Source organism: Lacerta agilis, chromosome 5 (genome assembly GCF_009819535.1).
Source record: "Lacerta agilis isolate rLacAgi1 chromosome 5, rLacAgi1.pri, whole genome shotgun sequence".
Classification (NCBI taxonomy): domain Eukaryota; kingdom Metazoa; phylum Chordata; class Lepidosauria; order Squamata; family Lacertidae; genus Lacerta; species Lacerta agilis.
The window spans coordinates 28,755,700-28,968,847 of NC_046316.1; the positions used below are offsets into that span (position 1 = coordinate 28,755,700).

Below are 213,148 nucleotides of genomic sequence, written 5' to 3' on the forward strand. Positions count from 1 at the left end.
TTTACTTTTAAAAGCCTGCCTTTTATCTAAAATTAAGGCTCAGTTCTGATGGTCAGGGTCAAGCCTTATTACCGTATATACCCGAGTATAAGCCAACCCAAATATACCGGTAAACCGAGGCACCTAATTTTCCTACAAAACCTGGGAAAGCTTATTGACTCAAGTATAAGCCGATTCACCTTTGCTGCTGTGGAGGAGGAGGAGGAACGAGCAGGCCGAAAGCAGCCCTTTGGGTTGCTCCTTCCTCTTCCTCCTTTGCCAAGTTTGCATTTATGCAAGCAGTTCAGGAATGGAACAAGCTGCCTGGGGAGAGTAAAGAACCGCTGTTCTTGTACACTTCTTAAGGAATGGTTAACTGGGCAGAGCGGGTGGCGGCACAAGCGAAGAGAAAGGGCTTCTTTCTCGCCGTCCCCACAGCCCGCCTCACTCGAGTATAAGCCGAGGGCAGCTTTTTCAGCACAAAAAATGTGCTGAAAAACTAGGCTTATACTCAAGTATATATGGTAAGTGTGCCTGTGGTGAAAGGGGAAAAGAAGCGGAAAGAAGTGGAAGACAACGTAAGGCAGGTCTGCCAAATGTTCTACGCACATTCAGCGCTCAGTTTACAACAGTGGCAAAACATGATGACCCATTCCAGCCCTACACATTGCAGATGGCATCCGACTGCTTTAGTGTTTGCATATGGACTCAGGCATGTGAGGAGCTCCGAAAGCATGTGCTCAAGCTGTGTGTATTCTAGGCAAATATGGTAATAAATATTTCAAAAATCATATTATTTGCCGATATTGGCCCAGATTATATTGGGGCTGGGTAGAGGTTAGATTCTGTGCCCTGCTGCAGTTATGGAACTCTGCATCCTTTTGCTTATTTTGAATAATGTATTCCATTTCTGGTCATCATGGAAAGAGGCAAGGAGATATACAGAGTACTGCATACCATCCATTTCTTACTGGATTCTGCCTTGTATTTTATTATTGTATTGGTTTTATATTTTTAGTGATGTAAATCAATAAGCTGTGAAGGGGTGGTCTATAACTGATAACCAAATAAATTCAAATTCATCCATATAAAGATTACATTCATGAAGTGGGAAATGCTACACTAGCAAATAAATAAAAAGTGTATAAAGCTCCCAACTCCTTGCATTTATTTCGTTCCCATGATGCAACAGATAATATTGGCTCAGCCTGTCTAATATGCCAAAAATAGTGATACCCAGTTTTGTTTTCCAAAACCTAAGAAGGGTGTGGGTTTCAATTTGTCCCTTCTTGCTGAGTGGAGGTTTGTTTACTTTGGGCATAGGCAAACTCGGCCCTCCAGATGTTTTGGGACTACAATTCCCATCATCCCTGACCACTGGTCCTGTTAGCTAGCGATCATGGGAATTGTAGTCCCAAAACATCTGGAGGGCCGAGTTTGCCTATGCCTGGTTTACTTCAATCCATAAGCTGGAACAGTCTTTGAAAGGGGAATCTACCTGGCCTGCCAAGCAGATGGGGGGGGGGGTTATGTGAGAGTCACTCACTCTCATCAGGTTAAGGTTTTTTGGGTTTTCCCCTCTGCTGAAATGTCACCCATTAGACATGCTGAATCAACTGCCCAAGCCATTCCTGTTTGCAACAGGCCAAAATTTAATTATGCACCTTCATTCTGTAGCTATTGTATCTGAGAGGTTAATTAATTCCAAAGCTGACGAAGCTTGGAACCTATTAAACTGAATTCAATAGAGGCCAAATGGCAAATGAGAAGGGAGAGAGTGTGAGGCCCTTGTGTCCTAGAGATTAATTAGGATTTGGCCACTCTTAATGCAATAAGGCAATAAGTTGGATTTTTGCCGGCTCATGTTGTAGCCAGCATAACACAAGGTTGTTGCCCCAGAACAACTCACAAGCGTTTCCAGAGGGGCAAGAGGTCTGTAAAAGAAATTATTCTTTGAACCAGGAGGGAGAGAAATCCACCCATGGATGTTTCTATGGCAAATTGCAGCAGTCTAGAACACTACATCTCAAGGTCACCCAACAAAATTTATTGGTAATTGATTCAGGACAGGCACAACATGATAGTTTATATAACCCACCATTAGCTTGTGAAACTTATAGCCCCAAGACGTGATGGTGGGCACTAGTTTAAGTGGCTTTAAAGAGAATTAAACAAGTTCATGGTGAACAGGTTTATCAGGGCTATTAACCATGATAGCTAAAATTGGAACTTTGCGTTTCAGAGGAAACGGGGGGAGATTTTGCAGTCAAGCCTAGCAATGTATATCTATGCTGGTTATAAATGGAGGGGTTAAGGATCACAGAGCTGTAAATTTCTAGAGAAGTCTTGGCTAGGTCATGCCTCACTTGAGGGAGGGAGGAAGTAAGTAAGTAAGTAAGGGTTTCCTGTTCCCTTCTCTCTCTCTCTCGTCTTTGAACCAAATAACTAACCAGACATCTGAGGCTGGGACTCCGGACTCAGACTACGTGTTTAACATCTGTATTTTGTAACCAAGACTACTTTGCCTGTATTGTTTCTTCTATAGCATTTAATGATGTATGAGTGAGATATCCAATTACTGTAAGGAAAGCATTTAAACTTACTTAAGATGGTGTTCTTTTCTATCCGAGAGGGGTAGAGGCAGGGGTGCACAATTGCGAACCCTTAATACCAGAACATTTTAAGAACCTAACAAAACATATTTCCCATGCTTTGCAAACATTGCATGTATTTCTTTTTTAAACTCTACTAAGGCCTCTTTTGACGAGAGAGTGAGTCAAGCCCCGTGCTTTTCTTCTGTAGTTTCCCACACACATAGAACTTCAGGATTAATTGTCATTAGGGCTATTTTTCTAGAAAAAGAGGTGCCAGAACTCACCATGAACACCTCCCTTGTTCTCTTATAAAGGCAATGGCGCCCACCTGAGAGGTTCTGGAACTGAGTCCTGGCGAGTTCCCGCTGAAAGAAAGCTCTGATTGATAACCCCCCGTTATTTCCCAACACAAACAATAACAGAACACTATTGCCTGTATGTCCTTTTCAGGCTGGCCTGTCAGAGAGAGCATCACCAAGATGGATTATAGGGATTGCAGTAATTTAGGAACATTAAAAAAGAAACAAGAAACATGGAGATGGGAGTTTAGAAATGACCCCTGGAGAATTGTGTGTGGAGCCTGACTGGCTGAAGAAGCTTGAGCAGAAACTAATTGCTGCTGTGCTTAATGTTTTTAAATTGTTGGAAGTCACCTACAGTGGCTTGGGCAACCCAATTAGATGTGTGGCATATCCATTAATTAATTAATTAAAAATAATTTATTGCTATTATTGCTGCTAATTAATATAACCACTATGTTAACTCTTGTGTGAATACAGTGGTACCTTGGTTCTCAAACAATTTGGAACCCAAACACTGCAAACCCGGAAGTAAGTGTTCTGGTTTGCAAACTTTTTTTCGGAACCCAAATGTGCTCTGTTTTGAGTGTTATGCTTCCGTTTTGAGTGCCACACTTCCATTTTGAGTGTTACACTTCCAATTTGAGTGCCATGCTTCTGTTTTGAGTCTGTCTGCTTTTGCATCTTTTTTTTTCTGTGACTGTGTGGAACCCAGTTCAGCTACTAATTGATTGATTGATTGATTGATTGTGTGACTGCAGTACATTGTTTATTGCTTTCATTTTATGGATCAATGGTCTCATTAGATAGTAAAATTCATGTTAAATTGCTGTTTTAGGGGTTGTTTTTAAAAGTCTGGAACAGATTAATCCATTTTGCATTACTTTCTATGGGAAAGCGTGCCTTGGTTTTGGAACGCTTTGGTTTTGGAACGGACTTCCGGGATGGATTAAGTTTGAGAACCAAGGTACCATATTGAACCGAAACTTATTACATGGATGTATTTTTCCAATAAAGCCCCATCATGCTGATTGAGGAGGATCACCAGAACTGGTGTGGCCAAGCAGTGTCACCAGCAGATAACTTACAGTTCGACCAGAACAGGTCATTTCCAAGAACAGAGGAAAGAGAACAGTTTGTTAACGGCACTACAAGCACTTAGCAGCAGATTTTTCAAGCTTTGATGGATTTGTTAGCTTTATCACCTGTAAGAAGGAAATAATTAGCTGCCCCACCACCTTTGCCAGCACAGACCTTACCCTGAAGTGCTGATTACCAAACGCCTCTGACTAGACACACAGCTCTGATGAGTCTATCTGGAGTCATGTGTGAGTGTGAGCCACTTAAAAAGCCATCAAGGATACAGAGTGGGCATGCCATATTAATAATAGACGAAGCCCAAAAGGAAATTAATGTTGGAAATTATTAAGACGGGAATTAAATAATAATATGTAACATCTGTATAGTGGTTTCAAGTGTTTAAAGCACTTCACATGCTTTTTTTTTAGCTGTAACACTTTCTACACTCTTGTAAGGCAGGGTTAGCCAAGGTGGGAAATGTTCTTGGACTCCCAACTCCCAGCCAGCATGGCCACTGGTCACGGATGATACTCCAACATCTGCGGGGAATCACATTGCCTGTAAGTCAGCATTATTATCTTCCATACTGCAGGTGGGCAAGTATATGAGGACATTGTTCTAAACCTGCCAGAAGACAGTGTACATTTCTCAGACGGTGCCGTCCCAAAATGGATATTGGTGGGATAGGTAGAGAAAGGGGAAATGAAAACAATTCAAAGAGTTGGAGCATCCATCATATGAGAAATGTTCAGAGCTTTATAGTTTGAGGGGAAAAGATGACTAAGGGAGGCCATGAAAGAGATTTATAACATTATCAACTATGTGGAGAGAGGAAGAGAGAGAAATTGATTTTCAAGTAGTTGTGGGACTAACAAAAAAAGAAAGTACATCTTCACACAAGTTATGGAGTCAGTTATGGAATTCACAAATATATCCGTCTGTTTCAGGAGACAATGGAGGAATGCGCCTTTGGGGGTGAAGTCAAACTGTTGGAAGGTTACAGTGCCTGCTGTAGCTGTGGAGATAGATAAAGGAGAAACGTGTTTCGTTGCAGCTGGGGCAGATGAAGGCCGTAGCGCTCCAAAAGGGGAAAGCTCTTGTCTCGTAACATCTTTTGGCAGGGGGTTGGACTGGATGGCCCTTGTGGTCTCTTCCAACTCTATGATTCTATGTGAATCTTGGAAGATATTTTTTTCCTCCTACTGTAAGACTGCAACCCTAAACAGAGTTATCAGGAAATGCACCTCACTTAACACAGTGGATATATTTCTGAATAAACATGCTTAGCAATGCACTGGATTTAACCTTACAGGGAGGATTCTTCTTCCCATTGCTCACCTCTTCTTTTCTACTTCCTTTGAGCATCACTTTGGGTTGGAGAGGCAGGTCTCTCTAACACAGGGGTTGCCAATGGGGCAGCCACGGGAAATTAGGCTTGACATAAGCATTCTGTTGTAGCCTATAAAATACTTGGTTGTGGGGTGTATGGAGTGCTCACAACAGTTTCTCTGGTTTGCAAATGTGCCCATGGGCCAAAAAAGGTTGGTGAGCCCTGCTTTAAAGATATTGGGGAGAAGGGGCAAATCTCTGAAAGATGTGCCATGGTTCACAGGATGCTCCATAAAGTAAAGTGAAAAAAGGATGCCCTTTCTAGACAACCACCTATATGCTGGGGTATGAGGGAGATAAAGAGAACAAAATACAGAAGCCGTGAGATCACACACAAAGCTGTTTAGTTTTTTTAAAAAAATGGTCAAGGTCTGGTCAAATCATGACAGAGCGATTTTATGGAGAAAATGGCAGACTTGTCGTTGCCAGAGTTTCTCTTCATTGCCATTATTATGGTGGAAATATGGAAGCATGGCTATTGTAGTGTTTTCCACAGTGGAAGAAATTAACAATTTGTTTTGGAATTCCCTGCTGGGCCATCTCTGCTAATGAACACATGTGATAGCAGTGATGAGTGCCATGACAGAACACTGATAAGATGAGGCAATTTCACACAGTAATGAGATAAGCTCTTAAAGTCAACTTATAGTTACTATGGCTTTTCTTTTCTTTTTTTTTAACCCAGCATTCTGTGGAGGAAATAAGAAATTTCCAAAGCAGTTAATTTGTGTAAGAATTCGGCTGCAGGGCTTGGTGCCATGGGCTGAAGTATGCGTTTTCATAAGGCACTTAAATAATTTCAGGGTGAAGCAAAGCTCTTAAGTCTGTGAGAGACCTACATTGTTGGAGGAATATACTTAGGAATATACTTAGCAGAAGTGTGAGGCGAATGCTGAGAAAAAGAAAGGAGGGAGGGAGGGAGGGGCAAAACAGGGAAAATCTGTATTCAAGCATGCCAGCTTATTCTAAAAGAAGTGTGCTTTGCAACGCAGTGGTGAGAGATAACACTCAACACCGCCTCTGACATGAAAGACAACATGGGGAAAATCAGTCAGAGGGAATGAGCCATAGACATTGTCTTCCTGCAAAAACCAAATGAACTTTTTGTTCCAATTTTACCTCAGGTTTGTTGCTTCATACACTCACATGCCCCTCCCTGCAAAGAATCCTGGGAATTGTAGTTTGTTATGGATGCTGGGATTGCAGCTATATGGGGGATAAATTCCAGGGTTCTTTGGGGGAGAAGTCGTGCTGTAAATGTATGGTGTATATGCTCAGCCTAAATTTTCCATTGGGAGGGAAAAACATAATGGTTTATGGCCAGCAAAGTCGTCCTGTTAGTGTAAGGACTTCTCCCTGCACAATAGGACTTTCTCTTTTCACTTCATCCCCCCAAACCAATCTGCTCCAGAGGGTTAGAGGAAAACCCAGTACAGTTTGGGGAGAACACAGGGGGACAGGAAGTCCTGTTGTTCAGGTGAAAGTCCTTTGTATCAACAGGACAACTTATCTGGATCCAACCCAATAGGGCCCCAAGTCAATGACCTCCAAGAAGTCACTCTTGCAGTTCCTTTTCCCACACCACAAACCCACCTATTAAAAAATAACAATAATCTAGGAGAGAAAATTAACTTCTGTTCTCTGTTAAAAAGCTCCCTGATTCTGCAAGTGACTGCTGTTTATCGGATGTGTACAGAAGCATATTGCCCTCCTGACTCTCAGTCGTTCCTTATCAGGCACAAAACTGTTTGACAGCTTAAAATATCAAGATACATTTGCATTTGGACAGAGAATGTACAAATAATTCAGACAGCGAGGCACTGAATTGCCTTGTTTAGATTACCCTTGAAATCATCCAGGCACCTTCAATCGGATGCTTTTTTTGGTCTACATAACAATAGACCATATATAATAAGGAGTAACTGAGTGATGTGGAGCTCAGTGGAGTGTAAACAGCTTCTCCTGCTCATTGCTGGAGCTATGGGGGAAGTTACACTCATCATCTCCATGATATATGTGGGGTTGCTACCCTATTTACCCAGAGTTGTCAGTTCTGAATGTTCAAAATGCTGGAGGCAGAAACTGAAACACCAGATTTTAATAAAAAGGCAACATTTTCCGTGTTGACATTCACACCTACTGTACACATGGATTTATGCCTCAGAAAATGCTTGTGCCTTCTGTGTTGGAAAAAAACCATGAGCTCTGTCACATGCTAGATTCTGTAAACGAGTCCTTATATCAAATGTCACAGCATTTGTTGTAAGAAAACTGGTTTTCCCAGCATGAAACCTTGGCTTGAATTCATCCTCTGCTCCAGTTATTCAGTCTACTGTAACTAACACGGCAGAACTGGGCTCCCCACTCTCTTATCTCCTTGGTCAAAATCCTGGTCCATACTCTGGTGACCTCTGTGGCCTTGGCAAATGCAGTTGTCATTTTTTACTGCATCTCACTGCTTTCTCCTTTATACCCAAACACTCCACTGCCAAAATCATGTGCCTTTATCCCTGCCCCTTCTCAAACCCATATACTGGCTCTCCTTCCCTTTCTCTTCCTAACACCAACACATTCTCTCTCTCTCTCTCTCTCTCTCTCTCTCTCTCTCTCTCTCTCTCTCTCTCACACACACACACACTCACACACACACACACACACACACACACACACACCTCTTTCTGACTCTCTCCAGCTTGCTGCTTTTCTTCTCTGTCACATCACTGCCACGCCCTACTCAAAATTCTGGCCTTTTCTTCTAACCAGCCATGAGGTGGGGCCCATTTTCCATCTCACACAGAAGCCCCTTTCCTTTGTTTCCCTTAATGGCCCGTCGCCCAGGCTATTACCTCAACATAGGAAGCTGGACTAGCTTATATTTCAACACTTGCTGGATCCAAGGGTTAGAAGGGTCTCTCATACAGCCTACTTCCTCCCCTCCAATTCATAAACAATATCCCTGCCACCTTCAGCTACCAGAAATATCAACCTCCCTCAAATTACTGCCCCCCTTTTACTACACTGTCTCCTTATTCCTTGGAACTTTTCCCCATTGTGTTGCTGCCAACCTTCCTTCACAATCTTTTCTCCTCAAAATCTGCAAACCTTTACGTCATAAGCATTTTGGCCTACTCTTTAGTCCTGATGTCCAATTAAAATGAAGTCTAAATACGTGTAAAATGTAAATCTGGATGGGTAAACTTTTGGGCTCCAACTCCCATGAGCCTCAGCTGTTGCTTGTTCTCTATTCCTCCTCAAACTGCAGTCCTCTTAGGTGAGGTTCTTTAATTAGCATCAAGACAAAGTGAGCTTTTGTGTCTACAGTCCATGTCTGCACTAGGAGGTAGGTGGTTCTGACAATGGCATCTGAGCTCAGTCAGGCCCTTTCAGAGATGTAGGTCACCTTCCAACTTTTGACACACATAAACAAGGTAAGGCACCAAAAAGAAGGAGTTAGTGGTTTACAGTGGTACCCCGCTAGACGAATGCCTCGCTAGACAAATACCTCGCTAGACGAAAGGCATTCGCTAACAGAAGGCTGTCTTGCAAGACGAATTTTTCAATGGGCTTGCCTTGCAAGACGAAAAATTTTCACGATCCCCCCCCTGTCAAACTGCTCTTCCCCCATTGGTGCTTCACAAGACAAAATTTTCGCTATAAGACAGCACTCGCAGAACGAATTAATTTCGTCTTGCGAGGCACCACTGTATTTCTATAATCAGCTGATCTGAGTTCATCAAGATCTAATCTTGTGCCATCAAAACTGGCATATTTTAAAATTAATATTTATAAACATTTTTAACAACTTAAAATGATAAAGTGCATATCAGTTAACCGGGGGGGGGGGGGGAGACATGTATTTTACCAAAACACATTTCTCAGTTTTGCAGCTCTAAGCTGAGTGTGTGTACATGCCACATTTTGGTCTGATGCACATAAAACCAGTTGAGAGACTTATCAAGTGCCAAAATAAAAATAAAAATGATAAAGTGTCTAAATCAAAGTTGTGTGGTCCCCCCCCCCCATTTGAGCCTGATGCTCAGGTCACATGGCCTTCCTGGCCCCACCTCTGATCCCCCCCCCCCAAGAAAAGTTGCTTGCACCTCCCAGCAAAGCAAGCTGTATGATGAGCCCTGTAGAACTTAGTCCCAGGGCCTCAGCCGCTGCCTCATTACAATTACACCTATATCACCTTCACACACAGCCATACATCACCCTGCTTGTCAAGAGCTCCCTTCTCTGTAGGAAATAAAGCCTTTCATGGGAATGATGCATTACCATATATTTCCCATCATCCAAGCTTTATCTGTACAGGTCCCATTACTATGGTGCACGTCATAAAGGCATTGTATTATGGAGGCAAAATTGGTTTCCTTTTTTCGGATTTGGATAACCTTTATATCCTGATAACGAGGGAGCAGCAGCCCGTTAACCTGCAATATGCCATTGAAGTCATAACCCTTTCCCTGGCTTTTGTCTCAGCTGCTATCAGATGCCTGTCATTTGTGGATAATACAGCATTCCCTTAAAACCTGGGGGCTTGGTATGCAGAGGAGGTTTCCATATGTTCGGAGGTGGGACGTAATGTCAGACTGTTTAGCCCAGTCTTGTCTACTCTGACTGAAAGCGGCAGCTCAGGGTCTCAAGCCAATCTTACCTGCCACCATGAGGTACCAAGAGCTTGAATGTGGGACCTTCTCCATACCTGTGCTCTGCCACAGCCCCTCCTTAGAGGCCTCTGCTGACAGAATGGGAACATGATGTGCTGACATCCGTATTGCTTTATTTATCTGAAATATTACTAAGCCACTCTTCACCTAGCAGTTTTAATTCCTTTCCTAGAGACCCCTAGCAGGGAATCTCATTTTCCCACAGTGGCCACACCCTGGGTCGGCATCTTCATTGATCTATTATGAACCCAAGGACTTGTTCCTGGTCTGTTACCCCCAGGGCTTTTTTTCCCCAGCCGGACCTCTCAGGTGGGCACCATTGCCATTCTAAGAGAATAAGGGAGGCATTGGGGGCACCTCTTTTTTCTAGAAAAATAGCACTGGTCACTGCCATTTCAGAGAACTAGCCCCACATTGACAAGATCCCAGTATAATCCAGCTATGCTCCCATCTAGGCACCAACCAGGCCAAGGTGGCTGCAGCATGTGCTTTCTTTTATGTTCACACCATGTTCCTTGTGCTTCAGTGACAAAGTCTTGGCTCTCCAAAGCAGGCTTTTTGTTTTAGATATTCTTTCAGCTTGCAGCACTACTGGCTCCCTTTTGACCCATTTACCTGCCCAGATTTTTTATTTTTATTTTCACAATGCCTGACCTGTAAAGCTATAAAGCTGTATACCTCTTCCCATATTCACATCCCTGTGCCCTAAGATCCTTAATGGAGGCTCTTCTCCGAGTGCCACCTCAGTATAAAGGCTATAAAGGAGGAGGCCCCTCGTGGGGATTATCTGGCACCCACATTAATAACTTTACAGTGTCAGGTAAAATGTCTTCTATTCTCCCAGGCCATTGAACATCACTGAATATCATTTTAACATTAGTCTCTGCTGATTGATGGTGGCAGGCTGGCTTTAGCTCCTATAAAAGGTGGCATTTAGGTCTTTTCTGATGTGTTAAACATTTCTGTTGCTGTGGCGGGCCTTTGTTCTATTCTTTTTATGCTGGGTTTAGATTCACTTGCTGAATTGACCACACTTCTGTTGTGCTCTGTTTTCGATCTGATGTATTGTATGTCACTTAGAGGAAATTGTTTTATGAGGTAATTAATAAATATGAATAGATAAATGGATGATGATGTAGGAGGTACAGGAAGGGGGCTGCAGCAGTCAGTAACCACCATTTTAAAAAATACCGAGCTCCTTTCTCATTGGACTCAAACCTTATCTTAAACTGCCACACAGTTTTGTATCACACCCTGCTCACTATTCACACCTCTACCATGGCTCCCGTTTCCTTTATCCAAGCCTGTGCCTTATTCTAACCTCTAAAAGGTAAAGGTAAAGGGACCCCTGACAGTCAAGTCCAGTCGCGAACAACTCTGGGGTTGCGGCGCTCATCTCGCTTTACTGGCCGAGGGAGCCAAAGTTTGTCTGCAGACAGTTTTTCCGTGTCATGTGGCCAGCATGACTAAGCTGCTTCTGGCAAAACCAGAGCAGCACACGGAAACGCCGTTTACCTTCCCGCCGGAACGGTACCTATTTATCTACCGGTACTTGCACTTTGACATGCTTTTGAACTGCTAGGTTGGCAGGAGCTGGGAGTGAGCAACAGGAGCTCACCCCGTCGCAGAGATTTGAACCGCCAACCTCCTGATCGGCAACCCCTAGGTTCAGTAGTTTAGACCACAGTGCCACCTGTGTCCCATTCTAACCTCTGCTGTTATCTAAAAGCGCCATTCAAAAGCCAGCCTTCTGTGTTGCTTCCTTCCCCCCCCAACCTGACTTCATGCAAATCCTCCAACCAGGTGTGTGTGATGACAACCTTGCATGTTTATGTATATAGGAAGACGTTGTCCCATATTTAGCAGCTGGCTTAGGTTTTATGGAAAGTTATCTCAAGTTCCAAAGGTTTGTGAAGCTCTGTGCTCCTCCACACTTCCGCTTGTCCCACTGCTTTACCCCAAGGAAAACCTGCTCTTTGCTGCTGAATCGGGCTCTCTGTAAATTAATAATTGCTCTGATTCAGTAGTAAAGAGTGGGTTTTCCTGGGGAAAGCAGTGAGGCAAATGGAAAACTGCTTGGACTCATGCCTTAGAAAGCACAGGACAAGCAGAAATCCCATCAGACCCGTGCTTTCTAGGCACAGGACTTGCAGAAGTGTGGATGAGCCCTCTCATTCTACAATGCATTCTGGTTTTGCCACAGCTATCCCTTCTGGGGGTTTCTCTTCAGCAACACCAGTGTAATTACTAAATACATGAGCATGCAACACATTAAGCTGAAGTGGTGGTGGGAGGAAGAGAAGCAGGCAAGACTGGGGCGAGAGACAAGTTTACATCTCGAGGCACCTTACACCTGCTTCAGCTCATTCCAATTTATTGGCAATATCCTCTTTTTCAGAGCTAACTGCGTTTAATCAACAATCTTAAATTGCCTTTTCACATCCAAGGGAGACTTTGGGGAGCACTGCTTTTAAAAACAATAATATGCGGAGAATGTTGGATAAAGAAAAAGGCCCACGTCTGTTTATGGATGTAGGCCGGAATCCTGCTTTGAAGAGAGCCTGGGGAAGCAAGCAAGTTACAGAACTGTGTAACCGTGTGAGGGAGATTTATGCCCTGCTATATAGAGTATTTCACAATTACCTAAACAATCAAGTTCTGGCCTCCAGTATTTCAGAAGTACAGCACATTAGATGAGCCTGCAGCCAGCCTGGATGATTCTCCATATAGATGCAGTGTAATTTATTGCAGCCTTCCGGGCCTGATTCTGTACCCCAGCACTTTGCTACTGGAGAATGAATGGGACAAATATTTCAACGTCCATATTCTGAACTAGGGATGTGATTAGTACCCTGGCCTGGGAGCCTGGCTCCCACTATCAGTTTTGCTGTGCCAGTGTGCCCCCACCCGAAAACCCAGCACCTGGTCTATGGTAGACCCCACTTACAGTTGCCGGAAAAGCAAACAGTAAACCCAATTCTCCCATCTCCCTCCATTGGTTCTCTTTAAAACAAATAAATTTAATTGTTTCATATTCTGCTCTTCCTCCCAAAGGGGTCCAGGGCGGCAAACCACAAGTGATAAAACAACAGAACCATCATAAGTGCAGTTCCAATACAGATGCAGACTAGGAAAGGTCTCAGCTTAAAAGGCTTGTTGAACAAGGAAGGGGTGCTGAAAAGACAGCAGAGATGGTGCCTGTCTAATATTCAAGGGGAAGGGATTCCAAAGGGTAGGTGTTTCCATACTAAACCCCAATTCCTACCTTGTGCAGAAGGAAGCTCCTGATAAGAGGGCCTTATTGGTAGTGGTGCCCATCCTGTGGAACTCCTTCCATCAGATGTCAAGGAAATGAACAACTATCTTGACTTTTAGAAGACATCTGTATGGGGAAATGTCTAATGTCTAATGTTTTACCATTTTTTATGTGCTGTAAGCTCCCAGAGTGGCTGGGGAAACCCAGTAAGATGGGCGAGGTATAACAACAAAACAACAACATCTGCTGGAAGCCTTTGGCTGCAGAGCCCACAGGTCAACTGGCAAACTGCATGGGGCTATAGAAACCAAAACCAGCATAGAACCAGATTTAGGGTGGTGCTGGCAGGGCCAAGCCAAGGAGGCCAAAATTGAGAAGATCCATTTGGGGTAGCCAAATTTTGGCCTTGTTTGGGGCGCCATATTACCGAAGTCCACCCCTGACCAGCACCTCAAACTTGGCCCAGTAACAAAAGATTTACATATTGTATTGATAAATACAGCTTTTGTGCTGGCTGTGCTCAGCCACTAGATTTTTCAAGAACTGACAAGTCAAGCTTCACTACAAAACAAGGTCATTAGCTTCATGAAAGGCATTACAAATTCACGTGTGGACTTCTGTAAAAATAAAGGGAAAGTGGGGGCGGGGAGGAGGGAGTTCCTTGACTGAAGGCTGCTATGTTACGAGCTCTGAGTGTTTACGAGGTATCAGTTTAGTTGTGGAAGCAAGCATTTGTGTCGCCATAGCTAAGCCAGATGAGGGTCTGATGTTGTTGGGCTTTAACTTCCACCAACTCGATCACTGACCATGTTGCTGCAGCCGATAGTAGTTTGATATTCTCTTAACATCTAGAGGGCACCATCTGGCTAAAATTTGAATCAGATCACTCACCTTTAAATAGCAGTGTGTAGATTTCAAAATAAAAATGCTGGACTATCCGAACCGTTATCTATATAGTTTGTTCCAGATAGAACAGACGTGCTCCAGAAAGATCTCGTGGTATCTTCATGGTGACTTGAGGGATTCCCCCTTCTCTTACTGCATGTGCCAGACTGTGGCATAGAGGGCCCAGCATTTGGATCTCAGCAAAACTTTAATTTATACCTGTATGACATTTCCACTGCTAAATATGAATGTATTGACAATTTAAAAATCGCTTGAGGCCTTCTTCTTCAGTTCAGTGTTAAATCGTTGCTTCTGCTTTGGGAGTAGTGGCATTAAACAGTTGCCAAGTTGCCTGCAACTTCTTTCTTCCCCTCACATTGTCGCACAGCATGACTCCATTCCAACAGCCACAAATTCCCATCCTCTCAGAAATCTCAGAAATGAGCTGCAAGCTCATTTGGCCGGCAGATGGCAGAGTTGTTCCTTCAGCTTGGAGAGCTTTGATCATTCCAGCCACTGTATTGTCCTGGCAGCGTCAGGGAGGAAGAAGGTCTTTAGCTGCAGTGCAGGCAACTCCACTATGAAAATATCCTTCTTATTTATTTGTTGTCCAGACTTTGGCTTCTTATGTAATGCGCTCCTGGCACCGCACACGCCATTTGTCACAGCAGCTGGGGCTTGCGGTCAAGGAAGTGTGTTGATGTAAAGTGAAGCTGCTCAGTCTGCAAAAATGTGCAGGTGTCTAGAGGGAATCACATATACATGCTACATGGGGGCACACGACAGAAGACAAATTTGCATACAAAAAATGTGCTGCCATCAGCAGGGCAGCAAAACACTGCAGTGTGGAGTGCTTCTGTTCAGCATCCTAGTCATTCCATCCCTAAACCTGTTTTCCAGTTGCTCTCCTGCTGTCAGTGTTCCATGACCACTGAGCATACCTTTAAAAATAATAATTTTTAAATTAATTTTCCAATATTTACCCAGTTTTGCCAATTATACAGATTCCAATTAATATCAAAATAATTCCAATTATTTCCAGATTTATACAAATTAATCAGTGGTTTGCTGTGCTCCTTGATCAATGTTTTTTGTCGTTCTTATATTGCTGTGGGTCATATTTTTTATTAACATCTAATTACATTTCAGTTGGTATATTAATCATTAAGATAACAGCTGCACTTTTAGCGATTACTATTCATGCTAATACCTTATCTAACTCTCCATAGGATTTCAAATGAGGTGCTCTAATTCTTTTCCTTTTCTCTGCGTGTGTCAGTCAGGGAGTGGGTGGTGCTGTGGTCTAAACCACCTTTAGTTTGCTGATCAGAAGGTCGGTGGTTCAAATCCGCATGATGGAGTGAGCTCCAATTGCTCTGTCCCAGCTTCTGTCAACCTAGCAGTTCGAAAGCACACCAGTGCAAGAAGATAAATAGGTAAACGGTGTTTCCCTGTGCTCTTGTTTCCGTCACGTTGTTCTGTTGTGCCAGAAGCGGTTTAGTCATGCTGGCCACATGACCCGGAAAGCTGTATGTGGACAAACGCCGGCTCCCTCGGCCTGAAGTGAGAGGAGCCTGTTGAGGTCTTCTTGGGTTTGGGTGGTGCCTTTTGGGGATCCCTAAACCATAGCACTGAACAATCTTAGTATGGGTAACAGAGGGAATGATAATGTATTTTTAATCTCTGTTGGAAGCTGCCCAAAGTGGTTGGGGAAACCCAGTCAGATGGGCGGGTACAAATAATATAATTATAATTAGGAAAAGGAACTCCCTAGATACCTGGAAACTCTCTTCAAACTTGTTTGAAAAATATTTTGTTACCTGCAACCTCTCTCTCAAGGAAAGCAATCAGCCTTGGGCCAGCGCTGAACACCATTCAGTTGCAGCTCGCTTATTCTGAGCAGTTGCTCTTTCATGCCAAATAACGCAGTTTCAGGACAAATCTATATATACAGATAATCATGCAGTTGCCAGCTCCTAGGAATGTATCATTTTAGATGGCAGGTGCGGGAACCAAATGTTCATGTTCCCTCGCCTCAAAATCTCTCTGCTCTTCCTCCTTATCAAATGCTATTTTCCCAACACAAATAGTGTCTTGTTTTAAGGTGGGGAGAATTTAAACATATGATACCCAGTCTGCTGGAACCTAATGCGATTGGCTCTTGTCAAAGTTCATTCACAGTTCTCGACATTACTGCAGGGGTGATTTAGCAGAATTTAACCTTTCCCTTTCTCTCTTTAACCAATAGAATCCCAACAGTCCAGTGATGTGTTGAATCTATAAAGGCAGAGGGCCTTCTCAGTAGTGGCGCCCGCCCTGTGGAACGCCCTCCCATCAGATGTCCAGGAAATAAACAACTACCTGATGTTTACAAGACTTCTGAAGGCAGTTCTGTATTGGGAAGTTTTTAATGACTGATGTTTTAATGTATTTTTAATCTTTTGTTGGAAGCCACCCAGAATGGCTGGGGAAACCCAGCCAGATGGGCGGGGTATAAATAAATTGTTGTTGTCGTCGTCGTCAGACAAAAAAGGAAGAGTGTTTTTGTGGGTTTGGAAAACACATTTGAGATTTCCCCAATTTTGCATATAGTTTCACTTTGTTTGTAAAATTAAAGATTGCTTCTCTGTTTAGGGCATCATATTCTAATATGCTCTTGAATGACATATCTGCTCCTTTTGGGGTAATGAAAAGTAGTATTCCTGCCACTTGTAAATTGGGGCTAAGGAAGAGCATATTCTTGCCCCTCCCCCTTAATCCAATTTTCACAACCAACTATATCTCTGAATATAAAAGGAGCTAACTATATTTCATTGCTTTGACTGGGGGGAAAGAAATTGTCAATTTTATAATGGGATGGCATTTTTTGATAAATGTTTTCATATTCACAGATGGGCCTGTAACAGCCACTTCCCTAAGCAGTTAATGTCTGCAGATTCAAACAGCTATGTGTTCATTACAATGAAACTAATGAGGGTGTATTTTTCAGAGAAAAACCTCTATTCACATCTGGCATATTCCATGGTGATATTGTTGAACAGGTCCAATCATAGTTATCTTTGGGCAATCTTTTCAACAGAGGGTAGCTGGGAAAGAACATTTTACCATAGCTTTTAGGCTGAAAGATGAGTAATTTGTCCAGAATATTATCTGATTTTGGATATGTAGCCAATGAAACGTGTGCTTTCTATCAGTGAAACCCAAATTATATCCTTGAATACAATATGGGGCCCCATCTGCACCACACATTCAAAGCATGATTGTCATTTTAGACACCATGGCTCCCCCCACAAAATCCTTGGAGCTGTGAGAACTCAGTTCCCCTCACAAAGCTTTGTACAATTCCCAGATCTCTCTGGTAAGAGGGATTGTTAAATCACTCTGGGAATTGTAGTTCTGTGAGGCATCTCCGCACCTCTCTTAGCACCCTTAACAAACTACCGTCCCCAGGATTCCTTGGGGGAAACCATGACTGTTTAAAGTGGTATGATAAGGCTTTAAATGTCCAGTGCAGTTAGGGGCCTGGGTCTTAAATCTGGGGAGCACAATAGCGCTTGTAATCTGTAATTCAAAACCTAGTACAGAAAACTGTTTTGGATAATCCCTGCCAACCTATGCTGGAAGTAGTAACGCAAGCACATTTGTGTATTTTAAATTCCTGCCTCATGATCCAAGTTATGAGGGGGGATATATTGCCCAAGTTGCGCATTAACAAACAAATTTCAAATGTGGTAGTGAAAAGGAGGGTCACAAAATAGAACAGAGGAAGGCAAAAGTAACATGAGCTGCATGTTCCTGAGTTTACTACCTTGATGGAACAAACCAGGGCTTACCAAACTTGGGTCTCCAGCTGTTTTGGGACTACAATTCCCATCATACCTGACCACTGGTCCTACTAGCTTGGGATGATGGGAGTTGTAGTCCAAAAACAGTTGGAGACCCAAGTTTGGGAAACCCTGGATCAGACCAAGGATACACAATTTCACTTCAGCACTGAGTCACCCATGTATCACAAGCTCTAATATACTCAAAACAAAAGTTGCTTTGGCAGAAGTTTGGGGTGGAAAGCATCTGTGAAAGAGAGAGATACCTAGCTGGATACCTAGCCTCATTACTAGCATGCAGTGTTTTTGTATGACAATTCAAGCAGAGCAACTGTCACCAGTCCTAGCTGAATCCCAGCCCATCCGGGGCTGCACAGCAAGAAACAGAATTATTCCTAGGAGAGTAAGCTGTCTTTGCAACAGTGACAATCAAGACTTGCAAGGAATGTTACTTGCTCATGATAAAAATGTCGTTTCTTGCAGAGGGGGCATTAACTATAATTCTGCTGTGATGTTTTCATACTGCAGATTTCTCCCTGAACCCGAAACACTGTTGTTTCAGTCACCAATGGTTGAAATGGTAGAATGTATCAGTTCGTGGCTTTTCTCAAACTGCAGAGGTGATAATTCCCCACGGAGGCACAAACTGTTGCTAGGGAAAGCTGGTTTCATGCATAAGCATTGTTTGGTACTTTGTTGTTCTATATAAGACAAGAACTTCACATTTATGAAAATGTAATAAAGAAGTACAGCTCCCAATACAAAAGCAGGATCAACCATATCAAAAACTTAAAATGATTCAATTTAGTAAGAATTCATAAATTGTATCCTAGCAGAAGACAAGAAATCTGCAAGAGTGCTTTGCAAACTTTTAAGTCTTCAGCAAACACTTTCCACATTTAATTTGTCTGCCAAGCTGTAGCTGTCATTGAAACCCTGGGCACTGCAGATTCTTGGAAGAGGTCTTGGGAACACACTCAATTCACAAGAAGGTCAATTCACAAGAATGTCTCTTCTGCCTCATCGTCTATATATGTATACTGTACTGAAATTGTGCCCCATAGCAGGGGTGTGCAAAATGTAGATCTGGATCTCTGGGAAATCCGTGGGGACTTCGCAGTGTATCAGCCAAAGATTCCGACATCCAAATGCATAACAAAAGCTGCAACAATATGACCCTCCCCATAAATTGTACTAGTGAAATGGAAAACCATGGGGTCACAAGGAATTAAAGTTCATGTGGAAGGACTGTGTGTGAGCTTCCTACTCGCCAATCTCCTATGGCTGTATTTGGCAGAAGATGGGTGCTGTGCTGGTGAACAAGCTTTCTTCTCAGATGCTGGCTTGCCATTTCTAATCTTCCAAGACTGAGAGCCTACTCTCTTCTCTTGTGTTTGACAACTGTTCCTTTGTTTTGCTTGCAGTATCTTCCAATGGAACCATGTCTCATCCTGGTTTTCAGTTGAGCAAGTGGGTCTGTGTGTGTGTGTAGTCGTACCTTGGAAGTCGAATGGAATCTGTTCTAGAAGTCCATTCGACTTCCAAAATGTTCAAAAACGAAGCGCGGCTTGTGATTGGCTGCAGGAAGCCCCGCCAGATGTTTGGCTTCCAAAAATTGTTTGAAAACTGGAACACTCACTTCTGGGTTTCAATCGTTCTGAAGCCAATTTGTTCAGGAGCCAAGGCGTTTGAGATCCAAGGTACAACTGTATATAATTCCCCAGCCCAGAGTGGCTGGGGAAATCCAGCCAGATGGGCGGGGTACAAATAATAATGATGATGATGATAATTATTATTATTATTATTATTGCTAGAATGAAACTCCCCTGTTGCACCTTCTCCCTTTTTTCCCTAAGGAGTTAACACACATAGTTAATACACTAGCCTGCACAATCCTGTGGCAAGCCTTTCCAGCTCAGAAGAAATGGAATCAATTAGCCGTACAAGGATCTCATTAGAGACGAGCTTTTTTGAAGTGGGGACACAAAAGCTACGGTCTGTGTCAACTGTAGTAAGACTGCCATCAAAACACAGACAAAAGGAGCGTTATCAAAAGAGTTTCAGCACCCTGCTGGCTCAAAGAGACATTTGGCTGCAGAATATTTGTCTGCTTTTCCAGAGGGTTTGGATGCAAAGGTCAGCTCCGCTGGGTGAGCTGCCAACAATTTGCTGTAGGCAAATCAACTCACCTTGCAGGAATGTGTGGGCCATCTTTGTAACCACGGAGAATTTTTTTTTATTAAAAAACCATGTTTAAAGACATACAGCAGTTTATTTCCTGCATCTGCTCCAAGTTTCTATCTTGGGGTGGAAATACTGTCAGAGAAAGAATGCTTCGATGTCTCACTGACCTGATTCACTAAAGGCTGTTGCCATGTTCCAATGTAGTGGCAACTCCAGCAGCTGATAAGGTTACACCTGTGTGATTGGAGTCTCCTATCTTTCTCAGCCAGTGTGACATTTTAATGCATACCGAAAGGGAAGCCTGAAAACCAGAGATACTCCTTTGACCTGCGGAAGCAGGATTACTGCTAGCACATATGGAGCTACAGTATTTAGAAACAAGTCGGTCTAAAAGATCACTGTTGAAAGGTAAGCAAATTAAAATGCAACCCTATGCATCAGGGATGGGGGACATTTTCCAGCACCAGGTCTAATGCATTTCCTTCTAGGCAACCTTTCAAGAGCCACAACTTTGTGGAACAACTCATATAAATGCTACTTTCGCACAGCAGGCTTGTTTCTATATGCAAATGCACACCTCCATCTCTAGCTTCTAGCCACCAGGGGAAGCAGGAGGCATTAGCAGACCTCAAGGATGCGTTTCAGCCAAGGAAAAACATTCAAGGAGGGTGTGAAGCCAGGCCAGTAGGGGATATGGTTAGGGAGTCCCAGGGGCTTGGAGTATCACATTCAGACCCCCCCAACCAGAGGTTCTCCACCCTGCCTCCACAGTAGCACGACCCACTGCATTGGACTGAAGTCTGAATCCATTAATTTGAAGGTCCATTTGCACCTGAATGAAATAAGCCGGCAAAGGAATACCCAGGATTATTATTATTATTATTTTAATTTGTATACGGCCTTATACCCGCAGTCTCAGGGCGGTTCACGGCATAAAACCACAATATAAAAACGCATAGCTTAGTGTGCTCCAGATTCCAGAGGCAGCCAATGGAGATGGACTCTCCACCTCAAAAGATCCTGTGGTAGACCCGAACCAAGATGTAGCCTAAGGAAGAATTCTTTGCAGACCACCCTAATGAATGGTGCAACAGACTCCAATTTTTGAGAGCGACCTGGGCAAAGGGCCCTTTTGGTGGTGCCAGTGGGCCTGGCTGAACATACCTGCTAAGGGTGGTAGCACTCTGAGCAGTGCTAGGTGGCTGGGTCTAGTCACACCTCCACATAGCCAACAATCCTTAGGAGTAATGCCAGATTGGAGCACTGTGGGATATTAAAACGGTGGCTAGATCTGGCAGCCTGTCACTGCTTAGAATGCTGGGCCAGAAAAACAACAACAGGGAAGTCCTAGACATGGGTCATCAGCAGTAGTCCCTGCAATGGTTCTGGTAGATGTTTGATGCCGACACCAGCCTTTGAAACCTGTCTGTTGCTCTGAGGTTGGGAGTTTCAATGAGGAACCAGAATTCATAGCTTCATCATGTCTTAGACTGAGGTCTAAGACTCCTCAGTCATTTGTCAGTTTTCAGCAGAAGGCAGAAGAGCAGGTGGAGGCTGCTCAGTGATGCTACAGTTCCAGGCAGAGTGCTGCCTCTTCAAATTCTTGGATTTGTGACATAAAAAGCCCCCATACTGTGGCAAAGTCTCTGGGACAGGGAGAGCTACATCTGTATACCAACATGGTGGACATCCTTCCAAAACAGCTCAACCAAACAACTGCTCATTGACCTACCTGGGTAGCCACTGCTGGACTTGTGCTATAGATCAGCCCCTTCCACTTTGCAAGCTCAGTTTGCTGCAGCAGGAGAGGGTGGAGGGATCCTGCTACACAACCATCACCCAACAGCTAGGGGATTTCTCTTAGTTACTGCCATCCTCTCGGCACATTTGTGATGTCACCACTGCCTTGGTTACATACGAATAAGTGTGCCTGAGGAGGATGTGCACATGAGAGAGAACGCGAGGACAGACACAGACAGAATCTCTCTGAATTCTAGAGTTGTAAGCCAAGGCCCATGGCATTCGTCTTGTTTTGTTTTGCAATGGGATACGGAACAGTTTTCCACCTTTTACCTTCTTCTGTCTCTCCCTCCCTCCGCCTTTCTCATCCTATAACAGCAGATGCAGCAAACAGCTTCTTCTGTTTCCATGGGGCTTCCCAATGCTATTCGTGGAAAAGCACACATCCTGAATATAGGGAGTTACCTCTGTAGGAGACACATAGCAGGCCCTCTGCTCAAACCAGAAATCTCCTGGTTTGAGCAGAGGGACTGATGTGTTGGTGATGGCAGCAGTGGCTCCAACTTGTGCAGAATAGGTTCAGAGGGTGGTTCCTTGAGCTTGGCCTCCATGGAGACAGCTGCCAACACAGCCACTCCATGCTAAAATTGAGCAGCAGTCAGCTCGAGTGGCGGGGCTACTATAGGCAGAGAAGACATGCCCCTCTCCAAGCCTTGTCCCACATCCCTTAAACTGTAAGTGGCCTTTTATTCTTGCAGTTTAAATGATCTAATGTGGAGAGATGAGATCATGGAGGGACGTGTCTGAGGAGACACACCCTCAGGGAGACTCATCCAATCCCTGCTTGAAACTGAAGGAAAGCAGACAGCAGATCTCAAGTTTCCTTCCTTCCAGCCTAATTCTCAAGCCCAGCTGGTGAAGGAGTTCGGAGGTGCCCAGTTCACTAGTCTCTGCTGCCAACACCCAGAGGCAAGAGGCACACACAACCCTCATTCCCCATCATATTTCATTTGCAGGGAGAGGTGTTTATATTTTGGGGCTTTGAAAAAACGTATTTTGAATTTTCTCTCTCTGCACCCTGTCTCCATGCCTGCAACACACTCAATTTTCAGAATGCAGGGGACGATGGAGAACACTGAAGCAGGGGAAACAAACATTTCCCAACACCAATCTAAGCCGTGGAGGACGTTGAGAGCAGCCGTGCCAGATTAAGAAACGTGCGCCGGCCTGTCAGCTTGCTCAGCTGAACTGGAAATCAGGCCACTATAGAGCATTGCACAGCAGGTTCCCTCCCTCAGTCATGACAGCTGGACTGTGCAGCCTGTGGGGAAGGGCCAGATCCAAATGGCAGAGCATCTGCTTTACATGTAGAAGTTCCTGGGTTCAATCCTTGGCATCTCCAGGGTGGGCTGAGAGAGAACCGTGCCTGAAAGCCCGATGACTAAGTTTTACCACTAGCCCCATTGAAATTTATGAGCATGACTAAGTGAGGTCCGTTCCTTTCAGTTGCTCTATCCTGAGCAAGACTTAGTTGAGTGCCACCCTATGTTCTCGCTGGCTGTGTGCTGCTATGAGTGACACAGCTCGGGGGCTGGCTTTACTCTCGAGATATCTCTGCAATCAACAAGGGTGTCTGAATTTAAACAAACAGCAAAAATAATATGGGCAATTTTCTCCGGTAATGAAACTGAACACCCCACCTGCCCGGCTTTCAGACAAACGGGCTATTTTCTCAAGGACAGCTTTCTTGCAGCACTTACCAGCACCCCGGCAATGGGGTCCAAGAGCTTCTTAGCAAAGCTTGATAGCAACGTGTGAGTTTATACAGGCTGAAACACATCTTTCACACAGCTAAATAGGCAATCATGGAGCAGGCCTTTGAGCCTTGCCAGCCTTTCAAATAAGTGCAAGAGTGACAGACAAGTTAATACAGTGGGCAGGAAGGCGTAGATCACAAAGATGAATGAAAGCCTTGAGATGACCGACTAGTATTCAATGTTAAATTGATAGTATGAACTTCTGCTTTAAATTAAGGAGACAAGTTGTGCCTATAAAGGAACCAACCAACCAACCAACCAAGAAATGGCTTCTGAGCTTATAAGCCCATTCAACTAGCAATTCTGGCTGGATCTTCACTTTTGGCTGGATCTTCACTTTCTGGCTGGATCTTCACTTTTGCAAATTTTTGATGAGTGGCAATGCAAAGGCTAAAAGTGGAAACGGGAGGCAAGGCTTTTAGTATTCCAGGGCTCCTCACATCATCTCCCGTCTTGCTCATGAAAATGGGGCTGTTGGCTGATGAGCCCAGAGAGCCGCCAGCTGCCTTAAATAGCCCTCCTCCCTTTTTGCATCTGGCAGCAAGGCAACTGTATTTTATAGATTGGTTGCTGATGGAAAGTCAAACCTGGTTAAATTCACAAAGCTTCCCGGAAAGAGAAAGATGACATAGGAAAGCCTGGCTGTTTGTTGGGAACCATTATAATTAAAGCAATATTTTACAAGCGCTTGATAACTCTGTAAAAAAGCAGCTTTAAGACTATATGGGGGGGGAACAATTCACGATGAGCAAACACTCTCATTTAAAAGGGGGGCAGATTATAAAGTGGGGCATATACATTGGAGTGAATATACAAGTCCAGATGAAAGGGTTGTGCAGAAAAGCCATAAACACTTAGCCAAGCCTTTGAGCATTTAAAAGAAAATTAAACAAGGGCTGTCCTACTCTTGAGCTTCCATACTCTTCTCCTGTAGAGGATGCTGATAAAAGGCAAATACGGAGGCAGAAACAGGCCTACCATAGCAATCCCTCCCCCTCTCCACCCTTCCCTGGGCATATTTTGCTTTGGAACTCATGGACACCAAAAAAAATAGTACCAGCTTTGACATTTATCATATATGTCAGGTTATAGTCCCCTTCCGCCACGTTCTCTTTAATAAAAAGCCCAACAATTTCAAAACAGCTTCAGGATCAGGACAAGATGAAGTGTTGAGTCAATCTGATGGGCATTTCTTGCCCCAGCAGTACTTAAAATTCTAGCCGCTGCTGATGCAAGCAGTATTGTTGCTGCTGCTTTGAAGCATCCTTGCTAAGCTGTTTTGCTGGAATGCAGGAGTTTGTTCGGGAGAGAGGAAAAGAAGCTGCAATATCCCAAGCTATTTTTTTTCTGGTGGCCTGCTTGGTTTCCTTCCTGAGAGATTAAAACGAAAAGGAAAATATGGAAACTGTGCGGATGAATGGCGGGAGAGGGTGGGGAGAGGGCAAAGCAGTCGAGATAAATGTCGATGGCAGAGTGCGCTCGCATTTCTGCTTAGGTATTTTTAAAGGAAAAGTTGCTGTTGTTAACAGTCTTTGCCAGAGTTTGTTTTTCAGTGCAGCAACGGAAGGAATGTTGTCATTCCATGGGAAGAGGCCTTTGTCCACAGAACACTGAACGTGACGACGCCACTTATCCAGCAGAGGCAGCACAGCAGCATTCGTGATCCTCACATCTGTGTTGCATCTGGACCATTTCTCCTGGCCCGTGGCTACTGCTTGGGCATGGCAAAATCCCACGCTGTCTCCTGCGCACATTTCCACATGGCCCTCATGAGCCGTGTAAACCCCATGTCTTTGGGCTTCTCCAAGCCCCTCATAAGCCTCTGCTTCATAATGGCAACAAACTCCTTGTTGCTTAGCTCTCCGTTCCCTATTAGAAGAGGGGGGGGGGGAGGGAATCCGTTAAGACAATTTTAAAAATTGCTCCAAAAACCTCAGAAGGCTTTATGACTCACTTACATTGGTTGGCTCCAGACTGTCAGAGGGATTCAAGCACACATAATGGAAAATTTAGGTTTGCAGAACTGAAATGGATTAAAGCACTCTCTCACCTTAGTGCAATATATCCACTTTAAGAACAACAACAACAACAACAACATGAATTTATTTATTTATTTTGCAGTTAGGAAAGCGAGAGGGGAATGCATGATTAGCAGGAAGATGGATAAACACAGCGCAAACAGATGGGGATAAATGGTCATATGATCTCCCTGCAACTGAATCAGAAAGAACTTTGTTGGATTCAACTGGGATGCAACTCAGCTTGTCTTATGGCTGATGGGGTTTGCATGGAGAAAAGGTAGACAGAGAGAGGGGAACCTCCAAGCTTCCTAGACTCTCTTTGACCTAACCTGTGCTGAACTTCCTTCTGATGTTAGACTGATGCCTCTTAGGTTTGAAAGGAGACACCTTGTGTCTCTCTGCTGAGATCAATGACCAAGCACAGCTGCTTTGCATCTCCAACTTAGTTAAACAGAACTAGGAACTCTTTTACTTGTATGTCCTGTAATTAACTTAGCTTTCCTATTTTCCATGCTAAAAGTCTCAATGTGATTGTTTTGAAAGGTTAAGCATGCTCCTCCAAGGCATTTCAGACTTCTGCTGATGCATATAAATTGGGTATGTTTTCAGGTATCAGGCCCAGAGTATAAGCAGCTTTCCTAAGCATTGCACAAGAGAGATGAAGATAGGAAAAGATAAGAAAGGCAGAACAAGTGCTTGACAGTGAGTGGACATGATATTCTTTGTGTGTGCTTTGTTTAAGGAAATCAGGATGAATGCTCAATAAAGAGGTTGTCTGAAGGAGCCTGCTGACACTCATTAGTACCAGCCATTTATCACACTTTAACATGAATTTAATTTCACATCTTATCTGTGATGTCTGAACAAGCCACAGGGTGGGTGTAGCCCGTTCAAGCCTTCCTGGATTACAATGGCAGTTAAATGCACTGAAAGCCTTGAACACTAGCAGAAATTTCATTTTGACCCAGGGAAGCTGCCTGTCCTGTCTTCACCTTGTTGCCTTGACCTTCTGGGCTAAAAAGATGGATTTTCCTATTAGTTTGTATCTTTATTCTCTTATGAAGATGACACTTTTCGGCTGTTGTGGAAATGTGCCATTGTTGTAAACCACAGGCGAAAGAGAGAGAGAAAGGAGGGAACGTCTATTTGGAAGAACGACAGAAGAAAACTCCAATTCTCTTATCTCAAGCCGTAGCCCAGAGACCATGATCTATGTAGACGTATGAGATACAGGTGTCACAAGGTGATTCAAGGACACTCCAACCCTTGACAAAGAACTCAGATTTCACAGGCACCTTAATCAAGGGAATTCTCTGTAGACATGGAAAAGATGTTATTCTACAAAGCAGTTAAGGTGGAGCAAAGTTTTTGAAAGCTTATATAGCTCACTGCCCCAACCGCAGGTAATTAAGCAGGTAATTACTGCATCAGAAGCCATGCCCAATTTACAGCCGTCTTCCTCATTTTCTAACCCCATTCAGACGTGAAGATGCCATTTCTGACTAGGCTGAACTTGCCAGTAACTTAACTCATCTATGTCTCCATCTTAACCCTCCACAGATCAAGGGATTACCCCCAAACACTCGTTAACATAAGCTTTTTTCACGTATTATGAAAATGAGTTGCCACATGAAAGGTGGGGGGAAATGGGAATGAGTTTGTGCTAGCTCTGTGCTCCTCCCTCTGTGTGCCCAATAACAAGTTTGAAAATAACTTCTACTGTTGTACAAGTATGATTCAGGTTATGGCTTTTCAAAAGACAGCATGCTGCGCAGCACATTGGCAGATCTATTGTAGTATTTACTGCGCACCAGAAGTTAATAGTTTCTGCACCCTTTTCAGACAAGTCCAGTTACTTGTTTTTAAGGACAGACCTGGTTCACTGAGCCTGCAACTTAGTGCTGCTCTGCTAACTTAGCCGGATATAAATTCTGTTAGCAGTACAGATCCATGAATATCCTCAGGGAAAGGTGAGCATCTTTCCCTTGCTGATCTGATGCCTTTTAAATGTGTTTGTGGGAGGTTTGTTGTTGTTTTTATTACGTATTGCATGTTCTCATTTTGTATTTTTATATTGAGAGCTGCCCTGTGATCTTCGGATGAAGGGCGGCATACAAATTTAATAAATAATAATAAAGTAACAATGATAATTTCAGCAGAACGAATCAGTAAACCAAATCCCACACACCTTAACTGAAGGGTTTGGCAGACCTGCTATCGAGACCATTGGGCCATGCTCTGACAGTTTCCCCACGACATGTGTACTCACAGTACAAACGAAATAGGGTATTTGCTACCTTATTTCTGGTGCAGCATGGGAGCAGAAAAACCTTTCCTATGGTATTATGGCCCAGGTGGGTTTCTACACAGCCAATGTCAGGCAAGCTTTTATATCTGAAATTCTATTTGTGTAAATTCTTCCTAGGCTTTTATTTGAACACTGGAATGGCCGGAAATAATGTTCTTCCACCTTAAGACCAAAATGTGACTGGGAAGGCAGTCTAAAATTAAATTAAGGCAGTCTAAAATTAAATTAAGGGGAGTTATTTCCAAAGCTTGGGGAAGAGGAGAGAAAGATGAAAGAAGAGTGAGAGAAGATGATCTTTGAGTTCTGTAGCCTTCCAAACATTACAGGCAGAAATACAGAAAAGGATGCTAAGCCAAGCAAAGGTGTTGGAGGTGATTAAACCAGGCACAGTAATAAGAGGAAGCATCCTCTTGCATGTATATTACATTACACTTGACCTGTTTGAACAAGGCTATCATTCTTGTCTTGGACAGAGTTCCATAGATGGTTAATGCCTTGTTTGTAAGTTGATTGCCTGCTTAGATCTAGGCAGCATTTCCCTAATCCTCAACCACAATGAGAACGCTGCCTGCTTCAGAACAGGGAAAGGCTAATATTCAAAGGTATTTTGGGAGGGAATGATGGTTCTTAACATACAAAACAGGCATCCATTTTGCCATTCCTTTCTGAAAATCCCTGCCTCTACGTAACTCCGTAAAGCTGAACTTTCTAAACAAAAATAATTCTTTAGTTCAGTGCAAGCAGTCCCTTTTCAGAACTGAGATAAAACCTTTAAAAAGCAATTACCGGGAGTTGGGATTAAAGGCAACACGCACACAATGAAACCATGGGCTCTTTATGAAATCGTAATCTTCTTCCTACAGCACCTATGTAAATGCACCCTATGCAGCGCTGCCTCTTGGACATGCAAGAACAAACAAGTTGAAAACAGGAGCTTGCAGCACAGCTTTCAAGTGAAAAGCGCCAACACAACAATGGTGACAGTTTATTAAAATGGAAGATGGGAAATGGCAAGTGCAGAAGCTTTAGCAGGAGGGATACAATGGGCATTATGTGTTAATTTCAATCATCTCCAGGGCTGGGAATTTAAGGTTTACTTGCTGAAGATTGTAATGGGGAGCAGTCAATATTTCTCATTCTGAGAAGGGAAAGTCACCAACAAGACAAGACACATTATGCATTGCCTTTGACTGCTCCACTGCCTTTGAAATCCCACTCCAATTTCCTATCACTTTTGCAGGCATGTTTGCTTCCCCCAGATCTCTTGACAAGGAAAGAAGAGACAATTTGTGCCAGCTCTAATCCCGGTACCTTTTGCTCATCATCTGGAGTCTCACCTAAGCGAGTTTCTGTCTCTTCCAAATTATTTCTTAGCAGCAAACGGTCCCCTTGCTCACTCTGCACATAAGTCAAGGAAGGCATGATGGAAAGGAGCAATTCGGAGACCATTCAAAGAAGCTCAGCCCTTTAGGATCAACTTTCAAATCGGCTTCTGCAGCATCTCCTAAAACCTTAGTCCTCCTCCCAAGGTAGTTTCAACATAATCCGTTTATTCTATTTGTACTGGGAATCCCAGACCTTCCTTGAAGATTTCAGCTTCTGTCACAGGGAAGCTAAGGCTACATCTCTCTTTCAAAGGATGATCCTCTCAAAAGGATCTTCCACCCCCTTGCCCTCAGCATACTCCTCTGGCTTACAAACGTGGCAGAATTAAGAAATAGCTCCGGATTCAGAAGCCAAAGAAAAATGTAAAAACTGCCATTGCTGGATCAGGTTAAAGGTAAATTGCCTAACCCAACATGGTTAGATGAGTGATCCCTGGCAAGCTCTCAAACTAAGCAGGACGGCTGCAGCCACCTCATTTGTCCCGGTCCATGGTATACAGTGGTACCTCTGGTTTCGTACTTAATTCGTTCCGGAGGTCTGTTCTTAACCTGAAACTGTTCTTAACCTGAAGCACCACTTTAGCTAATGGGGCCTCCCGCTGCCGCTGCGCCGCCAGAGCATGATTTCTGTTCTTAACCTGAAGCGTTATTTATGGGTTAGCAGAGTTCGTAAACTGAAGCGTATGTAACCTGAAGTACCACTGTACTCCCTCTTGACATTGTCAACTATTATGCCTAATGGACACTGATGGACCTATGCAAACATATGTCCCGACTTCTAATAAGCTATAGGAAATTGCCCAAAACCTCCTGGATATCTGCCTGGAAGGTCCCATAAGCCTCCATTTTAGTAATGGCTAGTGCATACAGGGACTGATGGAGAAGGCAGGGGGACCAACAGTAGTCAGCTCCTTCTAGTTCTGCTCCCATTCTCCTCCCTGCTGAATTCTACAAGGGAGTCAGGGACTGGCAGGACACTGATGAGTGCACACCGAGGGAAGGGAGTCTGGAGTCTGACTTGGGAGAGGGGGCCAGTGATTTGTGGGGAAGTATACCAGCCAGGAGGCAAGAGTCGGAGGCAGGGGAAGCTTCAGAGCTGGAGAAAGGAAGAGGCAGGCCACACAAGTGAATGGCCAGGTGCTTTCCCATTCTCCCATGCACCAGAACCAGGAGAGAATTGAAGTGGGAAGAGCAGAAGCGAGCTTCCATGCAGGTGCAGCTTCCGGCTACGTGTGCGCAGCCTCTCGGGGGTGGGGGTGGGAAGGTACATAAACTGGTGGAGGGGGAGTGGTTCCCGGTTGCTGCAGCTGCTCCACAGATGCTAGATCGGTGTGCGTAGCTCTCCAGAGCTGTAGAAGTGACTGCGTTACTTTTGACAATAGAGTGTTAACTCCCTGCTGTGTGCATTCCTTGGATGGAAAGCACCCCTGACAAAGGGCAACATGGAGACTGAGAAACCTGACAGCCAGTGTCACCCTCTGGACTAATTGTAAGTAAGGAAGGAAGCAGGCATATGGGGGTTGGCTGAGGGTAGGATAAGGTTGGTAGGGCAGAGTCCCATTTGCCCTAATGAAGAAGCCTCTACGGCTCCTTTGTGAGTGAGCGTCTATTGCTTAAGAACAGCACACACTGTAGGAGAGAAACACCTGGTAGGACCTGGGGCACCACTCAGCCACAAAGTTTACTGGGTGACCTTGGAGCAGTCACAGCCACTCAGCCTAACCTGCCTCACAGGGATGCTGTGAGGACAAAATGTGTGTGTGTGTGTGTGTGTGTGTGTGTGTGGATGCTGCCTTGAGCTCCTTGGAAGTAAAGTAGGATATAAATATGATAAATAAATAACTATTAAGTGATGGGCGTCACTTTATTTCTCTTTTGCTCATCTTTCTGAGCACATCTGGATAAATGATGGCAAATAAAATGAAGTGCAGAGCAAATTATTAGAGTTATGTAGCATGAACTTTCATTTTGAATGCTTACCATGAAGAAATTATTGACAGTCCTTGGAGCCAAAATATGGTGTAACACTATGGGTGATATTCAACTCTATTTTACTCAGAATAAAACTTAGTCTTGCCTGTTAATTTTTATGGGTCAACTATGAGCAAATCATAGAGTTGGAAGGGACTCCAAGAGTCCAACACCCTGCAATGCAGGAATTTCAACCAAAGCATCCATGACTGCCACCCTATGTTTTTACGTTTGAAAACAAAAGCTACCAAAATATTACTATTTATTATAATTCTATCCCATCTTTCCCCCCAAGGAGCTCAAGGCAGCATACATGGCTCTCTCTGGCCACACCCATTTTCTCTTCCCAACCTCCTTGTGACACCTTTCAGAAGAGGCCAAAAGATGACAACTGCCCTTAAGCCACCTGCCTGTGAGCTTTATGGCTGAGCTTGGGTCTCCTCGGTTCTAGACCAAGAGGATTAACCGCTAGCCCCCAATGTGAAAGAAAGAGAAGCGGAAAGGCTGCGTTTAAAATTTAAAAGCACTCACCATCACAGTCGAAGAGGGCAAACACCACATCACACACGTGGTCTGACAGCTCCACTTTCGCCACTGTCTTGGCTACCTGCTGCATAGTGTCTGAAAGATTAATGAGAACAAAATGAAAATCAGATGGCAATATGGCAGAGGCGATGGGAGGAACGCCACCTGACCCTACTGATGTCTCTAGTTGTCTGCTAACGACAGCGGTCAGGATTTTCTGTCCCCCAACCCCGACTATGCCCTGAAGGGACAAGTCTTCTTCATACCCGATACAATTGGTAGTTGGAAAATGTGCTGAAACCAGCATGTAATTTCTCATCTAACTGCAGTGCTGAAGCCAATCATAGCAGATGCAGCCTGCCTGTCCTGCTGATGGGCATTTCATTACAATCCATTGGACACGGCACTGGAGAAATCAGGAGAGCGCTAGGACGGTCTCAGAAATATGCAGGCAATCCACTCCCCGGCCGCCAACATGTTCAGCAGAGCATTGAAGGCTCGCTCCCAGAAGCACACAGCTCGCCGCGAGTCTTTGCCCTGTCAGGTAGCCTAACTGAATGGGTGAGAATGCTCCCCGAACAGCTCCCATTTGTCAGACTGGGGGCTGCACAAGAGGAAATCTTGGTGGGCTGCACGCTGTGTTAACACATTCACATCCCAGAGCCTGCCCCTAACAACTCTTTAAATATGTAGTGACCATATAATCCAGGCAAGCTAGATGAAACTATGGATCAAGGAGAGGGAGAAAATGAAAAATCCTAATTAATGATCAGTGAATATACTCCTCTCCAAGGGTTTTGTCCAATGTTACTTCTACTCAGAGTAGACCTACTGAAATTACATTCATTTCAACAGGCTTGAGTTGAACTTAGTTGGACTCTAGTATGTATGTATTTATGTATTTATTTATTTATTTATTTACACACATAAACCCATCTGAAGTTGGATTGCCTGGCTTCCTTTTTGAAATTCTAGCGGAGAGAATTCTGCCCCAAAACATCCATGGGATGCTAAAGAAAACGAGAAATGAGAAGTGAAGCCCACCCAGTTCTTACTGGACCCCACTCAGGGAAAACAGAAGTGATCCCAAAGGAAATGAGAGCACACAACAAACAAATTTCATAATGTTTGCTATGTGCAACATTAGTGACAACTAGAGAGCCAAGATGCCCAAAGAGGCTAAGCACGTTGACAAACAAATTTGCCCGCAAGAATTACTGTGCAATAAATGGAATGCATTTTATGACAAATATTGAGATTCATTAAAGATTTCACATGTCATTGATTAAAAACAGGCATCCAAAAAGCAAGATAGCATATCTAGGATGAAACTTGCATCTTCAACCATTCCGGCAGCTACCGGTACTTGTTATCCACACTGCTGTTATCTATATAGCCCTATTCAGGCATTATTCTCTCATATGACTAATATCAAGTGGGGAACCTGCAGCTGTTGGCCCCAACCCTGCTGTCGCATCTCTTCACCCTTGTTGCCCAGGGGAAGGAATGGAGAGGGGAGACTGAGCCAGGCATATTTAAAATCCTGGGCAGTGATGGCTGATGCAGATTGGGACTGGTAAGGCAGAAAAAGCAGGGAGTCCTGCAGAAGGCACTGCCAGAACTAATGAAAGGCAGAGCCAACTAAGTTTATTTTTGTTCCCGTCCTCATCCCTGTTGATTTCTACAAGGAGGCCATGGAGAAGGAGGAGGAGGAGAGGGAGGAGGAGGAGGAAGAAGAAGAATTGCCATGCCATGGACTGGCTCAGTTGGAAAGCTCAACCCCAAGTTGATTACAGAAACTAAAGAAACTAAAACTGGTTTCTTATAACAATGGAAAAGATCCACTGTCACATAATCTCTAGGACAATCTCTTCAGAAATGCCAATTCTGTCCCTTCACCCTTTTCTACCCACCTTCTCCTTTTGCTCTCCTATCTATGATTGTTCTCATTAGTTTCCTTCGGCCCACACCTGTGCTAAGGAGGACATGAGGCCAGCAGCAGAAATGCTGTTTCTCAGCAGATTTCATCACGACGAAAAGCAAAACCCTGCAGTGCCAGCCATGACCTAGCCCCCTTCGGTTTCTTCATCTTCAGCGGCGGAAAGCAGGCCAATTTCTTCCTTGAGCTTAATAACCTGAAAAAGGGCTCCCTTGGTTGGCAACTTGCTGATTAGCATAATGGAAACTCCAGAGCTGCCAAGAGCATCAATACTCATGCTTAAAAGCACAGCCGCCAAAGAAAAATAACCTGTCTCACAGGCACATTGGTGGTTTTATCTGCATCCCGTTTTCAGGGTCAATGAGCTAATTCATTTGCAATTCCTCTCCTGCTGAGTCCTCCAGGTAAACCACTCAGTATCGCAGGGTTTCTAACTTTTATTGCAGGGTTGGGAAATCTGTGTTCCTCCAAATGTTTGTAGGAATACAACTCCCATGACCACTGGCCATGCTGACTAGGGATGATGGGAGTTGTAGTCCACCAATATCTGGCGGGCCAAAGGTTAGCCATCCCTGCTTGTTTTTTTACATCTGGTCTAGATTCACATTCACTGGAATCCTATACGTACCGAGATCAGACATGTAGCATCAACAAAATTATACAACCATTGCCAACTGAAGACATAGAGTTTGGTCTCATCTACATATAGATGGAACCTCACTCAAATTGCAACTGAATTGCAACCTCCTTTTAAAATGTTTAATAACACTTGTACCTTTCTCAGCAAAAGCAGTTAAAACACAGACAAACACAGCCACCCAACCTTTTGGTTAGTTTCAAAACAAAGGCAATTTTATAACCAGAGTGTGTCACCCTGGGGGTCTGTGCCCCTCTTTTACACCCACAAATATATCAAAATTACACCACAGCCTTGTAAACAAGATGCAACCTCTATGGCACACCTTTTCTACTTTGTACAGGAAAGAGATGGGAGGGACACAAAACTGTGAAGGTTGCAGCTTCTTTTTCAACATGTGCTGCACAGTTAACACACTACTTTCTCAAACATCTTTAACTTCTGGGCATGTGTCCGCATATTTCAAACACAAGGCAAGATGCAGCCCTGATTTAAAAAAACCAACTTTACGCAGTCTTCTGCACTTTGTCGTGACTCAGAAAATGGCAAACTGGGTGGCACTTCCATTGGGAGCTATGAAAGGAAAAGTAGCTTGGTGGCAGATCACACGCTTCATGTACTAAAGGTCTCAGGTTCAACCCCTGTTATCTTCTAGTTGCAAAAAAGGACTGTGCAGCAAATGATGGGAAAGACTTCTGCTAGCAAGCTGCCACTCTGCATGGGAAAATTAGACTAGATGCGTTGCCGCCTGCCTGGGCATGGCCCGCAGGCCATGCCCAGTCAGGCGGCAAGGCACTGCCCCTCCAGTGGGGCCTCTGATTTGCCCATTTAATTTTGACTTTCTGGTGGGGAATCCCACCCCATATTTCTGCTCCCCAAATGGCTGGCAAACATGTAGGCTTCTGCTGGTGGGGACGGTGGAGAGGGCCAAGGTCAGCAACTGGAGCCCACCTGAGAAGGATGAGTGGCCATTCTGGGATAAAAACAGCTTCCTATGGTTTTTATTCCCTAGATAAAAAGCGAAAAAACCCAAGAGGCATTCATAACTGTGCTTTACTTGCTGCACTGTGATCTACTTGTTTTTGACCTTCAGAGAAATAAGAGTATTCATGCTTTAAATTTTCCACCCCTTAGGCCCCTATATGTACAATTGCAGACGAAGAAGAAAACCCATTGGTTGCTCCTTGCATTTTATAGGCTATGTAGCATGCACTGATGTATTTGTGAATGTTCATGAGTGGGCAGGGTGTATGACAAAACATATTCTGTGGAGGAAGGGGGGGAAAGCTTAATTTCCAAGCAATTTCTGCAGAAATTCTAGCTCAATTGGGCTAAACAATTCTGAATCAGTCTTTTGCCAAGTGAACAGCAGGGAAACCTCATTATGTGTAACCAATGCTCACATGGTAAATTATGCTGCATCATTCAAGGTTTCAAGGCGAAAACAAGTATAGATACGTCGAGGGGAAACGCCAAGTTCATTTACAGCTTGCCAGTGTTTTAAGCTATTAAAAATTATAAAACATGCACACTTGACCTATCTGAAAACATGTCTTTCAATCCAATGCTCCCTTAGGCACAAACCACACTTGGGTAAATGCAAGGCATTTGACTTTATAATGAACTGTAATTCAAGCTAATGGATGCACCAGATGAAGGCAATTCAGCCCTAGAAAGAGGGCTCTGTGATTGCCTATTGTGACAAAGAACGCGCCTTAAACACCCATGAATCATAATTAAATTAGGGCAGCCGAGTTGGTTTCTCCTCCCCACATTTATAAGGTAGTCAGAGCAGATTAATCCCAGGGTTTTTGCATATATTGCCACATAGTCCTGAGTGTTAGTCACCTCCCCATTTAAGATGATAAGGACACGTCAACAACAGACAGAAACAGTGAAGGTGTTGGTGTTCTTTATGCTCCGATCCTCCTTTCCAAAGTGCCTCTGGAGTAATGAACAAAAACAGTTTGTTACTGTCCTGAAGCCTAATGAATCTGAGACCCAAGATGACACAAAACAGATGGGGCAAGCACACCTCTGCATAATGTTGTTGATGATTCTCTATTCACAGATAATCGTTTTGCCAGAGACTTGTGACCACACCTCTTGGGATGGCTTTCAAGCTCCACATTTTGCAAGTATCCTCTGTAGCAGCTAGCGGTGTCTAGGACATGCGTTTTGGGTTATTGACATGCTATTTAAAGCAGCCCATATCGGCATACCAGTCAATTTGTGATCTAGCTTCAGGAAACAATAAATTAACTGGTACATTTTGGCCAGCATCTAAAGAGCTATAGGACTGACCTTTTTCTTTGAGCAGCTGACTTCCATGTCATAAACCAGGGGTCAGCAACCTTTTTCAGCTGTGGGCCGGTCCACCATCCCTCAGACCATGTGGTGGGCCGAACTATATTTTTTTTTGGGGGGGGGGGAATGAACTTATTCCTATGCCTCTCAAATAATCCAGAGATGCATTTTAAATAAAATGGCACATTCTACTCATGTAAAAATACGCTGATTCCCGAACCATCTGCAGGCTGTATTGAGAAGGTGATTGGGCCGCATCCAGCCCAAGGGCCTTAGGTTGCCTACCTCTGTCATAAACTGTACTCAAAACTCCTCAGTTTCGAAGGGGTTTGTCATGTAGCATAAATAACGCAGAAAAACAAGCCTGAACCCTGCTGGGCTCACAGAATGAAACTCGTGGTCTGGGGGAATCCTATCAAATCTACAATATAGCTCAATCTACAAAATGCAATGTGCATTTACACCAATGCACGCAACAGTGCTAGTGCAGTTTAGTAGTTAAGAGTGCCAGACTAGGGGCAGGAAGATCAAGGTTCAAATTCCACTTAGCCATGAGGCTCACTAGGTGACCCTGGACCAGCCACTCACTCTCAGCCTACTCTACAAGGTAGTTGCTAGCCTAAAATTGGTGAAGGGCAATTGGCGATTATACTGCCTTTACCTCCTTAAAGGAAAGGTAGGATATAAACGGAGTAAATAAATAAGTAGGCCTTATCCCTCACCTAAAGCACTTCCCTCAGCTATTTTAAACTTTTCCTTTGAAACTAGGGCTGGGCAATATCTGGTTTTCAACATCGTGATATAATAACAGCTAAATACAATGATATGATGCTATAGTACAACTTCTGACTCTGGAATGTATCTTGGCTGCTGCTGCTTCCCCCCCCCCCCCTTAGGGGAGGGAAGAAGCAGTCAAAGTACATCACCCAACCTACAAAGCCCTAATACATGCAAGCCGGAGGGACATTGGGGCATGTTTGAACTGCTCAGCTGGGGTGGGGCGTGGAAAACCTTCTGCCCCTCAGCTGAGTGAGCCCCCATACTGTTCTGGATCATGCAAGCTGGAGGGGCATGGGGCTTCCTCAAAGGCGCAGGCAGGCATCTGCAGGCAATTTGAGCTTGCGCAATTTATAGCTAGCTAAAATGGTCTGAAACTGGTATCATGATCTGAACGTCATACTGGTTTCAGATAATTTATCAAAATATCGGCCAGCTCTATTTAGCATAGCATTTTGTTCTGCCTGCATAGCTGCAAATGAGAAGCAGCATAAATGGGCTTTTCCTCTTGGCCTGGGTGGTCAACCTTGCTCCTGTTGATCCTCCCTTCCTCATACTTCCCCACACTCCTCCAAAGTGATTTAAATTCACACTCCTGCAGAGTTACAACCAGGTCAGCAGCAAACAGAAAAACCGTAGGTGCTCTGGCTACTGCAGATTTTGCAGAAGGTTAATAAAAATTACAAGAGAGTCCTGCAAACTGGGTCACTGTGTTCGCTGAACGCTCTTGCTAGGCTGCCCCGGGAAGAGCTATTAAGCTTTTGTTCACATGAAGGCTTTTATAATTAATTAAAAGCTAACATGTTTTCAACTAACCCATGCTAATGAGCTTTCTTCGAGATGTTCAAACAGAAGCCAGCATTCCAGGTGAGCCAATTTGGGGCACATCCTCAGAAGCATTAACAAGCAGGGAGCTTGCTGTTCGCTAGGCCAAGTGTTCGCAGTTTACAGCTTTCCTTTGCTTGTGGCAAAGGGAGCATCAGCGTTGATATGGCTACAGTAACTGCAGAACATTTTCAGATCTGCCGACTGCAAAACTCCAAAGCAGGAGACTTGGGGCTAAATTGGGCATGTGTAATTTTGCCTACAAAGAGATTCTGGTACCATCTATCACACAATGATCTAACGACCTCACTGCCCTGGCTACATTGACCATATTTCATGTATACATCAATTTCACCTGGATACCTATTTGGACATTTGGAGGGCTTATATGAACGTATGCTTAATTTAAGATGTACAGATGGTAATTGATCCTTAATGTGAAATGGTGGCAGTAACTTCTGATCTATCTAGGCATCTCTTGTGGAGCTTGTAAAAAAGAGAAGATGGCCAGGATCTGTTGGAAAGGATCTAGAGGTCTGTGGGAAAATTCAGAACTAAGCTTAGGTTTAACAAAATTATCCTAGCTGCAAATGAGGACAGGTGTTGCAAGGGTTGCAGAGGACCTAACCTTATATTGTATATTACCAGACCCTCAAAGTGTCCTTTTCCAGGGATGTCCCTGATTTAGAGAAGCCGTCCTGGTTTCTGAATTGATCTCGGAATGTCCCATTTTTCCTTAGGATGTCCCCATTTTCATTGGAGAAATGTTGGAAGGTATGGAATCATCCGACGCCCAATCCTTTATAGGGAAGTATTTTTAAAATAATGTTTGATGTTTTTATCTATGTTGGAAGCTGCCCAGAGTGGCTGGGCCAACCCAGAAAGATGTGTGGGGTATCCAATCCTCTGCCAATTAATTTTGTTCCAGTATGTGTAGCAGAGAGAGATGGAAACGAGAAACCATCTGCAAAAGCACCCTGAGAAAACCCAGGGCCTGAGAAATTATGAAGGATGTTTTAGCAGGCCCAGATTTCTGCTGGTCAAAAAACAAACACATTCTAAGGTCTCTAGTGGACAGACAAAACCAGCAATGAAATTAAATTTTGAAATAAAGAGTGTAGGCAGCAGCCCTTGGAGCATTTCCGTGTTATTGCTTTTGAAGCAAAACCCTTTCCAGTTATGTCAAGGGTGATATATTCTGGACCATTTTTCTTTACAGACAGACACACACCCAAAGGAAGGAGGCGTGTGTTGAAACTGATCAAAGTAACTCCAAATAGCCTAAATGATGATTTCAGCCTGCTCTAAAAAGAGGTTAATGAATCTCCTGGCCACAAAAAGCTATTTGGGTGGTTAAGAGAGACATTTGTATAACAGAAAACAATCAGTTACCCAATGCATTTCGTGCAGTTCTGTATAACATTTCTGAATGCTTGAACAGAATTTCATATTCTCTCCCCCATCCCAAGACTGCTCACTTTATACAAACATTTTACGAAGCATGACCTGCATACAGAGGGAAGAGATTAGCCCAGATATTTTGGGTGCAAACATCTTTCATCAAATATCCTGTCTGAACTCTTATTATCACGTGAGATACAAAACAAAACTCAACCAAGCATGTGGCGGTGGGGCGGTGGGACATATCAGTGCCTACAACACCTGAGAAAGTCCTCATTCAAACAAAAGTATGTTCAGACTTCATTCAGAAACAGATTATACTTCAAACAACCCAAAGATCAACAGAGTGAAAATTCAGGTGTTAAACTGTATACTTCTGTCAACATATGTGATATAATATGCCACATTAAAATCACTTTAGGTCAGGAGTTAGGTAAATTGTGGGCCTTCAGATGTTGTTGGATTCCCATGAGCCCCAGCCAGCTTAGCTAATGGTGAGGGATGATGGGAGTTGTAGGCCAACATCATTTGGAGGAACACAGCTTTCCCAATCCTACTTTAGCTCTTCTCCATCACCAGATATAGGATGGTTCATAAAACTTAGGAGTCGACTACCTCAGCTCAGTAGGACTTCAGCCCAAGAAGTCCTGGAGGAGGACAGAACAATGGCTCTTGCTATATAATATACGTTTTCCTTTGACCCATCGCTTGCTGCTTATTACCCAGTGTAGCTGCCTGAGTTAAGACACCAACTTAGTGAAAAGCAAGTGCAAACTTATCTCTCGTTTGGTCGTCCTTCATAGCCTCTCCCCCATTAATATGATTGGCTCCGTACTCTGCCTGAGGAGCCAAGCCTGTGTTGCTGAGCTGGAGCATCATCATTAGGGCTGCTCTACCAATATTCAGGGAGTACAATTATACAGGACAAGATTTTTGGAAGGGCACAGAGGGAGAACCCAATGGGCCACATCCTAAGACATCAAAGCGCTATGGCTGCCTCAGTGCTTGCGCAATGCTGAGACAGCAAAACACTTCTATTCAGAGGTCAGGAGAACTTTTAGGACTCTGAACCATTCTATCCCAATTCCCAAGGACAGAAGGTCACTTGGGCTACCATGGCTTGCCCACATTTGTGCCATGCAATGTTAAGTTAACTCAATACTGTATAATCAAGCTGAACATTATTTGGTATAAAAGAATGAAAGCATAAAATTTCAGTAATTATTACCCAAACTTGTTCTGCTGCGGTTTCATTTTCCCTCCTCAAATGTTGTATATGCTGCTTGATTTATCCTTGCTTTTAGCCAATGTGAGCCTATTTGCTTTTCACGGTCATGGTTTTTATAGCTTTAATTAGAACTCTTACCTTAGTCAATTATAACTGCCTGTCTTCCTAATCCAGCAACAGAGTATTACCTTTGCTTGCTTTTGATATTTATTAATTGATGCACTTCTATGCTTAGCTCTAAGGCTCATATAAATCCTTCCAGCCTTTCCCAAGTTTCATTCAAATGCAGATACATATATTTTTGCCCAATTTCTTACCCAGTCTATTTATGCTCTTCAGAAATATTTGTTATTTTATTTTTTCCTGAACGGCAATAATGAATCCCTCAGCAATTTGATTCTTCTGTTTGTGCATGCTCACTAAATCATGCAACGTGCTTGATGGCAAAGATAACATTCAAGGGAGCTCTGAGACAGACAGATGGGCTTTCAGGATTTATGAAACAAAATCAAGTTTCTCTAGAGGAAGTTCCCTCATAAAACAAACATGTTCACATTCAAGGTTTCCTAAGTACAGCATCGATCTTTTCATATCAAAGCCAGTTTGAATCTTAAGCTATTTCCAAAGCCTGTATTTTTAGAACTTACCTTCCATCACTGACTAAAACATTTGTCAACATGTGTAGCAGCTTATTTTACATCAGCAAGCACTGAGAATCGACACACACTGCCTTCAAATTCTTATTGTCTCTTTGAAGCTGGTGCTTCAAATCCACTGTATGCACAGTTCTCCACATATCAAAGGGCCCTAGAAGATTCTAGTTAGATGTTATGCTTTTATCATCAGAAACTACAAAATGTAAAAGCTGCCGATCACAATAAGGCTTTATCTCTCAGGGTCAGGGAGTAGTAGTGCAATGCCCTGGGAATGAATTGACAATGCTACTACTTTCTCCAGTCCAGTAACATATGGTCATCTTTCCTGTGTGACATTTTCAGATCTAAGTGTGGCTTACAGTACCAGTCCCACCAGTGAGGCTTGCTTGTCACCTTTCAAGCAGAGACTAAGGAGCCAGAGAAACTGCTTTGGCCATGATTTGCAAACCTGCTCCAAACTATGGGTTAACATTCTGGTTTGCGGCCTATCCCTAACTATGGTTTAGGAATTCAAAATATTGCATTAAAAATATTGTTAAGTAATGCATCTATATAGGTCCTGGATAGGTAAAGGTAAAGGGGACACCTGACCATTAGGTCCAGTCGTGTCCGACTCTGGGGTTGTGGCGCTCATCTCGCATTACTGGCCAAGGGAACCGGTGTACAGCTTCCGGGTCATGTGGCCAGCATGACTAAGCTGCTTCTGGTGAACCAGAGCAGCGCACGGAAACGCCGTTTACCTTCCCGCCGGAGTGGTACCTATTTATCTACTTGCACTTTGACATGCTTTCGAATGGCTAGGTGGGCAGGAGCAGGGACCAAGCAATGGGAGCTCACCCTGTCGTGGGGATTCGAACCACTGACCTTCTGATCAGCAAGCCCTAGGCTCTGTGGTTTAACCCACAGTGCCACCCGCGTCCCAGGTCCTAGATAGCCTTGGGTAAACAATCCCTTCTTACACTAACAAAGATATTTGTTATGAGGATAAAAAGTCCTCATTAGATTCTTGTAGAAGGGTGAGATACAAAAGTGGTAAATAATTGAGTTTGACATAGGATGTAGACTTTAGAATTTCTTCAGTAGCAACACCGTTTTTCTTGATGCTGCTTCAGGGGAGAAAAGAAATCTCTTAATTTATAAAGAAAAATGCACTCTGGCACTTATCACTTTCAAATTGTGAGTCTTGGTGTAGCTCTTTGCAGAACTGAATGCCAGAGGTTAAACAGTCAAAACAACATGGCCTGATTTGTCATGCTGCTGGGCAGCCACATAGCTAAATAAGTTTGACAAACTTAACTTGCAATCAGAAAACCAGACCAGAAAGTTAATCAGGATTTTCAAGTTTTTCAATGTGCTTAATTTGACAGTAATATTTAGATGTTTTTGGGACTGTTCGGGATTTTAAAATCAGCCCATTATACCATGAATTTCTGCCCTGGACACACCCAAGTCTAAAAGAGAGAGACACTATTGGGGGAAAAAGAGAACTGTTTATTGCCGAATTGAATTTTTGTTCAATTTTGTGCATTTTCCATATCAAATGCTGCTCTTTTGATAAGGCAGGACTGAAAATATTATCTGCCCAAAATAAGCAAAAAACAAGAACACTTTATGTTCACCCTATGCCAAAAGTGGTTCCAGTAGTTTTGGCTGAGCCACAGCATGTGATCGTGCAAAGTTAACATAAATATACTGTATTCTGCCCTGTGGAATGCCCTCCCATCAGATGTCAAGGAAATAAACAAGACAACACTGTTTAGGGAAGTTTTTAATGTTTGATGTTTTATCACTTTTTTATTATTATTATTATTATTATTATTATTATTATTATTATTATTATTATTATTATTATTATGTTGGGAGCCACCCAGAGTGGCTGGGGAAACCCAACCAGATGAGCAGGGTATAAATTATTATTATTATTATTATTATTATTATTATTATTATTATTATTATCAGAAAGTTACAGCTGATCTTTTTTCAAAAGACCTGAGGTAAATATAGCTTTGTCCTCCTCTTTTTCAACCATGGTAATTGACTCCAGGGTGGGGAGCAAAATGAAGAATTCTTACCAGCAGAGATAATTTTCAGTTTCCCAAGAAAAAAATTAATTAGCAAGAAGCTCCTTCAAGGTCACTGATTAGTATGTTAAACACATTACTGACAAGGGTTTTGCCCATCAATCTCTCCATATCGCCAGCATTCCTTGATTCCCCCCGAAGCTTCAATCCAAACCTTACATTTTCCTCTCTAAAAGAACTGTGAGAACATGAGTTATGACTAGAATTGCATTAATGTTTTCCAGCGGACTTGTTAAATTGTCCTGTCAGCTGGTGATGGGTCATGACTATAATTCTATGTTCACTAGAGCTAAAGACAGAAGAGATCTCACTATGCACTGCCTGTATCCTGCAATTGTGGCAAAAAATAGTCCTCCACAGGGTGCCGCCAGCCTCCCCACAAGAAGAAAAGCATCAATCAATGCCAATTATGAGAAGGGCTTCTCAAAAGAGCTAAGCACAACAAGATAGATGGCAACAATAATTGGTCTCCACTGAGCACTGTATTTATGCACAGAGACGACAGTGGGCTACATTCTAGAATACATTTGTGGACACCGTGTGCAGTCGTGGACTTGGAGGAACCCTAATTTCAGTTATCCCCCCCAAAAAAAATCTGGTCAAGAGGGACAGAAACAGCAAGAATGTGACATCGAACCCAGGGTGCTTCTCCTCGTGGCTTGGAGTGTAATGGCTGCACAGAGCCCAAACAGCTCCGTAACTGACTGAACACTTAATTAGATATTGTGCTTTTGAATGCAGTCGTCTTCCCAAGAGTCAAAGCTTTGGCCAGCTGGTTCTCAGCACATATTTCTTTTCCTCAGACTTTGCTTACTGTCAGGTCAAATGACTGCTGGAGACTATTGCAGGGTCTGCTGGAAACTGGAGGACCTTCAAGACTTCTCCTGACATATCCATGCAGATCAACAATCCCACAAAGAAAAGAGACATCTCCATTTAAGGGTCCTGGAGCTGGACTAGAAAAGGCTAATAACTGAGACTTTCGAGAGCTACTGCTAGTTCTGGATTAGGTGGGTCTAGTCCAGGGATGGGGAACAGCCACTACAATCCTATCCCCTCTGTGCAGAGGCCATGATGGCTGGGGCTGATGGGGGTTGGAGTACCACAACACCCAGAGGGCTGCAGGTTCCACACCTCTATCCTAACCTGATTCAATGCAACACACTTATGTATAATTTGCCAGGGACCAAAAAACAAACAAATAAAAACAGCAGCAGTGAACGTTATGATTTCCAGGTTCCCCTTCCCTTGCTGAGTTCATTCCTAATAGCCCTTCCTTGAAATAGCAGCCTTCCCAGTTGGAGCTATTTCTCAACTTCCACATAGGAGGATGCACTTTAGCACAACATAATCAAATCTCAGTGGGTCTTGGGTGCAATGAATCAATGCAGCATTTGGTTTGCTTCATTAAAAACGCAAAGCATATTGTCGACACAGAATGGGAAACTGGCTGGATACCTGCTTTCCTCAGACTTGTGCACTATAGCATTTGTTTTCAAAACACAGATACAGGAAATAGGGGAGAGTCACAAATTCCCATCACATCCACATTGGTTCATCATGCAATAATTTTTTTTGGGGGGGGGATTGCTTTCTACCAATGCTCATAGCACAATTCTAACCCACAAAACATTTTTTAAAGGGCTAAATCAAGCTAGAGGAGTAGATCCCAGCAACCAACACTTAAAAAAAAAAATTCTGAGGATCGTTCATTCAGCTTGTTGGGTGTTGCATCTCAAATAAAGTGGCATGCTTTTGGGATGGATACCTTAATGTAAGAAAAAGAGAAATAGATTGCAAGGCACAATTGAAAATGGTGTTTTTTTAAATGTGCATATATTTTACATTAAAAATGGGTTGCATTTAAGATGGGCCTCCCCAAAGCATGTCATAGCAAAAAAAAAAAGGGGGGGGAGGCTGCAGGCAAGCAGCATCTGAATTTTGCTGGGAAGCTCAGCACCTGAGTTTCATTCTGGACAGCTGCTTCCATAGAAACCCCATGCTGATTCTTAAACAAAAAACAAAAACAGGGAAAATCTGTTCTGTATGGGTAGTTGGAGGGGAGAAAAAAAGCATATACGTTGGCAGCCTTTCCCCTTTATACAAGCCTGTGCTTTTGCTGAAAGGAGGTGGGTGGTAGAATTTAACGAGAGGTTTGGTGGTTCTGCAAGAGGAAAAAATCTCTCAAAATAATTTAGGTATGTTTCACCCTTCTACATGTGACCCTTATATTCAGAACTGTAGGTCTTGGAAGAAAAGGTGGTTCCATAGATTTAGTACTGTACTTGCCAAACCCTATGGATTACCGAAAGTATTTTGATGGATAAAGTTTTCTGAATGGTTGCTATTCCGCTGATTGAAATTATACCTTGAAGGTTTAAAAAACTAGACTCACACACCACCCCATTCCTACAGTCTTAATTCCCCCCCCCCCCCATGATGGGGGCAAATATCAGTTATGGTTCAAGGACGGAAATGGGAAGCAGGCAATAGCACTTCATACTACTCACTTCCCACCCACACATTTCGATTTATAGCATTTCTAAATCTTTACAAACGGAGTATGCTACCTTGGGAGCTGGGTGGAAGAATGATTTATATGGCACACATAGATTGTGTTTAATGATCAAATAAAAAGTACTGTTTCAATAATCAGAAAATATATTTCTAATTGAACACATTACAGGGGGGATATTAGTTTCTTTTGTTATTTAGGTATTTGTGTGAGAAACAGCAAGCATAGCCTTTCCTTAATTTAATGGAACTACTGACTTGTTTGGGAGATCCCATTTACAACCTTAGGTAAATGTACCATGTCATCAAACTGAGAAGATCTTGCCTGTATAATGATATTATTAATCACCATCAGAGGTTAACTGTCTCAAATCCTGAATATCAAACATTAATATTGCCTTTGCAAAATTGCACCCAATTCCAACTTCCTTCTTCACAAGCTTCAGTTTTTCTGTTACGCCCACATCCACTGACAATATGGAACACTCACACAGAATTGGGACAGTGTAAAATATTGATGTTTACATCAGCATGAAGTATGCAAATACTGTTGTTTTTTATATTATTTATATCCACCCCATTTCTAGTTCTCTTTCTCTCTCACATTCTGAAAATCTTGTAGCAACTTTTGGAAAGTTTAGGACAATCTGCTGCAGCATAATTTAGCGCAGAGAACAAAATTGTGCAGTGAAATTTAAGTTGATCTGCTGCAAACGAAATCACTTATTCATGAACTCCGTTGCAAACATTGTCTGTATTTGCTATGCTAATATGTGCTGGATGGGAAATCGGGACGCTCTACATTTTGTAACCAGTGCTGCAACAAAAATGGCACCTCCTCTGCAAATGGGAATCCAGCAAATCCAGGTGATGACCACACAGAGCACTGGGAGAGAAGCATGTGAGCACGGGACTCCCCAAGTCATAACATGGTCATAACCTCCAGGTATTGGGCAGTATATAAATTCAATCAATCAATCAATCAATCAATCAATAATAAAATAACCATATTGTCTCCCAGTAGTCTGGAGATGCCGAGGGTCAAGTTGGAACCAAGCCAGTCACAAATATTTAAGAGGTTACAAGCTACGATGAACGTCAAGATGCTTTGTCAAAACATCCCTAACATGAACTGCAATATAACAAACTGTGCAAACATGCTGCTCACTACACAATTCATGTGGTACAGTCCTTCCTAGAGTGTACCACTTTAGACTGCAGTGGCTGTCTCTAATGTCCTCTGTCTGTGAACAAAGCACGGAGAGGTGAGTTTCAATTAATGTTGCACAACAGAGGAATCCAATACAGTCGTACCTTGGATCTCGAACGACTTGAAAAACAAACATTTTGCGCCCCGAATGCTGCAAACCCAGAAGTTTTGCGAACTTTGGAACCCGAACATCTGTCGCGACTTCTGATTGGCTACAAGAGCTTCCTGCAGCCAATCGGAAGCCATGCCTCGGTTTCTGAACCATTTTGGAAATCGAACAGACTTCTGGAACAGATTCCGTTTGACTTCCAAGGTACCACTGTACAACAGTTGTGCTAGTTGAATCTCATTGTGCAACACACTCTTGCACAACAACATCCTGCTGGTACAAAACATTATGTCAGCAGAATAAGTAACTTTAGTGCTACATTGGATGCAGCCCAATCCAGGAAAACCTTTTTAAAAATCAGCATTTTGTATTGGTACAATAAAATATCTTGAATTCCAAAAGAAGAGCTCATTTTCCACCCCAATCCATCTTTGAATGTTACCCTGCCTAAAAGAGAGCTCCTGGCATATACAAACTAGCACAGCAACAAGATGCTTTGCATATAAACTCTTTCCCTGGTGTGCTGTTTTTCTACAAGCAAGGAACATCGGTGCTATGTCACCTCCAGCTGGGAGAGCTGGTAGATCAGACTAGTTGGCCTGCAAGGGCTAATGTTCTGCCAGCCTTTAAAAAATATGTATCTAATAATGATTTCATGAGTTTTCAATACACTAAATATCCCAAATATTGTAATTTAAGGAAGGTGTGGTGATGTGAACATGCACACCTGGCCTCCCTCGTAAAGAAAATACAACATCAGGGGCATAAAATGTTCCATACCTTTATCAAGAGATGCTCCAGCCATGTGATAAAAGCTTAAAGCTGTATCCACATCATTTATATTTTTCAGGAAAGTGAAGAAGTTCTCGACCTCCTCAAACGTCAGGCCCTGCAATGAGAATGAATTTGCTTTCAGTCTAGGACTTGAACAAAGAGAGAAAGGATAGTGAAAATGCAAGGTGTTTTAATTATCACCATAACCCCCGCTTTTTTTGCGGGCCCAGGGGGCTGTGGGAACTTTGAGGAAACATGGAGGCTCAATGCAATGCGTACTTACTTGTAAATCAGTCCTACTTCCTTTAATGGCTTGTACCTTAAAAATTGCAGCCTTAAATATGTGTGGAATGATGATTCCTGTGGAAATTTTCATCACAACCAGCACAAAACAATCATGCTAAATGCCGTGTTTAGGCTCCCCCAAAACCTTGCCTGTTCCAAAGGAGAAAAAAATAAGGCATTCTCTAGCAGCACAAAATGATTACTTTTGCTTCTCTCAAAATGAAGTGTCACTGTAACCTTCCTCATGTGGAAAGCAAGGCTTCGCTGACAGAGGCACGTAGGCTTATAGCACCACAAGAACTCAATGGGATGCTTCTATTGCCCTTTTGACAAAGTATGGCCTCAGCTGCACAGGCTGCCTCTGCGAGGGCAGTGAAGAGGATGGTTTTCTCTTAGCATTTGATGGTGGGGAAGACTAGATGGGTCCTTCCAGCTCCACGATTCTAGCAGGCGTAACTGAATTAGAAGGAATAAATGGCTTGGATGACAGGAGGTCGCTACCATAAAAATAAATCTAGTGAGCCGTGAAAGGGAGAGGATGAACTTCCAACATTTCTCCCAAAATGTTCTCACCGTCACTTTCTCTCGCAGGTAACACAAAATTCAGTCACATCATTTGACTGGAATATACGAGGTGGGATGGATGAGTGGTTTTGGCAGCGTTTCTTGGGACCCAGGAGATCAACAGAAGGGAGTGCTGGCCAATCTTTGCTGCTTTAAACTGTAACACTGGGTCTTGAATCAAGTTTAGAAAGGCAGCTTTTTTCTTCTCCCCTTCAAATGTATTCAGATACGGAGCAAGAACAGGATGCCACAGGGCAAGTTTAGGGAATCAATGAGGAAAGAAAAGGCTTTTGCCAGGAACTTTAGCCCTGCCTGCCTGCCTGATACCAAAACGTGAAGCCTGAAAAGAAGGATAATGATGCTAAGTGATCATAAATAGAACTCAGCCTGAGTTCTCAGTCTGAAATGCTATTTAACTGAATAGAATGCCAATGAGAATAGTAATGGACATCACAGGTTTAAATGTGCTTTCCTAGTAAAACCTTTTTACTGTAAGGTATCATGCACCTTCTACTTTTGAACTCTTCAATGTCGATTTTAGCAGCGTCAATTGCTTCACCCGTTTATGGTATTTAACTTAATTGTTTTTACTTCGTTGTAAAGAGCTTTGATAGGGGTGATAAATAATATTGTGATTTCCTAGACGTGGGCCTCAGAAACAGAAGCAATAAATGCTTTTTTCAAGCTGGTCCCACCCCTACTATATTACTTCAGGAGAGTGAATTTGCTGGTCTAAAGCAGCAAACACACACACACCAAAAAACATAATTAAGATACAAACTGGTAGGAGGAGGAAAGGCTTCCAACCCCAACTGGCTTAAGGAGAACTAAATAAAAAACAGATGCTTAATAGTAAAGGTGGCTTTCTCAACAGGACTTCCCATGGGAAACAAAATCTGCTCAGGAGGTTTCCCCAACCATTTCAAGCAATTTTGAAGGTTGGGGGTGGCAGGGGAAAGGAGAAGAGTGGAGGAATAATGGTGCATGAATGGAGCTACAACATTGGATACAACTAGTATCAGGAATTTATGTTTGCCACTAACTGTCTAGTTCTGTCCATGGGTATCTTTCAGGAGTGAAACAACACAGCCCCAGCCAATGGAGTGTATTCTGCCTGTACCTTTTAGTACCTCAACAACACAGTGGAGAAATCTTCTTGCACAAAACAACAAAAAAGCCACAATTCCCAGTCATCTGATGGATGTACCAGCTTCCATGCTGGTAAACAAAGTCTCCAATTCACAGCACCAATGTGCCTGGCGTCCATGGCTGCCATTTTATGCTGCTGACATGTCACTGTGCAATTTCTCTTGTGAGATAAAAGAAAGGTAAAGCAGTCTTTCTTTACTGACATTTTTTTTTTCTTAAATGAAGGATCTGAACCAAAGTAGATTTATCCTGGCTACAAACAAGCATTTTGTACACGGATATCCAAGGCAGGCAGATAACAAAAGTAATTTTTGCAAGGGCAACCAAATCCAGACAATGAGCTGGAAAGACAAGAACTGAATGTGAGCAAGCACTATCTGTGATGGATGGCAGCTCTAGTTTAATTAGTTACTGCATAACACTGCAAAAAAGCTGTCAAAGGTTTGCTGTGTGATGGTAAACACAACTGGCTACACTTGCAACTCCTGTATCCGCTCTAAAGTCCTTCCTAAAGAACAATTTGCTCCAGGGGTTACTAATAAAGTGGCCTTGAGCAATTAAAATCTGTTCTTCAGTCTCAGATGCCGTGCAATTTATAAAGAGCTTTCTTGTTAAAATAGCACATTTTGATCATTGCACACCAACGCTTGGGGACAACAAAGAGGTTGCGGTGGACCTGTGCATTAAGATCAAATGTGCTAAACGCATGGATAGTGTGGCTATCTCTCCAATGCTAAGTGAAAAAAAATGTTTTCTTCTTCTTAAACTTATGTTGCTTTTCTCTCTCCTTTAATGAGAAAAGGGACTTGACAACTTACTTCCCCAGCCCCACACCTTCACGTGTCAATTCCACCTATTCCTCACATACACAATTCAGTGTTACCACACTTTTCCATCTATAAGACGCCCCCATGTATAAGACACCCCTATTTTTTTGGGGGGGGGGGCTCAAACTTAAGAAAATGGGGGAGGGCTGCACAGAGTTGTTGAGCTTTTTGGGGAAGAGTTGACCAGAGCAGCTGAGCTTTTTTTTGAGGGGGGGTGCCCACAGTGGCTGATGAATTTTTTTGGGGGGGGGTGCCGAACCTAATATCACTCGCCCAACTTGCAAATGCTAACAATTGCAAGCGATGCAAGCCAAAATGCCAAAGTGGCAGCCAATCCAAACCAGCCCTTGCCACATCCGCTAATAACTCACCCATTTCACAAAGCAGCAGCCAATACAAAGCAGTCCTTGCAGTAGACACCATTCACCCACCCAATCGCTAGATCCTGCTTGCAGATGCAACCAACTGCCTGTCCCCCACTCTGCACTACCCATGTATAAGACGACCCTCCCCCTTTTTAACTTTATTTTGGAGTAAAAAACCCTCATCTAATACACAGAAAAGTACGGTATATCAACATTAATCAAACATACCTCGAAACCCAGGGATACAGAAAGCGAGCCGTGGTTAACATCAGTCAGATGTTAATACCTAACCATCATAAAGAAGTAGAGGAAATGTAGATTCAAGAAGGGAGAGGTCCTCTTAGCTAGGGTTGGAAAACCTGTGGCCCTCTAAATATTGTCCCTGGCTATTGGTCATGCCAGCTTGGGCATTCTTACTCTTAATGGCCAAACTAGCATCACGACTGCAATGGTCCTGCAGGCACTAACATACCGGTATGTTATAAAAATATCCCATGAGAAAGAAGCAGGGGGAAAACTAAAAGACTGGAAGAAAGTGAAAATGTATTTCCTACTTTGCAAAATAGGCACACAATTGCCCCAATGACTGAAGTATTATTTAGGGAGAAGAGGAGTTATATACAAAGAGAGGAGAGCATTTCCTGACACAGAGCAAGCAAAGGAAAAGACATGTTAAGTGACTTTAAGGCTCTGGCTAATCTACAGACAGAAACATTAATAGCAAGGATGGCTTTCCAGGTATTAGCTGATAATGAATGAAATCACACATGTCTTCATTGTTAAAAGCAAACGGGACCTCTTGACAGTCCTGGGAAAAAAATGCAATAGTTGCTCAAAAGGACACAGTCCTTCCTACAAACTATTAATGAACCACTGTTCCAGACAAGTGCCAGGAATTGGAGTATTACTGGAGCAATATTTTATTGACGCCATAAAGCTAAATGGACCTTCTGAAGAACTGAAGTCATCACTGACACAGACTCTACCAAACAGTCAGGATGGTTAGCCCCAGTTTAGAGAGGCACATTTTGTCTTGGAGGCTCCCTTGCAAAAACCATTCAGGCTTAGAGATGCCGGGAAGAATATATTTCAGGCATCATTAGCCTCCACTAGTTTTACAGGATGATCTCCAGGCAACTTTGCTAGTATCTGACTCAGTTTAGTAAAATGCAGCTTGCACTGGCAGAATCCCTTAGACAATGGAGTCATAGCACAAGTTATTTTAACGAGGCCCCAATAAAAGCCTGTTTTGCAAACGGCTTTGGCATGCTTGCTTATGTCATGTTTTCCCACAAAGAACTTTGATGTGAAACTCTGTATGTTATGATTATTAGATGTAGGTTAATCTATAGGGGAGTGCATTAATGTGCAGGGTAGGTGTGCCTTTGTGTGCAGTTAGCTACCACATGTCCTGCTGAATAGCCAGGGGTTTCCAATCTGTGATCCAGAGGTCCCACACTGCGGAAGGAGGAGACTTTCCAATGCTGGAAAAGCTTCCCTAAAAAGTCTCGCCTAACATACTTGGGTATATTCTGAGTGCTCTCAGTGGATGATAATGTTATAAGAATTTTAAGGTTCTATATAAAAAAATTAAATGTTCATAACTGTATATATAAACCACATGTCTGAAACCCCACAGATTAGGCCCAGAACAATTTCGCTGAAAGGTCAAAGTGGGAAGTCTCTCCATTGTCTCTTTCTTCATAAATCCTGTCCTCACAAATCCTGTCTTAATGGCACATTTAAGATATGAATAGGGTGTGAGCCTGTGACCTGGATTCAGGAATTAAGTAGTTATAATAACAAAAGAGTGGCCAAACCCAGGTAATCCAATCAGGTAACCTGGCAGACAGGAAGAAACAACACACCCAGATTTCCACCCCTTCTCTGATGTATTAAGGGAGTGGTCTTGGGCCACACCCCTTCTGTGACGTATGTATGATGTTTCTGGGGTGGTCTTGGACTCCAGGGCGGGCAATTAAAAATGTCTATATAAGGGCTTGCACGCATGGCTCTGGGTCCCTCCTCCTCCCTCCTGTGTGTGTGGGGAGCACCCTGTTGCAACAGCTTTTAATAAACTAGCCGCCTTGCTTTTTGTTAGAACTCTGGTCTGTTCTCTGTCCTTTCTGTGCAGGCAGGGGTTTCAAAATAATGTCCTGCCGAGGTTCAGGATTCCACCCGGAATCGGACCCCTTACCTTACCGGGATAATTCCCTTAAATTCTTACAACAATAATAAGACCCAATATAAACTTGAGTTGGTATCTTAAGACTTAGACTACACCCCAGATTCCTTTGCAGCATGCAACAAATCCTTGGAATAAACTCTGGATATCCTCAGCAGACATGCTGATGTAGAAAGGATAGCCTGGAGCAAAGAAGTTTGAAAACCATTGTCTTGGACTAAATCCCAAACTTTTGTTTCTCTCTCATAGGCTGCATTTTTTTTTTTTTGCTTTTTTTAATGGGAGTGAGCCCCACTGAAAACAGGGTGACTTACTCTTGAATGAATGGGAATAGATTTGCTCTGTTAACAAATTAAGTATTTATGTCGATGACTTCATCGATTCAGCTGCTTTTGAGCTTCTCTCGCTAATCTCTTTGGCTTGAAACCTGCACCAAGTCTCTTGCTCCCTGCCGCGGTTATTCTCTTCATCTTGCCTCCAGGAACCGCTCAGATTTTCCACTGAAGAAATTCTCCTTATTGACCATTAGTTTGTCACTTTCAGTACTGCACGCTCTCAGTCTTCCCCTCACACCAGCTCTACCTTTTGCTCCTTCTATGACCTGCAGTCTATCATTGCAATGGCATTCTTTGAAACACTGTTCCTTTTTTATGGCCATTTTCAACTATGTATTCTCAACTCTGATTTGTTTGTCCCACAGCCCCATTCAACTGTTTGCTCCAGTAATCTCCAGCCCCAGCTTCCCTCTGAACTCACTATCTCTGTTCACACTCTTGAGTTGCTGAGCCCCTTGGAGGAAGTAAACATAACAGTCAAACTTCACTCCATTAAAAAGTCCATTATCTCTTCTCCTCTGGCCAAACACCATCACTACACCTCCCCCCCCGCAAACCCATTCATTCCAATAACCCTCAGAGCCTTTTCTCTACCTTTTATACTCTACCAAAGCCTACTCCTTCCTCTCTCCCATCTTTGGACCAAGACCTCATCATTACTCCAATTCAAAAAAATGAAAGCTCTCCATATTTCTCTTGCGTCTGCCACAAATTTTTGAGGTGCCTTGTGGCGCAGTGGTCTAAACTACTGAGCCTCTTGGGCTTGCTGATCGGAAGGTCGGCGGTTCGAATCCCCACGACGGGGTGAGCTCCCGTTGCTCGGTCCCAGCTCCTGCCAACCTAGCAGTTCGAAAGCACACCAAAAAGTGCAAGTAGATAAATAGGTACTACTCCAGCAGGAAAGTAAATGGTGTTTCTGTGCACTGCTCTGGTTCGCCAGAAGTGGCTTAGTCATGCTAGCCACATGACCTGGAAGCTGTACGCTGGCTCCCTCAGCCAGTAAAGCGAGATGCTCGGTCCCAGCTCCTGCCAACCTAGCAGTTCGAAAGCACGCCAAAAAGTGCAAGTAGATAAATAGGTACCACTCCAGCAGGAAAGTAAATGGTGTTTCTGTGCACTGCTCTGGTTCGCCAGAAGTGGCTTAGTCATGCTAGCCACATGACCTGGAAGCTGTACGCTGGCTCCCTCAGCCAGTAAAGCGAGATGAGCGCCGCAACCCCAGAGTCGTCCGCGACTGGACCTAATGGTCAGGGGTTCCTTTACCTTTAAGCTAGGTTCAGACGAGGTGACCTCAGTGTGGTGCTGCAGAAAAATGACTGGGGAGGAGCACAGCAGCTACAATCTGCTCCCCCCCCCCATCTTGATATATTCTCTACTTGGAATTGGATTACAGCAATGGAAAAATAAGAAATGGCTTTTCAATGCAAAAACAGAGGTCCTTAATCAGTTCTCATTTTGGTTTAATTGTTACGTGCAGATAATAGTTAAATCAGAAAAGGAGCGCTACAGGTCCTCTAAGGAACTGTCAAGCCATTCTTGCGCTGCCATAACTGAGTACTTTCATTAGCAGATTAAAATATGTCCTTTCACTTTTAAGTGTTTTTATTCAAGGTCTCTCAGCGTGCATTTAACTTCCGCAACAGCTCCAACCTCGTTTCCCCCCTCAAAATTATGAGCCTACTTTCCATAATTTATTTTCCCCACATAAGTTCATAATATATAAATGACAAATTACCCAATCAAAATGGATAATTAATTCAAGGTCAAGCCAGTGGTTATGCATCTTTCCCCAGTTAACTCGGGCAAAAAAAAAAAAAAAAAAAAAAGGAACACAGGGGCCACTATGCAGAAGTGTGAGCTTTGAAAGCCAACATGTTTGTAACCCCTCCGTATATTCCCTCCCCAACTGTATGGCCACATTTTCTTCTTGCCGCGTACGACCAAACGGTGGTGATCCATACGATTATCCCTATCAGACATGCCAGCCTACAATCCAGCCAAACATTATTCACGCTTACAAGAAGTCACAGCCTATCTCCATTCCACTGCCCAAATGCTACTCACTTCTCCATCCTGGAAATGCTTCTTGAGTTGTTTCAGCATGAGAGTGAGCTTTTTCGACTGCACTCCGCTATAAGCCAGAAGCATGTTGCCAAACTGGCGCTCCGTGATCCGGCCATTTACTGGATCGTGCCTTTCAAACTGGAACAGAAAAGGAACAACACTGATTCATCAGTTTCATGCATCAATAAACCACAACTTTTTGTGTCCTTTCATGATAAAAAAGGCATTAATTTTTGCTGCAGCAGTAGTGGAGATAAGTCTTGACCTTTCACAATAGCACTCTACATTTCTCAATTATCCCTGGAAAAGAATAATTCCCTTCACAATTCCCAGTAGCCATGTTAAATGCTGATTTCCACTTTATATCCAGGTTTTCTAATGGGGGATCTCCATTAGGTCTCGATTAGCCTGGCATATACAAGTAATTGTTTTCTTCTAGCGTCTTGTGTTTTTCAGGACGTAAGGCATTATCTTATTAGATACCACCACAATGGTCTTCAAAGATGGTTTGCTTGGCTTCTAATGGGTGTACATGGTTTTATAAACAGTATTGGTTTCTAAATGAATCCAATATTTTCATCCATGCTAAAAATGTGAAGAGTATTTTTCCTTCGCCATTAAATACATTATGCATAACAAGCCTGAAAAACATGGCATTCTACACATTGACGTTTACGGGGTAGTCAGACTGCTTTGAACTGGAAGTGCTGGGATAAAGAGATGGCAATTCCTTCAAGGCATCTTTCTTCAGAAGGAATAAGTCAGAATTTCTGACAAAGACTTGGTCACATTTTTCAGATGTCACATGCTGTGAGCTCCTTGGTATTGCATTCTGAGTATTCAACCAGCACACTGATTCCCTTTTTGACTTCCTGGCCCGTGGCAAGCATAGTTTGCTGTGAGATCTGAAGCAGTTAAACAATGGGTGCTATTAATCACAATTTCTTTCCAAACCAGAATCTTGGGTGTGTTTTCTTTTTTGTATATTCTGTTGATATAAATCACCTTGTGCATAGTAATATAGAAAGGTGGTATACATAGTAAAAATGAAATGAGGAAAAAATGAAATGAAGAATCTAAAACCTATTTAAAACTGGCCTCCCAAGCATTGCTAATATAGTATAATATGGTATAGTTTGCCTGATCTGGATGTCCTGTTTGCTGCTGCTCAAGAAGTGGAGAAGGGAACATGCACATGTTCATTGCTTCCAATATTCAAATATTTTGGCTATGACACCTGAACATGAACCTCAGGATAAATAGAGGCATTTACTTCTAAACACACTATTGTAGGGACAAAGTGTTTCACATTGATCCAAGTAAGTGCAATGATAGGTGCATGTTTTTGTGAGAATGCTGGAGGAAGAATGCAAGGAATGTATAGAGGACAAAGCTCCCATCGGTTCAAGCTGTTTTCTACCACATGCATCAGGTGAATGAGCCCCAGGCTCACATGTATTCTCAATCCCAGGCTAATAAAATCATATTTACTTGGACAGCTCACTGAACACACATACTTCGACTGAAAGTGGAACACAGAATGCAGACCTTGGGAAATCCCAAGTACAGATGAACTGGGCACTGTGTGATTTCCAGTCATATGGAGACAGACAGGTAAGGATTCCTATTATTAGGCCAAGACTTGTTTCCCTCCAAGGCTGGGTCAGGGCCAGTGCAAGTGCAAGACATTTTGCTGCCTGAAGCAGAAAAGCAAATCCACAGGTCAAGGTGCTCAGTACAGTACTCATGGCTGCCCAGGTTATTTTGGCACTTGAGACAGAAAAGTCCTCAGGTGCCTCTCCACGGGAGCTAAAATAGAACTATCATAAATTAAGTAACTTTGTTGCCCTTTTTATGACATCCTAAATCAACTGCCTCACTCTGTTAAATGGTAGGGAGGCACAAACAGGAGTGGGTACAATCTCCTTGTACTGTAATGTCTAGAGTTACCCTAGATATTTTTCTAATCCATTGTCATTAAGGAACAAATATATACAATGAGTGGCTGTGTGGTATGTTAGGGTTGCCATATTTCAAAACGTGAAAATCCGGACACAAAAGTTGCTAAGCTTCCTTTTTTTGCAAAGTTGTTGAGTTGTTGTTGTTGTTGTTGTTAATCAAAAAAAGAAGAAGTTTTTGAGCTTTTTAAAAAGGAAAATTACCAAAATCTACACTTCTGACATTGGTTGCCATATATCTGGATTTTCCCAGACTTTTCAGCAATTTCCGCCCAGACACTATTTCCGACGACCAAATCCCGGCTATGTCTAGGAAATTCTGGATGTATGGCAACCCTATTGTATGTTGACATTTTCACACAAATTATGAAATAACCTGTTACTATCCAGCACCTTTACCCAATAACAAGAGCACCTTGCTCAGAGGTTACCTGTTTTCATGTACTTGACACAGAAACTCGTTCTTAGTTTCCAGTGCCACTCATTTTAAAGTGCGGCTCTTGAATGCTATACAGATGAAAGATTAAGAGATACTTGAGGACTGCTTCCCCCCATGCCACCCTGCCCGTTCTCTAAGATTAGGAGAAGCAGCCCTTCTCTGTAACCCACCTAGAGCGAAAAGGATGCTTGACAATGGTAACAAGAGATAGGGCCTTCTCAGTGGTTGTGCATCAATACTATGAAATATCTTGCCTCACAAAGTGCACATGGCACATTCTCTGGCTGTTTCCCCCCCACTGGCTGGTAAAGACACTTTTATTCCAGAACGCTTCTGCATGCTAAGGTTTATCTGTGAAGATTATTACTACTGTATCTGTAATCTCTGCCACTGTTGCTCTGAAATGCATTTTTAATGTGCATTTTTTTCTGTACCCTTGTTCACATACTTTTTTGTTTTCTTAACATACAACATATTTGTTGTATGTTACCCTGAGTGCATGCATCGGCGCTAGAAGGGTGGAATAGAGATTTTTACATAAATATTTTCAAAGCAATCTATTAGGGCCACTCACCCTCCCCAATTTACAATATGAATAGACCTAGTGCATATCCACTTATTCCCCTTAACACTGAGGCAGCAAAACATCTATCAGAACTCATAAATTTACACTAAGTAACACAGCCTTTTAAATCATTTTCATAGGTGCATTTAAACACAAACACCAAGCATTGGTTTATTATGTTTAAATCACACAGCCGCATGGGAGCAATTAAACAAAAACTGCCCCCAGAGTCTTTTTTTTTTTTAAGAACTTTTTTTAAAGAGAGAGAGAGAGAGAAAGAAGGACATCCATCACAACCATCTGCGGTCACAATAAGCTGCAAGATAATGTGAGCATTAGTGCCTGAAGAGCAATAACTGTGTCCTAGACTAGCCTATAAAAGAAGACACAATAACTCTAAATAAGTCTTAAAGTAAACTATAAAACGAAATAATATAATCCAAAGCATAAAGTTTTCGCCATTGGTATTCATGCAGTCCCTTCAGAAAACTCGCCAATGGAGACACAAGCCACAGAAATATAACAAGCCCAGTGCTAACCTGACAAACTCCTCTTCAAAAAGATCCCTGCCTTCATGCTGTTAGAACCTCTCTGGAATACTGCTGTTATCATTTAGACAGAACTGCGTAATAACCCAAACTCGCTCAGACAGATGCCATTTGTCACTCAATCTGACAGCATTTAAGGTTTCCCCAATTTCACAGAGGTTCACCAGAAACTCAAGAGCAAGTGTACACTGAGCTCATCAAAACAGAAGAGGGCTGCAGTAAGCATGCTACATTTATGGCTTACGTAACTGGCAACCCCAATGCACTCTGTTTTGGCATTAAAATACATCAACTGTTCTCTATACTTGACAGGAGAAAGCCAGAAAATCCCTTGGCGGTCGCCATGGGTCAGAATTCTCTGGATGTGTAAAAAGATGGTTCTCTCTCTCTCTCTTTTTTTGATAGGGCAGGTTAGTATTGATGTTTCAAAAGAGAAATCTGGGATTTAAGAGCTAACCTGAGCCTTTTTGTGCTGCTGCATGAAGAAAGGCAATGCTTTGGAGTTACCCCCCCAAGTGAATAAAGAGGCCTGAATTCTAAATAAATAAATAAAACAGTATTCCCCAGCACTCCTAACTGAGCTCTGTTGCAGGGGCAGAAGAACTGCCTCTGGCTGTGTCTGCCTGAACTTTCCACTCCTGCCATTCTGCTCCAGCACAGAGAGCTCCTTCAGATGATGCGTTTATTCAACATCAATCCAGATTTGCTTGCACAAAGCTTACAAAGCACTGCCTATATGGAATGTTGTTCAGATCCGTTTATACTGCAGTAAGCCTGCATTCTGATTTGCTTGCAGTGTGTTCACGCATCTTCCCGTTAATCATTTGTTCATCCCACACTTTTCAACACAGATGCCCCATCACTTCCCAAGCCTCAAAATGCCTGATTCTTTTTATTTTTAAGTGCTAGGGCAAAATAGCAATTAAATTTCATTTATTTATAAAGTATCTCTATGCCGTTATAACATAAAATAGCAGAGTGGTGGTGTACAACAAACAACAACAACAACAAAAACCATTAATCACCTTTAAATGTGCAAACTTAAAAGTTTTGGGGGGTTTAATCCCTTCTGCAAAATACTGAGTCTTAGAGGCAATGCAAGTTAAAGGGTTGCAAGGTACTGTTGAAGCATCCTTCAGTTGGTGCAATGGGTCAGTACACCTGGCTGATAACCAGAAGGTTGATGGTCCGAGCCCACCAAGGGATGGCTGTGGACAGGATTCCTGCATTGCAGGGGTTTGGATTAGATGACCCTTGAGGTCCCTTCCTACTCTGTGATCTGTGATTCTTCAGGAATAATACGCAGGGTGCTGGTGAAGATCCTACGCAGAGACCAGCACAACAACTTCACGAGGCATCAAAGCAGGATACTACTTAAATTAGGTGGCAGAGTTTCAGTGGTACAGTAGATGCTTTGTTTGCAGAAGTTCCTAAGTTCAATCATTCGTGTAAAGATTCTCAGGTAGGAGGGCTGGGAAGGACTCTTGCCTGATACCTTGGAGAGCTGCTGTACTGACAGCAGCAGTCTTGATGTGGTGTAAGTTATCTTCATACAATTCTGCAGTTAGTGGAATACCAGCATTCAACAAGGTAAGAAAGACGTCATTTCCCCAGTACAGTACAACTGTGCCTGTGTCTAGCAGACATGCATAGACTATTGCGCTTCAGATGGGCAAATCCATGCCAGTGGAACAAAGGAAACTAAAAAATCAAAGTAAAATGGAAGTCTACAGAAAGATATGCATTTATGCTTATATCTACTCCCTCCCACCTTTCCCTTTCTGTTGTCACCGCCACATAGAATCATAGAATCTTAGACTGGGAAGGGACCCCAAGGGTCATCTGCTCCAAACCCCTGCAATACAGGAATCTCAGCACAGAATCATAGAATCTTAGAGTTGGAAGAGACTTGCATCACTCTCTTCTGCCAGAATCTTAAGTTATGTACCGTCATCTGTCACAGACAACTGGTGAATTCTTTTGAGGTCTCACCCAGCCACAAACAGTTGGGCGAGGTGGAAGCTCAAGCTTTCAAAGGCAACCGGTACTTCACACAAAGGTCCTTCCCTGTGGCAAATTGCATTAATTCCACACATCATCACATGTGATGAATGCACAGTGAATCTCTCTCTCTCTACCTTCCCCGTCTTACCAAAGTAGGCTTCCTACCAGGTGTACCACAAAGAAGACATACTTGTGTTCTACACATGGGACAATTTATATACAGATTCACACCGTGTGAGGCATGACTTTTGTGTGAAGTGGTCCTTAAGGTTGCAATCTTAAGCTTACTAGGGATGGAGATCTATTGGACGCAGCGGAGGGGATCTACTTCTGAGTAAATAGGCTTAGGATCATGGCGCAAACTGAGAACTAGAAATTTGCGCCAAGGAGAAGCCATGAAACAAGCCCATAATCGGTTTTGCACACATAAACATTTTTAAAATACAGATTGAAAGGAGAGCTATTTGAAGTTCAAAATTAATCTAGCAGAACACAATGCTTCAATACGCTGAATGCAAATACTTCATAAAAGCACTTAAATATGTAATAAAAATGGCTAGTTATACAGTTTCCCCAAGGAAAGGACTCCTCTGTGAATAATCAAACCCAATTTATTTTCTGAGGTAGTATTTCTTTTTTTCAGTTTTCTTTCTTTTTAGCAGTGCCCTTGTAGGCAGGTAAAACACACACACATACTTGCCCTGAGATCAAACCTCCTTTGAGACTTTAAAGAATAAAACGTAGAGACCAGGGACAATCTCTTTTCACTAAAAGTCTTCCCACCACTACTGAATAAGAAACGTTAAGGAGCTTTCCAATTTTGCACAAGATAATGGTGATGAGCCAAGGCTACATATAGTAAAACAATGTCATAATAAAAAAAGATTTTTCAATGTAGCTTTTGTCCTTTTCTCAAATGCTTATCAGCCAATGGGCAAGGTCACTTAAGAAAAGAGAGAGACAGAGAAATGACAAGCTGGAATTCAATGTCTCCTCTTTTTATATACCAACATAGTTTCTCTCAGACTTCTGATTAGTGAGGAAACTTTTCCTGAATTAAATCTGAAAGCACACTGAACTGTATGAGTCGTTGCTTAGACTGGAAGGAGGCAACCCCACAGAATCAACTCATGCGGAGACACAATAAGCAGCTTTCTCCAAGGACAGGACATTCCATTTTAATCACTCCTGGTGAAGAAATGTGTGACCCAACCATACCCAACACAGGGGTGCAAAAGAATGGCCCAACCCCAACAGGAGGCTGATTGCAAGGAGGCAAGGTTGGAAGAATGAATCAATTAAGTAGGCATGGCTTGCAAGATAAAAAATGGTGGCTCAATTACCTACTGCTGGAGATGACCTGCATTTACACAAGTACAAACCTGCCTCAAAGTTACTATAGGCCAGAGATTCTGGTTGTCGAAATGTGTGCATATGTGTGGCTTTTTGCTGTTGCTTTAGTTGAACAACTGGGAACACTTTGCAGATTTACCAGAATACACTGTTCCACACAATCTTGAAAATATTAGCTCTGAGGTTATGTGATGGTATTTTTTAAAAAAACGTGTATCACTTTGTTGTTTGCCACATTAGGATCCCTTGGGAGGGCAGAATAGATATCAAACAACGCTGAAAACCATTCACCAATCTGTCTTCTGCCCCCCCCCCCCCCGCTGAAAAGGTACAGCAAGCTGCCCGGGAGCCAGAAATTATTTAAATTTCTTGTGACATTCTTCCAATTCCAGCCCTGAGTTGGGGAATGGCTGAACCAGGCCCGCAAAACCCCGCAAAGACTGTCAGCAAACCCAAGGGAAAATATTTATTATTTGTCCTTTGCTCCTGTCGTCTATCTCCAAGGAACTGAGACTGGCATCCATTTAGAGACCTGCTTGCAAGCACATGTTGCTTAAGAAAACATAAGCTATTTCACTGTAAAGACATGTTCAAAATAATAATCCTGGAAGCTTGCTTGTGTCAGAGGAAGTGGGCCTTGAAGAGATGGAAAAACAGGACAGGCAAAAAACACTAAGGATGATGGATTCGATTTAGATGTATGAGCATCAGCATTTTTGAACATCTCCTGCCTGCTCTGATCATTATAAAACAGCAAAATCAGGGAAAGCTCTTCATAGCTGGGACCAGAACTACCCTATAAAGCAAAGTAGTTCTGCCCCAATAGCTGCTGTTTCAATTGAGAACAACAGAATTTCCAGGAGACTGGCTGCAGTGAGAAGATGAAACCCAGCATAGCACTGTGGGAATGACATTTAATTTACTTTATACTCCGTAATGTCAATAAAAAGCAAGGGGGAGAAGTGGGGGTGGGCAAGACACCATCTTGAGCAAAGCAACGCAGCCTGGAAAGGCATTAAGCTGGCAGTTGCAATTCTGGGCTTTGCTGAGCTCAAAAAGCAGATGAAAACTCTGGAGCCCGGCAATGCAAAGCAACAAGATGTCCCAAGGATGCTTGTGGCAGGCATTTCAAAGCAATCAGTTTGCCCCTTCTTACACTGTGCTATGGTGGCAGAAGGGGAAAGCCTCAAAGTGACTGTCTAAGACAGACAGGCAAAAAAATGTTTTCATTATTTCCAGCTGGACAGTGATGCCAGAGAGCAAAGATTAAGAAAGAGTTTCCAGATAAAGCCACCGCTTGGTATTTCACAGGCATTCATGGCTATGGGAAAAGGTTGCACTGGACGTGACAGGAGATGGGAACAATAAATCAATGTTTGTTGCATGAAGACAAAGAGCCGGAAATGCAAAAGGTTGCATCCAACCAACTTGTCCTGTTTGTGCTTCTGCAATGGAACTTCCCCTCCCTCCCCTGGGTGTCCTCTTAACCCTCTGGAGCAGATTTGCTGCTGGGGTGTGGGGAGGGGAGAGGGGAATCAGTTGTGCAAGTCCTTGCACACATGGAACATCTTGGCTGGGTGCAACGCAAACAGGTTTGCCGCTTTCCACCTGGGGAAGTGATGATATGAGTGTGATGTGAACCCCTTGAGAGGGACTGTCGTGGCCCTGAATGAATTACTTAAATAAATATAAAACAAAAGTTCTACCATGCTCCCTATATGCTACTTTGTACACATCTCCCATTTGACCATACTCCAAGAACCTTTCATAGCATAGGCAAATTCATTGCCACCCATCCCTCCCTGGTTTGGGAAGATGTCATTGGACTGAAGCATGAGATGCAGAGATCCAGAGTGCCTTCAAATAGTGAAGCCCCCTCCCCCCCCCACTTTCCAATCGGAAAGTTGCAGAATCCCCCAAATGAACATAGGAATTTTCCCTATCTAAACCCAGTCACAATACTGCTCTATCTAACTCAGTGCTGTTTTCTTTGATTGAGAGCAACTGAAGTATTGTGCAAAGGTATGTTCATGCCCTGCTACCCAAGATTCTTTAACGCAACACTGCAGAATGAACAAGGGGTGTTGCGTTCTTCTGCTGCTGGCAGGATTCCAGGAGAAATATTGTTGGCCACTGTGGCAAACCGGGTGCTTAACCAGTTGGACCCCTGGTCTGATCCAGCAGGGCTCTTAACATGGGAGGTTATGCCTACAAAGTATGCAGTTTACCACTAAGCTACAGCTCCTGGACAACATTTTCTAACTTGCAGACCTGCTGTGCTCAACTCCTGCTGCTGCCAATTGTATGTGCTTTTGGACAGCTCCCAGTTTTGATTGCATCGGCACGGGAATGGCTTTTGACAGTAGAAGACTGTTCAGATGCTTTCGAAAAGTAAAAGATGTCAGTGTGAAACATTAACAAATCTGCATAGAGACACAGATTTCTAATATTTAAGTTTACTCAATAAACGAGTAATTATTTAAAATTTAATTTAAATATGTTTATTTTAATAAAATTTCACTAAAATAAGAATAGTTATTTAACATCCATTTTGCTTCAACCATGTGCAATTTACCATACAGAACACAAAGAAGGTAGTGCCATATAGAACATCTACAAGGTGTAAAAACAGAACTATGAGCTGAGTGAGAAGCAGTGAGGACAAGATAAGAGAGCTAACTGGTAGCAAAGGTGGTGAAGCTGGATGGAGATCCAGTGAAGGGTTTGCTCAAAAAGAAAAGAAAAAAAGTTTTGAAGAGGGCAAGGGAAATAACTTGTCATAAATCCTTGGGCTACCTCCAACATTTCCATCTCTTTTCCTAACTCTTAAAGACCCCTTTAAAAATAATAATGGGCAGTAATAGGGTATGTTTCCTGAAGATAGCAAGATCTTCATGGATGCCAGGTGTTTGAGGGATATTTCTGACCTGCTACTGACTTTGCAAATATGCTGCAGTCTGGAACGGAATGATAGAATTAATAGCAGCCTCTGGCAGTTTCCAACACCTTAATGAGCAATTAAAAAGGTTATGTAAAGAAGCACTGCACCTTTAGCTTTCAAGTCATGCATGAAAGTAACTTAGTCTGCAAGAAGTAATCCGGGGCCACCCCCCTTTTTTATCTGCAGGCTTCTTCTCCTGCAACCCTGGTTAGAGAAGGAGGGCAAGAAGTTTCTGGGAGTGGAAAGTAGCAGTAAGAGAAGATTATAAAGAAAGATGTGACAGAAAACAGAGTACTTCTGAAACTGCAATTCATAAACTTAGCAGCACATATGAGACCATCAGAAACAAGATGTAGAAGTGATTCATGACTTAACCTTACTTTCTATTACTGCTACACAGGGATAAGTGACCAGAAGCTTTAAAAGTATTCCTTCAGCTGCCCATTCAGATGTAAGAAAAGTTTGTTAAGGGAATTGTGGCTGTGGCAACTGTTAGTTTTGGAGATGGGTTTAAGCTGTGATCATCCAAATTGAACAAATGTATCTCTGCTTATTAAGCGAAGATATGAAAGGGTCTTTTGCTCACATACACAACTCATTCATTCCTCCATTAGTGGCACAAGCAATCAAACCAGGAAGTCTCTAATCAACCATAATTTCCTGTGTCCTCCAAACCAGGAAGTGATGGTTACCAGTTTCAGACCAGGCAAGGATACTAAACCAATTTAAAACTGTGGATTAATATGCTGCCTTTTTCTGAAGCTGGTAACCATAGTTTCCTGGTTCAGGGAAAACTATGACTTGCCAGCTTAACTACTTGTGCTGCAAAAGGAGTGAAAGCAAAGTACATGAGCAAAAGACGCTTTCATATATCACTGCAGGTACATTCCTCCGTTATCTTTTCTTTCAGTTGCAAACACTAAGCTCTTTTGCGAGGAAGGGCAGGATGGAAATTGAATGAATAAATTTTAAAAATAAAAAATGGCATCATAATAATTTTCTCACCCAAGGTCAGTTTTCTAACATATTCACGGAATTGTTATTCACTGAAACAAAGCCACACACACATTAAATACTGTTCATGTGTATAGTAACTTGAGATTTATTGTGGCTTTCATTGCAACACTTGGGCCATTTCACTATTCTCTCATTTCTCTTGTGATGGGGACATGGTCAAGATTTATACGCATTAATTATTGATACATCCGGGCATCTCATCTAACAACAAGTTTAACTTTCCAGGCTCAAAGCTTGCATAGTTCAATTATAATTTGCTCAAACATCAATTCATACTAATTGATAATGACACATAAACAGAGGGCAGCTCCAGTTTCATGCAGCCCAAGACTTCCTAGAATGAAATAAAACATAAATTCACCTGGAAGAGACAGATAAAGACTTTGGTCAACAGGTGTGCCTGTACTTTATACCTACGGGGAGAATGCAAACAAACCAATGCAGCTTTAAAGCCATTCTAAATCACTTAGAGGAGACCAAATTAGTTGACACAAACACTTTCAAACGGACTCTGGGCTTAGCCAGCAATCTGCTTGCCTGCAGTGAGGACTGACACACCCTTTGTAACCAAATGACATTCTGATAAACTGACCTAAAGTTCGAGGAATGCTAAGTTTAAGTTTCCTGGTCTGCATCTTGTAACTTGGTTATCAGAAGAAAGTTGCATTAGCTAGATGGTTGTTATGCTTTACTCAGACTTTATACCGTGTTTTAGATTTGGAAAACCTGTACCTTCCCTTAAAAAAAAAAACCTCCCCCAAACCCATCCCTTCCTGACTTGCTTGGTTGGGTTTACATTTTTAAAAGCCTTGTGCCCAAAATATGGTTGGGGGGCTCTTAAAATGAAGAGAAAGATACACTGAGGGTGACTGGATTATCCATATTTCTTACACAGGCCGCTACTCACACATTCTCCTCCCCATCCCCAGTTGTGGCCTCTTTGCAAGACTCCTGATATCATTCCAGCCATAATTGGGTTTTTAAAAATTTCTCCACGAGAAGCAAAACCTGAACACAGGGCTCCAATGAAAACCCACTAAGGACAGCATAATGACTGCATCAAACCATTTGGATAACTTCTGGTAGCATATGGATACAATGTATGGCAATATAATCTTCTTTACACATCATCTAGAGCTGAGCTAGTATATACTTGATTACATTTCTCGAAGAAGCAGGATTAATTTCAGACAATTATGAGCTAAGTTGTTCATGAAAACGCATTCTAATTAACAAATGCAGCACTAAATCACAACGATCATATATAGCTCGAAATCTGATTAGCATATGCTTTTTTGGCCCTGTGAGACTTATGTGAATATTGATTTAGACATAAACCAGACACCACACATAATAGAGATTTCTGTAAAAACCCACTCTGCCACTTTCAACTTGACACATCCCTTTCTGCATAACACCGAGCAAAAGAAATCCATGCAGCTTTTGAGCTCACAAACAAACAAACAAAAAAGAACTATTGTCAGACACCACTGAGATTGGGGGACAGGTGGGGCAACTAAAAACCCCCCAATACAATCCAGAACAAGACCTCATTAATACAAATGCAATATTCATATCTTACGATGCAACTCCACCCTACTTTCTTTGAATTCATCCCATGCCATCTCCCCCCCCCCTCCACTCAAACTTGGCCCATAACAGAATGGGTAGAGGGGAAAAGAGGGGAAATATGAAAGATATGCAAAAGCTAACTTGTCAGGCATTTAAAAATGAAACAGACAGCAGGGAATGCTAGGAATACACCTGTCAGTGATGTCACAAACACTACCCAATAGGTGCTGACTGGCCAGATCCAACCCTCCCCTAAACTCTGCTCTACAGCCTGTTTAGAAGGTGCTGTCCAGAAAGAGACTCTGAGTACAACATAATACCATATTGTTGTAATACATGCAAAATAAGCACATGCAACACATTGCCCCATTCCATCTAAGCACTTATGTTACTATGTCATAATACAAAGAAAGAGGTGGGCTTATTAATCACAGTTAAATAAGAGTAACTGGTGGCTGTAACGAAAGTAAGCTCTCTGTATGTGGGGGGCGGGAGAGTTAGTGTTCACAGATTGTGTTTCAAGTTGAAGCCAGAGCTCAGAGCTAATTTGACCAATGCAAGGCTTTGGCCGTGGGACATGTGCAGTAATAATAATGTCTGTGCATGTGCACAATACCCCCTCCTTAGTGAATAAATCAGTCAGCTACACACATGTTGTTGTTGTTTTGTTTTGTTTTTAAATTTATATCCCACCCATCAGGCTGGGTTTCCCCGGCCACCCTGGGTGGCTTACAACATATATAAAAAAGCAACAAAACATCAAGCATTAAAAAACAAAATATCCTATACTAGCAACAAATAAACCAATAGAAATCAATAATAACTAGAATGACAACAACAATAGTTTACAGTTATACCCAAATTAAAATAGCTGCCAACTCCAACTAAACATTTAACCAACACCAACCCAACAAAAACAAAATAGAGGAACCAAAATGAGAACCATTTAAAACATTTTAGCCAGTTGCCGCAAACCAAGAGTTGTTCCAGCAATGTCCCAGTGGCCTCAAAGGAGCGTCATTTAGCTGTTCAGGTTGAGTCTGGGCTCCAACCCTTAGGCCAGGTGGAAATGGGCCTTGCAGTAGGGAGCGGTCTTCCAGCCAGCACTCATGGCAGGAGCAATGTCCCACATGTGGGGTTGGGGTTTCCTGATTATAGGGCATGAGTAAACAGGGCTGGTGCCAGTAGCTTACCTAGTGGTAGCCACAGTTTCAGAGTCTTGAAGCCACCATTTTTGTTTCTCCATATAGCCCCTGATGTAGCATCACTCTGGGGAATTATGGGAAATGTAAATGGCAACTCCAGTCACTTTTTGAAAAGGGTGCACCATTGATGTGCTCTGCTGGGGTACTGGGGACATTGCAGCTGCCTGAAGATGAGATGTGCTGAAACTGGCCAGCAACTAAAGAACTATAGCTTCTTTTCCAAAGCAAACTCTAACAGTATAGTAAGTGAACAGAATTATGTGTGTGGATCAGACACTAACCTCAAGCTTCAGAATGTCATGCTGAAGTTTGCGCTGGAAGTCCAAGAAGTGAGAGATGGTCAGTTTCCCCTTCAAATCAGATCCAAAGAAGTAGGTGGTCAATGCAGAGTTGAAGCCTGTCTTCAAGGTGTTCCCTGTAGTTGAGCGGTCTCTATGACGCATGCCCATGCTAGTTTGGGAGCGAATGATGCTCTGAACCTAAGGGGTTTCCAAAGTTAAACACACAGCTATAACAAGGCAGGCTGAATCACATATCCCTAAAATCTAGGTCCTCCACAGATACACACCTTTGAATTGAATACAACAATATGTGTAGTTACATTATTAAACACATGGTAGGTTTCAAAACCCATAAGTTTTTAGAAGTATGGAGTATCCCCCATTACTTACAATTTGAAAGCATTGTTATTTTCCCTGTGAACGAGACTGGGGAATACTTTTTACTATGCCTTCATTAAAATTTGGAAGGGTTAGAAAAGGCCAGATGGCCACCTGCTGCTCCAATGCTGGAGGGCTCAAAATTTATCACAGGGACCCCACCTCAAAGGGGGAAACCTGTCCAGAGTTAAAGATGACAAAGTAAAAATAGCTCAACACTCAAACCCGTCTGCTGTGTGACCTTAGCAGATTTCGGGGGGGGGGGGGGAGGATGGAAATGCACAATATCACACTAGCGTGCAATATGCCTTCACAAAGTCCATGAGAAAGGGCCATGGATAAGGCACCAGAGTTCTGGTAGCATTCCTGGCCAGGTTAATTAAGGGATTCAATGGTGAATTATTTTTGTGATGTGTTGCATCTTTACTCTGTGACACACAAATGCTACCTACCCTGTAGCAAAAAGGAAAGGCTACAACTCTAAGATAGAAACACATCTGCTGCTGCACTGACTGCTGTCTCGGTGCACCAGGGAGAAGACAACTTTCCATATTGATCAGAGGTCCATCAATTTTTAAATGCTCAAATGCCATGGAGATCATAGGTAGCTGCAGTATGCTACATTTTCCCCGTGAGGCAGGAGATGCACCTCTGAAGGGCATATTGTTATAGCTAATGACACTGAAGCATTTGAGTAGGAGAACTGGAATAATATGCAGAAGATGGGGCCAATAAAAGCACAGGCCTGCCTCCTGGTTTCCAGAAACAAGCTGCCTTATTTGCATTTTTCATCTCTTTTTTAAAAATCACCTCTAGAAGCTGAACTCAAGGGCAGAAATTAAGAGTGAATCAAACACATGCACACACCATACTGACATCACCAACAAGATAAGCCCCATCTACAGCTGTACAACCGTGAAACAGCTGTGCATTAGAGAAGTCCCGTTTTTCAGGCAAATTATGAACAAAGGCTGTGTCAAAAGGGACAAGTATAAGAGTGAGAAGCACACAAATCCCCAACTATAGGGCACCCCACCAAAGTGAGGCATGCGTCTTGAGGACACTTTGCAGAGAGTCCGTGGTTTTGCAGTGATATATGCGCTCTTAGATGATGGAAGACACCAACAGAAGAGGAGAAAGTGAGATTATTTGCATAATAATTTACATGGTAATGTTCTGGAGGTGGAGAGAACTTGCCTGTTCAAATTCTTCCATATCCACTTCTCCGTCACCATTCAGATCAAACATCTTGAAGGCAATTTCAAAGTTCCTTTGAGGAGCTGGGGGTGGGGAGAAATACATTATGTTTCAAGTGTTATAAAGAAACAAGGCTGCAGAAAAAAATTGATGTAAGAGTTGCATCAGTGTTCTAACAGTACATCCCAGTAACAGCCTTCCCGAACACACTTCCCCTCCTGAAATTATAACCCCCCTCTCTCTATATATATTCTCATCCTAAACTGAAGTCTTTTTACATTTGCACAACTACTTGTTTATCCATGCACAAAACATTTGATGCAATCTCCTCCCAATAAGGAAGCGGATAGAGGAAATATAAATAAAATAAAATAAAATAAATAAAATAAAATAAAATAAAATAAGATGTGGAGAACCTTCTGCACATGAACAAAATGCATTGCATGGGAGCATGATCAAAAAATGCAAATGGGCAACAGGCACAATGACATATAACAAAACAAAAAGGGGGGGATTTTTAAATATGATACAAGCTCACGGGTTAAAAAACAACAACCAACAGCTTAAATCTAAATACTGAAAGTTAAGTCCTGCTGAGTACACTGGGGCTTACCCACAGCTAAGTACTGTAACTTACAACACCACTGAAAAGTGACAAATGAGATGCAGCACAGACTAGGTAACCTCCTTCCACCCACATCTTTAGTGTACCAACAAAAAACCCTGCCAGTTTTGTACATGCAAGAACAAAAAGGCCCTTTCTCAAGTTGTCTATATATCTATGCAACACTCCAAAGGAGGAAAGTATGGCAAATTCCCTGAAGTGACAAGTCCATTATAGAAGGCTGCTCCATTATTATTATTATTATTAGTAGTAGTAGTAGTAGTAGTAGTACTTTATGGAGGCAAAGTCTCCCTACCACCTGTACCATGATTCTCCTTGGCAAGGAATTTCTTGGAGGAGGAAGAAGTAATGCCCACTAACATTCTGCTGACTGAAAAATCTTGCAGAAATGCTGTTATTTGTAATCCTACACAGATCATCGTTATATTTCATAGTCCCAGAGAAGAATCTTTGCCTTAGGGTTACCATCTGGATGCTTTCGAACCAGCTCAATGTGGGCGTTTTCTCAGTCCCCACTTTTGTTTATAACCAGGCATTTTTTGAGCCTGTTCAAGTCTGTCCACCCACCGCTTCTAGAAAAAATGGCAAGCCTAGTTTGCCTCCAGCACCATCGGCTTTGCTGGAGAAAGTAATTCATGTTGTTCATTTGCCAAGTGAGAATTCCTGATCCTGTCAGTTTGTCTCTCTCAAATAAATCACACATTATTGAATTACAGTAATATAAAGCTATGCAATCAAATACAGCTTATAAGCACCAAAACACACACACACTAAAAAGCCCATGCGGTCTGTCTACCACTTTATTTTCTATTTCCCCTGTTCGACTTGGCAGTTTTAAGCAATAGTATTTCCAGGTCCCCTGTGCAGTGTTAAAATTTATTCTTGCTTTTAAATGAAATGTGAAAGCAGTCAAAAGAGCAAGTATAATACACTTCTGAAGTCAACAACCATCCGTGACAATTAGCAATAGCAAATATTGTGTTATTTCCTCCTTTGAGATTAAATGCCCTCAGTTTCAGCAAGTACTTCTAATTCTCTGCATTATGAGAACTGTCTAGATTGTAGAGTCTAGACACATTGCCCCTGAGCCACATTACATTTTCCAATGTTAATTGGAAAAAGGCTAAGCAGAATTTGATCAAGTATGCGCAGTTCTGAAATGGAGAATTAAAAATATATTCAGAATGTTGATTCTTCAGTTTAAATGGCTTCATAGACATCACAACACCCCTCTCCTGAGTAATACAGAAAAAACACATTTGCAATGCCAAATCCCAATGGAGAGTGAAAGGGGATGTTTTGCTTAAATATTCTGCACTATACAGTACTATTAAGTCTGGTATTTTTTTGGCAGGCAGCTTCCTACAAAAATAGTCATTTAATTATTTGGAAACCCAAGCTAACTATCTCAGGTAATTTTTCTGCACTACAAAGTTACACTACAAATTTCCCACAATGGAAATACAAAGTACCCGGTACATGTGCAGATCTGAAAACCAATAAATGAGTGATAAGGTAAAACTGAAGTTACTGCACATCTTGGTGTTTTCTTCCTCATGGCTATGAAACAGCAGGGTACATGCCAGCCTCAGAATCAAAATACTTCTTATAAATAAGATACAGAGTGTTCTTTCATACACAGTGGGAGGAAATAAGCGAGACACAGAAACTGTACTTATCTTCTGTAAGGGCTATGCTACTCTTTCCTAAGCATATAGTTCCATTTCTGGGACTGTTTATAAAACCATGCTAGATGTCTCTGTTATATAAACTTACACCAGTATCACTTTAACAACCATGGATTCCCCCAAAGAATCCTGGGAATTGCAGTTTGAGACATCGCTGCAAATTCTCTGAGAACTCTACTGCTCACGAAATTAGTTTCTAGAGTTTTGCTGGACAGCTAACCAAGGTGAGGTGTGAATAGGACCCAAGAGAGAAGTACTCTTGGTTGCCTAAAATCCAAACTGGCTCCCCCCCGCCAACCTTCTTTCAGGTCTGCATGAAAACACTCCCAGACTATATAAATCAAAGAACATACCCATTAGAAGTGAATAGTTTTGATGATACAGGTTACTGTATGTCTGTATACTGTATGTTAAGAGACTCTTAAGAGGGGTTGTGTATAGAAGAAACAGAAGAAACTTACAACTGGTGCTACCACCTGCTTATTTAGACAACTGATATCGAGGAAGAGGTTGAACAACAAAATACAATGGAATCTGAGTTAAGATGTTTCACATGCATTAGAGTAACACCAAAATGGCTGAACATGATGCATGAAACACCTGATTTAGGTAGGTAGCTTGAGATATTATAATAATGTTTTTGAAACTTGAGCTGGATGTAAAACGGGGAGATGCGATAATACAGGTTACTGTGACTCTGGACTTCTCAATTCCAACCTGCAATCCTAGGTTCCCAAAGTGATTCCATCATTACTATTTGTCTTATATTTTTAATATATAGGGGACTTTATAACCTTCAGTGTGCCTGTTCTAGAAATCCTGTGAAATGCATCAATATCATTCTTCTGTTAAATATGGGAAGCTGGTGTTAAAAAAGTTCAGAATATAGTCTGGAACCTGTTTATGGTAGCCACTGGGAGAAGTAAAGTACTATGCAGGGAGGCAAAACCCCACCTTCTGTCCAATGGAAAACCTATTTGGGGACTGGTGGGTTGTTGTTTATTAACTTGCCTAAAAACATTTTAGAGTTGGGGAACCATTATTATTTGTTCTAGGGACACAAAATAAGTCCATTACAAAGACAAGACTTGATCCAACAATCCATGAATTGGATTGTTGGTATTGGAGGTCAATACTAACACTTACATGCAGAGCAGGTAGTACATTATCATTCCAGTGTTCAGGGGAAATCTATATTATTTGAGATTGATGCAATAGGGAGCTGCAGGAAAGTACGTTCTCAAAGGGAGTTAACAAGTTACCTTAGAATAAAGCAGAGCTGTATTCTGTGTCCTTTCAACAACTGAAGAACAGTAAACAGTTGCTCTTCCATCTGGTGATACTACTAACAGGCTAATGGTATTTCCACTACAAAACAAAGGACTCAGCCATGATCAAAGCCACCAGCAAGCACCTCAGGAAGAAGCAGGACAGTCAGAACAAGAAATATCCAAAGAGGATTTCGTTCCAAGCAGAGTTAATATTATTCTACAACACTCCTCATAGTGAAGGTAGAGGGATGATTTTCTTATTATGCCAGTACAATATTAAGCCATGAAATTTCTTGCTTGAACAGGATTAGCTGCATACCTTTATGGCAGAGCTAGGTTAATGCTCAAAAGAATGCATTCATTTTCCTTGGAAATTCATAGTGCTGAAGATTTACCCCTCACTCAAATGTTTGCATAACATGAAGATTAGCTGAATAAATGTGTGAATATTTCTCTCCTGGGACCTCCACAAGGACACATCTAAAATGTACGCTACTAAAAGGGAAAAGGTGGCTTGACATCTTGACAACAAGGTGAACCACGCATCCAATTCCATCTTGTAATTTGGCCATGTGTTAGGAACCTGGTTGGATTTTAAAGACAGCATGATAGCATTTTCAACACTAACTAAGGCAGGTTAAAGATCATCTCACAGAGAACATATAATCACCCAGATAATATGTTATTTGGCAATTTAGAAATAAAATCTAAATCTACAAATAAGGCGGCATTCATACAGATAACCTGCTTCTAAGGGGGTAAGCGGGGTAATATGTACACTGCCACTGGTTCAGGGCAAGTGCTTATTGTAAGCAATTACAAGGGCTGGGAAAAACAAACGGGGAAAATAATCAAAAACCCATGATGCCTCTAGAGTTTGCAATGAAGACTACTTTACAGTGTGTCTGAAGCAGAGGGGCTGTAATCCAAGCTTTTAAGTATTTGGTGCAATTTACACACCTTAGCTGTTTTTACAACATACTTGTAAATTGCCTTGGGATAAAAGCAGGAGGAGATTCATAAAACAACACCACCATTGTAGGGGCATGGTTGCCACTCCCTTGGTGGGTTGAGTGAGCTGGGTTGGAAATGTGTAAGAAGAGGTCATCACAATGTGGGTTGTCCTGGTCAAGTGGGCAATTCTCAAACCAGCACTTCCCCTCTATGAGGGCTGTTACAATTTCTGTGGGAGGTAACTGCCTTATCAGTGGGGAACCAGTGGCCCCCCAGAAGTTGTTGGACTACAACTCTCATCAGCCCCAATCAGCGTGGACAAAAGTCAGGGCTGATGGGAGTCACGGTACATGGTGCAACACAGTCTAGAAAGCCACAGCTTCAAAGCTCTGCTTTAAATCTTCAAAATAAATATATTTGACAGGGTAATTAATTTCCAAATATTTAATGTCCAAATATGCAGATTATGTATCGATTTTATGTTATTCAAAATGATACTGATCTTTGGTGAGAATGAGATTCAGATAAGACTATAAAGTCCTAGATGCCTGCATGCCATCCTTGCTCCTTCTAAAATTTAACAGAGGGTAGCAATACGTTACTAGTGAACATTACTACTGGATTTACAAAGCAATCCTGTGCATGTTTACTCAGAAGCAAGTCCCATCAAATTTGAGGAGGGAGACTCTCCACCACTAAGTGTGTTTAGGACTGCAATCTAAGTCAAGATTTTCCAGCAGAGGTTCAGCATTTCAACAAAACATTAACTCCAGTCAGCAAAATTAAATCAACACAAAAAATCGGAACACTACAAACAATTTATACCCATGCATAATGTCACACTGTAATTTAAGCAGACAAAAAGGGGGAAAGGGAAAGGGCAAAATTGTTTCTTTACAACTCATCTTTACAACTTAATGAGATGGAAAAATTCCATTAAAAAGAACTTTAAACATATTATACTTCCCCTCTCCATATTCAGAAAATAAAATGTCATATCCTAGCTAATATGAATTGAATGGTATTATCTGTCTGATTTGGGTTTATATGAAAAATGTCCTTTATGGGAAAGGGAAGAACAAAGCACCTTGAATTTTCACACTGAAATTTGAGAAGAGAATATGGGTTAACTTGGCAGTAGCAAGGGGAGAGGGGAACACTGCTATATATATATATATATATGTGTGTGTGTGTGTGTGTGTGTTACAGGTGGGTAGCCGTGTTGGTCTGCCATAGTCAAAACAAAATCGAAAATTCTTTCTAGTAGCACCTTAGAGACCAACTGAGTTTGTTCCTGGTATGAGCTTTCGTGTGCATGCACACTTCTTCAGATACACTGAAACAGAAGTCACCAGATCCTTAAATATAGTGGGGGAGTGGGGAGGGGTATTACTCAGAAGGGTGGTGGGAATGGGTGATAGGCTGATAAGTGTGGAAAACCTGTTGACGACTCTAAACGGCTGCAAGTTAGTCTTGCAGGGAAATGCAAGGGGTGAGATGGCTAAAGATGGCTTTGTTATGTATAATGAGATAAGAATCCAATGTCTTTGTTCAAACCAGGTTTCTCCATGGTTTTAAGTTTGGTGATTAGTTGCAATTCAGCCACTTCTCTTTCCAGTCTATTTCTGAAATTTCTTTGTATTAAGACAGCTACTTTGAGATCTTTTATAGAATGTCCTGGGAGATTGAAGTGTTCTCCTACTGGTTTCTCTGTCTTGTGATTCCTGATATCAGATTTATGTCCATTTATCCTTTGGCGTAGGGTTTGGCCTGTTTGTCCAATATAGAGAGCTGAAGGGCACTGTTGGCATTTGATTGCATACACAATGTTGGAAGATGAGCAATTAAATAGTCCTGAGATGGTGTGTTTGATGTTGTTGGGACCAGTAATGGTGTTATCCGGGTTTATGTGGCAGCAAAGTTGGCATCTGGGTTTATTGCAGGCTCTGGTACCAGTGTCCATGTTGAGTCCTGTTTTTGTATTATTGTGGGTGAGGAGCTGTTTGAGATTGGGTGGCTGTTTGTATGCGATGAAGGGTCTTCCTCCCAGAGCTTGAGAAAGAGAACTGTCATTGTCTAGGAGAGGTTGTAGATCTCTGATGATGCGTTGTACTGTTTTAACTTGGGAGCTGTATGTGATGACTAGTGGTGTTCTGTTATTTTCTTTTTTGGGTCTGTCTTGCAGCAAGTTCTCTCTGGGTATCAGTCTGGCTCTGTCGATCTGTTGTTTAACTTCATCAGGTGGATATTTTAGTTCTAAAAAGGTTTGCTGTAGATCTCTTAGGTGAGAGTCTCTGTCTGTAAAGTTGGAACAGATGCGGCTGTAACGTAGGGCCTGGCTATATACAATGGATTGTTTGGTATGTTTGGGATGGTAGCTAGAAGCATGTAGATATGTTTGTCGGTCAGTTGGTTTACGGTATAAGGTGGTGTGTGTGTGTGTGTGTGTGTGTGTATGTCCAAGGCACTGGTATGTGCCACAGCTTGCAAAAAGTCAAAACCAAATATTACATAGTGCCCACTGTCGGTGCACATACAGCCAATGTGCCTCATTTATTTTGCCTTAAGTATGCAAAAATTCTGGATTTTCTAACATGGTAAGCAGATGCCAGGAGCTGCCCTGACGGTCTAATCAATTCAACCAAGATCCCAGACTGTGTGAGAAATTCTGCTTTAGAACTGAATACAGTTTGGCCTATATTCCACTGAAGCATTTATGGTTAGCTGAAGTGGACTCCTTGATGGAGATTCAGGTCCAAACTGGATCCAATGCCATTCATGCAACTGGAACAAGTGGGAGGTTTAGATCAGGTCCACAGTGCGAGGCAAAGTGCAAAATTCCCCCTAGCCTGCACATCAAGGCATCTGCCCACAACTGCAATTTATTTTCTAGAAAGCCACTGCTAATAGCACGAATGACATCATATACCTAGTAAAGTCCTCAGAAGAATCTCCAGTGACTACCAGCCAGCTATGGGGTTGCCATCTCCTGGCAACCATGTTGGCCATTTCACGCTTGACCAAAGCCAAAACTCCATATGGACACAACATAAAACACACATTTAGTGGCAAATGACATAAGGCTTCTTTTAGGGTTGTTTTTTTTTTTAAAGTCTTTAGTATACAAAGATGTTAAATAAATGGCAATACAGTACATGATTTTTTAAAGCACCAATGATGAATACAGTTAAACTTATCTCTCCTTTGCAGTTTGAAGAGATAAGACACAATGTTTAGATGAGAGTACAAGCCTTATCTTTTAGCAACATTACATCAGCTATTGGCTGACCTTCAAAGTACAAAAACAAATGCAAAGACAAAGCTTTCCGTAGTAAATTAATGCCCAAGTCCTGGCCCAATGCTATATAAATGGCTATTCTAAACTTGCCTTGCTAGAAGGCTAGAATCCATCAGGTTGGCATGATGAAAATTACATTATGAAGGGTTCACCTTATATAGAATCATTGCCACTGACCCACAATTACTTTCTGTCCTGGATCTACAACTACCATTGCCAGTGATTGGGGGAGGCTATTACTTCTGCTGCACAAAGCATACCGCTCATGGGTGGCAACCAACATATGGACCAAAATTCTCAACGGGGATGTCTTTGAGATAATGAAATAGTGAGAGTGAGCTTCCAATTTAGCAAAAGCTACTGTTCGCTGTGGGTTAAACCACAGAGCCTAGAGCTTGCCGATCAGAAGGTCGGCGGTTCGAATCCCCGCGACGAGGTGAGCTCCTGTTGCTGGGTCCCAGCTCCTGCCCACCTAGCAGTTCGAAAGCACGTCAAAGTGCAAGTAGATAAGTAGGTACTGCTCCGGCGGGAAGGTAAACAGCGTTTCTGTGCGCTGCTCTGGTTCACCAGAAGCGGCTTTGTCATGCTGGCCACATGACCCGGAAGCTGTACGCCGGCTCCCTCGGCCAGTAATGCGAGATGAGCGCTGCAACCTCAGAGTCAGACACGACTGGACCTAATGGTCAGGGGTCCCTTTACCTTTACCTCACTGTTCCCTTTAAAAGAACAAATACAACATTTTAGCATTTTCTTTTTCATTCTCCACTGCAGTTTCCTCTAGGGTAGGGTGCTAGCGGAGTGCAGGTTAACCCTTTCCTTCTGCAGTACAAATCCCCCGAAGCTGCTATTTGTTCCAATATAGATCTCTGTATGTCTCCTCACAGAATTAAAAACTGGGGATAGAAAATCGGCTTTGATGGGTCACATATCGAACAAGTGTGGTCTCCCTTGCAGCTACACCAAGAAATTCCAGCAGATTACCAGTGAATCAGGTTAAAACTTACAAGTCTTTTTTTATTTTCTCTGGTTACAAATAGAAATTATAGCTGTAGGGCCAGAATCCTAAATATCTTTCCTTAGGAGCTACTGATATTTTGAATTAGATAAGTGGGATTTACTTCTGTGCAAATATAGCCTATTAAAAATTATTTATTAAAAATACAGTTATTTCGCATGGGAGTTCACAACATTTTAACATAATTTAAAACCATTAGGACTGGGCTGTAAAAGCACCAGACCTATCTTTTCTCCTGCTAGTCCTGTTAGTGTCACATTTTCATTATCTCTGTCCTATAACTGCTGTACCAGCAAATACATCCACCAGTCCAAATGTCATTTCACCCAATTCAATTCTAAAGAAGATAAAAAGGAAGTTCCACCTCTTTTTGTGTAAGCCTAGTATCTCATCACTAAGGAAATTTGAATAGTGCTAATAAAAATTAAAATTGGAGAGTAGCTAAAGCAATGAAACTGGTGCAGCATCCTCCATGCTTTTTTTTGCTATAGGATTCATTTAACAGAAGACCAGAAGTTATCAGCACATTTCTAAATGTTGTTTTATTATCTTTTGGGGGAATGGGGGGGGGATCATAGAGCAGACTAGGAAACAGACTGCATGAGAGCAGTAAATTACTTATAAATAAAATATGGTGACAGACTTCATTTTCTATGCAGTAGGCAAACAGCTCTCTGCTTGTAAAATGCAAATGAGTTTTATTTAAGGTCTGGCCAGCTGATGAGCACTGCGGTAAGAAAAAAAAAACCAACCCCCAAAATGAGACCCATTTTCTAGGGCTTAATGGACTAATGCTTCCTAACTTTATTCATTGGATTGCTAGGGATATCCACTTAAGAGAGGACCCATATGATTTTTTTTTAAGTCATCACAATTGGTCTACAAAACAAGTAGATAGACTAATGTTTTGAAACAGAAAGGAGCGTAACTGGCAGAATAAAAACTGCAGATACCGTCAAATCTCTTAATTTTGGCATTTAATTTTCCTTGCTTGTAATTAGGCTTTCAAAGGCTAGCACAGATGCGCTGAGTGGTGCCAAAATCAATGCCACATCGCTGATTAAATCTGAATTAAAATAAAGCCGAGATAAGCCCAATTTTTCACACCATCTATGAAGAAGTTTATGATGCTGTTCCACTAGTTAGGATTACATATATTCTGACTCTACAGAGGTTTCTATTAGATAACTTCAAATAAGCCATTTATGGTGCAATCTTATTCATGTTTACTCAAGAGAAAGCTCCTCTGACCTCAGTGGATCTTACCCCCAGGTAACTGCACACAGAATTGCACCCATCTTTCAAGCCTATTCCTTTCTATCTTACCTTAAAACATTTATAGGCCACCTTTAAGAGTAAAAACTCTCCCAAGGCTGCTTCCACTATAAAATATTAAATACAATCAACTTTATCACGCACTAATAAAACCAGCAGAAAAGCAAATACATCTCACCCAGAACACAGCTGAAGCCAAAGTCGATCATAGCTACAGCCAGAGACTATTTGTTTTTGAACTAATTGGTACTCCTTAAAAACCAGGGAACATCCTGCAATTATAATTACACATAAGTAGTTTGTTAACATTCTGTTACTTAATAATGTATTAACATTCCGTTTTCCTCCTTCTTAATGGTTTGTTTTATTCACACGCAGTAACTAATTATTTTATTAGAGGCGTAAACTAATTAGGTTTAAAACAAATTAACAGGAGCTATGGAACAAAGGGGATGGCTCGATTCGGAATCACGGCAAACCACAGTGAAGGAACCTTAAGGAATCAGTCATGACTTTGCCAGCCCCACATCAGGAGCTAAACATGTTAAAACGCAACTGGGTGACTTAGCATTGCTGTAGCAATCACCATAGGTGACAGCGACATGAAAGGGCAGATAAAAGCTGAATGCAGGAAGGGCAGTACAAGGATACGAAGTTCCTCAAGTTTAGAAGGTAATTCAGTAGCATCACAGAATTCAAATCAGGATGAGAACCACATCCGAGTTAATGGAAAATAAAACTGCCTGGGTTGGATCTAACTAACATAGAAAATAAAAAAATGAACAGGGTATGGACAGTGCAAATTACACCCAATAAAGAAGAATGGAATAAGCAAAGTGATGGAATATGCTGAATCAGCAAAGTTAACAGCTAAATAATAATAATAATTATTATTATTATTTCTACCCCGCCCTTCCCAATCCAAAGACCGGGCTCAGGGCGGCTAACAACAAATATAAGACAATGATTAAAACAACTTTAAAAACAGCTAAAAAACAGCATAAAAACAAACATCAGTAGGATCCCCAGGGCTAACTGGCCAGGTTAGTCATGCTAGGCTAGTAGGGAGACCAGGGAGGAATTTTAATGCAGGGACCCAGAAGGGTTTCTTCAGAAAAATAGGGAAGGGGAAAAGTAATAGGGGATCAGGCTACAGTAAAGGCCAGGCAGAATAACTCTGCCTTACAGACCCTGCGGAAGGAGGTCAGGTCGTGCAGGGCCCTAGTCTCGTGGGACAGAGTATTCCACCAGGTCGGTCGGAGCCAACACTGAAATATAGATATTAAATATAGATATTTAATATAGATATTAAAAAGCATGGGGGAGACGGAACCCTGAGGTACCCCACAAGTGAGAGCCCAGGGGTCTGAACACTCATCCCCCACCACCACTTTCTGAACACGGCCCAGGAGGAAGGAGCGGAACCACTGTATAATAGTGCCCCCAGCTCCCAACTCCTCTACACGGTCCAGAAGGATATTATGGTCAATGGTGTCAAAGGCCGCTGAGAGATCCAGCAGAACTAGGAAACAGCTCTCACCTTTGTCCCTAGCCTGCCGGAGATCATCGACCAAGGCAGTTTCAGTCCCATGAGGAGGCCTGAATCCCAATTGGAAGAGATCCAAATGGTCCGCATCCTCCAGGCGTGCTTGGAGTTGTTCAGCAACCACCCGCTCAATCATCTTGCCCAAGAACAGTAGATTTGAGACTGGGCGATAGTTGTCATATTGGCCGGGTCTAAAGATGTTTTTGAAAGAAGCGGTTTAATGACCGCCTCTTTCAGCGGGTCTGGGAAGACTCCCTCGCAGAGGGAAGCATTCACCACCCCGTATTCACATCACACCTGTATTACAGTGTGGTACACTGGTTTGACAGCCATGGACAGAAAGTGTTGAAGACAGCACACGATATAATGGGCTGTCCCCTGAGTCCGCTAGATGTCATCACTAGAGACCGGTACCTCAGAAGAGCGAGGAACATTCGCAGGGATGACTCACACCCTGGCCAGCACCATTTTAATCTCCTGCCCTCGGGCAAAAGATATAGAAGCATGACAAGCCGCACCAACAGGTTAAAGAATAGTTTCTACCCATGGGCCGTGAGGCTGCTGAATGGAAGACAGCAACATTGCAGCTGATGTAACAAGGACTGAGAGATGGGGGGGGGCTCGTTTAATCTCACTGTAAACAAGTGGTACAGTGACAATAAAGTATTTCTATTTCTATTTCTATTCTTATTGAAGAATGGAAGCCTTTTCTGGATTACTTAAAGAAATATTATAATGTGATGAAACTGCGAGCAGGATTTGAACTATGAGCAACAGAGAGAATTAGGGATTACTGTGTTAGGGTGCAGCAAAGGGATAGAAAAGAAGAACATCATGGGAAATGGGATGGGAAGTCAATAATATGAAAGAAAAATTCATTATGTATTATAACTTTATGTGCAATACGTGGAAATTTTAAAAAGAAACAAGAAAACATGTTCTCTTGCAGTTCCATCTGCCCTGACTGGGGTATCTTAGATTAGAAGCCAAGGATGCCACCAATAACAGTATTTCTCCTTAGGTCCAATTTAGAGAGACTGGTTGCCTAAGATCACATCTATATACTGTTCATTCACATAATTTTGTATGTTTGAGTTACATCCAAGGGATCAGGCAGGGCAATTGAAACATCTGGTGGATCATCATGGAGCATCAAAAAGTATCCGGGGGGGGGGGACACAACGGAAAAAAGATAAAATAGCCCTTCCTAGGATATAAAGCAGCTATATATAAAAGAAATGTGTGTGTTGTAACCCATAAACTCTTTTTCATTGAATTCTGCAGCAAGTCCTTGCTCATTTCGTTGGACAAACAACATTTTTTCCTCTCTGCACTTTTCTGGGCAAGAATAAAGCTAATGTGGAATTGCTATTTTGATGCCTCAGCATTTCTCAGTGCTACTCTGAAAGTACAAACGACTGATATATGTGCACAATGCGCACCAAAGAACAGGAACAAATATTCATATTTATGATTTGGCTTTTTCTTGCCAACAGGCTGTAAGCTTGGTTGCTTTGAAATGAGAGAAATTTCCTAACACACATTAATAGTGCAAACTGTACTTCTGTGTAGGTGGGGAGATTCAGGCAAACCTCTGCCAACTACTTATGCATTGCTCTTCTACCGTGAACATCCCAGTGGAAAGTGGAAAGGCAAGCATATAGGTAAGCATTTTGATAAGCACCTCTACAGCACAGTGAGAGCCAGGTGCTGGTGTCCCATAGCTCTGTGGCAGAGCACATGTCTGTATGTAGGCAGCCCTGTGTTCCGTCTTTGCTATCTCTAGATAGAACTCAGAAAGAGTCCTGTCTGAAACCTTGTAGTCACTGCCAGTTAAGTGTAAACACTACTGATTTAGATGTTCCAATGGTCTGACTAGGTATACAACAACTAATTACATTCCTAGAAGGGCTATAAAAGATGCTTTGCTATTTCTATTGTAGAACCATAGAGTTGGAAAGGACCACAAGGGTCACCTAGTTCAACCCCTTGCAATGCAGGAATCTTTTTGCTCAACGTGGGGCTCAAACTCATGACTCTTGAGATTAAGAGTCACATGCTCTACTGGCTTAGCTATCCTGCAGGGCTTGGTAGAGTATAGAGCTGCTCTTTAATATAAAGAAACTTACTAAAAATGCCCTTATCAAATAAGTTTTGATGCAAAATAAGCTAAGCACCTCTAGTTTGAAGATAGACAAACTGTAAGAAAAACACACACCCCATAATGCCATCATTTAAGGATTTTTTATTTTTTAAAAAAACACCCTCAGTTTTAATAAAATGATAAGGACAAAAGATGTACTTACTGGAAAGAACTGTAGTGAGGAAGATATAATCAGAAAAGGAGATCAAACCGCATTCTCCAAGTGCATAAAATATGCTGTCTTCATCTGCAAACTTTTCACGTTCCTGGGAGATTCTCTATTTTAAGCAATCAAAAGCACGACGTTCCCAAGAGAAGGAAAATAAACTCATTTTAAAAAGCAAGGAGTTAAAAGAAGACCACATATTTTACACTTTTAATATTGTTGCCTCTACCCATCCTTTCCCCTAAATAAACCCCCTCCTATTGCCATTCTAGATAACTTTTCCAGCCTTTAAATTTGTCAGTTGCTTCTTGAAGATTAAGATAAGAATCAAGCTTTATTCTGTATCTTACAAAACACATTTCAACCCAGAAGAGTAAACTCAAAAGGTGCCTTACTGTTCCAGCCTAATTGTTTGCAAAATGCCAAGGTATTCTAAGGGCTCTTTATTGCCATTTTTAATATAGTAGGCACAAGGAATTTCACAGTCAGTTTCATGTTTCTGTTTTTAAAAAGTAATATATTAGTACTTGGGATTGAGGGCCCCTGCTTTGAATAAGCAAAACAACAACCCTTTCAGCAAAGTTTCTCACTGAAGTTATATACAGCAACTACTTCAGTTGCAATGCAGGTCTGATACAGACCCAAGGATGCCCCTCTCTTAACCATGGTAATGAAATTGGGAGCAGGCTGCATGAGTTATGATAAACAATGGTTTGGGTGACATGTACATTGATGCAAGCCATGGTTAATGCTAACCATGGTTCCCCTGAAACTAGAAACTGTAACAATGGCTTGAAGTAGGTTTGCAGAACATAGCTTCATGAGTTAGTCTCAACTGTTGCTTGCATCATTGCACGTTCAATGCAAAACCTTTGTTAACCCTAGAAATGGAAAGGAGAGGAAAAGTTGCTAGAAGGAGAGAAAGAAGTAGGATACACCTATGCTTCACTCCTGATCTCCGCACCACGGTTAAGGTATCAACAACATCACATCTGCACTGGACTGTGGTGAAATAAAGCACACTTATGGCCACTGTACTGCAGAGAGGACCACACAAGTGTTCTCCCTTTGCCCTACCACACACACAAGATAAATTGCTGAACTCAAGAGCGCTAAACCATTTTGACAACTGAAGATTTAAAGGCCGAAAAGTATGCACAAAGTGGGTTAGAGGTTGGGTTCTAAATTTACTAGTTCAGAAGTATTAAAATATATATCATATATACACACGCACACACGCACACACACAGGAAAGAAAAATATTAAAGGACGAAGTGGAGTTGTGGTTAATGTGTATGAAAACATGCAGGCACAGAAGCACCGAAATAGCAAGCTTAAGTTTAGGAACAATAGTAGGGAACAAAGAGAGACACCACCAACAGCACACCAGGGGGCAGTTAAACAACTGTCCCCTATCTGTTACCTCTGTCTAGCGAGGATCCCATCATATACAAGATAAAGGAAAGACAATTTGTTAAGCAATGACACTTAAAGCACATCAAAAGCACATCAAAAACATTGCAGCATCTTTTGATCTGTTACTTTTGAAAACCTAAGGAAAATTTGGAGCAATTAACCAGTCCTGGTTACTGTATGTTCTTAATTAATAAAGGTACACAAGAGCCCCAGGAGATACCGTCTCTTGAGGTTCAGATGCCTATGATGGTTTTCATCCCAGTTCTGTCTTGCAAAGCTCATTCTATTTAAATTGGAAACAGTCCATTGAATTTAGATAAAAGTTAGGCATTATCTGGTCCGCAAAGTTACAGCGGAAAACAGTAATCACACTGATTAAAAACTGCAAGTTCTAATTAAAGCCAGAATCTACTAGGCTTACACAAATGGGCACAGAGTTCTTATTTTGTCAATGAGAGACAGCAAAAATGTCAAATGAGAAATCGTTAACAATCTGAAACATTTAACAGTGCAAACACTTTTAGGGAATATCAGAATGCATCCTAATGCTAAAGGTACATTTTCAATAAACAAATGGTTTTTGCCTTACCAATACCATTTTGATACTGCTTCAAAAACAAGTAACATTGCGGAAAATGTTTTACACAGCATGGGCTTATAATTAACTTATTAATTATGTTAATGCTGCATATTTACCTCTTTACCTGAGATAGTTTGCAGATTTTGCATCTTTTATAGCATGTATTTAAGGAACCAATGCACTATTTATGATCCAAGTAACTCCCATTTTAACACCAAACGTAGATGAAGACTATGTGCTATCAATGATATATGGAAATATAATCACAGTATCACACATTTGGACTATGAGAATTTCAGAACACTGATGTTTATCTTAAGATTAAAGTTCTGGAAACATGCATTTATGAACAAATTCCATAGTTCTTTTTCTTGGGGGTGGGTAGGTCTGGGATCTATTTAGATAAACACAAATGCATGGCCACATCAAGAAATCGCTGACGTTCCCCGCCTGAATGGCAGACCCCCTGCCATTTCACAAACTACTTCCAAAGCTCCCCCCTCAGTTTCAAGCAAGGTTTACCATGCAGAATGGAAGGCTGAAATTCAAGAAACTCTTGTAAGGCCCCTTGGACACATGGAACCAGACGCAAGGTTCCTAGGATCCAAGCCAGGAATTTGTCCCATCAGTATTGATTAGCCATTGATACTGCAATTCACTTTAAAGAAGGATCACAGCTGTGATTGGTTGGACCTCACAGTCTTAGATGAGGCTCTGGGCAGATTTCCCACAATGCAATTAGCTTGGCATTCCCCCTCTATTTTATTATGTATCTTAAAGACTTAAGAATTTAGACAGTTAAGATCCTAAATACACTTAACTTACCAGTCTCCTTTCCAAAAGGATTTTCCCATAAAGTGTATTTGCTGATTTAGCAATACCATTTTGTTGTTATTGTTTTTAAAGGGGGTGTAGTTTCAAAATTAAAGCATTCGAAACACTTTCAACTTCCATGTTACACTTCTAGAAAGTTTACATGTGAATGAAACATAAGGGGAAACCACCTCAATAATTATACTGTAATACACTTTCTTGTTCTGGATAACTTTTAAAATATACACAGTGAATTGGGGGGGGGGGGGCTGGTTAGAATGGGTTAAATCTATTTCAGGAAACCATTAGACTAGGAAAAGAACCATATTCACCCATAACTATTGAGAATTTTTTTAATGCCAGACTTCCACTGGAATTCATTATAGAATTCATTATAGAACTGAAAGCAATAGCCATTGATAGATAATTAGTATTTAAACATGGTCAGAATGCAAGATGCACATTTGTGTTATAGTCCTGAATACCACTGAGTGAGCTTCCTATTCCCTCTTCAATTCTGTATATTAATTCTACAGGCATAAAATCAATCGCTCAAGCACACTCCATTAAAATGCATTTTCTCTTGTGTATAAAACTGAGTTCTATGAATCTCAACACCACCCTCCCCCAATTATATTTGCTGCTGCTCTTTCTTGCTGCACAATGCGTTATTACATTTGAAGGAATCCAATGCAAGGTATTTATAAAGCAAACTCAACATGCAAATGGAGACAGGGAAAAAGCAGTAAGTGGTATCTTGTTAGTGTTAATACACCAGCCTCCTCTCCTTATCACCAGTATGAATAATATTAAAATAACTTCAGCACAACCCTCACATTGAATGCCCTTTTTGCAACTGGATGCTAAATTAATTTCCAGCATCCAGGCCAATTTAGTTAATTTGTCAAAATTAAGAAAGGAGTAAACACTTTATTATATGAAGCTCCCACTTGCTTTGGATATATTGCTCAAAAACACCCTGGCTAGGGAAGGCAGTTTAGCCTACTGAAAAATGGTGAATTTATCAAATCAATAGGGCTTGTTCAGAGTGTTGATCGAAGTTCACAACACAGATAGGGTGGAGAAAATGCACAATTCATTAGGACAGAGATTATTTACAATAACAATTCTGGAGTTGAGACATCCTGTTAGCCACAAGCATACAAGGCAAACATACAGACTTCGGCATACTTCAGTTAAATATATATATATATATATCACCACAAGCAAGAATATGCATATACAGAAGAAGTGAACGATTCAGTTTCCACCAAATAGATTTAGACCATCAGCTAAGTGAACAATCAAAGCAATGCTTCTTGCAGATGTTGCTGTACATGGACCATGCAGGAGAAGTGAATAACTATGACAAAACAGAACAGCCCATCTGTCAAAAGGACAGCAAGAAAGATTGTGAATACCCATTTTGCCCAATGGGTTGAATCATGGAAGGCAATACTTCTACATATTTATCTTCTGGAGTACTATGATAATGTTGCATCTAATAAAACGGGGGGGGGGGGGGATCCACATGTATGCTATTTAATTCATTTCAGAAAGCCATGATATGAAGAAAAATGTTGCCAGGACTGGCCCTCTTTGAGAAATGAGATAGGACAAATGTTTTTCTTTCCATCCCTAAGAACTTGGAAGTACAGGAGTTCCTCTAGCTTCCTACTGATGTTGGAAGAAAGAAATAGCAAATGCATTGTCACAATAGCAGAAACCTGAGGGTAGTTCTACACTGGGCATATTTCACAATCATAGGATCAGGCTTACTGTCTGGACCATTCAAGTCAAAAGGTGTTAAGATGGTAACAGAAGGGGAAATGGATTCACCCACTCACGTACTGTATACATGGGATATTCTGCCTTACTTCCTGTATCCCTATAAATAGGATTAAGGGGTATTAGACCATGTCAAACCATGAGTCCATCTTGCCCTGTCTTGTCTAGCTTTACAGACTAGCAGGGGCAACCCAGGCTTTTGCTACTTATATATTCATTGGCCAAACAGGAGTTGGTAGAGATGCTTTATTGTTCTATTCATGTGGCTGTTGAAAGGCAAGACAGATAAATGTATTTACTTGAACAAAGAAATATTTGCAGAGACAGTGTCCTCGAGGAAGAAAATGCCTGACCTAGTTTGAAGTAGGATTGCCACATTTAACTCAACCAAATTAATGACAGCTAGGTCCACCGCCACATGAATGGAGCAATATGAGAACGACACGTTATTGTATAGCACAGTCAGGTGGTTTGACATCTTAGGATTACTGAACACCAGGTTAAAAAAAACAATAGCCCACCAATGTCTAATAGACTTGGATCTTCCTTACCCAGCAATTTCAAATGTCAGAACGGATATAACATGGTGTTATGGGCTGGATTCAACTAAACAGTTGTGCTAGTGAGAGCAAACACATGTCCTGTTAGTGCAACAGGGCTACACCCCCCACCCACTGTGCATCCCTCAATCAGCTTGGGAAGGACTGGGGGGCAAGGATACCTCCAGAAATTGTTCCTTCTGGAAAGCAAAAAATGTTTGCACTGATAGAACACATGAATCACCACAGCACTGTCCAATCAATAATGTACTCTGATTTATTAATTTGTTTTTAAAACATATTTGGCAAAACACATATTTGAAGTGGAAGGCAAGACAGGCAATACTTCTGGGGTGGGGATATTTGGCCTTCCGAGAAAACATGAGTCAAACTCTGCCCTTAATATGCTTTCGACTCATAGCTCCCCAACTATGAACACAGTAAAATTATGAGCAGGTGGCAATCTTAGTTCAAAAGTCACTAGCATGAATTTCAAAGAGCTTGGCTAAACCCAGAATAGTACTTTGCTCAGTAGCATTTGTGCACCCCAGTTAGACAACTATTTCTCTGTTAAGTCATGTAAAACTGACCATTGGAATTGTGACATGAAAGAAGGAGGTGAATGTTCAGTGATGTTATCCATGCCACTAATGCTTATGCTTCAATACCATTTTTCTGTGTGTGAAAATATGTGATAATCTTAAGCAATCATTGCATAGCTTCCTTCTCCAAAACTAAAAAATATATGCTACATATAGTTAAGAGGTAAAATTATATGCTGGTCTTTCTGTTAATTTAATAGAACAGAACTTTCCCCTCAATCCTTAATAATTTGGATCTTGTTGTGTATCATTTCAGATTAAAGAAGCTGCATAATCTTTTTTTTGCGGGGGGTGGGGGATGAGTGCTTAAGATTGTATGCGTTTTGAGTTTGCTGTAATGCCTTTCTCTTTCAGTCCCCGTTGACCACATCCAGTTTTGCTAACTGCACAATACTACAGAATTCAATGTTATTTCCATTTCATTGGCAGCTCAGGCAGCTAAGCACATATTTGGGAATAGTTTGCATTCAACTTAATGTGAATTGTTCCTGAGTAAATATGCATAGGAGTAGGCTGAAAATATCTGGGAGAAAATGATGTACAGTATTTTAAAACTTTAGGTCTTCACTAGTTCAGTTCAGCAAAGACTTGCCAGGAAAGAAGCATCCCAAGTTTCTCTAAGCGTGTTTAAGAAGAGACTGCATCTTTACCTGTAACGTCTTAATATTTCTGCTTGCTACTTGACAAACACGAAATTCAGGCAAGGAAAGCAGTTACCCTTTCCCAAGAAGATGCATAACACCTTTTCAATTAATACACTGTATCATTTAGTAATTCATACAGAGAGACACCTTAAATGTTCCTCTGGCTCCTTAGTTCTGTGATGCGATGTTTTAATGGGTGTTAATTAAAATGTGTTAGCTAAATATTTTTTTAAAATATCATTTTTGGGGAATAGACTTTGCCTGTGAAAGGACACTTCATGGCCGCACTTGGATAACTATGTTTATTGTGAAAGGAATGAGTCCAAGCAAACCTCAAGCTCAGGCGCTTCCCTCACCCCTATCCAGCGTGTCCAAAAGGACACAACTGGAAAACTTTGTTTCCAATTTCAGTTAATCATGGTTTAGTGCATATGCTTTGAACCTCCATTTCCACCAGCCAGCATGGCCAATGTTCAGGAAAGATAGGAGTTGTAGTCCAAAACATCTGAAAGACATTACATCTTATTGGTCTTATTGCAAAACAAAAACAAAAAACCCCAGTTTCAAAACCCAAAGTTTGGACCTGGTTTTCTTGGACCTAGGTTTGCCCCTATCACAATATGCAGGCATTACATATCATGGTCCATGGTAGTTTTAACTCAGCCATTAGACAATCTTATGTTTAGACAATGGTATGTTGAGATAATCATATCAGTTTAACAAGCCAAGATGCAAGCAAACGTTTTTGCCCATGTGGCAGAAACAATCGCAACCAACAAGAATCTAATAACAATAATAATTCATTATTTGTACCCCTCCTATCTGACAGGGTTTCCTCAGCCACTCTGGGCAGCTCCCAACAGAACTAAAAGCACAATAAAACATCAGGCATTAAAAAGCTTCCCTATACAGGGCTGCCTTCAGATGTTTCCTAAATGTTATATAATTACTCATCTCCTTAACATCTGATGAGAGTGTGTTCCAAAGGGTAGGTGCCACTACTAAGAGGGCCCTCTGCCTGGCTCCATGTAGCTTCACTTCTCACTGTGTGGGAACCACCAAAAGGCACTCAGTGCTGGATCTCAGTGTCTAATTTCCCACCTTCTCATTTTGTCAGAAACAGGAAACTACAGTTCAGAACAAGTCAGGAAACTAAGGCAACTTAATCTGAACAGGGAAGTTCTCTGTTAATAGTAATCTATGTGTATTTAAAGTTGTTTCAAATGTGTTAAAAACAGCTGGAGGGACAAACAGGCCCCAGGGTTATTTTAAGAAGTTACTTAAGGAGCTTGTTGGTTTTTAAAAAATGCAAGCAAACACTGCATGTTCTGGTAGCATTTGGGTTTATCTTAATGTATACATGCTTCTTTTGTAGTCGTTTTTAATTCTAAAAGAGAACTTGTATCAGATTGGTGCTGTTATTTTTCTAAGATTGCATTTGTTGTTTTATGGTGTAATTTCGAGGTTTTAATTATTAAACACAGCCTTGATTTTTTTTTGGACAAGCAGGATTAAAAAATAGACCAAATAAGTAAATTCACACTCATTTAAAAATACTACTTAGCTATAGGACAGCTCTTACTAAAAGTAGCTCTTAAGGAATTCCTATGTAATTACACAACATTTTTTTTAAAAGAAAGAATTCCAATGATTCTGTGAACAAGATATTTAATTTGGAGAGATCCACAGCACAATCACCACATCGGGCAATGTATCCTTGCATCTAATTTTAAGAGAAATCCCAAGGCAGAGTCTCTGCTGCTAAACACAGCTAGAGAAGCATGATGCAGAAACTGAATCTCTAGAATCTCAGATGCCGAGGTCAGATTACATCTTCCCCATCCCAAAATTCTACCCATAGCAACAATAAGTCTAAACTAAAAAATAAATAAAAAATGAGCAGGGTGGGAGCGCCTGGTATTTGGATCAGTTGTGCTTTAATTTAGCTGTAAAATTATTTAAGAGAGACAAACCTTCATATGAAGTATCACAGCTTTTAAAGCCCTCTCTTCACAACAACAATTACTAGTAAGGCAATGCCCCAATGCAAGTCAAAAAACTGGAACAATCCCACAAAAATGTGAGTATTGATCATTTTAAACCAGAGGTTTATCCCACTGGAACAACAAAACTACTTCTAAAGGTATCAGAACCCTAATCTACCTTTCCCTTTAAAAACTGAGTTCATTAAAGAACTTTGAGTTCATTGGAACTTTAACTGGTGGTCTTCAGAGGCTAGAAAGAGAAATGTAAATGTACCCACCCTTACAGCAAAAGAATAAATATCCATCACCATTATTATTTTTTAAAAAGCTGCACCTGAAATGCAAGACTAGCATTCTACAGTCAAGAGGAAAAACGAAACAAGACACCAATGTCCCAAGACCCTTCACAGGCAGCAGGAACCGAGCATGCAAGGGCAAAACCCTTGCAAAGAAAGCAAGAAGAGCCTCTTTAAAAAGGACAGAATATATTTTGCATTCCCCATTACCGGTCTCTCTGAGCATTCGCAAATGGTTCTTGCACTTCCGTTCAAACAAATTATTTCTTGCACCATCATATCGCCATAGTTTATTCTTTCATTATATATCTGCTCACAATGCTGAAGACAGTTTTAAATCTAAAGCGCTTATAAAACAAAAATCCATGAGAGAAAAAATACATTTGGTTTCTTAATGTATTTTTATGTATCAGAGACTGGAAGGTGAATGGCAGAACTGTCACTGAGCTTTGAGCATTCTCAACAAAATTATAATTTAATCAATACAGTGGTACCTTGGTTTGCATATGTCTTGATTTGCATACGTTTTGGATTACAAACACGTCAAACCCAGAAGTGCATGTCCCAGTTTGCAACTTTTTTTTTATTACAACCCTTTTTTATTATTACGAACAAAACCATTTTGGAGGCCCCATTGACAAAAGCGCGCCTTGGGTTACAACCTGTTTTGGTTTACAAATGGACCTCTGGAGCGGATTATGGTTGTAAACCACGGTATCACTGTAATAAGTAAGCAAACTAGCCACCTTCAGTGCTTCATTCCAATGTGGAAGATAGCCCTGTACCATTTCACTGGAGAAGCTACCAAATTTATCATGCCAGGCTGCCACAGCTGCTGTGCTTTGGTGTGCCTTCTCTATTTGCATAGGGAGCCATGGCTGGACCAGATCGCCAGCAAATGGAGTGCAGTGTGATAGAACCCACCCTTGCAGAAGCCATACCGGTTCTGTTTCAACAAGACTTATTCTTCTATACACTTGGTACTCCACTCTTTAATAATGTTTTCCCCAAACCTCCCTGGAACAGATGCTAAGCTAACCAGCCTGTAATCTCCTGGGTACCTATTTAAAAATTGGTATTACATTGACTAGTTTCCAGTCTTCAGGGACTGATCTTAGGGGGAATGTGACATAGTTTTGTTAGAGGACTGGCCATTTCACATTTGAAGAACTCTTTAAGAACTCTTGAGTGGAATCCACTCAGACCCAGATTCGTCAGCTTTTATTTTGTCAATAAGGCAAGCTTAGTCCCTTGTCACCACTATTTGCCTCAGTTCCTCAGAAGCCCTTCCTGGGAAAGTTAGTTTAGACACAGAGATATGCCTTATATCTTCTGCTGTGAAGAAAGATGCAGATAATTGATTCAGCTTCTCTGCTATCTCCCCATCTTCCTTTAGCACACCTTTGGCTCCCTTGTCATCCAAACACCCAATTACCTTCCTAGCTGGTCACCTGCTAATAATGCATACTAAAAAAAAAATGTTGTTGGTCTTTATGTTTTTAGCAAGGTGCACAGCCTTACAGCCTTTCTGTCAAAGTTTGTGTTCCTTTTTGTTCTCATTTGGACAAGACTTTCACTTTCTGATTGCATTTCTAATTGCAATTCAGTGCTTGTCAGTACAGATGTTCAGATGTCAGTGAGTGAAAGAGCCTCTCATAACAAACTTCCAAAAGTCTTCAAGTGCTACTGAGGTAATGCCCTATTTGCTTAGAGCATAATCCTTCATATTAAAGAAAGAAGTTCCTCAGGGGAATGTTCCGTCACAGCTTCCTCAAGAATACACACGCTTGTCAAGAGAGACATCTCAACACAGTGCTGCTTCAGTTTGAATCTGTGCAGCCTTATTTAAGAGAATTCATCAGCATGCCGGACTCTTCTCACTTGAAAAATCCTCCAAGGCATCAGAAGTGCATTCCAGGCATAAACACCAGCAAATGTAAGAGTTGGAAAGCTTTATAAAATGATCACTGCATTTAATTAGAAGAATATTTTTGTCATTATCCTGCTTTTTCCTCAATTCCCTCAGTACCTTTCAGTTAAAATCATATGGTGAGAAGCACAGGGAATGCATTTTAATAAGCTGAAGTATTAACTGCAGCCAGACAGGCTTTAACACTCTATTTACCTAAGGAAGACCCGTCCTTGAAAAGTTTCTACACTATTGATTACACTGAATAAGTTATACAAAATAGGTAAATCACTATATCTGATTAGCTCACTCCTCATTCATGCAGTGTGCTACCTTTCAGAATGCACATAGCTCAGTCTCTCTAGCCAGGTGGGAAAGGCCCCCACTATCAGCCTCATCCATGTGATTCCAGGGCTTCTAACATTAGTGAAATTGTGTGGCAGTGAATCCTGAGATGATGTGGGAACACAGGACTTTGGGATCCTACCTCGGTGTGATGGACTCGGACTCAGAACCAGAGGAGTCTCAGTCTGCACCGGATCCTCTGCCTCAGACATCATCTGAACCAAGTCTGAGGCCTGATCCTGAAGAGCCCCAGTCTGCACAGGTTCCCCTGAAACAAGCCCCAGCTGGGCCAAGTCAGGGGCCTGAGCCTGTCCTGGCTCCAGATACAGAGAATAACTCGTTGCCGTCAGCTGGGTCATCACTGACAGCTGCTCCACTACCGGCTGGGTCAGGAGAGGCTGAGGCGGCCCCTGGGTCTAGTCACCCACCGGCGTCTCCCGAGCTGCAGAGACTCAGGTCTGAGAGGAAGAGAGACCTGAGTACTCGCAGGAGGAGTGCTCACCTTCGGGCGAGACAGAGTGGTGAGTCATCAGGGGATCGGGACTGGCCATTACCTTGTCAGAGATAAAAGGCTGTCGGGACCCTGCCTCAGGTTGCAGGAGCAACATTGCTGTTTGCCAGATTCTGCCTGTGATCCTGTTCCTGACCTTGCCTGGTTTCCTGCCCTGTATCCTGCCTTGGCTTTGCTGGACTGACTCCTCGCTGACTCTTTGGACTCTGGGCCGGACCCGGTACTTCCTTCTTGGCTTACGCTTGGGACACTTGGGATAAAAGGAGAGCAAATTTAGGGTTGTACTGAATGCACCCTTGCATTTAATGTGCAGGGTTTTTTTATGCAAATTGCATAAATTGGGAAGGCTGATTGTTTTTGAGATCACAGGCAGACAGAATTTATCTGCAGTGGGAGGAAGTCCCCCATTGGCACTAGGTTCAATACCAGCTTCAGAAGGGATTTTCTGCAGGACCACAGCAGAGGAAGAAAGCATGAAATTCCCCAATTTGCTCTGAATTATGACACACATAATTTTGTGTTGTGTTTTTTTTTAAACAAAAAAAACTGCACATTAAATTTCTAAGAAGTATTTGACACTTTTGCATGTGACACTGACCACAAATTAGCCTTCCTCAAACATTCGGCTAATGACCATGCTGACTGGGGTGGATGGTAGTTGCAATCCTACACAACCGGAGAGCACTAGATAGGTAAAGGCTGGTATAAACTACAGTTTGGAGAGAACAATATGCAATATGTGGGTTTGCGAGAAATGTGAATCCCTTCCCTGCCCTAGGAAGGGAGGAACAAAATGGGAGAGTGCCTGAACTGTGTACACCTGTATACAGCTCATACAGAAGCTAATTTTCCTAATCATAGTTATGGCTACTGATGCATGCTAAAACAGCGATCATCGTGTCTAGCTCAGCCCAAAACACCTCGTTTGGAAGGCATGGTTGACTCTCTCATGACACAAATCAGAGGTAGCTATCTCAAGGAAACTGATAATGTAAGCTGATCCTCTATCACTCAGTTATGTTGAACAGAATTCAGCCACCTGTTTCATCTTCAAGTACTTTGTGGCAGATAGATTAAGATAGCTTCATAGTGCAGGGATATGTGGTGAGAATTAGTTTACGCATAAAATTTGGAATTTTAATGTAAATATGCCCATAGGCCAATATCTCCCATTCACACAAAATATAAATTAAATATTTGTGAAAAGCATATTTGCCACACTTTCTTATGAATAGAAATACAATTGTTTGATTTTATTAAACCAAAATGGAAAAATAAACCATTGCTGCTCAGTAAAAAAAAATGATCACAAAAGGAGAAAAAAATTAATGTAGCATCTAGTTGGTTTACCAAATGTTAAGTAATTCTGCGCTGAAATGACTTAATACTGAACTCTTGCGACAACCTTTTTATTGGGAAAAGTTAAGTTTCCAAGTTTTTAAAAAATTAAGCCATTTTAGATTTCAAATGATGAAAGCCAACAGTCTTTTCAAGGTAATGGGGGAAATAATATATACTGTCCCTTTTAAAAGGTGCACATGGGATCTGAAGCACAAATTGGTTGAAGCACATGCTGACAAGTCAGTACCTGCCAAAAATCCTGATGAGAGGGGGGAAGGTTAGGAAGAAAGGGAAGAAAATGAGCAAAGGTTTGGTTACGGAAACAAAAGCAAAAAACAAAAAGAAAATAATTACAAACTGTACATCTTAAGAGGAACCACAGAATAAAACAAATAAAGAAAAAGACCCAATTCATGTCTCAGGAACAAGATACTGCTGCACACCTTAGAACCAAGAAATAAAAGGAGGCACAAAAGGTCAGTGAGATTTAGGAGTTACCTGCCAAAACATAATAAAAATTAAAATTAGTAGTTACTAAAATAAAGGGAAAGAGAAAGAAAGACTTCCATAATTCCATCAGTTTATGCCAACAAAATCCAATATGCCACAAAGCTTTGACAAGAGCTGGGAAGTGGTAGAAAAGAGGCTGTTCACAGATATAAAACAATGTTTGGAAGAGCCTACAGCATCCTCATATTGCAAGCACAAACCCTTAACAATATATTTGCTTATGCTTAAAAAGAGATGAGTCTTCCCTGATAGGTAACATCTGTATTGGGCCTGAGGCACAAACCAATTAACCGCTGCAGTTAAAAATTAATGGCCAACCCCAGGTTAAAATCTAAGATCCAAATATATCACGGGCAGCTGTCCAAGTCCTCCTGTAGGACTAACATCCTAGGAATGAGCACTAACAGCTGAACTTGAAGTGGACTGTAAAGGGCACAGGCACATTTTTTGTCAATCAATACTTCTTCCTGGAAGACAGAATGGCCTAGTTCACATATACGCTAAACCATGAGCGTGCAGGGCTCCTGGACAGATTGCAGGTGCTTTGTTCCTCCTCAATCCTGGTGCTCTACTGAAGTGAGCTAAGCCATGGTGTGCCTCAGTGTGTTGTCCATGCTTGAGGTTCATCTCCTTCCAAACAAGCCACCAGCTGTAAGCACGGTTTATTCTTGGGTTGCAGCTGGTGGCTTGTCTGGAGTGAGACAAACCATAAGTCTGGGTTTAGGAGACATGCTGAAGTCAAACCATGCCTTAGCTCACAAAAGCAGCAGCAAGAACTGAGAAGGAATGAAGTGCCCATGATCTCCTCTCTGAGAGCCAGCACACTTGTGCTCAGCATTTCATGTACAGCTTTTCAAGCTGCTGTATATTGTAAAGGCAAAAGCAGCAGTTTCGTACATATTGACATGCACGGCTCACAACTAATGCATTCCGGATTTGGGTTTTCCATGCCCAAGAAGCCACCCTAAATCAATCAGAACAATTTGCTGAAGCAAACAAAAAGGTCTGGAACGTGACTGAGAGAGGGAGAGCAAATGCCCGCTGTATATTCCATTATGGAAAAATATGTTCTTTTAAGCAGCCCAATGGAATCTCTCTCAGGTTAAGTCCTTAACAGTTCGAATTTTCTGTCTGCGGTGTGGTACAGTAAATAAATATGCAAAGAAACACCCGACAGAGCACATCTTTCACAAAAAAAAGTTCATCAAAAAGAGCTGAAACAATTCAGCAGCACAAATTCAAATTATCTGGATAGATTCAGTAGGATTGGTGGCATTGGATATATGCACATAAATAAAACCAATCTGTAGCAAGATTGAAAATTTCAAAACAGCCAGTCCGCAGGGGCAAGAAAATATGCTTAGTATATATTATTGCAATGTCAATTAGCCACCTTGCCCTCAGGCATATCCTTGTCCTCAACACTATAAGCAGCAGGATAGACTATTGCATTCAAGATTATATTCAAAACAGTCATAAACAAAGTCTTGATCACATTCCAGGATAACCAAGAAATAGAAAGCTATACAAATTAAGGTGTTTGGCCATGCAGAGAGGATTGATGCCCTATTCTCCAGGCCCACCCATATTTCTGCCATCACTGTTGTGACAGCAGTCGACAGCAGCTTAAACTGAGAGCAGCTCAGTCCAAGCCACAGCTACTATTTGCCAAGTCAAAAAGAGTCCTTCCTCCCCTTCAGCTGGCCAGGAGCAGAGGCAGATGGTGACACCATCCCATGTGTGCAATGAGCAGAGTGGGACGGGAAGGAAGAGACCAGTTCCACACCCTACGGCTGCACAGTTTGGCTGAGCAGAAAGATGGTTCCCCTCCCCTCCGGAGGCAGGCTGGTGGGAATGGCAGTCCACCTCCAGACTGAGCAGAGCGGGCCTGCCTCCGAAGAAAGGGTGGGGAGAGCAGCCAAAGCTGTATTCTGGATGTCAGCTCTTAAAAGCGCAGCAGCAACTGTGCACTTCATTAAAGTGATAGGTCAGCCCAGTAATAAGACAAAGCAGGAAAGCAGTAAGCAAATTTGCCTTTGCCTGAGAGTGCTGCTCAATGAAATAAAGAGCAGGAGGGACAAGGAGGCAAATGCAGCTTTGGAATTCTGCATCTCTTTCTTATACATATAGTGAAAGAAGTTAAAAAGAGCTCAGGGAGGGGAATTCCACCTTCCCATTGATGGTATTTGGAGTTTAAAAGTTCAATTTAACACTGAATCACTGTGGGAGGAACATGTTTTACCCTAGATATAATATTGCGAACAGAGCTATGTTTCCTGCAGGAGATACATGATTTGAGAGGAAAGATCCTAGTTCTACCGGTAACTAAGATGGAGAATGCAACAAGCTGTGCTTGCTCTCGTTTGTCGGCAGTGGAGACACAAAGGATGTCTGCTCTCCCAAGGTGAGGAGGAAGGAGAAAATGAGGTCAGCAACTGCAAGAGTATCCATCTAGCCTGAAGGAAGGTCAGCACAGGTAAAAGGGCAGTCTAAGAAGCTTGGAGGTTCCTTTCTCTCTCCCCATGCAGATGCATCAGCCTCTAGCGCAAGCTGACTAGCATCCAACACCCATTCTGATTTTTAAGAGAGACATAAGGATTTCATACACTGAATTTCTATCGCAGGTGAAAAGAACAACACTCAGACGAAATTCTCCCAAATGAGAAAGGAAAGTGCCAACTTTGCCACAACTATACTTTGGAAACTGCAGCTAAGTATTAAAATTAACCGTAGAATCATAGAGTTGGAAGAGACCACAAGGGCCATCCAGTCCAACCCCCTGCCAAGCAGATCAGACCGTGCTAGATCAGATCAAAGATCCACCTAGACCAGCGTTCTGCTCTCACAGCAGCCAGCTAGTTGCCTATGGGAAGAGCTCTGTTTTTAATTTTTAGATATGGTTCCACATTCTTGGTGCTGCGCAAGCTAGGCCAAGAGAGGCTGTTTAGAATCTCAAATTTAGTCCCCTTCTCTGTGGTGGCCCATAAAAATCCCCACCCAATCCCTGCTATATTCACCTCCAAAATTAACACAGCTTTGCTTACTGCTAGACAGTTTCACAGACAGAGAGGAGAAAATAAACATTTCCTTAGTAGCTAAAATGGTAATTAGCATGCACCCACAGGTTTAAGAATCTCACCTTCCCATCATAGCGTTTCACCACAAACTGATCAAGTCCGAGGTCTAAAAGAAACAAGAGAAAAGCAAAGGTTTTATGTAGTGCTGATTGAATGTTATGAAATATATTCACATGGTTCAAACACATTAAGCTCTAACCAACCAAAACATTGAAAGTACAGGAAAGCTCAGCTTAATAGTAGCTTTATTTTATATCTTATGAAATGTGTACAGATCTGGGGAATAGTAGCTATAGCTATAACAAGACACAATGGTGGTGCCACACCTTGCTTCTCTTAAAACTTAATACACAAGTTATTTCTCTACCCTTCCCTACTACCTTATACATTAACCTCTGTCCTTCAATATTTATACTACCCTGCCTTAAGCAACAGATGCCATTAACAGATTTCAAAATTGCCATCAAACTTTAAGTAACATTCATTTCATACAAGCTGAAAGCAACTGATGGTCTATGAGCTCCAAACTAAGTGGGTAGAAAAGGTAAATTTGAAAGATGCTGAAGGGAGAAGACAGTAATCAATAGTTAATCTTACAGAAGGAGATGAAACTAAGGAGCAGATGCAGCAGTAGATAAAGGTACTAGAAATGTTGCAGTAACCTGCCATTTGCCACCATGAAATACAGTGCCCACGAAATGGTGTGCTGTGGGGGAGCAAGACCAAATGGGTTATATTCACCATTCGCAGCCTTGAAGCTTCCAGCATGGACTCAATCCATTATACCAGTGTTCTACTTGCGGTAGCTAAATTGAGGAAGAAGCCATGCATGGCATTTTCCCCATCACTGCAATCAAGATGCAACAAACTGGAACCTCAGAACCAGGAAGAATAAAGTTGCTGACACTATTCCGCAAATGCTGGCAAAAGAGCTTGTGCGTGTGTTCAAACAGTGCTGCAGTATGTAGGCCATGGGTAGGCACAGTAAGGCCCGGGAGCCGGAGCTGGCCCAATCGCCTTCTAAATCCGGCCCGTGGATGGTCCGGGAATCAGTGTGTTTTTACATGAGTAGAATGTGTCTTTTTATTTAAAATGGATCTCTGGATTATTTGTGGGGCCTGCCTGGTGTTTTCACATGAGTAGAATGTGCACTTTTATTTAAAATTTGTGGGGCATAGGAATTCATTCATTCCCCCCCAAAAAATATAGTCCGGCCCCCCACAAGGTGTGAGGGACAGTGGACCGGCCCCCTACTGAACAAGTTTGCTGACCCCTGATGTAGGCTCTATAAGCCATTCTCATGCTTCTGCTGGAAGCTGTTCTGCTTGTGCAAGAGGGTCCTCATCATCTTAGGATGCAATTTTACCTTTTCCAATCAACAGTCGAGCGTTAGATGTAAAATAGCGTTCCAGAAGCAGAGTAAGCTCTGCAATAGATTGTCAGGGGTTCCATTTGTTTTGTTGCACAGAAGGGTGGGCAAATGACTTTATCCATCAGATTTAAGGGTGAAAAACTTGCTTAAACACATACAAAATTCAGCTGAATCCCAGAATGAATCAATTGTTTTTATTACAGTTCAACCCTAATTAGAGCTAGAAGCCAGAACAGAAAGCTTGGAACAACAGAATATGATGAAGTATTTGAGAAAATCACACAACATTGACTTATGAACCAGTAATCAGAGGAAGAGAGATGAAAGAAATTTTGACATTGCATTGGTTGGTTGGTTCGTTTATTTGTTTGTTTCATGAAATTTATATACTGCTTGATTGGAAAAAAAACAACCTCAAAGCAGTTTACAAAAAGAGAAACAATAAAATCGAGAAAAAATCACAACCATGCTTTATACAAAAGTTAAAATACTAAAATAAGATTAAAATTACTTCAACTTTCTAAGCATCTGGGTAGGCTTGTCTAAACAAGAATGTTTTTAGCAGGTGCCGAGAAGAATACAGCAAAGGCATCTGCTGGATCTCAATAGGCAGGGAGTTCCAAAGTGCACACAGCACTGTTAAGAAACTGACAGCTCGTAAGTTGCTATTCCTGTTTACTATATTACATCCTGTTTAATACAACCCTAAATGTTAGCAGATTTTGTATGGGGGAAAGAAGCAGCAAGGATCAATTCTGTGGAAGAACAAGTTTATGAATAAGTTCTATTACTATAAACTTAACTCGCATAAATAGTTACTGGGTGATTTAAGACAAGACTTGATATGGTATAAACAGCATGGAACCTCTGCAACATTGGAAACTTGAATAAGGTCCAGGAAGGGAAGACCGAAAACAATTCAGTGAGGATAAACTAATCCACTGAGCAAATACACTCCAACTGAGAAAAACAGAATGTAGAACCAGCTATGTTTGAGACAAAAATGCATGTTAAGAATTTCAATTTCAATCAACAACCTGGTCTGTTTGTTATGTGGGAAGAATATGATCTGTATACTTAGAATAATTTGATTCACAGCATATGAGAAGATAGATTACCACCCTGCATATTTTGTTCTGTGTTATCACCATTGCCTACAAATCAGACATTTCATTATTCATAGCTAAGAGAGAAGATAGGACTTGTATGGAACAGCCATATTTGGCAAGATGCTTGTTAATGCCCATTTAAGCACTAAAATGTCTAAAATGTAATCTACTACACTATTAGAAAGACAAGGGAAGCCAATTAAGTTTTTTGATGACCAAATTTTACACATTTAAACACAAAAATGGGAATATATTCTTGAAATATGGAATGGTTTTCATGAAGATTAAATTCAAACACATGGCAGTATAAGTATAATCAGTGCCATTAAATCACAAAAAAGACCTCAGCAAGATACCTACAGAATGGCTATGGAAGGCTGTTGAAAAACCAATTGTGTAAATTTAGACTCTTACATTCATGGTGGATATGTCTTCCAGTTAAACGATCTTGGTAGATGTTTTAGAAGTAATACACCAGATCTGAAGTCAGCAGAACCCAGTGATAGTTTTGCTGAAATGGTTGAATGAATAATGGTTGGGGGAAAGTCAGCCAGATGGGCGGGATATAAATAAAAGAATTATTTATTATTTTTATTTTTATTATTATTATTACTACTACTACTATGCTCTACCACTATGCATGAGCCATGTGTGTATGCAGCACCAATTCCGTTCTACTCAATCATCTCTCCATTATGAGTTTAGCTTCCAAATTGGCATATTACGGTTAACACCTAGGGCTGCAATCTTAACACCACTTACATGGGAGTAAGCACTATTGAATTCAATTGGACTACTTTTGAATAGACATGGTGAGGATTACCACCCAAGCCAGAACTGGTAAGCAACCATAGCCATGCATATTCAGTCTATTTGTATTTTACTTCTTTTCTTTCTATATACACATATACAAAAAGAATTCCAAATAAAATTTTAAATAATGACAGTGTTGTCTTATTACTCAAGATTGGCAAGATGTGGGGAACAGGGAGAGAAGGGGAAACCAGCAGCCGTTGATCAGCAAGGCAGATATATATCACTGCCACCTGTTTATGAGTAAACATGATAAAATGCTTCCCATATATTCAGAAGTTCATAATGGTCATGGTGCAGGAAACAGAGTTATTAATCAACTAAGAAGATCTCAGACTCTCCTAAGCCAAGGCAATAAAATCTCCACTGTCATCAGCTTCATAAGCTGAGAAAAAAAGTTATAAGACTGTCAAGCAGTGCATTCGATTTGTGGATGCTGTGCTGAAGAACGATCACCAGAGTACATTGGGTTTTTTTTTTTTACTTTTGCATGTTCAAAGACACAAACTTTTTAATGGTAATTTAAGTTGAATGGGAGAGTGAATTTGTGCTGTTTCTTGCTATTTTATACAATGCCCTCTGTGCATTTTGCAAAGAAGAATAAGTTTCTACCCCAAGCAGCTTACAATTTAAAAAAATCATACAAAATGGAGACAAAAGGAGAGGGAAACTGAGAAGAATTTGTGGTTATTTCAGTTGCACATGCTTAGGCTTAGTAGGATATTGGAATTTGGGGTTTGTTCCAAAAGCATCATAGAAAATAAGCTTTGTTTGATGATGCTCTTGTGAGCACACGAGTCGCCGATAAACTAGGCCCACGTAGTCCTGAATTTTGTTTTAACAGTGGTCCATCTCACGTGGTACTCACGTGGTTTGACAAAAGACCTTCCCAGATGTCATGTTCCCAGCATTTGGTATTCATAAATGTATTCCCTCTGTACAGCAAAATGCCATTTACCAATCATGAATAATTGCTGCTGATAGACCTGCACTACCACTAGATTTGTCTAAATATTTTAACAGGAAAAACAAATTTTAATATGGAATGCTTTTTATAGCACATGAGGGACAAAAAGTGCCCTCCTGTCATTTTAAACATGAAATGCCATTTCTTAAAATCCTTAGGTTGGCTTCATGTATGTGCCTGGAACCTACACAAGCTTCTTCTCCTTACCTTCAACTTTGTCCTTGGCCTTGTCCCTCCTCATAACTCACCACCTACAGACCAAGACATCCCTAAGTTTGACTTTTGCTTGTCCAGTCCACATGTGTGCAAAGGTCTCCTGCTCCCTCAAATGACTTCTCTGCAGCTTTTTAAATTATGTTTATATCCCAGTTTCTTTGAGGTGGTAGACATGGTTTACCCCATGCTCCATTTTATCTTTCCAACAACCCTGCCAGGTAGGTTTGGCTGAGAGATGGTGACTTGCCCAAGGTCACACCAGTCAGCTGCATGACTGAGTGGGATTTGAACCTTGGTCTCCCAGGTTCAACACTCTAGCCCAGGGGTGCCCAAACTTTTTTCAAAGAGGGCCAGATTTGATGAAGTGAACATGCCTGAGGGCCGACCAAAATTGTTGAGCTTAATGTTACCCCAGAGTTCTTGAGTTGTTGGGTTTTTTTTTTTTTTGGTTTTTTTGTTAAGGACTGAACTTGTTGAGCTTTTTTTAGGATTTTATCCCAATAAATAAACTGCCACAGGGCCAGATAAAACCAGCTGGGCGGCCGGATTAGGCCACCAAAACAGACTTTGGACATGCCTGCTCTAGCCGCTATACCAAACTGGCTTCATATCTACATGGGACTGCCTCTGCACAGAGCCACAGGTCTTGCTTCACTCATGAAACCCACCTTTACAGCACAATCCTATACATATCTACCTGGAAGACAGGTCCATTATGTTTCATAAGCCTTCCTTCCAGGTAAAAGCGGATGGCACTGCAGCCTAAATACATTTGCTTGGATATTGTAGGGTTTTCAATAGATGACACTTACCCAACAGGGTAATTAGAAGAATGAATAACTGAGTATCATAAAACACTTCATATACTTAGTACCATGAAGATTAAATTTCTGTATTCTGCCGTCAAACAAGTTCTAAAGAACGTTTATTTTTAAAACAGCTACTTCTGCCCAAGATATATAGTCTTTAGGGAATGTGCATAGTTCACTTAAAGCATACTAAACAAAACTACTGTAGTCTAAAGTGAATCAAAATGCATTACTAACACACGGCACTTTCATAAGCTTAAAAAAATGACAGCAGTTGTGTTGGATATTTCAATTTACTGGCTTCTCCTTAGAAATGCTTAAGTAGAGATCAAGAGGTATACAGGAGGTTTCAGAGAAACTACTTGGCAATGGTCCTTTCACAAGAGTTATTCAAAATCTATCAGACAGTAACCCCAGGTCACTAACAGCCTGTGTTTTACATAGTAAAGAGCCCCTCTCAGATCTTAATTACTTCCCCGTAAGCATCCCTTCCCTCCTAATACCTGCTCCCTCACATTTTCTCTCAGTAAAGCCTGTCGTTATTCTGTAATAACTTACCTCTAACCATATGTCTGGAGCAATTGCATTGTCTCGAGACAACAGCTAACATCCGTATGTTTCAATATGGGTTGCACCAGCAAAGTATTTCAATGACCAATTAGCTCCACACAAGCAAAGCCAAGAATCTCACAAACCTCATTTAACCATCCTGATTTGGGAGAGAGAGAGAATTCTCTCTACTTCTCAACTGGGAGAAATTGTCAGCACTTGAAGTCTGAGCAAAATGTAGACTGGGGGAAGTTTTCCTGGACTGCACCTCCATGTTATCCATGTGGAGCAGATATAATGTAGTGGCTAAAGGACTTTAACTATATAGAAGTTCCTGGGTACAACTCCCAGATGGCCTTATGCAAGTCCACCCCTTTCAGCCCCTGCTCTTTACCCATCTGCCATTTGAGGATAACATCACTGGCCTAGCTTACAGGGGTGCTGGTATGTGTTTTTTAAAAACTCCAGTTAAAATATGTGAAGCTCTTTGAAGCTTTGCATCTTTTAGGTCTACATAAAACCATATGAAGAGTCTCAAAATACTTTTCTCTTTGCAACACCATCTCATGGACCTGTTCTATAATAGCCAATGGAGAATGCTTCTTGTTTTTTCTTTAATTTGTTTTTGGAAGGGCATATTCTAAGATGTTTTGTCACCTGAGCTGCCAAGCCTAGAGATCAGTGATGGCCTACAGTTTTCATAAATTTAGATTCCCCCCTCACAACAACTTCCAATATGACAGGGAAGCGTCCACTTTGGTAGCCTTCAGCTAAAAGCAAAATTATGAGTTGAAAGTCTGCATAATTGGCTTCTCTTTCCATCTACTCCAAGCTCTGTCTTCAGGGGAGAAATTTGTTTCTGCTACTGCAACTTTTCAGTATTCCCTGCAATTAAGTTGCCCCCTCAACAGCACCCAACACTGGGGGGGGGGAGGCCCTTCAGTACCTAAGAGGCAACCAAAGCAGCTGAAAATTAAATCATCATCCCTGAGCCTCATTTCAGGAAGAAATAGCCACAGTCAATATCTCTACATAGAATTTTACATTTTATATTGATAGTTGACAAATTCAATTTAACAAATGAAATAAGCCAATCAGCTTTTTAAACAGATTACAATAACCAAGAATTCACTTCTGCATAATCACATATACTTGCTATCATTACATACAAGGTCACTTACTTTCTGGTTGCTTTTCATTTGGAGTTATAGATCTCACAAAATCTTGTGGGGTCATAAATACTTCTGATTCTCCATGCTCACTTATTACTTTCAAGGTTGCAAAATATCGAAAGATTTTATCTGGAGTTGAGTAGGCTCGGATCCTGTTTTCATACTCCATTACCTAAAAATATAGAGAAAGAGAACATCAGATCCCCTCAAACAGCACAACTATTTGATTTGACACGTGTAGGTAATTCTATATACAACCCCTGCAAAATGCTAACCAATAAAACAACTTACTACATACAGAAAAGGGTATTGTTATTGTTAAACACCGACCCAACCAAATACTTTGGTTCTTCACTTTTCTTTGGGTCCTTTACCACTATAGTCTCTTCTAAGCCCTCAAGGATGATGATTTCAACAAGTCTTTATTGGTCTGTGACCAAAATCATTCATTCAACAAGTCCATATAGTGTACATCAGTAAAAAGTATTTCCCTCTGTTCCAGTAGTGTGGAATTTAATAACTAGCAAAACTGCCATTGTGACAGGCAGGGGGTGTTGAAAGGGCTGGTATATTAGACCCAGGGATGCTGTCCATGTCTAAATAATGGGGACACATGGCACATATACATGATATGGAAATCATCCACTTATATGGGAAATATATTGGGGGCTAAAATTGCTCCCTCTTCCTGATGACCACAATGTCTGGGACAAGTTGCAGGTTCAGACCCATCTCAGCTGTGCCAAGATTGTGTTCACTGGCCATGCTAGAGTGTGACTGAATGGTCAGAACTAGTTGTTAAAATGTTGCATTTTGAACATTAAATGTTGTGGTCCTTGCACACACACACACACACACACACACACCCCTTTATAACTCATTTAATTCCATTTATGAATGGCTTCCCATCAAATATTCTGAATCACTATAACAATAAAAATCACCAGCAATATAAGAAACCATGTCAAATATAAAAAATTTCAAATCCAATTCAGGTACACAGCCTGGGATAAAAACTTTATTTAAAACTATTGTTGGGGGGAGAGAAAAGGTGACTGTCTGATACAGAACAGAAAAGATTTCATTACCCAGGTCCTATAATGAGTCAAACAGCTTTCCCTAAGGCCATTCATCAAATTCATGGCATATGTGAAAGGGGTACATCCCCCATGCAGACGCATGATTACTTTGCCACATCAGGCCTTTAATCAACCAAATGGCCTTTTTTCAAAATGCTCTCACTTTTAAATGTCCACCTCCACCAGGATTTGCACATTAGCTTTAAAGACTCTGGTTAAGGGCAGAATGAAAGTGCTTGACTGTTTCATAGAAAGTGGGGAGGGTGGGAGTGACTATGCATTAGAAAACTACCTTCAATCAATACTCTACAGTATATTTTAAAGAAATTCAATTCAAGGCACATAGCAGCAGAGCAAAACCACCTGAAAGTTCAGCTTACATCAGATTCCCATCTTTTGCATTCTTAATAAACTGCAGCTTAAGGTCAGACAAATCAACTGAAAAAGGAAGCAAGTGCTAACAACTCTTCCAGCTGTTTATCTTAATTTAGCATGGATCTAAGCCTGGCTAAATTTTGAAAAATAGGACAGGGAAAAGCTGACACAGCAGTTTCATGACCAATTGCAGTATCTGAAGTCCTCTGTAGCCTAGCTGTGCTTTCTCACTGCTGTTAAAATCCAAATCATTCCACGTTACGGACTGTACACACCTTATGCAACAATTTGATTCAAAACTTTGCAGGAACATGAGTAAGTATCTGCCTGTTGCTGTCACTTACTGCAGTCGTACCCTACCTCTCCTTCAAATAACCCAGGATGTACATGGGACGTTACCTATTTTCTGCTCACAACACCCATTGAGGTAGAGTTAGGCAGAGAGGTCTTGACTGGTGCAAGGTCATCCCGTGAACATCGTGGCAGAGCAGGAACTTCATCCCAGATCCTTGCAGTCTAAGTGTAACACAGTATTGTCTACAATGGCTTCTTGTATACCTGAAGGAGTGTTTCCACCTCCATCCTGGACACTGAGATCCAGCACCAAGGGCCTTCTTGGTAGTGGCACCTACCCTGTGGAATGCCCTCCCATCAGATGTCAAGGACATAAGTAACTATATAACCTTTAGAAGACACCTGAAGGCAGCCCTGTATAGAGAAGCTTTCTATTTTTTTAATGTTTTTATATATGTTGGAAGCTGCCCAGAGTGGCTGGGACAACCCAGTCAGAAGGGTGGGGTACAAACAATAAATTATAATAATCATCATAAATATGAAAAATACCGAGAACTAAGAGGACAGCAGAAACCCATCCACTGTGTTTCCTGAATATTACAAGAATACTTCTTAACAGATATCTTTGTCAATTGCCTAAATGGGAAAGAAAGCAATGAGTATGCAGCATACGTTTTACTGGAAAAGCAACCATAGATGTTGCTGAACTAAAACTCCCGTCAGTTCCAGCAAGCATGGCCAGGGATGATGAAAGTCATAGTTCACCAATATCTAGAGAACCAACGTTTCCCCACATCTGTCCTAGCGCAACTGTGTGCCCTAGAATCCACTGGAGTTCCATAGCAGACCACGCAGGAAAGGTTTCCAGAAGGCTGAGGAGTTTGAAGAGAAAAATGGCTGCTAACTTAAAACCCACACAGCTTGTCCCATTTTAAAATGTTTCATTTGGCTCACAGAATCTTTAGGACGACAATGTGCAAAGCCAAGAGAGGGATGCCAGCAATCTGAAGTTCCATGCTGCACTGTAATGACAGAGATAAGTTAACATTTATTTTCATTTGGCAGCTTCCTGCAGTGCTGTAATGGGTAACAGGGTTAAAGAAAGATGCTCTAACATCTCACCTTTTGGCAGTGCTCTAAGAGCACAACTGTTAATTCAAAATAAAGGGACCGTGGGCTACTCTGCTGGACCACAGAGGGCAACAGAAGGGGCCCAATGCACAAGCGCCATCTGTTGTGCTGTTTTAACACTTGAAAAATAAACCTGAAACAAGATCAAACTCATAAGGGATATTTCAGTCTTCAAAAAGGGACAGAAATTTGGCTTTGGGTATTTGTACCTTCTGCATCTGCAGCTCTTTCAGACAGTCCAAAAAGGTTAACATACAATCAGTTGCCTAATCAACAGAAGGCACCATAGGTACAAATAGACCTTGTTAAAATATATTCATGCTACAATATTAATATCAAATCAAGACTTTATCACAGGATCACAGAGAAGAAAGGATAACTTAAAAAGTAAGCACAATCAAGAGAAAAACATGACAGACAATAGACTCCTTGACTTCCAACATCAATGAACAGTTAGATCAGCAGCGTTTGAACCACCCAGACCAGTAATATTCCTCATTTTCAGACTCAGGGCTTACTTTTAATCCTAACTTACAACACTGGAACCATTTTATTTATTTGACTGTATATATTCCTCTTTCTATGACTGTCAGCTGATACTAGTAAAATGAATATTATGCTATGCACTGCTCCCATCTGGTGTATATATAATGGATCAAGAAAGCTGTCTGCATTTTTGAACTCTCCTTTTGTTGTGGCTATGAATTATTTGGGGGGGTGTTCCCTGTAAGATTGCCATGATGAACTCCTCCACTTCAAAATTTACTACAGCATCACTAGCTACAAGTTTATTGGTTCCTTTTACCATAATAATGATTTTAGTAATACGTTGTAGACAGCTCCATGGTCATTCAGGGCAGTCTAACTAAAGAAAAACTCTATCCCTCCCTACTACAGTTTCATTGACAATATCCTGGGAATTGTGGAGAGGGAGAAAGAGAGAATGATAATGCTATGGTCCAAAATGCCCTGTCAGTTTTGGGGGTTCTTCCAATGGTTTGATTTGCCACAGCCTACATATGTTCACAGCCTACATATATGACTACGCAAAAGCATTTGACTGTGTCGACCACAGCAAACTATGGCAAGTTCTTAAAGAAATGGGAGTGCCGGATCACCTCATTTGTCTCCTGAGAAATCTCTATGTGGGACAAGAAGCTACAGTTAGAACTGGATATGGAACAACTGATTGGTTCAAAATTGGGAAAGGAGTACGACAAGGCTGTATATTGTCTCCCTGCTTATTTAACTTATATGCAGAATTCATCATGCGAAAGGCTGGACTGGATGAATCCCAAACCGGAATTAAGATTGCCGGAAAAAATATCAACAACCTCAGATATGCCGATGATACTACCTTGATGGCAGAAAGTGAGGAGGAATTAAAGAACCTTTTAATGAGGGTGAAAGAGGAGAGCGCAAAATATGGTCTGAAGCTCAACATCAAAAAAACTAAGATCATGGCCACTGGTCCCATCACCTCCTGGCAAATAGAAGGGGAAGAAATGGAGGCAGTGAGAGATTTCACTTTCTTGGGTTCCATGATCACGGCAGATGGTGACAGCAGTCACGAAATTAGAAGACGCCTGCTTCTTGGGAGAAAAGCAATGACAAACATAGACAGCATCTTAAAAAGCAAATACATTACCTTGCCGACAGAGGTCCGTATAGTTAAAGCTATGGTTTTCCCAGTAGTAATGTACGGAAGTGAGAGCTGGACCATCAAGTTGATGCTTTTGAATTATGGTGCTGGAGGAGACTCTTGAGAGTCCCATGGACTGCAAGAAGATCAAACCTATCCATTCTCAAAGAAATCAGCCCTGAGTGCTAACTAGAAGGACAGATCCTGAAGTTGAGGCTCCAGTACTTTGGCCACCTCATGAGAAGAGAAGACTCCCTAGAAAAGACCCTGATGTTGGGAAAGATGGAGGGCACAAGGAGAAGGGGACGACAGAGGATGAGATGGTTGGACAGTGTTCTCGAAGCTACTAACATGAGTTTGGCCAAACTGCGAGAGGCAGCGAAGGATAGGCGTGCCTGGCGTGCTCTGGTCCATGGGGTCACGAAGAGTCGGACACGACTGAACGACTGAACAACAACAACAACAACATATGTTTAACATATCAAACCAATTTGGTATAGTTTCTTGAGATTTCCTTTCTTCATGCAGAATGTTTAACAAAATTCAATCATTCCAACAAAACAGGTATCAACAATTCCCCTCCAAAATTTATTAAGAGAGAAGATTCCTCCAGCTAATTCTAGCTACTCAGATTTACTGGGTAGGAAGGTTGCTTTTCTGGCAAATAAAAACAGAGAAACATGGACGTATCAAAAGTGTTTTTGATTTTTAAGTATTTGTAAAAAAAGCCCAAAAAAAACCAACCCAGCCATTTCTGATCACTGTATTTCAGCAAAATGGAAATCAAAAGTCCAGCAACTGTCAAAACAGAATAAAATAAAGGATTCCTCAGAGACAAATTCCCTTAACTAAAAAAGAGACGTCTCAGCATATTAACACCCATAGGGCAGTAATACTTGGAGGAGCTAATAACTTTCCCCAGACATTACAGAAAAGTCCTACTGCTGTATAGAACTATTTCCCCCCCAAATGAATTAGTACCCCTCACACCATTCATATTTCTTTTTACTGGTCATTAACCCTCAGTCACATCTGCACCTTTCCCTTCTCCTGGTGTTCCGAAGACTCATGTCACGTGCTTCACAACAAGTTGTCAGTCCCTGAGTTATTCGTACATGAACAAGTCACAAGGATTTATCTGACAAAGGAACTATTATATTCTCACTTCCTTCACTGCTGATTCACACTCCAACATGCCTCGCGTGTCAGCTTTGATTTACTTGGCCATTTTTAATTGCCTTCTTTAATGGTATCAAGACAGAAATGGTTTCCAAGCCCTAAAGCTTAAAACAGATTTCATCTTCTCACAACCCTCCTTTTTAGGTATATCGTAATCATAAAACAGTTTTCTGTCAATTGCTCCACATATAAATTCATTAGCCTTCCAAGAACGCCAGGACATCTGAGAGGCTCTTCTGCATAGATAAAAGCACACATCCAAAGCACACATTCTCCCCTAGGATGCAATGAAAGAGCAAAGAGCCTTTGGATGCGTATCTCAAAAGCAACACACCACACAGAACCTAACTGCAGTTTATTTGCAATGGGGCAGAAGTACATTCTGTTCAAAGACAAACACATCCATTAGTTCTTGGCCAATGGAACACCAGCTCACACCCGAGCTCTGGTTCAGACAAAATGCTAAACTAATTAGAATTACACCCAAGCAAGGTCCGAAAGAAGCTCTTTGAATCCCAGTCATCATTTTCTATTGATCCAGAAATGTATAAACCCACCAACAAATTGGTAGTGAGACAAATGGGACATAAAACTTTCTATTAATGACTGCCTTAAGAATGTCGCAAGAAGAGACATGCAGAACAGATGGAGACCCATGTCATTCCAGATGTGGTTGGTTTCTAATCTGTTATCAGTCCCAGCCAGTATGACCAGCATGAAATCAGCTGTGGTCTACCCTGTCTGTAGGGCCACAGATCTCCTATCCCTGCTTTACATTTCTACACACACTTCAGTAACTGAAGGCCACACAATTTCACAACCTCTTGATGGTATGACTGACTGCAGTTTAATGCAGAATATTCCAGTGCAACAGAATACATACCTTACGGTCCCGGAATCCAGACCGCTGCTTCTTCTTCTTTTCTTCGACCGGAGCATCTTCATCACTTGACTCAACAGCTTTCCCATCATCACTTCCTTCATTCACTACTTCTTCCCTGTTCTTCATCTTCTCACTAGGCTCTGCCCTTATATCATGTTTCACAGATGATGGCGCTTCTGCATGGGCTCTGAGAGAAAACAAGAAGGAAAAGTGAAGCAGTAACTTCTGATCTTTTAAAATGCCTATTAGGTTGTATTTTTGAAAAGCTATAAATTCAACAAGAACTTTGCAATTAGATCCTTTCGCAGAGAAGTGAAAACCTTGTTCTAGGTACCCAACAAGCATCTTCTGCATTTAAGGAATATTAGCCCGACATGCAACCCTTGAAAGCCAAATAGGATTTCTTAGTGCAAGGTGGACCTAAAAGAAAATAACCTGATCAGTGCCAGTACTAAAGGAGAAGATGCTGATCACATTCAAACAATAGTCTGTGGCTTCAAAAACCATGATTTATAAAGCTATAGCTGAGTATCATGGCTATGCACTCCTCAGACCTCCCCTCTGCCCATGCCAGCTTTGGCTTAGATCAGGGGTCTCCAAACTAAGGTCCAGGGGCTGGATAAGGCCCAATGGACTTGTTTATCCGGCCCACGGTGACCCCCACTGCCCGCTGCTGCCGCCCGCTCTTACCAGCACTGAACTGTGCGGCTGCCCACTTCCGGGTCAGAGGAGCACCGGAAACTGCTGTGCTTATGCACGTTATTTCTGGTGTGCATCCGGGTCAGAAGAGGTCTGTGCACATGCGCACAAGCTATTTCTGGTGCTCCTCTGACCCGGAATTGCGCCAGAAATAGCATGTCTGCACGTGTATGGGTGCACGCTCCCCCACCCTCCGGCCTACCGTGCGACTGGTGCTGGAGACACTGGCCCAAGGCGCGGTAAGTTTGCTGACCCCTGGCTTAGATCTCCATGCCAAAGTAGGTATACGCTGGGAGGAGGGAGAAGCATGGCATTCAACTTGTTGTTCAGTCGTTCAGTTGTGTACGACTCTTCGTGACCCCATGGACCAGAGCACGCCAGGCACCCCGTCCTCCACTGCCTCCCGCAGTTTGGCCAAACTCACGCGAGTCGCTTCGAGAACACTGTCCAACCATCTCATCCTCTGTCGTCCCCTTCTCCTTGTGCCCTCCATCTTTCCCAACACCAGGGTCTTTTCCAGGGAGTCTTCTCTTCTCATGAGGTGGCCAAAGTACTGGCATTCAACTAAGGCTTCACAAATCATGGTTTATGAAGCAGTGGCTCAGCATCCAATGTAGTGATTGAATAAAGATCACTGAAAAGTCACTTCTTAATGCGCAACCAAAAGGTTTTTCCCCAAAACTGCAGCACCCAATGCCAACATTTTACACCCAATATCCACTCACCAGGTGTACCTTAATGGCAGATACAAAACTTCCAAGGCAGAAGCAATAAATAAATAAATCTCACTATAAGTTTAAAACTCCCTGGCAGGGATGATTGAGAAAACACAATTTTCCTGACCCCAGTGAATGGGAACTATTATACTGGTGCATATTCTCAACAGCATCCACTATATGTCTTCAAAAAAGGTGGAACAAGTTTCAGAGCAGTTCTTTCATTCATTTGAAACAATATTTTATAACTGCCTACACAATGGACATTTTCCTGACTGTGACTTCCATGGGAATGATGGAATTAAGTTGCTAGATGTAATCTCGACCATTATTACATTACATTATTACATTACATTATTACATTACATTAAGTTGCTAGATGTAATCTCGACCATTATTATTACATCTGGATTTCGAATGAATTGGCACCAAAAATACAAAAAGCAGAAATCGGCCCAAAGACATATTCGGATCACAATCCGGTACAGGTGACCTTAAAAATGGTTTCAAAGGATTCTTTCAGGTGGAGAATGGATGACGCTTTGATGAGAGATACCAAGCTAGTAGAAAGAGCTGCGAAAAAGATGAAGGAGTATTTTCAAATTAATTGGAATTCAGAAGTCGAAAAAAGGACTGCCTGGGATGCAAGTAAAGCGGTAATGAGAGGATTCCTCATAAGTGAAAAAGCAAAGAAGAAGAAATCACAAAACGCGGAAATGGAAAGGCTGTTGAATTTAATTAAAGTTAAGGAAAAAGAACTAAGAGGACATCCGAAATGTTTAAAGATTCAAAAGGAGATTAAATACTTGCAATCCCAATATGCAAAAATTGTGAACCAAGATATTGAATGGAAAGTGAAAATGATGAAGCAAAGAACATTTGAATCTGCTAACAAATGTGGAAAACTATTAGCTTGGCAGCTAAAGAAAAGACAGAAGGCAAATGTCATTACCAATTTAGTAGTAAATGGAAGAACTGTGGAGAATCCAGAAGAAATCAGATGGTGTTTTCAAAAATTCTACAAGCAACTGTACAAGGAGGAGAAGATAGAAGAATCAGAGATAGACCGATTTCTGCAAAAGAATGGATTGCAAAAAGTCCCAGAGGAAAAATTAGTAACTCTCAACCACCCGATAACGACTCAAGAGATAGAGGATGCAATTAATAGTATGCAATCAGGGAAGGCCCCAGGACCAGACGGACTAACAGCAAAGTACTACAAGACTCTTAAAGATTGGCTATCGCAGCCTTTGAAAGAAATTTGCAACAAAATTCTAGAAGGAGATAGGGCACCAGAGACGTGGAAGGAAGCCTTTATCACACTGATTCCAAAACCAGAGACAGAAAAAACTCTAATGAAAAATTACCGTCCAATTTCCCTTTTGAATGTGGATTATAAAATTTTTGCGAATGTTATGGCTACAAGATTAAAAAGAGTGTTGAAAGATTATATACATAAAGACCAAGCGGGTTTCCTACCAGGAAGACAAATAAACAACAACACAAGAATTATTGTGGATATTTTGGAAAAACTGGAAAGAAACATAAATACGGATGCAACACTTTTGTTTATAGATGCGGAGAAAGCCTTTGACAATATATCTTGGACATTTATGAAAAAGAACTTGGAAAAGATGGAGTTGGAGAAAGATTTTAAATGGCATTAAGGCCATTTATACAGAACAAAGAGCCAAAATAATAATAAACAGTGTGATATCGGAGGAAATTGAAGTTCAGAAAGGAACAAGACAAGGGTGCCCTATCTCCCCTTTATTGTTTATTACGGTCCTGGAGGTCCTTCTAAATATGCTACGAAAAGATAAACAGACAAAAGGAATTAGGGTGGGAGAGAAAGAATATAAATTACGCGCCTTTGCAGATGATTTGATGTTATCCCTACAGGAACCGGAAAGCAGTGTACCCAGAGCCCTGGAACTAATTGAACTTTTTGGACGTGTAGCTGGTTTCAAGTTAAATAAGCAGAAAACCAAAGTATTGAGTAAGAACATGAGTTTAGAGCAGATACAGAGACTAAAAGAGAGCACTGGACTTAATTTTGTTAAGACTGTAAAATACCTAGGAGTCAATCTTACAGCAAAAAATCTGAACCTGTACAAAGACAATTATGAGAAATTGTGGATGGAGATAAAGAAAGACATGGAAATATGGACAAGATTAAAACTGTCGTTATGGGAAGAATAGCAGCGATTAAAATGAACGTCCTACCAAGGATGCTGTTTTTATTCCAAGCCATACCAATCTTAGACAAATTAGACTGTTTTAAGATATGGCAAAGGGACCTATCGAAGTTTATATGGCAAGGAAAAAGCCAAGAATCAAGTTTAAGATTCTGACAGACTCTAAAGAGAGAGGAGGCTTTGCCCTGCCGGACTTAAAGATTTATTTTGAAGCAGCGGCCTTTTGCTGGTTGAAGGATTGGTTTAAATTGGACAATGTAGATGTGTTGGACTTGGAAGGATTCGATAATATGTTTGGCTGGCATGCATACCTTTGGTATGACAAGGTTAAAATCCACAAATCTTTTAAGAACCATATAGTAAGAAAGGCTTTGTATCAGGTTTGGATAAGGTATAAAGACTTGTTAGAGAGAAAGACTCCCAGATGGATTTCACCAGTGGAAGCCAAGGCCTACAAGAGACCGAACATGTCTGCAAGTTGGTTAAGATACATGGATATATTGCAGCGAGAAGGCGACTCATTTAAGCTGAAAAGCTATGATCAAGTCAAAAATCAAGTCCCTGACTGGCTGCAATATCATCAGGTTCATGAAACATTTAAATTAGACAAGAAAATTGGTTTTCAAATGGAAAAATCTAAACTGGAAACAGAACTGATTGAACCGAATTCTAAAAACCTTTCCAAGATGTATAATTTGTTGCTAGAGTGGCATACGAAAGATGAGATGGTTAAGTCGACAATGATAGACTGGGCAAAAGATGTGGGACATAATATTATGATGGATGACTGGGAAAGATTGTGGCAGAAAGGTATCAATTTTACTGCATGTAATAGTTTAAGAGAAAATATAATGAAAATGATGTATAGATGGTATCTGACACCAATTAAGATAGCTAAGATGAATTCTAAAATGTCGGATGTGTGTTGGAAATGTAAAACTTCGAAAGGTACCTTTTTCATATGTGGTGGTCGTGTCCAGGGGTAAAGGCCTTCTGGGATAAGATTTATAACGAGCTTAAAAAGGTAATGAAAATTACCTTTAGTAAGAAACCAGAGGCATTTCTCTTGAGCATGACCAATGAAGAGATACCCAGTCAGGACAGAGTATTTTTTATGTATGCCACAACAGCGGCTAGAATTCTATTGGCAAGAACCTGGAAAGGCGAAGAGATCCCAACAGTGGAAGAATGGCAGATGAAGTTAATGGACTATATGGAACTCGCAGAACTGACCGCTAGAATCCGAGACCAGAGGGAGGAGAAGGTGTCGCAAGATTGAAAAAAATTTAAGGACTATCTAGATAAATCTGAAAAACTAAATATTTGAGCAGAATTAAACAAAAGATCGGCTTAGCAGGTTAACGTTAGATAAAATTGCTTAGAAGATAACTTTTGCGAATGACGTAATTGATAAAGTATTTTTTTAAGAAACTTTGTATAAGTTATGATTTATATTGGATTAAGAAAATTTAAGAGTATTAAGAAATATGGTAAATGTTAATGGGAAAAGATATAAAGCTACCTACAACGTATATATGATTTTGAAGGCGGTGGGGGGAACAGGGGAAGTCCCCCAGCAAAGAAGTTAAAAACAAGGAAAGTACAAAGACAGATGTCCGTTGAGGTTTGTATATGTTTTTTGTTCTCTATGCTTGTTGATATTGTTATTGTTTTTATTGTTTTTATTGTGTTTATGTTTTGTGTTTTTACTGTTTATGTTTATATTGTGTTTTCTCTTTGTTCTATTGGAAAATAATAAAAAAACTTAAAAAAAAAAAGTTGCTAGATGTAATCAACTCTCTCTTGCCTCCTTTTCTTGGAGTTTCCAAATACCATATCCTTTGCTAGGGGAAAACCAGATTCTGTATATTGTACAATAAATAGATGAATGCTGTATATTGTACAAGTCAATTTTTTTTAAAAAAAAACAACCAAACCATTTTTAAAGGGAAATGCAGTGCAGCCTCTCTCAGTCTAGCCCTTTCTCGACTCCACCAAACCCAAGCAACTAAACTGTACTGAAATTACTTTATTCCATTTTTTCCAGAATATTGACTGAGTCTACATTGTTAAGTGAATTCAACACTTCCTCATCTGCTCTACTGTATGATGAAAGACGAGGGCACTAGTGCTTTCTCCCCAGAAAAATATTGATCAGAAAATGCTTCTCACACAAGCCTGAAAATTCTTTTAACTTCCCTGCCCCAAAATAAACAAGCAGTTAAAGCAATAAAGGAAAGATGATAAAAATTGGTTTTGCCTTCAGAACTGCAGCGTTCACAACAAACAACCTGCTCGGCCTCCGCTCTGTTGATTTATTTTTGATCCCCAACAAGTGATGAACTGGGCTGCATTCCTTTCTTTTATGAAGCCGCAGAACTTGTAGTGCAAAGGATTGATGATAACGGTAACTGAAGCTCCTTGGCCATAAGCTATGAGACTGGAACCCAGATGCATGGCACACACAGGGAGTCCCTGCTTTGCAAACGCAATTCCTGATACCATCAGGAGGACGAAAGTTAACCGCTCAAAGTTATTTCACAGCGCAATCCTATGCATGTCTATGCTGAAGAGTATGCCTGTAAAACTTCAACTTTCTATACAGTGGTACCCCGCAAGACGAAATTAATTCGTTCCGCAAGACTTTTCGTCTTGCGGAAATTTCGTCTTGCAAGGCACCTTTTCCCATAGGAACGCATTAAAATTTAATTAATGCGTTCCTATGGGGGGAAAGTCCGGGGGCCCCTCCCGACCGGCACCGGAGCCAAGCCAAGCCGCGTTTTAAGACTACAGTGAGCGAACAGCTGCGCTGCTGTTCGCTCGCTTCAGTCTTAAAACACGGCGCCACGGCTCCGGGAGGGAGGGAGGGGGCCGTGGGATCATGCCCGACATCGGGCACGATCCCACGGCCCCCTCCCGACCGGCATCGGAGCTCCGCGCCGCCGCGTTTTAAGACTGCAGTGATCGTTGCCGTCTTAAAACGCGGCGGCGCGGCTCCGGGAGGGAGGGAGGGGGCCGTGGGATCATGCCCGACATCGGGCACGATCCCACGGCCCCCTCCCGACCGGCATCGGAGCTCCGCGCCGCCGCGTTTTAAGACTGCAGCGATCGTTGCAGTCTTAAAACGCGGCGGCGCGGCTCCGGGAGGGAGGGAGGGGGCCGTGGGATCATGCCCGACATTGGGCACGATCCCACGGCCCCCTCCCGACCGGCATCGGAGCTCCGCGCCGCCGCGTTTTAAGACTGCAGCGATCGTTGCAGTCTTAAAACGCGGCGGCGCGGCTCCGGGAGGGAGGGAGGGGGCCGTGGGATCATGCCCGACATCGGGCACGATCCCACGGCCCCCTCCCGACCGGCATCGGAGCTCCGCACCGCCGCGTTTTAAGACTGCAGCGATCGTTGCAGTCTTAAAACGCGGCGGCGCGGCTCCGGGAGGGAGGGAGGGGGCCGTGGGATCATGCCCGACATCGGGCACGATCCCACGGCCCCCTCCCGACCGGCATCGGAGCTCCGCGCCACCGCGTTTTAAGACTGCAGCGATCGTTGCAGTCTTAAAACGCGGCAGCGCGGCTCCGGGAGGGAGGGAGGGGGCCGTGGGATCATGCCCGACATCGGGCACGATCCCACGGCCCCCTCCCGACCGGCAACGCGGCGCCGCGCGGCTCCAGGAGGGCTTGCCTTTTCGCTGCGGTCGGGAGGGATGTTGTCCGCGTCTGCCATTTTGGATCGACTGCGCATGTCTGGACATGCGCAGACATGCACAGTCGATCCAAAATGGCGGACGCGGACAACACCCCTCCCGACCGGAGCAAAAAGGTAAGCCGGCTTACAGTGGTACCTCGCCAGACGAATTCGTCTTGCGAAAAACAGGCATAGGCAAATTCGTCTCGCGAGTCAACTAAAAACTCGCAAAACCCTTTCGTTTTGCGAGTTTTTCGTTGTGCGAGGCATTCGTCTTGCGGGGTACCACTGTATTTTGGGGGAGCAAGCAGGGGCATTTATTACACTAAATAAACATGGCACCTTGTTGAGTAAGATGAGCAAGAAGGAAGGTGCCTTTCCAGAAGCTCTTGCAATCTACGTAAATTTCAACAGAAAGTAGGACAGGGCGGAGAAGAGAAGACAAAAAAATTGTGAATTCAAGTTTAGTTTTGGGGCGAGGGGGCTTAAAGCTTTAAAGCCAAACCTTCATGGGAAGAGCGAGTCCTTTGGCACCACACTGGTGTTCTCGAAGGTTGCCCTATAGACAGCCAATAGCAAGGGAATATGGGCAGTCATTTAAGAGTGCAGAATACAGGGCTGGGTAAGAAATGGGCATCTGATTTTAAGTAGGAGAGACATTCCTCAATATACTGTGCTATTTTCACAAATATTTGCGAGTTGCTAGATTTTCAATTCTGACCTGGAATCAACTCTGATTTTTAAGGTATAGAGGTGCAAATATCCACACACACACAAAGTTTCCATCATGCACTCTCAGTCTGCGAAATCACAAGGAAGCCATGAAGAACACGGCTGTCTCCCAGGAGTGATGGCCTCTCAAGTCCAGCTCTTCATACATATTTCCTCATTGCAAATATATGAATTTTAAACAGATTTAAGACCGGGGGGAAACTAGGACATCTGCTTCAGGAGAGGAAAAACCCATACACCCATTTCTCTTCATGCTAGCTGCTGATCAACCTCTGACACGTAGTGTATGTGACAGACTTGAAAGCACTAATAAATTAAAGCACTCTGCAGAACACTAGGGAAGTATTAAATCGTAGAGAAATGCTGCCAGCGTCCTTTAAACAAAGTCACCATTATGAATGCAAATTAACATATGCCTAGGTTATAATGATAAAACAGCAAAGCATCTACAATAATGTAAATCATAAAAATTTATGAAGCTTCTGCTGAGAAGTAGTGTTATTGGCTCATAGGGTGCTGGGCAAAGCAATATAGGAAAACCAGATTTACAGTGAAATCCTATTCATATCTCCTTGGAAGTACATTCCAACAAGTTCTGAATGTGCAGCCTAAGTCTGCAATCCTATACCCAGTTTCCTGGGAGTAAGACCTACTGAATAGGACCTCAATGCAAACATATGCAGGATAATGCAGTTAATCACCTGCACGAATTTGCCCACACATCTGTTAGTACTAAAAAGAGGGAACCTCTATTTTAAGAAAATTAATTATTTAGGAATCTAGGCAATTATATGAGTGTCGGGGATGGGGAAAGATGCTTATCTGAATGAGTTTGTTAAAGAATAATTCCACATAAGTGGCTATCTCTACATTTTAATACTCTTATAAAAACCAACAAACTTGTAATTGAAACCATTGGGAACATTATGCAGTGAATAATCAATCTTCGATTTGCTTTACAATACATCTCACATTATTGACTACCTACAAAATATGATTTATGCAGCCATATTATCGCTTCAGCAAACATGGCCCAGAGCGCTTGTTCTGGACTCCAACTTCACTACTGGGCATCCCTAATAATGATATGAAGACTTACTATTGCACAGTTTTGATCAGGGTATTCCAGAGCTTGGCTCGTTATCACATCAGCAGAAACACAGAGAGACTCTAATAGTATTTTCTACAGGCTCTGTTTTTATCAGTCTTTTCCACTGGTGACAATAATAATGGAAGGTAAAGTATTGCAGCCAGATCATAAAGCTTATGCATCAGAAATTATGGCAATTAATATCCCTATATTGCAGTGGGAGGCTAAGAGATATTTGCTTATCTAAGGACAATTTCACTCAGGCTCAGGCAGAGGTGAGATGCAAATGGGGGCCTATCTGGTTCGCAACCAACTCTCTTAACCACATCTTCCTATCAGCCCCAAGGTAAGTTCATTAATAGGTATCCCCATAAAACGGGACAAGAACAATGAGCATTCAATCACCAGCCAGGCCCCTGTACTTCTTTTTTAATGAGGCTTTAATTTAATTTTCAAAAAGATCTACAGAAAAGGGTGATGTGATCATGGAGGCTCCTAGGAACTGTGCCAGGAGTTTTAAATAGGAATACGGCGCAGCTTCCGACTGATAGAGGATGTAAATTCTTCCTTGCACCAAAGTGATAAAAGCCCATTAGTGCATTAAAACATGAAAACTCTGTGTCCAAGAGGAAAGTGCTCATTCTTCAAATCCAAACAGAGCTGCACTTGGCTACGATTGTCAGGACAGTTTCAAAAAGCCGCACAAGGGGCCCAATTGCCTTGCAAATAGGCAAAACACTAGGGAAGCTCACTGCATGTCAATTGGGCTCATAAAAAGGACAAGTTGCTATTCAGTTGTGTTTTGTCTTCTGCGGAATGCTGTATTCAGGCTGGCATGGAGGGAAAAAATTCTCATATGTATTCTTGGGAGGTATTCCACATGTCAAATCCACAACTGGGCAATATCTGTTTTAGCACTAAAGTGCCACAGTATTGTGAAAATCTACAATTCGCTCTGAGAAATGAGAGCTAGCTGTGTAGCTCCTCTGGAGAACATTTACCACCACTGGGGAATGCTTTAAAATACAAATAGTATATAGTGTGCACCATGATTTCCTCTCCAGGTTTACTTTGTAGGCCATGTTTTTCTGCCCAGCGATATGTGTTTTCAGTTTAGCTCCTAGTCCAATAGCCCAAAATGAGAAAACAATATTTTGAAGCTTGAAACTGAAAAAGAGGACAACCCACTGCCACAATCTGTTTTCCTATCCTTTATTGCCTTTGAAAACACTTGGATCAGCCATCAACTTCTCTGATGATGTACAAATCTAGGCATGAAACCTATACTCTGCCTCCAGGAACCTCTGAATATCAGTTTGCTGGGAAAGAACAGTTGCTGGGCTATTGTGCTCTTGGGGTTCCCAGAGGCATCTGGCTGGTCACTGCAGTAAACAGAATCTGGACTACACAGATGCTTCCAAGAGACCACAGTTTCCCTGAACACAGAAGTCTAAAGTATTAAATAAGACCCTTGAATTCTGAAACTCTCTTCCCACTAGATGGGACATTGGCCACAGCACTTACCAAATAGAGACCACAGGCATTCCTTAACATTCATCTTTCCACCACCAGTCCCTTGTCCAGGCCCACTCACTGGTGTCAAGAGATTCAGAGAACATCCCTGAGTAGCCCCCACCTGCTCCTCACTGAGATTGCCCATTCACATGAGGTGGGAACTGAAATATATTTCTAATCTAGTCCTAGTAGAGACAATTATGTGGGGGATGGGGATGAAGTAACTGAATTCCTGCCTGTGTGTATAGAAGATGACTGAAACATGATTTATATGAAATGGGGATGGCAAGGTCACTTTGCCAAGTATGCTGGATTTTCAGAGCTATATGCTCAGACTAAGGCATTTCCCGAAAGATTTGTATCTGTATCATATTACTGGGAATGGAAATTCCCTTACACTGTACCATATAAAACTGTCAAATGTGCAGTAGCCCTCCTGCTCATTAGGTATTTTTAAACTGTTTCCTGCTGATGAAGACATGCTAATACAGAGCTAGCTGATGATGGGTCTAAAGTACATATACCAGGAAGTTAAAAGCTTAGCTAGCTAACTTGAGCAATAAAACTATCCTTTACTCACTGTGAAGCACAATATTATCCCCAGAAAACAGTCATTATGCTGTTACCTCTGCTCTGCTGTCCCCAGTTTGCAAACATACATTTTCAAAGCTCATCAGCTACCATTGGCATTGACTTTTTATGAGGTACACCTTTGGACTATGAGCACTAACATAGCATTACAGAATTATATAGAACGGATTTCATTAGCAATTGTGGAATTAGAATTGCAGACTGGTGTGCCACCTAGTAACTTTAAAACCTATACTTTGAGAGTGAAGATGAGAACCACCTATTCTCCATTAATATTTTTATGTTGTTTTTAGTTTGTGGGTTTATGTTCTTATACAGCAACTAAATACTTTAAATGATGAGTTTCAGTCCCTGATTTCTCTGTGAGGTACCAAAAACTTGCTGTGCAAAGCAAAGCAAATTCCAAATGATTTTTCCATCAAAGAGATGTCACAGTGTACCTTCCTATGAGATCTAGAGGTGATACAGAATTCTGTTATAAGGACTCTTCCATGCACAAAGCAAACAAGTGGAAATTGGGGCAGTATTCTTGCTCCATCAGCACAAGGGTTTATGCTTGTGCAAGAAAACTGCCCCCCCTCCCCTCTGCACCCCCTAAACCAGAGCAGTTTTAGGAAGAGCTCAGGCCCGCACGGTGAGAGGAGGAAGAGAAAAGTTCTGTTGTGCAAGTGGAAATCCTTGTGGTGAAAGAACAGGTTGGTTGGTTAATTCCTGCCCTTCTAAGCAATTTAGGTTAATGTTGCCCAGAATCAAAACTTATCATACAGGATTAAAACATGTTCTGAACCTGAAAACCCGTTTTTACCCACCTGCCTGTATAACTGGGTTGGTACACATACAATGGCAAACCAAGGTTTGCTCTTACCTGAGTAAGCCTTTGGCTTGTATGCTCTGTTGTTCCCTAAATGCTGCACCTATCCTGCTCAAACCAAAAGGTGACACTACATCTGGCAAAATCTGGTTTGCTCTTGTCCACCAACAACAGAATAGGAAACCACATTCAAATCATGGTTTCCAAGTCTGGCTTGGAAGGCAAGTGCAAGCCATTGTCTGCTCACTAAGATGTAGCACAAACAAACAAAAATAAAAGAATAAGAGCACAGGAGGAATGGGACCACATGAGCCCAAGGTCCACACAACAAGTAACACCAAATTCACAGTGAACCAGTTATATATATGTGACAGCTCTGACCAGTGAATCAACCTGCAGGATTTCAAAGTAAAGGAGTTAAAACTTAGGACAGTAAACAAGAAGAAGAAGTGTGTGCCTTGCCCATAGGAACACACTTCCTAAAATACCGTATATACTTGCGCATAAGCCGACTTTTTCAGCCCATTTTTTGGGCTGAAAAAGTCGCCCTCGGCTTATGCGCAAGTGAGGCGGGCGGTGGGGAAGGAAAAGCAGAGAGAAAGAGCTTCTCTCCGCTTCCCTCTCCCTCCCCCCACCCCACCGGGAAATGTGCAGGACGGGGGCATCTTCTCCGATCCCGTCCTGTGCGTTTGCAGCTGTCTGCGAGGTGGTTGGGTAGGAAAAGCAGAGAGAAAGAGTTTCTCTCCGCTTCCCCACCCCCCCCCACCCCACCAGGAAATGCGCAGGATGGAGATCTGAGACACGTCTTCTCCGATCCCGCAGGATCCCATCCCGTGCGTTTGCAGCTGTCTGCGAGGTCCTAGCGCCTCCAGACACAAGCTGGAAGGGTAAAGACGCCTCTGCCTCCACTCACCAGCAGAAAGGCACAGAATGGAGGATCGGAGAAGCACTGCACAATGCTTCCCCCTCTGTCAGTTGGGGGGGGGAGAGAAGTGGAGAGAAGCTCTTTCCTGCAAAAGGCACAGGACAGGATCAGAGAAGCTGGGGGCACTGGCTTGCCAAGGGTTAAAAAGGATTGAGTGGGATTCCTAGAGAGGTCAGGAAATACCAAGCCCACCTACAAAAGGAGGAGGGGGCCTTTGTCTCTCTCTTCTGCATGTGCTGCATCCCTGGCGCCTCCTGAATCCAGTGAGTCTCTGCTCATCTTGCAAAGGGTCCATTGGGGAGAAGAGGGGGATCCCTGGGATGAAGGGGAGGGTGCAGGGAGGACCCCCAAGTCAAGGAACAGAGGCTCTTGCCCCCCTCCTCTCTGCAAAGCCCAGGAGGAGGCAAGGTCACAGGAGCTCTGCAACTCTTATCTTCCTTTGGATCCATTCACAGCTTGGCTGTTTGGGAAGGGAGGGTTCTTTGGGGAGGGAAGAAAAGGGCCTGAAAATAAACCCCCTCACACTCAGGAATCAGTCCCATTTATTGATAGAGGTTGTAGGGGGATGGAAATATTGGACATAAAATACACCAAAGAAATAAAAAGGAAAGCCTAACTGTTGGAAGAGGGGAGGGGGCAAATAAAAGAAAACGCTTATTCCTGTGGTGCAGAGTCAAGCCTATGGAACTCCTTGCCCCTGTTTTTCTTTGAAATAAATATTCAAAAACATTTAATCTACTGATGTCTCAATTAATGTAATTTTATTTATTTTTATTTTTGAAATTTACCAGTAGTTGCTGCATTTCCCACCCTCGGCTTATGCGCAAGTCAATAAGTTTTCCCAGTTTTTTGTGGTCAAATTAGGTGCCTCGGCTTATATTTGCGTCGGCTTATACTCGCGTATATACGGTAAGCCAGAAACAGCAGAACCCCAGCTGACTTTCAGGTACTATAGCAGGATTTTCTGTTTCTTCCCAAGCTAGATTCATCTCCCACTTGCAAATGTACAGCAGTGCCACACAGCTCATTAGTCACCACCTGGATGCACAAAAACATCCTTGCTTTTAACACGGCATGTTAAATTATGCAATTATGCCACTGCCTTAAATGCCTTTGCAGTTGCACTGAAGAGCCTTGCTCACACACCTACACAATAATTAGCGATGTCAGAGCTAGACCGTAAACAAATTTGCCCAAGTCTGTTTGACTGAAAGCCACAGGCAGCCTAGGGATTTCCTCCTTGCCTCTCTCAAAGTACACTCGGATTTTCAAGGGGAGAGCCATGTCTCCCTAGGGTCTCAAGAGTACCCAACAGTTGGGAAAGACACACACATTTTTCTGTAATGGGCCACATTTCCCTAAGGGTAATCTGTTGGGAGCCGCATGTCTCTTTCTATCACTTCCTTCTCTCCCTCCATCCCTCTCTTCCTTCTCATCCAGATGCAGGAGGGGTGGATAAGTCTGAACTGATCCCTACTGAAATTAGGCAGATGGTTGTATATGTGCCCATATTTTGCCCAACTCTACAATAGTGGGATTAATGCAATGCAACAGTGTGATTACTATAATGAAGGGGTGGGGAACGTTTTCCAGCCCGAGGTCTGTACTCTCTTGCGGGCAACTTTCCAGGAGCTGCGTGTCAGTGATGGGCAGGGCCAGGGTGAGCAAAACAACTGCTGGAACTCCTACCTTTGTATGTTTAGCTACATTCCAGTCACACCAAAGCCGGAGGCCACACACACCAGGAACCCTCTTCTATCCAGGAAATAAGAGGCATGCCTCATTTCTAAGCCACATGCTAGGCAGGCAAAAGCACGTGAAGAGGGTGCAGAGGAATAATATAGGGCTAACCAGGAAGGCTTGGAAAGCTGCATTTCACCTATAGAGCAGTGGTTCCTCATCAGTCCACTTTCTGTATATAAAAGAGAGTAAAGTCCTATCTAAGATGGGATTCTGAAACACTGAACAATATCTAATAATAATAATAAGATCTGAGCTTGGTGGGGTGAAAGAGAAAGAATAGCAGAGTTTATCACCTGGTCATAAGAGGGACAACAGATCAGTAGTAGAGCAATTATGTGCAGGCAGAAGGATTTCAAGTTCAATCCACGGGCATTACCAATGAAAGAGACCCTGGTAGGCAAGGCTGGGGTAAGGACTTCCGCTGATACCTTATAAGACTTCTACCAGCTGGAATATATAGTACTCCATCCATGAGGAAGGGCCAAATTTCAGTGACAGAACATCTGCTTTGGATACAGCCTTCTGGGTCAATCCCCAGCAACCTGCAGGTATGACTGGGCAGAAATACCGGTACTGTCTGAAATCTGAAAGAGCTGCTGCCAGACAATATTCAATTTGGACCACTAGACAAACCCAGGGTCTCAAGTAATCATGCAACAACTTCACAGAAATGCCATGCAAAATTTATATAAATATTAGCCAAGCATTTCAACATGCACACAAACTGCCATCCTGTAAGAACTCTATAAAAGTGAAAAATTGGGGGAGCAAATTTTCACGAATCCTGGAGAACTGAAGTATGTGAAACACCCCAGTGTAAACTAAATATTTGCTTTGACAAAGACTGAAAGAGGAACAGCCCTGCAATGAACGGTAAGCAAAGTGTTATATAATATCATGTTATTCAAATCAGCAACTTCTCCCTGCAATAGTAAATGGTAGAGAATTGTAGGAACTGCTTGCTCAGCCCTCACACTCACTCAAATTGTGACATATACCAACACAGAAGGACTGGATCAAAAAATCTACACTATGCAAATCATAAGCTTTTAAATATGATGGTGACGGAAACCTTTCCCTGCCTCCCAAACAGAAAAAAAAATGCAAGAAATATTTGTGGGGAGGAAAACCCATCTGCCAGAAATCTGGCATAAACTGAGGGGCTGTTGTAGCAGGAAATAGAGATGGAAAATGCCTCAGTTAAAAAAGAAGGACGGGTGCTATGTCCTAGGAGGAGAAGGAATGGAGGTGGAGAAGAGTCAGATTTTCCAAACAGAGAGAATATTTACTAAACCTTCTGCTTCTACTATGAAAATCATTCAGACTGAGACCCAGTCAGATGTAACAGTCACCATCTCTTAACCAGAACTAGGAGAGGAGGTTGCGAGAGTTCCTTTCTTTCCTCCAACAGATAGATTCTCTCCTTCTTTTACTCCCCTCAACATAGGAATTTTCTTCCTGTCTCCCTTTCGACACTAAATTCATAGTATATATGTACTGATGTTAATTCTACTCATAGGTAACTTGAAAACCACGGTTTGAAAGAGGTTTTCACATTTTGGTTAGTGCGGGTGTCCCCTTAAAACGGAAAACAAAAAAGGAGGAGAGAAACCATGCATTAGAGAGGAAGAGGGGGAGAATCTCATATAACCCTGTTCTCCTACCGTAGCTACACAGTTCAAAGAGCAGGTACATTGCATCCGCACCAAACCAATGTTATTGATAAACTTTTCACTACAAGTTTATCACTGGCCTTGCTGTACGTTATCCTCACACACAGCCAGACAAAGAAAGTGTCTGCCAAAGCCGTGCAGTTACTCATGATATGGTTATAGGTTATTTCCTGAGTTATTCTGGACAAATACAATTAACCTCACAAGGCCAGATACAGCAAACCACAGGACAACACAATTAAATGCAGGCAGCGGTAGATGGACTATTGTTTGGAAAAACAGATGTTACTGATGCCCGCTAGTGGACCAGATGTAAATCATGCTATGCTTGCACATGTGTCGCAAGCAGACGTTATAATTTTAAGAAGTGTACAGATAAGAGCAATATAAGGATCCTTACTTCGAAAAAGCCTATAAATTCAACTCCCCAGTTACGTAATAAAAATCTAATAAAGCCACCAAAGAAACAAATTAGCCAGTTTCCTGGAGGCTGCCTGCAGATGTTCGTAGGCAACACAGCTGAGATAGATGCCAGCCATCTGCAGAATGCATAACGATTGGATGCCAATGCTAAAATGGATTGCAAGTACTCACGATTTACTGAAATCAATGCATCGTAGGGGTGTGCAACTGTTGGATTGCAGCTCTCGCATATTTGTTATGCTTTGATCAGTCTGGAGTTTTTGTTTACGAGCTTTTCAATCACTCTGCTTCCAGCTTCCCTTGGCAACTGGCAGCAGCATACTGTTTACTTTTAATAGGCAGAAGACGTATTTGCCACACAGGCTTCAAAAGGGACACAGTGCCAGCCGATTCATAGTGGAATGTCTTTAGCAAGCCAAGATCATAAGCATATTTTTCGACAGGTCAGAGTGCAACAAGCTTGACTCTATCCTTACAATTCACAACAGCAAACGCAGCAGGTGGTATTGAGGCAAAAGGAAAACTCCTCTGGGTTGGAAGATACAGGTAAGTAAGGAGGTCAAAAAGGAAATAGGGATTAACTGATTTCATGAGCAAATCTCCAGGTTTGATCCAAAGAGATGTGTTATGTAGCATTAAGCCTTCTGGAGGGATCAACATTCTTAGCATGATTGTGGTTCCCTAAACAGGATTTACCAACAGCCAACAGTTTAGAAGTTGTTTTACCCATGTTATCCACCAGAGGGTGCCCGTGCTGCTCTAGAAAAACCAACAGACAGAATTAAAAAACAGACGTTTAAGTTCCTGAGTTTGGAGTTCAAAGAAAATTCATTTGCCACTAATACATGGGGCATGGACATTTTCATCTTAGAATTACTTGCAGCAGTTTCCTTGCTTCAGGTGAAGAAACTGGCGTGGGCACAATTACTACACCTCAAAGCATACTTCATTCTAATAATAAAACACCAATTATGCTACTGATTTCCGAATGAGTCATTAAACATGCACAGCCATAATATTCCAATGCACCTAATAAAAGCCCTCTGCCCGACAAGCAATACCCATCTGTTGAGTCAGATGCAATTGTGCCACACAGCGAGAGACTTTTTATTTTCCTGTGGCAATGTATGAGTAAGTTTCTTGCCCTCAGCTATACAACAGAAGTAAGGGAAGCTAAGTTACTAACATTACTTTAGACTTTAGACTTTAGGATGTCCTCCAATCCTCTTTGAACCCAGAGCTCCAGGAAGAACCTATACACCAACACTTGAACCACCTATGCAGATTCTTAGTCTTGTCAGTTTTCTATTTAATTTGGGGGGAAGAGAAAGAATATTTACTCAAAGTCATACTTGTAGCAACTCTGAGGATGGTCCACATACTAGCTCAGGGCAAGTAAATCGGACAGGATTCTGCAGGTGCAGAACAATACTACTAAACTAGGGACAACCATCAGCTGTATCTGGAAAATAACCATATGAGGGACCAGCTCACACACATTAACTTTTGAAAGAAGATAAGTGCCTATGACCCAGTCTTGCAAATAGCCACTGGCTTGGGTCACTTGTGATGAGCAAGACTCCCTTCCAGGGTGCTCTCAGGTCATCTACATACCCCAAGTGTACACATAGCTGGGGAAAGTCAGAAATGTTTGTGGGCTACTGAGAATGGCTTTAAAAGGCTGCTAATAAAGTATATGGTGGACATATTCTAAGCAATTACGATCAACTACAACATCCAACAATATGTCCGCCAAATGCCTCCCTGTGTTTTAGGACCGTGCTGTTCACAAGAAGAACACAACTGTTAGGCAGATGCCTACCTGGCATGCAACATATGCATTAATATTCAAAACAAGGCTTGGTGGAGTGAATGAGTGTGTTACAGAAAATCTAGCCCACAGAGAACAGCCTTCCTTAGTCGCTGCTTGAAAACCTCAAGAAGCCCTACCACTTAATGAAGCCTTCTTCCCGCCCAGTAGTATTGGCGATGGGAAGAGGCTAGGGAATTGAAGAAAAACTGCAGCCGTAGACATGGAACTTAGGCAAGGATAAATGCCTTCTAGCAATGAACAAACTAGATGCAAGATTAGTATGCCTGTCACTGTTCAAGAGCCTTAATTCCCATTTATAGAAAAAAAAATTGCCCTCCACTGTAAAGGTGTAATTGCTCTCACCTCAGCCTCATATAGCTGAGATAACAACTGGCTTTCATTCTTGTAAAAGTAGATCTCTCAATATCCATGTTCCTAGGTTACTTCTATTGCCATTATGAAACCTTATGGGTGGGTGGGGGGAGTCCGCTCTGAAACTGCATCATGTACCCTTACAGATGTATTTCCGTTCGTGAAAGACAACTCCCATTTCAGCCAACCAGAATGTTAGAAATGTTTTCCCTAGATGGGTTAAGAACTGCAAGTGTCATTTTGTCAGCAGCTTCTATTGCCCATCAACAGACTGTGTATTTGCAGCTGGTAATGACTAGGCACCTTTACCACTGATATGACAATTGGTCTAGGCAGAAAGCTGTCTGGGAAGAACTTCTGAAGCATCACATCTTAACTTTAGCCTTGCCTCTTCCAGCTCCTGTCCCACAGCTTCCCCTCCTAGAAAACCTTGTTAAGCCACAACTGGGAAAACATTATTGTTAGCCTGGTACAGAAAATACTTTTGACTCAAGCACTGCATAGAAAACCATGCCCAATCGTTCTATGCCAGGGGAGAGGAATGTTTTTCAGCCGCAGGGCTACATTTCTTTCTGGGCAACCTTCCAAGGGCCCACATGCCAGGAGTGGGTGAGGCTAAAAGCAAAAACGGGGCAAGAAATGTAAGTTTTACGTTTGTACAGTAGGCTTGTTTCAGTGTGTTGTGTGTGTGTGTGTGTGTGTTGCGCGCGGCCGGCTACACACACACACACAGCTGTCCATCCTCCAACCAGACAAAAAAAGGCATAATCTGACTCCAAGGACACAGTCCACCCAGGAGAAAACATTCACTGTGTGAAGCAGGGCCAATGAGGAATGTGGCCCGGGAAAAGTTCTGGGAAGATAGAAAGAGAGGCATTCGACCCCCATGCCTGAAGTTCCTCACCACTGCTCTGTGTGATCTGGACACAGAGTCAGGGGCTACAGAGGCCCCAGGTGGGGAGCTGGATCTGGGTCAGAGCAAAGAGCTGACTGTGGAAGATAGCGGGACCATTGCACCTGAGGCAGTTGGATAGGAACCCACCAGACCACCTGGGCTCATAGGGCCAGAACCTGGATTCTCACAGACATATTCCCCTGAGTCAGAAGAACCAGATAACTCCCAATATGCACCACCAGTCTGGCAGCACCGGAAGCACTCCACGGGGGAGGCTGTGAAAAAAGAAGAAGAGTGCCCATCTTAAGGCCAGAGTGCTGGCCCTTTGAGGCTCTGGTGTTCTCTCAACAGGAAGCAGGCTGGAGACCAGAGGTATAAAAGGCCTCAGCCTGGTCTCAACCTTTGTTGCAGCCAGCTGCTCACTCGGAGCTGTCCGTGGTCCAGCAACTTTTCCTGCTTTCTCTTATGGGTTCCAACACATGACCAGAATCCAACACTGCCTTTGGTCTTCCAGCTGGAAGATCACCGCCTGACCTAAGGTGAAATGCAACAGTAACACTACAACCAGCATACAGTAGGAAAGAGAATGTGCTCCACGTTGGAGAAAGTCCCTGGCTTAAGTTTCACTTGTGCTATGTGCTTACGGAAGATCACTGCACTCTAAGCCTCAGCCTGCGTGCCCCACCATAAGAGCACAGAGTTCATAATAGTGGCCTACCTTATAAGGTAGCAGTAAAGACTATTGAGAATGATTGGATAGCATGCTGAGGATTTGGGGGAAAGGACTAGATGTAGTATTTCTTGAATAGCCATGCAGTCAACTCATGCAGATTTTAAAAGCTGAATCCATGTATTTTTACAGCAGATCCATGGCACAGTTAATTTGCAAATGACTCTTTGGCAACAAGTTTTGAAATCACGGAGTCAGGCACCTATACTGTGCTTTACCCTCGGCATTAGAGAGCACAAATGTTGATTTGTGATGTGTGAGGATGCCCATGCAGCTGAAGTTAATTTCTGTTGTGAACACACTTTCTGATCCAGATTCACAAGCAATACTAATCCCTGGGAAACCAACAGGAAGAAAGAAATACACACCACACCAAGGTAGTTAAAAGAAGTGTTTTCCCCAAGAAGTCATTAGCATTGTAGAAAAGCCCACAAATCCAATTCATCTTCAGGCACAAAGAGAGGGGCCCCCTGCAGTGGACAAGGATTACTATAATGGGCCTTCTCATTGAACTCTTGATTAAGTGCCACAGCTCTAGAAATAGACTACTCAAGGTTAACTGGAATATTGGAAGCCACACACTCCTTATTAGTGTCACATATCATCACAGTCTGTGCAATGCAAGGGAAGTTTTGAAAAATAAGAAGCAAAACCACTATCCTCCCACCCCTGAGGAGGTTGCAGTTTTGCAGCACAGCAAGGATTCATATACCGATGAAAGCATATTTGCTTAACTAATTGAAGGAAAACAAGCACTGCGTTATATTGCCTCTGCAGTGGGTGAACTTCCCTGATAGAATATTTATACAAAGTCTCACTTTGAATTAGTTACTGTTCCCAATTAGAAGGATCCCCCTCCGGAAGTTTACATAACCTTGAGAGGCTTCTGACTTCAGGTGTTTAAACAAGTGCTTGAGAATTCCTTTTTCTTTATTCCCATTTCTTTTAGGTCTGCCTTTGTCGTATCATGACCCCTAACATAGACAAGGAAGGTCCTCTTAATGTTAACATCTATGTGCCAAGAGATTTCGTACTGGCTGCTCAACAGTGGAATTCCCTTCCCTTAAGAGTCAAAATCCAAGGTCCCTGAGGCTGCAATCCTAAGCATACTTAGGAAATCCTACTGAACCAAGCAAGGCTTGCTTCTGTGTATACGTGCTTAGGATTGAACCCATAGTCTCCAAAAAAGAATGAAATGAAAACTGGCTTTTTTTGACCAGGGTAAGAGGTGTGTTTAAATATGTTAAATGTGGGCAGTTACTTTTCCAAGTGGATTACAGCAAAGAGAAAGTGAGGGGCAGTGAAACAGCACCTTAGCCCTTTCCCAACCTCAAATAAAGGGCCGCATCTTTCCCATCCACTGCCAGAGACATTTTCTCCACAACTCTTCTCTAAGTTGGAAACTGGGACTAGGTAGCATCTCTGCAGGCAGGAAAGCATATTTGGCTTGAATATGTCTCTGTGGCATTAACAATAAGCAAATTGTTTCCCAGTCAAGTTACAGAAGGAGCTGTTTCCAAGAAAAACCAGCAACTACACTTAGCCACTATGCAGGGCAGAGCCAACATGCTGCTTCAAGTGGTTTCAGAATACTATACAACAGGATAAGAAAATGCCCTTAAAACCATTCAAGCATATTTGACGAGAGCTTCCTTCGGCTTGCCCAACTCATTGACGAAAATACACTGGACATAAAGAAGTGGTTGAAAGATTAGCACTTCAGATATGTAGCCCATATTATCAGTGCCATTCTGCACATGGAACAAGCCTTCTATACCTTTTCTTTGTCACACGAAAAGGGAGAAGTATGCAATAGTGTTGCAGTTGTGACTTCTCTCCTTTATGCAGCTAACTAATAAGCAGTGGTGGAGATTCATGCTCCGGCACCAGGGGGCGGAGAGCAGGCGGGGGCAGGGCTGGCGCGTGGCGTGTTGCCTGCAGGGGCGTGGCACCCCACCGGGATCGCGCTGCCAGGGGCGATGCACTTCCCTCCACACTCCTCTTCCTCCACCATTGCTAATAAGATGGCTTATATGTGCTGCTTTTGTGTTCATTAGCATAAAATTAAAAAAAAGCAGCACACCATACAGCCAGCTTGGAAAGGGTGGCAATTGAAGGGATGTGGAGCACAACCCCGGTAGCTACTGGACCTGCCCCTTTCTTTGTCAGCTCAAATAGAGCAAAAAGAATGGCAGCTGCACTGCACAATCAAGGAGCAAGATTTGTTCAAAATCAGCTTAATGGCTACTACAAACAGTAATTTGTTATCAAAGCAACAGCCTGAAGTTTAGTTTTGAAAGCCAAAGGGAGATGCAATGGCAGTTCGAAGCACTTACCTCTTCCAAAGAAGTCCAGCGCTTGCCGTTACAGCTGTTGTCCCTACAAAAGCCACCATCATGAGCCTACGCCGGCCGTGGAGGGAATGCGCTGTTCCATAGTGACGTCTAGAAATGGCAGCTAAACCAGCCGCAGCGGGGAGAAGGCGGAAGCGCAACATCCTGGGGAGGAAAGCAAAGAGTGCGATGAGGAGGGCACCACGGCGAGAGCTGAATATTTTGCATTATAACTGTCCAATTGGGTGTCTTTCAGGGGACAAGGAACCACATGCACGTGCAGCCACTAAGTTCAGGAGTGGGGGACCTGTAATCCTCTAGATATTTCTTAGTTTCAACTTCCATCAGCCCCAGCCAGCATGGCCAAATGTCAGGGATGATGGGTGTTGTAGTCCAACAGCATATGGAGGGCCACCACCTGCGCTAGGTTGTAAACAGGCCAAAATGTGGAAGCTGAACTGCAAGTCATAACAGCAGCGGGACAAGTGTTGGATGGAAAACTGGGGGAGATCCAGAAGAGGAGGGAATCCTGCAGCAAAACCAGTCAGAGACTGAGGTCTGGGACATAGATCCCATGTAAAAGATGGAGGCTGGACTGAGGATGTAGGCAATGCTGCTCCAAAGGATAATGCTGACAAGCAAGGAGAGGAGGAGCAGGAAGGTAGACTGACAAGCATCTCCATATGGGGAAAGGCCAAGAGGCCACAGAAAGGCTAGGTCCTACTAACACAGAACCTGGACCTGGAAGCATGAATGGGCAGGCAGGACAGCACTGCTTCAGCCTATCGCCTCAGAGAGGGGAAGCCAGTGATTCACAGCCTAAGAAGATCCCAGCTTGAATCCTGGCATTATGAATTCTTAGCCTACATTGCACAGGTGCTGGCTGCAGCATCTGCTATGAAGTCAGAAAGTCTGACCCTAATCTAGTGGCACACATTTCTGTCTAGCACTCGTGTCATGACCCTGCTATTACAATGGTGAATCGTCAAGCACTTCACAAGGCAGGCAGAGGTACTATTCAAACACTTCTATCTCCCAAGATGGAGAGGCAAGACCCCAGTGTGCAATTATCAAGTCTTTGTTAAGCCTCCAGGCCTCAGGAGCCCACAGCCTCAACAAATGATGACTTTTTTAAATTCCACAGGCATGTTTGACTCTCAAAGCACACTTATTTTCATTATGCATATTACATCTTTTCAAAGCAAAAAAGCAGATCATTTTGCCTAAGTTTCAGCTCTAGGTAAGGTGGAGGGGGGGATAGCAGTTCAGCTGAGGCGGCCTGTCTAAAGAGTGTAAAATCCTAAATTTGGCTACTACTGTCTATTGGGATTCATCTGTAATTAAGATTTTCCTTTAGAAAGCTCATCTTTTATAACCAACAAAAATTAACCCAATGGCCAGATGCAGTGGAAAGCTGGCTATTGACCTAAGTGGTATTTAAACATGAAATCTTTAAAGTGGAAACATCGTGTCCAAGCACAATCAACAATCTATTTAAGAGGCACCTGTGGGAACTGCAAAAATGGAAACAGTTGAAATAATAATGACTTCCGGTATGTAAGCACCTTTACTATGAGGCATGGTGTTTCCATCTTGCTGAATACCCAGAGGTGCCAGACTTTTAATAGCAAAGCCACAATCTAATGGACATAGTTTACTGAAATTCTTTACGTGGGAAATACACAAGCGAATTTGCTGCCTTTTCTGAAATACGCCTCTTTTTACTGAACAGAAAGTTTGCCAATATTTCCAAAGTAAAAATGAAGCCACTGTTACACCCTCAGCCCCACGGTACACAAAAAATTTACTAGCATCTTAACCATGGTTAGGACTGTACGTAACTGTGAGTGTGCAACAAAGCACTGCCTTCTGTCCAAATTCCCTCCTCTCTTCCTTTTTATCATCACTAACCATAATGAGTATTGGCATCACCAGTATCAAAGTCAACACTGCCTTCATCCCAATTCCACAGGCCAGTTTACAATATAAAACACAAAAATGCATATCATAATGGTGAACATAAATAATACCCCCACAGACAGTTTAAAAGGCCATAGACTTAATTAGCCAAGGTCTGGTTGAAGAAAAAGGTTTTTGCCTGGCGATTAAAGATATATAATGAAAGTGTCTAGTGAATCTTCCTGGGAAGAGCATTCTACAAATGGGAGCCACTGCAGAAAAGGCCTGTTCTCCTGTTGCCAACCTCTGGACCTCACACAGAGAAGGCACACAATTAAGAGCCTCGGATCAGTGTATTTTGTGCCTGTGTCATGCAGAACTAAAGCCTAACATCCATTAGTTAAACAGATTACTTCAACTGCATGTCACAATCTGTCCTGAAAGCACTGATGCAACTAGACGGACCACTTTAACTATGTCTCCACTACTCAGCCACCTATGGAGAAAGCCAAGGAAGAGTTACGATCAAGGAAATTACCCGACTAAAAAGGAGACATACAGTGGACTCCCATCATAAAAAGCCTTGAAACGAGAGAAATTGTGAAAGCTAAGCGATGGTACTTCAAGCAAAGGGAAAAGCCACACAATCCCACAAACTAAATGGACACCTGGCAGAAGAAAACAAGTTGCAAGATGAGAGAAAGGAGGAGGCGAAAGTGAAAAAACACAGCTGCTCACAACTCTCAAATTGTTCATGTTTCCATCTGGAACATGAAACTTCCCCTTTATGCACCAAATGTCTCCTTCATTCTGTCCCTCAAACCTCAATGTTTGCTCCTAACATTTGTGGTTTGAAGGGACTGCCAAGCACTGGAGGGGACCTACAATGTTGAACTCCCTTCAGCCCCAGTCAGTATGGCCAATGGCCAGGGATGAGCAAAATTTGGAGGGTCATGGATTCCCCATTCCTGCAGCAGAGCCTTGAAGATCAAGCTCTTGTGTTGAATGAAACCTATGCCAGAGGAATTTTAAATATGATATGAAGGAAACAGAATTTTAAAAGACTCCACTGTTTTGCGAGGGAGATTTTTTTTAAAAAGGCGTCTTAATCAGACAGTGAGCTGAGTCAGTAACATGCTATTTTTAAAACCAGTTTTATGCACAAGAATTTATTCACATGCAGCATTTTTCAGTAGCCCTCTGTCTCTCTCCAATTTGTTCATTCTTCATCATAGGCCTGACAATATATTATGCACTCTTGGCCTCTTTAGCACAGCTACTTGGCAGGCAGAGCTGCACTTTATAAGATTACTTTTAAAGACTTCCAATAATACCAAAGCCCCTATTGCCTTTGAAGTCAACACGTAAGTTAACACGAGTTTGAAAAATACAAGACCATCATCAGTTCAGATAAAAGTAACCCACGCATGTTTTTTATCTGACAGCTGCAGACTCGATTTCCCTTCTTTAAAAATATGCTTGTAATATGCTTGTATACACTTCTGCTCATGCATGTACACAAGGGAGTAATAAGGTAAGCATTGCTGACAATGTCCAAAATGTTCATAGTACATAATGTCTGGGGAGTGTTAGCAGTCTTCCCCAACCTGGTGCTCTCCAGATTTCTTTTCAAACTACTCCCTTCATCTCTCACCACTGGCTACCACTGGGTCACAGTGTTAGAAACTCAGATACAGTATATACCGGTAAGCTAGGCAACCACAGGGCTCCTTAAACCAGAGTTACAGTCACCAAAATAGAATGCCTAGTTGCCATTTTTGGGACAGAGAGCTTGAAAGTCGTATTTTAAAGTGCGACTTTTGGGTGCCTGAAATTCATTCCGATTGTGCAGATAAAATATAATGGAAAGAATTCTACAGGATGTGTTGCTAGTGTGTGAAACAGTCAAGATCCAAGGATCCCTAGACACACACCTCCAGATGGTGAAGATATCACACGCCATCCTGGCACCTGAGCATCTTCACTTGGTCGCAAGTGAACAATAGCCAAGTGCAAAATGTGCCTGGTGCCTGGCAAATTTTGAATGCTTATGGGTCACAAGATGTAGTCACCTCACCAAAGCTATGGGAGATCTGGGGTCTAGTCAATGCCTGGATGGGAAATGACACAGGAATTCCATGTATGCCACCTTGAATTCCATGTTGGAAGAAAAGAGGGATGCAAATGTCCTAAATACAGCAATAAAAAATCTTGCCAATCTGCTAGCCAGGGTGAAAAAGCAGAAGCAGTCTGCTTGATTGCTTGATCTTTCTCCTCCTTTGGCAGAACTCGTTTACTCTTGCAGAGTCTGACCACGCTTAGAGCTGGGTTCCCTCTTAAGCTAGCATCTGAAACCAACTGTGGTGTCAGATCATCGGATAAGCAGAACTCTGGTTAATTAACTACAGTTCACACCAATGTCATGTAACAGCTAGTCAGTAATGGCCTGACGGGGGAATTTGCGCTCCAGATGATGTAAGGAAGGAGCATGTTATCTTGCAGCCTGCACACAATTACTTAACCATGATTAAGCAATTGGGCAGCATTACATCTGAACTGGCCCAGACAGTTTATTGCTATAGATACTCTCTCTCCTCTCTCTCTCACACACACACACACACACCCTAGGAAGTCATAACGAACACCCACCACAAGTAAAATTATCATAAGAAGACCATGAAAAAACTGAACAAGCTTAGCGCAAGTGATGTCTTCCCCGTGCAGGAAGGCAGGAAAGAAAGAACACAGCAGCAGAAAGGGCTAACTGCAGGGAAGCCAAGAATTTGTGAATGGAGCAGCCCCCACAGGTGCTGCATTAGGCCCATTACTAAACTGGGCTCTTTGAATTGAAAAATGCAAGAGCCCTTGAGCAGCAGCTGGTGCGTTGTTTTCTAAAGAGGCAAAGCAACTGAAGGGAGCTCGTCCCTGCCCATAGAGAAGCTGTTGCATTCTTTTCTAGCCAGGCTCATGCCCCTGCACTGCAGTTTTTGCAGGCAGCCTTGTTTGGTCAGCATCAAGATCAGAATCGAAAAAACGCATTACAGTCGAGCAAATCAAAGCAGCTTCTCTGAAGGAAGGGAAAGGCAGGTACGAAATAAAAGGGGGACAGCAGCCTCCTCAAGCCTGGTGTGTACAGAGTGCCACCAGGAAGCAGCTTCCAATGGGAAGGAGGTGGGGACAGATACAGAAAGGATGTAACTTTTGCATGGGGGTTAATTCTTGAAGAAATGGAGATGCAGGGCTCAGGTCATACCTGCTAACCAACTGGGAGGAGGTATCTTTCTCTGGGACCATTGTAACAAGGTATACCCACAGAAACCCTATAAGGTAGATAAGGCAGAAATGGAATGTCAACCAGTGAGTTTAGTGTCTGAATGGGGACCTGAACTCATGTCTCTCCAGTCAAAGCACAACACTCCATTTATTACTGTTATTCAAATTTTATATCCCTTCTTTCTAATGTGTTTGTATTAGTGCAGCTTATAAGCATCAAATGCTAAAATCCAAAGCACACACAAGCACAATATAACAACCAAACCACATTAAAACCAAGCTTAGCTACCTCGTAGCAAGTTTCACAACTTTGTAAGGTTTGGTGGTTAGGCATTGGAAAACGCGCTGTGTGTCAGAGGGGAGGTTGTGGCCATCACCTACCCCTCCCCTTGAAGGGTATTTCCGTTAAAGGAATCCACCGGTCGTGGTTCCTGTCTGATGCCCTGGTGGTGGCTAGGGCCATGGCTCAACACCCACACCCACACCCATGACTCTAGGGGAAAGCTTCCAGTTGATTTGCATCAACAAGCTCCCACTACAGGTTATTAACCCTTGTGTGACTCCCCGGGCAGAGCAGGCAGGAGTCAAGTATAGTCGGTCCGATCCAGTGCCTAAGCCAATACCACTCACATTCTGTAATCAATAAAGTTGTGGCCTTCTTAGCCCATTAACCTACTGTAAATACTTGTGTCCATGTGTTATTATTTTATCTCCTAGCGGGGGTGGGGCCTCGACTCACAACAGTGGAAAGTGGTGAGGAAAAAGGTAAGTATCCTCTAAACTGTACATTTCTAAATACTAGGAACATAGCATTGATGGTGGATAGTGACGGAGAGAACCCAACAAGGCTGGTTAAGAATCAATACTAAAGAGCTAATTTTAAAAAGTGAAGAAATACTTGTGCTCTCCCAAGCAGTATTTAGCTCAGTGTATAAACTGGCTGAGATATCAACAAAATCAATAGTCAACTTCTAGGCAGCTCAAAACAGGTCGAGAGAGGCATGGCCTTCGTTCTTTCTTCCACCTGCGCTTCATCCCTGCTGAGATTTGGGAATTTGCAGAGCAGGGAGAAGAAGTTAGTTTTAGTCAGATAACTGGGCTAAAGAATCCAGGTTTGAAGAACAGAAACAAAAATTAAAATCAAACTTGTCCTCTTCCAGGATTTCAAAAAATGGTAGCATTTGAACGGCTCTTCTGCTTGTAAAAGAAAGAGCAGATGGTTTAGAGAAGGCTCTAAGCATGCAAGCCTACATGCATCACATTCCACACACCCGCTTCCTAGCCCCATCTCTGGACCCACTAGATGTCCAGTGCAATTTGATAAAATATTTGCATAGGACCTACGCAACAGAATTGTTCCTTGGAAATTATTTTCATTAATGACCACATAATCCAGTATCTTAAAATTTTCATTCACCACTGTTGTCCTGGCGAGTGCCAACAAGTGCCAGATCCACCTCCACAGCCTGGAACTGCAAGCGGGAGGATGACCACAGCACCACTCCCAAAATGTTTTTCAATAAGTGTGTGATATTGGCTATGTGGTCCATCACTCTGTTCTGGCTCCAGGGGGAGGGATGTAACAGAGATGCCATACTCCCCAGGTGCCCCCAAGTAGCCAACAAACACAAAGCCAAAGCAAACCCAGCTTTCCCTTCCTGCTTCTGAGCTTGGAGTTGAAGATGGCAGCAGGGAAATGTCATTGACATCACATTGTGTTTCACAGGTGCACCGTCAAGGAGAACATGTTCCACTGCTTAGTGGTCCACAAAGTTTGGCTTGCTCTTCACTTTTAATTTCACTCTGAATCACTCTTAATAATGCTATACTATACTATTCTAAACACATGGATATTCAAGTTGTGATATATACCGGTAGGTGGCTATTGTGAAGTTTAGGGGAAAGACAATAGAGAGGACTGAACTTGCTCAGTGTCCCACAAAAAGCTCAATATTTTTTGTCCTGGTATTGCACTGCACCAACAGTCCATCTAGCCAAGTATTATCAGGCACAGGTTTTCCCCATCCCTACTTCCAGGGATCTCAACACTACATCTCTCTTTTCATCTATTCAAAATTCAGAATAGCATTGCCCGCTAGGTTTAATAAAGCATTAAATATTCTCCTCATTTTAAAGCTCATACCCAGTGACAGATCAGAGAAGATGATCACTGTACGATCGCTGCCCCCAAGGGAGCTAATCAGCAATACTAGATACTGTGTGCAATATACACTTTCGGGAAAGCCACATTCTCATCTCAGTTAGAATTCACAAGCCAAGTAGTGTCAGCAGGAGAAAAAGCAAAATGTATGCAATGCTGTTAAAAAGAATGTTAATGCCATTAAAAAAAAAAACAACAACCCAAATACTGCATTTAACAAAATGTTCTGTGTTTCTTGCCAATTTTAATTGCTTTGCAGCCATATCAAGTTTCCTTCTGAAATGTAAGTTTACAAAGTTTCTAGCCCTCATGGCTGGGGAAAACTGGGCAAGCACGACGGCGGTCTGAAAAAGTAATCAGAGGATAAGAAGACAATCTATATAAGTTCCAGTCAGGTCTCTTCACTGGACCTCGTGTGCACTTTGAGGCCTTAGGCCAGAGCTTTCTAAACTTTACATGTTAGTGACACGCCTTTTTTAGACATGCATCATTTTGCAACACAGTAATTCAGTTTTACTAGCAAACCGAGGTTAAACTAACCCCTTTCCAGCCCTGGGAGGAGTGTGGTGATCATCCGTGTGACACCATTTACACTCCGCAGCTGGCACACTAACAGGTCATGACACACAGTTTGGAAAACTCTGCCTTGTGCCCTTCCAGACTGTTGTTATTTTGTGGGCGGAATTCAGCTGCATACAAGCAAATTCAGGTTGTGCATTTAAAGTGCATTTGATGATCTGCCTAAGAAACTTGCTTCCAAAAACAGCCTCTGGACTTTTTGAGATAAGGAAAGTGATGGGAAATGTGCTGGAAAGTGTAGGGTAAAAATGCAATGTCTTTAAACCTTTCCGCAAATCAGAATAAATTGACCTTCATACGGCAGGATATGCACAATTTATTTAATTGTGAGTGCTGAAAAGAGTGTGTTGTGTCTTCCCAGGTTCTGGTTCTAACCTTGTGTAGAGGTTCTAAACTCTACTATTTCTGCCAGGTAAAATAGCCTGTCCCCAAACAATACAAGGGTGGAGTAGTTGAAAAAGAGCACAACTTTGTGGATTCTCCTGCCCTGCTCTTATGCCAGTTGCACAATCTACCATTCTCCCCTGCTAGAAAGACACAACTCGACCAACCCCAAAGCAAATGGGGTAGGATCAGGGTAGGAAAATCCATGGTTGGTTAGCTTTCATAGCTGACCTAGATGGCACAAAGCTGGAGTAGCTGCAAATGAGATACATGACTCTCGAACAAAGGAAACAGAATCTGTGACCCAACTGAAGACAGGTGATCATGCACAGGTGCATAGCCTTTTGATTTATGGTGGAATATTTTCAAAGAAAAGGCAGGGGGAGGGGGAAAGCAGGATAACAGGCAAGGAAAGCAAATAACACAGCATCTGCTGTATCCTGTTCAACCACCACAACGGTCATCCTTTCAAGATTTGCATGTGGCGTTTCCGTAAGCAATCAAAGTTTTAATCTCTTTTTCAGTATTGGTCAGTTTCAGGGCCGTCTTTAGCAGATGTGGCACCAGGGTGCAAATATCCACCCAGCGCCCAAAATTACCACGGATAGTGTTGGGGTGGCCATAGCTGCACACTGCCAGCCATCCCTGGGGGGGTGCAATTCTCCCCCATGCCACTGCGGGAGAGTGATCCCCACAGAGGCTTGGGAGTGAAGTTGCGCCCCTCCCAAGCCTCCGCGGGAGGAGAGCGAAGCTTCCCTCCCAGCCTCAGGAGGAGAGCGATTGCCGCAGAGGCTTGAGAGGCTGGGAGGGAAGCTGCGCATCCGCCAGCCATATGGTTGGCAGGGCGCAGCTTCCCTACTAAGCCTCTGTGGGGATCACTCTCCTCCCGAGGAGGCTTGGGAGGGAAGCTGCACGTCCGCCAGCCTTATGGTTGGCGGGGTGCAGCTGGCAGGTGTGCAGGGAAAGGGGAGGCCACCAGCAAAGCCGCGCAGCTCCCCACTTGCTGGGGGGCCCCCTGAGAGGCCAGCACCCTGACGCGACGCACCACTAAGCCCTATTGGGAAGACGGCTCTGGTCAGTTTCAAGTGGAGCAAGTCAAACCTGCACCAAAACTCCATTGTGCAGGTACCACAACATGAGAATAACTGCACATTTACATTCACATGAAATGGGGCAGCAGCACAGAGAAGCTGATATAATGTATTTGTGGAAGGCAGCAGCAACAACAGAAACCACTGCAGGAGAGCTAATTAAGCTATGATGTGACATCCACACTTGCAATTTACAGATCTCACCTTCAGCACAGCATTCATATGTCGATGAGTGGGCAGCAGGGGGCAAGACAGATTGTCGCTGCTGGTTAAGTTGCCCAGAGCTGTCTTTCCCAGGACTGCTTCACTGCCGCCTTCACTCACCTTGACATTTTTTTTCAGCATCACTAGGTAAAAGATTGCCCACAGTGCTTGCATTATTAATCTGAATTACATTTCTGAAGAGGATGAAATTTTGTACCAGCATAATTTATTTGATGGTGCTCAAGCTAATATTTCATCGTACTAATTCCAACCAAGGGGGAAAGCCTGAAAGCCATCATTCCATCTAAGTCACTGCCTGATCCCCATCAGAAACCCACACTGCTACCACCCCACAACTAATTTTTTCAGCTATTATATGCACAGCCTTGCCTCCTGTCATCAGCCTCTGCCCCAGGCATGAGATCTAAAATGACAGATGCCAAGATTTTATTCATCCTTTCACCTAGGACAACCTATTATCTCCTTGGGTCTAGCAGATTCTGCTGTGGCCTTGAGGGGACACCTTTCCTAGAGCACACCTGCTCTGAAAAGCAGCAGCTCCAAATGCATAATGCAATTAAACCTAAAATTATATAAGAAGACAAACAGGCTCAAGATCCCTGGTGCCATTTCAATCTCTCTCAGTAAAGCACTGCATCAGTCAGCCAACAAAACTCAGATTGATTGACATAAGTGAGAACACAAGTATGCTACCCACTTTTTTCGGCTAAAACATATTAAGGATCAGGTTATCTAAACTCAAGTCACATGGATGTAGCACCAATTAGAAAGACAAGACCTTCAAGTCACAATGTAATTAACATTGCTGATAACCATTCAAATCAAAGCAGTATGCAGCTACTTCTTACAATGCCCACCTAAAATTTATTAGCTGTAATTAGGGATGCTAGAGGATTCTGACAAAAACACAAACAGAAGCAAAAATTGTGGGCATTTGCTTATTCATCCTATGCCTGAAATGGAAATTGATCAAGCAAATACCAAATGGAAATTGCTGCTGTTGTTTTCAGTCCACAAACAATATGTAATTCATGACTCCCCTGCCTCCATTTGAATAATGTCTCCTTTGCATTGAAAAGAATGCTATGGAAACAATTGCATCATTAATTTCATTAAATTTACAGGTGGGTAGCCGTGTTGGTCTGCCATAGTCAAAACAAAATCAAAAATTCTTTCCAGTAGCACCTTAGAGACCAACTGAGTTTGTTCTTGGTATGAGCTTTCGTGTGCATGCACACTTCTTCAGATACCAGGTGCTACTGGAAAGAATTTTTGATTCATTAAATTTGTAACTCACATATATGACATAAATAATAACGAAGTGCATTAAATAGAGGATAGTGAGACAAATAATGTAGCATTGGGGGGGGGGGACAAACTGCAGCAGAACAGAAACAGCACTGATTGCGACAAAGACCAGTTGGATTGGAAACTGTTGCATTTTTATACCCACAGCTTATTTCCCACAGTCCACCACTCTATTTAAAACACAGTCACAGAGACCATTACTGCCAATAAGGTTGCAGCCACATTGGTGTACTCTAAGTCAAGTCCATCATTACCTACTCAAACAATCCGCTCTTCAAACGCTCTCCAATATGGGGGATAATAAATGTTGGCTGACCTGGCCAGGTTGCTAGGGATTACAACTAGACAATGCATGTGAATGGAACACTTGAAAGCACTATACAAATGCTAAGTAGCATTGCATTATTATGATGATTAAGATTAATCATAGGGCTAAATCCAACTCTCAATAAAAAAAAAATGCATTTCCATGTACCCGCCTTACAGCTCAACCTTCTTTTTCCATGTTAAAGAACAGAGAAGCAGAAGAAGAGTAAATGTGTTCCATGTTTAAAAACAAGTTTGAGTTCCACAACGGCTTCAGTATTTACCAGTGTTACTGTTAATCAGGATAAGACAATGGGCCAAGTCTTCACAGCAAGCCCCAACTCTGTTCACTGCCTCAGAACCCTGTTGCACCCAAGTGCCATTTCCATGCAGCACTTTAAGCTGAGGTTGTTCATCCTTGCCAGAGGTGCAATTCAAGCATACAGCAGTTTTCCAGCATACCTAAAATCACTTTCAAAATTAAACAGCCTAATCTCATACACATTTCTACTCAGAAGTGGAGTCCTATTGAGTTTTATGGAACTTACTCCCAAGTTTAGGGGCTACAGGACTGCAGCCTAAACCTCAATTTCTTTCATTTTGCAGGGCCAGGCATAAGACAGGATTAGTTTTGTATTATACCTTGTGATCCTTTGCTTATGTGAGAAAAGCTAAGTCAACAAGAGATGTCTGCCTTACCACTAACTTTTTTTTGTATTTAAAGAGTGTAATTCATTATGTTTACTAAATAGCAACCCAGCAAATTCTACTAATTAAGGAGCTAATTTACTATTAGACTGAGCCATGTGGCACCAAGACAATTAGTATGACTATAGAGTGGCAATGCTATATTAAAGACAAAACAGTAAAGAATATCTGAATAAACCTTTGCATATGCTTTCTTCCATAAGTAACAGGTGCTTTATTATTTCTAATTAAACCTTTTACACTTATACGATTTTTAAAATGATGAATTTTTTACACATGACTCATTCTTCTCATCCAAACAGCTAAGCACTTATTTATAATTTCTTGAAGACAAACCCAGCCAACATGATGAAAATCAAATTATCGATCAAGAAAAAAAGTAATTAATGTACAAAATCTATATTCCATTTTCTGACTAAGCCTCACAAATAATGGATTCAAGCTCACTCAGTAAATCTTCTTATTCACAAAGCAATTTTCAACCCAGAGGAAGCAAGGTTTCCTCTGCAATCCTAAGCACAGACCAAAAAGCAGGCAATTTCCAGTGATCTCTACCTCTGTAAAATGGTGCAGAATTGAATTGGAAGTTGGAGTCGTGCAAAAAACAAAAAACAACTTCATTAGCAATGTAACCATTTCAGATACTCTTGTGAACAATAGGTATACTGTTAAGAGTTAAATACAGATCAAAGAAGCACAATTTATGTCCTTAAATTGCTGTCTTGAGTAGGCTTGAAAAGTTGCTGTAGCTAGCAAGTGCTATGAGTGTACCGGTATGTCTGAGGAAAATTGAGCGAGTCGGAGAGAGAGAAAGAGAAGAGGAAAAATGAAAGACGTTTAATATACCATTGATTTCATTAAGAGTGAATGTATTGATGGTGCTGTGAATAGATGTGTGTCGATCTGAACTTTTTCTATGATTTATTACTGTAGGTCATGGCATGGGTAAAAAGGTTGGCATAACTTAATATGACAAGAGAACCTCTGTTATGAACTTTATTGACCCTTAATATGACAAGAGAACCTCTGTTATGAACTTTATTGACCAGTCTGACCTCAAGACGTGTCCTGGAAGGCAGTCAGAAGACAATCATCATATGTACAGATCATCATATGTAAATCTAGCTACCATTAAAATCTACTTAACATCTGAATGTATGTAATTATTCTTATTTATTACATTTATATACCACCCTTTATCTGCAGGTCTCAAGATAATGTCAGGACCCAATGGCATTCTGGGTAAATTAGGAGAGCAGCTACCACTGCTGTACTTCTCTTATTAATGGCAGCAATATTTTCTTTAATCAAAACAAAACAGCTCCAGCAGGCTTCCCTTGTCCCAACATGCCAGGTAATGGGCAACCTACAAAAGCATGCCATCATGAGGCTTACATTTGCTTGACACATGAAGGAAACTGAGGTGATAGTCTCCTGGACCATACTACTTCAGACTGCAGGTGGGGGTGAATGATTTCTCAAAGTCCTTCACATGCAACCATTTTCCTGCAAAGAGCAGCTCAGAACCTGCCTGGCCCACTTCCTTCTCTGCTAGTTCTCCATTTCCAGCAATGTGGTGTTTGTCTTTTAAATGTAGGGAGGTGTTTTTAGAAAATTATTGTGGTGCTTGTACTCTGAAGCAGGACACTCCAGAACTCCATTATAGTCTCAGGACTTGGTCGCCTCATTTCACATGTATAGTCCAGGCCTTAATGCTTGCTTCAAAGACAGAGCTGCATTGTGTCACGTTTTAATGATGGAGAGCTACGCCAAGCACAAATCGGTTATCTTCATTTTAAAAGATCTAAGGATCCTCCCCTGTAAAAATTTAGCCAATCCATCCCAAAATAACCCTTACAAGTTCATTGCTATTGATGCCCCACATAAAATTATCTCTCTCTCTGCAAATCACAGAAGGAAGAAGCAGGAGCTGCAGAAAAGGGACTTTCTTACTAAACCTGGCAAATAATACATTCCATTTCTTTAATCTTTGGTCAGGAAGAGGGAGGACCTTCATTCTCTTTATACTGTACAAGATTGATAGCGACAGATTCTGGTCTGGGGAAGAATCTACCCACTTTTCTCCTCAAGGAGCTGAAGAAGAAATGTATTAGTCTACATTTATTTATTTCTCTTAGTCACTTACTACAAAAGGCCTATTGTTTTAATATTGTGTTACCTACCTTGCATTTATTTATTTTATTTCTATAGCGCCCTTCACAAGGATCACGAGGTGGTTTACAATATAAAAAATCCACAAAAATATGTAACATAGTAACAAACAAAAACAATACAGTTTAAAAGGACATAAATTAGCCAAAGGCCTGAGAGAAGAGGAATGTTTTTGCCTGGCGCCTAAATATATGTAAATGTTTAACAAAAAGTTACAAATGTTACCTATTTATAGTAGTTAAAAGCCTTCTTGATTTAAGCTGGTTCTAACAATACACACATGGGATGCAGGTGGTGCTGTGGGTTAAACCACAAAGCCTAGGGCTTGCTGATCAGAAGGTTGGGGTACCACTCCAGCGGGAAGGTAAACGGCATTTCCGTGCGCTGCTCTGGTTTGCCAGAAGCGGCTTAGTCATGCTGGCCACATGACCCAGAAGCTGTATGCCGGCTCCCTCGGCCAGTAACGCAAGATGAGCGCCGCAACCCCAGAGTCGGACACGACTGGACCTAATGGTCAGTGGTCCCTTTACCTTTAACAATACACACACACAGTTTTCTAATAGAACAGAGCAGCCACTCTGAGAGGGTGCCAACCATGGCTGAGGGCAGTGACTTTGGTACCAGGCTCATGCACTGCCCTATGCAGATGCACCAGTTGTAAGTTCTCTTAATAATAATAATAATTTATTACTTGTACCCCGCCCATCTGGCTGGGTCTCCCCAGCCACTCTGGGCGGCTTCCACCAAACATTAAAATACATTTAAAATATCACAGTTTAAAAACTTCCCTAAACAGGGCTGCCTTCAGGGCTTCTTTCAAAGGGCTGTGGAGTTGCCTCCTAACCCGATGTGCTACATTGGCGTTGGGAGCAAGGGGGGAGAGAGCGGTTGCTGCTGAGGAAGGGGCAGTGCTGCTGCCTGTGGAAGCTGACCACTGTAGAAGAGGAGGAGAGAGAGAGCCTGGAGGTTTTTTCCAGAAAAAAAAGGTGCCGGTTCTGCACATACTGCCAGAAAAAAGCACTGGTTAAAAGTGAGAGTGCATGAGTGCAGAGACCTACATTCAAACCCACACTTAGCCAGGAAGCTCCCTAGATTACCTTGGGCTATTCACTATCTCTTTAATTTGCTACAAGGGATTGTGAATACTGTATAAAAGTAAGAAATGGTGCACACCACCCTGAGCTACTTAGAGAAAAGGTGGAACCTGAACATGATGTAAGGTGATTGTTGCTTGTATGCTACTGTTAACCTGGTCTATACACAAGGGCTAAGATACCCCTGTCTTCTCGGTCCGTTTTCATTTACCTATGAAAACTCATCCCGCTATGGTCCATACCTCCCCTGCTGTTACAAACTGACTACTGTTCAATCTCCATTACATATTTTATAGCAAGATGGGGTATAAAGATTGAAGACTGTGGAGTGTGGAACTAGGGGAAACCTGAGTTCAAATCCCAATTCACTTACAAGGCTTACTGGGTGATCTTGGTCTAATAGCCAGCTCCACACGTAAATTCACAAGAGTTCTTGTGAGGATAAAGTGCAGATGTAGGTTACTGTAAGATCCTTGGGGAAGTGTGGGATAAAAATGTAATTATGAAATAAAATAAATACTGTGGCATTTGCAATCCTGATTTAATATACAGAGACAAAACATAATATTACAGGAGCATAAGTTGGAAAGCATTGTCTCTCAGCTGCAGACTTCCCTGACCTGGTGCCCTCCACTTCTATATGTTCTACACTACATTCCCCATCAGCTCCAGCCAGCATGGCCAATGGCCAGGGATTATGGGAGTTGTGGTTTTAAAAAATGTAGTGTAGAACATATAGAAGTGGAGGGCACCAGGTCAGGGAAGGCTTCTTTACTACAAATGAGACCTGACCACCTTAGTTATACCACAAGGCAATTATAATGACAGAGAAAAGTTGCCAGGATCCATATTAGTTTCACTGTGGTTGATATAGGGTTTTCCAACCAGTGAGCACACAAAGCCCTATCAAGAGGCTGAAAAGCTTCTTAATATACCACACACAAATCATATATTTGAGAAATATGTCAAAAAAGTCTTTAAAAAGTCAATTCTGAACTATTAAGGCTGCAGTCCTAAGCACACTTACAAGAAAATGAAGTCCTACTGGAGCTCATCTGAAGTAAACACAAATCGAACTAGGCAGTAAGCATTTTTCTTTAAGCCATAAGAACAGATGATTGGCTTAAATGGGCTTTCTAGGATGCAGGGGGTGTGGCGACTTCACCCATTTAAAGTAGTTCTGGGTCAATTGAGAATAGATCATTCAGTCTCTTTCTGAGAAGCAAGAGAATACAGTTTCTAGGTAGAATTGCATCGCTAAGTTAAACGTGTGCAACCACCACTACAAAATAACCCTAACTTTTAAATATGTTATAATACAACCAAAGGGGAGGGGGTAATATGAATAAAGAAACCACCTTCTGCTTATGTGATTCTTGTTTTCCTCGTGTTACTTCAACCCATTTACAAAATATACAACAGATGATATAGATCCAGGAAGCAGGATAAGGGACACTATGCTACCAGGCAGGTAATTTCATGGATGCACCACATAAAACCTATTCCTGCATCATACTCATAGCTCAGTACTTCTATAGAACCCAGAGTGCAAATTGCTTTACAGAGCTGTTCTTTTTATTCCGAATTAGGCACTTATCGCCTACCATAGGTTCCACACACACACACACACACAGAGGCATCAGCAGCCGTCCGTAAAGTATGTCAAACAACAAGGGGGTGGGGTCAGGGTACCAAAATCATGGCAAAGGGGTTTCTTAACCAAAAGAACCTCCCCGCCCCCCGCCACCTCTCTCCTTATAAATGTGATATAAAGATAAAGCTTGAAGGGAAATCCCTTAATACATTAGAAGATAATAAAAAAAACAACTAGCCTGTCCCTGAATATGCAGCGGGGAGGGATAGCGCCAGGGGGAGCAAACATGGTTGTTCAAAGCTTGGGATTGAACCACAGGTTTAAGGGGCTACTTCCGTGCTGGGACGTAAACAAGGCAGAGAATCTTCCTGAGCATGTGCAGAGTGGCTTGTGTTTCTCAACACCGAACAGCTCCTAAACACCCTGGGGGCGGGGCTTCCAGACGTGACTTCCAGCCCGTTTGAGACTCGCCGCCCGCATCTGCTACCGTGAATACGGTGCAGCCCGAAGCTCGCTCCCTCCCTCCAGCCCACCCGCCCCCGCTATGTCCGTCGGTTTCTTGCCGCCCGAGCCTTACCTGGGCAGCAGCAGCAGCAGCAGCCTCTGGGCTGAAGGGCCGGGGCTGAGGCGACTCCGCGTCGAGCGCGACCAAGACACGCAGGGAGCAGCGGAGCAATAAGAGGCCAGCTCCGCTCTGCCAGGAAAGGATGGGGAGCCAGGCCGTGGCGGCCTCGACCACGCCCCCAGTTCCCAGGCCCCGCCTCCAACCCCGCCTTTCTTCAGCGGGCGCGGCGCGATGGCATCACCAGGGCCGTCACTCCCGCCCCGCCCGCGCGCTTTGCCCCGCCCATTCCCTCCTTCTGGAAGAGTTTCCGCTTGCCGTGTGGCGTCTCGATTCCGGGCAGGCGCGGGAGCGTTGCTCTGCGTCGCGTTAAAGGCTACCCAATACGTTATGGGCATGAGGTCTCATGGGCTTCATTGCAATGAGAGTAAGCCCCATTGAATTCAAGAGGGCTTACTTCTGAGTAGACGTGGCTGGGCTTGCGCTGTTAGCCATTATTTATGTATTCGTGTTATTTATTTATTTCATGGAATTTGTATGCCACTTGATTGTAGGGGTAAAAAACCTCAAAGCTGATTACAAATATATATACACACCCACATATATATAAACAATAAAATCATCACTAATTCCTTCCAGTAGCACCTTAGAGACCAACTAAGTTTGTTATTGGTATGAGCTTTCGTGTGCATGCCATAGCTGTCAGTTTCGGATTTGAAAATAAGGGATCAGCACACTCACCTGTCCCAGGGACAGTCTACGGTTCTCAGGGACAGTCCACGCCGTGGTAATCCCCCCAGGCTACAAATTAATTTACACCAGGCTACACACCATCATCTTTCCCCACATTCATATGTGGGATTTGACTGGAGTAACACATGACTGGAAAGGTTTGCAGTTCCACAAACATAGGTGTGCACTGCCTCGAAATAAAAGAAGTGAACAAAAGAAGGCTCACTGGGGGGGGGGGCATTGCTAAAAAAATGTCAACTTTGTAACCGGAGGTTCAACTGAATAGAATCTGAATCACATGCACCACAAGGCCTATGCAGCCTCAACTTAAGGTGGCTCCCAGCCTGGCTTTTTACAGACCCCAGCTGACTGCACAACCTGGCCTTTGGAAAGGCCATATAGACAGATACCTTTAGCTTCTGCACCCCTCCTTTGCACACCTGTCAACACAACCACATAGGCATTTTCCACAACAGCTCTGCAGCACAATCCCTTCTGCAGGCAGGCACCCGTGCGCAAGAAATGCGCTCCGCTCCCCACCGTGGATCCATGCTCCCTCGCCCTCTTCAAATTTCCCCTCTGCAAGCTGCATCCATGGATAGAACATCGCACCTAAATATTCCATTCTGCACAACGTGCAACATTTGCACGACCCCCTCCTGACAGCACCACACACGGAGGGATAATTCCCACACACAGCTTGATGGGCACATGTGCAACCCCCCCACCCCCCAATATATATATATCAGATCTGCATCAGAGGGAATGGCACATGCCTCTTTGTCAATTTGAGCATAGTTGCACTCTGTGGGCAACAACGTACGGGAATAGAAAGAGATGGGCTTGGCCTGGGCAGGCCGGGTCGTCCTCTTATATACCTGCTGGGATTGACAAGTCATCTGACCCTCACCTGAATCTCATAGCTCTCCGTTAGCTGCCTCTGGTCAGTTATCATTTAACTCTTGGGGAAAATAATTAGCATCACACATCATGTGCCTGGAAGTTGTCAAACCAATTAACCAACTAGAAGGATTACTGTTAATAGCACCAGTTTTCCTATAACTTGATATTGCTGGATAGTTTTGATCAACTGCAAAACCATTTTTAGTTTGCTTTCTGTTGCCACCACTGGAACGTTTCTTTATTAGTGCCACTTTGTTTTGTATGATTCCTTGCAAATGCTTGTATACGTTGATAATATAATTTTGGTATCTTGTGTATATATATTCACCTGCCAACTTATTCATGCACCTGATGAAATAGATGGTTAGGCCACAAAAGGTTATGCCATAACAGATGTGATAGTGTTCAGATTTATTGGTTTGTCCTAAGGAACTTTGTAAACGCCCACTTTGTAGCCTTTGTGTATTGTAGTCTAAAGCGCAAGATGATGTATAGGTTGTTGAGTTTTTCATAGGCAGAAGCTGCAGTTTTAAAGACACGTTCTGAGGAAGAAGGAATTCCTTTCAAATCAACAGATCCAGTCAAAGCCATAAGAACAGACCTGGATTTAACACAGAAACCAACCCCTTTCCTTGTCCTTTTCTTTATAACATTCAGCAATCAGTTGTTTTCACAAGAGATATAGTGAGATTGCTCTCAGCAGAGACTGTGTATCTTTGCTTTAAATAGGCCTAAAGTGCAACCATGGGATGCTTTCCCATATGAATGTGATTGAAGGATGGGTTTTTTAAAGTAACCTTTCTCCCCATGATCTTGACTGTGGGACAGAAAGTATAAGAACAGGGGTTGGCAAGGTTTACCTCGCCTGGACCGGTTCACTCCAGTGGAGATCCCACTGTGGGCTCATGCATGTGCATGGCAGGCAATTACCGGCACAGATGCAATTTCCGGCACCACAGAAGCAAGTCCCCGTGCCGCGCTGTGCCAGTTTAACACAGTGGCGGGGACTCGCAGAGCAGGCAGCTCGGTTCAGGGGCGGCTCGTAGGCCAGTTAAATGACCCCCGTGGGCCACTTGTGGCCCATGGACCTTAGGTTGCCTACCCCTGTATAAGAGCAACTTCAAAGTCAGATTTTAGCTTATTGGTATTCAATCAATTTAATGGGTAGCCTCAATGGTTTCAGAACCTTATATGCAGTGACTGCATTAAGGTCAGGTTTTGGAGAGATTAAAAGGAGGGAAGGAGAAAGTTGAGGGAAAACTAGAGAAGGTGACACAAGAGGAGAGAGAAAGAGATGAAAGAGTAGATACATTTTTAAGTGGATTCCACCTTTGGAACCTGGGGTAAAAGGTGGTTCAGGTCAGGTATGGAAATGATGAAGGGCCCTGTTCTTTTTTGTCTAGGTTTGCCTTCACATTTCAGACTCTGGAAATGCCAACAGAGCTTTTTGTGCAATGTGAACATAGCCTTCCTGTTTAGCAATCTCCACAGTCAAACCTTAACTTACTTGCGGTAATGGTTGCTAGCACAGCACGCACACACACACAGAGCTAACTCTGAAAACATTCCCATTACTGTCTCTTTTATCAGTGACTGAATCATCAGCAGTGGCAGAGGATAACAGCCTCACCTGCTGATTTCTATAGATCAGTCCAAGCACAGAAGCCGGCCAGTTGGTGATGGTCTTCCTGGTCAGTTGACAACCCAGAATTTCACTGTTCTTAAAATATAGTAATTGTTCTGTCTCATTTTAATATTATTAGTTGCCTTGGAGGACTTTTGACACATAGGGGGGAAATAAAAAATAAAAGCTCTAGCCTTGGCAGAACTCCTTGAGCCTAAACGGCTTATCAGCCAGAAAGTGTACATTAAACTTTTCCATTACTGCCATACCCATGCCAAAAAACACCAACTGGTTTTCTGTCTGGCATACAGGTGTTTTATATTTTTGTAAACCACTCAGGTGTTTTCTTACAACAGGTGGTATATAATTTTTGATAGATAATAACAGAAGAACCAAAAAGTATCCCAAAATTTGCTACAAAATACTCTTGAAATAACTTTTTGGGTGCAGTGAAAATTCTATGCTAGAACTTTAACATCTCCATGCACTGAGTAAACAGATATATTTCAGCACTGCTGCAAATTAATCACCCACATGACACCTTAGGAGATGGAAAGCCATGACAGTGAGATAGATTTCAAACTTGTATATCATTATAATATGCATGGGCTTTTAATGTTCCTACCTAAGAAGTATTAAATTGAGCTTTAGAATGTTTTCAGATCTTTCACATATGTGCGTGTTTCAGTTTTGAACTCATGAGAATAATTTGATCCAAAAACACACTTACTGAAGGAAATAAAGGTCATATTGGTATAACTGGAAATTATAAATAAACTAAGGATCATGGCCAAATCTGCCTAACCCAAAATGTTTCTCTCTTCTGTATAGCAGGCTGTTCAGTCCATACAGTCCGACATCCCCATTTTCTAGATATGAATGATATTTGTTAAAACAAAATGAATCAATTCTTTTAAGCAAATATTGAATCATGATGGCAGCCTTCAAAATGCCATTATAAATAGTATAGATTGTGGACTAATCTCTCCAGGGAAATCTAGAATCCTCCTCGGCTTACAGTTTCATGCAGCTAAGAACTTTCTGTTCCAGCAGACTTTTCATTTCTGATGTCTGCTCTGTCATATTCGTATTGCTTGTGTGATCTGTTTATATTTTGCTTTTATTGTTTTAATGCTCTATTTTTATTGATTTAAATTTGTTAGTAACTTGGTATATAACATAGAAAGCTGTGCTATAAATACGGAAAACTGGAATTATTGTAAATGGATAGACCTTGAATATATCACATTGAAAAAGGACATGGGAATTTTATGAAGTTAACAAAGTCTTTAATCCAGTGTACATGGAATCACATATAACCAGACAGACAAGGCAAAAAATTATTAATGGGGTGAGAATTCTATTCATTTGTTTTCCACCGGAGCATGAATTAACATTGCTTACCTTTCATTGTTGTTGTTTATAGAAATACTAATGATCATCATACAAAGACTTTTGCAACCAAATGGTTCATTTAGAAAGCAAGCAACAAGAAAATATAAGGAATGGGTTTGCGTAGATATTTAGAATATTGCTGAATATGTCATTTGAAAAATCTGTTGAAGAAGAAGAGTTTGGATTTGATATCCCGCTTTTCACTACCCGAAGGAGTCTCAAAGCGGCTAACATTCTCCTTTCCCTTCCTCCACCACAACAACACTCTGTGAGGTGAGTGGGGCTGAGAGACTTCAAAGAAGTGTCACTAGCCCAAGGTCACCCAGCAGCTGCATGTGGAGGAGTAGAGACCACGAACCCAGTTCCCCAGAGTCTACCGCTCTTACCACTACACCACACTGAAGGAATGACATGAGGATACTTGAAGGAAAAAAAAAGGTAGCATTAGTTTGGACTTAATAAGGTGCATTTGGCTTCAACCCAGTTAAAATGACCCCATCCACTATTATCCCCTCTTCTAAAAAAGCAAATCTGCTCTAAAAATCCACAAAAGAACACTTACTGGAAGTCATACTGTATGGAGAAGCTCAATGAATCTTATTTTATTTCTTTATTTTTAGCCATAGCCAATAGCTGGTGTTTCTGCTACAATGCCATTTTATCTAAGAATTAGTATACTAGTTTGTTCTTCCACATATTGGGAATGGGAGGAGAGATGGGCATGAAGGTGAGTTGGTTTGTTTGTTGTTGCATTTTTTAAAACAAGCATCTAAGATGATAAAACCAGGTAGACTGGTTATGGCAAAAATGTTTGTACTGTCATCACATTTTATAATTGGGTTATACAGTATTCACTGTAAAAGTCTTTTCATAGCAACTATTGAGAAATAAAATGATATACACAGTCCACTGACAGTACACACTAGTCCAGCTCTGAAAGTGAAGTGCAAACTTCATTGTGCAGGGCCAACCCCTACACTGGATCAGAGGACATTTGGCAGTGGGGGCTGTTAAAATTGACTTCTAATGAAAATCCCTCCCTTCCTTCAGCAACTATCCTTGTATGCTTTAGCTATGAAGCATTCTACTCTGCAGCAGAATACATGAAGTAATAATTTATACATAAACACAGCTTCTTCCTGGTGCATATGGCTCAGAGAGACCACCTGTCCCTGTGTGTTATGCAAAAAGCACAGGTGCTGGAGCTTATAATAACGGGAAGCTAAAAAGTGCATTTTCTCCACCCTAATTTTTGTCTATAATAAGCCTAACTTTCTCTCTTACTAGCTAGCGCATAAAACCAGATTAAGGGTTTGATGAAGCAGACTTCTTGTTTGTAGTAAATGGTTTGCTTTCAAGTACGCGTTTCATGACTTGGCAATTGCAAGTATTAATTTTTATCCTTAAGCACTTCACCCTTCAGTGCACTATAACATGAAATAAGGCACAATTTACATATTTCACCAGTTTTAGTGTAAATAGATGCAGGGGGTTGCCTTCATTGGGTGAAAAACCTCAAGCCCTAAGGGCTAAATGCAACCCTGAAGAACTTTCTATGTGATCCTAGCCAAACTCAGGCCATAGCTAGCTCTGCTTCAGATCATCCAACTGTACTTTTGCCTGGCAAAAATGGGTCCTTGAATTTTGATCATGCCTCTTCTTTACCTGGATGTGGGAAGGAGGAATGTGGGTAGAGGATGGAGAAACCTTTCCCTTTTGCATAGGTAACATAGCCTACTGAAAATGGTAAGACTCTCAGGCTATAATTTCCTAGCACTATGGGTAGAGTTTTTACAGCGCAATCACACCACTGCTATCAGCCTCTCTCTTCCAGTATACAGTACTCAGTGGGCTTACTCCTCAGGAAGTGGTGTTTGACTGCAGCCTCAGGTTGTGATTTGAAAGACTGTGACTTAGAAGTCCCAATGATTTTTAAGTGGATCCCCCAGCATTCCAGTAGACCTTCTAGGCCGGGGTCAGCAACCTGCGGCTCGGCGCATGCATGCGCTCTTTTACACGGCTGCCACGGCTCCGGTACTCTGGGGCGATACGCCTGCCCACTTCTCCAGCTGGCAGCGACCGCCCTCCAGCTGGCCGGCGGCCCGCCCTCCGGAGGCTGAGGGCTGCTCAGGGGCGTACCCAGGATCACCTGGCCTTGAACAGCGGGGCTCGGAGGCGGTGGGGACGCAGTAGAGGTGGTGCAGCTCAGCCGAGGGCTCTGGCGGGGAGCGCGCCTGAGGCGCGCACGCTCCTTCGGGAAGAGATGGAGCTGGGCAAGCGGGAGGGGGAACTTTGAAGACCCCGCCTCCGCCTCCGAAGCAGGCGCCCATGGGAGAGGCCACCCCGAGCCTGCCTGGCGGGACCAACCCTGCCCAGCTCTGGGAGTCTTCCTAGCGTGGGAGGCGGCCTTGGGGCGGACAGGGGAGCTCCGGGGTCGGCGGGTATGTGGGACCCCGCGGCATCCAGAGGCAGCTGGAGGCGGGACGGGATGGGGGCAGGAAGGGGGCCTTTAGACGCGTCCCCGCAAGGGCACTGGAGGCCAGGACTCTTCGGCTGGGTCGTGGGACCGCGGGGGAGGGCTGGCCGCGGTTCCTCTCGGAAGGCTGCTGGCTGCTGCGTCGAGGCGACGACGAGGTAGGCAGCTGCGGGCTGGGCCAGGGGCAGCGGGTGGCGGGCGAGGGGGGAAGCCCTCTTTTTAAAAATGGTCAAGGAAGCGGCGCCTGTTTCCCTGCCGCTGCCTCCTTCGCTCCTGGTTCCGCTCGCAGCCTCAGACCGCGCTCTCGCGGGCGCGCGTCTCTCTCCGCCCTGGAGCAAGGCCGAGACGTTTTGCAGTTTTTCCTCTGTCCTGAGTGTGTGTTAGGGGAGCCTTGACAAATCACCTGTTGGCGTGGAAGAGAGGAGTCCTAACTTGGATCTGTGTTCATGTGCAAAATCTATCGCCATTGTCATTAAGGGGGCAGGGAACTCCCCTAAAAAGGTTTGAACACTACGAACTACTACAGCCACCTGTATGCAAGTCAGCACAAACATCACAGGCTTCTCTGGTGCAATTCTGTGCTTTATTTAGCAAGAGAGGAGGTTGGAAGAGGTGAACATAGCCTCTGGTCTGGAATATTAAGGGTAAAAGACACTAAGATTATTGTAAAAGCCAGCAGTCTTCAATAAGACATGGGACAAACATTTAACACAAGTGTGCAGTTGAGGACTCATTTTTTTTAAAAAAACAATAACAAATCAAATATTTGTATGCTGTTGCAACCCACCTTGGATCAGGCTGTGACCTGGTAGTGGTCCCCAGGGTGGATAAAAATGATTTTTTTTTAATGGATTTTTTTTTATTTAAATCGGATTTTTTTATTTAAATCGGATTTTTTTTTAAATTTAAATCGGATTTTAAAAAATAAAATGCAGTGTTATATTTGTTTTAAATGTCGCAATGGTTTTGCGGCTCCCAGTTTTTTTCCCCCTTCTGAAACGGGTCCAAGTGGCTCTTTTGGTCTTAAAGGTTGCAGACCCCTGTTCTAGGCAATAGGTCTTAGAACTGGGAAGTTAGTAAACCACACAAACCCATGGATTCAAGTTACAAGAAAGGAGATTTATTGGAGGTTTTTTGTTTGTTTGTTTGTTTGTTTGTTTATTAAAATAAACTTTATTGGGTTTAAAGAATTACACAATTTATACAAATTATCATTTGACAAAAGAAAGAGATAAAAGAAAAGAAAAAAAGAAAAAACATGAAATATCTTTGACATACAAAACTTAAATGTAGACAAAAAATATAAATAATATAGACAAAAAATGAATACATTTTTTCACACACACACCCATCCCCAGTGTTGACTTCCAACCTGATCTATTATTGTGGTTTCTATAACTACATTTTTTTGTATACCTAAAACTATTGTTTGTCCTTTTTTTCTATTCATCTTGAGCTCACTCATATTGGATAGGAGATTGGCCCTTTCCACAGAGTTCCCTATATAATCTTTAAATGCTTTCCAGTCTTCTTCTATTTTTGTTCTGTTATTCCCCTAGTTTCTCCTACCTTTCTTGCCGTATTTTGATATGATAACATTTAAACTTGCCAATCTTCCATATTTGGTACCAATGTGCTCTTCCAGTTTTTTGCAATTAGGAGCCTTGCCCCTGTGGTTGCATACATTAGCACGCATCTGTCTTTTTCCTTGATTTCATCGCCTAGCATTCCTAACAGAAAGATCTCGGGGTCTTTTTTAAAAGAGTACTTAGTTATCTTTTCCAATTCATTATATAATTTCCCCCAAAATTTCTTGATTTCATTGCAGTTCCACCATATAGGCATAAATGTGCCCAATCCTCTATTACATCTCCAAAAGATGCTATTACTTCCTTTATACATTTTTGCCAAGTTTGTGGGGTCAAATACCATACAAGAAAGGAGATTTCTTGCAGTTTTTGAGCAGAGGTTGGATGGCCACCTGTCATGGATGCTTTAGTTCAGATTCCTGCGTTGCAGGGGGTTGAATTAGATGACCCTTGAAGTCCCTTCCAGCTCCTCAATTCTATTATTGATGGCCCAAGTCATTTCAAGTCTGATAAGGGTTCCTCTGGCTTGCCCCTGTTCCTTTAGCAGGGGTTTGATATGTAAAAATAAGTAGATGAAGCTTTTCATGACATCAGGTCCATAACATGAATAAGGAACCTGTGACCCTCCATATGTTTGGACTATAACTCCTATCAGCCCCAAGCCAGCATGGCCAGAGATTATGGGAGTTGTAGTCCAACAACTTCTAGAAGGTCACAGGTTCCCCAGACCTTATTTTCATAGGACTGCAGTGTGAGTTATTATGAGAGCAAGCACAGACCTGCATATGTGTGCTCAGAGTTCAATGTTACTTACACTCAGGTAAGCAGCTAAAGGATCACAGCTTGATGGTGCAGTCAGATGCATGTTTACTCAAAAGTAAGGCCTGTTGAGCTTAATGGTACTTACACCCATGTAAACGTGCATATAATTTAATGTGGTGGCTGGCCCCTTCTTTCACCAAATAAGTGGGAAGCACATTTCCTCTACATGTGATCAAAGTGACTGAAAGGAATCTGCGATACAGGTAGAAGCAGCTAGAGCAAGCAAATGATAGCTTTTGTGTGCCACCTTTATGGCTGGAGCTTGGGACAGTTGTTCCGTATGCCCAAGGGCAGAGAACACCTACCAGCACTGCTGTATTATTTTCGAAACCATGAAACATAATTAGCCCAAGATGCTGTGTTAGTTCTTGTTTTTTATTTTAATGCTGGTTTCCTTTTCTTTGAAACAATAAGACTATTTTTATGCCCTGGGATACATTTTGATACAGCCTTTCAGTATTGAGTATATATACTACTCCCTTGGATACAATTGTCGCACAAAAGCTGCTCTTTAAAAGTCCTTTGAACTGTTGTATGAATTTATGAATTTAGAACAAAGGTAATGGTACCTAAGAAGAATTTCAAAAATGTTGAGTGACTAAAGAACTGTAGGACAAATCTGACTATATCGCCTCCCAGGGAGTGATTCAGATGTAGAAGAAAACAAATAGGGCAAGCTGACATGCTTCCTTGTGCTAAATATTTAGGTAACACTGTGGGCCTATTGCAGGCATAGCCAATGTGGTGCCCTCCATATGTGTTTAGACTACAGCTTCCATCAGTCCTAAGCCAGCACATCCAACTGTCATGGATGATGGTAGCTGTAGTTTAGCAACATCTGGTGGGCACTGTGTTGTCTACCTTCGTTTATTTCAACAATTTATAATTCTCACAGTGTGGTGAATTACCTTGGAGGCAAGGTTTGGAATTGATTTCTCTCACCTTGTACAACTATACATCTGAGACACATTCCTGAGAATATTTATGTAACCACTAAAGTTTTGCTAGATTCCTAAACAGTATCACACATATAACATCCCAAGTTTGATTGCACTTTTTGAGTAGGTTCAAGCCACATTTTATTGTTTGCCTGTGCTGCTGTCTGAAATCCAGATAGGTGTAATCACAGGACCAATGTAGAGAGGGGGCTTTTGCTTGCTTGGGTGGAAATCCTATCTGCCGGCCAGGAAATCCTTTTCCCTAATTCCACGTTTTGGGTTGTTGTTGTTCAGTCGTTCAGTCATGTCTGACTCTTCGTGACTGCATGGACCAGAGCACGCCAGGCACCCCATCCTGCACTGCCTCTAGCAGTTTGGCCAAACTCATGCTAGTCGCTTCGAGAACACTGTCCAACCATCTCATCCTCTTTCGTCCCCTTCTCCTTGTGCCCTCCATCTTTCCCAACATCAGGGTCTTTTTCCAGGGAGTCTTCTCTTCTCATGAGGTGGCCAAAGTACTGGAGCCTCAACTTCAGGATCTGTCCTTCCAGTGAGCACTCAGGGCTGATTTCTTTAAGGATGGATAAGTTTGATGTTGTTGCAGTCCATGGGACTCTCCAGAGTCTCCTCCAGCACCATAATTCAAAAGCATAAATTATTCGGTGATCAGTCTTCTTTATGGTCCAGCTCTCACTTCCATACATTACTACTGGGAAAACCATAGCTTTAACTATACGAACCTTTGTCAGCAAGGTGATGTCTCTGCTTTTTAAGATGCTGTCTAGGTTTGTCATTGCTTTCCTCCCAAGAAGCAGGCGTCTTTTAATTTTGTGACTGCTGTCACCACCTGCAGTGATCATGGAGCCCAAGAAAGTAAAATGTCTCACTGCCTCCATTTCTTCCCTTCTATTTTCCAGGAGGTGATGGGACCTCCTGTTTAGGGTAGGTGGGGTATAGTCAGTTCAGTAACAGGCTTCACTCTTTTCATTATTGGTTCACATATTCATACCTGGGCTGGTGCTCCCATTAGGCATAGTGAGAAGGGCCACTTCAGGAAGCAAGCTATGTTCATGATAAAAGAACATATTATTGCTATATATCAAATGAAATCATATCTTTCCCTGCAGTCCAAGACCTGCTGTCTTCTTGGGAGTCTATTGTGGTGTTCAGAAGCTGATGCCATGATTTGCTAGCAGTTCTAGCAAGTAGATCCAACCCAGATTTTAATTAGGTCTCAAACTTTCTCTCTCCTCCCACCCTCCTGCTTCAGCTTCTGCCTCCGATTCTGGACTTCTCTCTGCCACAGACTCCCCCAGCTCACTAAGCCCTGTTACCCTTCAGCTTCTGACACCCCCTTCCTCTTCTCCCTCTGTCATCCCACCACCAATCCCTGGGCCCTGAGCCTTCATCCCTTGGGGTTTCCCCAGCTGGTTCCCCCCACAATTCCTCTGTACCCAACCAGTCCATAGACACTTTTGGGCTAAATATCCCTCAGCAGCAATGACTGGGAAAGTATCCTCTAAGGAAGTGTCCTAACAAAGTGATGCCAACAAGGGCATCTGGCAACTGGATATTTATCTAAGAAAGGCTTGGAAGCCCCATATTTCAGTCCACCTGTGGGATGCAGCCTACTGAGGCTCTGTCATCATTGCCTTCCGTGAGATATAGATTGATGCATGTAACCATGTTTAAGAGCCTGAAAGGCATGGAGAGGCTGGGAGCATTGTGACACTTTTGTTTGCCTGTGTAGATATTATGCGGCTCATCAGTTTATATGGTGAACAACTGTTTATGGTCTCGTTTTATGCATGGCACGCATTATTTTACTTTTCAACATCCCTGGCCTCATAAACAAGGCCTGTTTTTTCCTCTCTCTCTCATCCCAACCCCTGTTAACGCAAATCTAGCATCTTTAAAGATCACTGGATGCATTGCATTGCAGTAGCAGTCGATTCTAGATTGATTTTAAGTATATTTTGTTTCTGTTCTTTTGAATCTTGCTCTTCTCTAAATAGATCTGCTTGGGCTCATCTTACTGCCATTCCGTAAAGAAATCACATGATGATCATCAGAAAAACAACAACTTTTTAACCAATTTATGTTGGATTAATACAGTAAAATAATCCTGAGGATTTACTTGGATCTCATGGATAGTGTAAATAAAGCTGCTGTTTGGTGAAAAATCTATCACCATGACTTTATTTTGAGTAGAGGTGTTTCTGCAAACCCTATAGTATACAGTGGTACCTCTGGTTACGAACTTAATTTGTTCCGGAGGTCCATTCATAACCTGAAACTGTTCTTAACCTGAGGTACCACTTTAGCTAATGTGGCCTCCCGCTGCTGCCATGCTGCCGCCGTACGATTTCTGATCTCATCCTGAGGTAAAGTTCTTAACCCGAGGTGCTACTTCCGGGTTAGTGGAGTCTGTAACCTGAGGTGATTGTAACCCGAGGTACCACTGTATGAGTTTTGAAAGACAAGCATACTGGTAATAACCGAAATCTTACCTATTTGACTGATCAGTTATCAGCAATCCAGTATCAGCCTTCCCTTCATTTTTAGCTCAATATTTGATGTTCCCTATCATTTCTGGTTTTTTAAAAAATTATTTTCTCCCTTAGATTTCTTTATTATTCTCCATTTTAAGGCTCTATTTCTGAACGTTGGAACTCTCTGCAATCAACCAGTTGCCTTCACTATACTCTGTTTTGTGCCTGCTAAAAACATTCTTGTTTAGACAAGCCTACCCAGATGCTTAGAAAGCTGAGGTAATTTCAATCTGCTTTAGTATGTTAACATTAGTACATTTTAAAGTGGGGTCGATTGCTTTTCTTGCTTTTCTCATTTTATCTTTTTGTAAACCGTTATTGAGGTTTCTTTTGCAATACAGCAGTGTATAAATTTTATGAAATAAATAAAATAAAGTCATCCTGGAGTGATGACTTCCTGGGGATACTTCATCCGCCCTGCCCCCCCCCCCGGTTTCCTCTGGGCTGGACAGGGGTGGGGGAGTTTGAAGCCAGAAGACATTATAGCCTTCGTTTCCAAGCACAATTCAAAGTGTTGGTGCTGAACTTTAAAGCCCTAAACGGCCTTGGCCCAGTATACCTGAAGGAGCGTCTCCACCCCTATCGTTCAGCCCAGACACTGTGGTCCAGCTCTGAGGGCCTTCTGGCAGTTCCCTCACTGCAAGAAGCCAAGTTACAGGGAACCAGGCAGAGGGCCTTCTCAGTGGTGGCGCCTGCCCTGTGGAACACCCTCCCATCAGATGTCAAGGAAATAAACAACTACCTGACTTTTAGAAGACATCTGAAGGCAGCCCTGTTTAGGGAAGTTTTAAATGATTGAGGTTTTATATTTTTAATCTTTTGTTGGAAGCCACCCAGAGTGGCTGGGGAAACCCAGCCAGATGGGCAGGGTAGAAATAAATTGTTGTTGTTGTTGTTGTTGTTGTTGTTGTTGTTGTTGTTCTCTTGCCAGATGCAAGGTGGTTCTTTTAATGAGATTCAGAAGCAATACAAACACAAGAGAGTGAGATTAAAGATTTTATTCTAAACAGCAACCATTATATACATTACCAAGCAAGCACTTCGATCTGCCACTGGGAAGCCCTCAAGAAGTGGCGAGGTGACACTCCCCAGGCAGTCTTCAGTTTTTGCAGAAGCTTCTCAGAACTATACCCCCAAAACCATCTGATTTATAGATAGCTAACCTGTATGGTTTGCCTTGCTGCCTACATGCTACTAGCTACATACAGATTATTCATTAGCCACTCTGTTCTACACCAAAGAAGGTCAAAAGTTACCCATCACTATCACTTCTTCCTTCCACTGGATTATACATTGAAGGCTGCTCTCAGTCATCAAAGCACTTTAACAAGAGATAGAGATGGGAAGTAAACAGAGGCAGGAAGAGGGCAACCGAGTTAGATCACTAAACTCCTCGAAATACAAATATACCAAAGCCAGGACTGCCACAAGGAAATTCTCCTAAGGAGTTGAGTGCCTCTCACACTACCATGCCTGCCCAGTGCTGCAGGGAGCACGCCAGGCAGCAAATAGGAGAAGAAGCATGTGTCAGCAAACCAGGGGATGAACCATTAAGAATCTCTGTCCTTCAAGCAAGGGGGCAGAGGTTCAGAAGTCCACTATTTATGGCCAGTCTTTATCTAAGGAGGTTGCTCACTAGGAGATGATTTGGGTACCAGACAGATCAGTACAGCAGGTTCATCAGGTTCCCTGAAATAATCATCGTCCTTGGTTCTCAGTGCTGCTGATGCAGCAGTTCCATAGAATGCCACCAGGGAGACTCAGGTTCAGATTCCTGTTCAGCCATGTGATCTTGGACTAGTTACTCGCAGACCAAAACTACCTTATATGGTTTATTTATTTTTCTTTGTTTCATAATTTTATATACCACTTGACTGTAGATTGAGGGTTCAAAGCAGTTATTTTGAGCACCACCTGATAGGGTGTTCTGCATTTACTCAGGAGTAATCCCCACTAAAGGGACCCAGGTGGCGCTGTGGGTTAAACCACAGAGTCTAGGGCTTGCCAATCAGAAGTTCGGCGGTTCGAATCCCTGTGATGGGGTGAGCTCCTGTTGTTCGGTCCCAGCTCCTGCCCACCTAGCAGTTCGAAATCACATCAAAGTGCAAGTAGATAAATAGGGACCGCTCTGGCGGGAAGGTAAATGGCGTTTCCGTGCGCTGCTCTGGTTCGCCAGAAAGCGGCTTTGTCATGCTGGCCACATGACCCGGAAGCTGTCTGCGGACAAACACCGGCTCCCTTGGCCTATAGAGCGAGATGAGCGCCGCAACCCCAGAGTCGGACACGACTGGACCTAATGGTCAGGGGTCCCTTTACCTTTACCTTTAATCCCCACTAAATCAGTGAACATTCCTTCCTAATGCTTGTTTTTGGTATGTTGCCTCACTTAAGCTAAAATCCTACCTAAACTTGCTTGGGAGTAAATGCTATTGAACTCAGTGGGATTTACTTCTGAGCAAATGCGCATACAATAAGGTTGTCACAGTGCTTTTCAATTTCTTTTCCCCTCTGATTTTTTTTTTAAATTTCACTCCCACCAGTTTCATTTAATTTTCTTGATCTATATTTAGGAAGGGAATTTGAGATTACAAAAGACTTTTCATCTGAGCTCCTTTTCTGTAATAAAATCTGATTGGAAGTACTTTTGATAATGCTGAATAAGGCTTTTAAAATATAATCTTCAAAACCATGGAATAAATGCTTTGTAGTTGAGTCCAAAACCCAGTTATGATATAATGCTTGTGTTAAAGCCAATTTAATTTTCATGACTCCAGTGTCACTAAATAGGTTTAAATTTAAGCTTTCGTTGTGAACAGATCTTTCCAAATTGTGCAGTGCACCAAAAATGATGATTATGATGATAATAATTATAATAATATAACAAAATGTTAAAAGGTTTAAATATAATGTTAATAACAACTAGAGTGAGTTTAGATTGGTACAATATTTTCATTTAAATCCTCCACAAGTTATTTACACCACAGGGAAAGCATACAAACATGACATGATTACCTGTATATTTTGGACTGCAGAGCACAAAGCTTTAGGAGATTTCCCCACAAATGTTTATTTGTATTTTCAAAAGTAGGAAACAATAAAACTGAACGTTACAAGATGAAATAAAGTAAGGTCATGCACAACATAGAGAATTCCCCCCCCCTTGAGAGGTACAGTAGTGGTCTTTCATGAAGGTGAATAAGAAGGTACTGGCATATTCACATCATCATAGAAACACAAGCATTTATACCAACACAGAATCATAGAGTTGGAAGGAGACCCTCAGGGTCATCTAGTCCAACCCCCTGCAATGCAGGAATCTCAACTAAAAGCTTTCATGAATGATGGTCATCCAACCTCTGCTATAAAACCTCCAATGAAAGATAGTTCACCACCTCTCGTGGGAGGTTTCATTGTTGAATAGCTCTTACTTTGAGAAAGTTTTTTCCCATATGTTTAGTCGAAATCTCCTTTCTTGTAACTTGAAGCCATTGGTTCGAGTCCTACCCTCCAGAGCTGGGTATCCTTCTATATTCTTCCAAGATTAGTCCTGCTGTGTAGCAGGCCAAATGCCCTGCACAGCCATATTTACAAAAGATATGAATGGGAACCAGAGTCAAAAGCATCAGGATTGGCTATTCTTTTTTGAGGGGGGGGTTGTTATTGTCTGTGTGTGTGTGTGTGTGTGTGTGTGTGTTATGTGTTAGATTTTCCAGCTGGAAATCTCCATTATGAATGCTATAAAAAGGGGAATTATAAATTCTTTGTATAGTTTTCCCTCCCAACACATCTGAAAAAATAGATGCCAGTAAAGGTTTTTTAGCTTGACCCATGATCATTGCTATTTCCGCCCCCCCCCAAAAAAAACTTGATCCCAGAACCCTGCAACCAAAGGACAGAACCAAAAGTGTACCTCACAAGCCACAGCACCTCCAGCAGGTAGAATTCAATGTGTTGTGTATACCGCTCAACTTGACAGGTGTCATATGCCACCAATATGCTAACTTGCATCCACAATTCTTTATGGAAACAAGCAGCATTCACCCCATATTCTCTCCCGCTCTGAATCATCTATCACAACACCTAGACCCACCTCCCAGGCTGCTTTCATTCCTTGACAGGTGCCATGGTGCATTTCAATTTCGGTGCTGCAAATCTGTCCTTCAGTCGGCTTGCTGTAGGCATTCAGACTCAGAAAGCAGGAGAAACACAAGTTCCAGAATGCCGTGCGGAGCTGCTGACAGACTTTGAACTTGAAGCACCTGGATCTAATTTACTCAGTGCAGTAAAGGGTAGCTATCTTTTCATCTGTAAGTGGCTTGCTTATTCTGGCAAACTCCCATCTTCTTCCCATTCCCTCAATTTTACAAAGTGCTTTTCCCTTTCAAATTCTTGGTCGTCCAGGAAAGGACCATCACCTCCCACTGAGCATCGTATGAAATGAAGATCCAAATGGACAAGTCCCAGGTGAGATTAAACCCCATCTCCTAGTGCCACATTACTGATCTACCCGTACACACCACCACCTCTCCACACAACTGCTACTAACCCTGGGAAGCTGCCTTATACGGAGTCAGACCACCTAGCTCATGAACCTGAAGCTGTGTCCTGAATGCAGCAACATGCCCAAGAACGACTGAGCTACAGCCCTTCTTCTAAGCTACAACACACAGGAAGTCCCACTCCCCATATCTCATGTCATGTTGACTTTGGTCCTCAGATGCTCATGTAAACACTGATATCTGACACAACAAGATTAGGAACATGGTGACATGAAACAGCAATAAATCAAATATTATTTGTAAAAAGAGCCTGACCCCAGGATATTATTTCACAGCAGGCGTTCAGCCCAAGAACATATATGACATAATACCAACAAAAGCAATCTGTGTGCAGAATAATATCCTTCTCCACTAAAGAATGCTTCTTCTTCTTTATTAAATTTATAACCCCACCCCCCTTCATCTGGAGATCACAGGGTGGCTTACAGTGGCAGAAGAATTTGGACATTTAGAGTTCAAATGATTGTCCAGCCACATATCTTTTCAGTGGAGTAGATCCCATGAACACCTCGACCCAAAACTGTGAAAACCCAACAATGGAATATTTCCCACCAGCTTGGCAGTTTTAAAAGGGGTTAGACAAATCCATGGATGAGAACACTATCAATGGCTGTTAGTCAGGACCAAAGGCAATATGGCCTCTGAACACCAGGTACTGGGGAGACAACTGTTGCACTCATGCCCTGTTTGTGAGTTTTCCCATGGGCATTTGGTTAGCCACAGTGATGACAGGATGTTGGACTAGATGGGCGTTTGCCTGATCCAGCAGGACTCCTCTTATGTTCCCAGAATGCTCCTTAATTTATGCAGAACATTTTATGTCACTGGAATGATCGGTGGGGGGGGGGTCTTCTTGAATCTGGAGTTCTATGCGCACTGTGCACATTTACAGTTGCAAGATTTTTTTTTTTAAACAACCTGTACAGTATCCATTAATTGGGAGATATTGGGTGAAACTTTTTTTCATGGTTAGCACATAGCTGTCAACTTTCGGGTTTGAAAATAAGGGATCATGATAGTCACATGGCAGTGGTGGGCGGAGCCAGAAGCAAAAGTGGGCGGAGCAACTAGAACTCGGCATCCGCGCTCTTCCCTAGATCAAGCTGCTTTGGGCTGCTGCTGCTGCCACCGCACCATCTTTGCATGGCCCGTGTCGCTTTAAGAGTTCCTTTGTCGGTTCCCTTTTTCCATTTTTCAGCGGAAGAACGGCAGGCAAGCCCGGGCACGTCCTTCCCATTTGTCAGGAGCCCCTTTCTCAGGAGGAGGAGAGGAGACCAAGAGGGCGAGGGGCGAAATTACCTGGCTGCAGGCTCCCTTCGCTTCTCCCACAGTTGTCTTTCTCGTGTTTCAAAAATGAGCGAACAGCCCAGAGCCGAGGAGCTGAGGGGAATGGCGCGTGTGTGCGACTCGCTCGCTGCCTGCCTGGCTGAGTTAGGAGTGTGTTTGCGCTGAATGTCACTGTGGGCGTTCACCCCTATAGGTTCTCCAAGGGTTAACTTGGCAGGGAGGAGCTTGACCAATGGAGCTCTCCAGGCAATTAGAGTGTGGAAGGATGGCAGTTAGAGAGGATAGAAAAGGCAGTTAGAGGTTAGAAGTGGGACAGTTGAGTTGAGTTAGGGAAGGATAGAGAGAGGGAGATAGAGCCAATGATCAGAGCTAGAGCAGAGTGAATAATAAACAGGAGGCATTAGGGATAGTTATTGGAATACTAGGTAGAGAGTTGATATATACTTATCTGAATAACCATGCAGTTATATTAAATATTTCACCAAGTCATTTGAAACCATTACGCTTTGTACACACAATAAAGAAACTTATGTTTTATTTTACCAACATCTGAATCTGAAGTGAGTTATTCATTGCCAGAGTGAATACTGGCTGGTGGCAGCGGTTATACCATATGTTGTTGGGGCAGTTACCAATAGACCGTTAAACGTCCGGGGGTGCTGCTCAGGTCTGAGTGAGTGACCGCGACAGTCACTTGAAGTGCAGCCTGGGAGAGCGCTCCCCACACACACCCCGCCCGCTACTTTCCCTCCCTGGCCCTGCCGCCGCCACCACACACGCGCTCTCATGCACACGCAGCGAGCGCAGGGCCACCAAGCGCCAACCAGGCGCCTGGGCAACGGCAGGCAAAAGCCTATCGCACGGCCACCTCCCCTCCCCTCCTCCCCTCCTCCCCTAAGCCTTGCCGATTGTCCCGGAGGGAGCACACGCGGCAGCCCACCCCTCTCTCTCGCGCGCGCTCCTCGGCGGGCTTTGCCCTCAGCCAGGGAAAGCAAGCGGCCAGGCTCTGTCACAGGATGGCCTGCTGAGGGCAGCAGCAACAGCTCTCTAAGAGTATCTTCATTCCCGACAACCCGGGAATATACGGGTTTTTTGCGTAATCCGGGAGAGCAGCGGGAAACGCGTTTAAAAACGGGGGAATCCCGGCCAATACGGGATACTTGACAGCTATGGGTTAGCAACTGTTTTTTTTCGATTGCTTAGTGATTGTGATTTGTTTGTGATTTGTGATTGAAATATTTCACAGTATGCTGTTAAAAAGTATTTGTTTCAAAACGAAATGTTTTATTACTGCATAAAATAGGGTGAGCAGCCTTCAAGAAAGTATCATAAGTAGAATACACACACAACATTCCACTTCCAAAGCTGCTGTACCTTATTTTGTCTACCTGCTACCTACTTTCTCTCCAGCCTCATTTCCCTTTTGATTCATTTTTAAAAATTGCAAGCCTGTGGACAGATGTGGATTTTTAAAATTTATTCAGTGTTTTTCTAAAAGAAAAATCTTTAGTGCACCTGATGCATATTAGGCATTTTGTATTATGATCAATATTGTACATTAAGAAAAGATCAGTGGGGAGTCAGCTAGGGTGAAAGCAATTTGAAGCAGGGAAATGGCAGGCAGCAAAGGGTTAACTCCCCCTCCTTACTTCTCTGCACCAGACTGCCCCTTCTGAAGCTGCTTTTCCCTGTGAAAAGCAGCCTTTTGGACCATCTGCATTTCAATGTGTTGTTCCGCCCTCCCATTGATCTCTGTTGAGTGTGTATAATTACGCACTGGATTGTGGCCAGTGTCTTGTCAATCTTCCTGCAAATGGCAGTGCCAATTAACAACTGTAACTCTATGATCCTGAAGGAATAAATCAAAACCTGCAAAAATCCATTGTGGTGTTTTGCTGTTAAGTTGTCCTCCCCCCCACCCCACACGCAGGAAAGCTAAAGTAAAGGAAGTGTTTGTATCTTGGCTGAGGTCACATAAGAAGCCAGAGATGGGGAATGGAGTGAAATGTAGGGCTTCTTAGATGACAGGCATCTGCTCTAACCATAAGTCAAGCACAAGACTTGGGTACTGAAAGTAGGCAGCCGCTGGAATAGAAAGAATGCTTATTAAAGGAGGCAGTGCACACATTTTCTGCTCCAGTGCAGCTTTGACAGCCCATCTCTCATTACAGTTATCACAGGCCTTCTCTCAATTTCTCCCCCTCCTCTTAAAAGTCCCTGAATATGCGCCATTTAAAAAGGAGAGCAGTCTAGAGGTGGGGAAATCAGTTGATTTCAAGAGCCCTTATATGCACCACCAGAATCTTGATCCGTATACGCTCGGAGTCGTTCCTGTGCAGTGAGCTCAATAGAATAATTATCAGAGTTCTCTGCAGTTTCACTGACAGCCTGGGACACTCATAAGGCAAGAAGGCTATGGCGTTAAAATGGTAGCATTTTAATTCTGCCTGGCGTGTTTAATTCTCACACAAGGTGCACCAGCAAATATTTTAGGGAGTTTCAACTGAGTGCAACAAGTAGGCACACAGACAGGAGTGGGGCAGATAGGAAGGCAGGAATGAACAGCCTGCAGCCTAACTGAGGAGTGAGGAATCTGCGGCCCTCTTGATGCTGCAAGACACACAATCCCTGACCATTACATACAGTGGCGGAGCTTCATGCTCCGGCACCGGGGGTGGGGGTGGAGAGCAGGTGGGGGCGCATGCCGCGCCACCCACAGGGGCGTGGCATGTGCCCTGGGGACATGGCACACCACCCACGGGGGCATGGCACCCAGCACGGGTGGGGGACAGCCGCAATGGCACCCCACTGGGATCGCGCTGCCCAGGGCAGTGCCCTCCCCCTACACTCCTCTTCCTCCGCCAATGATTGCATACCCACCAGCTGCTCCATTTTAAGTAGACTTCACAGAAGCCATCCCGACTTCTATTTGATTCCCAGGTGGCCCATTTTTGGGTCTGGCACTCTGGCACAACCCTCTGACTAGCCCAACATGCAAGAGTCTGTGCTCTCTCACCCCTGCTCTTGCCACGCTTTGGGGGAGAAGAGAGCGCCACAATCAAGTGACTTGCCCAGGAGTGATGCATGTCCCAATTTCAGGTTAGAAAAAGTTGGATGGTATGCCATTAATCATTCAGACTGGGGCTGATGGGATATTTTGTGTCCCCACCCCAAAATAGGGCCTAATTTCTAGGGACAGCCCAAGACATTTGGGCACCTGAGGCGAATCTTCTTTCCCTTGGAATTAAAAAAAGAGGATGCAGATAGAGACTTTTAACTTCAACTCTCCAAAGCCATCCAGGAGAAAGGAAGGCCAAGGTCAGAAATGGGGTTCCTACAGGATCTTGGGTAGTTTCTAGGCCTGTTTTCACATTTTACACTCAACACTATCACTTTGGCTGCATATACACCTTACATTTAAAGCACCTTCCCACCCAAAGAATCCTGAGAACTGTACTATTTAAAAGGTGTTGGGAATTCTAGCTCTTTGAGGAGTGAACTAAAGTTCCCAGCTGCCTTTGGAGTAAAGCCATGTGCAATAATGTGTGGTGTGCATTCAAAGAGCTTGAAAGGCACCCTTTTCACAATGAGACTTTCACCCAAAGCAGAGCCTCAAAATGGCTAGCTTCCTAGCCTGTAGCTTGCATAATGTGCTTTATTAATATGGTCCTTGGTTTGCTAGTAATACTTCCACATCATTGGTTTATCAGTACATATTTTTACCATATGGTTATGTAGTAATACTTGCCTGTTTAAAAATATATATCTGTAAACTGTAGTTTCTTCTGCTACCTAACAGCTTGATAGAAACACTCATGAGGGGAAAGTGTGATTTATATGTACACAACCCCTGATAGATTGAAAAGTGTTTCGAGAACATGTGTGGAAATATCAAAATTATAAACAATGCAATTGTCTGCTAAATGAAAGAGACACATGAGTTTAAATATTGCCAAAGAACAGTGCTCAGGCTCTTTAGAGAATCAAGGTCTCACTAATAAAATGTTATTTTCAATGTAGTGAGATTAATGGAGTTGGCATTTTTAGACGAATTGAAACATAATAACTTGCCATGAAGTCTAGATTTTGTATGTACAAACAACCAAGTGGTTAAATATCTCTCTGTTTGCTTCAGCAGTTATTGGATTACTGCACTAATAGCCTATGCTTGACTTTGCAATAAAAGTTTTATATCGAGTCATATACCCAGCAGCCAGTGCAATCCTAATGCTGCAATGGTGGAAGCAGAATGCACATCCGATCTGCATGTATTAAGAGAACCCTTCAACACGAAACATAATTTGTCTTGGACCTGCAGCCATAGGTAAGGCAGGCTGTTCTTTCCAAGAAGGTCACATAGGGACAATTAGCCAGCAGGCCTCTTCTTCACCCCACATTCCCTTTGCACAATACAACTATGTGTAGGGGATAGAAATGTACTGGGTCCCATAGCCAACATAGGCGCAGATTGTCAGCTTTCATTAAAAAGAGAGACAGTCTATAGTACTCCAAGAAAGAAAGCTACAAAGCAAAATGTGAGCCCCACCCCCCGCCGATTTTTTGTGACATGAACCAATCCAGCTGTTCCCTCCTTTCAATGTTTTAGCCAATGAGTGAAGTCAGAGCTGTGATCAATGAGTGAGTCCCCCTCCACTACACTTTGCTTTTTGGCTCGTAGTTCTTGCTCCTTGCAATCTCTGTTTGAGTTATTTTCTGCGTACTCTACTACATAGCAAGTGTGGCTGGGTGTTAAAGAATCTCATGGTATACTTGTCTACTCACAAGTAAGCCTCTTTTATGTTTAATGGACTTTCTCCCAGGGTAAATGGGCACAGGATTGAACCCTAGGTGTTCTTGTGAGGAAGTGTTCACGGTGAAGAGGGTCCATTGTACACCTGGTAGTAAGTTGACTTGAATACCACTGGCACCTAAATGCACGATAATCATGCCAGATTAAGATTGGTTGAAGCCTTGGAGGTGTACTAATTTGGGTTGTGCTGAGACAGAGAACAAAACATGCCCCTTTACAAACACTTGGGTTAATGAAAGCAAAATCTCCTGCCTATAATACAAGCACTAAGTCCTCTTCTGCAGCCATTTTATCCCTCTTTTTGTATCTTCACAATAGCTGTGTGAGGTAGGTTCAGGTGATATTTTGTCACTTGCCCAAGGCAGGAAGTAAGCGAAATATTGATGAGTTATGTGACTTCAAAATGTGAAAAGTGTACATTTTCAGAGTACCTCTTTATATAAAGGTTGGTGAAATATACTCAGAGTCAAGTGTGGATTTCATGCTCTTTATTCAGCTCATAGTAGCGAGGAATGGCAGTTTCCCCAAAACGTCTGCTTTATATACATTATTTACACAATGGGCCCCACGTGATTGGCTAATTCCGGGATACTCCTGTATGCCAATCAGGTTGCGGATTCACTTCCACCTGGAGCTGGATTGGGTGGCTCCTGCGGACCAATCAGACTGCTGCATTCTGAATCCTATTGTTCTAGGACCAATCAGACTGCTGCATTTTGGATCCTATTCAACTCAGTACATAACAGTTGGCAAACTGGTTTTTGTTTGCTATAACAAATGGAATGCAGCAATTAAAGGATGGAGGATAGGGAGGTGGAAATATCTGCTTTCCTGGCTATCTTTATTTCTAGTGTCTTGCCGCCTCTTTCTGCTTGTGCTATAATGCAGATTATACCATCGGTATATGTATTAAATTTTTAATATACATCAAGTTGGCCATTGTTGCTGCTCTTTTAACAGCATGGAGTAGTGGAATGGTGGACTAGAGAGGAAAGTTCATTCTGTGCTTCAAAACTGGAGTGTTGCTTCTTGGAGTGTTGTGTCGTCCTGTCCCCCCCGCTAGTGAAATACAGCAGTGGTTGGGTGGTTCATTGTAGCAGCAATATTCAGAGAAGGGTGATTTGTTGCTTTCGCAACCATGGGGGGAATGTGGGGTTATCTGGGGTGGGATGTTGCTGCTGGTGTAAACCTTTAAATGGGTTGTTGTTATTCAAAGACCTCAAAGTGGAGTACATTTCCATTTCATCCACACAACAGGCTTGCGAGTGATGGAGCTTAGGCTAAGACACAGAGGTCATCAAGCAAGCTTCAGGGCTGAACGGGAATTTAAAATATGTTTTTTCCTCGATAATGGAAAAGAAAAGCTGAGGTTATTAAAGTATTAATAAATAACAAATGAATACAGTGCTTGCGTCTTAATTATTAAAATCTTGAATTTATCCAAGCCTGAGCATCTGAACAGAACTGCTGTAAGTCTGTCCAAAATACTGCACCTGTCCAAAACAAAATACTGCACCATTAGGGTTGCCATGTTCCTAGAAGTAAAAGTGGTTGGGCTTTTTTTTTTTGAGGAAATTAAACACATAGTTGTTTAGCTTTAGGACATGAAACTCAAAGGTTTTTTTAGGCAATCAACATCATTTTTTTGAAATCCCCCCCACCCGGCACTCAATCCAGGACATATCTGGGAAATCCTGTTGACACCCCCACAGGCTGCTGAAAAATTGCTCAGAGACTATTATTTGACTGGCTCAACCAGAAAAACAGGCAGCCAATGTTTTCAAGCCTGAAAAGTAGTAATTGGTCAAAGTCATCTAGGGTCACCATATCCCGAATGTGCAACAGGTTCTACTTCTGACCTTCCATGGCTTTCTCCTCAGGAGAAGCAGGCAGTGGTGCAGCTAGAAATAGCACCTTCATTGTATGCAGATCAGTGCTGTCAAGTATCCCGTTTTCCCCGGGATTCTCCCTTATTTTAAGCAGTTTCCCGCTGCTATCCCTTATTTTTTATTTCCCTTAAATTTCCCGTTTTTAATGGAAGCAGCTCCTCCCCTGCTGGCCAGGGACTGGGTGGGAAGACCTCGCCTACTTGGAGAGAAAAGCCTCAGCCCTCAAAGCAAGTGGGAGCCGTTCCCCGTGCTTACAGGGGGGGTGTATTCCTCCCCCTGGGTTAGCTGGTGGGCGGAGCCTGGCTGCCTTTGAGCAGCTGCTGCTTCCCGTCCTGTTTTGATGGGATCAGACAAGAAGACAATGGGGCTCCATTGCATGGAGCACATGGCTGCCCTCCTCTTTGCTGGCTGCCCTCCTATTTGCTCCGCTCCGAGCCCGAGCCCACTTGGAGTTTACATTGCTGCTCCGCCCACTTTTGCTTCTGGATCCGCCCACCACTGACATGTGACTGTCCCCGGGATAGGTGAGACTGCTGATCCCTTATTTTCAAATCCGAAACTTGACAGCTATGATGCAGATGGTCCCACAGCATCTCCAGGTAGAGCTGGGAATATCCCTTGTCTGAAATGTTGGGGAGCTACCACCAGTGTCTATAGTACCGTGCTAGATAGACCAACAGTCTGAAGGAGGACTGACTGGACTTACAAGGGGCCTCCTTTAGACATGTGTATCAATTGAGTTGTGAAGCACACAAACGAAGTTTCTATTCCCCCCACTAATGTTTTATATACAACTGCACCTCCATTCCTGACACGTTAGAACAAACAAACCAAAAACAGCTTACCAACCTAATTAAACAAACAAACAAACAAACAATATACATTTATGTACACACCAAAATTATAAGGGAGAAACAGAAGGATTTGGCTGTTTCTTTGGAGCAGAGGTAGCTAACTCCTACCATCAGTAGGAACTATGCAAATTGTTGTGAATAAAGCCCCCAATTTGAGGGTTTCTGGGTTTCCAATGCCTGAAGGCATTTCAGTTTTTTGTTGCTCCTTTTTAGGAACAGATGGGCTTTTTAGGTTTACCTTAGCTTTGTTGCTCTTCCTGTATTTTAAAGCAAAATGTTTCCCTGTACTTTGGTTTTGTGGGTAGGGAGGTCAAGGAAATCCTCTCAACCAGGAAGAAAAAACACCAGCTTGGCTAGTTTGTTTGCTTTTGAGCTAGCTGCCAGAAAACCAGAGGGTGAGGCTTTTTATTTGCCCTTGGCTGTGGTTTTTTTTAATCTGTATACATTAAATGAAGGCATGGCTTTGTGTTGACTTCCACACCCAGCTCTGACCAGACTGGGTTGCTGGGTTGGGGCTTCTGGCACTGCCATTCTAGCCCCAGAAGTCCCTCCCCACCAGCTGGCAAGGTTTTATTTTACATCTCAAGTCGGAAACACTATTGACTCCTGGTCTGGCAAAGCCTGAATTTCTTTTGGATGAACTATACACTCTACAAAATATCAGTCACAATAATCAAACCCAAAAGCTAACAATAGCTTTTGAATATAAGCCCTATTTGTATGTTCAAGAGAATATGGGGTGGGGCTTAAATTGTGTCGTGCGTAAGGGGAGTGGATGTGTAGGTGGAAGTGCCCTCAATATTCCCATCCCTGTCCAATCCAGTCCTGACCTTCCTATACTGAGTTAGTAGATTTGGAGGAGGATTCTAAGTGGATTCAACTTAAGAAGCCTCCTCGTGGATTGGGACTTTAAAGTGCACTCAGCCTCACAAAGAGAGATTCATGATTAATCCCCACTATTGCTGCTCTTGAGAAGCTTGGTTTGAAATCCAAGCCAGAGAAGAACTTGGGGAGTAATGGCACTCAATCAGTAATGCATCTGAGAATAATGACTTTGACATATTCATGATCCAGGCCAGTCAAGAAAATAATGATATTAATAAATTGTTCATTAAAATACAATGAATGCATATTGAGTTATCTTGAATATGTATGGTATTTTTGAAGGTCCCCAAAACTATTGTGTGTTAATTTTTGTGTGTCTCCCCAAATGACAAAATTGCCTCTTTGCTGAACACGTTTAGGCTTTAATGTCCCCTGTTACTTTCAATAAAATATCAGAATCCACAATGGGTTGAGGATGAGGAAAATGCTTCATCAACAGAAACTGTCTAAATCCGAATGATGGGGTTATTTGGTGGCAAGCTCACAGTATTATGTATTTATAATGCACCGTTTAGTTTTTACACTCCTTGGAATCAGGATGGAGGGATAGTTAAATATTCATTAAACAATGAATTCTGAAATCCTATTACTGAGTGAAGCTTGTGTGCCTATTTTCAGATTTAACACCACACTCTTACCTCCATCTCAATTGACTTTTGTGTGGGCTGCCTACGAAGAAAGGGCATACAGTGTTAAAGCAGATAAAATGGGAACATCATGGAAGAGTTTGCAGATAAACCAGTCCCTTTGAGAATAAATCCAAAGCACATACCCACAGCTCATAACACCACTAGAATAATATTTATGTTTAATTTTGTTTCTTGTTTGCTCTTCAACAGATTCCTCTCCCCTTTGACTCATGTGAATTTTAGGCTACATTTCTAAAAGCTGTTATTTAGGTTGTTGTTGGCAATGAAGGAGTGCACCTTTTGGGGTGAGGTCAAGCTGCTAGAACAGGGGTCAGCAACCTTTTTCAACCATGGGCCGGTCCACCGTCCCTCAGACCATGTGGTGGGCCGGACTATATTTTGAAAAAAATATATGAACAAATTCCTATGCCCACTGGTGAATTTTTTTTGTCACCCCCCCCCCGGGACCCGGGGCAGCGCCTGTGCGGCACCATGTACGGACTGCACATATGCGGCATCTCGTGCGTGCACACTCCATATGGAATGCTGCACATGCGCAGTTCATACCAGCTGCCACTCGTGCACGGTAGCCTTACGGGCTGCCTCTTGCATGCGGCAGTGGTATGGGCTGTAGCTTGCACATGCAAGCAGCATCCGATACAGGCTGCTGCTTGGGCGTGGCAGTGGTACGGGCTGTGGCTTGCATGCGCCCAAGCAGCATCCTGTACAGACTGTGTGTGCGCACTCCATACGGAATGCCACACATGCGCAGTCCGTAAGGGCTGTTGCTGCTCGCAAGCAGCATCCTGCACTGAGTGCGCATGTACGGTGACCGTATGGGATGCCGCACATGCGCAGTCCATACGGGATGTTGCACGGGCGGCATCCTGTACGGACGGCGCACAAAAGCAGCAGCCTGTACAGCCGCTGTGCCCTCAGCCGCTTTACACCTGGGGGAGGCAGGGGCCATCTTGTCGCCCCTCCCAGAGTGGCACCTGGGGCGTCCTGCTCCCTCTGCCCCCTTCCTATGCCACTGCCTATGACCTGACAAATAACCCAGAGATGCATTTTAAATGAAAGCACACATTCTACTCATGTAAAAACAAGCTGATTCCCGGACTGTCCGCAGGCCGGATTGAGAAGGCGATTGAGCCTTATGCAGCCCACAGGCCTTAGGTTGCCTACCCCTGTGCTAGATGGTTGCAGAGCCTATTGTGGCTGCAGAGACTGATGCAGAAGAGATGGGTTTTGTTGCAGCCGGGGCAGATGAAGGTGTCTGGTTGTGCTGCTGCAGATGCACCACAGCGTTTTTTTCTCTTTGCACTCCTCCCAATGGTCTTGTACCTTATTTAGGTACAAGAACTTATTTATTCATTTTATTCATAAATTTAAAAATTCAAGAACATGTGGCCATTTATAAAATGAGAACGTGTACAGCCTTTCATACAGACACTTGCATATGTATACAGACATCCCTTATGAGTGTTCAGTGTAACACGTGAATAGCCCTTTTATGAAATAGTAAGATACTCAATACTTTTCCATTTCCCCCCTAGCTCACTGATTTCCTTAAATCAGCTAACAGATGTATGATTTGATCAGAAATTAGCCCAACTGGGTTCAATGGCATTTTCTCAGAAATAAGTTATCTTAGCAAGAGACCAAGGTCCAGTTAGTGATTGTCTGAAATCCCATACCACGTACCTTGGAGTAGGCCCTGCTAAACTTGGGGGACCTTACTTACAAGCAAACATGTCTATGAAGCACTTTTCAGTCCAGTCATATGTATGCTTCCTCAGGGCCAAACTAGAGGACAGAACACGCTGAAATGTATGAATGCATTTCCCATATGTTGTTTGTTTTAAAAAGGTGGAATGGGGTGTGCAGAACATGTGGAGAGGGATTTAACTCCCCCCCCCAAAAAAAAACATAGCGCTGTCCTGATGAAAATGGCCCCCTCCAATACCGAAAGCTCTGTTGTCCCAGGAAAGAAGCTGCCATTGGCACCAATAATTAATTGTTTCCTAAATATGAATCATAAAATGAGGAACAACAAATATAATCTTTCTCTTCAGAATGACAGTGTAGCTAAAGGTCAATCAGCTTCTTCTTCTTTTGTTCCCTTAATAACCCCCCCCCCCGAACTGACACTATAGAATAGGGATTATCTAACTAAGCATTTCAAACTCCATTAAAATCACATCCAAGGACAATTTCACCCTGACAAAACAATCCTATGCATGTCCGCTCAAAAGGAAGCCCCACTGAGTTCAATGGGTTTTATTCCCAGGTAAATGTGTACGGTATAGAATTGCAGCTGAGTGTAACAATTCCCCTCCACCGCAAAAGACTTCAGGTTTCCTGTGTCCTTGACCCTATTATTTTACTTTACTATTTTAAAGTAAGTTATTCGTAAGAAAAAGTAGTAGTTCAAATTATTTATGAATTATAATATAATATGGCAGAGATATTACAAAATGTCCAGGAGTGGGTTTTTTGGGGTGGTGGTGGTAGTGGGGTATTCATGTAGGTTGATAGCCAAAGTTAGTCACACACTGAAATCACTGTGCTTAAGTAACAAGTTCGTTCACTTTAGCAGGTGTACTCTGATTATGACTTAATTGGGTAACACCCATAGATAAGTCTGCCTCCATGTATTAAGGTAAATTGTTTTAAGGAATTAGTCATTGGTAGCAGATATATGTGGCAAAGTTTTCACTTTAGGCAACCTTTTATACAGGCAAGTCCACTTCCTTCATGTACTGGCATCTGTTGTCCCAGGGCCACCAGGACTCACCAGTCTTTTGCTGGCACCTGGTCTTTTTGAGTAGCCTTAACCCACACCAGGAGGCTCCAACCAGGCTGGCCTCAGATGCTTTCAAGGGGAACACAAGACTGAAAAGAGGTTGCCTGCAGAGTTCTGTTTCATGCAACAGGTGGACCACATGAGGGTACTTATTCCTGAAGTCAAGTAGATGGGGGAGCTATGAGTAGCTGTCCTTGGCTCAATTCTTTGGGCACGTGCAGTGGGCCTGTTGTATTGTTCTTCAGTGGTGAAGGAAAAGAACATGTTACCAAAAGGGGTCAATAAGTCACCAAGAAGTGAAGATACCATGGTGACAGCTTTGGCATAAAAATCAAAATAGAACAGAACAGCATGTCCTTGGAAAAGCATCCCTGGTGATAATTAGAAGATATGCTGGGAAAAGATTTGGGTTCATTGCACTGCCCTCTGCTGCTAAATCCTAGGTGGGAAATATCTACCAGATCTGCAATATCAAGGGTATTTTTAGTACCGTGTGAATGTTTGAGCAAACAGGGTCTTTAGTACAAAACTGTGAGGAGAGCTGAGACCGTCCATCAAACGGGAACATAAGCTCAGCATCTGAGTCTAAGCATGCACATTTCTAAACGTTACCAAGTGACTTAGGTGGGGGGGGGACAACAAGGTGGGGGAGGAGGACTGGAAAATATAGCTTGAAATGCTCAACAAGTAACAATTTTGTCTGGCTGCATGAACATAACACAGCCTGAAAAGATAGGGCTTTCTGAGAGAACAGGGGAGTGTTTGTATTTTTTCCAATAATAGCTGCAATAGATCCAAGAGGCAACATACAAGATATGTTTATAAAATTAAGCAAGGCGTGGAAAAAGTGGATGGAGAAAAGGTTTTCTCCCTCTCTTATAGCTCTAGAACTCATGGACTTTAAACGAAGCTAAATGTTGGAAGATTCAGGCCAGATAGAAGAAAACATTTCTTTGCAGAATTCGCTCCCACAGGAGGCAGGCAACTTGGATGTTTTTCAAAGACGATTGGACAAATTCATGGAGGAGAGGGCTATAGATGGCTACTAACCATGATGCCTATGCTGTGCCTCCATAGTCAGGGGTAGTAATGCTTTTGATTACTAGCTACTGGAAGCCACGGGATGGGAGTGCGCTCTTGAGCTTGGGTCCTGCTCGGGGGTTTCCTGCAGGGTTCTAGTTAGCTACCGTACGAACAGGATGCTGGGCTAGATGGACCATTGGTCTGATCCAACGGACTCTTCTAATGTTCTTAAACTTAGAGAACTGTTATGTACTGAGTTGAATAGGATCCAAAATGCAGCAGTCTGATTGGTCCGCAGGAACCACCCAATCCAGCTCCAGGTGGAAGTGAATCCGCACTCCGATTGGCATACAGGAGTATCCCGGAATTAGCCAATCACGTGGGGTCCATTGTGTAAATAGTGTATATAAAGCAAACGTTTTGGGGAAACTGCATTCCTCACTACTATGAGCTGAATAAAGAGCATGAAATTCACACTTGACTCCAAGTATATTTCAAGAACCAAAACTGATAGTTTTCCACCCCTAGTGCCTGCACACAGAAAAGCAGAGCAACAAGGACTTTCTGGCTTTTGGGGCCCCCCTGATGACTCAGTGTTTATCAGCATTTCACTTTGGCTGGGGGAGGGAAGAGAGACCTACAAATCTCCCTGATTCACTTCTTTATTTGGCCCACACACAGAGCTGATGCATGCCTCCAAATACACACTGATGTTTTTTGAATCCACATTAAGGATAGGGTATAAAATATTCTGCCTCTCCTATGGTCTACCTCTCCTATGGTCTACCTCCATCACTGTGGGAAGAGAACAGGATGCTGGACTAGATGGGCTATTGGCCTGATCCAGCAGTTCTCATCTTATGTTCTTTCCTATAAAAAAGAGGAAAATAAAATAAAAGCTAAATTGGCCTTGCCAGGGACAATGCAGATAGTTTTGAAGTTGCAAGAAATGGTGGTTTGTTGGTGAAAAGTGAAGAACGCCTCGGATTCTGGCAGCACAGGAGGAAACATGACATTCACTGACAAAAAGATATTTTAAAAAAATCTATTTAGCTTCCCACTGAACTTCCAAAATTTGGAAAATGATAGAATGGATGGTTCAATATGCTTGGAAGCACTGTGCTCAGTCATTATTAATTAGGATCCTAATTGCTGAGCTGTTGGTGTCTTTCACACAATTGGAGTCATCTATCTTTTCACAGCAGTCAGAAGGCAGATTAAAGCTGATACCCTGATTTACTATTATTATTATGGTTTTTTATATATAAAAAAGAAAAGACAAGAAAAGAAAATCCTTGTAAAGTTGTAAGTGCTTTGTGTGGGAGGGAACCTAATGGCAGTTCTATAATCTGTGCTGTGATATATTACTCTTACAATATTTAGGGAATGTAAAGACATAGATATTATGAAAAGAAGTTTCTGGGAGGCAGGGGAAATAAGATTTTATGGGGGGTTTTTTGGACGGGGTTGGGAAAACAAAAGACATCTATAATGTCATAACATATCTGTTGGAATACACTTGGATACCCATACATACATACATACATACATACATACATAGCAGCAGAGTGCAGAAATACATTGTCTGTCAAACGAAAGCCATTTGCGAGTACAAGCTTACATGGGGGACACACAGGTGTACGCATACCCCTAGACATTTTGTGAATCTTTGTACTTTGGTCCATTTACTGTATTTATTTTTCCCAATTTCAACTATAAAATTGTGATTTTCTTGAGTCAAAATGAGAGTACCCCTAAACAGTGTTTTAGGAGAGAGAAAAAGCACTGGATATAAATATCTAATATCTCTTCAAATATCTTATGTCCCCCACCCAGTTCTTTTATTAATGCCTGTTACTATAGAAATCTGCTCTGAAGTTATTTTAACTGCCTAGGAAACGGGCACCATTGAACCCTCTGAGAAGAGCAATCCAGCTGCTTCATTTAGCAGTAGCCCTCCTCTTTTCACTGTGCATGCATCTTGTTGCCATGCATGAGATGCTTGAATTAGAGGTTTTTAGCCCCCTGCCGTTTCCTCTCTTTGCGCCTTCCATGTTTTTGGATTATTTTTTTTGCATCGGAAACGAGTGGTGAGCACGAGAAAGGATTAGAGCTCTAAGTAATCTCTGGCGGCTTGCGCTTTATGTCCTTACATAGTTCCTGCTAGTTGTCATTGTAATTCATTTTTTGCACAGAATTTTAATGAAAAGATAACGATCCTATAAGCAGCTGGCTTTCCCGCCTTCCTCCCAAATTACTTTTTTGCACACTGTGTTGAATACAAACCCTCCCACTTCTCGGCGGATGCTCTTCTGTTGCTATTCGGGTTGCTAATAAACACTGGTCTGTTCCTTCTCTTCAGGCCTGGCCATTCTTGGGTGGGAGCAACAATTCTCTGGCTGTCGTTTAAAAATGGCAGCAGCTGTGTCACTTACGACCTGCCAAAGTTAAAGGCAACTCCTGGCCCAGTGAATCAGCGGGAGGTGCCTCCTGCACCAGCAGGTTTTTGATACCTGTTTGCAGGGTGTGTGTTTAAAAGGAGTAGAGAGAATGGAGCAAAAACATCCGGCGTGTTCTCCACGGGACAAAAACAATAAACTGGTTTAACTAGAAGACTACATTCACTGTCAAACTATTTGGTTTGGTAGGGCAGTAAAGTAATTGGAACTCCTCTCAAATAAATGTCCATAAGAGAGGTGAAGAATCCATGACCTTTCTGATGTTGCCAGGCTACAAATTCCATCATCCTTGGCAATTAGTCATGCTGGCTGAGGAGAGCTGGTTTTCAACATTGTCTGGAGGGCCACAGTCTCTCCACCTCTTATGTAAGCCCTTGGCAGGTATTCCATGCTTGTACACAGATAGGGTCACTTCAGACATCAAAATGAACGTGATTTGGAGAGGGTTGAGTCCCATTGCGCTAGTGGAATACAGCACAAGGCTTCCCACTAGCATCAGACTCTCCTCACACCCCCTCCCCAAATCTGCTCTGGAGGGTTGAGAGAATGCCCCAAGCAGCACACGGGGCAGAGATTGGGGAGATGGTTCCATTAGGACATCAGCATTTCAGCTGGCCTGATGAAACGATCACTTTTAGCGCTACTGCGAGTAAGTTGTCAACTGAGCAGAGGAGGAAATGACCTGTACTGTTTTTCATAATCCGTACTAGTAGCTGCCAGGACTTTTGTAAAGTTGCTTCCAGACAACCTTGCTATTTATTGAGCGTTCATCGTGATTTGTTTGCAATATTAGACAACCTAGGCCATGGGTAGGCAAACTAAGGCCCGGGGGCCAGATCCGACCCAATCGCCTTCTAAATCTGGCCCGCGGACAGTCCGGGAATCAGCGTGTTTTTACATGAGTAGAATATGTCCTTTTATTTAAAATGCATCTCTGGGTTATTTGTGGGGCCTGCCTGGTGTTTTTACATGAGTAGAATGTGTGCTTTTATTTAAAATGCATCTCTGGGTTATATGTGGGCCATAGGAATTCGTTCATCCCCCCCCCCCGCAATATATATATATATATATATAGTCGCCCCCCCCAAGGTCTGAGGGACAGTGGACTGGCCCACGGCTGAAAAAGGTTGCTTACCCCTGACCTAGGCTATTTATTGGGCATTCGTTTTGATTTGTTTGCAGGGAGTTTAGATGATGCATCAAGCAAATGTTCCCCCGTATTTTCCAGTGCACTTCCTACCAGCATTTGTGGAGCCAAGAGGTGACAATCCTGCAAGTATGTGTGATATGCGTAAGGGGAAAAAACACTTGCTTTACAAAGAATATTGTGAAAAGAGGGTAAAGCATGACTTTGAGCAGGCCCCAGGATAAGATGTTTTACAGTCCATTCTCCTGACCATTACATCCATTTATGTGCTGCAATTAATTTTTTTTTTACGCAGAAGCATTAAATACAGACTCTTTCTCATTGCAGAGGCTCTTGGCTGCTCTCCAGGAACACAGATATAAACGGCTTCTTGACAAATGTTTGCTTCAGGTTTACAACCATGTTTTCCCTAGTAACGTCCACGCAACAGAACAGAAGGGTGTGATTTCACTTTGTGTGAACACGCCCACCTCCCTGTTTAGACAGTCGCTGTGGAAAGGGAGAAAGGGTTGTGTGCTGCTTTGGGCCTCAGCTACCAAGGTTGCTGCTCACTTCTGTAGTTGGCAGCTGCTGTTTTGCAGAGACAGACAGAGGAACTAGCCTTATACTGAGTCAGTCCATTGGTCAATCTAGTTCACTATCGTCTACACAGACTGGCATATGCTATTGAAAAGAGAAGAAGTCTCATTTCTGTGCCAGGTTTATAAGGGTAATTTGAAGCCTTTTGGCAACAACGAACATAAAGGCAACAGAGAAGCCTAGCTAGGAAGTAAATTTGGTGTGATTGACTAGGTATAAGGGAGAGAAGGAGGTGGCCAGGCAAGGACAGACCCTCCAAGTGTCTGTATTTTCCAGGGATGTCCCTCATTTAGAGAAGCCATCCTGGTTTCTGATTTGATCCTGGAATGTCCTACTTTCCCTTAGGATGTTCCTATTTTCATTGGAGAAATGTTGGAGGATACAGAGTTATTCGACCCCCAAGCCGTCTGAAGGCAATCCTGCACAGGGAAGTTTTTTTTTAATGCTTAATGTTTTATTATGTTTTTATATATGCTGGAAGCTGCCCAGAGTAGCCAGGGCAACCCTGTAAGATGTGTGGGGTATGAATAGTAAAATGATCATTATGGAATGGGACGTCCCTATATTCGTCGGAGAAATGTTGGAGGGTAGGCAAGGATCATTTGAAGCATTCTTGTACAACAGTCATGGCTTCCACTAGAGAATCCTGGTAACAGCATTTTGTTAAGGGAGCTGGGAATTTGAGGCGTCTGTGAGGGCTTCCTTAACCACGCTCAGCACTCTTAGCAGGCTACATTTCCCAGCATTCATTGGGGGAGCCATGGCAGTTAAAGTGGCATAAATGAATGGTGGGGATGTGACCTCACATCATTTCATTCGGGTTTGTCCTGAGGGTTCTGCTCCCAACATGCATATTCAAACCTGGCTCCCGTTCTTCTTTTCAAAATATGAGGGCCCACGTTCCACTGAGGGAAGTGGTCAGAAGGAGGAGGGCGCCTGACCCCAACCCTTCCCTCAGCCATGGTTCCCCCCCACCCTCCAACTTGCCCTACCAACTGCTCCCCCACCCCCATAAAGGTTCCTAGTGACGACATTAGCCTGGAAACTTCATGTGGGGCAAAAGTGGTTGGTTGGGTTGGGCTGAGGTGGATGAGGAAAGCAGTGGGCCCAGAAAAGATGAAGGGTCTTCCAGTGATCACCTCTAATCATGCCTCCCTGTCCACCCATTGCTAAGGGGAATAGCTCTGAAAACACGCCATGAAGCACAGTTGCTTTCTGCCCTGGGCGGCTTGTAAGGATTATGCGAAGGTTTGGGTGGAATATCATATTACACGCTAGAGTCACGAGCAGATCTGCATCTGTGATCCAGGCTGATAATTCGTGGCTGATAAGTCTAATTTTAGCTTCGCTCTCCATAACAAAATTGCTGTAAGACACTCTTTGTGCTTGCTTCAGTCTTAAGCATGTCTCTTTCCCCACCCCAAGACATGATTAAATTATGTGTTGACAATTTCACCACTTGAAACCAAAGTTTGATGTGACTGCTTCTTTTTAAAGGAAGCTGCTGTCACATTCTTTTGATAAGATTTGCTTAAGAGACTTATGAAGACCTGGTTTGCTTCCTAGGGTGCCAGGCCTTAAACATACAGACCTTAAGTTTGTACCGTCCTTATGACAAACCTGACGTGCAGAGATGGTTAACAAAAGGCAGGTAACATCCAGAAACATCTGGGGATATGCCCATGAATTTGTAATGGATGTTAAGGAATGATTTTGTTGAGAAATGTCCACCTGTTGAGATCCAGTTTTTATATACTTTTGAGAGTAATGCAGATGTGGAACTAAGTGGGTGACTACAGGGCATTCTTCCCCATTTTATCTATGGGGAATTTCAGATTTCCTTCTGCAGCTATGTGCAGCGCTTAGAGAATGAGGTGGCATGTAACAATATGTCAATTTTAATTTCTTTCAGTTTCTCATTTTTCTACTCTTCTGTTCTCTTCATTTCCACATCTATTCGCGACTGTTTTTCAGGGGGGTGGGGGCCAGCACTTTTAGTGTGAATGTTTGTATGCAATTCTGCCTAGTATACACATTTCACAAAGCAGTTTTCCCTAATATAGTGCATTTGTGTGTTGTGGGTCACTAACATATGCATTTACGATAGTATTTTGCACACATTACTTTGCTGGAGAACCGCATTGCAAAATTCACAGAAGTGCAAATTTCAGAGATGGCTGGGTTTTGTTTCTGAAAGTTCAAATTAGGTAGCAAAATGCAAAGTTAATAGAAATTCTCCTCCCCATCCTTATCCTTGGCTGAACATGCACTGGTTGGGGTGATTGTTCCATTGACATAGCTGTGACATGTCACCAGCTGCAGTGCAATGGGAGGATAAGATAACTCTGCCCAGAAGTTGTTTTAAACAATGGTAAAAATCCTATCCTAACAGAGACATAAAGTCTGAGATAGATAAATACTGAGATCACCATAGGTCGCAGTTACGCATCTGAAAAGCTCCCAGTGGGTCTTCGTCTTCCCCTTATGAATTACGAATGTGTAGAGAGGGCCCAATTATCCACAGATCACACCACTCATACTTGCTCATGCATATGAATGTCTCCATTCAGGCAGGATACCGAAAGTATCTGTCAGTACCCGGAGATCCTCAGCTTCAAAACTCACTCACACAGCACGAGCCCTTAGACCTCAGCAAACAGAGGCCAGCTATTAACTCCAGCTCTCACTTCCATTTGAAAGCTCTGCACTATCAGTTCCTCCCTTCAGATAGAACTTCAGACAAAACCAGGATAGCACAATGGCAGATTTTAGGGCCCGGAAGTTTATCATCATCATCATCATCATCATCATCATCATCATCATCATCATCATTATTAATTTCCTACTATTCTACCTAATCAGGCATCCAAGGCAGCTGACAATGACACCTAATAAACATAAGGTCATTGCTAAAAAGCACAGGTGACTTTTGAAGGTTTGGGGGGGGCAGGGTGGTAGTTGAAAATGTCTGCTCCTCCCCCTCCCCCTCAGGCTTTAGATGCTGTTGCTGCTGCGGTTTCAGTGCCTAGCCTTTGTAAGTTGAAAATGTTTGCCCTAGAGTGGGCAAATGCCAAAGGGAAAATGCCTTCTGTACCTTAAAGAGTTGTGTAGAAGAGGAAATTTTAGCAGGTGCAGTTTGTGGGATAGTCAGTGCCGGATTTACTATTAGCTAAACAAGCTATAGATTAGGGCCCCACTCTCTTGGGGACCCCCAAAAAAGTTAAAGGGGGAAAAACCTGGATGTACATTTCCAAAATATAAGATAAAAACGAATACTGTAACATAAAATCTACATGCAGCAACAGTGTGTTGTGTTGTGTTGTGTTGTGTTGTGTTGGCTCCTATTTGTTATGTGCAAATGGCTTTAGATACCTATTAGGTCCATAAATTACCATATAGCATACTGTATATTCAACACAAAAAAACAGTGACAATTTTTTGTTGACAAAGGACAGCTGGACATATAAAGGGTCCCATTACCTTCAGTAACTTAGGGCCTCATCAAACCTAAATCTGACCCTGGGAAGAGTCAGTGTGGTACCGAGTCCAACTAGGCCCAGGAGATCCAGGCCTTATCTGTCAGCCTAGCCTACCTCACAAGATTGTTGTGAGGATAAAAAGAGTGAAGAGAGCTCTCTTTATGAACTACTCCAATAAAGTATACAGAGAGATTTGAAGTACTATATAAACACCAGGAATTCACTCTAATTTTGACAATGGATGGCAACCACTGTGTTTGTTCCAGGTTAAATTTATGCTGATTTTTTAAAGTAATAAACAGGTCCCGAGTTTAATTTATAATTATTTCACGAAGGAATCGCATATCAGTTCCGGTTGCAATAATGGAAAGGCCCACTTTTCATGCATTTGTTCCAAGCTACCATGACTTGAATAAGAACCTGTATTATCTGCTTTGTACTGGGAGAACAAACAGTGCTATTGGATAACATAATTAAAGAGTTTTATTTCACTGCTAATTGCCACAAATAGTGAAGTGAATGGCTTGTCGTCCGTCCCCTGCCACCAAATGAACTGCATACTTAAGAACTTTGTTCTGGAACGCAATACTTTGATTTATTTGTCCCATCCTAGCACATGTTGAATGGGAGGCGTAGATGTGAATGCAAATAGCACAGAAGCAGCAGAAAGGTGTATGCCAGGGGAAAAGGAAACCTCCTTGGGTGTGGGACAAGGAGAGAGAAAGGGGGATGGGGAAGGAAAAAGGAAAGAAAATGAGTTTCTCCAACCAAGCCAACAATGTCTTCCTTGTAGGAGTGGGCGTTTGGAGAGGATCCCTAACTGGACCTAGAGAGAGTGAACATGCGCTTGTGTTTGTTTGTGTGTGTGTGTGTGTTGCACACTGCACGGGAAGCAAAAGCAGCAAAGGATGACAGCATACCCTCCAACATTTCTCCAATGAAAATAGGGACGTCCTATTCCATATCCTCCAACTTTTCTCCCATGAAAATAGAGACATCCTAAACACCGTCTCCCTCGGCCTATAGAGCGAGATGAGCACGCAACCCCAGAGTCATCTGCGACTGGACCTAACAGTCAGGGGTCCCTTTACCTTTAAGGAAAAGCAGGGCATTCCGGGATCAAGTCAGAAATCAGGACGGCTTCTGTAAATCTGGGACTGCCCCAGGAAAATAGGGACACTTGGAGGGTCTGTGACAGAAAGGGAGGAAAGGCCATAAGCAAAAACAAAAAAAAGCACAGCAAAACTTCACTAATCTGCCCGGCAGCTGCACCGGTTGCTTTTTTTGCACGCTCTATTCATCTCTCTTCCCTACCCTACTGAAAGCCAGTTAAGAACTCCCTTGCTTTCTCCCTCTCCCTTCTCTTTCCTTCCTGGAGTCCGGCCTGCATCCAGCAACTCCCCTCACAACTCTGATCTGTATTAAATCTATATTGCAAACATGGCTCCAACAAACAGCAGATCCCTCTGTCTTCCTGCCAATAACCCAAGGGTTATTTCAGGGGTAATGATGCATATCTAAAGCAATGCTATGCTCAAATGGCCCATGTTTCTTTTAGAGAAATCCTTTAGGGGATGCTGCATCTAGATGGCTGCAATCAATGGAGCAAACACTGAGCTTGCATTGCCGCTGTCGAGGCAATAAGGGAAGGTGGCAGTGCGGGGTGGTGAAAAGTATGTTGAGGTAGTGAAGTGTGTTGTTAAATAAATAGATAAACAAACAAACAAACAAACACTGTATTGGCCTGAATATAAACCACACCCGAATATAAGCCGCACCTTTAAAATTGGAGGGAGGAAAAGAAAGAAAAGAAAAAATACCCGTATATAAGCCGCTCCATTCCTTGCTGCTCCTGGCTGCATATTGGGCAGGGGGATCCGCACTGTGTTGCCGGCAGCCTTTCCCCTTCCTTGCTCTCTCGCTTCCCAGCCTTGGGGGAGAGGATGGGGGACTACGCACGGGGCGGGCGCTGCTTTGCCGTGCTCCTGGCACTGTTTGCCCCAAGCTCCTGGCTGTATACCATAAGGTCACGAACATAAGCCGCACTTTAACCTTTCATGGTCATAATTATTTGTGGGGGGAAGCGAGGCCTTATATTTAGGCCAATACTGTACTGTGTCTTGTTGGCATCAGACCAGAGAACAGATTCGGATTGCATCCCAAGTATCAACAACTTGTTACAATATCAACTTGGTGACCATAGATACCATTTTGCGACAATATATCATTGACTTGTGTTGAAAGATAACGTGTTATCTTGCAGGATACCCCGAAAGAATCCCTGTTCAATGGAGATTGATGTTTGTGGGGATGTGGAAGGGAACCTGGTTAGGATTAGAACCTTCCAAAATATCATTAGAACTTGAACTCGTTGAGTGATTTGTTGCCAATAATATTCGTTGCAAACTATGTCCCAATGATCGGCAAATATGCTTTCCCCTAGGATTCTGCCAGCTCCAATTATAACTACATTGGTTAAGGCTCATTAGGTACATGACTGTTATTTTTATTAAGTGTTATACACACACACACACACATTTCTGCAGTCTCTGGGAATGGGATTCTTGCAGATGTTTTGTATTTGAATCCTCCCTTCAGTGTACTGATAGGTAGATTTCAAATGCATCCATGTATTTTATGGTGCATCTGCTGCTTCTTCATTATTCTTTATTTCCAGAGCAATCATTGCAGAGCCGCAAACAAACAATTCTACACTTTGGCAGAGGGGTATTTGCAGAACAATAAAAGCAGAAAGGGATAATGCCATCTGTTTCTGTAGAGATGTATGAGCATTTATACTTTGAGAGAGGAAAAGCAAATTGTGGCATCATTCATGTGCTTTGATTTATTCCACAAGAGAAGGACAAAAGTGTTAAGGTTGGTCCATGAAGACATGGGCATGGGTATAATACTCATTTGTATGCACCCCAAAAGCACTGAATCAAATTCTTCAATGAAATTATTTTAGACTTTTTTTGGGGGGGTTGTTCTGGTGTGTCCACTAATAGCATCGTATGAAATTATTATATCTTGGGGGCAAATATGTGTATCTGTATATAGATATAATGTAAGAGTGTCATCACCCAGCCCCCACTGGAGGATTTGTAGTGCCTCATCACAATCCTGGGTTTGCATGGTTGGGGCAAAAGTGAATCCAGATTGCACAGCAGTAGCGGCTATGGCATGGGAATGAGAAGTGAGGGGAAAGTGGTGGTTTAAAACAATGCCATAAGTTTGAATACAGCAACGATGGAGGAAACTGACATGAGCTTTAAATGACAGCAGAGCTTTGATTAAAGCAAGAATGTAGGCTTAATGAAAGGCAAAAGTGGCAATTTAAAACAATGGCACAGGTTTGGAAAGGCTCTGTTGTGTTAGCTTTTTGGTGTTACCTTCTTTATTGTATCCATCTCTGCTATTTCTGCTTGTTAAAATGGTGGGTTTTTTTAAAACAACAACAACCCAACAACTCCTCAGTGTTTTTCCACTTACTCAAACCTCTGCTATTGTTTAAAAACCACATTTTTCCTTTCAGCATCACAGCATCACTCCATGCCCATTTTATTCAAACTTCTACTGTTGATTAAATCAGCCACTTTTTTTCCTTTCAGCATTTCTCCCTTCCTACTGTACTCAAAAGGGATGTGGGTGGCACTGTGGTCTAAACCACCGAACCTCCTGGGCTTGCCAATCAGAAGGTCGGCAATTCGAATCCCTGTGATGGGGTGAGCTCCTGTTGCTCGGTCCCAGCTCCTGCCAACCTAGCAGTTCGAAAGCACGCCAAAAAGTGCAAGTAGATAAATAGGTACCGCTTCGGCAGGAAGGTAAGTGGCAGTTCCGTGCGCTGCTCTGGTTTCTCCAGAAGTGGCTCAGTCATGCTGGCCACATGATCCGGAAAAACTGTCTGTGAACAAACGCCTGCTCCCTCGGCCAGTAAAGCGAGATGAGCGCCGTAACCCCAGAGTCGTCTGCAACTAGACTTAACTGTCAGGGGTCCTTTACCTTTACTTTTACTGTGCTCAAAACTACTTCTATAGCACTTGGCCCTGAATTATTGTCCCTAGCTGGTCTGTGCTGTGTTAACCTATACATCTTTCTTGTGCTCCTTTTACCACATACGGTATGCCAGGCATTCTAGGCCTTGTCAAATAACATTGAATTGTGCTCAGAAACGTACTGGGAGCCAAAGTGTTGGTGCTGACCTTTAAAGCCCTAAATGGCCTCGGTCCAGTATACCTGAGGGAGCGTCTCCACCCCCATCATTCTGCCTGGACACTGAGGTCCAGTGCTGAGGGGCTTCTGGCGGTTCCCTCACTACGAGAAGCCATGTTACAGGGAACCAGGCAGAGGGCCTTCTCGGTAATGGAACGCCCTGTGTAATGCCCTCCCACCAGATGTCAAAGAGAAAAACAACTACCAGACGTTTAGAAGACATCTGAAGGCAGCCCTGTTTAGGGAGGCTTTTAATGTTTAATAGATGATTGCATTTTAGTGTTCTTTTGGAAGGGGCCCAGAGTGGCTGGGGAAACCCAGCCAGATGGGCGGGGTATAAATAAATAAATAAATAAATAAATAATTATTATTATTATTATTATTATTATTATTATTATTATTATTATTACATCACTTTCCCCACTGGTGGGAGGGCGTTCCACAGGGCGGGTGCCACTACCGAGAAGGCCCTCTGCCTGGTTCTCTGTAGCTTGGCTTCTCGCAGTGAGGGAACCGCCAGAAGACCTCAGTGTCCGGGCAGAATGATGGGGGTGGAGACGCTCCTTCAGGTATACTGGACCGAAGCCGTTTAGGGCTTTAAAGGTCAGCACCAGGATGTTGCACTCATGTCATAAATTGCTGGCTTCACATAGGCATCTGGGTGGCCACTGTGAGAGCAGGACAGTGGACCAGATAAGCCTGATCCTGCAAGGCTCTTCTTATATGTTCTCATGATCTTGAGAATTCAGTGTAATAGCTCATCTGAATGGTAAGGATGATTGGCTTTGAGGTCAGAGTTTTGACATCAAGGACTAAGGCTGCCAGAGCTGTCCCACTCTGGCTTTCTGCTTGCAAGCCTTTAACAGCAGACTGACACATACGAGGCTTGTCCAACAGCTTATCAACATACCGGGGGGGGGGGATGTCACTTGCTAATCTTTTGTATGTCAGGCACGTTGTTAAAGTAATTGAAACTGGGTCAGAAGAAAAAGGACGGCCGCTGGCTATTCTCATTCAGACCAGAAGCAGCTCAAGACACTTTGCTGCCTGAGGTGGGGATATCTTCACCACCTACCCCTCATTCCATGTACAGAAGTGAAGTAGACCAGAAGTTGAAGCTTACTCCAACACTGGCAATGGGAGAGCCTCCATTACACCACAGAGCAGGTCACATGGCACATGTCAGTGTGTCCTCTAGCTAGGGGAGGGGAAAGCTTTTGACTGAGTCTGCATTTAAAGGTGAACTTACCTAATTCACATTTTCCAAAATGATGTGTGAACCAAAAAACCAGCAGCCATTTGAAATTTGCAGTTCTCTTTATTTTGTAGTGCAGTTCTCCAGCCAAGAAATGTGTACAAAATGCCTACGCTAGGGTAAATTGTACATTTAAAAATGCACTTATGGGTGAAAATGACATAGAAAAATGCATCACATTAGGCAAAAATGAATACAAAAATGTGTACGCTATGAGAAAGACAAACTAAAATGCTGATGAATGTTCATGAGGACTGTTAAATAGTGGGAAAGATGAATGAAGACACAGCTCTTTAAACGACCAGCTCTTTATTTCAGCTCTGAGTCCTGGACTGACTAACAGCTTAGCTGCCTGGCTTATATAGTACTCAGTAACTTGCAACAGTAACAAACTCCCTCTAGCTACCCAATCCGTGAACGGCACTCTCAATCCTTCATTTGCATGTTGTGGACCAGAGTGAGAACTGCAGCAATGGTGGGCAGAATGAGTACTGCAGTCAAACTTAATACATAACAAGGACTTTTAAAAAAAATGAAAAATTGATGTTGGAACTGGAAAAAATGAGAAACTAAGAGGAACCAAAATGGACAGATTTGCCCAAATCCTACTTCCAATACCTTGCCATTACTCCCTGCTGCTTCCACCAACCCACCAACACATACTACCTGAGGTAGAAGCCTGAGGTGGCAGTTTGGGGAATGAGAGACCTTCAACTTTCATCTTCTTGGCCTGATTTTTTAAAATCTGAAGTCATTCTTTGGGGCTAAGGGTCATAGCATGATTACCCTAGAAACACAAGAGATCATAGCAATACAAGGCAGTACTTTTTGTGGTTCTAAAACTTGGTTTGAGTCTACCGTATGTGTTGTCTCTAAGCCTGAAAGCAGGGAAGCCAGAAGTCTGATTGATGGATTTAGAGAAGGCAAAAAAAATCGTGGTGGTGGTATATGACTCATCAAATTGGCCTGCTTCTTATCCCTTTTCTCCAGCAGGGAGCCATAGAACAGATGGCAAAGGCAGAGGAAGTGAATAAAAGCAGATAGTGATTAAGCTTTTTAAAAAATGTAATAAATAAATAATTTCCATATTAACAGCAGCTAAATGTGTCACGAGCTCTTCCTACAACTGGGGGGGGGGCGGGCAATCTGGGGCCATGAACATCCATGGGATGCGACTCCTTTCTTCTGTTATTTTTGCAAGTACAAACGTGGCATTAAACATTTCTTGAAACTGTACATGGTCACATTTGGATGGAGGTGATGATTGTGTACATCCATTAGGGAACGAGTAGGCATGTGGCTTTGGGTGAGAAACGGCTAACGACCAGCAATCCACCCCACCTCTCATGATGAATATGCCCATTCATGTTTCTGCCTGACCTTTCCATGAATGACTCTTAAGGTGTCTCATCTGAAACAGTCGGTGAGTTGAAAATAAATAAAAAGCGTGGAATAGTCAGCATAAGAACAAACTCACCAGCGACCAAAGAAAAACTCGACAAAATACAATTAAGTCACCCCAAAGCTAAGTTCTGGCCATGCACCAGAAAGAGCATGTGACACAATTTGCGCTTTTATGCAACCTCACTTTCAATACTATTTGTGCCTGCACATACAGTTGCTGCATGTCCTGTAACTCCTGAAATCCTGTAACTTTTTATACAACAGATATTCCAGGTGTTGTTTTGTTTTTGTTTTTTGAGAAAAAACAACAACAACCTTATTTTGTTGAGCTTTTAGTGCAGCACTTCCCCTCCAGCCAGCGTTAACACCGAGGAAGCATTGCAGAACACCTAATAAAGAAGAACGATGTGTGGACAGCCCAGTATGAATCCACCACCAATGCACTATTATCGCATCAGGGACATGGTGCGGAATACACCTCCACCAGTCTGGAGACAGAGGGTGGTGGGGTGAGGAACTGACAATCAAAAGGATTTTCCTTGTTGAACCAAGTGCGCCTGCATTCCGAATTCAAATGCAGTGCTGGAAGTGGGAGTATTGAATAAACGGGATGGTTTGGTTGGGAGAACAAAAGGTGTGGGAGAGTTTACTTCCAGCTAGGCCAAACAACACCCGTTGAAAGAATTCAGGTTGCTTTAGGCCTCCCTGAAAAGAAGTGGGGTGGCAGTCCACCCCACTTTCAGCACAGTTCAACTGATGGGCATGCACACATCCTCACCCCCATTTGCTATGCAATGTCTTCTTAGAACCATCACAAAAGACAGATTCAGACTACAGCTGACCTAGTGATCCCAAGCCTTGTATTCCATTAACAGGGTTCCAGACCATTCACCACTCCATTGTTACCCTAATAAACCTTTCAGCCCCAATTGCTGTATTAGAAAATCTCCCTTAATGGAACGTGTTACTGGTGTCAGTTTTGGCAGCTTAATTTCCCATGATGTGCACGTGCAGTTGTCCTAATGCATTGAGCATAGTTATAAAGAAACGGTTCGGCTCTTTATTCATGTCATACTTTTCCCGCATGGGACTCCACGGATGCATACTTGTCTCCCAGTTGTGTTGCTGCTGTGAAATCCATCCTTCTGGGTGCTCCTCTGAGCCCGGAATTCCCTATCAGTTGGTGAATCAGCATAACACGTTGTGAGGAAAATAAGACATCATTTAAAGTTTTGATTTTCTGTGAATTTGGCTGTGCCCTGCCAGAACTCATACCACAGGAGTCCACAGACATAGCTGGAGGCAAAATACTGGTAACCAGTTGCTGCACCACAGGGCTCTGCTTTTGAGTGACTCTAACAAGGTATTAGGAAGCAGAACTAAACTCCAGTTTGCAGGTGCTTTTGGTTTTGTTTTAAACTGAGGCAAGTATTGCAATAATAATAATAATAATAAGAAGAAGAAGAAGAAGAAGAAGAAGAAGAAGAAGAAGAAGGTGAAAATATGTGCTGCGAAAATAACATGCTTTGTAAGCTACACACAAGTAGGCTTGCCATTCTGAGGCTGTCTTTGTGATAACGTTTCCCACCAGGGGTTCCAACTTGAATAAAATAGGGGGGGCAGGTAAGCCCTGCCCCACATAATTGATCACATGATGGGGTGCACCCACACTATTTTAATAGCAATCCCCATCAACTTTTGAGGGCCCGGTCCCCTCAAATATTTTATGTCGGGGCAACAGCCCCTAGGAGTTGGCTCCTATGTCTCCCATTGTGAAAAGTGTGCCCATCGAGCTCTCTTAAAGAGAGTTTGGTTTTACCATGGAAAAGGGATCAGTGGCAATCATGTCTATAGATAAAGAAATTAAATTTAAAAAACTTTCTATACTGCAAAAGTGTTAACAACACTGCTGAGAGTTCCCTGCTCCTTCTAGATGATCGCTGCACTTCAAATGGAGTGGGAATGGAGATATCCAGCAAGGCGCGAGACTTAATTATTGAAGCGAAGCCTCAATGTCACTGGCACTTCAAAATGAGGAGAGAGGGAAAAAAATACTTGTAGGAAGAGACTTATAAATATTCCGCAAACCACAACAGACTTTAAATACTGTGGGGGGTGTGAGAGTTTCAAATGAAATTGCTGAATCTCTGTTTAACCTTTGTCTTTCTCCGCTGAGGCAAACATGAAAGGGAATCAGCAATTTTCTGCCTTCACTTAAAATAATACTGCAAATCATTTTAATTCTGATCTTCACTTTACCACTTTTCTGTTCACCTGGATGCCTGCTGAGAATAGGATTTTAATAGTCCTGTCCTTCTATAAATTAGATAGATGTCATATTAGATTTACATACCAGACTGCTGATCAGCGTCTGCATAGCAGAGTTTAAGAGAACTTGATCTTGGTCTCTTACTTTTTGTAAGAGTGTAATGCTATGGCTATACTGTTCACGTTGGAGAACATGGCAGGGATCCAGAATGACAAGTTGTTCTATTCCCCCAACTCACACACGTACTCATTATTAAAGAGTGCAACCTGGTGCATATCAGTGTACCTCCTGATCCAGCAAGAGTGATCTCTTAAGCAGACCCAGGCATGGCCCACCCTTTCGGATTCAGTACTCACATTTATTTCTCCTCCTCCTGAATAGCAGCCTGTACAGCAAATCTTCCCTCCCTCAGCCTAATCTGCATGTTCAGAAACACACAAGAATGGACAGGACCATGATGCTGGCTCGATCAGTTATCTAGTCATCAACAGGTCACAGTGAAGTCTAAGCCAAATAGCTGCATTACTAGCCATCGTTGGTGGGTCTAAAAAATAAATACATACAACTTTCATTCTGCCGAATTTGTAGATGAAACTCAAGGCGCCAAACAAGACTAACCAGAAATTAAACTGAAGAGTGATTTTATGTCCACAATAACATTAGGCTGTGTTCCTATAGCAAGAGAGAAGCCCAGCAGAAATATAAAATAAAAACCAATTCTGCAGTAATGGTTTATTTTTTTAGTGGACTAAATATTTTCACAGCTGGTTCCTTATTCCTGATGGGGACTTGGGATCTATCATGTGTTCTTATCATCAAGGTTTATGGATTTGACCCTGTTTAGGGTCACTTCTTTTTGAGCTGTTCACAGGATTGCAGGCTATTTCTTCAAAGTCTCTCTTTTGACTTTCCCAAAGGAAGGATATAAGAGCATCTTAGCCTTGATTCAATTTACTCCCTCCTGTGCCTGTAGGAACAGTTTGCTGCACCAAAGGACATGGTTGCTGGCACCAGGATGCCAGCTGCTGCTTTTGGCCTAAATTCTATCCCTGAAAGACACAATTCTTGAACCTGTCCATCATTACACTATTAACAGCTAGATTGACTAACCTTCGTTATCTGTTGGTTAGATTAACCATGGCTTCAGTTCCAAGCACCTTGATCTCAACACATTTATTTGGAAGCAAATCCTCTTCATGTTTAGAGGAAGCAAGCTTCCACTAAAAGAGTTGGAAGTAAATTACAAGTACAAATGAAATAAATAGGACTTGTTTCTATACAAGGAGCCCTGTTGGATCAGACCAGAACTCCCTCTCGTGCAGTATTCTGTTTCCTGCGGCGGCCAATCGCACGCTTCAAAGAAGGCCATGAATGGTATGGTACGTAACTCCTTTATATTAACAATAGTTACCTGTCAGAGTTGGTATCTGTCAGTCTTTCAGGTGCCCAAATACTCATTGCTTTTGCTGGCTCACCTTTGGACGATGAAAGAAAGAAAGAAAAACAAATATTTCTTAGGCATACTTATTTGTCCTGAGCACACCCAGCCAAAGGAGGACAAACGGTTGGCTGTTTAATTCTTTATTGACAAAGCAAGAACTCACAGTAGTTCCTGAGGTGCACTAAACACACACACACTTCTGGTAGCTAAGTAGCTGGCACCCCTGCAAGCTGGAGCAACGGTGTGGCCACACCCAAACTTAAGCCATGTTCTGATGGCGAGAGCACAAGCAACCTGCAACTTCTATTACATGGAAGTTGTTGCTGTGCCTGCCTCTTCAAGCCCCTCCTGGTCCTAGGAGACAGTGGGGATGGAGGGAATGCTGTCCTTCCTCCAGCTCCAACTCTTCCCTGTGTCCTGCACCTCCTCCCCCTTAGAGGACAGTTGGCGATTGATGGCCCTGTACTATTTGGGGTGGCTGGGTAGAAAGGGCATGACAAGTGGCACTTGTTAAAATTTCTCCATCTCTTCACAAGTATTCAAGATCCTGGGCACCCTACGGGCGTCTGATGGTGTCTTCACCTGTCTCCCTCCTCCTCCTACTTCTTAAAAGAGACTTACAGGCTTTTGCAAGTCACTCTCAAATTGAAAGCCACAACAATCAGGAAATTGTTTAGGTATGTGTTTCTATGTCTGAAAAGAAAGCCAGTATACTAAATCTTGTTGCCCCACCGGTAAGTAATGTCGATCCATTTTCAAGAGGCTCAACATTTCAAGAGGCAAAGACTTTTCAGAAACAGACAAGTAATAATCCCTTTCACACTATTTTTTAGCCACAGGGATGATTGTAGGTAGGAGTGCTCCTTTTGCTTGAAAGCACAATGTGAGAAGGAGCGATGGTGCTGTTTCAGGAATAGTTTACCTAGACACAGCATGCTAGAAAAGCTTGATAAAGATATATAGGAATGCGAGCAATAATTCAGGAGACAATAAACACTTTGGAAGCCAAGTAACATTCAGGCGGCACTCGTTAATCAGAGCCTGATGCAAAGCAAAAGAAGAAGAATGGTTTATATTCTTTTTGCACTCCTATAACAGTTACAGCTCTCTTTATCTTAATCTGTAGTATGATACAATCAAGATGACAAATGCTTATGTGATTGTTCTATATGATCTTTATCATTATTTCCATTTATTTGTTTACTATGAAAGTTAAAAAGGCACTTCCTGGCTCAGTCTTTTGTCAATGCTGTAGCAAATTTTGTTGGGCCGACACAGGAGCTAGAACTGGTAGCCACTGGGAGTGGTAGAGCAGAAGGGAAAAATGGAGCAGCAATGGGTGGCTACGGAGCCAGTGACAAGCAGAGTCACCTGTCGACATGTTGTGAGTCATAAGGCAAGTGAGGCACTGCCTGAGGGGTGGTGCTGTGTCCCATTTGCTCGAATGGGTTTGATGATGCTACTGGTCCCTAGAAAAGCTTGCTCATTGGTCAGATCCACATAACTTGATTTGTTGTTGCTAGCTATGGACCACCTTCAGGTTGCTCCCTCTCTGGGTCCCCCCCCCCACTTCCCATCAGCTTCACTCCTGGGCTTGTCAGGCAGACACACTGAAGTGATCTCAGGAAGACATTACACTGCACCAACCATCCAACATGTATGCCAGTGTTTTTAGATAGCATGCTTGCCAGTGCTTTTAGGTAAGAAAGCCGTCTATGGTGCAAAGTATCTTAGCAAGTGGATGTAAGCACAGAGAGGGATTATATTGTGAACCACCCTAAGACCATCTATAGGGTGGTATATAAATTTATATAATTTTATATAAATAATAATAATGCTTTCCAGAACACATGACCAACTCCAAAACATACTAGCAAATTCTCCCTGAAGCAGAGATGGCTGAGGTCCTACCCTTTGTGTCCTGAAAAAGCAGGAAGCGAGAATTTCCTCCATTTTACAAGAAACCCTCCATGCAAAATGAACACTGTACCGTATATACCCGAGTATAAGCCGACCCGAATATAAACCGAGGCACCTAATTTTCCTACAAAAACCTGGGAAAGCTTATTGACTCAAGTATAAGCCGGTTCACCTTTGCCGCTATGGAGGAGGAGGAACGAGCAGCCCAAAAGCAGCCCTTTGGGCTGCTCCTTCCTCTTCCTCCTTTGCCAAGTTTGCATTTATGTGAGCAGTTCAGGAATGGAACAAGCTGCCTGGGGAGAGTAAAGAACCTCCATTCTTGTACGCTTCTTAAGGAATGGTTGACTGGGGAGAGCGGGTGGCAGCACGAGCAGAGAGAAAGGGCTTCTTTCTCGCCGCCCCCCACCGCCCGCCTCACTCGAGTATAAGCCGAGGGCAGCTTTTTCAGCACAAAAAATGTGCTGAAAAACTAGGCTTATACTCAAGTATATACAGTAATTCATCCTCATCAGGAAACTAATCATCTGGGCTTCTCATTAAAAGCAGGGGGAAGGCATAAACCCAGCTGCTTCTCAGCCAAATATTTTATTTCATTCACAGCCGTATTAGTACATGTGGGAACTGCTTGTACACACTCGTTTTTCTTTTCTTTTTTTAAAAAAATTAATTACTTTAATGTATCAACTCTGGGGTGAATTCCAAAAATAAAACGGATGTTCATGTTTCCAGATTGCATCGGGTTTTTTTGGGTTTGTTTTTTAAAAAAAACAAAACTGCTGCAACTCAAAAAAAATGAGAAAGAATACCCTTCTAAGAAAAGTCAGCCAAGTGAAAAGCCTTTCAAGGAATTGTTATGCACTTCAGATCACCCATCTAGCCTGCACACAGGGAGTGTTATACAAATATGGCAGTGGTGAAGAAACTGAGGCCCTCCAAGCCTCTCTCTGTCAGCAGAGGAGGCTTTTCTGAATGGCTCTGCGTTCAGCAGAGAATGGGATGGATCAAAGAGGATGAAAGTGCTGTTAATCCTCTTGGCTCCATATCTGAGGCCTATGGGGAGACAGGACTACTGCAGAGAAGACCCAAGATCCCGAAAATACATTTTTTAGAAGGATTGCAATCTTAGCGATCGTGCTACATTTAAGGCATGGTCTTTTTTTTTAAGAGGTTCTTTAAAAAACAGCTAGCATGCTTTGCTCACTGCTCCTATAACCTGCTTGGTTTTACAAACAATTGCCAAATTTTAGATAGCAGGATAGTAGGATACAGAAACGAACGCACTAAAATGCTCTTGAATTTTCACAAAGACTTTTTTTTTTTAAATGGCAAACTGATGTGGAAATGTTTAGAACTGAATATTTGAAAAATAAGAAAATGAGAGAAATGGAAAGTGCCAATTTTCCTATCACATGCTGTTATGTGATAATGGGGAATCTTATAAAAATGTCCCCATGAATTGAGTTTTTTTGGGGGGGAGGGATAACCGCTTTGCAGTGTGTTTGGTTGTTTCTACAGTCAAGTGGTATATACATTTTAATGAAATAAATCAGTGAATGAAATAAATGAATTGTAATGACTCAACCTGGAAAAGACCGGTACCTCTCTGCTTACACATTGCAGTTGCTTGTCAAGCCCATACTGTGCTTGCGTACGGTAACTTATTCCTGCGAAACTTGAGTACAGGTATAATTTTGAAACTTCCCCTGAGCGCTTGCTTATTTATTGCACTTCCTCTTCCTCGGAATGAGCTTCTACTTCTGCAAATTCCATCTTCTAAACAACAAACTGCCTGGTTGCTGGAGGGCTTTTCATTGCGACTCTTCGTTTTCCGCTCATACTGCTGGTGATCCCATCTTCACACCCCTAGGCTTTGCTGTGCATTTACCGTATTTTTTGCTCCATAGGGCGCACCGGACCATAGGGTGCACCTCAATTTTAGAGGAGGAAACAAGATAAAAAATATTTTTTTCTGGTTTTCCTCCTCTAAAAGCCCTGTTTTTTTGAGGATCAGCTAAAAATTTTGCAGCTTTTTTTGCAAAGGGGGAAAAGCAAAGAGGAAAAGCCCCGTTTTTATGGGGTTCAACTCACATTTCTGCAGCTTCTAAAGGAAAGGGAGCCTATTCTACAGTTTCCAGACAGATAATCTAATCAGCCAGTCACATGTTGCTGGGGAAACAAACAACCTCCCTCTGCAGCACTTTCAACAATGGAGGCCTGGGCAAGGGGTGGTGGCAAAAGGGAGCTGGGACTCTTATCTCTCTCCCGATGTCTTGCTGATCAGCTGCTGAGCGGGGTCCTTTCAACACCCCCTTTTCTCTTTGTAAAATAAAAAGCACAATCATCTTTTGGCCCCTGGGAAATTCAGCTCCAGGGACCACCATTCGCTCCATAAGACGCACAGATATTTCCCCTTACTTTTTAGAAGGGAAAAAGTGCGTCTTATGGAGCGAAAAATATGGTATCTATTTCCTCTGTGCTGCAACCACCTCCCAGCATGAGTTGCAACTGAGACACGAAATTTGTTGCACCAAGTAAGAAGTGAACCCACCCCTCCCATAATGCACCTCCAGCAGTGCAGCAGGAACAGCGAAGAAGAAGAAGAAGAGTTTGGATTTGATAACCCACTTTATCACTTTATCACTACCCGAAGGAGTCTCAAAGCGGCTCACATTCTCCTTTCCCTTCCTCCCCCACAACAAACACTCTGTGGGGTGAGTGGGACTGAGAGACTTCAAAGAAGTGAGACTAGCCCAAGGTCACCCAGCAGCTGCATGTGGAGGAGCGGAGATGCGAACCCGGTTCACCAGATTACGAGTCTACAGCTCTCAACCACTACACCACACTGGTGCTTCTTCAATTATGCTTCTTAGTTGCGATTGCTGCAATTCTTGCACAGATGTTCCCCCCAAGTGGTCCTTGCAGCTGTTTGTGCATAGGACAGTCTTCCTCCATCAGATGTTTTGGACTACAACTCCCATCGGCCCCAGTCAGCATGGGGAGATAAATAGCATAAAGATGTGAGAGACATGAGGTTTGTGCAAACCGCTTGAAACCCCTCTGTTGTTTTTCCCAAATACACAGTTTGAGCTCCCTCATACAGTGGTTCTCAAAAAGTGCAGTAAGCTTCTCTTGAAGTCCACCGTAGATTTCATATGTAGCTGCAAGCTAACTGGGTGCAAGGATCTCAGTATGCTTTGATGAGTTTGGCAGAACCGGCGGCAGAGTTTAAAACAAGAGTTTAAAAGAACTGTATTAATGGGAAGACCCCATTAGCAGTGGTTAACATTCCATGACCAGGTCTGTAGCAGTTCCTGAATTACGGTATCTTTGGGGGATGAAATCCTAGCCCAACACCCCAGAAGGGATGTCCCATTAATAGAAGGGGCCTGAAGAGAGTAGGAAAGCATGCAAATTTCTTAATCTCAGGTAGAAAGCTGGAGAGGCAAGGACACCCCAAGTGCCACAAAGCCTCAGTTTTGAAGTTAGGACCTACTCTTATGAAGCTAAGAATGTAACTGCTGCTTCCACAGGGGAAAAATACTTTTTACCCATTCTCCTTCTCTGGAAAACTGAAGCACAAGCTGTTTAGGGAAGTTTTTAATCTGTGATATTTTAATGTATTTTTATATTTGTTGGAAGCCACCCAGAGTGGGGCTGGGGGGACCCAGCCTGATGGGCGGGGTACAAATAATAATAATAATAATAATAATAATAATAATAATCCTCATCCTTGTTTCTTTCACAGGCTACAGAATAGTAACCAGCGGATGGAAAGCTAAATGTGCCCATAATGCACAGCAGGATTTCTTACAGACATTCCAGGGTTTGTGTGGCTTTTTTTTTTTTTCAATAATGATTTTTATTTGCATACTTTAAGGTTTCCACACACAATTCCAACAACTCAAATACAACAAACAACAGTCAAAGAGAAAGAAGAAAAGAAAAGAAAAAAGACCCCGACCCTTCAATAAAAATAAAGTTATTTACAATGAAGTTATATTTGTCCATGTCTTATTTTTGCACTGTATCTTATTGGTATATCGCCTATTACACACTACCAAAATCGTAAAGTAATACATAATCTGAGTTATAATAACAACAATATTAATAATAACGATATTAATATTGATATTGAAAAATAAGAAAAAAAAAAAAAAGTTAATACAAAATTAAAAATTCAAAAAAAGAAAAACAAGAAAAACAGAAAAAAAAAACCTAAAAAACTAAAAAAACTTTCCAGACATGATTTCCGACTTCCTGACAAACCCTTTAGCTTAAACAAAGGTTAATATGAATGCTTACAAACCCTTGCTATCCCTTATACCACTTCTCAGCTACATTCTTAAATATATCCTTGCTCCTCATTCTTTCAACGACCTCTTTCTGTACCCTTCATCCCTCGAATGCTGGCATGGTAGAAAAACTCTTATTATATTTCAACATATATCTTTTGTAGACCTCCCATTTGCCTGCAAATTCCTGCTTGGTGTTATCTCTTAGGTTATGTGTTAGTAAAGCCAACTCCGCAAATTCTTGTAGTTTGACCTGCCAGTCAGTGACATTAGGTGCTTCTTGATCCTTCCAACCCCTTGCCACTACCATCCTGGCCGCTGCGATCGCATACAAAAAAACTTCTTTGTATTTATTCGGTATCTCCTTGCCAACCATACTGAGTAGAAATATTTCTGGTTTTTTAACAAAAGAGACTGCCGTCATCTTTTTAATTTCTTCATAAACCTGTCCCCAAAAGACTTTAATCTTTACACACCTCCACCACATGTGCATCAGATCTCCATTCTCTGCTCCACACCTCCAGCACACGTTCGCAAGACTTTTGTACATTTTAGAAAGTCTGGCCGGTGTGAGGTACCACCTATGGGCCATCTTTAACATATTCTCTCTGATGTTATAATTTACCGTGAATTTTAGAGTAACCTGCCATAGTTTTTCCCACTCTTCTATGTTAATTGGATACCCCAGATCCTGCGCCCATTTAGTCATGGAATCTGTTATCATTTCGTCCATCACTTCACAGTTCAACAATATCTTATACAAACTTGAAATCAACTTGTTCTTATTGTTTAAGACTTCTTTTTCAAATCTTGAGCTTTCTTTACTAAACCCCGTGATCCTGTCTTGTTTGAACCTTTCTTTAATCTGGAAGTAATCCAACCAAGTTGGGAGGTATGTTTTGATTTCCTCATAACTTTTCAACTCCAGGTTCCCTTCTCTCTCCTTTAGCAATATGTTATATGTAATCCACTGACCCATTTCGTTGTTTTTCCTTTTGAATGCTATGGCCTCCAAGGGGGAAATCCATCTAGGAGTTTTCGCTTCGAAGTATCTCTTATATTTGTGTGGCTTTTTAAGGGC

At 42.6% G+C, this 213,148-nt stretch overlaps 1 protein-coding gene across 6 annotated transcripts; it reads right to left on the bottom strand.

Moving 5' to 3' along the window:
• Window positions 1-24,357: 24,357 nt before the first annotated feature.
• Window positions 24,358-155,997, bottom strand: MICU1 (mitochondrial calcium uptake 1). Of its 6 annotated transcripts, none has more exons than XM_033149118.1 (14): window positions 155,867-155,997; window positions 138,485-138,651; window positions 115,542-115,728; window positions 108,968-109,130; window positions 102,014-102,057; window positions 98,612-98,623; window positions 87,019-87,024; window positions 85,593-85,707; window positions 71,615-71,697; window positions 70,040-70,237; window positions 56,157-56,294; window positions 48,389-48,497; window positions 31,931-32,020; window positions 24,358-25,583 (listed from the first exon to the last, which is right to left on the bottom strand). In XM_033149118.1, exons 2-14 carry the CDS (start codon window positions 138,643-138,645, stop codon window positions 25,423-25,425), a joined length of 1,467 nt encoding a protein of 488 aa, XP_033005009.1. In that variant the 5' UTR covers window positions 138,646-138,651; window positions 155,867-155,997; the 3' UTR covers window positions 24,358-25,422. The 6 variants fall into 6 exon arrangements, with proteins under 6 accessions (XP_033005009.1, XP_033005007.1, XP_033005008.1 ...); XM_033149116.1 differs by having other exon boundaries at window positions 155,861-155,997; XM_033149117.1 differs by having other exon boundaries at window positions 138,485-138,646; window positions 155,853-155,997.
• Between the last annotated feature and the right edge of the window lie 57,151 nt (window positions 155,998-213,148).

Coding starts and splice junctions, on each gene's coding strand:
- MICU1 (XM_033149118.1), bottom strand. CDS start 138,645: ATGTTGCGCTTCCGCCTTCTCCCCGCTGCGGCTGGTTTAGCTGCCATT. Junction 115,729..138,484: donor GCTGGACTTCTTTGGAAGAG/GTAAGTGCTTCG, acceptor GTTTTCTCTCAG/AGCCCATGCAGAAGCGCCAT. Junction 32,021..48,388: donor TGGAGCATCTCTTGATAAAG/GTATGGAACATT, acceptor TTAATCTTTCAG/ACACTATGCAGCAGGTAGCC.